The following is a 288,358-nucleotide window of genomic DNA, read 5'->3' as shown; positions in this document are numbered from 1 at the left end:
CAAATCGGGCAAAAGGAAACATGCTCTCTATAAGTCCAAATTCTAACTCGGATCCTCTCTAAAAGTCCAAATCTAATCTTTGTATCCACAAAGCACACACACCACCAGAGGCTTCTTCTTTCCACTGAGGGATCTTCTCCCTGTGTCCGTTAGAGTCTCACAGGCAGACTCCTATTTTTCATCAAAAAGAACAAGTCTTTGTATTCCAACAGTACGACTGCGGCCCTTAACTCAGTCTTTCTTTCTGAACAGAGCTATTTAACACAATGATCCAAGCTCTCCACGGGTTCAGTCCAGTGTCTCGCTCAGTACCCCAGTGATTCTATCCGATGTTCCTCAACTCAAGTCTCTGTCTAGCTCCTACCATTGGAAGCTGGGGTACCGTGCTGTTTTCGGGGCCGCAGGTCGTATTTACAACGGCCAGGTTGTTCCTGGTCAGAAAACAATTCTGCTGCAGGGGCATCTGATGCGTTCAAAACTTGTGGTGCCTTGGAAATGACAACCTCCGCTGTTTGGGCTGTCTCACTTTCAACAGTGGGCAACACCTCACTCGGTTGCCCTACTTCCTGGGCGTCTGAAAAAGGCACGAAGCTTTGAATCAGCTCTCCCTCCTGGCTTGGAATTCCTTCTCGGTTTTGTAGATCAAACGGCAAAGGCAACGGCAGGCGTTTTAGATGAGTGACGTGGATCCAGTGCTTTCTTCCATGCACTTTCACCGCCGCTCTCGTTACCAGGAGGATCTGATAGGGTTCTGACCACCTAGGCTCCAAACTCGATTTCCGTTGGTAATTCTTCACCAGTACCCACTGGCCAGGTTCCAATCGATGTCCAGGACCCTCCGGCAGTGGCTGCAATGTGTCCGATACCTGTTGATGAATAGAACGCAAGTCTTTAGTCAAGGCGTACAGGTAGTCTGTCATCAAAGGGTAATCAATATCCCTAAAGGATCGGGGTCTGGGGACTCCCCACACATTGGCAGGTCTGCCAAAGATCCCCTCAAGACAATCCAGTTTTAGTGTGAGGGGTTGTTCTTAGAGACAGCAGCGCCAATGGGAGTGCATCAGGCCAATTTAATCCAGTACTCTCACAGATTTTAGCCATTTTTAATTTCAGGGTGCCATTATATTTTTCAACTTGTCCAGCCGACTGGGGATGTCTGGCGGCATGGAACTTCTGTTTTATCTGCAATCCTTTACAAACTCTCTGTACTAGCTGAGCATTAAAATGAGGCCCCTTGTCAGACCAGATGACACGGGGCAAGCAATATCGGGGCTAGTACTCTTTAACCAGGGCTTTAGTAGTTGCAGCTGCAGTGGCTTCTTTAGTAGGGTAGGCTTCAACCCATTTGCTAAAAGCACATACCACCACTAATACATATTTTAGATTATTCACTCTTTCCATCTGAATGTAATCAATTTGTATTACCTCAAAAGGCAAGGACGGTGGGGCAACATTTCCACTCAAAACAGATTCTCTACCTCCAGGATTGTGGCGTAAACACACTGGGCAGTATTTCACTATATGTGCTGCAGTTTTGGAAATGTTTGGGTTGTTCCATACTGGGTCTAACACAGCACAAATACCTTTTACGCCTATGTGGGCTGGACCATGGGCCATTGTCACTACAGCATATACTAATGCATTGGGCACTAACCGTCGCTGCTTTTCAGATAGATCTATCCAACAATCATTCTTTTCTAGTTTTCCTACTTCCTGTTCCCATCTCTGTACTTCATCTATTGTTGCTTCCTTCTGTTCTCTCACACTTTCAATAGTATTGTCAACAGGGATGTTTCTGCTACCCACCGGGCCGATGTGCTAGGGAACATGGGGTTCATTCTAGTCTGGGCTGTTTCTTTCGCTACTGAATCAGCAAAAGCGTATCCCTTTCCAGTGGAATCAACAACTTTTTTATGGGCGCTGCACTTGATGATGGCCACTTTTTCTGGTAGTGTCAAGGCAAATAACAATCGATCAATTATGGGGCCATGTTGAATTTTCTGGCCATGTGTCGTGACAACATAAGCAGCTGTCGCAGTGCCATCTGGTAACTTAAAACAAGAGCCATCCACATACAACTCCCCTTGAGGTTCAGATAAAGGGATGTCAGTAAGATCTACGCGTCCCTTCGTTTCCTCTTCTGTTCTAAATATACAATCATGGATGTCGTCCTTTTCATCGTTTGAAGGGAGAGGTAGTAATGTGGCTGGGTTCAGAGTGGCACATCTTTTGATCGTGATATGGGGTGCAAACAAGGTTAGCTCGTACCCTGTCAATCTAGCACTCGTAAGGTGCTGGGTCTTAGTTCTGTTCAAAAGGATATCCACAGCATGCGGTACCATGACTGTGAGGTCTGTATTCAAAACTATTCCCTCTGATTGCCGGATGGCCACCGCTACTGCAGCCGTGGCCCTCAGGCAACTCGGGAGGGCTCGTGTAACAATATCCAAGACTGATGAAAAGAATGCACAGGGTCTTTGCTTCCCACCAAAACCCTGTGTTAACACTGAAAGTGAACAACCGTCCACCTCGTGCACATAAAGTGAAAAAGGCTTTCGGTAATCTGGAATACCCAAGACAGGTGCAGAACAAAGAACAGACTTTAAAGAATCAAAGGCTTCTTGACATTTATCCGTCCAGGGTAAGGGTTCATGCACATCTTTGGTTGTCAAATGCAACAAGGGTTTAGAGAGAAGTGAATAGTTAGGAATCCAATGACGACTGTAAGAGGTTATGCCAAGAAAAGCACAAACATCACGTTGAGTACGAGGTACAGACATGTTAGTTATTACAGATATTCGCTCTGGAGTCAATCGTCTCCCCGCTTTCGACAGTAAGTGGCCGAGGTAGGTCACTTCCTGTCGACAATACTGGAATTTAGAGTGGGACACTTTATTACCCTTTTCAGCCAAATGTTTCAATAATTTAACCGTGGCCTCTTTGCAGCCTTCCCAGGTGTGGGAGGCCACTAGGATATCATCCACATACTGGATGATCGTATTCCCTGCTGGTATAGTTAATTCATCGAGGACTGCTTTCAAGGCTTGGCTGTAAATGCTAGGACTCTCTGTATAGCCTTGAGGGGCGCGAGTAAATCTAAAGCTTCGGCCAGCTAATGAGAATCCGAAGATATGTCTGCTATCAGGATGAATTGGAATGCTAAATAAAGCATTCTTTAAATCGATTACTGAAAAATACTGAGCTGTAGGGGGAATCATTGTCAGAATAGCAGTTATATCAGGTACCACCGGATATTGCGGGACCACAATTTTGTTGACCTCTCGGAGGTCAATTACAAAACAATATGTATTTTTATAATCCGGGGCACCGTCAATTGGTGTTTTCTTCAAAATCGGTAAAATCGGACTGTTACAAACATTAGCAGCTGTCTCCTCCACCACCCCCTTCTGGATGAGGTCACGAATAATGTGCAACAAGGACTGTTCACCTTCTGGTGAAATTTTATACTGCGGAATGCGGGGCAGCTGGACATTAGGTTTCAAGGTTATTGACACAGGGGCTATTCTTAACAGACCAACATCGGTATCTCCTGTAGCCCACAGTGTCTGAGGAATCGTAGAGAATTCAGGGGGGAGGCTTTCATTTTTGGCAAAATATTGGGCTGCATTCGGGGGTGGTTTCTGCATCGTCAAATAGACACCATCAGGGGAACAATAAATTCCTGCATGTAACTTTTTCAAAATGTCCAAACCCAAAAGGTTTTCTCCACAATTTGAAGTTAAAAGAAAAGGTGAATGTATAGAAATGGGGCCTACAGTGAAGGGCAGAGGATTAGAAACGGGGCTTACCACAGGTATTCCAGAGAATCCTACTGTTATGTTATTTTGGCCAGACAGGGCAGCCCCTGGGACCAGTGTATGGGCAACTGAACTATTCATTTCCCCAGTATCCACTAGAAATTTTCCCGATGTTCCCAACAGTTCCCCTTGTACATAAGGTCCGCCTGGTCAACCGGTATTGTAAAGTGGCCCTAGCTCTGTCCTTGGCTGTCTCATGCATAATCCTGTCCATCGTACCCATCATCCCTATAATTTTCGTTGTAGTACTGTCTGGTTTGGGGATTGTCAAAGTAATTTTTCCGAGAATCTTCATGTTGCATCTCTTCTCGTCTCATACTATTTCGGTCTATATTCCCTCGACCCCTTCCTCGTCCTCTATTAGGACCATTCTTTGACAGCAACAGAGGGCAATCTGCCCTCCAATGCCCTTCCTGTTTGCACTAGGAACATTGATTTATACCAATGTTCGGGAGACCTCCTCTATCTATTCCTGCCATTGCACCCTTCTGGAATGAGCCACGCCCTCCCCGTCCTGCGCTCTGTCCTCTGCTAACTTGCTGCACCAGAACCCTAGTCTTCAAGTCCTTAGTGTTCTTTTCTGACTTTTCTTTACTTTCATTCTCTCGATGTTCATAATATTGGGCCATACTAAGAATCACTGACGGGGCAGCCGTAGTCCACGTGCTCTCGGCTGCTTGGAGACGGGACATAACTTCGGGGGAGCAAATTCGTAACAAACCGATTCACAAACAACCGTATCCCACCTTCCGTTGATAGGTCTTGCCCACTAAAGTCTATAAAGACTTTCTCAAACCTGGTAAAGAAATCTGACACACTTTCATCCTTCTTCTGTCTACAGGCGGTTAATTTGTCAACTTTTCTAGGAGGGAGGAGAGTCTGCATATGAGTAATAATCTTTGCTGGTACTGCTAGTACCTCATCTCTAGGTTTTTCTCCAGGCTTTCGTTCCTTGTCCCATGTTTTTAATTGGTCCAATGTCTCTCCCAACTTGGGGGCATGGTCCGTGTCATGTATTTGTCTCCAAATGTCTACCGGGATCAAAAGGCCAAAGAACAGCTCGATATCGGGTATTGTCATGATAGCAGAATTGGCGGCCTCAGTCAATTCCTTATAGTAAGCAGTGGGATTTTTACGGGGGTCGGGGAGCTGAGCTTTTAGAGTGAGGACCTCGCTTCGTTTCCAAGGGACATAAACCCATTGTTCCTGAAGCCTAGCGTCCACGCGAGCCCTAGTTACCTGGCCATTGCCATCCCTTAATTCAGGTAGTTCAGGATAAAAGAGGGGATGCACCTCTCTCATGGGGTGCTGTGCTCCCCAATCTGCGCACTTTCGGTGCATTCATTCGCGATAATGCACAAGAGTTGCTACATTCTGATATACCTCATCAGCCTGTAATTGGAATTTAAAAGCTTGATCTCGTATATCACGCAGTATTTGAGGAGGTATTCCTTCTTCGAAACACTGCTCCCATAGTGAAATTAAACGGATCGCCATATTCTCCAAAGCCAGTTGCTGCGCAACTGGTTCAAAATCTTTCATGGTGCTCCAAATGTCCTCCAGGGTGTAAATGGCGTTCCGCATCCACTGGGATGCCTGAATTACTATGGCCTTCCTTTCCTCCGTTCCCAACAACGACCTAGTATAGACTCGCTGATCACTCAAGTCAGGTCTAGGGCGCTTGGGCGTGGTATCCAGACAAGCTGTGTATCGGGGATCTATAGCGGTCTGAGTCGGAGGGGAGAGAAATACAGGGTGCAAAGGGGAGGGGACAGCCGCGTCCGGCTGTAGGGATATCAAAGGTGAGGTAGTTGGTCAGAGAATGGGAGGGGGAAGTAACACACTTCGTACTGATCCGTTACCGGTGCTTCCACGGCCCATGCTGCTCCAATTTGGCCTGCCCGTAACAAAGGCACTGCTGGGTACAATCCCTGTGGGGCATAAGGAGGGGGTGGTCGGGCTTCCAATACATCCTCTATTTCATCTTCAGTCTCCGGTCGAGTCATATAACTTTTGTCCGTCTCTAAACGGAACTGCCTATCCATTTGTGCGATATTTTCTTCCACCTTCCCTTTATCATAAGCTGTAGCTTTCTGGGTGACTGTCTGTCCTAATTTAATCTTTCCCAATTTCTCTTCTCTTATCTGTCGTCGTTTTGCCTCCTTCAACCATAGGTTCAAGGAGTCAAACATCGACTGGCGGCTTTTTTTCATAAACAGTTTGATTTGGATGTAATTCATCTTTTTCTCGTCAAACGACCCCGGTAGAGGCCATTGCAAATCAAAATTATCTTTGGTGTACTTATTCCAAATTGTATTAAACAAAATCGGTGTAAGACCGTGTTTCACATACATATCAAAACTAGGGCTGCCCTCGGGAGGGGCAGGCTGTCTTTCTTCCAGCCGTTTATTTCGCCGACAGCAGCACCCAAAACATATTTTACTAAAACAAGACATGATCTGTAATGTTCACACAATCCTACTCATATACTCAAGAAACCATTCACATTCGGATGCGTCCTTCTCACCACTCACACTCTCATATTCTTCTATTTTCTCGCAATTAAGTGCTGTAAAGCGTCGCAAGGCAATAACGTTCAGTACTGGTTACTTGTTCTATGCAAATGACATGTCTTCAAAACGAATAAAGTCCGTCGACTCCTGTTCGGGGAATCGATTCAAAAGAATTCCGGACCAACAAAATTCATCAACAAAAGGAACAGTCGCTAGACTGTTCTGAGATCACCTGGTAGGCGAACCACGAACCCTCTTACAGGCTATCCCATGGTCCTGTTCTGGTTGCCGGGCGTCTGGGCACGTAGCTCCAGAACCCTAGCTTACCCAGTTGCTCCCAGGGCTTTCCCGAAGAGGATTCGGCCGAGCGAGTAACTCAGTACACCGCTAAGGCACCAGGTGTTGTCTCAAGTTTTCACCAAACAAGTCCGTGAGGTATCTACCCGCGCAGCCACTTCACCGCAACGTCAGACCCTCAGATTCCCTTGTGGTCTGGCTTCCCCGGCCACCTTCAAAAAGCAGTTAACCGATACCAAGGAGACACTTCTTCCAAGTGTTTCTCATCCAATACAATCAAAATTCACTCACCTGGTGCACTCAGGTCGATTGCGAGTTCTCCACTGCCGACTCCTAGACAGACCGGCACAGTCTGTTTATCTCTCGGGTTAAGTCCGTAGGACTCCGGCGTAGGGTCTTCAGCAGCTGGGAGGGATACTGGGCTTGAGAGTGGAATTTCTTGTTTTCGTACCACAAACGGGTGTCTCAAATCAGGATTCTCTTTCTGTCCACCCACTCGGCCAGAACTCCTCCCTGTACCTTCTACTCCTGTTTACAGGAAAGGACGACCCTATTGCGGAGTCCCGGCGGAGTCGCCAACTGAAGGAACCAAAATATTATACTAATGGACTATACTCACCTATAGCCCATATACCTTATTCATAAATAATAAGTCAGTCGGCAATGGAGAAGGTTCAATCGTTTATTCTGCAAATACAAGCCATGACAGGGGAGCCTCAGTCTACACAACCCTCGGAGGTGCGCAGAGGAGACTGACTGCATACAAGTGGTTAAAAGCATATATACGTTTCACACATAGCACGATGTCACCTTACTAGGAAAGATACAACTCAGAGAGCCAGCAGGAAGACCCATATAAGGCACAATTGATTGCTAGTAGCTAGGCCTAAGCTATTCCGGGGGCAGGTCAGTAAGGTGCCTCCCTTTCTATCTGTAGCTCGGGGAGTGCAGGAACGGGATCTGCTAGAATGTGCGCATCCCACAAGAAGGGCAGGTGTGACCTTGGGTTTCCCTGAGCTACAAACTAACGAGTGGAGCAGACAGCTAGGTCTGCCATCGTGGTTTCGTGCAGAAAGCCTAATCACGTGATTTCAGGGAAACAGTATTTGGAGACAGAGAAACTAAACAAGATGGCTCCGGTCACACCAATAGGTTTAGGCAACACTAAAGTGAATCGTTCCTAACTTTAATAATACAATGTGAATAATGCAATGCTAACGTGCGGTTATAAGGTTATATTGTATATATTAGGCCAATAACATGTATTTATCGTATTTATATCCCATCACATACATTGCGAGTGACCACTCGCAATGAGAAACCTGACTTCCCGCGTTGAGAATCTCGCCGGGAGGTTTATTTTCCACACTCGCGATCGGCAACTTCATGTTGCTGATCGCGAACGAGGAAAAAGTCTCACGGGATGTCATTTTGCTTGCTCATGGTCGCCAACTTGACGTTGAGGACCGCGAGCAAGCAAAAAAATGCCCGCTATGCTACTCGTTTTTGCACTGTGCTACGTGCAATTCGCGTAGCGCGTAGTTGCGCAAACTACGCGAGCGTAGCATAGACCTACGCCCATGGTTACTCCTATATCTAAGAAATGGCAAGCAATCTCTCAGAGAGACCTTCATGATGTTGGAAGATTTTGGGACAGTTTCTGGACTGAGGGTTAAAAAGGCTAATACCTATGTGTTACCGATACGCGTAGCAATGCCTGCTCCAGTTCTGGCAATGCTGGGATTGAGATGGGCTCCAATAACATTTCGGCATCTTGGTGTCGCCATCTGTCACAACCCGGATGATCTGCAGGATGGTAACATAAGCAAGGCAATTAAAGGTTTAAGAAGCTCAGTCCCCTTTTGGAGATCATTGCATCTTCCAATAATGGCTAGGATAGAAATCACCTTAATGATTGTTTTACTGAGGCTGCTACACTTCTTTGTGAATTTGCTGATTTTGCTTACCAGGGCCTGGTTTCGTGACCCTAACACGATGGTCAGAAAACTAGTCTGGGATGGAAACAGACAGAGGGTGGGTGCCCTTACTATGTTGCAGAACCGAATCATCAATGGAAGAGTTGGGTGACAGATTTGGAAATATCTTACCAGGTGTCCCAGATCCAAAAGCTCTAGAGTTGGATCAATAGGATCCACTTGGAGTGGGAAGTACAGAACTCAACCATGGCACATTGATACTGACATTATTGAGTACTCCACACAGACGACCACAGGGCCCAGCTCTGTTGACTGTAGCAATGAAATGCTGGGTGAAGTGCCCTAAACGCACACAGAATAGTACACTCTATGCCCGGCAGTTCCTTTGGTTGTTTTACCTAGTATTAGAATGGATACCTTTATCACTGCACAGCGACTGGAACGTTGAACTGAGGCTGGGTTGGTGACGGTGGGGGACTGTTATATGGAAGGGAATTTACTGCCATTTGACCAGATGGTAGGCGACTAAAGGCTGAATAGGGGACAGTTCTTGGCTTTTTGGGCAGTTCAAAGCATATCATTACATGGCTGTTTAAGGCACTCCATGGTATGGTACGGATGAAAGCGGGTTGGGAGCGTGACCTGGCGCATTCCACTATAGACAAAAACTGGGACACAATGTTAGAATACCCCAAGATCGTTTCTAGGAATGCCAGACTTAAATTCACTCAATTCAATATAGTACACCAAACTACCTAGCACCCAGTAAGTTGGATGCAATATTTGGGTGGGGGAACTTAGACCATATTTGCGATGCATCCGGACTCTGGCAACCTTCTACCATATGCTTTGGGGATGCCCCATGGGTCAGCAGTACTGGCACCTTATTATGGATCATTTGGAGGGGAGGTTGGTCCCTGAGGTCTGTTTGTTGATTGCTTTCCCACAGCCTGCCCTGAGTAAAGCAGGCACCCGCTGTTTAGATCTGGCATGGGCAACAATATTAAATACCTGTCATTTGAAAAACAAGCAAGCCCAACGTACCAGGGGTGGTATCGGTAAGTGGAATACTGGGCATGCAGAGGAGGCTTTGGTTCCTGAGGATGCCATTGGTATACCTAGAAAGCCAATAGCTGGGGTCTGAAGAGACTTTCCTGGAATATCAAGACATGCCGACAGGGAGCGGTCGGAAAGCATGGAATGGCCGAAAGGCACCCAAGAGGAAGACACAAGAGAAGGTTCCTCTCGTGTCACCATAGTGGAAGGGTATGATAAGAGGAGGTGGTCCCAGGCATCTGCGCTCAGATAATAATACTGCACAAGTATAGATTTGAGCTGCATAGTTTTTACCCTGTTCGTGGAGAGAGATACCTTTTGGCTTGTTTATTGTTGAAATTGTTGAAGTCTAAACCTCATTCCTTGTATTACAGAGATTCATTACAGTATGCAACAGTACCAGATTATGTGATAGTAGAACATTTTCCCTACGTAATGGTCCTGGATTGTGATAACGTAAAAAAAAAAATAAAGTATGTACCAGGTGTGAGAAACATAAATGCAGATTGTCTGTTCAAATTACCGTTGGAAGTTAAGGGACCTATGGAAATGAAGACTAGATGGGAGCAGAGATTGATCAGAGTTGTAGAGGGGCCATAACAGAGGATGAGTGGAGGCGAGAGGAGTCCAATGATAGTATCTTGTAGAAGGTTGTGAGGCACCCTACCAGATATTGGTGGGGAGAAGTTTATGGAAATGGCAGGAATGAGTTGCTACAGGCCAGCATGGTCAGAGGGCCTCATTTATAAAAAGTGTTGCATTGCTGGTTGAAAACAATGATGTGACACTTTACATTGAGGCCTCCTTGCGTCACCTTGGATGCGCCGTATTTACAGCATGGCGCTCCATATTGCAAGGATTGACCAGAAACGTCAGGGTGAACAACCTTTACAACAAAACTTTTACAACGCAGTGCCTTTACAATGCGGTATTTACAACGAAAACCATTACAACGCATTGCACTGGGGGGCGCTCTAGGATAGGGAATAAGTTTAATTTACTATCCAACACCTTCCCTAGTGTCCACGGGGACTGGAGTTGGAATAGTAAATTAAACTATTCACTATCCAGCACCCCAAAGCGCTATGCGTTGCGAAGGTTTGCGATGTAAAAACCGCGTTGTAAAGGCATGCGTGGTAAAAGTATGCGTTGTAACGTCATACATCCGTCAGGAATCCTGATGTATCTGGTGACGCAGTAATGGCGTTGCTGGAGTGTGTCGCAAAACAGACGCAACTCCAGCAATGTGTCATTCACATGGACGAGTCCCATATAATAGGGGCCTGCATCAGTTCTTATGCCTGATGTGAAGCTGGCATAAGAATCTGACGCAGTGAATTTGTAGAAGTGGTGCAGTGAAATCTCATAGATTTCACTGCACCACTTCTATGAACATTTTTTACGGGGGAACGCCCATCCTGCATACATTATACCTGACGCAAGTATAATGTGGCGCAGGGGTTTCAAAGTGACACATCTGCCTAGATGCGTCCCTTTGTAAATTTGGTGCAGTGTGTCACACTTTTTACGCCACAGCAGCATCACAAAAAGTGAAGCAACAGCGGCATCAGCCCTTCATAAATAAGGGCCAGAATAGTCAGAGCAGGAGAAATGTGTGAGGACACTTGACAGGTGGGTCGTGCCAGAAGCCTTGTGGATGAGGTTAATGGGTTTGGTGCATGAAGGGCGTGGTTTAAAGTCCATCATGAACAGGAGAACAGGAATAAACTTCTGGTGGCCCAGTATGGATCAAGAATAAACAGGAATGTTAGGGGGTGTGCGACTGGCATTTATAGTGATAAAACCACATGTCATGGAGACAATGTCCCGGTTGATTTTCTGCATCTCTTAATCTGTGAGAGACATTCTCTTCTCATCTTTGACAGGTGTAGATAGTGTAATTCATTATATTTAAGTGTGAGCGCAAAATCCGTTCCGCTCGCGGATTTTGCGAATTTTCGGTAAATTCGCGATCCGCCAACTCCCGCGAATTTACCGCGAATTCGCAAATCCGCGAGCGGCGGATTCCGGGGGCAAAAGTTGAAGCCTGGCTGGCCTGTCAACTTGTACCTATTTTACGATGGCGCCGGCAAGCTGCCAGCGCCATCCTAAAATAGTTACTAAGTTAGCTTCAACAGGAAGCTCTAATAGATAAAATAAAGCAGGTGCTCGCACCTGCTTTATTTTATCTATTAGAGCTTCCTGTTGAAGCTAATTTAGTAAGTATTTTAGGATGGCGCTGGCAGCTTGCCGGCGCCATCGTAAAATATTTACAACATGCCCTTCCTGTGAGCCCAAAAACAATTGTGAGCGTCGTCGAGGCAGGTGTGCCTTCTTCCCAAATCTACAGTGGAAAATCAGCTGTGATGCTGGATAGAGGCTTTTGCATCCTTGACTTTCACGAGCGCAATACCCGTGCTGTTCCTGTGACCAGGAGCTTCTTTCTCTTCATCTGCTGAACTGATCTTTCTCTGACCTTTTATACACACAAGAAGCATGTGTGAACTCGCATGGAAGCCCTGCCCGTTTGGCCCCGCCCACACACTCGCGGTTTGCACCGTCTTCCCGCCATTCACCCACTATGATGGACAGCCCACTCAAGGGACCCCTGCGCCCTTCGGGGCGATTGCATAGTAACACACACATGGTCGCTCGAACTAGTTGATGCTCAAATTCAGTGACTCATTCATTAGCCCAAAAACAATCGTGAGCGTCGTCGAGGCTGGACAGGTGTGCCTTCTTCCCAACTCTACTGTGGAAAATCAGCTGTGATGCTGGATAGAGGCCTTTGCATCCTTGACTTTCACGAGCACAATACCCGTGACACAAGAAGCATGTGTGAACTCGCATGGAAGCCCTGCCCGTTTGGCCCCGCTCACACACTCGCGGTTTGCACCGTCTTCCCGCCATTCACCCACTATGATGGACAGCTCACTCAAGGGACCCCTGCGCCCTTCGGGGCGATTGCATAGTAACACACACATGGTCGCTCGAACTAGTTGATGCTCAAATTCAGTGACTCAATCATTAGCCCAAAAACAATCGTGAGTGTCGTCGAGGCTGGACAGGTGTGCCTTCTTCCCAACTCTACCGTGGAAAATCAGCTGTGATGCTGGATAGAGGCCTTTGCATCCTTGACTTTCACGAGCACAATACCCGTGCTGTTCTTGTGACCAGGGGCTTCTTTCTCTTCATCTGCTGAACTGATCTTTCTCAGACCTTTCAAACACACAAGAGGCATGTGCACTCGCATGGACGCCCCGCCCCAAATCCGCGGATCCGCAAATCCACAAAATCTGCGGATTTTGCGGATCCACGATCCGCAAATCCGCAAAATCCGCGGATCGTGGATCCGCAAAATCTGCCCATGCTTAATTATATTGTAGTAGCATGTGTATTGCACCTCATACCTCTGATAGGCCACTGTAGGGCAGCAGGTGCAGTAGTCCCATGGTCTTAGGGTGAGAGGAGCCCACTGCCCCCATCTTGACTGGGTCTTACTACTCCACAGGGTGTAGATTCCCCTTGTCCTTGTATACATTAGGACCAATGGCCCACTTTCTATTATGTTGCTACAAATGATATGTATACATAATATGTCCCACGTCTGAGTTTCCTGAAAAGGGTATGTGCAGGGATTCTAGACTGTGAGAAATTAGGTTGTTGGTTGACTGGGGTGTGGTCTCTGGAACAGCCACAATCCCTTTCAGGGTGAGCCACAAAAAGTCACTAAATTAACCTGTGCCTAACCCTGGGTAGCTTGGCACAAAACGCAGTCAGTCTTAACTCAGAGGCAATGTGTAAAGTATTTATGCAGAACACAAACATGAAAAAATTCACAAACCTTATTGTTTTTTGTGGTGCATACAATACGTAATATTATTGCAGCTCTGCACATCATGTCGGACCTCAAATTCCATTGTTTACATATATCTTGCTTAACCCCTTAAGTGCTGCCGTCGGCCATTGGCCGACGGCAACGCTACCTCGCTGGTGCTGCCGTCGCGGCCCCGCCCGTTTTGCGGAAGTGCCGCACTTCCGCAAAATCGCGGGCGCAGTAGAGGGGTTAACATTGCATGCAGGTCAATAACAGATATTTAGCTAGTACGGAACTCAGTATTCTCTGCCGTGCAGAGCTCATATACGTAATATGATTAACTCTATGTGTGGTAAACTACAAACTCCTTCCCACCACCACCACCCCCCTCCTCCCACCACTGGTGAATACCTACTGTCAAAATCGGGACGTGGGCAAGCTCAGTTATATTGATGGATTCAAATAGGACCAATAACCTTACTACGAGGGTACAGCCCTAACAACCAACTTTCTGTTGTGTTCCAGTTAGTCCCTCCCATCACCTACTCCAGCGTTGTCGCGATGTGTGTCCAATAGGATGAGAGTGTGGGGCAAGCCCATGGCATGTGAATCAGGTCTGCATCCTGTTCACTGCATCTAGGGCATGCAGCATAAATCCCTGGAAACATGGTATGTAATCTGTGTGTTGTAAGGTAGGCCCTGTGTAATACCATGTATTGAATGAATTTGAATCTGGAATTACGTGAGACTTTCTTAGGATAAGCTAAAAGAGCACTCCATTTCTTATCCTGAAATACCCTACCTAGGTTGTGCCCCTATCTTACCCTTAGCTGTGTCAAATATTATGCTCGATACAGCCACCGTATTAAGTGCCTGCCATTTCCCATTAAGTGGCAGGTTCTGTGACGCCTGGAGTCCAGTGTAATCTGACGCAGCGTGTAATATTTACATGCATAAGGAAGAGGGAGTCTGAAAGATCCTGCTCATGTACAAAGTCTGCGTCGTTTAATAGCATCCCGTTCCAGAATAGTGACCCTACCATCATCACTACTGCCTGCTCCCATGGGCGCAGGCCGCGTCTCATCAACGTATCCATTGGGTTGGGGAGACCTAGGAGAGGTATGTTTGAGGCGTAGGAAACAGTCCGCGCAGTATACTTCAGGGCCAGTTTCCAGTAGGTGAGGACAACTTTCAGCAGTAATGGAGCTGTAGCCGGGGTCCGTTCCTGGGGGCAAAACAGTTTATGAAATGTTCCCTGATGAGCATGTGGGGCATATAGGCTATCTCATGTAGGTTGTGGCCAGCCAGCCAGTACGCCAGCCATTGCAACTGGCCTGCAAGGCAATATGATTTAAAATCTTGTGCTCCTTAGCCCTCATTGTCAGACGGTAACTGTAATTTTGCTTGCCCCACCCGTCTTCAGCCAGTCTGCCAGAGCAGTTATGTCAGTAGTGTGTTCAGTACTTTGAAGCAGTGCATCAGAACCACTATAGGTAGGTTGGTGAAGAAATATAATACTCGCAGGAGCATGACCATTTTCCATATCACGAGGCACCCTGCCACAGAGAGGGAGAGAGATGTCCAGAAGAATACCTGTCAGAGCAAAGAGGATATCAGATTTTGAAGATTTCCTTCGAACACAGACTGTTGTGGTTTTAGAAAGATTTCTGAAGAAAAATATCTCAGAAGATATAGTTCAGGGGACATGCCTGCAAGAACTGTCTAGGAGGGAGCGTCGTTGTTGGATGGTCTTGAGTCGAAGTCACAGTCAAGATTTCCATTTTTGGACGTAATCACTAATATCAAAGTCGAAAAACTCCAGAGGGATGAAGCAGAAGGCTATAGCTGAAGATAGTTGTACAAGATCGGATACCCATTTTCCGAATGACCACTGACACGGATTTGCTGCTGCGGAGAAAAATGTAGCGGAAGACACCATGAAATCAATTTAACCGGTGATGCACCTCGGGAGGATAGGCGAGCGTCGGTGCCAGTCTCCTCCTGGTTCTCAGAGCACTTTTTGGCCAAATTTTGTCTAAGTCCTCAGTTTTGGTAAATGGCCTTCTGGCACCTTTGGAACCACAACTAAAGGTCCAGGACTGATGGGACAACTCTTGGCGGTTCAGGACTCACTCAAGCTGGGTCCAGGTGCGGTTCAAGATTGTGGGAGTGTGTTTCCGTCCCAGTTGCTCTGAAAAGGAGGCCAGCAAACTATCCCTTGGAGTCACTTCTGGTACTCCTCGGTGCATGTGTACATCTAGGGCTCAACAGCAGGGATGGTCTGTAGGGGTTCAAGGTAGTCTCCTGGCAGCAGGACTGTCCTTCCAGGTACAGTAGCAGTCTGGCAGAGTGCCCAATAGGTCACAGCAACAGGCAGTCCTCTAAGAGTCCTTTCACAGGTTCAGTAGTGAACTGAAGAGTGGGTCTGAAGGTCCTTTTTTTCTACCCTGGTGTCTTTCATCTGGAAGGTAGGAAAAGCTTCTGGAAAGGTTCTTTGAAGTGCATGGAATTTCCTGACTTCCCTGCCCTGGCTCCAAGCTGGCTGCAGTAACAATACAGGATCACTATGCCCTTGTGTTAAGGCAGAGCACAGGCTATTTAGGTGTAATTGGGGCTATGCTCAGCTTCGCCACCCAATCCTGCCAGCAGTTAACTCATTCAGGCATACCTAATCCATTTATTGTGTGTCTGTCTGAGAGGAATTCAGCCTCACCCAGTCATGTGACCAAAGACAGACTTCAGGAACAAAGGGCTAAAGGCAAAAAATGGCAACTTTGTAAAAGTGGCATATTGTAATGAAAAATCTAATTTTGCCATTAAAGAGGCGTTATCATTACAATTTATTAGGTACCAAACATGAGATATTGACCTCCTCTCAATTAGGAATATCAACTTATTGAATATAATAAGGAATCCTGAATGTTATCCTATGGTGGGGGTAGGCCTCACAGTAGTGGAAATTACATTTTGGATTTTTTTCTACCAGAACACGTAAAACTTAAAAGCACATGTCAAGCTTTTTAAGTACAAAGCACCCTGCCCTATAAACTACCTAAGTCCAACCTTAGAGGTCACTTATATGTAAAAAAGCGGAATTTAAGGCTTGTTAAAGGGTGTAAATGCCAAGTCGAGATGGCAGTGTGACACTGCATTCAGGCTGCAATGGCAGGCCTGGAACATGTTTTAAGGTGCTACTCAAGTGGATGGCACAATAGGTGCTGCAGGCCCACTTGTAGCATTTAATTTACAAGACCCGGGTATATGGTATGGCCTTCTACAAAGGTCTAATAAGTAAATTAAATATGCCAATCAGGTATATGCGAATCAAACCACGTTTAGGGAAGTGAGCACAAGCACTTTAGCACTGGTTAGCAGTGGTAAAGCACACAGAGTCCTAAGGCCAACAAAAGCAAAAATCCATCAGAAAATGGAGGCAAGTAGGCAAAATGTTTGAGGGAAAACAACCCAAAAACTGACAGGTCTAACATAGACAAAAATCTGGGCTGTTGGATGGAAGAAGAGGGTTGACGGAGAGAGCATTTGGCAGGAGTAGTTGCTCCCACCCAGTTACCATTTTACAGCTTTAATTTAAATAAACTGGTGGCAGCTATAACTACACTTCTGTGGACTCAAAATGATTCAACAATAAGCTATTGTCCCTTTACACTCAGTGTTCCTAGATGTGTCTGTCACTACCCATTTGAGAGGGCCACAGGGCAGGCAGTGGCTACTAGGCCCAATTGTGGGGGTTGAGGCTTTTTACTCCTGGCGTCCCATAGACTGACCTACTATGGATCATGAACAGCTGGGCAAGTAATACCCCTTCAGCACTTGACTCGCAGTGGTGGCGCAGGTTGAGCAGTCCAAGGCTTCTCGGAGGAGGTCGGTGCAAAGTAAACAAAGGCAAAAAAATCAAAATATAAACAGTAACCCAAAAAATCTGATTGCCCAGTCCAATACTTAAAAAATGAAGTATTTATTGCACACGCAAACTATAATACAGCACACTAAATAATGCAGATCAAGGTCTCAGGATGCAAGCGCTTTAGCGCTTTCCTAGGCGGTATTTCCTGGATCCCCTCACATCCTCCTCCACACTTTATATGGGTTTCTGGTTGTTTACTTGAGGTGACCCCACAGGTGCTGCCCACACTAGCAATGCACAACAAAGTCTCGCTTTGGTCCTGAAAGCTCAGCTCACTGTGGGCCTAACAGGCTGAGCTTATGCAGGTCTTAAACTGCCTGCCGGTCCTGCTCCAGTCTTACTCAGCTGTGGCCTGAAGAAGTGTTTGCATCTTCCCTCGCTGCAGCAATGGGCGGGTTACACCGCAGCTTCCTGCGGTCAGCGGTTGTGGACCACCCAGGCCATTGCAGTCTAAAATAGTTTCCAGGTGCAGCAGGTGGCTTCTCCTTTGGTAATGAAGGAAGGTGATGGGACAGTAGTGTTGATGAAGGGTGGATTTTTTTTCTTGATCTCTGGCCCCTCTGATGGTCGAGGGGACTTCTCAGAAACAGGTGACAGCCCTACAGTCCAAGTAGCCATCTCCTGGCTTAAGGGGGTCAAGGGCATGGCGGCCAGCCTCAACTATGTCAGTTGTACTAGGCAATTACCCAAACGGTCCCTGTGGCACTCTTCTGGCATATGGCGATCAAGGGCAAGAGTAGTGGCCCCAACAATGTCGGTTGCACTTAGCTGGAACCTACAACTTCACAGTGTTGCTGATTTATGCAGGAAGGCAAACATTTCTCTTTCACAACAACAGTCCCAACTGGACGGGGTTCCTCGCACTTCGCTCACGTGGATCCACTCACCAGGATCCTCACAGGTCCTTGATCCTTCTAGACTGTTGTCTCCTCCTCCCCAAAAGGTGCACTGGTCTTGGCAGGCAGGGAGAAGACTGGTGCTCCAGGCACAAGCAAACAAAACAGGTGATGGACCGAATGTGGATCAATGTCACACATTCACCCCAGTCCAAAGATCTGGGCCCAAATCCATCATTTGTTTGCACTCCACACCACCCTGGGTTAGACAATGGCGATATGCAAATCAGCTCTGACCCTGTGCCCCATGGGAACAGTCCAGTCCGAACTACAAAAGCCATGTCCTTCCCAGAACGGAATCAAGCATCCGAGGACCGGACCGGTTTCGAGGTAACACCTCTGATCAGCCCGGCTAGCTTGACTCCAAGTGGTGTGGAGTGCCTGGGACCCACGTCTGAGCATCCCCAGCGCACTTATGGCGGCAATTGCAAACAAAACAGGTGATGGACCGAATGTGGATCAATGTCACACATTCACCCCAGTCCAAAGATCTGGGCCCAAATCCATCATTTTTTTGCACTCCACACCACCCTGGGTTAGACAATGGCGATATGCAAATCAGCTCTGACCCTGTGCCCCATGGGAACAGTCCAGTTCGAACTACAAAAGCCATGTCCTTCCCAGAACGGAATCAAGCATCAGAGGACAGGACCAGAATAACACCTGGTTGTCAGCTTCAACTAAAATATACCTTGCAAAGGCTCCAAGGCCGAAGCCTTCCCTCTTTCCTGATTCCCTGGTCCTACAGTCCCACTCTTATCAGATCCACCTTCTTGTCTGACAATGAGCCCTGGCCCGCCTGGCTAGTTACTCTTCCTGGGCTCAAAAGGACGTTTCATAGGCTCAGAAAATGTTCTGCTCCCCTTCCTCTAGCGAGTGTGTGTTCCCACCCCAGCCATCAGGAACATTAGAAATCCACATCTCCTCTCTGGGGTTAGCAGTCCTCACCTCCACTAGCTTTTCCAGACCCTAGGTTTCCAAAGTGGAACCCACAGGCCTCCAAAATGATGTACCATGCACAGACACATATACATTTCTGCATTGGCAGGCAAGTATCACAAGATTCCCGGTGCTACCACAATCACTTTGTTGGCCAAGCATGTGTTAAGCACAGAGTAACAGAACTTTATGTGAATGGGCCGGTTGGCACCTCTCCGGTGACACAGGTAAAAAGGCCTGCTAACACTACAGATCTTCACTAAACACAAATCAGAAATGCTGCCACCACCACGCTTGTGTCACTCAACACCCGGTAAGTGCAGTAGCCCCTCACCATTGTGAATTAATAAGACTGCATTAACATAAGACAGACATACCCCATGACCAAAAATCGTCCCCAGGGATCCAGATATCCATGGAGCGAGGCGCTCAGGGCAGGGGAGTGCATGTCTATCACCATGCACTGAAGTTTTTAGTCCCAACAGTGTCTTTTTCTGCTCTTGCAATTAGGTATGTCCATATTAAGTATCTTTAAGGGTAATCAGCCATGCGTGCTGACTAGGCTCCAGATGTTATGCTACCACCGTCTGCAAGATCCTGTTTAAAAGCAGATGTAAGCGAGACACCAGGACCACAACCAACTTTCGTAAGTAGATTTATGAAACGAAAAGGGAAGGACAAAAAGTGTCTTGGACCGTCTCCTCAACTTGTTTGTTCTTTGTCATAATTAAAAAAAAAGCACATGATTTAGCACACCTTGTTCGAGGAATTAAGATGACACCTTGGATCAAGCAATGTGTTCTACCTCGGGGGACATCCAGACATTACACCTGTTTGTTTCTGAGTCAGAGGGTTTAGAGAGGTTCCCCCTCGCTCCTCGTTCTCTCCCTGTGCTGCAGGCCAAAATAACTCCAGGCAGGAAGCGGCCCCTGACGGTCAGTCTCCCGCCGGCTGGGTCTGAACGGGGGCAGAGTGGACCAAGAAGCTATGCGGCACCACAGCCGAGCCCCGGGTGACCGCCCCCTCGGGGCAGGGGCACATATCACGGCACCTGCCTGCCGGGCATCATAGCAGTTTGTAAGAGGTGTACATGGAAACAAGGAAGCTGGGACGAAAGATCTAGTTTCTGTTCAAGCTTGTACAGAGCTAACAAGGCGAGAAACACATTCAGGTGTCTGTCTTGACAAACGCTAGGAGATATTTGTAATACATTTAGAATAGTTTCATAGCTGTGCATGGTAAATTGGGATTGGTACACCCTTGAGCCCACTTTGAAGCATATTGGCCTGAGCTGAGGAATATTGGGAAGGTCACCAATGGAATCCTGCCAGATGTGGAGGTCATGGGTGGAGCCCATCGTGGCCGGGGCCCAGATGGCCAACTCTTTCTACGACACCGGGCTGCTGATGGTGGTGAAGAACTATTTAAATCGCTCCAACTCATCTCCAGTGGCGTTGACGGACGAAGAGCAGCAGATAGCCATCTCCAACTTCTACATCATCAACAACCTGCTTTGTGGCCTGTGCCCCTTGGCATCTGCCTTCATCCTCGCCTGGCTTGGTGACAGGAAGCACCACAAGATCACCATCTGTGTGCCCCTGTTTGGCTACCTTGTGTCTCGTATGTTCCTCCTTCTCGTGATACTTCTGGACTGGCCAATAGAGGTGATGTACGGCTCCACAGCATTGAACGGCCTCACTGGAGGCTTCACCACTTACTGGGCTGGCATCATGGCACTGGGCTCACTCGGGTCTTCAGAGAGTGGGCGTTCTCACCGGCTCATGGTAATCGAGCTCAGCCGTGGCTTGGCGGGTTTCATTGGGAGCTTGACCTCGGGCCAAATATTTGTTCATTACAATGTGAGCTATCACCATGGCACGGTGCTGGTGTCCTGCAGCCTCGCCTTTTATTTATTCTGTGTCATATACAGCATTTTTGTTCTGAAGGTCCCCAACGAAGGAGGTGGTGGCAGTGGGAACAGTGCACCTAACCAGGCCAACGGTGGAATCAACAGGAGACCGTGGGACGAGCAAACAGAAAGAACAAGGCTGTTGGATGGAGACCACGTGCGAACCTCTTCGTTGATCTGGGATGAGGGACAACTCATGGTACCACCATCGAAGGCCATAATTGCACTGTTTTTCACCAGCGCTGCCCTTTATGAACTAGCCATGGGCGGGACTGTGGACATGCTGCCCCTCTTCTTGATAAATAAGCCACTAGAGTGGGGACCAGTGTATATTGGTTACAGCAACGCCATAGGTTTCATGATCTTCATCACCAGCTTCTTAGGCGTCTTCATCTTCTCCAGATGTTTGAGAGACACCACGATGATTATGATCGGGATGGCGTCCTTCAGCGCTGGTTACTTCATCATGGCTTTTGTGCGCTGGGACTTTCTCTATTTTATTGGTGAGTAAGGTCACAAAGAGATAATTTGTGGTAGGGTTGTGCCACTATTTAAATTTTTTAACTATCTTTTAATCCTTGTCTAGGCTTGTATTTTATTGTAATTGCATTTATATAGCACTTACTACCCCTGACGAGGCATTGAAGGGCTTTTCGCCTGGCAGGACGCTGCTTTGGAACCTAAGGTTACTGTATTTTCTCTGGTTATTGTTGGTTATCGGAATTAGTCTTATGCTTCTAAGGACACCATTCCATGCTTTTACTCCAGTTTCTATGTGGTAGATTAAATTAACAGAAGATAGGTGTGATCTTTAGTGGAAGGGGTGAATTTGAATACATGGAAATGTTTGGCAGTGTTAATAGATGAGCTACAGAAGATTGGGTATTGTGAGTTTGCAGGAGTATGCCTTTTAAAGGACAGGTTATGGTATTTGAAATTAAGTGTGGGCATTTTGCAAAAATACAACAGTAGGGATTAAGGCAAGCATGCCTTTGATTTAGAGTATGACGTGCTCAGAGAGAGCAGGCATGCAGAGGATGGACCAGAAGGAGAGGTTCATTCGAAAGAAAAAGAGAGGCAGCAATTGGAAGATTTAAGGCAAGGTCAGTTTTCGGGCATACGGAGGAAATTTATTTTAGATTGCCTGCAGTCTAATATGAGGATGCAAAACTGCGGAAAGAAACAACATTATTTGCATCTGAGATAGTGTTATAGTAGGTTGTTTTCATGAGCACTAAAGTCAGGCAAACAGTCTATCCCCTATAAGGCTATTGCGACACCACTGCTTTAGCAAGAAAAGTTGGTCAGCGCGAGGTCTGGAAGCATAGCATAATCGCTAGGCCTATATATAGGAAAAGATCATGATGTTTGGCCTTCAGTGAAAGGCAGTGGTAACCTCATGATCATACCAACACGAGAGAGTATAAGGGGGTGAATAATCCCAACATTGAAAAAGAGATTCTCCAAATGCTGGAGTGGATGTCTGCTTATGTTCACCCTTAAAGTTTGGCTCACAGCACTAATTACAAAAGCAAAATGGGATCCTTTTTAGATGCTGCTGGCTGTGGTATGGAACTAGATGGGGTGAGGATAGTTTCCCTAAACAGTGGAAGGGTATTGCCTGCCTTCCTGTGGATAGGGGCAGGCCTGGACAGGCTGTGCCAGGCACCATGCGTTTTCCCAGTTGGCTGGCAGGCTGGGGGTCAGTGTTACTGCAGATGGCTCCAAAGAAGGAAAAGGAGGCACATTAAAAAATATAGTTGCCCAGTGTCACACAATGCGGTCAAGTGGAAACTGAGATTAATGGAAGTTTCCTGGTTCGGCAACTACATGGTTATCTCTTTATCTCTTCCATTTTAGATCAAATGTTAATTCTTTTTGTATAATTCTTTGAGGCCCTAAATCAGCGCACTGTTTGAGATACATCCGAACTATGAATGTTTTTGCAAGGATCTGTGGTTGTAGTGTTTGGGCAGGGTGTTGTTTTAATGCAGAAGCTAAATTGAAATCCAGAGCTCTCACCCTTAGTCAATGCATTGAGACCATTTGTAGCTAAAAGCCTTTAGTAATTGTCATCTATTCTTGAATGAATGTATCCACCCACACTTCACCAATCCACCTATTCATTCATTGAGCCATGCAGCCATGCCTCCAAATTCCTTCCATCCATCTATTTAATGAATGGACAAGGATGTACGAAACATATGTTGTACGACGCACCATATTTGCAATTTATTTAAAAACATTTCTTTGGGAGCGGCCCATCCCCACCCCCAAACCCCGCTCGCTACTTGCAGTATGAGGGCTGGTCTGACAAAATGTGTCATGGCTGATTTGGTTCCCAATCCAGCTCTGGCTAGGGGTGGAGACCCAGGCAGTGAAGTGAGGAGGGCGTAGACAGGGAGACATTTAGCAGGTCCATGGATTTTGTTAGCAAGGGGCTGCTGATTAGTTCTTACTGAGCCCCGCTATTTGATAGATGGTGGGGGTGAAGGGTTGTACAGTAGTTTCTGTTGTTCAAGGCGAGGCAATTTCTAGGCCAGGCCTGTCCTTTGCATGTCCCTAATTGCTGCTTTAGAAAGGTTAATGCCAGCCAAGTGCAGAGGGGAAATTAAATAAATAATTATTTTTTCCTCGCTGTCGTCTGTCGAATCGCAATCAATATCAAGATGGAGAGCGAGGAACTAGAGGGGCTAGTTCACTTCCCCATGGGTTTGTTGATAATCAAAAGAAACTAGCAAAACTGGTGCATGCTCATTTAATGTGTGTCAGAAAAACATATTAGTTTTTATGAAGGCCCTCACCCACCAACCTAGTTGGTAACATGCTTCATCATCGGCCCCACCCGAGGCACCGAGTGCGCCTCAGGTGTGCTGCGACGACTGTTTACAGCTGAGTGGTTTATTTGTTAAGTGAGTGTGCAGTGATGGTATGCAGAGTGAAGTTTAAAAACTGTCCTAAACGTCCCGTTAATCGAGGATTACTTTATTCGTGGGCCCTTGGAAGGATTAAAAATAAGGCTAGTGGATGTGGCTGGAGGGACTTATGGTCTCCCACATCCTGTGTGGTCAACTAGTTTCAGCCAGGCCTCGTATTAAATCTGGCTTTCTTCAGGACCTATGTGCAAATGTGATTTAAAAGAGGAGCTACATGTGGTGTATATGTGTTCCAATGTGTAGCACTCGCTAAGGTCCTTTAGCTGTGAGAGAAGGATTTCCTCTCCAGTTGTACTCTCAGTGTTTCGAAAGTAAACTCCATGAGTCCCTGGAGGGGGTCCGGGTAGTGATAGCGCTTTGGTGCGGTTTCGTGACCCGCTGCTTAACCTGTTGCGGCCGTACAGGGACTCTGTCGAATCGCCCCATCCTCCCCTCAGCCGGCCTCACTGCTCTTACTTGCACAGGCCACTCCCGTTCCAAAGTGTCCAGTGTGGAACCTGGAGGAATACATTAGTTATAATCCCACACAATTGTTATGTTATGGACAAATCACAGTATCTCCCTGCATCTGTGTGCTTATCTACCAAATAAGGGAGCTCTTCAGTGTTACATATAGAACAGGATAATTGGAAGACTGAGGGATGCACGCAGGCAGTATATCTAAAGTAGTTTGGTAGTTTGAGCACCCACTGAACAAAGATGATATGCAATATGCAGGCCACAGAATTACATTTCTATTGGCCTCGCTCAATCTTATATCATCGATTGATGAAATTAGTACCACTAGGTTGAGGACTAGGAAGAGTGGTTTTATGTAGTGCAGTGACACAGAAAGATGTAAAGCTGCAAGCGCTGTATTGAGCGAGCATTGGCAAAGCCAATAGGTTGCATCTTTGGGACCAATTGGTTTTTAGTGATCCCTGATGCTGTGCAACATGACTAAAGAAAACCAAAAAAAGGCCCTGTGATGCAGCAAGTGAGTAATTTTGTAGGTGCCCACATCATGCGTGCATGCACCTACAAAATGACATGGAGCATGGGGGGGGGGCTATTTAACGATCTGAGTTGAATCAATACATTTGAAAAAATGTGTTTTTTTTAAAAAGTGGGTGGGGATGCAATGGAGATTGCTCGGAGACGAGAAGGAAGGCAATGGACCAGCGTGGGGGAAGCAACACTGAGAGCCCTGGTGGGGGGGAGACAGCATGGAGGTCATGAGTGGAGGGAAGCATCACAGAGGGCCAGGGTGGGGGGGAATCAACATGGAGGGTGCATGGTGGGGAAACAACATTGAGATGGCAAAGGTGGGATAATCAGCACAGAGGTACATGGATCACAAAAATCACGGTTGATTTAATATGATGATGTAATAAGATAAATAGCTTTAATATGTCATTTTGTTTAATGCACATTCTGATTTTATGGAATTTGTAATATGATTTCTTTGTCATTTTGTAGTCATTACTTGGGTATTTGAGGTATTGGATTGTCCTCCAGTGTAAGATGGTGCTTATGTTGCCTATGTATTTATATGTGTTTCTTGTCCTTTTAATATTTTTGTGATCACCTTTTTTCCATATATTAAATTTGTTGACATCACTTCCCTACCAGTGAGCAAAGCGTGAGCCGAAACACGTTGAGTGGGTTGTGTTCTGCATACCAATAAACCGGCAAACTTCACCCCCATAAGTGCGTTCGTCATTTTGAAGTTTCGTTCATGTTTTATGAATTTATTAGAGGTTTCTCATTTTCTAATCTTCTCCAACAAATCCTCATACCAATGCCACAACATTACCAACTTTTTCTTCACCACTTCCACTTCATTCAATGCCAGCAAATGTGATGTACATGCCCTTCTTTTGTACAATTTCTCTCAGTTTTTGTGCAAGTTCAACAAGTTGGTGATACACTGTCCTTGCTCTGCTGCGGGTCTGCACTGGAAACTCAATAAATTCATCTCCACTTAACCTTTCCCATGCTGGCCCATTTCCCTGTGATCTAAGATAATATTCTAAAGGTTTCTTTTTCTTTACCGGCAATTTTGCCATCAGCTTTCTAGCTAGGTACACAGGGACGAGGTGGAGGAAGACAAACGTTCAAAAAATAATCAAAAAGATAATCATCTTCTCAGTCTCGCCCTTTCATGACCCAAAGATGTCATCAGGGAAGGGTACAGTACAGTTTTCTTCACAACATCTCACCAACACTCGCTTCTGCAAAGCTTCCTTTTTTGTTCCAGCCAACACCTTGTACATCTGTCCCTCTACCCTACTCTCATTCACCTTATCTGTAACATGCTGTTCCCACTTATTAACTGCTCTACCTCTACAGGCCATTACCTCCTGTCCCTCCATCGCCTTCCTTCTTAACATGTGAGGCCACTGGCTCCCCCCAGACCCACACCCAGCCTATAAAAACTCTGGCCGCCCCAACTCCTCATGTTCTTTTCTGTCTCCCTAGGTGAGACTTACCTTTGGTCTTCATCTCTGTAGAGGTGCCGGGGAGTCTTCGTTTCCAATGCTCTGGCTCTTGGTGCTCTCGGCAGCATTCTCCTGGCTGAGTGGTGTTCTCCGTGGTCTCTGCGTGGTCGAGGGGTGGAGCACTGCTCTAGGAAGCCGTGACTAAGTCCAGCAGTCCTCCTGCGGCTGGGGCTATGGTTCCAGGTCAGGGTCGCAGTGCAGCCACTTCACCCGATTCTACACTCATCGGAGAGCCCTGGTAGGACGGGTTTGGACCCATTTTTCTATTCTTTCTGCAATTATGGCTGTTTTTTCCTGATTGGGAGTATTTTTTGTGTTATTTTTTATTGGATAGAGGCAGGATTGGCTTCTGCACTATAAATTTGGTTACTGTGTTTTAGGTTCCTCAGTATATGGCAGCCATGGGTCGCAAAAGGTTGTTCATAGGAACAACTTGGTGTCATCTTCCTCCTCTTCATCTCCAGATGGATCTCCGGTCCCCCTGAAGCGCCCTAGAGTCCAAGGCCATGCTGAGAGTGACGTGCCTCTCATGTCTAAAGAGGAGGTGCAGGGCATGATTGAGGCAGCTGTGACTCGAGCTTTACAGGCTTGTCCTTTGGCTTCTGTCCCGTCATCGTGCATTGGAACCTGTGGGTGATATATCCCCGTCGGATGGTGAAAGTATGTCTCCAGGGAGGAGATTTGGGACATTCTGGCTCATGTGAGGGACAATTTAGAATTTCCTTCTTTCCAGCTGGGCGAGGACAGTGGGACTCTTTTTCTCAGTACACAAAGCCCTCCCGGTTGGGCATGCCCTTTCAAGACCCTGTGAAGGAGATGGTGCTGAGGGAATGGTGCGAGGTGGACAAAGTGCAGGTCCCTCGCTTCCTCCAGAAACTCTACTTGTTGGAGGGGGATGATCCCTTGCCACACAATGTGAAGTTGGACTCGATCCTGGCCATGCTGATTGCCAAAATTGCTATTCAACTTTAGGATTGTACCCCACCGATGCTACTGAAAAGAAGGTGAACTCTGGCCTTAAAAAGGCCTTTGCGGCAGAGAACTTAGCACTGAGGGGTTTTCTCTGCTTATTCTGCCCAGTCCTTGGTGAAGGATTTCGAGAAATTGGCCGGGCGGTTCAGGACAGCTAGGAATGTTCTGAACTGCTGGCTGCGATGGAGGAGCAGGCTAAGCTATTGGCCAACATTTACTTTAACGTTATTAAATCTTCTGCTATGTCCACTGGGGCCTTGGCGGCTGATAGACTTCCTTATGACTCCAACACTGGAAGGCTGATCCAGGGGAAAAGGCGGCTTTATTGAATTTGCCTTTTGATGAACAGGCTCTCTTTGGGGATCAGTTGCTAGCCATGATTACTAAGGCTTTCAAGGAGCGGAAACATGCCTTACCTCAAAAGGGGGGTGCTGCTTCTTCTGGTAAGCCTTGGAATAGGTCCTTCTGATCATCTCAGTAGCGTGAGTCCCGCCTATCTTTCAGGAAGAGGAATTTTCAGCTCCATTTTTCTCCCAAGCATGCTGCCTCCACGACTAAGGGTTCTGCCAAGAAGGGTCCCTTCAATTACTGTCTGGAAGGTTCGCTATCTGTGGGAGGCCGGCTCAGACATTTTCTTCTGATGTGGCAACAGGACCTTTCGGATTGCTAGGTCCTGAACACTGTGGAACATGGTTACGTGATAGATTTTTGGCAGGTTCCTCCAGATACATGGGTTCGTTGGACTCCTGTTCCAGCCACCGGGACTCGCAGAGTGGCTCTGCTGGAGGGGGTGCCCAGTTTTTTTGCCAAATAGGCCATTTGCCGGGATCCGGCCACAGACATCGACACCAGAGCCTAATCTATTTTTTTCCTGGTGCAGAAGGTGTCCGACCATTTTCGGCCCGTTCTGTATCTCAAATGGGTCAACTCCTGGGTTTGGACTGTTCGCTTCCGTATGTTGACCCATTTGATCGATTATTCCTCTGGTTCGGCCGGGTGAGTTTTTGGCCTCCTTGGATCTCGAGGACGCCTATCTCCATGTCCCTGTCACCACCTCTTCTCAGCGTTTTCTGAGGTTCACTTTAGGAAATGCCCATTTTTAGGTCTTGCACCTGGCGATGCAGCGCGAAGCGCTGTCGTCAGTGAGACGTATTGTTATCGTCTTGCCTCTCATGCGGGTACCGACCGGGGCACGCGCAGGGCTTTGGCGATTAAAGTATGTGGACCCGCTTGGGAAGACGCGCCGCGCACACACATGCCCCCAGCCGCGCACACACGCACCAGCCGCCACCAGCCGCCCCCACACGCACCAGCCGCCCCCAGCCACGCACACACGCACCAGCTGCCCCCAGCCGCGCACACAATAACCAGCCGCGCACACACGCACCAGCTGCCCACACACACACCAGCCGGCCCCAGCTGCGCACACACGCACTATCCGCCGCTAGCCGGGGACACACGGACCAGCAGCCCACACACGCACGAGCCGCCCCAAGCCAGTGCACGAGCCCCCATGGCGTAACCAAGTCCCACTCACCGGTGCCATCTCCTCCACTTCCATTGGCGTGGCACACGCGGGGCTTCCCTCACTGAAGGGAGCCATGCACTTGCATCCACAGCCTCAGTCGCCACTTTTCTGCCACCACCGCGGGGCTCCCCCTCAGGCATGGGAGCCCCGCGTCACCACTTTCATCTCGGCGAGTCACTTCGTGGGCACGGGCTTCCCGCGGATGGTGGAAATCCCGCCCCACAACAAGCATGACGCTGCCGGACTTCCGGATTTCGCGCCAGATCGGGCCGGGCCGGGAACTCAAGCGATTTCTAGGTACTTGTTCTATTTGTTTGTTATAAAGCGCAGCACTAAAGAAGGATTTTTATGCCAGGTGATGAGCCACTGTAAGGAAGGGGGTGTCATACGGTGGTAAAACCCGATCTATCTCCTCCTCGAACAGGATGACCACTGTAAACCCATGTGCTTTCTTTTCAGAACGAGCACACTGGGAGGAGCCCCTAAGCAGGGGTTGGGGGGGGGAGTGGGGGTGGGGGTAACAAAAGGTCAAAAGCTTAAGTATTTGCATGCACTTGGTAGCCGAGCCTTGGCATTTGCAATCCAAAATCGTTATTTTTTTCCAGAAGAATTTTTGCATAATCTCATGTGTAGCCTCCCGCAACATTTGCTTAAGCAGACTGGCGCACAGGGATGGCCAGATTCTGTTGACAAAGTGAGATGTTTCTAAAATCGTCATTCCCTTATGTAAGAAAAATCTGTTGACTTAAATGATTGAGACCAGCGATGGATGTAAACGAACGAAGTCCTAGAAAGATGAATCCCTAACCTAAACGTCTACCAATTTATAGCTAAAAATGCACTTCTCTCCAGTGCATTAATTGTAAAGTCTTCTTGTATTAAGAATGAAGTCTTATAACTGTGTGCACTTCCAAAGCATCGACCTAAACAACACTACTGCACTTCTATACAAGACCAGTAGGTACACGTATGTGGTCATAAAACCGTGACCACCGGTCCCTTACCAAGGTTACTGTAAAACCATTGACGACACTTAATCTTGCACTACTGTGACTTGCCTGTCTTTCTAGGTTATTTAGTATTAAGACTATTTTATGTCCCCTTCCCTGCCCCACACCCTACCTCCCTTTTCGCCACCGTGGCAGTGGAGACCACTCCATGTATGGACAGACTTTTAGCAGTTATTGTTTTTATGGCCATTGTACTGAGGCTGGGGCACATTTTGGTGTATCCTTTTCTAAGGACGTAGTAACAAGCAGTTCCCAATTCATGTATTTAAGTGATTAACATTGTAACGAAAGCACTGTAAATGGCCTTTAAGTTATTAAAGCTCCAAGCACGTGACTCTGGAGGTTTTCAACTGCATGAGCCATTACTGTTTGAGTGCACGTCAGCCCACTTGTATCCTCTAATGCAGTGCAAACTTCCAGCAGTTCTGTTATTGGAGACTATAGACTTTTTTCACAGCACTTCAGTGACAAACATGCTATCTGGAGATGTGCAGGTACTGTTACACATATGGAGGAGTTGGAGGCACTATAAGCTTTTAACTGTGACGACAGGCCAAGAAAAAGCAGGAAGCCACACGGTGCCCACCCACAGCAAGGAAGTAAATGTAAAGACGTAGCAAAGGTGCTATGAGCCCTAATGAAAGCAAGAACAACAAGCAATAGCAAAGCCAATAGGTCTTGCCAATACGGAGGTATTGGTCTTTGGCTAGTGGGTTAGCTTGGTGAAGATTGGGTTAGGTGGGTTAGATTGAGTTAGGTGAGTTAGATTGGGTTGGAGTGGATGGATAGATTGGGGTTGAGTAGTGCCTAACCCCCTGTGTTGCCTAATCCCCTGTGTTGCCTAACCCTCCGTGTTGCCTAACCTTCCTTGTTGCCTAACCCTCCGTGTTGCATAACCCTCCGTGTTGCCTAACCCTCCGTGTTGCCTAACCCTCCGTGTTGCCTAACCCTCCTTGTTGCCTAACCCTCCGTGTTGCCTAACCCTCCGTGTTGCCTACCCGCTGTGTTGCCATACCCACCCTCTGTGTAGCATTACACCCACCCACCCTCTGTGTTGCAGCCCACCCTCCGTGTTGGCATCCCGGCCCCCACCCAGCCACCCACTGTGTTGCAATCCGTGTTGCATCCTGCCCACCAACCTTCTGTGTTGCCTCCCTGTTGTCTAACCACCCGCCCTCCATCACTGATGCCTATCTCTCACTGTTGGCTCCCACCCGTCATCCCTCCCTATTGCCTCCCATCCACCCTCGCTCGCTCCTTCCCTGTTGCCAAAACGTGTTTCGTCCCAACCGCCCTTCCTACATCCGTGTTGCCGTCGACTGCCCTCCCTCTGTATTGCATCCTGTCTACCCTCCCTCCGTGCTGCCTCCGCCCTCCTTCCGAGTTGCCTACTGACCGCCCTCCCTCACTCTGTGTTGTCTACCATCCACGCTCCTTCTGTGCTGCCTCCCACATGCCCTCCCTCCTTCTGTGTTGCATCCTGATCCATGTCCTATCTATCGCCCTCACTCTATCTATCTATCGCCCTCACTCTATCTATTGCCCTTCCTCTATCTATCGCCCTCCCTCTATCTATTGCCCTCCCTCTATCTATCGCATCACCACAGCATCACTCAGCACCACCACAGCATCACTCAGGGGCACCACAACATAACTTTGCACTACCACAGCATCACTGAACGCCACAGCATAACTCGTCGCCACCACAACATCACTCAGCGCCACCACAGCATCAATCTGTGCAACCATTCAACAAGAACTGGTTTAAATATGTTCTCTCAATGTTTCAAGCTTTATTACCATGTCACAAAAAGATCTTAATATTTGACTTCTGTTCTAGGATTTTCATCACAATAAAATACACTGAACATAATCTTCACAAAAGTTACCTACAAAAGTTTAAGCTATTGCCATTATAAATTACAATAACTTTTATTCAAGTATTAATTTTTTTTTAAATTAAAAGCCATTGTTATTTGCATTATCAATACATCTAATTCACATAAATACAACACATTTTGCATTACAAATGCTATAGGTGTCACATTTGCGAAAGTTAAAACTATTGGCATTGTAAATGACAAAGCTATTAATTTCGCTATTTTCAAAACCAACACATAAATAAAACAAATGTCATTTACAATACCAATATCTCAAACTTTCCTAATGCGAGACCTATTGCATTGCAAATGCTTGTTAGTTTTGTGTTCTCTCCTTCGGCCTCAAGTCCTCTCCCAGAGTCTTCACGAAGGTCCTGGTGCCTCTCCTTCATGATGACGGGGTGCTCATTCGTCCCTATTTGGAAGATCTGTTACTGCATGCAGCCGAAGAGTTTCTTTTGCTCACTCAGGTCGAGAGGGTCTTGGAAGTTCCTCAAGGGCAAGAGTTTTTGGTAAACTGGTAAAAGTCTTCTTTGTCCCCCTCTCTGGACATGGTTTTTATCGGGGCTCGTTAACTCTGTCCGACCGGTGCCTGACCTCCCTTTAGTCACAGGTTTTGGCCTTGATGTCCCAGGAGGCTCCTCCGGCGATGGAGTGGCTAAGGGTGCACAGAGCATTTGGCTTCTGTGGTGTTTCTAGTACCCTGGCCCGTTTTTCATCTTCATCGCCTGGCCAACTAGATCCTGTTGGTCTGGTCTCCGGGGGCTCAGAGTCTTTTGTCTCCCCTGCCAATTACTGTTCGAATCCGGGAGGATCTCTCCTGGTGGCTTTGCTGGTCATCTTCTGGCCGGGATCTCTTTGTCTCCCCCAGCTCCACTTGTGGTGACTTTGGATGCCAGCCTGTCCGGGTGGGGGGCTTGGTTGGGCTCGGAGCAGGTTCAGGGGTGCTGGTCCCTGAGGGACTCCTGGATGTCTTCAGACTGAAGGGAGTTGCTGGCAATTTGGCTGGCCATGATTCACTTTCAAGACTGTCTGCGGGCCAGATGGTGTTGGTTCAGACAGACAATCTGGTGGCAAAGCCCTATGTCAACAGACAGGGGGACCAGGTCCAGGGGCCCGATGTAGGTAAATCTTTTTTACCACTTCATAAATACCGAATCATACCGAATCGGTATTTACGAAGTGGTCAAAAAGAGAAGGGCAGATGTAGGTAATTTTATTTTAAAAATTACCGAATCGGAAGGAATCGGTATTTACCGATTCGGTAAATACCGAATCGGTAATGCCCATTGATTCCTATGGGCATTGAAACCCATAGGAATCAATGGGCATTAACGATTCGGTATTTACCAAATCGGTAAATACCGAATTTTGCAAGGGTGCAGGGGGTGTCACTTTGACACCCTCTAGCACCCTGAATTCAGGCACGTGTGCCATGTGGCACACAGACATGCCCTAAGGGCATGTCTGTGTGTCCCATGGCACTGGTGTGCATGCACACATGTGCATGCACACCTGTTTTCGGTATTTTACCATCCAATAGGATTGGATGGTAAAATACCGAATCTGACTGGCCTGTGGGACTCAGAAGAGTCCCACCTACATTAGGAAATTACCGAATCGGTAAAAATACCGATTCGGTAAATTTACAGATTCGGTAAATTTACCAAATCTGTAAAATGGCTCACCTACATCAGGAATGTCCATTTACCGGTCGGTAAATGGACACCTACATCGGGCCCCAGGTCATTGAAGTTGATAGCCAGCAACAATTTCCTGTGAATTCGGGTCTGGGTGCTGGGTCTGTCTGCTTTCTAAATTCAGGGGTGGGGGGGGTGGGGGGGAGGGGGGGGTGCAGAATGTTTGTGCCGATCGCTTAAGCAGGGACATTCCCTCGTCAAAAGATTTCTCCCTCCTCCCCAGTTTGTTCACCCAGTCGGTGGGTCATCCCAGTGGTGGACCTGTTTGCGGACCCGGGGAATACTAAGGTGGGCCTCTTTTCTTCTCTGGGTCGGTGTCCCAAGGCTCTGGGCGTCAATGGCTTGACGTGTCCTTGGCCTCAGGGGCTTTAGTCTTCCTTCCTTCCTTTTCCGAAGCTCTGGACCTTTCTGATTCGGGTCTGGAGTGACCGTGCTCAGGTGGTGTTGATTGCTCCCCGTTGGCTCTGGGCGAATTGGTTTGCTCTCCTGACTAGGTCGTGTTGCAGCTGGGAGTGGGTCCTTCCAGTGGTTCCGTCTCCATTGAGTTTTCCGGCTCTTCTCCATGGCACCTTAAGGAAGTTACACTTAACGGCCTGGCGGTTGTCCGGCGGGGCTTAGCTGGGTTGGGGGTGCCTGACCATTTGGCTATTACATTGCAGGCTTCTAGTAGGTCCTCTACGCGTTCTCTCTTATGCTAGACATTGCCTGGCCTTTTCGGCCTGGTGTGCTGCTAAGGAGGTTGATCCCCCAGTGGCTGACGTCTTTTTGGTAATGCAGTTCCTACAAGATGGGGCCATTTGGGGTTGTCTGTGGCTTCTCTCCGGGTGCTGTGGGCAGCCATTCAGGCTTTTCGGTGGTCCTGGAGTAATTTGCAGGATGAAGGGGGAGCCTGATGCCTCGTTTTTTCAGCGTCTGTTGAACCTGATTCCTCGGCCAGTCCGTTTATTTCCTTCTTGGAATCTACAGCTTGTCTCGGATGTCCTGACAGGCCCTCCTTTTGAGCCCCTTGAGGGTCTTGAGTTGAAGAACTTGACTTTTAAAGCTTGTTTTCAGGTCGCCCTCACTTTGCCTAGGTGCTTGGGTGAGTGGGGGCTTTGTCCTGTAAGTATCCTCTCTGCAAGATCTTTTCAGACTGGGTGGTTCTGCTGTTGGTGACGTCCTTTGTCCCTAAGGTTAATTTGGCTTGTCATCTCAGCCAGGAGGTGATTTTGCCGGAGTTTTGTCCTGATCCTTTCTCGGCTGAGGATTTTCGTTTGCACTGCCTGGATGTGCGGCAGACGTTGCTGTGGTATCTGCTGGTGGTGGAGTCCTTCTGGAAGGGAGACACTTTGTTTGTGAACTTTGGTCCTGCTAAGAAGGGCGTGAAGCCTTCCACGGCTACGTTGAGTCGTTGGATTCGGTCTACGGTCTTGTTGGCTTACAAATGTAAGGCGTGGATCCTCCTATGGGAGTTCTATTTGCAGTATGGCGGCTACGGTTGCTGAGTTGCACGATACCTTGGTGGTGGAGATCTGTAGGGCTGCGACCTGGTCTTCCCCTTCCATGTTTATCCGACACTATCGGAGTGCTGGTCTGGAACATTTGGCTAATGTTCTGGGCCACAGGGTTTGTCCTCTATGAGGGAATAGAGGTGTTTTTGTACTGTGATTGGGGAACATTATTAAATTGGTGTTATCACTCAGTTGTCCATCTCTGTTTTTTTGCTTGCTATGTCCTCACATGTTAAGAAAGAAGGTGAGGGAGGGACTGGAGGTAATGTGTCTATTACTATTGATAATGGCATTACTCCTAGTCCTACTCCCTCTCCTTCCTTCTAGGACCTTCCCACCCTCCTAGTGCGATCCAACTGAGTGCTAGTTCTGCTTGTTTACATACAGGAGGAGGTGGGGGTGGGCAGAGTTTTTAAAGGCTGGACGTGGGTCTGGGGGGAGGCGGGGGAGTAGGACTAATGAATGAATTAATACTTTATTGTATGATTACCTAAAATCATTTACAAAAGTGAAGCCTTTACCTGCTGAAGTCCAAAGTTGTGGATTGAGCCTGTCTGTCTCCTAGGAGATTCTGAACAGGAGCAAGCAGCTGCCCAGACCCCCCCCCAGGCCAGCAGACCATTGGCTATTCAGCTACCAGGCAAGCCTGAGCCCTCCTCTCACACCTGCCTAGGCCCCTGAAGGCCTTGCTGGGTGAACCCCAAATCAGTCTCCTCCATCTTGTGAGTTGCAGCCCACATGTGCCCCAGATTGCTTTGAGCAGAGTCCAGGAAGTGGTAAGGAGACAGACTAGTGCTGTCTCTTCCCAAGACAAAAAGTTATTTAAAAAACGATTTTCACTTTCTGTGTTTACTGTCTATGCCTGTGGTTGTTACAGTTAAAAATTGTAGTTTTAGCCTGCCTGTAATTGCATATTTTATCACCTGTGTTGTGTTTTAAATGTGTGGTTTTCCCTGCCCATGATTGCCTTCATTTAGTGTGTTGAATTGTGGGATTTGCAGTCCAAATTTCTGTAGTTTGTCCCTCTCATTCCTTGGTGACAAATCTGTTTTCCCTCCAAATTTCTCCTTTGCTCTGTGCTTAGGCCTGTGTGCTGAAACAGTGCAGCCCCAGCCACCATTTTGTGTTCACAAGCCAGTGAGGCCAGCCCCCCTGCCCCCCCCCCCCCACCCCCTGCAACAGGGATTTTCTACATCAGAGGGTGCTTCTGTGAGCTGTTGAAACTGTATTTACTGGGGCCTGTGCACTTCGTTCTTTGGCCAGCAGGGGGAGTAAAGCTTTATTCAAACAGTATTGTTAGATTTCGAGTTAGTGAAGCCTTTACCTGCTGAAGTCCAAAGTTGTGGATTGAGCCTGTCTGTCTCCTAGGAGATTCTGAACAGGAGCAAGCAGCTTCCAACTCCCTGACCAGCAAACCTTGTCTGAGGTTGCTGGGACCTTATATAGTGTGCTGATGGTTTGCACATGTGTACACTGATTGGTGGTTGTATCTGGTGTTTCTATTGGGTTAGGGTTAATGTCCTCATTGGCTGGGTATTTGAGGGTTCTGATTGGTTTCTCGGTCTGTGATTCAATCATTGCAGGGTTGGGACTAGGACTAGGGTTCGGATTTCTATAGGAAGTAGGGACTAGGGCTTCCTATGTTATTGGTTGTTGGGAGTAGGGTGGGACTAGGGCTACGGTTAGACCTTTAATTGGAAGTAGCGATTTAGTGCTTCTGATGTGATTGGTTTTTGGACCAGTTGTGGGACTAAGAGTAGGGTTAGGCTTTCTATTGGAAGTAGGGACTAGGGCTACTTGTACCATTGGCTGTTAGGGCTAGTGTTGTGATTGGATAGTGTTAGGGCTAGGGTTCCCATTGGCTGAAGGGGTCACCTGATTATTAGGGCTACAAAAAGGGCCAGGCTTAGGGCGTCTCAGCCCGGGCGTCAAGGCTAAGGGTGGAGAGGACAAGGGTAGTTGCCTGTTTGGGCCTGTTCGAGACTGGTCGGGACTAGGGCCTAAAATGCTGCCCTTTTTCTCTTAAAAAAAAAAAATCCTTCACTCTTTTATCCCTCCACTATCCTTTTTCTATCAAAATTAACAGACTAACATGTTCACTTCTCAAATTCCATGTTCCATATTCAACTATACTAATATACTGCCCAAATAACTGAATAACATATCTACTACTCAAATTACTTCATATTCATACTATACTAATTTTCAACACTAATCCTTTATGGGTTCCGGAGTGGCGTGCTACTCGCCAAAAAAGCGCTTCAACACCCATCAGGGGTAACAAGTGCTATATGAATGCAAATCTTTCTTCCTTTTTATCCATCCTCTATCCTTCTCACACCAAGTAACACACTAATATCCACCACTGAAATTACCTCATACTTCACCATATTAATTCACCACTAAGCCTTTATAGGCTCCCTGAATAGAATGCGTCAACAAGCGAGCGATAAATAAATACTAACCTTTGTCCTACTCTATCCTTCTGCTATCATTCCAAATCCAAATAACTGACTAACATATCCACCACTTAAAATGTACTTGCATGTTTCACTATACTAATTCAAAACTAATCCTCTGTGGGTCCCGGAATAGCGTGCTACCCGCCGAAAAAGCGCTTCGACGCCTCGTCAGGGGTAGTAAGCGCTATATAAATGCAATTACAATACAATACAATACATATGCATCATGTTGGACAGTCGGTGCCCTAATGTCAGATCATCTTAGCTTATTGAAGCTTGGTACAGAATCACCGGTGGCCATGAAATACTTTGTTTATTTATCTGTTCAATTAAGGTGGCAATGTTCATGACCATGGAATTAGTGAGGCATCACTATTGATACTATAGATGCTCATCGACGTATGGATTGTAGTTAAGCTGTTCTTTTTCTGGACTTTGCGTTTGACAGAAGATCTGTCCAGCAGTGGCAAAGAACTTCCCGGCACGTGCCAATTCCATTGGCATTGTTGTGGTATAAATGTGCGTTAAGGCCTCCTTGCATGTTCTTACTTTATTAAGATTAAATATTGCCCTTTAGTATTTGCGCCTCGGCTTACCAATGCTGGGCAACAACAGATGATATGCTCTGCTGATTCTGTGTGGTATTGACACAGTCGACATCCTCTATTTCCAGTTGGTATTGTTGACCAATGAGCCCTATAGTCTTTATTGGTAGGGTTAGCAGCCTGGTCTTCAAGACATTTTGAAGAGCATTTCTCTAGGACTCTAGTAGGGCTAGGAGTAATGCCTTTATCAGTAGTAATGGACACATTCAATTTATTTAGCAAATATTACAAGTGTTTTACTTCAAATGAACCATTCTCTGGAAATTGCAATTTGAAATCCATGGGCCCGATTCACAGAATGAACTTGAGACTCAATCCTAAACTTACTACTGTTTTGGTATTCACAGATTGCACTTCCTACTTTTGGTATTCACAGAATGAACTTACTACTTTTGGCATTCACAGAATGCACTTACTACTTTTGGGATTCACAGAATGAACTTACTCATTTCGGTATTCACAGAAGTTAGGACTCCTAACTTTAGGACGCCTAAATGCCTTCTGTGAATACCGAAAGTCTTAAAATTAGGATTTTTCTCAATTTAGTAGTAGTAAAGTTAGGACTCCTAACTTTAGGACTCCTAAATGCCTTCTGTGAATTTCGAAAGTCTTAAAATTAGGATTTTTCTCGATTTAGTAGTAGTAAAGTTAGGACTCCTAACTTTAGGACTCCTAAATGCCTTCTGTGAATATCGAAAGTCTTAAAATTAGGATTTTTCTCAATTTAGTAGTAGTAAAGTTAGGACTCCTAACTTTACTACTACTAAATTGAGAAAAATCCTAATTTTAAGACTTTTGGTATTCACAGAAGGCATTTAGGAGTCCTAAAGTTAGGAGTCCTAACTTCTGTGAATACCGAAATGAGTAAGTTCATTCTGTGAATACCAAAAGTAGTAAGTTCAGTCTGTGAATACCAAAAGTAGTAAGGGCAATCTGTGAATACCAAAACAGTAGTAAGTTTAGGATTGAGTCTTAAGTTCATTCTGTGAATCGGGCCCCTTGTTTGTGAGTTCCTACCACTCTTTCAACCACAAACAAGTATGCATACCAATCTTTATCAATCTTTCGCTTTGGTGCTCCCTTCAGGAATCATGGGGCGGCTGTGCCTCATCTAACCTGCCTTTACTGTTATACATACCAATGACTTCAAGTGGGAGAACCTACCACTCATATACCTGGAGGGGAACCACCCTTCCTAAAACATTTCCACACTCACAACTTTTAAGGGAGAAACCTGGAACAGTTCATCCATCTATCTTGCGTGCAAGATTACTGGGGTAATGTTCCCAATCAAACCTGTCTGTAATGTCTAATCGCCTTCCACACCTAAAGGCCTTACCCCTTCGGCTGACACCGGGAGAGGAACTGCCTCTCCCCTGAAGGAAAATACACACACACTTTTCATTCACCAGTCTGCCCTTCTACTTTCACTCCATGGTGCAGCAGAAGGAAAGAAAAACCTGGCATGCCTTTCACCTCTCACAGGCCTCCTGCCTGCAGGTTACCTATTTGCTCCTCGGTTAACTTTTTCTTCCTCGTTCCCCACTCTATGCTCTTTGTCGCGCTAAAAGGAACTACTAGAGTTATTCATGTTCCACTTACCAATGCAGACAAGTCGGGCCCATGAGAAAAGTTTGGAATATTAGAGGAATATCCCTCCATTTGAACGCGCAGGTCCTGGTGGACTCCTAGGAACTACACAACACTTCCCCTTCTGTTGGGATGACTGCAACTTGACTTCCGCTGAGGCTCTGATCCGCTGATAAGTGCTGACCATGTGCCTGTGTTGCTCAACCAAACTGTCAATGCCAAATTCTCATATAAAAATTCTGCAGCAGCACAGTTCTTTGAGAGTGAAGTTTATTCATCTAAACAACAACTCAAGCTCCGTGGCTCCAGCAATGTCTAACTTAAAAGCTCTAAGCGCAGATAGATATACCTTCCCTCAGCAATTGAATTTACCCAGCAGTGTGGTTCTCAAGCTGTAAGACAGTTGTACTTACATGAAAGGTGTAACAACTCCTTCCTGGTATGGTAGATAACATTAACAAAACAGTGCAATCTTCCCACTGCAGATACATCCTTGAGAAACATTTGCCAAGTCTGAGACAAGAATACCATATCTCATTTCAAAGTCCTCCAATGCTTCTAGCAGCCGAGCTCTGCAAAATACCATTCTAATTGTTAGTTGCTGAAACCTATGCTTGCATTGGTGCTGTGGCAATACGTCCACATGCCTTAGGCAAGATGGATTCGGTTAAGTTTCATAATTTTGGCCTAGGTGCTCACATCTGCAGCCTCAGAAAACTAGAAATATTACTATCCAATTCAATGGTACACTTTTTATTGTCCTCTAAGGCCAGAGAAAGGCCTGCTGGTGGCCCATCTCAACACTGGGTGTTGTTTTGGAGAGAGTCACTACTTGTAGGCCCCTGTGCAAGACCATTGGTATGTATGTCATGCAACACTGTCATTCAACTGCTGCGGTCTTTCTGTTCATGTTTATCACACCCCGGACCCAGGTGGTGATGCAAAGCAGCATGGAGCTCCAGAACAAATCTTAGATGTTTTCATCTCACTAGACTTTTTGATCAGTCATTAAAGCACTGCATTTTACAGGTTGCACATAAAGCCCCTGCCAGGCATCTGACGCTGGCCAGAGGACAGGTTTTCCACTAGCCTCCTGTGGTTTTGAACTTAAATAAGGGACTCCTGTGGTTTTGAACTAAAATAAGGGACTATTAGCCTGGCTCCATTTCCTTATTGTAATCTGAAGCAAATGGCAGAGGACAGGGAAGAAAAGCGTGCCCAGGTTGGCGCAAAAGACACCGGGCCAATGAGGACCTGGTAATGCCAAGTAATGGTTTGAACACTCATATGGGTGGGAGGGGCACTACCCAACCCTCCACTGGGGCATGGGCAGGGCTCATAAGGTACATTCGTGGGGTAGGGGCAGCGTGCAGGTAATTCGAGACCCACACCACAAACAGCAGCATTGTTGCAGGGCTGAGGGCAGGTGAGCGGTAATAGGGGTACGTTTATCGGTGAAGGAGGCACAATGGAGGGAGGCCGCTTACCTTGGGATGCCTTACGGCAGTTAAGTAGGTCAACAGGGGAGTAAGCAGAGAACGGCACTCGCAGCCCAGACCTGCTGGTTGGCAGGGCACAAAATGGACAGACAAGGTAGCGATTTGAAGCCTAGCAGCAGTAAGAGGCTACCCCACTCACGATCTGAGAAAGAACCAACAATAAACCAACAAACTTTGTGACCCCAAAAAACAGCACGGATGATGGCCTCAACAACAAAAGGTGGCAGAATTATGACAAGCAAATGACAAGGAATTGATTGCTACATGGCGGAGATGATTTGAGACATGTCAACCGTTGATGATTTATGACCTGTCACACAACAACGTTTTATGATCCTGACGAAATAATTTATCTATGGCTGAGATGATTTATGACCTGTCAACTGTGATTTATGACTTGTCTCCTAATTATGCTTTATGATCCTATCAGAGTGATTTGTGACACTCAGAATGAGTTATGACAGTGCGGTAATGTTTTATGGTTTAGCCCGCTTGAATTATGACTGACCACTGATTTACAAGGTCAATGATGTAACGTAGAGTCTATGAGTGTAATAAAACTGCAGCCAAGTATTCCTGCAGAAAGTACAAACACATGGCTGGTGTAAGTTTATTCATAGATGTATATAATAAGTGATGTGTACTATTTGGAGTGGGCCAAGTGTGGGGTTTAGTGACAAAATGTTGAATTATGACTTTCCCTGGGCTGAAGAATGAAGACACTGCTTCTTGAAGGCAGACAATCACCAACTGGCTTTTTTTTATGTTAAATAGGGTATTTGCCCCCAGTTTGAAAAGAGAGTAGACACGGTCAGTGCTCACACTGTAGCCTATTGAGGAGCACACAAGTAAGCTGTATCACAGATGGTCAATCTAACCAGAACGCCTCAGCCGTGAAAAGCCCACAACTGACCAATAACCAGCCAAAGCAAGCAAACAACTTGTTACACGGAGACAAAAAGCAAACCAATTTTTTACACCAATTCTTTTGCACGGTCCAAATTCACAAATTTAGAAGCCTCGAGCCATCACTGTGTCACTGGAGTCAAGCTAGCCTGGCTGATGAGGGGTAATGCCCCGAAACCGGTCCTAGAATGCTTGTTTCTGATCAAGGGAGGACCTGGCTTGGCAGTTCGGGCTGGACAGTTCCCATGAGGCACAGTGTCAAGACTGATTTGCATATGGCCAGGTCTAAACTGGGGTTGCATGGTGAGCAAAAGAATGATGGATTAACCCAGATCTATTGAGTCGGGGTGAATGTTTGATTTGCTCTGCATTCCGCCCATCATCTGTGTGTCTTTTGTTTTCAAACCCTAAGTGCGCCGGAAGAAGTGAAATGGGTCTGTAGTTAGAGGGAATGTTGTGATCCGCATTTGGTTTTTTCGGGAGAGTGGCAGCACAATGCCAGTTTCCAGCGAGGAGTTAAGTACCATATTGACAGGTGCGTTTAAGGTGGCTGCAAGAGCCGGTGTCAGTTTAGCTGGGCACACATCTGTTGGTGAGCCCGACTTGAGGTCCGAGAGATATGTGAGTGAGTCCTCAAGTTCGATGGCAGGGATCTGCAACAGTGGCGGCCATTGTGAGAGTGCCCTTTGGGGGGAGGTGGGGAGTGATGCTTCCCACCTGGGTGTGAGGAGAGGAGATATCCTTCCCCACCTCTGTGGGGAATGACTGCTGGATTGTCACTATTTTTTCATGAAAGGAACAGGCCACCTGCTGCGTCCAATCAGCTGATAGCGGTGCTTCTTTGTTCACTGCCTTAGGAGCCGTAAACGATTTTACAATATTGAAAATGTCCTTGCCCCTGTTGTTGGTTTTTGCAATCCTACTCTCTAAATAGTTCATTTTGGCCGTTCTTGCCAATTTGTAGTGTGATTTGAAAGCTGCCTTATAAATATTCCTGTCCTCCAAAAGATATTGCCTATGACACTTTCTTTCCAGGCCTTTGCATTTGCTTTTGCTGGCTCCCAGAGACTCATTGAACCAAGGCACTGAATTGCCAGTCCGACTAGAGGTGCGCATGGTCAGGGGGGCGACTGCATCGATATTTGTCCTCCGCCATGCTTCTAGAATATGAGTGTCGGCTACGGGACTGCCCTCCAAAGAGGCGACAGAGGAGTCGAGCGCACTGTGAAGTGAAGGTAGAGACACTTTATGGAAAGCTCTGTAAGTGTGTTCTGCCTTTTCCTCCCCTGATGGTATATGCTTCCCTATGACTGGTTTCCGAAAGTTAACAAGGAAGTGGTCAGACCATATCAGCGGGATTGGAGAATTCAGCCCCACCTGCAAGTCACAGAAAATTTTAGTCTAATGTGTGTCCAAATTTGTGAGTAGGACCTATTACAAAAGGCTTAAGATTACAAGCTGTCTTGATTTCAGACAGGGCCATCACATGGGGGTCCGAGGGCATGTCACAAAGCAGGCTCATGTCCCCCAGAATGAGTAGGTGCTTATATCTTAGAGTAAGTGATGTGTTGCATTCATGTAAAGAGTTGAACTTATTTCCAGGTGCGCTCGCTGGTCTGTAGATTAGCATCCCAGTGATGCATTGGTGTGGTGAAACAGTGCCGAGGAACCCCAGACCCTCTGCGCCATCCACCTGATCCAGTAAAATAGAGAAGCAGTCTAATTCCTGTTTGAAGACAATGGCGACTCCCCCTCCGATCCCCGTCTGCCTGTCTATCCTCATGATTTTATAGCCTGCAGGACTAGCCGACGCAATGGTGGGATTGGAAGAGTCTGATAGCTATGTTTCGGTGAGGAATATGAGGTCAGGGTGCTCATCTGATAGAGGGTCATGAAATTGTGCTTCATGCTTCTGGAGGGAGTGCCTATTAAGGAGTGCAGCTTTGACATACTTCCCATGTCTGCCTGAGCTAATTACCTTTTTTCTCCGGAGCATCCCCCATCCCTTGACTGGTAACCAGTTGCACTGAGGGCAGATAAATGTGATTATATTATCAGTGCTTACCGCGATATTCCGGCACTTATGGATGTTGCCTATGTTAAGTAGTGCTTCTAAACCATAGCTACTAATATGTGTCAGCTTTGCAAAACTACGGACAGCATAGCCTGCGCCGGCCGCCTCCAGTACACTGATGGGCGCAGACAGACTTGCCTTTGGCGTGCCAGTGGCGCTCCCGCTGCTCGCGTCTGCGGCATCCCAGGGGTAAATACCCTAAGGCAGAAGGAGCAAGGAGGAGACTAGACCGTCTCCCTCCCAAGATGGCGGCCACTGGATGGCTCACTGGAAGAGTGGAACCCTGCGGTGGACCGGGGAGGCTTAGCGAGGAGAGGGGGCAATGCTGGAGACTCTGTGAGTGTCAGGAAACCGATGTTTGTGCAAAGCTCACAAGTAGTTTAATAAAGATAATTAAAACAGTTCACACACAGATTAAAAATTAAGTTCCTAACAAATTCCTCCTTAGCGCTGGGATCTAAACTTAGACTGAAGCCTGAAGTGTCACGCAGTCTCTCCATCTTTGATGGAGTAAACTCCAGTTCCAGCGTGGGAAGGGCAATCGATCACCCCCAAATTTGGTGGCGGAGTAGGGGGAAGGGCTTTCACCATGCTGTAAAATATTATCTCTTCTAGAGCCCCTTAAAACATTTGACACATCTTGACTTGTAAAATGTGAAAGACTAGGAGCCGTCAAATCTGATAACTCATCACTATTAACCAAACCTGAAACACCAGGCACAGGAATACTTGAGGTATCAGAAACCACATCTTGGTTAATAATATTAGATGACAACGAGGAGTTTGAGCACAACAAATCTTCCAAATCAAACAAATCAGAAGATTTGTTGAAAGAAACTTGAGGTGGAGAACATTTAGCAATTCTTTTAAGGTTCCGCACACGTCCATCAGTGAGGCGAACAGGATTATTCAAAATTTCCACAACTTGCATTGGTTCATAAAAACGACTTTCTTCCTTAGGAGATTTACCAGATTTCTTAACTCTTACCCACTGTCCAACAACAAAATCAACATCCTTCACATTATGCTTGGTATCATACCAAATTTTACTCTTGAGATGTGAAGCCTGACTTTTTCGCTTAACAAAATTTTCCGACCAATTGACTACCTTGGATTTGAACAACCATCCAGGTGTAAATTTTGTTCGTGGATTTCTACCACGCATAGAGGACAAAAGGAGGATAACATGTAGCTTCACAAATTGAGGTTCTGTAAGACCAAACCATTTTCAATACTTGAGTTTCCCAATCCTTATTATTTCCAGACAATTGGATGGTGTTTTTGATAACTCGGTTAAAGCGCTCAACCATGCCATTTCTGTTTGGGTTATACAAAGCTGTGGTTTTATGTCTGATACCTAATCTATTAAAGTACTCTTTGGCCTTACTTGCCATAAACTGAACGCCATTGTCACTTAACAAAACAGAAGGAATGCCTTCCAAAGTGAAAGATTTATCTAAAAATTGCAAAACAGTATCCGTATCTGCTCTATTCACAATTTTTACAAAAGGCCACCTTGAGAACAAATCCATTAACACCAAAATATACTTCTGCTCATTTCCAATGGGACCCATAATGTCAATAGCTGTGTCCTCCCACGGAGAATTAGGTCCAACCATAGTACCCATAGAAGGCTTACACATCACCAAAGATTTATCAGCAGCTTGACACGATTTACAATTCCTCACAAATCTATTTATATCTACATCCATTCCAGGCCACCAAAATGAAGTTTTAACTGTGTGTTTAGAACGGATAAAGCCAAAATGTCCCTCATTTTTTGTCAAAAAACAAGGGGGACCCACTAAATGGCTTGGGACCATGGGTATCAGTTATTTTCTGGAAACATAGGTCCTAAGCCTAGAACATTATTTCAAAGAAATGTAATATAGACCACAATCGGAAACTATATACTCTTTTCTTATACCCAGAAAGAATTTATTATGAAAATATAACAAGCATTCAAAGTGTAAGGTACAATTTGACAACAAACATTTATCGTTTGAAGTAAGGCACAAGCCTGTGCCGTACTAAGAAATAGAGGAAAGTTGTGGAGAAAGGTGCAGAAGAGAAGACAGTTTACGTCAGGCAAAAAGAGTAGAGCGAGACTGGGTACTGCTTAACATTCAGATTGGCAGTAATTCCCAGAGTAGGACATTCATACAGAAATGTTCATAAATCAACTGTATGTCTACTAAGCAAAGTCGACGGCGTTTCGATCCCGCGCTCAAAATTATAATGGGATCATCATCAGGACTTAATAATTGCCTGGTATAACAAAGAATATGCGGCCTCAGGGCTGGAGTAGTCCGGGTTGCGCGTTGGTCTGTTCCAAAGTGCCGGATGGCTCGTATTTCAGTTTGAAGTAACTATTGAATAGTTAGAAATTGGCGGGGTAATTTAGAACGTCGAGGCAAGTCCCGTGTGGGTGCCCCGTCCTGTAGTATTAAGGCAGCGTTCGATGTGATATTCGATCCGTGCTTCGGTGGAAGCTTGTCCGTTGATGCGGTCGTGTAACTTACCATCCGCATTTCTAACTAATCAATAGTTACTTCGAACTGAAATACGAGCCATCCGGCACTTTGGAACAGACCAACGTGCAACCCGGACTACTCCAGCCCTGAGGGCGCATATTCTTTGTTATACCAGGCAATTATTAAGTCCTGATGATGATCCCGTTATAATTTTGAGCGCGGAATCGAAACGCCGTCGACTTTGCTTAGTAGACATACAGTTGATTTATGAACATTTCTGTATGAATGTACTACTCTGGGAATTACTGCCAATCTGAATGTTAAGCAGTACCCAGGCTCGCGCAACTCTTTTTGCCTGACGTAAACTGTCTTCTCTTCTGCACCTTTCTCCACAACTTTCCTCTATTTCTTAGTACGGCACAGGCTTGTGCCTTACTTCAAACGGCAAATGTTTGTTGTCAAATTGTACCTTACACTTTGAATACTTGTTATGTTTTCATAATAAATTCTTTGCCCGGCTGGGTATAAGAAAAGAGTATATAGTTTCCGATTGTGGTCTACATTACATTTCTTTGAAATAATGTTCTAGGCTTAGGACCTATGTTTCCAGAAAAAAAAATGTCACTCATGGCATAAACCCATGATGGACAAACGCAAAGTCTTTGGAGGTATGACCCTTTCGCCAAGCCAGATATTACCATCCCTAACACTTAAATCAAATCTGACCTCCCAAAAAGACTTTAAAGGATGTTTACTATCCACTTTCCTCAGCCAGGACTCAGCTAGATGCGATTTCACCAAAGTTAACTCATCATCTTTGAGATATTCATCATCCCACTTCTCTTTCAAAATGCCTGCACCTTCCAAATCCTGAACATAAGCCATCTGAAAAGAGTTCCACAATTCTTCTTCACATTCTTCAAGCTGTTTTGGCATTCTAGACAGAAAATCATCTACACAATTTTCTTTCCCTGGTAAATATTCCATTTTATAACAGAAATCCTGCAGCTTGATAGAAAGTCTGGCAACTCTTGCAGAAGTATTAATAGTTCCTTCAGTGGTTAAAACCCTGCGTAATGGCTTGTGATCACAGCGTAAAATACATTTTGTACCCCACACAAAAGCTCTGAAATGATTTTCCGCCCACACACATGCTAAAGTTTCTTTTTCAATGGTAGAATATTTTTCCTCAGTGGGTGAAAGTGACCTTGAAGCATATGCCACAATTTGTTCTTTGCAAAAACAACAGTTGATGGACAGAATGCAGAACAATGTCATACATTCACCCCAGTAAAGAGATCTGGGCCTAAATCCATCGTTTTTTTGCACTCCACACCACCCCAGTTCAGACATGGCCATATGCAAATCAGCCTAGACCCTGTGCTTCATGGGAACAGTCCAGCCCGAACTGCCAAGCCATGTCTTTCCTGGACCAGAATCAAGCATCCTAGGACTGATTTCTGGCTATCAGCCGTCTTCAGCCAGGATAGCTTGACTCCAGTAGTGTGGAGAGCATGGGACTCGCGTCTGAGCATACCCATCCCACTCGGGTTGACAAATGCAAAAACAACAGTTGATGGACAGAATGCAGAACAATGTCATACATTCACCCCAGTACTCACTTTGCCACTGGATTCAAGCAAGCGGGGCTGAAGAAATGCCAGAAACCGGTCCTCGAAAGCTTGTTTCCGGTCCAGGGAAGGCATGGCTTGGCAGTTCGGGCTGGACTGTTCCCATGAGGCGCAGGGTCAGACTGATTTGCATATGGCCATTTCTGAACTGGGGTGGCAGAGTGGGCTAAAGAACGGTGATGGATTAAACCCAGATCTGTTGACTGGGTGTGAGTGTTTGATTGGTTCAGATGCTCCGCCCATCACACCCCCTTTTGTACCACAATTTGTTCTTTGCCATTCAAACCAATTTGAGATAAAACAGACCCTAAACCTTTAATGCTGGCATCAGTAGTGATGATAGTTTGCGCCTCGGGATTAAAACTTTTTAAAGAAGCGGTATTAGTGATGCAGCTTTTTATGTCCTCAAAATCTTGTTCACATTCCATAGACCAAGCAAACTTAGCTTTGTTTTTCAACAGTTGTCTAATATTATACGTTCTGGTTCCAAAATTGGGAATATATTTAGAACAAAATTCGGCTAGGCCAATGAAAGATCTAAAATCATCTTTCCCTTTGGGAGAAGGAGCGCACTTAATTGCATCAATTAAATTGGGCTTAGGTCTGATCCCATCACAATCAATGACATGACCTAAATAAGTAACATGATCGCTGGCAAATGTACACTTAGTATACTCTACTGTCAAACCTTTAACATCTAGTATACCCAACACTTTTTCCAGAGTATTATCATGTTCTGCCTTGTCTTTACCATAAATGACAATATTGTCCTGGAAAAATTTGGTGTTTTTTATAGTGGAAAACAACCTGTGCATTAAGCGCTGAAAAACAGCCGCAGCCGAAGCCAAGCCGAAAGGCATTCTCTTAAATTGAAAACAGCCTTGAGGAGTTATAAAAGCAGTGTACTGCTTACTGTCTTTAAACAAAGGTATCTGGTGGTATGCAGCAGATATGTCAATTGTGGTGAACCACCTAGCACCTTCGAGTAAGGCTAACATCTCATTTATTTTTGGCAAAGGGAATTGATCCACCACAATATTATCATTCAAATGGCGTAAATCCACACACAATCTCAATTTTCCGTTTGCACATTTCACAACAACTAAGGGAGAAACCCAAGAAAATGCCTCAATTGGCTCAATTATGTCAGAGGAGACCCATCTATCAAGTTCAGACGCAACGTCCTTTTTTAAAGCAATTGGCACACTTCTGACCTTAGGGATTTTCGTCACCGCATTATCCTTTACAATTATCTTATGCTCAAAATCCTTTAATTTGCCAATTTTCTTCTGAAACACAGAAGGAAACTTCTTTAAGAGTTCCTCACTCGTCTTGGTCCCTTCATCCATCACCAACACCTTTTCCACCGAATTGGGATCAAGAATTATATGCAATTCCCCTTGATCTTTCCATCCCAACACTGATGGTCCTTTTTTAGAAACATACAACTTGCCATAAGATTTGCGATTCTTAAACTCAAATTTCAGGCAACGAAAACCAATAATATCAATCTTCCCACCATTATAACTCTCCGGGTCAATATCAGGAGGAGATCATTTTGGACCAACCATGTCAACAAAAGTGTTAAGCCAGACATCTTCATTGACAATTGTGTAGGGCGAACCAGAGTTCACATATACCCTCACACGCACACCACCTATGTGCATCCAGCACTCAGGCTTATTGTCAACCAGTAAACATCCATCACGAATGTTGAGAAGAAGTTTCTTCTTTAAGACTACTGCACACTCAGAGGCCTGATCATCACCACTAGAGGCGTTGTCGTCAGAGACAACGTCCTCTAGAATACATTTAACTGTCCTGGTCCTCCTTCTACATGCTTTAGTATAATGACCATACAGTCCACAAGCACCACATTTACTCTTCTTTGCCGTACACGACTTAGCAAAAGCCAAATGCTCAAAACTCCCACATTTATAACATTTTGGAGGTTCACTGCTATTTCTGGGCTTTGCCCATGTTTCATTCTTTTGTTTAAAACTACTGTTTTTCTTTGAACTGGAATTAACTTTAGCTATAACATCTTTGTTAACATTGTTAGATTTCAAAGCACTAGCACCCTTGCTAGAAGTTTCAGCTTTACGAACTAAAGCTAAGATGTCATCTAAACAAGCATCGCCATTCATCGAGAGACGTTCTTGAATGGCAGGATTATTAGCATGCATGACGACCTGATCACGAACCAAATCTTCCAGTAACCCCCCCCAAAAGCACAATCATTCCCCATTTTTTTAAATTCACCAACGTAGTCATCAACAAATTCATTTTTAGACTGCTTCCTTTGGAAGAATTTTTTATCGCGTAATGCCGATACAGACCTTTGGGGAAAAATACTTATCTAAATTTGACAAAGCAACTTTGAAAACATTACTGTCCCCACCCCCAACAATGGGTTTTTTCATCTGGTTATAACATTTAAGACCTTGGGGACCCAAAGAGTGCAAAAGAATACGCTTCTTTTGTTCGGCTGACATTGTACCATCAGAGTCCACAGTTTCGATATAATTTAAAAAATAATCTTTCCATTTCAACCATTTAAAATCTGGTTCAGAACCCTTGGACCAGAAATCTTGAGGGTTACTTAGAGAAAAGGTTTGTTGACTCATGTTGAAATAAAGGTAAATAACAATGCTGTCAATAATGATGCTTGTCGAAATAAAAGTAAATAACAATGCTGCCAATAAAGATGCTTGAGGTGGAATTGTTCAGTGTATCGATAGGGTGAAACCACACAAAACTAAATAAGAATGTCCTTTTTTACACTGTCCAATCTTCACCACCAGTACGATTCAAATCCAGAAAAATGCCAAAATCCAAGAAAATTGTTAAAGAGTAGTTCCAGTATAATAGCTCAATAGGTTTATAAACAGTACCTTCAATCGCTTTTCAAAACCGGTCTGTAAGTGTTAAAATCGGTACCAGAAAATCCTTCGTGTTGATTCACGAAGTTCGAGTAGGCCTGCCCAATTCAAAATGGCTGCTGCGCGTCACGTGACGCGCCACGTTCACATTGAACGTCTGACGTAGGTAGGTAATGCGGAGAACCCTCGGGGAAGAACTTGCGAGCGGGGAAAGCGTCTCGAGGACCAGCGTAGAAGACCGTCACGCGTCCAGCGTCCGATTCAAAGAAGGCAAATGGTGAGGTCTCCCAATCGCGAGCGCCACAACATTAGCTCATACAATCTCGGTGCCAGGTGACAAAAATCCACAAAAATTCTGCAGAATTGAATCACTCACCGCAATTAGCTCCTCGTCCTTACTAGTCGTACCCAATGCGCCGTCAAAACACTACCAACGTCGTCTCTGCTCATAAATCCATAAGACCAGTTAAAAAAAATTTCAGTCTTGAGGTATTAACAAAAAAATATATATCGCGATCGTCGCCACTTGTTCAATTGAAGAGGAACACTCTGAGCAGGTTCAAATATGTTTAATCCAGAGAAGAGCAGGTTCGCAGCCTGACAGGTAAGCAGTCAGCATCAACTGAAAATACATTGGAACACATATAAAAGAACTCTGTACAGTATATTCTAAGGAATGTGGAATGAACACAGTTAAAGGTGTATTACACAACATAACACCCACTCAGTGTCAAATCAGCTTTGAAATCCAATTCAATTTAAGGTGTTGTGTGAACAATGCTCTTAACAACTTGGGTGCACCTATTCTCACTTTGCTGCTTCGGCATCACCGCCACTTGGGCGAATTTTGCGAATTCGCGATCCGCGAAATTGCGGATTTGCGAATTCGCGATCCGCAAAATTCGCGAATATGTGTGAATTTGCGGATTTTTGTTTTGTGGCGTGTTCGCGGGGTTTTTTGCGTGTTTGCAGGGTTTTTTGCGTGTTCGCGGGGCTTTTTGCGTCTTCGCGGGCCGCTTGCATGGCGAAGTTACCCATGCAGCCGTTTATGGGCACAGCACCCTCTGGTTCATCACTGCCACCCTCTGGTTCACCACTGCCACCCTCTGGTTCACCCCTGCCACCCTCTGGTTCACCCCTGCGACCCTCTGGTTCACCACTGCCACCCTCTGGTTCAGCACTGCCACTCTCTGGTTCACCCCTGCCACCCTCTGGGTCAGCACTGTCACCCTCTGGTTCACCACTGCCACCCTCTGGTTCATGACTGCCACCCTCTGGTTCATCACAGCACCTCTGGTTCACCACTGCCACCCTCTGTTTAACCACTGTCACCCTCTGGTTCAGCACTGCCACCCTCTGGTTCACCACTGCCACCCTCTGGTTCACCACTGCCACCCTCTGGTTCAGCACTGTCACCCTCTGGTTTACCCCTGCCACCCTCTGGTTCACCACTGCACCTCTGGTTCACCACTGCCACCCTCTGGTTAACCACTGTCACCCTCTGGTTCAGCACTGCCACCCTCTGGTTCACCACTGCCATTCTTTGGTTCACCACTGCCACCCTCTGGTTCACCCATGCCACCCTCTGGTTCACCCCTGCCACCCTCTGGTTCACCCCTGCCACCCTCTGGTTCAGCAATGCCACCCTCTGGTTCACCACTGCCACCCTCTGGTTCACCCCTGCCACTCTCTGGTTCACCACTGCCACCCTCTGGTTCTGCACTGCCACCCTCTGGTTCTCCCCCGCCACCTTCTGGTTCACCCCTGCCACCCTCTGGTTCACCACTGCCACCCTCTGGTTCACCCCTGCCACCCTCTGGGTCAGCACTGTTACCCTCTGATTCACCACTGCCACCCTCTGGTTCACGATTGCCACCCTCTGGTTCACGACTGCCACTCTCTGGTTCATCACAGAACCTCTGGTTCACCACTGCCACCCTCTGGTTAACCACTGTCGCCCTCTGGTTCAGCACTGCCACCCTCTGGTTCATCACAGCACCCTCTGGTTCACCCCTGCCACCCTCTGGTTCAACACTGTCACCCTCTGTTTCATCACAGCACCTCTGGTTCACCACTGCCACCCTCTGGTTAACCACTGTCACCCTCTGGTTCAGCACTGCCACCCTCTGGTTCACCACTGCCACTCTCTGGTTCACCACTGCCACTCTCTGGTTCATCACTGCCACCCTCTGGTTCACCCATGTCACCCTCTGGTTCCCCACTGCCACCCTCTGGTTCACCCCTGCCACCCTCTGGTTCACCACTGCCACCCTCTGGTTCAGCACTGCCACTCTCTGGTTCACCCCTGCCACCCTCTGGGTCAGCACTGTCACCCTCTGGTTCACCACTGCCACCCCCTGGTTCATGACTGCCACCCTCTGGTTCATCACAGCACCTCTGGTTCACCACTGCCACCCTCTGGTTAACCACTGTCACCCTCTGGTTCAGCACTGCCACCCTCTGGTTCACCACTGCCACCCTCTGGTTCAGCAATGCCACCCTCTGGTTCACCACTGCCACCCTCTGGTTCACCCCTGCCACCCTCTGGTTCACCACTGCCACCCTCTGGTTCAGCACTGCCACCCTCTGGTTCTCCCCCACCACCTTCTGGTTCACCCCTGCCACCCTCTGGTTCACCACTGCCACCCTCTGGTTCACCCCTGCCACCCTCTGGGTCAGCACTGTTACCCTCTGATTCACCACTGCCACCCTCTGGTTCACGATTGCCACCCTCTGGTTCACGACTGCCACTCTCTGGTTCATCACAGTACCTCTGGTTCACCACTGCCACCCTCTGGTTAACCACTGTCGCCCTCTGGTTCAGCACTGCCACCCTCTGGTTCATCACAGCACCCTCTGGTTCACCCCTGCCACCCTCTGGTTCAACACTGTCACCCTCTGTTTCATCACAGCACCTCTGGTTCACCACTGCCACCCTCTGGTTAACCACTGTCACCCTCTGGTTCAGCACTGCCACCCTCTGGTTCACCACTGCCACTCTCTGGTTCACCACTGCCACTCTCTGGTTCATCACTGCCACCCTCTGGTTCACCCATGTCACCCTCTGGTTCCCCACTGCCACCCTCTGGTTCACCCCTGCCACCATCTGGTTCACCACTGCCACCCTCTGGTTCTGCACTGCCACCCTCTGGTTCAGCACTGCTTCCCTATGGTTCAGCACTGTCACCCTCTGGTTCACCCCTGCCACCCTCTGGTTCACCCCTGCCACCCTCAGGTTCAGCACTGCCACCTTCTGGTTCAGCACTGTCACCCTCTGGTTTACCCCTGCCACCCTCTGGTTCATCACTGTCACCCTCTGGTTCATCACTGCCACCCTCTGGTCCACCACTGCCACCCTCTACCGAGACCCTTTGTGACGCAGCGGCAGCACAAAAGATGCGCCATGGTGCAAGGTATTAACAACGTGACGCATCTCTCTGTGAGATGCGTCACGTTGTAAAGCCATGCGCCATCAGGAGGCGTTCCGACTCAGCCTCCTAAAAGTGGCTGAGTGAAATCTTCAAGATTTCACTCAGTCACTTTTAGGCCAATGCTGCGTCAAAACCCTGCGCCTGCTTGAATCAGGCGCAAGGCTTAATGCAGCATTGGGGAGATAGGGCCCCCCCAGAGCATTGCTGGAGCTGCGTCGCAAGCGCGACGCAGCTCCAGCAATGCGCTGCTTTTATGGCACAGATGCGTGACGCATCTGTGCCGTTTTTGCCACATGGTGCGCCGCATTGTAAATGCGGCGCACCATGGGTGGCCTAGCTGCGGCGCACAATAACTGGCGCATCCCTGGGGATGCGCCAGTTATTGTAAATCTGCAGCTATACATTTAGCCAACAAGGGAGCACTTACTGCTTAGACAGTAGAAAGTACTCCAGTTGAGTAGAGGTATTGCACAAAAAGGTGGCATCTTCGTGGACAAGCATGCAGGGCGGGATTCATTCTGCCCCCTGTTAGACTCGTTTTTTGTGCCCTTCTGCCCTCTGTTAGACTCGTTTTTCCCTTGTTTTTCTGCCTTTCTGCCCTCTGTTAGACTCGTTTTTCTCTTGTTTTTCTGCCCTTCTGCCCCCGTTAGACTCGTTTTGTGTGCCCTTGTGCCCTCTGTTAGACTCATTTTTCCCTTGTTTTTCTGCCCTCTGTTATACTCGTTTTTTGTGCCATTCTGCCCTCTGTTATTCCCTTGTTTTGTGCCCTTCTGCCCTCTGTTAGACTAGTTTTTTGTGCCCTTCTGCCCTCTGTTAGACTCGTTTTTGTGCCTTTCTGCCCCGTTAGACTCGTTTTTCGGCCCCTTCTGTCCTCTGTTAGACTGTTTTTTGTGCCCTCTGTTAGACTCGTTTTTCCCTTGTTTTTCTGCCCTTCTGCCCTTTGTTAGACTGCTTTTTGTGCCTTTCTGCCTTCTGCATCACCACATCATCACTCAGCGCTACCCCAGCATCACTCAGCTCCACCACAGCACCACTCAGCACCACCACAGCATCACTCAGCACCACCACAGCATCACTCAGCACCACCACAGCACCACTCAGCACCACCCCAGCATCAATCTGCGCAACCATTCAACAACAACTGGTTCAAATATGTTCTCTCAAGGTTTCAAACTTTATTACAAATGTCACAAAAAGATGTTAATATTTCACTTCTGTTCTTGGATTTTCGTCACAATAAAATACACTGAACATAATCTTCACAAAAGTTATTTACAAAAGTTTAAGCTATTGTCATTATAAATTAAAATCACTTTTATTTAAGTATTAATTATTTAAAACAATTAAAAGCCATTGTAATTTGTAATATCAATACAGCTAAGTCACGTAAATACAAAACATGCGAGACCTATTGCATTGCAAATGCTTGTTTGTACTTTGTCATCTACGAGATCTTTGCAATGTTTCAAAAGAGAGAAAAAGAGAGAGATAGAGAGAGAGAGAGGGAGGGAGAGAGAGAGTGAAAGAAAGAAAGAATGAAAGAAAGAAAGAAAGAAAAAAGAAGGAAAGAAAGAAAGAGAGAGAGAAAGAAAGAAAGAGAGAGACAGACAGAGAAAGAGCAAGAAAGTGAAAGTGAAAGGGAGAGAAAGGGAAAGAGAGTGAGAGAAAGAGAGAGTAAGAGAGAGAGGGGGAGAAAGAAAGAAACAAAGAAACAAAGAAAGAAAGAAACAAACAAACAAACAGGGAGAGAGAAAGAAAGAGAGAGACAGCGAAAGAGCAAGAAAGAGAAAGAGAGGGAGAGAGAGAGAGAGGGAAAGAGAAGAGGAGAGAGGGATCGAGAGAGAGAAAGAGAAGGAGAGAGAAAGAGAGAACGAGAGAGAAAGAAAGCGACAGAGAAAGAGCAAGAGCAAGAAAGTAAAAGAGAGAGAGAAAGAGAGAGAGAGACATGGAAAGAGAGAGAGAAAGAGAGAAAGACACACAGAGAGGGAGAGAGAGAGGATGAGAGAGAGAAAGAGAAAGAGAGAGAGAAAGAGGGAGAGTGTTAGAGAAAGAAAGAGAGAGAAAGAGAGCGAGAAAGAGAGGATGTGAGAGAGAGAAAGAAAGAGAGGGAGATAGAGAGAAAGAGAGAGAGAACAACAGAGAAAGAAAGAGATAAGCAGAGAAAGAGGAAGAACTTGAAAGAGAGAGAGAAAGAGATAAATAGAGCAAGAAAGGAGAGGGAGAGAGAGCTAGATAGAGAGAAAGAGAGAGAAAGAGAGGGAGAGAGAGAACGAGAGAAAGAAAGAGAGGCCGGATCTCTGAAGGGCCAGATTCCTGAGTTGCCCCTACAGAACATACAGCTTTTTATTTTTAGCAAAATGCATAGGAAAATTGTGCTGTAAAGGTCTCTTTTAGTTTAACCCCTCCTGACAACTCAAAATGGGTGTATTTGCCATCCTCTCCCTTCTTCCTGTTTTTTATATCTGTAAGTGCTTCCTGATGAGGTTTAATTCCTTGGACAGGTGCCTCTTTGCCTACTTGTAACTATTCTCTGACCCTGCTTCAAGGGTCAGAGCAGGGTCAGAGAATAGTTGCAAGCAGGCAACGAGGCGCCAGGAAGCACTTAGCAGCAGGTGCCCAAGTTGAAGTTAATTTCTTTGTAAACCTTTTGTAAAAGGTTACAAAGAAATTAGGTTCAACTTTTGCACCTGCTGTAAACCTTGCTTGGCTGAAAATTCGTCCCTGCTGATTCGCGGATTTCACAGCGATTTTGCGAGATTCGCGGATCGCGAAATCGCGGAAAATCCGCAAATTCGCCCGTGAAACGGATTTCACGTCCACCCTTAACCGCCACATGAGGGGCCTCATTTATGAGAAATGACGCATCACTGCGTGAAAGCGTCATTTCACATGGGGCAAGCCCCATGTGAAAGGGCTTGCGTCAGTCTTACGCCTGCTGTGAGGCAGGCGCAAGATTTTGACGCAACAGCGTCCTCAAAGTGACGCAGTGAAATCTCATACATTTCACTGTGTCACTTCTAAGAGGCTTTTTACGGGGGAACGCCCCCCTGCATACATTATACCTGACGCAGGTATAATGTAGCGCAGGGGTTTACAAAGTGTCGCATCTGCTTAGATGCGTCACTTTGTAAATAGTGTGCAACAGGAGGCATGTTTTACGCCGCCAATGAGTCACAAAAAGTGACACATCGGAAGCGCAAAACTGACGCAAGGCCTCATAAATGAGGCCCGAGGTACCTATGATCGCAAGAACGTAATCCGGGTGTGATACTGCTTTAATTTAGGGAGGGAGGAAGTTTTTTCTTCCTTGACTATGGAAGAAACTACCAACCAACCGGTGTACCAATGCTAATTATCTTCGTTTCAGAAAACAGCTTAAGACCTGGCTGTTCTAAGTTGTTGGGACATGGGCGTTTCTTCTTGCTGTATACATTAGCTGCACTGAGAAGCCTTTTTCAAGGGCAGCCATGCACATTATAAATTTGCTTAACCTAACATACATGCGGAGACACTGCAGACTCATATACACTCCGGAATGTAATCAAGATGCTGCAGGAGGATGCTACTACTGGTGGCAGGTTTTTATACGTGGTGGTGGATGCCCAGCGATGGGGCAAACTTGCAGATAGGATCATTTCAAAGGCCTCTCAAATCACCCACCTTACAAGCGGTTCACTGCAGTAAGTTCTCGTTGAGGAGCTGTCTGGCTTTGGCAACCCCGCACATAGCTCCATCATCATTTGTCCTTCAGGGCTGATATATGATCACTGTATTCACACACCAATTTAATAGCCAGATGAAGATATCTTGTCATCATATCACCGTGAAGTGGAAACACACTTGCAAAAAGAAAATAAGGAGATGTCTTGATCCTAGAAGGCATACAGGACTATCTCACCAGAGTGGAGATGATATTGTTCTGATGTGTCTGTCCTGACCTTACAAAATGCCTCTCAATTTGATCTGCACCTCCTTAAAGTCAGCACAGCCCAGGGATACCTGCCCACTGCTGAATGTGAGGGGCAGATGGTCATGAAGGCAAGATGGCCATGAGAAGCGCATCTTACTTTATGGGTTTTAAAGGTAGACCTTTATCCTGCCGCTAAGGTACAAGACAGGAGCAAGTTTGTCAAATTGGATGCTTGTTCGGAACGGTTTACCTGAATCTCCTCAAATGGTGGGGTCTCACTAATCTTCAATGTTCATCATGGAAAATTAGTTTGTGAAGTATATGTGGAACTAAGTACGTACAAAAACAGGAGGGGGAGGTAGAGCAAAATGGAGAAGGATTCTTGCTCCACAGAATACTTTATAAACAAAGAGAATCCAACTCAGGGGCAGGGTAAAGTGTTCACAAACTGGTGTTGGAGCACTTAGTGTTTTGTAAAATACCCCTCACACACCAAAAGGCCCCTTGGTGTCATGCTTCATCATCGGGGTCTTCGCACCCCTCTAACGGGATGCGGCGTGCTGCGACCTACGACTATGTGGGAGCACTTTTAGTTCTTGACTATATGTGGTGCATGTGTTTTTGGTGTATTTATAAGTGAGTGGTGGGACGTGGTGAAGGATAAAAAGTACCTGGCACGTGAGTATACTCGAAAAAATTTTTATTCCTAACTCCGGCTGGTACTATTAAAAAAAAGTGCAGTACGAGATCAGATCTGTCGTGTTAATGGACAGGACCTCAGGTGTGCGTCGACATGCCTCCGAAACATGTCGACGCACACCTGAGGTCCTGTCCATTAACACGACAGATCTGATCTCGCACTGCACCTTTTTTTAATAGTACCAGCCGGAGTTAGGAATAAAAATTTTTTCGAGTATACTCACGAGCCAGGTACTTTTTATCCTTCACCACGTCCCACCACTCACTTATAAATACACCCAAAACACATGCACCACATATAGTCAAGAACTAAAAGTGCTCCCACGTAGTCGTAGGTCGCAGCACGCCGCATCCCGTTAGAGGGGTGCGAAGACCCCGATGATGAAGCATGACACCAAGGAGCCTTTTGGTGTGTGAGGGGTATTTTACAAAACACTAAATGCTCCAACACCAGTTTGTTGAACACTTTACCCTGCCCCTGAGTTGGATTCTCTTTGTTTATAAAGTATTCTGTGGAGCAAGAATCCTTCTCCATTTTGCTCTACCTCCCCCTCCTGTTTTTGTACGTACTTAGTTCCACATATACTTCACAAACTCATTTTCCATGATGAACATTGAAGATTAGTGAGACCCCACCATTTGAGGAGATTCAGGTAAACCGTTCCGAACAAGCATCCAATTTGACAAACTTGCTCAGAACACTTCTAAGCAGTGGCAGATGTAGCATGTATGTATGGTTCATGATGTTCTTCCGAAGTGAAGGGACAGCAAGGACGCTTCCTTGGTTGGAGAAGAAGCACTGGCAGTTTGAACGTGCATCCTAAGAAAAGAACGTCTAATGAGCTTTCCTGGGGCTCCACTTACCTGTGTTCTTAAAATTAGAGTTCCGAAGTAGGTACCTGCATGGACCTTCCAGAAGGGTTCTTCTGATGCACAAATGACACCAGAGAGTAGAAAACATACTACTTAAATAATACTTTGCAAATCATGCTGCAATTATTTTTGGGGAGTGGCTTCATGACTGTAAAGTGATTCTTTGCTACAGTGAAACACCACAAATGCACATGGGGCAGCTTCTTTTAACCTTTGAGCGGGGCTGGTCTGTGAGTGTGATTGGCTTCCTGGCCAATTTATCAATGATTAACCACAGGGCTGCCTTCTGGGTAAAAGGGGATAGCGGCCAGAGTCTCTCACAGAAGCTTGTTCTCAATAACCTAATCTGTGAGACACGTTCTCTCCTCCACTTTTGAGGAGTGTAGATATTATTGTGTTGTATTTCATTATATTGTAGATGTATCTGAATAGCGCCTGATACCCCTTGCATCTGTCGGGCAGAAGATGCTGTAGCACCAGGGCTCTGTGGTGTGAGGAACCCACTGCACCTCAGTTATGGTCACAACATGGGGCCTTTCTGGAAGTAGAGGTGTCCATGATCTTTGCATGCATTTGAGCCCTCTGCACCCTTTCTACGCTGTTTCGAATTGTAATGAAATCTGTATAATATTGACCATTCACAATCAATGCCCGGAGGCATCCTTTATTTTCTGCTATGCACATAATAAATGCCGCCACAACCTTAAAGCCCTTGGATTGGTTTATCCGGAAAGACAATCTTTCCATGGGCACTGACTACATCCAAGATTTTAAGCTTCTGGCTCCTACAAGGCTGCCATTTTAAGACCTCAATATCCTCTTTAAAAGCACATCTAAGATGACAGGACCAAACCAGGAGATGCTAGTGGGTGAGCTATTTGGGTACAATGTATCAATTCTTTTTTAATTTTACAGAAATGGTTCCCATACTTTCTGTTTAAAAGCAGTCGTCCCGACTGGTTAATTTTGACCTTCAGGTGTCGCCCGATAAAAGGCCACATGAGAGGGCCTCATGCTGTGAAGCCAAGGGAGGGACACCAAAGTGCTGAAGAAAAAACAAGAAACCTTCTCACCAGGGTGCCTGGTACCAGAAAGAAATGTACATGTATGCATTTGGTTATTTAATAAATCTAAAAGCTGCTTGGGAGCCAATATGGGCATTCATTGATGGAGTCCCCTGAAGCTTTATGGGGGTAGAAATGCATCCTTTTTTAGAGGTAATGTAAGGGTGTTACCAGCTAAGTCTTGGAGTTTGTCCTTTTAACGGACACTACCTACGAAAAAAGAATATATATATTTTTTAAAACACTTAAACACTAAAGACCCATATTTATGAAACCTTTGTGTTATCCTTGCATAACCCAAGGTTACGCACGGACCACGCAAGGACTTCAGTAATACAAAGTGTCCCAAGGCTTGATTTGCATGGTCCTCTGAGGAAATGTAACGCAAGGCAGCTGCTTGCGCTCCGTTACGGTACATTTCAACTTGGGAGGCATTTCACGAGTGGACCATGGGCGTTTCCATGCATCCACCCATGGATTTGAGCCCATTCTCAGGTTTACAAAGAACCGTAAACCTGCTTCAAAATGCTACTCCTTCCAACTGAGCCGTAACGAGGAGAAATATCTTTTATTTCTCGTGGTTATTTTTTCAGTTTATGTAGCACACATAGAAAGAGGAAAATGCCTGCAAGAAATGTTTTTGAGCAGGAAGGTGTCACTTACTTGACAAGTCACTTACTTGACAATACCAATCTTTGCCTGTAACGCAGGCTTCCTTGCACTATGGTGTAAGGATTCCGGCTTTGGCGCTAGGCTGCACACAGTGCGCCAGTGCAAGGAGAGAGCAGAAATGGTCCATATCTTTGAAAATATGGAGCAGTTCTTCTCTCTCCCTTTCAGGCAACGTGGCGCAGCAACTGTGCTTGCTACCGTACGTTGCGTGAAAGTTTAGTAAATGTGCCTCTAAGGGCCTTATTCATCAACACATTTTCCCATAGACGCAGAATGGGCAAAACCCTTTGATGAATCTGGCCCATAATCTTTTTGCACATTTGGTGACTGGTTATTCTACTTTCTGTAGCAGAATTTTTAAATAATGACTTACATATTTACAGCGCTTTCTCTCACAGACTGGGTACTCGTAGCACTATAAATACACAGGTCATTGTTCCCAACTGTGCCAAGCAGGGGGTCAATTCTATCACTCTGGTTACACACTGCAGAGGTCTGCAGCAATCGCATTAAACAACTGAAGTTTCACAACGTAAAAGAGTTAATTCCCCTGCAATTTACATTCATTTTTTTATTTAAGGTGCAGTTGTTTTGGCCGTTCCCTGGAGGTGAATGCCAACAAAATAGTTACAGAATAGATAGTTCATTTGTCTTTGGCCACGCCTCCGCCCTCACCGCCCCCGCCGTATTCAGGCTGTCAGGTCACGTGCTTTGTTTTTGATGCACCTCAACCGCAGACCAACCTACATTTCCAACGGAGATTTGCAAAAACGAAAAAGGAACTGAAAAAAACATGATCTCGCAGGATCACTGCTGTACCTCTGAAAACACCGACTCCTTCATACGTTTGTTCTTTGACATAATAAAAAGTACACGTTCTGGAACGAGTTGGTCAGAGAAATTAGGTGACTCCCTTTGGTTCAAGCAGAGCACCCTTTTCTTCAGCAGGGAGCATCCATTATTTACGGGGTTTTTTTTCCGTTTCTGAATCAGGAAGTTTAAGAGGGAGGTTCCCTCTTACTCCGCCCTCTCTTCATCTGCTGAGTAACGAAATAACTGCGGGCATGAAGCGCCCGGGGCACAGCGCTCTCCCGCCGGCTGGGTCTGAAGAGGGATGGGGCGACCGCCCCCTCATGGCAGGGCGTACCAAACAGAAGCAGGGGTTTCTGCTCTTTTAATACAGCAGCCGCACCTGCCCGACGGGCATCATATCAGTCTGTAACAGGTGGACATTAGAAGACAAGGTAGCCTGAACGAAATATCGTTTAGTCTCTCTTCAAGCTTGCACTGACCTAATAAGACGACAAACACATTCAAGTGCATGTCTTGATAAACGTAAGAAGCTATTTTTAAAATATATTTAGAATAGTTTCATAGCTGTGCATGGTAAATTGGGATTGGTAACCCTTGAGCCCACTTTGAAGCATATTGTCTTGAGCTGAGGAATATTGGGAAGGGAGCCATGGAATCCTGCCAGATGTGGAGGTCTTGGGTGGAGCCCGTCGTGGCCGGGGCCCAGATGGCCAGCTCTTTCTACGACACCGGGCTGCTGATGGTGGTGAAGAACTATTTCAATTGCTCCAACTCGTCTGCAGTGGCGTTGACGGACAAAGGGCAGCAGATAGCCATCTCCAACTTCTACATCATCAACAACCTGCTTTTTGGCCTGTGCCCCTTGGCATCTGCCTTCTTCCTCGCCTGGCTTGGTGACAGGAAGCACCACAAGATCACCATCTGTGTGCCCCTGTTTGGCTACCTTGTGTCTCGTATGTTCCTCCTTCTCGTGATACTTCTGGACTGGCCAATAGAGGTGCTGTACGGCTCCGCGGCACTGAACGGCCTCACAGGAGGCTTCACCACTTACTGGGCTGGCATCATGGCACTGGGCTCACTCAACTCTTCAGGGAGAGGCCGTTCCCGCCGGCTTATCATAATTGAACTCGTCTATGGCTTGGCGGGTTTCATTGGGAGCTTGGCCTCTGGGCATATCTTTGTTCATTTCAACGTGAGCTATCACCATGGCACGGTGCTGGTGTCCTGCAGCCTCGCATTTTATTTATTCTGTGTCATATACAGCATTTTTGTTCTAAAGGTCCCCAACGAAGGAGGTGGTGGCAGTGGGAACAGTGCACCTAACCAGGCCAACGGTGGAACCAACAGGAGACCGTGGGCCGAGCAAACAGAAAGAACAAGACTGTTGGATGGAGACCACGTGCGAACCTCTTCGTTGATCTGGGATGAGGGACAACTCATGGTACCACCATCCAAGGCCATAATTGCACTGTTTTTCACCAGCGCTGTCCTCTATGAACTAGCCGTGGCCGGGGCTGTGGACGTGCTGCCCCTCTTCCTGATTAAAAAGCCGCTAGAGTGGGGACCAGTGTATATTGGTTACAGCAGTGCCGCAGGTTACATGATCTTCATTACCAGCTTCTTAGGCGTCTTCATCTTCTCCAGATGTTTGAGAGACACCACGATGATTATGATCGGGATGACGTCCTTCAGCGCTGGTATCTTCATCATGGCTTTTGTGCGCTGGGACTTTCTCTATTTTATTGGTGAGTAAGGTTTTCTGAAACTGTGTCAGAGATATATGAATTTGTGGTACTGCTGATTCCTACCGTGGTAGTCTGCTTGGGCTACACAATGACTGGGCTTGGGTTGTGTATACGTATTAAAGATCCATGTAATCTTTTCTCATGTTTAACATTGTTGCCACTGGTAAAAGCCCCTAGAAGCAATTAAGTGATGCAGTGTGAGCTATACATACAAAATAAATAGAAGAGAGGTGGGAGAATTTGTTATTTCTGCTGAACAATTGACATTAAATATTCAGTTATTCTGTTTGAGAGAAGACTAGGGGCAGAAAATGTCTCCTAAACCATGTGTAGAAATTCTTGCCCAGATTTTACACGGTCATTTTTGTGAAAAAAATAGTGTGCTTTGTTGCATGTTTTTGTTCATTTCTATGTACTGTTTTTTAACATTCTATTTTAGCCCTTCTCGAGGCTTCTTATCCGAGAAATAGTCTTTCTGAGCATATTTTGCAGTTTTATATTCAGCGTGGCGTTTTGCAGCAATATCAGGTCATCGGTTGCACATTTTAGTAGCCCTGAGCTGGAGAAGAGTTTCGAGGCTGCAGCAAAGCATAATCTTCAGAGAAATGCGGGGTGAGCGTCAGAGCCAGTGATTTTTTTGTGAACATAAAAATAAACAGCAAAATAATATCTCGCCTCTTGCAATCCGTGCCATTGTCCAGATATTCCTCCGAAATCTCCATCACAACTAATTTCTGTTTACAGTCAGTGATGGTTATATCAGGCCACCTTTATTTCACTTGTTAATCGATGAACTACGTGGTCCCTGGACCCTTTCCCAAGCCCTGGCCAGATAAGGAGCACTGCGGTTGGTGCTTGGGTATCTTCTGCCCTGTTGTCACAGCATCCTACCGCTTGCAGTGTGTTAGCCTAATACTACCCGTTCCCCCTTTACTTTATCAAATATTCACAGCCTGATCTAGTCATGGGGTTGGGTTCTAGGTCCAACAACAATATGACATCAATGAAGACACATAAGATATAGCTTAATGCCCAGATAGTACTTTCTCCAGATAAAAGAATCATTATCACTAAATTAGAAGGCAAAAAGAGCATTTGAAAATAAACAAAATAAATATTCCTATAGCTGTCTAGCTCTTGTTGGAGTGGAGATTTGATCCCAGAAACAAATTTGACAATATATGGTCTTTAGAAAGGCTTTCCCCAGAATCTTTAAAATTTCTGGTCAATGGGACTTCTTCGGGCCGTAATCAAAGCAGGAGCTGTCGGGGAATTTTCACATAATATTATCAATATTTCTGTGAGTCAGGCAACTCAGGGGCATATTAACAAGATGTGCGTTAAGAAACGCACATCGCACATTTCACTATCGCCGGCTATCGCCGGATTTTTTTGACGTGTTAGCGCGTTATCATCAACGGGCAACACGTAGGCGATAGTAAATCCTGCGATAGTAAACATTAGCGCGTGAAAACAAGGGTTGTTTTCACTTGCTAATGTGTGCCTTGATAATATGGGGGGGTGGATTCAGCTTTATGATCCACACCCCCATTTTATCAATGCCTAACGCCTGGTCAGAGCAGGCGTTTGGAGACCTGCGATAAACAAGTTCTTTTCCTCCCAACGCCTGCCTTGGTGATAGAATGTTCCCACCTCCAACCACATTTTTCATGTGGTTGGACGTGGGAACTCCCACTTTGCATGTCATTAGCGATGTTTCTAGCTTACATGCAAAGTGGGCGTGAGGCAGGCGTTGCAATGCCCTTGTTAATAGGGTGCTGGAAGTATCGCCGCTTTCTCGGCGAATTGTGCCGAGAAAGCGGCGATACTTCAGCTTGTTAATATGCCCCTCAGTGGGCTTAGCCTTCTACCACTGAAATCTGAGAAAAGTACAACTAGGCCCCCTCCTGGAAAACTCTGGTCACTGAGCAGTTATTTCTCCAATAGATTTTATCAGTGTCCCGGTGTCACCATGGCTCTCAATAGGGCATGGGCTGCTAGAGAATGTCCAAGACCTGTTTCTTTAAAAGATGGTCGAAATTAAAATGTTTTCGTGCCCATGGGATACTTTGACATCACAAAGTCTGAATCTCGAAATGTAGCAATCACTGTAAAACTTGTTAGTGCCCCAAGGGTCAAATCATCCTGCAGTTTCTGCAGGAAAAAGACACTTTTCTTTGGGTCCTCTTGGTTTTTCTACTTTTCTCTGCCTCATTAGTATCTTCTCTGCGGGGTGCCATCATACGATTACCCTTCGTAGGTTGTCTACAACCAGAAAATATCCTCACTACTGGGTGACCTCCCAAGGTAAACTAAACCCGTGTCACCAACAACGGGCAGAAGATTCAGTGGCCCAAATATGCTTAGTATAGACAATTTTTTTAGGCTACATCGCATCATTTGGATTTGTAAAGTAGGTTACATTTTAGGAAGAGCTACATTTTTTACAGAAATCTTTTTTAGTGAAAAATGCTGAGCCATAAAGTGCTTATACAGCCATGAGTATTAGCAACGTGCAAGCTGTTGTTATCAAAACGATCTACAATTTGTGATTAACAAAACAGAGAGATTCAGTAATGTCTACACTTTGTCCAGTCGAGATGTGTCAGAACTAGGGCTCTGAGAAATAATTTTTTCATACAGCTGTAAGCAGAAGAGATTCGTAGGTTTTAGTGTTTTTCATAATCAAATTCACTAAGCAAGCAGGTAGAACCAAACATTGGCAAGGGCAATAGGTCTGGCCTTGACAAGTGTTCGGTGTTTATTTTTTACTTTAGTGATTTTTTGCAAATATATTCAGTATGCCATGAAAATTGCCAAATATAAAACATATAAAAATAAAGGAGTGGGCCAGGAATCCAGGTGCACACATCCTGCCATAAGTGCACTACTTTTCAAGCAGCTGCGCACTTGTGATTGGCAAAACACCATCACTCACATTGAAAGACAGCCAATGGATCAAATGGGCGGAAACACTGCCCCTTGCTGTTTGCTATGGTGGGCGGAAGCAAAATGTAAATGAGGCCTGCACAGACTAATTGATGAAGAGCACTGGCTGAAAGCCCATATTTGTATATATATATATATCTCTATATATATATATCTCTCTCTATATATATATCTATATATATATATATATATATATATATATATATATATATATATATATATATATATATATATATATATATATATATATATATATATATTTGTAGTATGATTTTATTTTTTTTAAACATGAGGCTTGTGAGACAACCAAACCTTCCTCTAGACTAGGCCTAAAAATAGGTGGATTCTACCCGTTTCTCATCTATGCAAATCTTTTCACCTACCTCTAGTTAGAATGAAGGGATGGGGGTAGTTTTACAAAATAAGCCAGGCATGCAAGTAACGTTTAAGAGTTGTACTCTGTGTAAATTGTGATGAAGGGAAAACTACATAGCAAGGAGCACAGAAGAACCGCAGCAGTAAAGAGGCACTCCAGCTCGCACCCTAAGTAGCAGCTCAAACATGAGTACATTTTCTTGTTCCACTAGTAGGTTCAGAAGAGGGCAAAATGCCAGTGGTCCTCACCTTTCAAGCTAATAGGGAATTATTATCAGTGATGAGATTGGACCATCACCTCTTTCTGATCCAACAGGACTCTCTTTTTAATTTTCTTTTCTTGGGTGCTATGATCTAGTGCGACTAGTTAGTAGTGAGGGGCAGTCTATGATGTTCTTTGTAGTTCTCTCCAGCTGGTTATTTTACTTGGCAAAATATACCTTTTTCACATCCCATAGCCTCGGTCCAGGCCCATTAACCTTGGCTCTGGAAGGAGCAGCAGTAACAATCCATATGATGTATCTTCAAAAGGTAGTAGCGTGTTCCGTGCAGGCTTTTGCAGTGGCAGTAGGTAGGATTGGACATGCATCTTGTAAGTGAAGGACTGAAACTTTCTTGGTCACTGACGAGTGAGAAGGCACGCTCCCTCTCCGAATACTTGCCTATATGCCCAATTCAGAATTTAGTTAGAGTCATGCGCTTAAAGTGACTAACGGCTGTTCTGCATTAGCCCTCAGAAAGAGTGACCAGATCACTGACTCAGTATCTTCTGTACTATTTGAAGCAGTAGCACCTGTTGGACCAGACAGGGATAGAGACAGGGCATTATTCAAAGGATGACCTTGTTTCTGCATTGTAGGACCCAACAAAATGTCACGGGCTCCGACTGCCTGACAGTCACCTTTTACCCAGCCTTCAAAGCTGATTTGATCCCTAATTTCTGACCCATGTCTGTCTGAGGTGACAAAGGAAGCTGGGCGCCTTCCAGCATCAACCAATGAAGATATTGTTTCTCCATTCTGAAACCAGGTTTCTCCCCAGAAGAGCTCCATTGTTATAGTCGCATTTCCATCCTAATAACAGACAATATGATCCTCAGAAAAGTCCTGGCTAACCGTATCCTACCAGTTCTACCTACATTAATTCAGAGAGATCACAATGGCTTTATCCCAGGTCAAAACACAAGCCTGAACCTCAAGAGACTCTATTACATCCTTGATAAAGCCCCGACAGCATGGGCCAACTCCGCCACTGGCGTAACGAAAATTTAGGAGGCCTCCCTGCAAGGTATGTAAAGGGGCCCCCTCCGGGCTCAATTAGGAGCTCTCCGAACAGAGTGCAGTGCCGAGGGGGCCCCCTGGAGCTTCGGGCCCCCCGCACTTCTGGGGCCTGTGTTACGCCCCTGAACTCCGCATGCTTCTCATTAGACCTAGAACAGGCAATCAACACCCTCAAGTGGCCATACCACTTCGAGGCACTAAGCAAATTTGGACTATCCTAACCACTACTCATATGGGCAATAAATACTCTTTTACAGTGCCCCAATGACGAGAGCAATGACAGGAAAACACATATCAGCGTCCTACGAGGCATACCGAGTCACAAGACAGGGGTGTCCCCTATCCCTCCTGCTGTTTGCCCTCGCCTTTGAACCATTAGCAATGAAATTGAAGCTGAACAGCAACTTCTGAGGTATAAGCATTGCTGGAGTGATGCAAATGGTGTCCCTGTGGCAGAAAATATGCTGATTTAGGTCCGAGATGTAACAGTCGACCATACTCCGGTCTTGATGACTCTAGGGCCCTTTGACTCCATTTCTGGCTTGAAGGTCAATCATAATAAGTCCCAAATGTTACCCTTGACACATGATTCACCTTAACTACTGGTCCATCTGGGTACTCTACCTACACCCTGGGCTCCAGTCTCCTTCCGGAATTTGGGAATAAATATCTACTATACATATGCGGACCTGCTGGATGGTAATATGGGGCTAGCAGTGGGCTCCTTTGGTTCCCTGGTGTCCTGCTGGACTTTGCTACCCCTCTAGTTCCCGAGCCGTATAGCCATCTCAAAAAAGACAATGCTACCTCACCTCCTCTATTTCTTTGGCAACATCTCACTTACCTTCCCTATGAGCTACGATCGCCAATTGGATACTCTCCTGATAACCCTTGTGTGGCGATCTGGAAGGAAACGGATCAGCCTGGTGAAGTTGCCCCTGACAGGGGAGGATGGGGGCCCCTGACTTTTAAGGATACTACCTAGCGGCTCAACTTCAATGGCTGACCCAAAGGCTGACTGGATCTCATTCATGAAACAGGAATCACGACTACTCAGACATGAGACAGCACCCTTGGTTTCTTCCTCTTTCCGGGTTCAAAAATCTCAGAGGATGCAACTCTGCTACTGCGCCAGGTCAATGAACTCTTAGGGAGGGGCTCTGTATATACGGAAGAGGTCAGATCATATGCCCCGGTTTTACTCCTTTGTGGCCCCCAACTGGTTTGGGATACCTAGTGGGCTGGGATTTGAGGTGATGGGAAGAGGAGAACATCCACACACTGGGGGATCTCTTGTTGAATTAGCAGCGTTGCTTGAAACATACAATTTGCCACCAGGCCAATTCATCTTATATGGTAGGATTCGGGAGATACTCCAACAGTTGTGGACCGATCCCCCCTTCTCCCAATACAAATGCACTGTTACAAGCCCTGCATACCATAGGACAAGGTCATAAACAAATGACCTGGATCTAGAGGGCCATCCGTAAACACACCAACATAACCTTGCAGCCCCTTAGGAACTCATGGGAGGATATTGTGGGATGAGTGCTTAATGATAAGGAATGGTAAAGAGCGATTGAGTACCCACGGAAAGCCTCCAGAAATGCCAGATTCAGATGTATTCAGCTGTGGGGCATACCTTTCCCCACACAGCTCAACCTGTGTTATAGATGTCATCACTCCCCAGCAGACTTCTTCCACATTATGTGGAGCTGGCCGGTCGTTCAGGACTTCTGTGACACCATACAGACTGAGATAGTAGCGGCCAGAGGCAGACCTTAATTGACGACAGTGAAAGATTGTCTACTAGGCACACACCCTACGTCCTCTAAGACTAAAGTGACTGCAAGATTCCCTGACCTCCTGCTGCTACTGAACAAACGCTGCATTATGAGGTGCTGTAAATCTGCAGGTTCCCTGACTATGGTCGCATAGAAGGTAGATGAGCTTCACTGGGCCGAAGCAGAGAACAAAACCCTTTATAGGGAAGAGAGACGTGGCTTGAGAAAACAACCTATAGCTTCCTAGTGGGACGCCTTGATCCAGGACCTAAGTGGTATGGAGAGGACAATGAGAGACCTTCTTGAACCCTCCCAGAGATACACAAGGCAAAAAACCCACAGTTTAAAAGGGTCTACAGAGCAAAACAAATGCTAATGTCTAGCATCCTTCTAAACCCCCCACCCACTTGAAGTGTCCATGCTAACCCCTGTAGCATGAGACTTGAGACTTCCCCACCAAAACTGACAGAACATATCATCAGCTATACCCAATAGCATGGATCTCCGCCTTTGTCTGTCAAAGCCACCCCCATGGGCACCTCTAAGCGTGGGTTAGGGGTTTGTTGGGTAATGTTTAAATATTACTTATTTGATATAACTTGGATATAAGCTCAATCGATCAATCTGGGGCCATATTACAGCCAAGATAGCTTGATTCTAGTGGCATGGGGAGCACGGGACCCACGTCTGGGCATACCCGAAACCGGTCCTAGGATGCTTGTTTCCGGTCCAGGGAGACCCTGGCTTGGCAGTTCGGGCTGGACTGTTCTCATGAGGCACAGGGTCAAAACTGATTTGCATATCGCCAGGTCTAAACTGGGGTGGCATGGTGAGCAAACGAATAATGGATTTAACCCAGATCTCTTGACCGGGGGAGAATGTTTTGATTTGTTCTGCATTCCGTCCATCAATTGTGTGTCTTTTGCTTTATCGCCCTAAGTGCGCTGGGTATGCCTAGACGTAGGTCCAGGGCTCAATGTGCCACTGGATTCAAGCTATCCTGGCTGAAGAGGGGTGAAACTCCGAAACCATTCCTAGGATGCCTGTTTCCAGTTCAGGGAGGACCTGGCTTGGCAGGTCGGGCTGGACTGTTCCCATGAGGCACAGAGACAAGACTGATTTGCATATGGCCAGGTCTAAACTGGGGTGGCATGGTGATTAAAAGAATGATGGATTTAACCCAGATCTCTTGACTGGGGGAGAATGTTTTGATTTGTACTGCATTCCGTCGATCAATTGTGTGTCTTTTGCTTTCTCGCCCTAAGTGTGCCGGGTATGCCTAGACGTAGGTCCCGGGCTCAATGTGCCACTGGGGTCAAGCTATCCTGGCTGAAGAGGGGTGGAACTCCGAAACCGTTCCAGGGATGCTTCTTTCCGGTCCAGGGAGGACCTGGCTTTGCAGTTCGGGCTGGACTGTTCCCATGAGGCACAGGGTCAAGACTGATTTGCATATGGCCAGGTCTAAACTGGGGTGACATGGTGAGCAAAAGCATGATGGATTTAACCCAGATCTCTTGACTGGGGGAGAATGTTTTGATTTGTTCTGCATTCCATCCATCAATTGTGTGTCCTGAGATTAATTCAGGCATTCCATCCATCACATTTTTGCATACTACAGTTTGTCACACTAAGTGGGACTGGTATGCCCAGACGTGGGTCACATGGATATGTTGTATCTTATGTCTTCCTGCTGCTCAGCTAGAATGCATGTGATGTGGAATGTTGGATGAATGGAATGTTAGAGGTTTATGAATGTCAGTTGGGTGAGGGCTGAGCAGCAGGACAGCTGCTCCTGATGGGGTTATTGTTTTATCTTATTAACATCTTAACTTAAATAAAGTAACTTGAATAATCTACATGGAAGTACCGGCTTATTTCTGATTACATCATTTGGCGACGAGGATGGGATACGAACCCACGCGTGCGATGCTCCCAGTAATAGTGGCGGCTGTGAGAGACCATGTTTGGGGCAATGTCCAGGGACAAGAAATGCTATGAAAGCATGGAGACTGGGTGGAAGAGCCAACGTCAGCAACATAGGTCCCACTATTTGAGCACAACAGGGTGTAGCATCCCTAAGTGTTGTTTTTGAGTGGAGTCAAGTTGTTAGTCCACTCTTGTTTGTGTTATGTATGAGGTGACTGCAGTATAGTCTCTCAGTATTGTTGTTGTTAGGTAGCAGGTTGTAAGGCCACTCATTGGTTTGTGTGTGTATGAGATGACTGCAGTATAGTCTCTCAGTATTGGTGTAGTTTGGTAGCAGGTGCATAAGTCACCAAGAGCTGTCCCACAACAGGTGTTGTGTGTGAGTGGAGCCAGGTTGTAAGGCCACTCATTGGTTTGGGTGTGTATGAGATGATTGCAGTATAGTCTCTCAGTATTGGTGTAGTTTAGTAGCAGGTGATTAAGTCATCAGGAGCAGTCCCACAACAGGAGTTGTGTATGAGTTGGTTCAAGTAAGGCCAATCATTAGTTTGTGTGTGTATGAGATGACTGCAGTATAGTCTCTCAGTATCGTTGTAGTTTGGTAGCAGGTAAAATGTCATCAAGAGAAGTTCCACAACAGGTGTTGTGTATGAGGTGGCTATGTTGTGTATGGTCACTCATTGTTTGTGATGGTTGGTTGTTGGTGATTATGTCACCAAGAGTGTTGTTTGGCGCATGTATGAGTTTTGTGAGTGTTTGTTCTTTGTCTGAGGAGTGCACGTTGTTTCCTGACATATGGTGTTATGGTTTGTTCCTGTGTGTCTTGCTTGTTGTACTGGTCTGGCCAGCTGGTATGATTGATGGCATATGAGCTTGTTGGTGTTCGATGTAGTATAGTTGTATATTACAGGAAACAATGTGAGGCGCTGCTCAGATTGTAGTGTGCGAGATAAGATGTTATATTACGTTTCAGCATGTATCAGTATGGGAAGTGACAGGATGTATCTTTTTGTGTCAGTTTGATGATCATGTCACTGGTTGTGATACGAGGTATGAGGAAGTGTATCGTATATTGATTATATTGCATATTTTTAATTTCTGCAGTGTTTAAAATTTATTGAATGCATTGACCATATGTACTAGCTGTATTGTCTTTAATTTACTGACCATATGTACTAGACAGGTTGTCAATGTTTTATTTGATTCATTTAAATTCCCCAACGAAGGGAGATATGTTGTATCTTATGTCTTCCTGCTGCTCAGCTAGAATGCATGTGATGTGGAATGTAGGATGAATGGAATGTTAGAGGTTTGTGAATGTCAGTTGGGTGAGGGCTGAGCAGCAGGACAGCTGCTCCTGATGGGGTTATCGTTTTATCTTATTAACAGCTTAACTTAAATAAAGTAACTTGAATAATCTACATGGAAGTACCGGCTTCTTTCTGATTACATCATGACACAGTGGGTCTGATTCACAAAGGGCCTCCGCACTCATGGCAGAGGTCCGCACTCATGGAGGAGTCTCCGTACTTAGGCCAGAATCTCTTCAATGAAATTACTCATTGCGGAGAGTCCGCCCGAGTGCGGAGACTCCCGATTACTGCGGGGCCTCCTCCACAACTGCAGAGGCCCTCTGTGATTCAGGTCCTGTGTCACTGTAACCCAGCTGTACCCGGCTGATGAGCCCATAACTAGGGCCAAACCGGAGGTTGCCTATGTTCTGGTGCATGGAGGACCTAGCTTGTTAGTTCAGGTTGGAATGTTCCAATTGAAGCTGGGTCAAGACTAATTTGCATATAGCTGGGTCCAAACTGTGGTGGCATGGTGTGCAAAATACCAATGGATTGGGATGCGGCCCAAGTAATTTCCAGTGTCTGAGACTAATTCAAGCATTTCATCCATCATTTATTTGTATACCTCAGTTTATTCCAAGAGACAGCAGAGACAAAGACCCGGTTTACAATGTTGTGTCAACTCTGCAGAGATGTAGATGCGGACACAGTGAGGAAGTGTGTTGGCACAAGCCAATGGCATTTAGTTGTACTGTCAGTACTCTCAGTACATGTCATTCGCCAAACTATTAACATAACAAACTGCAGGAGAACAATTATAACTATGTGACTACATTCCACGAGCAGGTACGAAAACATACATGTAGGCCAAAATTTACTAAGGCATGTGCAAAGCGATGTAAGTCGGCTCATTATATTCACTATCCAAGAAAAGAAGGCGTAAATTTATCAGAGGCTTGCTATGCGTCTGTACCACGCAAGGCTAAGCAAGACGATGCAAGTATTTATTTATTTTATTTATTTTAGGTTTTTCTAGAGCGCGTAGTCACCCAGAAGGTATCCCAGCGCTGAACCTCTTACTCACAGGGGGAGAAAGTCAGGAGAGATAATGGCTCAGGGGAAGAGTAGGGTTTTGAGAGATTTCCTGAACCGCAGGAGGTTTGGTTCTGCTCTGAGGCTCAGGGGGAGTGCGTTCCATTTTTTTCCCGTGTTGACCGAAAAGCGGCGGCCACCTATACGGGCTTTCTTCACCTTGGGGATCGTGATGAAGTTTCCATGTTCGGAACAAAGCGCTCTCGTGGGTCTGTAGGGTTTGATCCAGTTATTTAGGATTGGGGGGGCCAGTGTTGTGAAGTACCTTGTGGGCCAGACAGAGGGCCTTGAAAGTTACCCTTTCCCTGATAGGGAGCCAATGCAGCGTCCTCAGTGCGGGCTTGGCAGATGTTCTGGCCGGGGTGTTCGTTAGAAGTCGGGCTGCGGCATTTTGAGCTTTTTGCAGAGTTTGGAGAGTGGATTCTGGAGATCCCAGGTAAATGGCGTTGCTGTAGTCCAGCCTGGATAAAATTAGGCCTTGGATCAGCAGGAGACGCGACTGGAAAGGCAGTAGAGGGATCACCTTCCTGCAAGATCTAAGTAGTCCGTAGCATGTGCCGGCCGTCTTTCTTGCCTGTGTCCTGAAGGTGAGATCAGTCTCCAGCCACACTCCGAGACTCTTGACCTCCGTCTTGGGGGTGGGGGGTTCACCCATGCAGGCGGGCCAGATGTTAGGGGGGAGGTTCGTGGTGTTATGCCCTAGGAGCAGGATTTCTGTTTTGGAGCCGTTTAATTTCAGGGCAGAGTCACTCATCCACTGATGTACGTTGGAGAGGCAGTCGTGGAGATTGGAGGGCTCTAGCTTGGGGTGGGAAAGCGTCACCACCAGCTGTGTATCGTCGGCGTAGCTGACGATAGTGACTCCAAAGGGTGAGACCAGTTCCTCCAGTAGGGCCATGTACACGTTGAACAACGTGGGGCTCAAGGATGAGCCCTGTGGCACACCGCACTAGAGGGAGATGGAGGGGGAGCGGCTTTCACCTTCCCAAACTTGGAAGGAGCGTCGGGAGAGGAAAGACGAGAGCCATTTCAACGTCCTGTCTTTTACCCCGATGTTATCGAGACGTTGGATTAAGACCTGGTGACTGACCGTGTCAAAGGCCGCGCTCAGGTCTAGGAGGACCACTGCCACTGATCCTCCTATATCGATAATTTCCCTGGTCTTTTATACTGCTGCGAGGAGAGCAGTGTCCGTACCCTGACCTGGTCTAAAGCCTGTCTGTGAGTCATTGAGGAGTTGATTTGACTCCAGGAAGTGTGACAGTTTTTTGTTCGTAAGTTTTTCGGCGACCTTACCTATCCAGGGGAGGAGTGAGATAGGTCTATAGTTGGATAGATCTGCCGGGTCTAGAGAAGGTTTTTTGAGGAGCCCTTTTACGACAGCCTCCTTCCAGTTTGAAGGGACCTCTCCCTGTGCCAACGAGATGTTAATGAGGGCTGTCAATTGGGAGACTATGGTCTGAGAGATGTTTTTGACAAACCGTATGGGGACTGGGTCGCTAGGGGCTCCGCTCTTGGTTGATGTGAGTGTAGCCATCACTTCCTCTTCTGTAACTGGGCCGAACGACGCTAGATAAGGCTTGTTGGGTGGGGGCGGCGGTTCCTTAGCTCTCTCTATGGAGTCAGGGTTAGCGGCAGGAAGGGAGGTGAGGATTTTTTTGATTTTTTCGTCAAAGAAGGTGGCCAACTTTACGCATTTTTCCTCCGCTGCTTTGGGGTCCATGGGTTTCTGCGGGGGGTCAGGGACATGGAGGAGCTCTTTGAGGATGGAGAAGGTCTCCTTGGCTGAACAAGAGGAGCTTTTTATTTTTTCCTCGTAGAAGGCACTTTTTGCGTCGTGTAGGGCTCGTTTGTACACTTTCATGGAGGATTGATAAGCACTTTTCTCTGCCGTTGACTTGTTTTTCCTCCAGGTGCGTTCTGACTTTTTGCATTCCTTCTTAAGGGCGTTGAGGGCGGGTGTGTACCAGGGAGCGGGGTTGATTCTTTTGACGTGTTTTAAAGTATTGGTAAGTGGGATGAGACTGTCTAGGGGGTGGGCTAGCCAATCGTTGAATTCTCTGTCCGCGGTGTTCGGGTCCGTGGATAGAGGGCCGATAGTTTCACGTAATTTGGCTTCCCATTCCTCTGGTACTAACTTGTACCACCGTCTAGTTCGTATCCTTGTTTTCTGTTTGAGTGCTGGTGTCGTTTTGAGTGACCAGTGCATAGGGATTAGCATATGGTCTGTCCAAGGTAGAGGGGTGGGATCCTGGGCACTTAGGTTTTTGATGTTGGTGAAGATTGGATCAAGGAGTTGTCCTTTCTCATGGGTGGCCTTAGAATTTCGGAGATGGAGATCGGCTGTAGTGAGATCAGCCAGTAAGTTGGCTGCGGCATAGTCCGCGGGGTCAAGAAAGTGCATGTTAAGGTCCCCTAGGAGGAGAAAGTTAGAGACTGAAATAGTCTTGAGTGAGATGTGATCTATCAAAGTACTGGTGAATTCTCCTAGAGAGCCTGGCGGACGGTACACTAACAGTCCCAAGAGGGAGATTGATGGTGAGATCTGGATGGTGAAATTACAGTTTTCACAATCTTTGACGGTTCCACATTCAATTCTACATTTAAGATGGTCTTTGTAGAGTATGGCTAGGCCGCCACCTCTACCGACTGGTCTATTCAGGCAGCAAATTTGGTAGCCGGGGGGTGTTGCATTGACCATGTCGAAGTCACTGTGCGGGGTCAGCCATGTTTCAGTCAGAAACAATATGTCTAGCATCAAATCCTGGACGAGGATGTTGGTTTCGTGGGCGTGTTTTACTAAGGATCTGCAATTCAGGAGGCCAAGCCGAAGTCCTTGGTGGCGTTCCGTTTCCTCGGGTTTGTTACAGAGGATACATCCTGCAAAGGGGGCGTCTTCCTTGAGGATGTATTTGCACTGGGGATGTTTTTTTGGGTTCCAGGCAAGCAGTGTATCTTGGGTGTAAGAGATACGTTTCTGCAGGTTGGGCATAGTGTCTGGGCCTGAGGCCGTCTGGGCCCGGAAGGGCCCAGACGGGCTTGCCTTTGGCGCGCTGACGGCGCGCCCGCTGCGCCCGTCCGCTGCGCGTACGGTGAGGACACATATTTTTATGGGGCGAAAAAAAGGGCGGGAGGGGGCGTGGCCTCCAAGGGGGCGTGGCCAATCGTCACGCCGGCTATGGCGCTTCTCTTGGTTTTGGCGTTCGTGGGGCCAGGTGAGTCCAACTCTAAAATCAGAAGGTGCTCAAGTGACACAGTATTACAATTATAAACAGTTTTAAAATAATGAGAAGCCTATCTCCCGGCTTCCGCCTCAGGAGTTTGCGAGTGTTCTGGTAGGCGGCGCTTTCAGTCAGCGCTTAAGTACCTAAAGGGCGGGAGGGGGCGTGGCCTCCAAGGGGGCGTGGCCAATCGTCACGCCGGCTATGGCGCTTCGCTTGGTTTTGGCGTTCGTGGGGCCAGGTGAGTCCAACTCTAAAATCAGAAGGTGCTCAAGTGACACAAGGCAACGCAAAGCCCTGAAGTCAGATTTACTAATTCAAAAAGACAGAGAGAGCCCGCTTAAGACCAAAGAAATGGAATTCAAATCACCAGTTGAAAAACAGGGCTTCCTCTGGTTTGCTTTGTTGCATATACTACTCACAAACAGACACTCTTCCACTTATAATCAGATCAACTCAAGCAGGGGAGTCTAGTTGCAGATCCAAGGCCAAAACACAAGAAATTGAAAATATATCTATTTTTTATTATTAAAAGCCTATACAAAACATATCAAAATCAATTGCTCATTAGAAACAGGATAAAAAGAATTACACATAAAAATTACATGAATTTCAAGTTCTTACATAAATTAGAAAATATTGACCTTAATCGTCGCTGAAAAGACAAAAACAGTACATCTATAGACAACTCATCTAGATAACAGATAATAAAAGTAAGAAAAAATACACAAGAAAAGACAGCACAATTTGTCATGGAGAGTACACAAAACAAGACAGTACAATTTGTCATAAGAAACACACATCTGTGTTAAAAACGCGTAAAGCCTGGAACCCGATAAACTGTGCCTAATTCAATATCTGTAGTTCCAGCCACTACACGGATTGTGTAACCAAGCGTCAAAGTTTTTTGATGGTAAATTCCAATTGGACCATCTTTTTCAAGACCCAAATATGACTCCCACAACACCTGTATGTTGCCAGTGTTAGGTCATATACCTGTATTATGAAACATATATATAAGTCTACATTTTTAGGTCTCGGCCTAGAGACGCGTGAAGCGCGTTCTCGGCAGAGAACTATTGTAATCATTTCAGTCGGCAAAGGAGACTTTCCCGACAAGAGCTGGGCACGCGCCCAGCATTCTGAATGGGAGAGAAGCAACAAGACCTGGTCACGTGTGGATTTGGTCGAGCGCACGCTCACGGCGCCAGCGTCTCCGCCGCGTGGCGATGACTGCTCTCTTCCTGGGTCGCGCACATCACAGGTGAGCTTCTTAAGTTTTGTTTTCCTTTCCACTTCGGAAACGCGGGGAGTTGGGGACGAGCGTCGGCGCCCGCGGAGGAACCAGGACGAGCAACAATGGAGGCGGAGGAAGCGCTGGAGGAAGGGGTAATGCTTGTGTATTTGCCCTTTTCATTTCAGATCTGGCCAGTATTGGAGTAGCATAATGCAAGGTGTGTCTTACTACAGACTCGCTGCAGGTAACCATGTCAAGCTTTCCTCGCTTGACTTGTTTTAATCCTTTTTGTGGCCGGGCGGGAACGTCGCTCCTTGTGGGGCACGTCCCTGATCTTTAGGAGACGTGCCTGTGCTTAGGGAGTGGCCACCTTTGCTTTGCTTTCTCTTGTAAATGAGGGCTGCCTTGTTTGTATACTGACCGCGCAGCATGTAAGTCCTCCCGTGGAGCTAGGTGAAAGTGTCCGCCCACCTGACACCACTTTTTCCGAAAGGGATAAAAAAAACAAAAAACGGGCGCTTGCTTAAATTGGATTTTAGTGTTCACCTTGTGTCTTATGCTATGGAGGATATAATCCTGTTTTACTGTGGGCTAGTGAAGCAAAAATGTTTATGCTCATCCTTAAGATACATCGATAATAGACCTGTTACTGAATCCACGGAGTACACGTACAGTAATGCATCACAGGGGTATCCCACCCTCGGTGTGAGCCAGTTCTATACGAGAAATCCCCTGGCATGGTTGCTATTATATCATCAAATTACAGTGTACTTTTCAGTAACATTTGCCATGTCCACCTACCGTTGTTAGGGTCAATTAACACATGTGTAGCACTGGTGTCCTGTCTTTGTTGCAACACCATATAACGAATGTTTTCGAAGATCTTTTAGACCGAGCAGAAGAACGATGACACCCCTGGTCTGAAAACAGAGTGGTTTGTAGGTGACGATAAGGTGGTATGCCGGAGCACACCATGAAACCTACCCTGTATATAACCTTCGTGCCCCGGCACCAAATCAAAGTCATGTCACCGCCAGAATGGCTGCTGTGCCTTAGTATTCAGTGCAGTACGTTAGTCAGACAACCTGCTGATGTCAGGTGATGCCTCAGCAGTGTGACACACAGATGAGTCAGGGTACTATGTTTCGGTGTACAACATACGCGAGCTGTCTCTGTTTTGTAGTCAGAAGAACACTTCTCAAGAACGTAAATACAGGCCTGCTGTGCTGATTGTGACTTTTCAGGCCAAGTAGAAATTACTAAGTCTGTCCTCCATATGTGCCCAGAGTGCTATGGGAGTACGATAGCCATTGGGACGAGTGTCTGTAGGAGATGTGTATAGATAATGGAGCACAGAGCCATTCCTAGCTGACCTAGGTCCGACTTTATTTACTCTAAGGTCCAGCGCAAGCACGCTTTAAGTAACATTTGCAGTGTAGCATCTTGAGGTACAGTGTGATTTGGGTCTGTCTGGGGAGCTCGAGGACGTCAGTAATGCAGGTTCTCATTGATAGCCACATGGTAGCATTGTCACGATGAAGGGAGGTGATGCAGATCTCATGATGGAGGCCTATGTCTGAGCATGCTATGCTGAAGTCTTGCAGCAGGCGAGGTTTCCACTTCCTGCAAGAGTACTTCCCATTTATGTGAGTCTTGCTCTCGTGGTTGGATCGCTGTCAAACGAGTGAAGAAAGAATTCGGTCGCATTCCTGAGACTGGAGTGTGGCAACCAACCATCGCTGCATTTGTCAATTACGGCACGTAGAGACCGCAGTCACAAAGTGCTGTTAAGGTGTCTGCTGTGATGGGCTGCTCTAAAGTTATGACTCTAGAGTGTCAATCGCAGACCCAAGATGACTGGATTAAGGCCAGACTTTCAGGATAAGTACATACGTTGAATAGTACATCCAAGTAATGCAAATGTAACTCATTTATATGTTTAGTTATTCTGCAATCGTAGTAGGAGCCGAGAATAGCCACAATAAACTTTGAGCGAATATCACACCAAAGAAGTCATTTGTAGTTAGGGGTCAACACGGATGCTCTACACAGTGGAGATGTGTGGCTCACTGGTTAGAGGAGGCATACCCTGAAGCTGAGGTCGGACCCGGGACCAGGGTTCGATTCCCGACGCGGCAGGGTCCTGAACCCAATTGCCCACGGACTCGATAATTCTCGCTTCGGTGCCCACTCTAAGCACGAGTTCACACTATGCAGCTCTGGGCAACAAGCTTGCTTAATCTCCACAAAGGCCCCCCCGCGGCGGGATGCCTGGCTTTCACCTTGGGGATGCCCAGCACGGGTGATCTCACAGGGAAAAAACCAGGACGGGTTCCCAAGGCAAGCGCCGAGATGCCCAAGGGTAAAATCGAGCGCTATATAAGAACACACATACATACATAGTACATAGTACACTTTTTAAATGTATTAGTAATTGACATTGTCACCAACCGTAGTTAAGTGATGAGACAATTCAGTTTGCATTGCCTTCTCTGGAGTTTGGTTTTATTATGGTGATGTTTTTTAGGATTCTCTTATACTACTTTGATAAAATCCATAAAATCCCCATTTAGACATTCACCCCTTGCCGCAATCATGGGCTCCTGCAGAGGGAGCTGTAGTATCTATTCACTGGTCCGTTTCTGTAATTTGATACGATATTCTGATGTCTTGTTCCCTTTACTCTGGATCTGGGTTATTAAACGTCAGCCCAAGAGGCCAGGGTTCATGTCAGATTGTCAGGTTGTCCCTGTGACGTGCAAGTAAAGTCAATAAAGCTGATATACATTCTCAGTGATTTTCCTAAGAATCAAGTGCTTCTAGAGCTTCAATAGACATTCCTCTTAGAGTGACTGCTAGCCATTGGTATGTTTCTCTTGCCTGCATGCGTTTATTGTATAGGCAGTTGCTCTTTTTTTCTTTGGAAAGCTTTTGAGATGGCAATTGTAGGTTAGGTTTTCTCCATTTGCAATGCCAATAGCTCTAACTTTAACAAAGCCGAGACGATTGCATTGTAAATGCTTGTTCATTTTGTGTTTATAACTGACTCCTAAGCAAAAACCTGGTGTAGAAACATCACATTTATAAATGTGCACCTGGTGTAGAAACATCACATTTATAAATGTGTATTTGTCAAACCCACATTAAATCACCTTTATATCAAAGAACCACTATATCATCAAGTTAAGAAACCATAACTATTTGATTGTGTTGGCACACTAATTGAGCATACATACTTGGAATCCCCCAATTCATAACACCACTCTCTACCAGTCATACACATACTACACACATATTACAAAATATGTCATTAAAGCATGGACCAAACTATTCATTGAAGACGCTATCCTCTATTATTAGAGAGCCACAATACTAGGTAGACTCCAATAGCTGGCGGAACACATTCTCACCTCATATAGTGTGCTAAGATGTCCAACTACTGCCTGTGGCCGTTAAAATACTAAGGGCTCAATGGTCCCTTCAGCTGTCCTGCTCACAAACACATTAACAATGGACCTATCTGAAGAAAAATAACATAACCGTAAGGTTCTATTTCGTGCCAATCTCAATATTCCATAGTAGCATAGTTACATCTAAGAAGAACTCATTTGAATACACATCTCTCACCTTTAAGGTTATGCCAATTGGAAATGGCAAAATATAATGTGGATGCCTAGCTTATGACTTATGTTCAAGGGGCGCTATCAAGGCTGCCACCCTCCTGTGTACAAAACTTTACAATTAAAATCTGCGAAAAATAAAAGGACCATAAGTCTCTAGGTAATATAGAATCTAATGTCTGCCTAGAATCTAAAATAGCAAGAAGAGGCTCACCTACCTGTTAAGGTAGGTCTTGTGGTGCATGCTATTTTGAAAGGGTTTCATAAGCTATGTTCCTATTAATATGTTACCCAGTCCTTTTCATACTTCGACGGTGCCCTTCATCAATTGGGCCTAGAGGATTTAAAAGGCATTGATATAGAATAATTGCATCTTAGACATATAGATCAAATACATGCTATCAGGGGGTCATTATTTACAATATAAATTAAAACTCCTAACTATTAGTACACTATTCAAAAGAAAATGAATAGGATAAAACTAGACCTGGTGACTGCGTCCCTAACTTCCGTTATCCCTCAGGTTATGTCCATATTTGTTTTAGTAAAACGGAAACTAGACGCAATTAAGTTAAAAGTTAAAAAAAGATAATAAGAAGGTGTTACTTCCAACCTTCATCAGCTATTCTAACATTCCAAAACTACAGCTGACTCCACCATAAGGACTGCAAGTACCCTTATCACCCCAACTAGCGTGCAGAGTTGCATACCTTCTCGTCACAAGTATGGCTCGTAAATGCGCTCCGTGCGTTGTCCTCCCATTCTCGTGACGGAACCACTCCATCAGGAGCCTCGGGCGCCCTGTGCTTGTGACGGAGCGGTTCCGTCACGGCCCCGCCTGCTCAATGGAACGCTCAGTGCTGGCGCGAAATGGCTGCCGTGCAGGCGTGCCGGGCGTGCCGTGACGGAACCGCTCCGTCACCAGCACAGCACGTCCGAGGCTGGTGACGGAGCGGTTCCGTCACCAGCATAGAAGGGGTTAAATATACTGCACAGTCTAAACAAGCAAAGGAGGGAGTAGGGTGTGGGAGTGGGGGGGAGGAAGGGAGAGGGATACTTAAGGCAAACATCATACAGCTATACATAGATAGGGTTAATTGATAGTAACAGGTTAACAATGAGGTAGAATAAAAAATCCAAACAGGGAAGTCAAACAGCTCAGGGATTCATGAGTGCACTGCACAAAAACGGTCTGCCTGTCTGTTCTATATCCCAGCCTCATAATTCCACTACCTAATTGACAGGTCCCAAAGAAAAGTTACATCTGGGAGTACAAATAACCACTATAGCTCTCTATAAGTTCTAAGCCAAAGCGAACTCATACCTAATACAAGCCACTTACAGCTCGATCTATAAAAATTCAATCTGCCCACTGGGAGAGAATGAATTGGCTGGAGAAAACCTCTAATAATTAGTGCGGATATATCCGTAAATCAGACCTCTGTTCTGCCACTAGTATGAAGCCTAAGTAAGCAGAACACTGGTAAGCAAAAAAGTATAAATACCAGTAGTGGATTTGGATCACATAATGAATGTCGAACAAACTTCTCTGGAACTAAGGCCCTTATTAATTGTCTCTAATTTACAAATATACCATTATTCTCTCTTTTTTTCTTTTTTTTTTTATCAAGATCTCCCCCGTCTGTTAATCTTGCTTTTCTCTAGAATATAGCAATTAAAATCATTACAATCATGATTAAACTTGGAAAAATGATTTGTGTTCAAGTAATCTGAGTCTCTGTTCACGGCTCGTCTCCCCAATGTAGCCTAAGCCATATGGGCAAATTAGGAGATAGACTACATTCTTGCTTTGACAATGATTCAGTGTATTAGCAGTAAGAGTAGTTCTGTTGAATTCTAGTGTTTTAATCACTATGCAGTTATCCCAAATAGAGCAATTCCCACATTTATCATTTCCTACGGCCCTTTTGTTGTCAAGTGTGGTCTGTGTATTCTCCTCCGTGATTCTGTATGTACTTACCAATGAGTTGTGTATATTTTTGTTGCGCCTAAACGCAAAAAAAGGTTTTTCTAATTGTTGTTCCTGTCCGTCATTAACACCTTGCCTGCATCGAACGTTCAGCTCCAGTGCTGAACGTTCGAAAAACGGGTGGGGCAGTGTCGGCCAACGGACGTTCGCAGCACTACCAAGGTAGTTAGTGCATGCGACGACTGTTGGCCGACGGCAGCAGCTAGGGGGTTAACAATTTTCCAGTTTCTATTTACTATATTTTTGATCTGGTTACTCATGTGAGAGAATTGGTTTACAAACACTATTCTCTAAGTGTTTTTGTTCTTAGACCTGTTTCTATTCATGTCAAGCATTTAATCCCGCTCATAATACCTGGCTAGCCTGAAACAATGTTTGATTAATTTTTTAGGATATCCTCTGCAAGTTTTTTCTTGAGTACTTCTGAATGGGCAAAACAATCCTTGGCTGTAGTACAATTCCTGTGGAGACACAGAAACTCCACCAAAGGGAATATTGTCCCTCTGTGATTTCGGATAATTTCTACCATAATGGAGGAGTGTATTTCTATCCGTTGGTTTGGTGTATGACTCCACTCCCTGCCCCTCATAGATAGAAATTGCGTGCGCAGAGTCTCTCAAATAAGACTTCTGTTTGTGGACCAGGGGCTTGAGGAAAAAGTCAACATATTTCCTTGGAGGCTCTAGAATGGAGCCAATACTGCTCACCAGACCAGGCTTTGCGTCAAACATTAACACCTACTTGAAACGGGCATGAACACTAGGAACGGTGTTCATATCTGAAAACAAAAAAAGATACATTTCATGTGTGCTGAAGTGCACAGCACCTATCCAGTGCTTGGGGTACACCTGGGTATGTTTGTCGTGTACCTCCACTATCCTTCTAAATCCAAAGAGTGTCCTGCGCACACGTATACGTTTAATGTTGTTCTCAAGTGAGAACTCAAAGATAATCGTTGGAAGGTAAATATATGAGGTCTGAGTCCAGTAGCGTCGAGTGTACAAATATTTAATGTTTCAGAATTGATCAGTACATGTGAGAATGATGAGCCGACACATGTTTCGTCACACCGTGTGAGGGCTGTGACTCTTCAGGGCTGTAAAGGAGGTTATCTCTTTGAAAAGTATAGCGCTGTGAGAATGTGTAGCATGCACGGATAAGTGCACGGGAGAAATGGATGTTGACCATTTCTCCCGTGCACTTATCCTGTGAGATACACACCTGCAAGGTGATCACATCTCACTATTGTAGCCCTATACAAGCTGTGAGGTGTCTGTGACTTAGTGGACTAATGCATCCACTGAAGAGGCCTGTGTTTGGCCACGGGGTCACAGGTACAAAACCCGGCGGGCCTAATCAGCCTCTCATCCTTTCTGAGGTTGATAAAATGAGTACCATTGAGTTGGGTAACAATAAACATCTATTATTCAGCACCAAGGTGCCCATTTGGGGGTGAACATGCGCTTTACAAATACATGTTATGTCTGTGGCTAGTAGGGCAGAGCTGCAACACAGGAGGAGTCCTGCACAATGCACCTGTAGAGATGCTGCTAGGAAATGTGGAGACCTTCAGTTAATCAACCTAAATGTGTGAATAAAACCCATGCTGGGTGACTATGAGGGGAATAAACCCTTTGTGATTATTTCCTTCTTTCATGTGCCTCGTATTGTCAGGTCATTGGGCAAAGGTACAAGGAGAGCATGAATTACCCAACATCCAAAAAATTGGTGAAGTCAGAGACCCAAGATTGTAATGCTTGTCACAAAGCTGTTTTTTTACCACCATTTTGCACTCTGGTGGTTGGATCACGAGAGTGGGCCCGGCCTACCCATCTTCCCCCGATGTAATATCCAGAGTAGGTATTTTTATTTTTACCACACACTTACAAGCAGCTTTTCGACAGATTCTAAAAACTCTCAATTCTGGACACCAAAATGGGGTCAGAGCAATACGTTCAAAACCTATTGCCCAAGAGCACATTCAATTAGGAGGCCAGGATTTTAAAGAAACATGTCTCCTGGTTCTACACTTTTCAACTAGAACCCTCAATCACTACTAGGGTGTCGGTGATTCTGATGGGAACTCCAGGGGCCAATGTATTGTAGGCCCTCTCCAGATTTTAATTCAGTGTTTATTTCCAGCATATTTAGGAAAAGGCAGAAAGCCAGGATTAGATGTTAAGTGATGATGGCGCATCCTAATGAATTGCCCACTTTGTTAGTGGTCGCTCAAGTTTTTTTTTTATAGCACTTCTTACCTGTATTGTGGCTACTTTTAGCCTCCCCAATATTTTCATATAATGAGAAAAAGTCAAAAGTAGATTGTGAGATCCTAGCGCAGTCTGTGGTTGTTGAGCAGTATCCATGGTTGATGCTGTTGTTTACCATTGGTGTGTCAGATCTTAACCCCTTCGCTGCGGCAACAATTCCGCCGCAGCGCTAGGGGGGACCGAGCGGCGCTCGCATGCTCGTGACGGAGCCGCTCCGTCACGAGCCGCGGTTGAGCTGTGCTCGTGACGGAGCGGTTCCGTCATGGCCCCGCCCGCTCAATAGAACGCGCCGCGCAGGCGCGAAATCAGCGCCGCGCAGGCGCGGTGGCAGGGCCATGACGGAACCGCTCCGTCATGAGCACAGCTCAGCCGATGCTCATGACGGAGCGGCTCCGTCATGAGCATGGGAGGGGTTAAAAGTAGTTAATTCGATTTGGATGATAGAGTTATCCATTTTGAAACTTTTCCCTCCAAATGTGTTAATAGCAAGCAGCAGGGCCAGCTTTAGCGCTGTTGGCTTCTGGTGTGACGATCATTTTTGGTACCCCTCCCCCCTGGTATATCTACCAAAACAAATCCTTTTCAGCAACATTAGGAAAAGATAATCAAAGACTGGGGGGAAATAAAACGTCCTAACCTATTTTATGCAGTTTGTTATGTTATGTTATGTTATGTTAATCGCACTTATAGAGCGCACGGTTACCCTGGGGTGTCCTGGCGCTAAGCACTGCCTGCTGGGGAACATGAAGATGTGTACTACTGGGAGAAAAGCCATGTCTTCAACCCTGCAGCTCTTTGATTACAGTTCGTAACAGTCACTGTTCTATATTAGGGTTGTATCTTATGAACTGTGGCGATAAAAAGGATATCCATGGCAAAAGCAGTAATCCACTCAGCTGTCCATATAAAATACAGATCTGTTATTTGCACAGTACGCGTTCTTTGCAACAGGCATATTAACCCTCTGCGCTACTTAATGGCAAGTGACACCTGCCACTAGACAAAAACTCTGATCTCTCTCTCTCTAGCAGGAACATGATCACAAGAGTTATCTTGACATTTTTATAGCTGCCTGAAAACTGGACACATAAGGAACTCTGCAGCAGGTGTTTTAAAACCATAAGTTACTGCTAAACACAGTGCCTAGCCCCATGAGGCTAGTGGCCGCCTCCCCATGTTGGTGCCCAGTGAGGCCACACCAGTCGCACTACCCTAAAGCCGGCCCTGGCGAGCAGTCAAGGCTTACTCCAGCAGGTTGGAAAGCGGTTGGAACTCAGTATGACACCATAACCGGGCTCAATAAGGTCAAAATATGGCCGAGTAATATCTTGTGAAAGGGTCTGATTTAGAGGAAGTGGTTTAGAATTAAGTGTAAAAAGACCCTTCTTGACTCATAATCCCTCCACTCCCCACCAGATATCTTGTGATGTGTCTGTGCGCTCAAGCTGTCTCTCCCTGCGAGCGCAAAGTGTCCTGTGAAGTGATAATGTAAAGTTGGCCACCCTCTTAGCCTATGTCTGCTAGTCTACTAAGCGTTGGTTCGATTCAGTTATGATTGCGACAAAAAAAGGGAGGAAGTTGATTGTTTCGGCACCTACCTACCACAAAGACAGTATTTTTGAGGAGAGAGCAAGCTTGTGAAGCAAGCAGCCAGACTGCATCGCAGAATCAGCAGACCTTTTCCTGGAAGTCTGGTGCAACATGCATTGGCAGGGTTCCAAAAGGATCTGTGTGGGACACAAAACAGAAATTGTGCAATAAAGAACGGCTGGTGTGTTTTTGCAATAGAAACCCATGAACATCAGCGTTGGGGACAGAAAAAAGTGCTGCTGATGCTAAACCAGCACTGGTAAACCCTGTGTATTCCTGTTGCTTTGACTTCGTGACAGGATGATGGGAATAACAAACAGTGCTTAATTTGAGCCGGTGGTTCCGGTGCTCATCACTGGCACTTAATCATGAACACCGGTGCTTATAGCGTGACCTCTAGCCAGAGGTACTGGAGCACGGACACATCCATTTTTGGTAGGCACTGGAATTCTCGTTTAGGCGGTGCTAAGAGGAAGAATGGGATGGTGCAAGATGCCTCCTGACGAGAGTCCCAGCACTTTTTGTTTTTTACAAACTAACCATTGGTAACAAAGGAATTGTATCGCAACATTTAAATAGCGCTTACTACCCTACTGTAGGGTGCTGAAGCACTTGTCTTCATGGGCAGAAATCTACACTGTGTACGGTGAGTGGTTGGAAGAGGGATGGCTGTGCATTAGTGGTGCCAGTGAGGACACATAGGAAGCTTTAATTTGCTCCTAGGTATTAAATGGTGCATGCATTACCTCCTTGTTCGTATTCCTCGTCCCAGTTCTCACGTGCCAAGCATCCACTCCCTGTATACAGAAGTCTCACGTAAACTAGAAACCTAATTACTCTGTTCCCTAAAATGGCTCCCACTTACTTTCACACGTCCAATGAGCCTTCAAAAGTGGCAGTCATCCATCCCAACTTCTTGTAGTCCCAAACAACCCATCACCTTTGAAGTAGAAAATCTTTCGCAATGGGGTGGGTAGATTGGGAAACCTGGACTGTATGTGATGTGGAAGACCAGTACTCGAAGTAATACGGATTAGTAGTTCAGTGGAGTATAGTATTCTGCTGCTGCTGGCATCAGAGAGGAAGGAGATAGATTGCCCTGTGATGTGAGTATCTGCCTGCTCTCACTTGAAGAATCGTCGGGCCAGTGCTTAATTTGAGCCGGTTGTTTCCAGTGCTCAGCACCAGCACTTATTTGTCAGCACCGACTCTAGTGACAATCCACCTTATGGTGGCGCTGTCTTTCCAGTTTTAAGATGGCCACAACAAGAGTGTTTAATAAGTCAATATACATTAAAAAAGGACCAATAGCTGCCACTCACAACTCTTATACCTTTGGTTGGCGAGTAATAGCATGAATTGTCACACTTGTAGGATTGGGATGGTAAGTAGTTGTGTTGATACTGTAATTTGCAGAGCTAACAGGGGCAATGGACCTTTCACAAAATTGACCATCTGTAGAAAATTCCCAACTGCAACAGAGATGGCAGGTGAAAGGAAAAGTTAAAGAAACATCTGGCCCACACTGCACCCGATAACAGATCTGCCCAAAGTGCTCTTTACAACCCCCCTTTTGCATCCCTCCTCAGTGCAACATTGACACATGCCATACTCCCCATGGTACCAAAGTGACTCACACAGAGAGCTGTTGTCTTGAGTAGCGTTTGCTTCCCTCCTAATGCGAAGACCGCGCCACTAGCCTTGCAAGCCTCTACTGACTGTGTGATGTCGGAGTATCTCAAGGACCTGAAGCTTCACAGCTGCAGCAAAGCAATGACCACCAGGTCACGAGTTCGAATCCTGGCAAGGCAGACTCGGATTTCCTTCCTTCTGAAGCTCTATAAATTCAGTACGTCAAGTGGGCAATAGTATCTGACATCTATTATTTCAAGCACACAAAAAATATCAGAACTGTGGTACACAGCCCTCTACAAAAACAAGTTAATATTATTATTAAACTTGACGTGCGTCATCGAGACTGCCCGAGAGCCAGGTGTGCGCTCGCCCAATACTTGGCTTTTCCCTGGCACTTCCTGCTTGAGGGGCATGATGGATAAAACCAGTAATCCTGCAACACAGTGTGGCATTGTATTTTTATCTGCTAGCTGTCGACAAATATTTACTTGGCGATTGAAAAGTTAAGTAAAGTCGCTGCACTTGGCAGGGTAGTGCCCACATGCCTGCCCAGGAGTAACTGACTGGAACTCCCCTGAAACGCAGTGACCTCATACGTATGGGAACTCCCCTGGAGCGCGGTGACCTCATACGCACGACCTGTTGACATTCTACGAACCCTACGTGAACTAGGTGACACAGCCACACATGAAGAATTATATTGAACTTCTTAACGCTGTCAGCGTAACCTATAATTAGTTATTAAAAGTCCAATTTTTTGCTGAAAAAACTAGAACTGATTGGAGAATCTAATCTATTGTTTATCTATTTGTTCTGTCTGAGTTTCCGCTCCAACAGCCACCATTCAAAGGTAATCAAATCAAATCAAATCAAAAGAGACTTTATTTCGGTTATATTTCAAACCATAAAAGTACACGTATACACAACAGTTTAAAAACATTACACACATTATTGCCATATATTAAAATCGTTATACAAGACATGTTTCCTTTGTCCCAATTTCGATATACAGACAGGATAGTTATAAAGTGCAAACAGTGCTTAATAGAATGCAAAAGGCGTAATTAAAAAGGTCCAATAAGTTTGCCAGTTAGACAGATAAAGTTTATAGGGTCATTGGTCCAGACAGGTTCTCATTCTGACGGCTAGTTTTAACAAGCATTGGAAATGCAATAGGTCTCGCAGCATTAGAGTTAGTGCTTTTAGAATTGTTTATGGGTTTTTTTGTAAATCTTTAGCATTTTTGTTTCCTGTAGCCAATGCTAAAGAATTAAAAAAAAAAAGCCATAAACATTTCTAAAAGCTCTAACTCAAATGCTCCGAGACCTATTGCACTGTGTGAGGGTGAGGGGTTGAGGGTGAGTGAGGGTGAGTGAGGGTGAGGGTGGGTGAGGGTGAGTGAGGGTGAGTGAGGGGTTGAGGGTGAGTGAGGGTGAGGGGTTGAGGGTGAGTGAGAGTGAGGGTGAGTGAGGGTGAGTGAGGGTGAGTGTGAGGGTGAGGGTGAGTGAGGGTGAGGGTGAGTGAGGGTGAGGGTGAGGGTGCTAGTAATTACAGGAAATTAGAACAGGAAATAGCGTAGATGGAAAGCGTTTAACAAAGTGAAAATTAGCACATGAGGTTCTGCAAACATCCTCATCGGGGTAGCACAGATCGGCAACTCTAAAAACACATTACTTGAACAGCGAATGAGACGTGAAATGTATTAGGTCACGTGCCTTATAAGGGATTTAAAGGTTAATAACTAATTAGAAATAATGGTCTCACTCCGAAGATCCGAAGATCTATTAATAAACCTCTCAGCTCATTAAATACATTCTATACGCCGTCACAGCAGGCGTTTTTAAATATCCGATAAAGGGAAACCCTACTGAAAGGATTCGTGCTGTTGCAGGGAAAATTGGTTCCATTTGAAACCCCACACGTCACGGGGTTCAACTCACAGTGACAGAACTCCAATGCACCGCTCAGAGTGAGATGACATGCCCTGAATGTTAACTCCTCTTTACTTACACGCACCGCCGGCGGTGTAGATGTTAAAAAGTGGGCTGGGTGACGTACAGTAGGCCAATGCCACTGAAAATAAAGTCTGATCAGCTAGCGGCCAAGAAAGTCGCAAAGTCACATACATAATAAAGCATCTAGGTTTCATAAAAGGTTAATGCTCCCTAAAAGCACGTTTCTTCTTCGTGCTGAGGAAAACGAAAAAAACGAAAGAAGCGCTTAACTCTAGTATGCTTGCAACGTATCCTTTTGAATGAGCACCACTAGACATGTGCAGTATTTAACCCTTTCAGTGAGGTTCGGGGCACCATGCCAACAGCTGCACGGTGCCTCCCTTGCGGGTGGCGACATTACGCTGCCAGTGCAGGAGGCCCAGGACCAGTGACGTCAGCTGCGCGCACACACACACCGCACGTCGATGCAACCAAGACCGACGCGGCATTACAACACTGGCAGGTCCAGGCGGATCTCGGGAGCCCATCATGGGAACACAGAACAAGAATGAGCCCTCAGGAAAAGTTAAAAGGCTGCATGCGCTTGCTAAAGCCGACTGCCTAATTTAACCAGCATGCAAAGCAGAAAACACACGCTCATGAAAGTGTCTTGTTGTGACCCACACAGGGCACGTTTGGAGCGACTTTGACGGTGTTCAGTAGCAAACGGCAATCGTTATAACACGTCAGCCCGCCTATGCCATAAGTAAAAGTAGCAGTGCCTCCGTGTAGAAGCATGAAACAAATCGTACTCACCTCACGGTAGAAGTAGGAGAAATGCGACACGGCGGGAAGGGGAGGGGGCGGAGCGGGTAAAATAACAAACAAGACGGAGGGAAGAGAGGGGAGGGGGGAGGAGAAATGCGACACGGCCGGAGCAGGGGGCGGAGCAGGGAGAGCGGGCTTTGGAATGTAATTGACACGGCCGGCCGGTCGTGAAACTGAAAGCATGGCCGGCCGGCCGTGAAAGCCTTTGATGCGGCAGGGGAAATGCGAGACGGCGGGGAGGGGGCGGAGCGGGTAAACAAAGACGGACGTGCACGCGCTTTTAAGCTCAATGCGCATGCGCATTGAGCTTAAAAGTCACGGGCACTGCAAGGAATCGCCACGATTCCTTGCAAGTTGGATAAAGAGTCGATGAGCCCCCATAGTCTTGCTTGCTCGATGCGCATGCGCATCGACAGGCGAGACCTAAAAACGATATTATTTGGAGAACACTGTCCTGGTGCAGAAGCTGTAGGTAAATGAGAGCTGGTCTGATTTGATTAAAATCAAGTTTTCTTAGTAGGGCAACAAGATAACGACGGCGGGGTTATTCATAAAACCTACATAAAAACATAAAATGCAGCATATCCTGTGGAGACTTCCCGTCGCAGCCACAGGGAGCTGCACACTTGCTAAAAATGTCCGACTTGGGTCTGATTAAAAGATGATGAAAGATGTTGAATCTGAACCTCGACAACAGAAATTTTTCATGTGAACTGAATGATCCTGCCAGGTAGGGCTCTATGCTATCACATGTCTTTAACATGACATATTTCCTAACACTTGGCTTCAACAGTTCCACACTTTCTCTATCGGCCAGCTGATACTTACAAAATGCATTTTTAATTGCTATTACATCCCCCTTTACAATCCCGCTAGGGCGGGTAAACAGATCTAAGTGCCCCAGCCTTTCAAAACAGGATTTCAAGTATTTTAGCCAGGGGATGCACATAGAGTTATCCTGAGATACAAGATCTCTCACAATCTGGTGGGTAAGAGGTATATCCTCATTTAACCACAGGTTAACCCAACAAGTCAATGGCCTTAGAGCAAAGTTGTCACATAGGTACTGTGTCCCTAGTACCTCATGGACTGCAAGATTAGGGGTACTGGGGGGGACACATAGAAGATGTTTGAGGAAAGTATTTTCAGAGACCTGTAACTGTTCTCCTGATACATAGCCCCATAGTTCACTACCATACACTGCAGTAGCAACTGATTTGGCGTTGTACAGTTTAACCATTGCACTGACTGGTTTCTTCCCCAGTTTTGTTGCAAGATTGAAAATAGATGCATTGACCCTCAACATTTCCCTCTTTTTCTTAGCCAAATGAGGGCCCCAGCTGAGTTTAGAGTCAAATAAAACGCCAAGATATGAAAATGTTTCTGTAACCGGGATAGGCACCTCATCAAGTTTAAAAACAAAGTTCCTTTTTGGCTGCCGGCCAACATGCATAATATATGATTTAGAATTGTTGACCAGTAGGTCCCTGTCGGTCATAAAAGCATTAAAAGCATTTAAAAGCAACTGGAGCCCCTTCTCCGTCCTTGAAATTAAAACCGCATCGTCTGCGTATAAAAGGACAGGAATACCCTGCCTGCCCACTCTCGGACAGTCTGACTGTACCTTCTGTAAGACAGCATCCAATTCATTTATGTAGAAGTTAAAAAGAAAAGGGGCAAGAATACATCCCTGGCGTACTCCCTTCTTTATGTCAAACTTATCAGTGGTGTCACCATTCGCAGAGTATCTAACATTAGCGCTGGTGTGATTGTGCATGTCCACCAGAAAGTCAACGATCCCTGTGTCAACTCCCCTCTCCCTCATGTACTGCCACAGCCTTCCCCTGTTGACACAGTCGAAGGCTGATGACAGATCCATGAAGGCGAGATGGACCGTTCCCTTCTGCGCCACCGTATATTTACTAAGAATGAGAAACAAATTAAGACACTGGGTTGTGGTGGAACGCCCCACACAGAACCCATACTGGGAGATAGACATGATGTTATTATCATTCGCCCAGCATGTAATTCTCCGCAGAAGAATTCTCCCCATGATTTTGACCATCGAATCAATTAATGAAATTGGTCGATAACAGTGGGGGCTACCCCTATCTCCCTTTTTAAATACCGGCACAATAGTCGACAGTCCCCAGGCCACAGGACAGCCTGCATTGGCAGCAGCATTAAAGACTGCAACTAAAATGGGTGCCCAGAAAATCGGCTTTGACTTAAACAGGTCTGGGGGAATGCCATCCGGGCCTGGTGCCTTGTTTGCTGTCAATCCTTCTATGGCCTCAATCACCTCCCTGTTGTCAAACTTAATAGTTTCTCCACTATCACCAGTGGCTAACCCCACACTTACGGTATCCCCTGAACAGTACAATGTTTTAAAATGCCGCTCCCAACCCTCTTTAGCTATGCAGCACTCGAGCCCGTCCCCTGGCTCTTCCGCCAGAAACGTTTTTTTAACTAGCGCCCAAAATCTGGAGCTGCAATTAAGGGTGGATGGATCTAATATCTCACACCATGCCTCTTCTCTCAAAGACTCCTTATGAGTTTTAAGGACAGACGTATAATTTTTACGGCAAGCTCTAATATTCTCCTGAATTCTCGGAGAAGCTGACAATGCTAGCCTAAGATTACGAGCAGCTTTGGAGCAATCGTGGTTAAACCACCTTGGTCCACATTTCTCCAAACTATTTTTAACTGGAACTGTCAACAGCTCTGACACAATCCCCGACAGGTCTTGGTAGGCAGTTAGCACCTCCCGCGGATCAGCTCCCTTCCTAGTACAATTAGTAATTTCTTCTGAAAAATTGTCCTCAATGTTCTTATACAGATGATCCGGGGTTACCATTGACCATTTAAGTCGCCTCCTCCCATCTGTAGTGCTCAACCTTCCTTTACTACGGGTTTGCTTTCCTTTAGTGATCCCAAATCCCTTTAGATGAATCACAAGAGGGTTGTGGTCACTAAACTCACTTTTATCAATATCAAAAGATTCTAGGAAGGGCAACATGGTCTGTGAAAATAACATGTGGTCAATGAAAGTGCCCCTGCCATGCCCCTTGAATGTAGGAATATCATAACTTCTTTGCGGGTCCCTGATTGTGATACCCATAGAGAGATCCAAATTATCTAGTAGGGTATTGCACAATTCCCCCTCTACTGTGTGTTCCAGGTGTAAGCCATTAATTCGTTCACACTGCAAATCCCCTATACATTTCTTCAACTGGTCGCCACACAGATGCACATTAAAGTCTCCCATAATCATTAAATTGTGACTGTAATCCTTCATAGAAGTGGTAATAAAAGCATGAAGTACAGATAATTGATTAGATGCTGTGGTACCATTAGTAGCATTATAAAAATTCACCAGACCAACCCTATTGTTCTTTCCCTTTAGTACTACACCCTGCACACAGGCTTGATATACATCAATACTATGGATTGTTGAAGTGACCAGAATGGAAACAAATATCACCAAGCCACCCTTTGGCCTGCCTCTGATTGATGGTGTGGCCGGTACATAAAAAGCCTTGTAACCTTCTAAAAACAAGTCACACTCTACAACCCATGTTTCTTGGAGGCAGATAACCTTGAATTGCTTGATGTAAGTGACCCAGTTTTCGTCTGCCATCTTTGCAGCCAGCCCGCAACATTCCATGAGACAACATTCCTATATCCACTTCTATCCTGTGAGTTAGTAGTGGGTATTAAATCTTCAAAGATTGTCATACCCTGACCCACAGGTATTTCATGTCAGTCACACATTTCCAGACCAGATAAAAGCTCATACCTGTTGTGTGTGTTGACATTAAAGCCCTGCTGATGTTGACTACTGTAGTTGATTCTATTTTGCGTGTTAACAACATTTCCCACTCCACCTGAATTAACAACATAAATCGCATGTCATTAGTCGGGGTCTGAGTATCGTACAGAGGTGTCACGAGTCTTTGTTGGGGGGGATTATTACACAAGTGGGCATAAAAATACCCTAATGGGCGTACACATATGCTGTCCTCATTATATACTAGAGAAGATGCTCTCAGGAGGACAGTGGCCACATGTTGTGGGTGTTTAAAGTTCACCATGTTGCAATCCCCGCTACCCACTTTTTTAGATGGACCCACCCAATTCACCCTCCTAACCGCCATTACCTGGTCTGAATACCCAATAGGAAAACCACCGTTTTTATTTAACCACAACACTGTTTTGTTTTTAAGTGAGGTGTGTGACTCTCCATATGGTGAAGCAGGATGGGTACCAACCGGTGGGACATTATTCAGAACCACCACAAAAGGCGCGCAATCTGGTGGTAGATTAAGATAGTGGTTACTTCTATGGGATCTAGGAACAACTTTGTTGCTTATAGTTGGATTTGATTGCAACTGCAAGTTTGAGGTTTTAGGCTGGGATTGAATAACTGGTGGTGTTTGAGGCCTACTGCTCACGGTGCTAGATACTACATCAGCTTTACTGGTATTCTGCTGCTTTTTGCCTTGTGCTACCGCTACCTCCCTAACTTCCTCCGGTTGGGCCCTCAGACCTGCCCTAGCCCTTTGTTGAGGGGAGACCAGGCCACCAAGCCTGTCCACTTCCTTGACCAGGGTATCTATTCTGGTCACCAAAGGTCTAAGTGCCTCCTCTAACTTTGTCTCCAGTTTAGACTCCAAGTTTTTAATAAGAGTAGTAAACTGTTCAATATTAATGCTTATGTTAGGGCTCCCTTCCTTATCCCCCGTAAACACAAAGGGGATAGTTCCTGGGCCAATATTAATTTTGGGATTAATGGCACCTCCAGTTCTAGTCTGCTTCCCCCCTTTTTTTGTCAGTATTTTCCTGCACATCCTTACCGGCCTTGTAACGGGAGGAACCTCCTCCCTCTCTTCACTAGATATATCATGTTGCTCTCTATGTTCTGAGTGTACCTCTGCCCTGACCACAGTGGGTATTGGGAGCTCTATACTGATTAAACTATCACTGTTAGCTACCATCACAGCATCCCCTGCGGCCGGCGGCTGGTCAGCCAAGCAAGGTGTTGTGCTTCCTTTCCCTAGGGAAGCCCTACGTTCACTGTTGATCTGGGAAACCTTTTTGACCATATAGTTATCAATGACACTTTGACCAGTAACAGTTTTATCATTTTTGCATTTAGACATCCTGTGTCTCTGAAAGGACCTAGGTCTATCTCTATATGGCAATAAAAACACAAAAACGCCAAGTATTAAAATGTCTTACTTTTGATATTTAGGATGAAAAATGGGGGTCAGTTCGATTGGACCAAAGACCCTGGCCCAGTCCAGTCTCTTCAGGCCACAGAGGGCCCGCCCTTTGCCCGGGCTTAGCCCCGGGCGCTCCCGCGGGCGCGACTCGCGGGGCGAGAGGGCACGTGTTGTTAAGTAGTGCCTCCTGGCGCTCTGCACCCGTCACTGGTGCGCCGCCGCCCCCGAGGCTGCTGGGGGATGTAGTGCCGTTCCCCTCACGGCTGCCCGATGGCGTAGAGGCAACCCGCAACCCGGTCGGAGTTCAGGGAGTCTCCCGGCGCTCCCTCTCTGCCTGATTCACCGCCGTTCCCCTCACGGCTGCCCGATGGCGTGGTGAGTCTCTGCCTGCTGCCCCCACAGTGCTCCCTGCCGCGGGCTGTTAAGTAGCGCCTCCTGGCGCTCTGCACCCGTCACTGGTGCGCCGCCGCCCCCGAGGCTGCTGGGGAATGTAGTGCCGTTCCCCTCATGGCTGCCCGATGGCGTAGAGGCAACCCGCAACCGGGTCGGAGTTCAGGGAGTCTCCCGGCGCTCCCTCTCTGCCTGATTCACCGCCGTTCCCCTCACGGCTGCCCGATGGCGTGGTGAGTCTCTGCCTGCTGCCCCCCGTTGCTGTTTGATTTCTGTGCCCCAGCCCTAAAAGGAGATTTATGGCAGTTTAGTGAACTTGCAAAAGTACCTGGCGCCTTTAGTTCCATGAACAATCATGGCAGTACTTGTTACATTGAGTGCCTAGTTCTCTTGAGTCTAATTGGTCCTTGTGACTAGGCCTGACACCCTCTCGCTCGTTTCCATCCAGTGATACAAAGATTCAGTGACCAGATGAAATATGAAGTATGTGATTGGAGACTTCTTAACTTCTAGGTTGTGATGCAGCGAGATTACCAGCTTGGGTTACTTTAAAACACCATACTCAACTGGACCCATAGACACACATACAAAAGCTGATAATCACCGCTGGTGATCAGGATTTATATTCACCTTGTGATAAAAATGTACCTTCACACCATTTCTAACCAAACCGTATCAACTTAGGGCCATATGTATCATCAACCTGATTTGCGATTTTGAAATAGCGATTTTTTACGAATCGCTATTTCAGAATCGCAAATAGGGATGTATGTACAAATTTGCATATTTTTTGCGAATTCTTAGTATTCCTTAATTGCGATTAGCAATTGCGAATTGCGATTCGCAATTTGAGAATCGCAAATTGAGAATAATTTCAAGGGTGCAGGGGTGTCCAAAGGACACCCTGTTGCACCACTGAAATAATTCAGAAAAGGGGGTGGTGATGAACAGAGTTTCTGAATTAAGCAGACCACTCTTACCCAGTCCAAAGATCAGGGCTTGATCCATCACCGTTTTTTAGCTCACTGCACCATCCCAGCTCAGAACCTGGCTACAAGCAAATTAGTCTGTCCCTGGCCCAGTGCATCATGGGAACAGGGAAAACCAAACTACCAAGCCAATTCTTCACCGGAAAGGAGACAAGCTTCCGGGGACCGGTTTCTGGCATTTCAGCCGTCGTCGGCCCGGCTTGCTTGAATCCTGATGGTGCAGTGAGCAAGGGACTCATGTCTGAGTATACCCTGCCACACCTATAGTGGCCAAAAACGATTCAGAAAAGGGGATGGTGATGAACAGAGTGTCTGAATTAAGCAGACCACTCTTACCCAGTCCAAAGATCAGGGCTTGATCCATCACCGTTTTTTAGCTCACTGCACCATCCCAGCTCAGAACCTGGCTACATGCAAATTAGTCTGTCCCTGGCCCAGTGCATCATGGGAACAGGGAAAACCAAACTACCAAGCCAATTCTTCACCGGAAAGGAGACAAGCTTCCGGGGACCGGTTTCTGGCATTTCAGCCGTCGTCGGCCCGGCTTGCTTGAATCCTGATGGTGCAGTGAGCAAGGGACTCATGTCTGAGTATACCCTGCCACACCTATAGTGGCCAAAAACGATTCAGAAAAGGGGGTGGTGATGAACAGAGTGTCTGAATTAAGCAGACCACTCTTACCCAGTCCAAAGATCAGGGCTTGATCCATCACCGTTTTTTAGCTCACTGCACCATCCCAGCTCAGAGCCTGGCTACATGCAAATTAGTCTGTCCCTGGCCCAGTGCATCATGGGAACAGGGCAAACCAAACTACCAAGCCAATTCTTCACCGGAAAGGAGACAAGCTTCCAGGGACCGGTTTCTGGCATTTCAGCCGTCGTCGGCCCGGCTTGCTTGAATCCTGGTGGTGCAGTCCCTTGCTCATTGCACCATCAGGATTCAAGCAAGCCGGGCCGACGACGGCTGAAATGCCAGAAACCGGTCCTCGGAAGCTTGTCTCCTTCCCAGTATAAGAATTGGCTTGGTAGTTTGGTTTGCCCTGTTCCCATCATGCACTGGGACAGGAACAGACTAATTTGCATGTAGCCAGGTTCTGAGCTGGGATGGTGCAGTGAGCTAAAAAACTGTGATGGATCAAGCCCTGATCTTTGGACTGGGTAAGAGTGGTCTGCTTAATTCAGACACTCTGTTCTTCACCACCCCCTTTTCTGAATCATTTTGTCCACCATAAGCGTGGAAGGGTATACTCAGATGTGAGTCCCTTGCTCATTGCACCATCAGGATTCAAGCAAGCCGGGCCGACGACGGCTGAAATGCCAGAAACCGGTCCCCGGAAGCTTGTTTCCTTCCCAGTATAATAATTGGCTTGGTAGTTTGGTTTGCCCTGTTCCCATCATGCACTGGGACAGGAACAGACTAATTTGCATGTAGCCAGGTTCTGAGCTGGGATGGTGCAGTGAGCTAAAAAACGGTGATGGATCAAGCCCTGATCTTTGGGCTGGGTAAGAGTGGTCTGCTTAATTCAGACACTCTGTTCATCACCACCCCTTTTCTGAATCATTTTGTCCACCATAAGCGTGGAAGGGTATACTCAGATGTGAGTCCCTTGCTCATTGCACCATCAGGATACAAGCAAGCCGGGCCGACGACGGCTGAAATGCCAGAAACCGGTCCCCGGAAGCTTGTTTCCTTCCCAGTATAAGAATTGGCTTGGTAGTTTGGTTTGCCCTGTTCCCATCATGCACTGGGACAGGAACAGACTAATTTGCATGTAGCCAGGTTCTAAGCTGGGATGGTGCAGTGAGCTAAAAAACGGTGATGGATCAAGCCCTTATCTTTGGACTGGGTAAGAGTGGTCTGCTTAATTCAGACACTCTGTTCATCACCACCCCCTTTTCTGAATCATTTTGTCCACCATAAGCGTGGAAGGATATACTCAGATGTGAGTCCCTTGCTCATTGCACCATCAGGATTCAAGCAAGCCGGGCTGATGACGGCTGAAATGCCAGAATCCGGTCCCCGGAAGCTTGTTTCCTTCCCAGTATAAGAATTGGCTTGGTAGCTTGGTTTGCCCTGTTCCCATCATGCACTGGGACAGGAACAGACTAATTTGCATGTAGCCAGGTTCTGAGCTGGGATGGTGCAGTGAGCTAAAAAACAGTGATGGATCAAGCCCTGATCTTTGGACTGGGTAAGAGTGGTCTGCTTAATTCAGACACTCTGTTCATCACCACCCCTTTTTCTGAAGCACCACTGAAATAAGCATTGGTGCACATGTGGCACACATACATGCCCTAAGGGCATGTATGTGCGTCACATGGCACTTTGGAAAAACGCAAAAATGTGCATTTTTCAAGGAATTCGCAAATTACCACCAACTTGAAGTTGGTGGTAATTTGCGATTCCTTAAGGACAATTTGCATTTTTTTTTGCTTCATACATTGCATTTAAGGAATCGCTAAATTTGCGATTCCTTAAATGCAATTGCAAAATAAGGAATCACAAATTTAGCGATTCCTTGTTTTGCACCAGATTTTCCTTAATACATACCATTTGGCAAATTCGCATTCGCAAACGCTGAAATTCTGTGAATTTCGGCGTTTGCGAATGCGAATTTGCTTAATACATATGGCCCCATGTTCTCAATTTCCTCTGGTCAATAGATCAGGTTGTTAGCAGAATAGGTAGAAATGACATTTACCTTTATTAATTTGAATGACCACAGACTTGAGAAAGTTTTAAAAGCTTTATCTATGCAAAAATGTTGTGAGTCAAATATCAATCACCAACTTTTAAGGAGGAAATAATGTTAATGTTAATAGAATTTATACAGCACACGAATACCCACAGGTGTCTTGGCGCTAGCGGACTCAAAGTGCTGTGCTCAACTATAGTACTGCTAAAAACCAGGTCTTCAGCTGTTTCCTGAATTCCAGATGATGGGTAATTTTTCTAAGATATAGCAGGAGAGAGTTCCATTCTTTGATGGTATTGAAAGCGAAACTCCTCCCACCCCAGTTCTTCTTATTGATCCTGGCTGGCTGCATAAGGTAAGCATTTGCTGAACTCAGCACTCTGTTTGGGGAATACCATCTAAACAGGTCCTCTAAAAACTTCGGCCCTTCTCTATGTAGTGCCTTGTGAGCAATGCAGAGAGTTTTGAATTTTATCCACAGGCAGACTGGCAGCCAGTGGAGTTTTCTCAATTCAGCTCTGATCGATTGGAATTTTGGCATATCCAAGATCAGTCTTGCAGCCGCATTTTGTACTGCCTGTAACTTCCTAAGGAAGGCAGACTGAACCTTGATGTACAAACTATTACAATAGTCAAGTTTGTACAAGTCTAAGGAAGTTGCTAATAATTTTCTGCAGGATTTAGGAATGTACGGCAAAACTTTCCTAATAGTCTTGATCATGTACAACGAAGACGACACTACCTTAGAGACTTAAGTCTTAAAATTCAGCTTTCCATCTATGATGACCCCAAGATTTTTTGCTTTGTCTACGGGTGTAGGGGGAAGTCCAAGACTGCCTGGCCACCAGGCTGGGGACCAGGATGGAGCGAGATTTCCAAACATTATCACCTCTGTTTTACTCGAATTCAGCTTCAAGAAGTGAGTACTCATCCAGTGGCTAAGGGACAGCATACAATTGTGAAGATTAAGCGAGTGATTAGTGTCCTTTTCCACTGTGGAAATCACCAGCTGAGTGTTGTCAGCATATGACGTTGGAGTAAGGTTAAAGCTTTTAATCAGAGGCGCTAGCTCTGCTACATAAATCCTAAAAGGCGTGGGGCTTAATGAAGAGCCTTGAGGAACACCGCATGGGAGAGAGAAAGGTGCCAACATATAATTCCCCAGTTGTACTGATTGAGTTCTCTCAGATAAGAAAGATGTCAGCAGGGTAAGGGCTTTACCTCTTATTCCAATTTCTTTTAAACACTGAACTAAAAGAGAGTGGTCCACCGTATCAAATACAGCGGATAGGTCCAGCAGCACCAAGGCTGCTGACCCCCCACTGTCCAATGATGCGCGTATTTCCTCTGTGGTCTTGATCAGAGCAGACTCAGTACTATGACTCGCTCTAAAACCAAACTGGCTATGATCTAAAACTTGATTAGCCGCTATAAAAGTTGCCAGTTCGGCATTCATGATCTTCTCCATTATCTTGGCTGGGAGGGGAATTCTCGAGATCGGTCGGTAGTTAGCAGTGTCCATTGCGTCTAAATTGCTTTTTTTTTTTTAAAAGAGGCAGAATACAAGCTTTCTTCCATATAGCGGGAAAAGATCCCTATTCTATCATCTGGTTAAATATTTTGGAGAGATGGGGGCCAGTAAGATTATTAATAGTTTGTAGGATTTTGGGAGGGCAGGGATCTTCTAGGGAACCGGACTTAATCATAGTTATTAATTCGGTAATTTACGTGGGTGAAGTCAGCAAGAAATTGAACCCTAAAGTGTGATCAGTAGCATCCTTCACAATTGTTTTATCCACTGCGGTTGAGTGAGTAAACTGCTCATAGATATGTTCAACCTTGGATCTAAAAGAGAGAGCCAAGCCATCACAACATTCTTGATTAAAAGTAGTGGAGTCATCTTTTTTTAACTGTAGTTACATTTTTCACAGTACGAAAACGTTTTTTGCTTGACCCACTAGCTTTTTCAATCTTTGTTGTGTAATAGAGGGTTTTCTCTTCAATCAGGTTTTTCTTAAAAACTGAGATCAAAGTAGAACATAAAGACTTAAAAATCTCATGACGTTGGTTACCTGGGAAGGGTGGAAAAGGAAAACGGTACAAGGACATTCTACACAGATTTATATTTACCTAGAATGGTGTGAGGACCAACCCCTGGCCAAGGAGCTGGGAAAGAGACTCCAGAGTAGTTAGGAGCCAACAGTTCAGGACAGGTTCAGGACAGGACAGGTGACCTCTTCTAAGTGCAATGCCAGCTTTGCACCCCTCTCTGGTACTACTCTCCTCGATTCTTCCCCCTTCTGGATGGACAGATTCTTCTCCCTCAGCGATCTCTTTCACTCTCCTCTCTCTCTCCGTCTCTCCTTTCTTGATTCTTCTGTCAGAGTGCTCGAGCAGCGTCTCTGACATCCGTGGCATCCGCCGTCTTCTGCTGCAGTGATGGGTCGGTGACAGGTCTGTGACAAGTCTGACAACTAACTGACTGAGCCTACCTTAGTTATACTATTCTCAGTGTATGTACCACCCTCCAATGTTTCACATTTTCGTGAATCCCCTACTTCTGATTGGACAATGAGATGGGGAGAGGTCATCACACCATAATAATGTAATGTCATTTCTTAAACTTATTGTTCTATGTTCCCTCTCCTTAATTACTTTCCCAAGCTTTATTTCCCACCGTATTTCATATTAAGATCAATACATTGTATGCTAATTTTTACTTCTTCTCCTTCCCCTCTCCGGGTCAAGAGGTGGTGTTCCCAGGCGCTTTCTGGTTAAATGACCTTGGCTGGGTTTCAATGTCACAGCACAAAGTTTGACAGAGTCCAGTGCGCTTGCGCATAATCAGGAAAGATGAAAATTTCAGCCACCCTCCAGGCCCAAATACGAACTAATAACAAAGTAAAAGAAAAACATGTTAGAATACGAAAAGAAATGAATGCACTGAATACCACTTATTCCTACTCTAATCCCTTTAATTTATTTGAACTATTGCATTAGCAATTTAGTAAGACATGCAAGGTTTAGTTTAAGCGTAGCATGTGCACTTAGCATGTGAGGTTCTTGCGGCCATTTTAAATACTACCGCGCAGCTACAAAGATTTCCCACCAAAGTGAAAGACGTCATTCTTTGTAAATGCCGTTGATGCATGCGGAGACGATTCCCGCGTTTTCGGCAGCCATATTAAGCCACTCGAATTACTCGTTAGTAAAGCACATTGAAAAGCTTCCCCTAGATGATGTAAAATGTAGTGTAATGAAATTATTAGTATCCACAAACATATTGGTTACATTTTTACATGTTGTTTGAGAGGATTGCATCCGAGCTCCATCAGTTCCCCAACTTATTAACTCAGATTTTTCTGGAGAGAATTGTCTGACTATTGTATCAGTTTGTGATGTTTATGATCTCCTATAAATGAATGATTGAAGAGACTTGGACCTTCCAAAGCTGAAACCACTCAAAGCACAACTACATCAATACTAATGACTGACTGACCACATTGTGAATTAAACACAATCATTCACCCTAAAAATTACAACTTAGTTTAGATGCCAGTGTCTGTCGTTTTATCTGCTGCATATTTTGAGGAGTTTCTGTTGCCATGGTTACTAGCACCAACATTCTGAGCCTCTGAAAAATAAGAGGCTGATTTGCCATTTCTGGAATTCAAAATAATGACATACGATTCCTACAAACCAGGGTCAAGCACTTAACATACATCTTTTAAAAAAAAATTATCTTTATTGGTATTTTCTGATTTTATAATAACTGGCATCACGGTTTTATACATTATTTCCAAATGTCCACAGCAGAAATATAAAACACATGTAACGAATAGCAGTATACATTTCAACAGTATGGTAGTATTACTGATGTACTGTTCTTGATTACAGACATTTATGCAGTGTGGAATATGTGTTTTAATGTCCCTGCATGCCATTGCTGACATGTACTGCTTCATCATGATTTATAAAGCGTTACCATGTCTATTTACATCATGTTTAGGACACGTCCGATCAGAGCCAACATCATAATATCTGAGATATATGCATTCATAACATATCAAAAACCGCCATTCGGACTTGAACATCATTTTAAAAAAGGATCACATGATGGCAAAATGAAATAGGAAGCTACTGGAGGATACCAATAAGACATATTTTCTAGAATGTGCAAACAAAACATTGCTGCTTAGTGGCTCGTATAGTTGGGGGTTGAATCGATGCGTGCATCTGCATATAACTACAAAACAGCAGAGGGCACCTCTATATCCGGAGGCAGACCGGGTACGGATAACCACCCATGATGAACCAGGGGACTTATGAGTGTTCAATTTTATGCGCTCCAAAGTGTACCTGCTCCACTTAGCCAAGCGGCAAGACACTAGTGTGTCTGTTGCAGTTCAGTGGATTGAGTATTACCTTCCTCCACTGCGTCACCGCGTTGAAGGGCGGTGAATATAGTGTCCCAGCCCTGCGTAATAGGATATTTGCAGAGCCCCACCGTCTCCTCCCTGTGCAGCGGCGTGCTCTCCGCCAGCACCCATATTGTAAGTGAGTGCTTCCAGCTAACTACCTCTGGTGGATCCGCACATTTCCATTTCTTAGTAATTAGTCTTTTTGCAGTAATTAAACCAAAATCTCTAAATCTCGAGGTAACCTTGTTTTTTAGTTCAAAATGATTTTATTGAAATTTTTGAGACAAAAGAAATAAACAAGAACAGTACATAACAAAAAATTAAAGCAGATAATCGTAAATGACAACAATAATAACAAGAACTATGGATCCTAGGTAAATTTGTAGTAGAGAGAATCATTAACAAAAAATCGTATAAAAAGAGGAAGGGAAAAAGGGGGAGGAGGAGAGGGAGGCAAGAAAACATATCATTGCATCGTAAAATCATACCATACAGAGTGTAACCTTGTTTTTTGATCTGGCATAAAGCCCTAGAAAGTAAATCTCCCATGACAATGGCAGAGGTACGTTTGTGCATAAGTTAAGGGGCGAGACTGATAGAGCGCGCAGGTCACCCGGGTCACTAATTTACCAAATTTCCACGCACTGGGCCCTGGCGTGCATATGATGACAATGTTTCCATGAACCGGGTGAGAAACCTTTCCACGCTACTATGAGTAATTCGGGGGTGACTCTTACACCACTTACTATTCATGTACCTGACTTACCACAGGCACATTACTCCTGATGGATTCAGGAGCTAGCAGTGGACAGGCAACAAGATTCCTAAAAGGAGTAGAACTCTTATACACTTAGTACATTATCCACACTTTATACTGTAAAATGACCACAGACACCTGATGGTTTTTTAAAGTTTATATAAAAAGTTTCAAAATGAATATGCCAAGATAATGAGGCAAATACAAATCAGCACATCAATTATTAGGATTAATGCCGCAATGTAACTATGGATTAGGGCAAGTACCATTAGAGTAATTGGGAACACTACAGGGTATGAGTATTGAGGAACCAACTATTCAAACAAGTTTAAACTAGGGCAAGGGATATGGGAAGGACCTAACATGTGCACTTGAACTAGACTTCTTATGCTATTCTTACTAAGTTCACTGCAACCATGCTAAAGGGAAGGGAAAAATGGAACACACTAATATAATATGACAGTTTTAATAATATCCTACAGGTAGGGAGAGAAGTGGAACATCACTAATAAACAATTTCATATAAATCCCTTTAAAGGTGATAAGGCAATATCACAGACAAGAGTGCTTTATTAAGAAAAAGAAAGATAAGTGTATAGTCAGACAGACACCCACAGAGGATATTTACCTAGTACGAAAATGAAGACTAACCCTGGCCACGGGTCAGTTGGGACAAGGCGGGGACAAGGACCCTCAAGGATTCAGGAATACCAGAAGGTGAGCAGGTACAGCTCACGGACAGTCAGGACAGGATACCCCTCAGGATTTGGGTCAGGACTGGGCTCACCAAAGGTACGACCAACACCTACAGCTTCGGATGCAACGCCTGCGTTACCCCCTCTCTGCAAGTAATCCGCCAGTAACCCCGATTGGGTTTTCAAATTTCCCAGCAAAGTGCTTCGCCAGCACTTAAGACTATTTACACCCCTTGGAGTTTTGTGGAAAGTATGGACAGAGTGCTCCTCAGCGCTCTGTATCAATCACCTATAGAGTTCGTAGGGTCAGTGACAGGTCTGCTACTCGGACAAGTCGGACAATTTCTCCAAGCTATACTAAGCTAGTTATACTGTTTTGGGACCCCTAGACCACCCACAAATGTTGCAAGTGACAAATTCCCACATTATGATTGGTCAGGAGAGGTGACTTTGTCATTGTCACCACCTATAATTCAGTGTTCCCATCATGAATATGAAATTTTTCATACCCGCCCCTTGGGTTCGCGTTCCCAGGCATAGGAATATAGAAAACAATGAGAGTGTACAGTATATAGAAACAATGTTTCATAGTCAAGGTGGACTGCAGCATCTTCTAGGTGGGTTCCCAGGCGCATCGGGCTTCGGGAGCCAGCTGGCTTGTTTCAGCTTCTGCGCAGTGGGGTTTCTCCCATGTCACGTGACAGGGTTTAGAAGAGCTTCAATATGGAGCGGCTCCTCGTCCCCAGGCCCATAGATACGCGGTACATGAAAAGTAAGCGAGAACAAATTAGAATCACACGTAAAAAATGATTACACTGTACACCGTTAAAAGCTTCACTGCACCCCTTACTTTATAATATCTATAGCATTAAGGTTTAGTGCAAAAAGACAGATAGGCATAAGCAGCGGTGGCAAGCAGAGAGCATGGTTAGAGACAAGCGGCCATGTTTGCAACAATACGCATGTGCAACAATATCCCTCCAAAATGCGAGTGCGTCACATCACATGGGTATGACCGACGCATGCGCAGACTGGATTTCGGCGAAGCAGCCATTTCCGTAGTGCAAGCATGGTTAGGATGAAAAGACACACAGGCAAGCCTCCTGGGGACACCCGCGTGTTGGGGAAAATGCTAAATAAATGACGGACAGGTTGAATTAATATTATTACAAGTTAGGCGAGGTTCTTGATTAAGAGCAAGTCGCTTTACGTGCGAATCCTTGCTCCATCAATCCCCTCTTTGATGATATTTACTATCATCACTATAAAGGAAACAGATGCCAACTTCATTCTTCCATATCATCCATCTCAATTTCAACAGACTTATTGTTGAGTTTTCTTTCGGCTTCTCTATGAGAGTGGTGATTCTTAGCTTTCTTATAAATCTGGTTTCTCAATTCTTCTAATTCTAGCTCATCAATATTTCTCTTCACTCCTCTCTTATTCACAGTGTACTTTTTGCATTTTTGACATTTACAGCAGATGAATATGATCAGTACAACCACACCTATTCCAGCTATTGGCATCAATATTTCCATAGAAGATTTTTACCTAAGTTAGAAAACCAACTACCTATAGAGGAGAGACCTCCAGTCAGTCTCGTCCAGGCACTGTCAACCTCCAATGGTTTGAGTTATTTTTCCAAATTAGTTATGTTCCTTACATATCTTTTAAGTTCGATACTTTTGTCAGGTATGTAGGTGCAACAATGTTGCGCCTTCAGCATCCTGCAGACTCCGCCCTCTTTTGCCAATAAGGTGTCAAGAGCAAGGCGATTCTGTAAAACCATTGATCTGATCGCAACCATTTCAGTATTGACCAGCAGGAATCCAGCAGCAGTGTCAGTTGATAATCGATCCACTACTGTAGACAATTTGCAGATTCTGTGAGTATTCAGAACTACCCCCATTCCAGGTATCAGTGCACTAAAAATATCACCTATTATTTCTCCTACACTTTCACGTTTTCTACGCGCTAAGTCATTAGTTTCTTCATTGCTTCCAGCAGTATTATTCACATGGTATATTTTTGGGAAGACAATGCCAAAGTAGCAGCTTCCATACCAGTGATCCGGCAATTTGAAATAAGCCTTGTTCCCACATATATAATAAATTCCGGGAAACACAGGTTCTGACCCATTTTTGAAACCCCAACCTCCAATTACCTTATAATTATGTTCACACTCGCTGGAACCGATGAATACATTGTTATAATACTCTGTCCTTTCTCTATGGAGACAAAGTTTCCCTTTCCGTTCAAAATCCAGCAACAATGCAGGAGTAGCTTCGCCTTGTGAGGTGTTGTCCATATGTTCTGCCCACCTAGGGATTCTTTCCTTTTCGTCATTTGCCTTTCTCTGAAACTTTTCTCTCCTTCTATCTGCCATTTTTATAAACATCTTTTCCTGCTCTTGCAAGGAACAGGTCAGATTAGCTTGTCTTGCTTCATTTAAGTCTATTTCACCTATGGTCAGGAAATATTCTCCCATGTAGCGGGTCACCTCACTTCTAATATGTACAAGGTTCAGGTTTCCTCGAATAGGGAGTTCAGAAAAGATTACGTCAGTGTTTGAATAATAGTACTGTAAAGTGCTTCTATAGAATAAGCTTGCTAATATACTACAGGAAATTCCGTAGGTCAGGGGTAAATGGTGATATGTCACGCCTTCAGCTACTGAAGTGGGTAGCTTCATGCAGACATAACAATCTTCTATTTCCATAGCTTCTACATAGTGCACTAAAAGATTAGCGAAAACATTTAAATGTGTCCTGTTTCTCATTTTGTGGAAATGTAGTCCACCCTCATCTGATGCTTCTAATTTAGGTCGTGTGTGTCTCAGACTAACTGTATTGTCACGTTTTTCTAAACTTCGTGGTGTTTCTTCAGTCTGTACAACATCTTTGTCTAGCGTCTCTGGTTCAGTAGGGGACAAGTTAGGATCTTTACTTATCATAAAAGGTATAAAGACTGTTAGTCCTATCCATATCACTATTAACATGGCTACACTACATAAGCATATTTTACAGCAGGTTTTGCAACAGCTAAATCTGGATCTTCCATTGACATTTGAATCAGACATTATAGCTTACAGGTGGCTTTTGCACCCCTCTTTGTCTCTTTACACCAGAGGCTCACTCAGGTTTGTCTCAAGGAGGGTCTTCGTCAGAACTCTGATCAGCAATGGACTCTTCGTCACTTTTGCCACTGTGGTTGGGCTCGTCAATTTCTTCCAACACCAAGTAAGTCCATTCAGGGCTCTGATACAACCGGTTCTGTTTCTTTACTCTGTCGCCTTTTCTGAGAGACTTGCCTCGGGCTTCTTTCCTTTCACTTTCAGCCCTTTTTCGGTCTTTTAGTTTTTCTTCAACTGTCTTTATTCGGAGTCTCAGTCTTTTGATGTATCGGGGTTCACCCTTGCTTTTGTGGCTTTCAGTGGTCGAGGAAACTTGGCCTTCCTCGTGCACTCTTTTAATTTCGCTCCGTTGTGGCACTTTTGTTTTGGCAGAGTCTATTTCCCTTCCTGTCTGACTAGTTCCAGGTCTTTCATCTATTTCTTCTGCCTGGTTTCTAAGCTGGCCTTGTTCAGGTTGGAGTTGTATTTGTTCTTTACTTTCAGGTGATCTGGATTCTGTGTCCTGAACACGTTCGTCTACATCTATCTGTTCCTGTTCATGCACTTCGTTCCCTTGATTTTCTTCCGCATGAACTTCAGCTTTAATCACTATCTGACCCTTTCCAGTTTCTGGTGTTTCAGGAGGAGTGTCGATGATTTGATCTGTCCCTACTTGGCCTATTCCCTGATCAGGTTTGATGTGAGTCTCGGTGACCTGACCTTCGTCCTCTAATTCTGTCTCACCTGCACTATCCCACTCACTATCTAGGTAGGAATATTTCCTGGTTCGTATTGGATCAAGAACCTGGTCGTCGGCAGGGAACCAATCAACGTCTTGACTTGTGCTCGGTAGTTCGATGTCAGCGAGATCCGGACCTTCTTCGGGAGTCTCCTCAGCTGGACTACCTTCAGCTTCAGTCGCGTTTTCTCCAGTTACCCGCTTCGTGTGGCTGGCATGGATCCACTTCGGTACACCAGCACACTTTACAGCAGTTGTGGTGACAAGGATCACTTGTCTTGGCTTTCCCCACTTTGGTCCAAGGCAACTCTTCCGGGTGTGTTTCTTTAACACCACCCAATCACCTGGTTTCAGTTTATGTGCTGGAGTCTTGGGCCAGTCGTCAGCTGTCTCTCCAATCTGGTGAGAGATAGAACGCACTTGGTCACCCAGCTGCTTGCAGTATTCTAGTATCAAATCATCAGAAATACTTAGCAGTTTGTGTCCAGGTACCCATGCCTGTCGCATCACTCTCCCCATTAGCACTTCATGGGGGCTCAGGCCTGTTTTTCGGTTCGGAATACTTCTCAAACTCATCAGCACAAGGGGCAAAGCTTCTATCCAGTTCATTTTGGTGGAATCACACATTTTCGCCAGTCTGGACTTTATTGTGCCATTTATCTGTTCAACTATTCCAGAAGCCTCTGGATGGTATGCACAGTGCAGCCTTTGCTCCATTTTAAATGCTCTACAGAGTTCCTTTAGGACATCGTTGGCAAAGTGCCCACCTTGGTCTGTTTCAATAGTCTCTGGAATTCCATATCTAGGTATCAATTCCCTGAGTAATAGTTTGGCTACAGTTAGGGCATCATTTTTCTTTGCTGGGTAGGCCTCCACCCATCTAGAAAATAGGCAAACTATTACCAGGACGTACCTGTGTCCCTTGCACATAGGCAACTGGATAAAATCCGCCTGCATCCTGACAAAGGGACCTTCTGCCTTTCCAATTGTACTTTGTTCTACTACAGTCCTCTTTCCTGCTTTGAATTGTTGGCACACTAGGCACCTCTGGCAAAGCCTTTCCGCTTGGTTCCTGAATTTTGAATTATAGAACACTTTGTCAAACACACGACACATTGCATCCCTTCCCATATGTGTTGGTTCATGTATCATTCTGACCATGGGGTCTACCAGGCTGTCGGGCAGTACAGGCACCCCAGTTGGGTTAACCACCACACCATCATTCCTTATTCTGCATTCGTTCGCCCTCCATCTGCCCTTTTCTTCCCGGTCTGTTGCCTGTTGTAAGTCTCTCAATTCCTCCCATGTGGATACACTTTCAAACAACATCAGTTGGCAGCTGTTTCCACCACCCCATAATCCAATTTGAAGGGACATTTTGTGTCGGGCACAAAACTGAGCGATTTGGTCAGCGTATCGATTTCCGGCTGTCACATCATCATTCCCAGATCTGTGAGCCGCACACTTGACCACAGCCAATTCTTTGGGCAATTGAATAGCTTCCAGTAAGTTTTGTACCACCTTTCCATTTCTGATAGGGGTACCTGAGGAAGTCATGAATTCTCTTTGTAACCATAGTTGGCCGAAGTCATGAACAACCCTATAACAATACTGGCTGTCAGTATAAACAGTTACTCTTTTGTTTTTACCCCTTTTACAAGCTCTTGTCAATGCGATTAGTTCTGCTACTTGTGCAGATTTTACTTCGCATAGGTAAGATGCTTCCAGAGTTGTCGTCAATGTGACTACAGCATAGGCAGCACTCAGACCTCCATCCTCATGTCTTAAACACGAGCCATTCACAAAGATTGTAAGATCCCCATCAAGTAAGGCTATTTCTCTGATGTCAGGACGTGGCTTAGTGCTGAATTCTGTTAAATCGATGCAGTTATGCTCCATCTCATCCTCTGCTTCTACATCCAGAGGAACGGGTAACAGGGTTGCAGGGTTTAGGACATTGCACCGGGAAATAATTACATTCTCAGCACCAATTAAAATTCTCTCATATTTAGTCAGCCGACTAGGTGTGAGATACTGGGTCTTGGTTCTCGTCAGTAGGATTACAACAGAGTGTGGAACATATACAGTGACAGGATGTCCCATAACAATGTTCTCACTCTGTTCTAGACTTACACAAGTAGCAGCTACTGCCTTCAGGCATCCGGGTAATCCAGCAGCCACTGGATCTAAGGTGGCCGAAAAACAGGCCACGGGACGCCTGACCAGCCCATGCTCCTGTGTCAGGACTGAGAGTGCACAATTTTCTCTTGTGTCACAGAACAGTTCGAAGTTCTTGGAATAATCAGGCATTCCTAATGCAGGAGCTGTACATAGACAATTTCGCAATTTTACCCAAGCGGACATGCTTTCACTGTCCCAACTGACTGGGTCTTCCACTCCTTTCTTGGTCATTTTTATCAAGGGTTTGGCTAGAGCTGCGAATCCTACAATCCTTTGCCTGCAGTACCCCACAACTCCTAGGAACATTCTTACTTCTTTCTGAGTTCGGGGTAGGTCCATTGTTTGAATTATCTTGATCCTCTCTGTAGTGACTTTTCGGATCCCTTTTTCTATCTGGTGCCCCAGATATTTTACTGAGTTTCTACAGAACTGTAATTTGTCTGGTGATACTTTATGTCCTCCCTTTCCTAGGTGATTCAGCAAGGCAATGGTGTCCGTGACACAGTCAGTTTGAGTTTTAGACGCCACCAAAAGGTTGTCTATGTACTGTACCAAAACGGACTCTCTTGGCAGTACTAAAGATTCAAGGCATTTCTTTAGGATCTGGTTGAAAATCGATGGACTTTCAGTGTACCCTTGGGGGACACGATTCCAGACATAGACGTGGCTGTCAAATTCAAAACTAAAAAGGAACTTGCTTTCTGGATGCAATGGGATGGAAAAGAATGCATGGCACAGGTCAATGACAGTGAACCATTCTGCATTCCAAGGAATCTGATACAGCATCACTGCGGGGTTAGGCACAATGGGACAGCAAGGTACAACAATCTGGTTTACCTTGCGCAGGTCCTGCACTACCCGGTACTTTCCGCTAGGCTTTTTAATTCCAATGATGGGCGAATTGCAGGGACTGCTCATTACTTCCTGTATGATGTCTGCTTCAAGCAACCTGTTTATTTCAATTGCGACTCCCGCCTTTACTTCTGCACTCATTTTGTACTGTCTTGTTCTGGGGTATACAGCATTTGTTTTTATTGCTATTTTAACTGGGTCCACATTTGCCATTAAACCTACATCTCTTCCCGTGAAATCCCATACTTCGGGTACCACTCTTAACTGCAGTTCTTCAGGTAAGTCTTCAACGGACAAGGGTCTAATTTCGGTGTCAGGTCTTACTAACATCAATTTGTACAGGCCATCTTCATCTGGGGTCTGAATTTCGACACCATTTGGTGTGCAAAAGATGGTACAGTTCATTTTGCACAACAAATCACGTCCTAACAGGTTCACGGGACTGGAATCACAGACCACAAATCTGTGCATTTCTTTGAAATTTCCTATGGAAATTTCCATAGGTTCAGTTACTGAAGTACTGATTATCTGATTGGAGACACCCACTACTTGGATTGCTTCTCCCGAGAGGGGTAGGTTAGGAACATCCACTGTCCTCACAGTAGAACGGGTAGCACCAGTGTCCAATAGAAAGGTGATGTCTTTTCCCTCAACCTTTCCTTCAATGTATGGTCCAGTCTGGTCTACCGGTAAGGAGGCGCCAAGTACGCACTCCTTATCCTCCCCCCTCAGGCCCCGTCAATCTTGATCATCACAGAGGAAAGAATCATTTAACAAGTACTGTGGAATTGCTGCATTTCTCTCATTCCCTCCTTCCCATACCTCCGCCCTTTCATTCTGCTGACCCTGATTCTTATAATTCTGTCTAGGAGCGCGAGGTACTGGAGGTAGCTTTACCTGTTGCTGGTTCTTTCTTGTCCCCTCTTTCTGCACCTGTGGATTTAAACCATTTACAGGGGCATTTCCGGCCTGTAGGTGTGGACACTCGTCTCTCCAATGCCCTATCTGACCGCACCCGTGGCAGGGGAATTTCTTCATAGCCTCCTCCCGACTCATTTTTACTCGGGGCTTCCCTCCTCCCCCAGCGTTGGGATTCTGGGCATTATTATTAGAATTCAATTCACTTAACTGCTTTTCTTGCTGTTCAGCCAATTTCACTTGTGCCCACATAACCTTCTCCTTGAGGGCTTTCTTCTTGTTTTCTATCTCATCCTCGCAGTACTTGGCGTACTTGAGGACATCATCTATGGGCTTACCCTGCCAACTGATTTTATTATCTCGAATCCATTGGGATATTTCGGGCCTTAATCCTAGCACGAATCTGTAACTGAAATGGGTCATGTCCTTCATGTCCACATTATCGATTCCACTGTAAGTTTTGAATACTTGCAGTAACCTTTCATAAAAGGAGTGGACGGATTCATCGCGCTCTTGGGTAGTTCTATCTATCCGGGTCCAATCGGTTTCCTTTGCGGGCACCTTTTTCTTCAGGTATTGTATGACTTGATCATACTTCCTCATTACTTCAGGTGAGGGAGCTCCGGTTTTGGGATCTCTCGCATATTCATCATTAGGCCAATCAATTTCAATTTTGCACTCAGTCCATAAATCTACAGGCACCACAATGTCGAAAAACCCATCCAGGTCTTTCAAAAGGCATTTCTGAACCTTTATGAAGCGTTCGACCTGTCTGTACCAGTCAACTGGCTTCTCCCGTAATTTTGGAAAGTCATTTGTAAATGACACAATATCTTGTCGGGACCAAGGGACATGGACATATTTTCCCCCCGGTACCTCCCTCATGGGACACAATTTTTCTGCGGGACCTACTTCTGTAAGCACGTATTCTGAAGTTTGGGATTTAGCCCTACTGTCTTCCTTTTTCTTTGCCCACCGGGTTTTCCATTTTTCTACATCCCCCCATTTCTGTAGGAGTTTCAGTAATTCTTTTATCTGGATCTGTTTTCCTACTACATTCAAGCTCTCTAAGTCTTTGTCGGAAAAATCTGCTCTGTAGGGTTTCTGAAGGACTTTGGAACGACTGACATCGATTCCCATGTCTGCGGCAGTGTCCATCAATCTCTCATGGAGCAATCTAGCGTTCCGGGTAAGGTTTTTGCTGATGAACAGTAACTCTTCTTTGTTAAAGGAGTTTAACCGGTCTAATCCTACATTTCCAGCCATTAGTTCCTCTATTTCTATCCTTAGTTTATAGATTTCTAAGGGTTTCGGTTGGGGTGTTGTCTCTTTCTCTAACTCTTTGGTCCATCTGTCCAATTCTTCTGGAGATACTACTGTGGCACTCCTGACCCCAGAGGTGCTTTCAATCATTACCTCTTTTGCCCTACTCTGACTTCTTGCCCTTGGCACACTTGTTCTAGGTTCCCTTATGGGCCGATCCATTAAGACCACTGACTCACATTCGCTTTCGTGATCGTCATCTATGAGCGTCTCTTTTCTCGGGAGTGGAATACTAGGAGTTGGCATATTTGGGGTTATAACAGGAGGTCGTGGACTAGCCAGTCTATCCCCGTAAAGAGGAATAGCTGGACCGATAGTTACTGGGATAGTCAGTGAATCTGGATGGGGATGTATCTGGGCTATGGTCCGAACTAAATCATCTCGCTGTCTAGCTAGAGCTTCCTTCTCTCGCTCACGCAAAGCCTTTTCTGCTGAATTGTCATGCAATACTTGGGGTACCAAGGGAGGGTAAATACTTGGGGCTGTCGGAGTAACCAACCGAGGTGGGTCTTCTCCAAACGGACGGTAATTTGGGACCGTAGAACTAGGTCTGCAAAACCCATCCCCATCACTGGTTTTACTATCCGTTCCCGTTCCATCTGTCTCACTCTCCCTCCGACATCTCGGAAATTAAAAAACGGGTTTGGTGAACTCAGAGGCTCTGACTCTGCAACATAGGGAGGGGGGTTTTTCATTAACAAATCCTCTAGGTGTTCATCTTCAGAGTCCCCGCGGCCATTAAGTGATGGGTTTTCTCTGTACGTTTCCCTTTCCCTTGTTCTAGTACCCCCATCATTGGAAACAATCCCTCAACCATCATATTCTGTCTCCACTGTTTCATTTTCTGCTCTTTGGTTTCTTTTTGCAATTTTGGATACCACCTACTCAAGCCTTTATCCATTCTGGGCCTGTCTCTTTCCAGAGCCTCAATCTCCCATTCTTCTAGTGCCTCATACTGTGTTAATCTGGGTCTAGGATGCAATTCATTCATCCGGTTTCTTAAGTTGAACAGGATTCTGCCATTAAAGGAACCATTAATAGGAAATGCTAGGACTCCGTCATCTGCAGTATATTTTACCCAATTTTCTAACCATACGCAAGTATGATACCCCTTATCAAACATCATAAAAGAGGCAGGAGTATCTGGTGGAGGAATGATCACACCCTCCCTAGTTCTAATGGGCTGGTCTTTCTTGAAATAATTCTTGATTTTGTCAGCAAGAGACATCTTCCTCTTAACTCCATACATTTTGTTTGGTCTACCTCGTAAAATCTGTTCCTTATAGAAGCCTAAGTGCTGTGGATTAGGTATAAACTCAGGATACCACATACACCTTTCCAAACTCTTCTCAAGCTCCTGTTGATTAATTTTGTTTACCTTTGTGCTTCCAATGCTAACGCGACTTCTATCTTGCTGTAACCAATCAACGCGGTGACTACAAAAATCCTTGTCCAATGGGTACGCGGCCTTTCGCGAGACGAGGTCTCACGCTCCGGCACTCACCCCTCCCTTACAATTTCAGCTTCACTACACACCCGCTGTCTCGACCAATACCAGCGCGGCACGGAGTGACGTCAGAGCAGTCTTCCGACCGACTCCCTCCTTCACAAGGTAACGGAAACTTTTAATTTTTCCTAAAGTGCGAGTGCAAATTTTAGTTAACAACACGCAACGTTCGCCACTGTGTCTGAGTGTTCTAAATAGATAGAAAATTTTTCTCTCACTACAAGTAAACCACTTCTGTCTACTTTTCATTCACTCTGGATAGACTTCTCTGCCTAACCTCCCACACGAGCAATATAGAACCTGCTACTCCTCTGACTCATCCACTTCTTTCTGGGATATATACTAAGTCAGGCTTTCACCAGAGGACTACTTTGCTTACCAATCAAGCCTCGGAGACCCTATTACTCCTTCCGCATGCGACCCTTACTAGGTGATATCACAATGGAAGTTTTATACAAAAGGACTCATAGCTATCATTTATTCAGATGCAAAAGGATCCTAATTAGTGCTTCCGGTTAATCCTAACCCTGCACTAATGACTCACGACAAGTGACCTCATCAGCTAACCGGATTCTGCTCACCGTTAGCTATATACTTCCCCGGGGATTCGGACTTCACTGAACACTTACAAACAATTTCTGTTAATGTAACATATAACATTTATAGCAGCAATGCAAAAATTCATTTACATATACAAAAGAAAATCCTTTAAACCATTTGCGCAATATTTTGAAGCAATGCAATCAATATAGCAGCATAAAATTTTCAGCAGCACATTTATTTTCACGGTTTGTTTATCAACTATCCTGTCTACCTATCTTAACTAGTCCTAACCAGGTCACCCGGGTCACTAATTTACCAAATTTCCACGCACTGGGCCCTGGCGTGCATATGATGACAATGTTTCCATGAACCGGGTGACAAACCTTTCCACTCTACTATGAGTAATTCGGGGGGTGACTCTTACACCACTTACTATTCATGTACCTGACTTACCACAGGCACATTACTCCTGATGGATTCAGGAGCTAGCAGTGGACAGGCAACAAGATTCCTAAAAGGAGTAGAACTCTTATACACTTAGTACATTATCCACACTTTATACTGTAAAATGACCACAGACACCTGATGGGTTTTTAAAGTTTATATAAAAAGTTTCAAAATGAATATGCCAAGATAATGAGGCAAATACAAATCAGCACATCAATTATTAGGATTAATGCCGCAATGTAACTATGGATTAGGGCAAGTACCATTAGAGTAATTGGGAACACTACAGGGTATGAGTATTGAGGAACCAACTATTCAAACAAGTTTAAACTAGGGCAAGGGATATGGGAAGGACCTAACATGTGCACTTGAACTAGACTTCTTATGCTATTCTTACTAAGTTCACTGCAACCATGCTAAAGGGAAGGGAAAAATGGAACACACTAATATAATATGACAGTTTTAATAATATCCTACAGGTAGGGAGAGAAGTGGAACATCACTAATAAACAATTTCATATAAATCCCTTTAAAGGTGATAAGGCAATATCACAGACAAGAGTGCTTTATTAAGAAAAAGAAAGATAAGTGTATAGTCAGACAGACACCCACAGAGGATATTTACCTAGTACGAAAATGAAGACTAACCCTGGCCACGGGTCAGTTGGGACAAGGCGGGGACAAGGACCCTCAAGGATTCAGGAATACCAGAAGGTGAGCAGGTACAGCTCACGGACAGTCAGGACAGGATACCCCTCAGGATTTGGGTCAGGACTGGGCTCACCAAAGGTACGACCAACACCTACAGCTTCGGATGCAACGCCTGCGTTACCCCCTCTCTGCAAGTAATCCGCCAGTAACCCCGATTGGGTTTTCAAATTTCCCAGCAAAGTGCTTCGCCAGCACTTAAGACTATTTACACCCCTTGGAGTTTTGTGGAAAGTATGGACAGAGTGCTCCTCAGCGCTCTGTATCAATCACCTATAGAGTTCGTAGGGTCAGTGACAGGTCTGCTACTCGGACAAGTCGGATAATTTCTCCAAGCTATACTAAGCTAGTTATACTGTTTTGGGACCCCTAGACCACCCACAAATGTTGCAAGTGACAAATTCCCACATTATGATTGGTCAGGAGAGGTGACTTTGTCATTGTCACCACCTATAATTCAGTGTTCCCATCATGAATATGAAATTTTTCATACCCGCCCCTTGGGTTCGCGTTCCCAGGCATAGGAATATAGAAAACAATGAGAGTGTACAGTATATAGAAACAATGTTTCATAGTCAAGGTGGACTGCAGCATCTTCTAGGTGGGTTCCCAGGCGCATCGGGCTTCGGGAGCCAGCTGGCTTGTTTCAGCTTCTGCGCAGTGGGGTTTCTCCCATGTCACGTGACAGGGTTTAGAAGAGCTTCAATATGGAGCGGCTCCTCGTCCCCAGGCCCATAGATACGCGGTACATGAAAAGTAAGCGAGAACAAATTAGAATCACACGTAAAAAATGATTACACTGTACACCGTTAAAAGCTTCACTGCACCCCTTACTTTATAATATCTATAGCATTAAGGTTTAGTGCAAAAAGACAGATAGGCATAAGCAGCGGTGGCAAGCAGAGAGCATGGTTAGAGACAAGCGGCCATGTTTGCAACAATACGCATGTGCAACAATATCCCTCCAAAATGCGAGTGCGTCACATCACATGGGTATGACCGACGCATGCGCAGACTGGATTTCGGCGAAGCAGCCATTTCCGTAGTGCAAGCATGGTTAGGATGAAAAGACACACAGGCAAGCCTCCTGGGGACACCCGCGTGTTGGGGAAAATGCTAAATAAATGACGGACAGGTTGAATTAATATTATTACAAGTTAGGCGAGGTTCTTGATTAAGAGCAAGTCGCTTTACGTGCGAATCCTTGCTCCATCAATCCCCTCTTTGATGATATTTACTATCATCACTATAAAGGAAACAGATGCCAACTTCATTCTTCCATATCATCCATCTCAATTTCAACAGACTTATTGTTGAGTTTTCTTTCGGCTTCTCTATGAGAGTGGTGATTCTTAGCTTTCTTATAAATCTGGTTTCTCAATTCTTCTAATTCTAGCTCATCAATATTTCTCTTCACTCCTCTCTTATTCACAGTGTACTTTTTGCATTTTTGACATTTACAGCAGATGAATATGATCAGTACAACCACACCTATTCCAGCTATTGGCATCAATATTTCCATAGAAGATTTTTACCTAAGTTAGAAAACCAACTACCTATAGAGGAGAGACCTCCAGTCAGTCTCGTCCAGGCACTGTCAACCTCCAATGGTTTGAGTTATTTTTCCAAATTAGTTATGTTCCTTACATATCTTTTAAGTTCGATACTTTTGTCAGGTATGTAGGTGCAACAATGTTGCGCCTTCAGCATCCTGCAGACTCCGCCCTCTTTTGCCAATAAGGTGTCAAGAGCAAGGCGATTCTGTAAAACCATTGATCTGATCGCAACCATTTCAGTATTGACCAGCAGGAATCCAGCAGCAGTGTCAGTTGATAATCGATCCACTACTGTAGACAATTTGCAGATTCTGTGAGTATTCAGAACTACCCCCATTCCAGGTATCAGTGCACTAAAAATATCACCTATTATTTCTCCTACACTTTCACGTTTTCTACGCGCTAAGTCATTAGTTTCTTCATTGCTTCCAGCAGTATTATTCACATGGTATATTTTTGGGAAGACAATGCCAAAGTAGCAGCTTCCATACCAGTGATCCGGCAATTTGAAATAAGCCTTGTTCCCACATATATAATAAATTCCGGGAAACACAGGTTCTGACCCATTTTTGAAACCCCAACCTCCAATTACCTTATAATTATGTTCACACTCGCTGGAACCGATGAATACATTGTTATAATACTCTGTCCTTTCTCTATGGAGACAAAGTTTCCCTTTCCGTTCAAAATCCAGCAACAATGCAGGAGTAGCTTCGCCTTGTGAGGTGTTGTCCATATGTTCTGCCCACCTAGGGATTCTTTCCTTTTCGTCATTTGCCTTTCTCTGAAACTTTTCTCTCCTTCTATCTGCCATTTTTATAAACATCTTTTCCTGCTCTTGCAAGGAACAGGTCAGATTAGCTTGTCTTGCTTCATTTAAGTCTATTTCACCTATGGTCAGGAAATATTCTCCCATGTAGCGGGTCACCTCACTTCTAATATGTACAAGGTTCAGGTTTCCTCGAATAGGGAGTTCAGAAAAGATTACGTCAGTGTTTGAATAATAGTACTGTAAAGTGCTTCTATAGAATAAGCTTGCTAATATACTACAGGAAATTCCGTAGGTCAGGGGTAAATGGTGATATGTCACGCCTTCAGCTACTGAAGTGGGTAGCTTCATGCAGACATAACAATCTTCTATTTCCATAGCTTCTACATAGTGCACTAAAAGATTAGCGAAAACATTTAAATGTGTCCTGTTTCTCATTTTGTGGAAATGTAGTCCACCCTCATCTGATGCTTCTAATTTAGGTCGTGTGTGTCTCAGACTAACTGTATTGTCACGTTTTTCTAAACTTCGTGGTGTTTCTTCAGTCTGTACAACATCTTTGTCTAGCGTCTCTGGTTCAGTAGGGGACAAGTTAGGATCTTTACTTATCATAAAAGGTATAAAGACTGTTAGTCCTATCCATATCACTATTAACATGGCTACACTACATAAGCATATTTTACAGCAGGTTTTGCAACAGCTAAATCTGGATCTTCCATTGACATTTGAATCAGACATTATAGCTTACAGGTGGCTTTTGCACCCCTCTTTGTCTCTTTACACCAGAGGCTCACTCAGGTTTGTCTCAAGGAGGGTCTTCGTCAGAACTCTGATCAGCAATGGACTCTTCGTCACTTTTGCCACTGTGGTTGGGCTCGTCAATTTCTTCCAACACCAAGTAAGTCCATTCAGGGCTCTGATACAACCGGTTCTGTTTCTTTACTCTGTCGCCTTTTCTGAGAGACTTGCCTCGGGCTTCTTTCCTTTCACTTTCAGCCCTTTTTCGGTCTTTTAGTTTTTCTTCAACTGTCTTTATTCGGAGTCTCAGTCTTTTGATGTATCGGGGTTCACCCTTGCTTTTGTGGCTTTCAGTGGTCGAGGAAACTTGGCCTTCCTCGTGCACTCTTTTAATTTCGCTCCGTTGTGGCACTTTTGTTTTGGCAGAGTCTATTTCCCTTCCTGTCTGACTAGTTCCAGGTCTTTCATCTATTTCTTCTGCCTGGTTTCTAAGCTGGCCTTGTTCAGGTTGGAGTTGTATTTGTTCTTTACTTTCAGGTGATCTGGATTCTGTGTCCTGAACACGTTCGTCTACATCTATCTGTTCCTGTTCATGCACTTCGTTCCCTTGATTTTCTTCCGCATGAACTTCAGCTTTAATCACTATCTGACCCTTTCCAGTTTCTGGTGTTTCAGGAGGAGTGTCGATGATTTGATCTGTCCCTACTTGGCCTATTCCCTGATCAGGTTTGATGTGAGTCTCGGTGACCTGACCTTCGTCCTCTAATTCTGTCTCACCTGCACTATCCCACTCACTATCTAGGTAGGAATATTTCCTGGTTCGTATTGGATCAAGAACCTGGTCGTCGGCAGGGAACCAATCAACGTCTTGACTTGTGCTCGGTAGTTCGATGTCAGCGAGATCCGGACCTTCTTCGGGAGTCTCCTCAGCTGGACTACCTTCAGCTTCAGTCGCGTTTTCTCCAGTTACCCGCTTCGTGTGGCTGGCATGGATCCACTTCGGTACACCAGCACACTTTACAGCAGTTGTGGTGACAAGGATCACTTGTCTTGGCTTTCCCCACTTTGGTCCAAGGCAACTCTTCCGGGTGTGTTTCTTTAACACCACCCAATCACCTGGTTTCAGTTTATGTGCTGGAGTCTTGGGCCAGTCGTCAGCTGTCTCTCCAATCTGGTGAGAGATAGAACGCACTTGGTCACCCAGCTGCTTGCAGTATTCTAGTATCAAATCATCAGAAATACTTAGCAGTTTGTGTCCAGGTACCCATGCCTGTCGCATCACTCTCCCCATTAGCACTTCATGGGGGCTCAGGCCTGTTTTTCGGTTCGGAATACTTCTCAAACTCATCAGCACAAGGGGCAAAGCTTCTATCCAGTTCATTTTGGTGGAATCACACATTTTCGCCAGTCTGGACTTTATTGTGCCATTTATCTGTTCAACTATTCCAGAAGCCTCTGGATGGTATGCACAGTGCAGCCTTTGCTCCATTTTAAATGCTCTACAGAGTTCCTTTAGGACATCGTTGGCAAAGTGCCCACCTTGGTCTGTTTCAATAGTCTCTGGAATTCCATATCTAGGTATCAATTCCCTGAGTAATAGTTTGGCTACAGTTAGGGCATCATTTTTCTTTGCTGGGTAGGCCTCCACCCATCTAGAAAATAGGCAAACTATTACCAGGACGTACCTGTGTCCCTTGCACATAGGCAACTGGATAAAATCCGCCTGCATCCTGACAAAGGGACCTTCTGCCTTTCCAATTGTACTTTGTTCTACTACAGTCCTCTTTCCTGCTTTGAATTGTTGGCACACTAGGCACCTCTGGCAAAGCCTTTCCGCTTGGTTCCTGAATTTTGAATTATAGAACACTTTGTCAAACACACGACACATTGCATCCCTTCCCATATGTGTTGGTTCATGTATCATTCTGACCATGGGGTCTACCAGGCTGTCGGGCAGTACAGGCACCCCAGTTGGGTTAACCACCACACCATCATTCCTTATTCTGCATTCGTTCGCCCTCCATCTGCCCTTTTCTTCCCGGTCTGTTGCCTGTTGTAAGTCTCTCAATTCCTCCCATGTGGATACACTTTCAAACAACATCAGTTGGCAGCTGTTTCCACCACCCCATAATCCAATTTGAAGGGACATTTTGTGTCGGGCACAAAACTGAGCGATTTGGTCAGCGTATCGATTTCCGGCTGTCACATCATCATTCCCAGATCTGTGAGCCGCACACTTGACCACAGCCAATTCTTTGGGCAATTGAATAGCTTCCAGTAAGTTTTGTACCACCTTTCCATTTCTGATAGGGGTACCTGAGGAAGTCATGAATTCTCTTTGTAACCATAGTTGGCCGAAGTCATGAACAACCCTATAACAATACTGGCTGTCAGTATAAACAGTTACTCTTTTGTTTTTACCCCTTTTACAAGCTCTTGTCAATGCGATTAGTTCTGCTACTTGTGCAGATTTTACTTCGCATAGGTAAGATGCTTCCAGAGTTGTCGTCAATGTGACTACAGCATAGGCAGCACTCAGACCTCCATCCTCATGTCTTAAACACGAGCCATTCACAAAGATTGTAAGATCCCCATCAAGTAAGGCTATTTCTCTGATGTCAGGACGTGGCTTAGTGCTGAATTCTGTTAAATCGATGCAGTTATGCTCCATCTCATCCTCTGCTTCTACATCCAGAGGAACGGGTAACAGGGTTGCAGGGTTTAGGACATTGCACCGGGAAATAATTACATTCTCAGCACCAATTAAAATTCTCTCATATTTAGTCAGCCGACTAGGTGTGAGATACTGGGTCTTGGTTCTCGTCAGTAGGATTACAACAGAGTGTGGAACATATACAGTGACAGGATGTCCCATAACAATGTTCTCACTCTGTTCTAGACTTACACAAGTAGCAGCTACTGCCTTCAGGCATCCGGGTAATCCAGCAGCCACTGGATCTAAGGTGGCCGAAAAACAGGCCACGGGACGCCTGACCAGCCCATGCTCCTGTGTCAGGACTGAGAGTGCACAATTTTCTCTTGTGTCACAGAACAGTTCGAAGTTCTTGGAATAATCAGGCATTCCTAATGCAGGAGCTGTACATAGACAATTTCGCAATTTTACCCAAGCGGACATGCTTTCACTGTCCCAACTGACTGGGTCTTCCACTCCTTTCTTGGTCATTTTTATCAAGGGTTTGGCTAGAGCTGCGAATCCTACAATCCTTTGCCTGCAGTACCCCACAACTCCTAGGAACATTCTTACTTCTTTCTGAGTTCGGGGTAGGTCCATTGTTTGAATTATCTTGATCCTCTCTGTAGTGACTTTTCGGATCCCTTTTTCTATCTGGTGCCCCAGATATTTTACTGAGTTTCTACAGAACTGTAATTTGTCTGGTGATACTTTATGTCCTCCCTTTCCTAGGTGATTCAGCAAGGCAATGGTGTCCGTGACACAGTCAGTTTGAGTTTTAGACGCCACCAAAAGGTTGTCTATGTACTGTACCAAAACGGACTCTCTTGGCAGTACTAAAGATTCAAGGCATTTCTTTAGGATCTGGTTGAAAATCGATGGACTTTCAGTGTACCCTTGGGGGACACGATTCCAGACATAGACGTGGCTGTCAAATTCAAAACTAAAAAGGAACTTGCTTTCTGGATGCAATGGGATGGAAAAGAATGCATGGCACAGGTCAATGACAGTGAACCATTCTGCATTCCAAGGAATCTGATACAGCATCACTGCGGGGTTAGGCACAATGGGACAGCAAGGTACAACAATCTGGTTTACCTTGCGCAGGTCCTGCACTACCCGGTACTTTCCGCTAGGCTTTTTAATTCCAATGATGGGCGAATTGCAGGGACTGCTCATTACTTCCTGTATGATGTCTGCTTCAAGCAACCTGTTTATTTCAATTGCGACTCCCGCCTTTACTTCTGCACTCATTTTGTACTGTCTTGTTCTGGGGTATACAGCATTTGTTTTTATTGCTATTTTAACTGGGTCCACATTTGCCATTAAACCTACATCTCTTCCCGTGAAATCCCATACTTCGGGTACCACTCTTAACTGCAGTTCTTCAGGTAAGTCTTCAACGGACAAGGGTCTAATTTCGGTGTCAGGTCTTACTAACATCAATTTGTACAGGCCATCTTCATCTGGGGTCTGAATTTCGACACCATTTGGTGTGCAAAAGATGGTACAGTTCATTTTGCACAACAAATCACGTCCTAACAGGTTCACGGGACTGGAATCACAGACCACAAATCTGTGCATTTCTTTGAAATTTCCTATGGAAATTTCCATAGGTTCAGTTACTGAAGTACTGATTATCTGATTGGAGACACCCACTACTTGGATTGCTTCTCCCGAGAGGGGTAGGTTAGGAACATCCACTGTCCTCACAGTAGAACGGGTAGCACCAGTGTCCAATAGAAAGGTGATGTCTTTTCCCTCAACCTTTCCTTCAATGTATGGTCCAGTCTGGTCTACCGGTAAGGAGGCGCCAAGTACGCACTCCTTATCCTCCCCCCTCAGGCCCCGTCAATCTTGATCATCACAGAGGAAAGAATCATTTAACAAGTACTGTGGAATTGCTGCATTTCTCTCATTCCCTCCTTCCCATACCTCCGCCCTTTCATTCTGCTGACCCTGATTCTTATAATTCTGTCTAGGAGCGCGAGGTACTGGAGGTAGCTTTACCTGTTGCTGGTTCTTTCTTGTCCCCTCTTTCTGCACCTGTGGATTTAAACCATTTACAGGGGCATTTCCGGCCTGTAGGTGTGGACACTCGTCTCTCCAATGCCCTATCTGACCGCACCCGTGGCAGGGGAATTTCTTCATAGCCTCCTCCCGACTCATTTTTACTCGGGGCTTCCCTCCTCCCCCAGCGTTGGGATTCTGGGCATTATTATTAGAATTCAATTCACTTAACTGCTTTTCTTGCTGTTCAGCCAATTTCACTTGTGCCCACATAACCTTCTCCTTGAGGGCTTTCTTCTTGTTTTCTATCTCATCCTCGCAGTACTTGGCGTACTTGAGGACATCATCTATGGGCTTACCCTGCCAACTGATTTTATTATCTCGAATCCATTGGGATATTTCGGGCCTTAATCCTAGCACGAATCTGTAACTGAAATGGGTCATGTCCTTCATGTCCACATTATCGATTCCACTGTAAGTTTTGAATACTTGCAGTAACCTTTCATAAAAGGAGTGGACGGATTCATCGCGCTCTTGGGTAGTTCTATCTATCCGGGTCCAATCGGTTTCCTTTGCGGGCACCTTTTTCTTCAGGTATTGTATGACTTGATCATACTTCCTCATTACTTCAGGTGAGGGAGCTCCGGTTTTGGGATCTCTCGCATATTCATCATTAGGCCAATCAATTTCAATTTTGCACTCAGTCCATAAATCTACAGGCACCACAATGTCGAAAAACCCATCCAGGTCTTTCAAAAGGCATTTCTGAACCTTTATGAAGCGTTCGACCTGTCTGTACCAGTCAACTGGCTTCTCCCGTAATTTTGGAAAGTCATTTGTAAATGACACAATATCTTGTCGGGACCAAGGGACATGGACATATTTTCCCCCCGGTACCTCCCTCATGGGACACAATTTTTCTGCGGGACCTACTTCTGTAAGCACGTATTCTGAAGTTTGGGATTTAGCCCTACTGTCTTCCTTTTTCTTTGCCCACCGGGTTTTCCATTTTTCTACATCCCCCCATTTCTGTAGGAGTTTCAGTAATTCTTTTATCTGGATCTGTTTTCCTACTACATTCAAGCTCTCTAAGTCTTTGTCGGAAAAATCTGCTCTGTAGGGTTTCTGAAGGACTTTGGAACGACTGACATCGATTCCCATGTCTGCGGCAGTGTCCATCAATCTCTCATGGAGCAATCTAGCGTTCCGGGTAAGGTTTTTGCTGATGAACAGTAACTCTTCTTTGTTAAAGGAGTTTAACCGGTCTAATCCTACATTTCCAGCCATTAGTTCCTCTATTTCTATCCTTAGTTTATAGATTTCTAAGGGTTTCGGTTGGGGTGTTGTCTCTTTCTCTAACTCTTTGGTCCATCTGTCCAATTCTTCTGGAGATACTACTGTGGCACTCCTGACCCCAGAGGTGCTTTCAATCATTACCTCTTTTGCCCTACTCTGACTTCTTGCCCTTGGCACACTTGTTCTAGGTTCCCTTATGGGCCGATCCATTAAGACCACTGACTCACATTCGCTTTCGTGATCGTCATCTATGAGCGTCTCTTTTCTCGGGAGTGGAATACTAGGAGTTGGCATATTTGGGGTTATAACAGGAGGTCGTGGACTAGCCAGTCTATCCCCGTAAAGAGGAATAGCTGGACCGATAGTTACTGGGATAGTCAGTGAATCTGGATGGGGATGTATCTGGGCTATGGTCCGAACTAAATCATCTCGCTGTCTAGCTAGAGCTTCCTTCTCTCGCTCACGCAAAGCCTTTTCTGCTGAATTGTCATGCAATACTTGGGGTACCAAGGGAGGGTAAATACTTGGGGCTGTCGGAGTAACCAACCGAGGTGGGTCTTCTCCAAACGGACGGTAATTTGGGACCGTAGAACTAGGTCTGCAAAACCCATCCCCATCACTGGTTTTACTATCCGTTCCCGTTCCATCTGTCTCACTCTCCCTCCGACATCTCGGATATTAAAAAACGGGTTTGGTGAACTCAGAGGCTCTGACTCTGCAACATAGGGAGGGGGGTTTTTCATTAACAAATCCTCTAGGTGTTCATCTTCAGAGTCCCCGCGGCCATTAAGTGATGGGTTTTCTCTGTACGTTTCCCTTTCCCTTGTTCTAGTACCCCCATCATTGGAAACAATCCCTCAACCATCATATTCTGTCTCCACTGTTTCATTTTCTGCTCTTTGGTTTCTTTTTGCAATTTTGGATACCACCTACTCAAGCCTTTATCCATTCTGGGCCTGTCTCTTTCCAGAGCCTCAATCTCCCATTCTTCTAGTGCCTCATACTGTGTTAATCTGGGTCTAGGATGCAATTCATTCATCCGGTTTCTTAAGTTGAACAGGATTCTGCCATTAAAGGAACCATTAATAGGAAATGCTAGGACTCCGTCATCTGCAGTATATTTTACCCAATTTTCTAACCATACGCAAGTATGATACCCCTTATCAAACATCATAAAAGAGGCAGGAGTATCTGGTGGAGGAATGATCACACCCTCCCTAGTTCTAATGGGCTGGTCTTTCTTGAAATAATTCTTGATTTTGTCAGCAAGAGACATCTTCCTCTTAACTCCATACATTTTGTTTGGTCTACCTCGTAAAATCTGTTCCTTATAGAAGCCTAAGTGCTGTGGATTAGGTATAAACTCAGGATACCACATACACCTTTCCAAACTCTTCTCAAGCTCCTGTTGATTAATTTTGTTTACCTTTGTGCTTCCAATGCTAACGCGACTTCTATCTTGCTGTAACCAATCAACGCGGTGACTACAAAAATCCTTGTCCAATGGGTACGCGGCCTTTCGCGAGACGAGGTCTCACGCTCCGGCACTCACCCCTCCCTTACAATTTCAGCTTCACTACACACCCGCTGTCTCGACCAATACCAGCGCGGCACGGAGTGACGTCAGAGCAGTCTTCCGACCGACTCCCTCCTTCACAAGGTAACGGAAACTTTTAATTTTTCCTAAAGTGCGAGTGCAAATTTTAGTTAACAACACGCAACGTTCGCCACTGTGTCTGAGTGTTCTAAATAGATAGAAAATTTTTCTCTCACTACAAGTAAACCACTTCTGTCTACTTTTCATTCACTCTGGATAGACTTCTCTGCCTAACCTCCCACACGAGCAATATAGAACCTGCTACTCCTCTGACTCATCCACTTCTTTCTGGGATATATACTAAGTCAGGCTTTCACCAGAGGACTACTTTGCTTACCAATCAAGCCTCGGAGACCCTATTACTCCTTCCGCATGCGACCCTTACTAGGTGATATCACAATGGAAGTTTTATACAAAAGGACTCATAGCTATCATTTATTCAGATGCAAAAGGATCCTAATTAGTGCTTCCGGTTAATCCTAACCCTGCACTAATGACTCACGACAAGTGACCTCATCAGCTAACCGGATTCTGCTCACCGTTAGCTATATACTTCCCCGGGGATTCGGACTTCACTGAACACTTACAAACAATTTCTGTTAATGTAACATATAACATTTATAGCAGCAATGCAAAAATTCATTTACATATACAAAAGAAAATCCTTTAAACCATTTGCGCAATATTTTGAAGCAATGCAATCAATATAGCAGCATAAAATTTTCAGCAGCACATTTATTTTCACGGTTTGTTTATCAACTATCCTGTCTACCTATCTTAACTAGTCCTAACCAGGTCACCCGGGTCACTAATTTACCAAATTTCCACGCACTGGGCCCTGGCGTGCATATGATGACAATGTTTCCATGAACCGGGTGACAAACCTTTCCACTCTACTATGAGTAATTCGGGGGGTGACTCTTACACCACTTACTATTCATGTACCTGACTTACCACAGGCACATTACTCCTGATGGATTCAGGAGCTAGCAGTGGACAGGCAACAAGATTCCTAAAAGGAGTAGAACTCTTATACACTTAGTACATTATCCACACTTTATACTGTAAAATGACCACAGACACCTGATGGGTTTTTAAAGTTTATATAAAAAGTTTCAAAATGAATATGCCAAGATAATGAGGCAAATACAAATCAGCACATCAATTATTAGGATTAATGCCACAATGTAACTATGGATTAGGGCAAGTACCATTAGAGTAATTGGGAACACTACAGGGTATGAGTATTTAGGAACCAACTATTCAAACAAGTTTAAACTAGGGCAAGGAATATGGGAAGGACCTAACATGTGCACTTGAACTAGACTTCTTATGCTATTCTTACTAAGTTCACTGCAACCTTGCTAAAGGGAAGGGAAAAATGGAACACACTAATATAATATGACAGTTTTAATATTATCCTACAGGTAGGGAGAGAAGTGGAACATCACTAATAAACAATTTCATATAAATCCCTTTAAAGGTGATAAGGCAATATCACAGGCAAGAGTGCTTTATTAAGAAAAAGAAAGATAAGAGTATAGTCAGACAGACACCCACAGAGGATATTTACCTAGTACGAAAATGAAGACTAACCCTGGCCACGGGTCAGTTGGGACAAGGCGGGGACAAGGACCCTCAAGGATTCAGGAATACCAGAAGGTGAGCAGGTACAGCTCACGGACAGTCAGGACAGGATACCCCTCAGGATTTGGGTCAGGACTGGGCTCACCAAAGGTACGACCAACACCTACAGCTTCGGATGCAACGCCTGCGTTACCCCCTCTCTGCAAGTAATCCGCCAGTAACCCCGATTGTGTTTTCGAATTTCCCAGCAAAGTGCTTCGCCAGCACTTAAGACTATTTCCACCCCTTGGAGTTTTGTGGAAAGTATGGACAGAGTGCTCCGCAGCGCTCTGTATCAATCACCTATAGAGTTCGTAGGGTCAGTGACAGGTCTGCTACTCGGACAAGTCGGACAATTTCTCCAAGCTATACTAAGCTAGTTATACTGTTTTGGGACCCCTAGACCACCCACAAATGTTGCAAGTGACAAATTCCCACATTATGATTGGTCAGGAGAGGTGACTTTGTCATTGTCACCACCTATAATTCAGTGTTCCCATCATGAATATGAAATTTTTCATACCCGCCCCTTGGGTTCGCGTTCCCAGGCATAGGAATATAGAAAACAATGAGAGTGTACAGTATATAGAAACAATGTTTCATAGTCCAGGTGGACTGCAGCATCTTCTAGGTGGGTTCCCAGGCGCATCGGGCTTCGGGAGCCAGCTGGCTTGTTTCAGCTTCTGCGCAGTGGGGTTTCTCCCATGTCACGTGACAGGGTTTAGAAGAGTTTCAATATGGAGCGGCTCCCCGTCCCCAGGCCCATAGATACGCGATACATGAAAAGTAAGCGAGAACAAATTAGAATCACACGTAAAAAATGATTACACTGTACACCGTTAAAAGCTTCACTGCACCCCTTACTTTATAATATCTATAGCATTAAGGTTTAGTGCAAAAAGACAGATAGGCATAAGCAGCGGTGGCAAGCAGAGAGCATGGTTAGAGACAAGCGGCCATGTTTGCAACAATGCGCATGTGCAACAATATCCCTCCAAAATGCGAGTGCATCACATCACATGGGTATGACCGACGCATGCGCAGACTGGATTTCTGCGAAGCAGCCATTTCCGTAGTGCAAGCATGGTTAGGATGAAAAGACACACAGGCAAGCCTCCTGGGGACACCCGCGTGTTGGGGAAAATGCTAAATAAATGACGGACAGGTTGAATTAATATTATTACAAGTTAGGCGAGGTTCTTGATTAAGAGCAAGTCGCTTTACGTGCGAATCCTTGCTCCATCAGGACCACCTCCTGCCAATAATGCTGAAGTGATGCACAAGCCCAGAGCATGTGAAGTAGGTCCGTATCTAACTGCTGGAAGTGCGGGCACGCAGAGGTGGTGTCATGGAAATATCTATTTATCTTGTCAGGTGAGAGATACGGCCTCTGTATAATGAATGTTTGTATGAGTTTGAATCTAGAGTTTCTCAGTATGTACCTGGAGCCTGCCAGGACAGCGTCCCATTCCTTATCGGTCCAGGCCTGGCCTCTATCTGTTTCCCAACTAACTCGTAGTGTTTGCATCTGTTTCAATGTATGCCCAAGAAGCGCCTCCACCCACCAATGCACTACATGTGATCCCGCCCCCACTACATGCAGGTATTGTAATAGTAGATGTGTAGGTGACTCGGTTGTTAGGTCCCCCCAGGCGGCTGACAAAACCTTCAGAAGGGAGGTGTGTAGGAGGGATTGGCCTGCCGGCAACTGGTCCCCCCAGGCGGCTCACAAAGCCTTCAGAAGGGAGGTGTGTAGGAGGGATTGGCCTGCCGGCAATTCAGCGTCCTCGACCAGTGCCTCGAACATCAGTAGTACGCAGTCTCTATATAGATTGCCCAAAGTGTCTATCCCAAAGTGTCTATCCCTGCAGCGTGCCAGGTCGCCAGGGCTGAGTCCGATGTACCCAGTCTACCCCTTGGTGTACCAAGCAACAGCAGAATCGGGGCATATGGAAGGGTCGCACGGGTGAGATATAAACTCCTCTTGTAACATTGAAGCGCTAGTCCCAAATGTATTTGTTGTGGCCTTGGAAGTTTCATAACGGGGTGGAACAGCTGACAGATTTGAGAGTGGGTCCAGGGCTGGTGCATAGCCGCTGTGTTTTCCAGACACCCACCGTCAACCATTTCATCGCCCATTGGAGTTGGCCAGCTAAATAATACAGTTCCATATTGTGGACAGCCAGCCCACCCTGACCAGTAGGAGCATACATTTTCCACAGAGCAACTCGTGGCCTCCCCTTATTCCAAACTAAGTCCCGAAATAACCTTTCCAACTCTTGAAAGATCCTGGGTGGGATATAAAGTTGGAGATTTGAGAAATAATATAGCAACTTGGGTAATACAAACCTTTTCAACAGGGTGATGCGGCTCATGACGTTCAGAGAAAGTGTCTTCCAAAATTGCATTTGAGCTCAGAGAGCTGATATTGCTCTTACCAGATTGCCCTCTAACAAATCGTCGGGCATTCGATATATAAAAATACAGAGATATCTGAAGATGGTAGGGTACCATGTGAGGGGCGAGCCGTTTAAAACTACAGCTTCCTCCAATGTATCAGTGCTGAATGGATAGATCCCTGATTTAGCCCAATTAACCCGGAGTCCAGATTTCTCCTTAAAGGTCCTACGTCTGTCCGCAATGGACGTCAGGATCACAGTGACATCCCAAAGATATAATAGCAGATCATCCACATATAAGGAAACAGCGTGTAGCCCACCTCCCAGCTGTACGCCCCAGGCCTCCCCATCTCTCCGGAGCAGCATCGCCAAGGGCTCCATAGCAAGAGAGAACAGCAACGGGGACAAGGGACAGCCCTGACGTGTCCCACGCCTTACTCTCATGGGGTCCGAGAACAACCTACCGAACAGTGGGGTGTTGATATAATAGACTAACCATATTTAAATAGTGCTCTCCCAGTTCAAATTTGCCCACAACTGCCGCCAGATAAGGCCATTCTAAAGAATCAAAGGCTTTCTCCAGATCAAGAACCAAGCAACCCGATCGGGGCCAACTATGTTTTGCGTATTGCTGTACTCTGAAGAACGTACAGATATTAAGAGAGGTGCACCGGGCAGGCACAAAACCATTCTGGTCAGGGTGTACCAGTGTTTTTACGAAGGAAGAAAGACGCTTAGCCAATAGTGATGCAAAGATTTTATAATCTGTGTTAAAGAGCGCCAGCCGGCGATAGGAGCCCAGAAGATTAGGATTTTTATCTGGTTTGAGGAGGGAGACTAGCAGGGCCTCATTCTGTGTGGTGGGAAGGGTAGAGTCATTGAGCGCAGTTTGGTACAATTTTAACAGCTGCAGCACTAGAATGTGAGTGTATGCCTTGTAAAATTCAGTCGGTAGACCATCTGGTCCCGGTGACTTCTCGTTGGACAGCGAAAAAATACTGTCTAGAGTTTCCTCTGATTGAGAGGGGCATTTAGTTCTTCACTTTGGGTACGTGTAGGTCTCGGCAAATCTAGGCCCTCCAGGTAAATCTGTAGCTCTAGGGGCGTAGCTCATACGCGTGACTTATACAGATCTTCATAATGCGTTACAAATGCACCATGGATATCTTGTTGTGTATAATCAATTCCCCTGTTTGTCATCCTCACCGATACTATTGGCGCTGATGACTCATTTTGGAAGATGAGTCATGTAAGCAACTTGCCCGCCTTATCAGCCATATGGTGCGCCGAGTGAGCAGCATAATTTAGACATCTCAACCGCTCTAGCAGACATGCATGTTCCTCTCTGTGTATAACTAGCCGCCCCTGGGCTCCATCTATTGCTGCTTGCTCACTAGTGGCTAGTCTTCGTTCTGAAGTGGTAAGTTCCTTTTTCTAATTGCACGCGCATACCCGCCTGTGTCCCCAAACAATGCCCCCTGATGACCACTTTAAAGGCGTCCTCTTCCACCAATGATGACGTGGCTGTGCCCGCATTTTCTTCAACATATTGTGCCACTGTGGTGGCCAATAAATCCCGGAAAGGCACGTTGAGGTGAAAATCCGTCTGGAGGCGCCACATTGGGGTTGCCAGTATCTCGGCCTCTCATCGTAGCTCCATCAGATGCGGATTGTGATCAGAGTGTGTGCGTCCCATATAGGAGAATTGAGGGATACATGGTAGGAGATCATTCGATACCATGAAGCGGTCCAAGCATACATGGAGTATAGGGGCCCGGAATCGTAGGAGTATACCCTATCCAGCAGGTTCCTGAATTGCCACACATCAGCGAAGCGCCATTGCTCAGCCCAGTGTGTCAATCCTTTCCAGCTGCATGCGTGGCTGTGCCAGGCAAGAGAGGAAAAGAGCGGTATAGGGAGACATCCAGTACACAGTTATAATCACTGCCCAAGATCATAGGTGTATCGTGTCATTCAAATAATTTTTGCGATATCTGGTCCAAGAAAGCTGCCTGCTCAGTGTTGGGCACATAAAGTGAAGCCAGTACTACTGGCCTACCGTCCAATACACCCTTGACTATAACATAACTGACCTCCCCATTCACCATTGTGTCTATCACTCGAAACGGAGTGCCCGGCCCACACTAGAACTCCACTTGCATATGCAGAATAGCCTGTCGTGTACAATTGCCCCCTCCAACGTCTATGGAGGTGTGTGACTTCTACTTGAGGCAGGTATGTCTCCTGAAGGAGTGCTATTTGTATGTGATGGCGTTTTAAATAGGAGTATATGAGATAGCAGTGCGCCGGGCTATGGATACCCCGCACATTCCAGGTTCCTATCTTAATGGGCGCCATAACCAAGAAGTGTCGGGGGTGCAAACGGTCCCTTCCGACCTGAGGGTGGGAAAGGCTGGCAATGGACATGTAAACCCCATGCTAAAGCGCAGTGCCGTGCGCAGATCAACTTCACAGCACTCAGACCCTTGCTGAAAAATGAGGGCGTAATAAGCATAGAAACAAGTCACAATAAAAAAAACATGAGAGCAATTCTGCAACAAGCAATCACCCAAACTTGTAATACAATAGCATGCAACTAATGTCTGGGGGGGACTATTGTGCTCAGCAATATAGGAACTGGCTAAGAATACAAAAAGGGGGGGGGGAGGACCGTCATTAGAGGCTAAGCCCATCTCTGGCGAGACACTTGTAAAAACAGGGACGCTGCTTATTTGAAATACGTAATATTCCCATATAATAAGGGGTCAGCAAGGGGAGCATATCGACAGGTCTAGTACCTGCCGTGCAATACCTACACCATCTCGGCTACCACATACAAATACTACAGCTCATAAACAGCATACAAAGTCTCTTATACTTGTGTGTCCAATGGAATCTTGTGTCACTCGGCCAATGAAGGAGAGGAATGACAGACTGGTAATATGCACACTCTTAAGCAATGTTATCAGAAGTCTGCAGGATGTCATGCGGCAACACACAGGAGCCGTGGGAAACAGGAAAGTTGTCTGATAGTTCATCATCACTTGGCGGTCCTTGTATATCATAGTCTGAGTTGGTGTCTTCTGCCGGTGATCCACTGATATTCGCTACAGCTTGCACCGCTTCAAGTTGACTGCTTAGTATCAGTTCGGGTGGTGGGCCAAATGCCTGTGAGGTCGAGGACTGCGATTTCCGTCGTCTTATTCGGCGTCGTTGTAAGGGAGCTTCTGGTATCAACTCTCTCCGCCCTGATAGTGATGAACCACGAACTTTTAACCATTCCTCTGCACTCTCCAGTGTTGTGAAAAAGTGAGTCTTGCCATTTGTGATGACCCTCAGTTTCGCAGGAAACAGCAGTGAGTACTTGAGATCACACTGTCGCCGGCGTCTCTTCACCGCAAGGTACGAATGCCGCTGTTTCTGGACTTGGAAAGTGTAGTCCGGGAAAATCATGACTTTCTAGTTTCCACTTGTATGTCTTGCAATTTTCGAGTTTCTTGGAGGATGGCATCTCTATCCCTGTAATTCAATAGTCGGATAAGAAGTGGTCTCGGATTCGAGCCTCGGGTCGGGGTTTGGCAGGTATCCTGTGAGCTCTCTCAACAACGAAGTGTGGGGATAGGGCCTCTCCTGGCAGCAGCGATCGGATCCAGTCTTCGGCATAAGTCACATCATTTCTTCCTTCCACTCCTTCCGGAAGGCCCACGACGCGCACGTTGTTGCGGCAGGCCCTGCCTTCAGCATCCTCAGCTCTGTCTTCCAGGAATTCCACTCTGTTTAATAAATCACAAATGTTGTTTTCAGCCGTGGACACTCGTGGCGAGACCTCCGCATTGTCTCTTTCAGTGGCTGCAGTACGGTCTATGAGTTTCCGATGGTCTGCATGTAGCAGCGTAAGTTCTAGTGCCATCTTATCTATTTTACCTTCCAAGGAGGTGCAAATTTGTTTCATCAGCTCCCCAAGCTTCTCAACTGCCGCCAACACTGCTTTGAGTTTGTGCGCCATGAGATCCGCCATCTCTGTCCCCGCCATCTTATCTGCCTGTGCCCGAGTCTGTGGGTGAGGGGCTGCCCCATCACCAGTGCCAATCTTCATACGACCCCTGTGACATGGAGTAGCAGGTAGCGTGGGCTAAGCTGGATGTAGTACTTCTCAGGTGTCTCTGGAGTGGCCTCTGGGATCCGCACCCACCATCCACATCGATTAAGGCCTAATATGGATCAGGCAGGGCAGACACTCCTCACCGGCACTGTCCGCAGCTACACCACAGTCACTCTGGCGTGGGATCAGCCAGGCAAGCCCTACAATCACCCAACTCGGTGCTGTAATTGTGGGAGGCAGGGCGTGACGGGTGTGTGTGCTAATGTGTGGTCGACCGCAGGGTTGCAGCGTTCCAGCCAGGAGACCCCGAAAGGAGAAGTGCGTAATATGCCATACTGCACCAGGATAGGATGTGTAAAAGCTGGATATCGCCAGCAGTTCTTGCTTTGGGCCACTTTAGGCGAGTAACACAGTCGTCCCCACATGGCAGGTATTGTTTCACAGTCCCCACAGGAGGCCTAGTTACCACAGTGCAGCCAACATCCGAGGGAATACGTGGATCGGAGCAGCACAGGTCCCGTGTATCACTGCGAGTGGGTTTTCGCTTCATTGATCTCCGAAGGCACTATCTCCTGGTTAGTGTTCGGGCGGTGCAGCCGCGATGGGCACATTCAGCACAGTCACCCTTGTGTAGGAGTGGGGCAGTCCACGGCCTCATGCAGGTCTCGATGTCCCGCGCTTCGTCACTCACCATGCAGCGGTAATAAAAGGAGATAAGTCAGCTCCTAGATGCGACTATCCTCGCCATCCGCACCGGAGTCTCACTGGGGATCGGAAAACCCCTGCAGCGGGTAGTGGGCGCCTTAATTCCTGTCCGGGCCCGGAGGGTGGTGCCAATCCCAGGCCTTGCGTACCAACGCCACAGACCCTCAGCTCCGCAAACAGCGAGGATCGTCACAAAGCTGAGCGACGCTTTCTCTACGCTGCTCCACGAGTCCGACCTAGCAAAACCTAGGCTGTCCGCAGCGGCTGGCAGCTTGCTTGGCGAGACGGGGCCTCTGTGCTTGTCGGGGCCTGGGGGGGCGGGGCCAATCCCCGGCCTCACATACCGCGTCGCACCCAGCGCCGTGGATCTTCTTTCAGCCAAGCTGCGGGCAGAGATGTCCGCCACCGGAATTCTTGGTGCCCGGCCCTCTATCTCACCGGGACATCAGGGTCACCTCCGAGGTAGTCTCAGTGGGCAGCGGTCTCCTCAGCTCAGTTGTTTGCGGAGTAATACAGCCAGAGATGGGAGCCGAGGACGGAGCTCTACAGCAACAAGTCCGACCCCATTTCTGGCCAAGCCACGCCCCGCACTTAACTTACATCTTGAATTAACACCTTGGCTCCTAAGGGGTTTTCCCCTCCTGCGCTGGAGATGCAGGATCCCCATTGTTCATGACAAGGTCAACTCGTCATAAGCACAGCGCAGGTAAAACCCATGACGAGTTGACCTTGTCATGAGCACTAAAGGGGTTAAGGTGGATGTTGGACCTGGGCCGCTCTGCATGGTCACCCCCAAACATTTTGCCTTTCTCCTCATATTTCTCTGCTGAATTCATTTGTGTTGGCCTTAGGACTCTGTGTACTTAATCGCTGCTAACCACTCTAAAATGCTTGTGCTCACTTCCCTAAACATGGTTTGACTGGCATACACCTAATTGGCATACTTAATTTACTTGTAAGTCCCTTGTAGAGTGGCATATAAAATACCCAGGGCCTGTAAATTAAATGATACCAGTGGGCCTGCAGCAGCAAAAAGAACAGATGGTGTACAAAATGCTGAACAATGCAAACATTCCCCCCCTATCACAGATCTGTATTTAATCCACCATTTTGTTGCTCACCATGCCTCCCCAGTTTGGAACCAGCCACATGCAAATCAGTCTTGACCCTGCTTCTCATAGGAACAGTCCAGCCTGAACTGCCAGGTCAGGTCCTCCCTGGACCAGAAACAAGCATCCTATTTTGGTAAATAAGGTGCATCCCTGCGTTTTAAAAATGTTGGAGCGCGGCGTTACCAATTTTGGTGTAAAACTGTGGTCCGACATTTTGTTTTAAATATCTCCCTGTGCCTGTTGATTGATTGTTGAGTACTGAACTCTTGCACCCCACGCTATTCTCGTGAGAAGCTTTGCATTGCTCACAGATGAGAATCAGGTGCAAGAAGTGTTGTACTTCCCTCATTTTACAAAGCCATGGTTGGACGGAGTCCAGGATTCCAGTGGCATACAACCTCAACCACCATAGTCATAGCCCAGTATTGGATCTGTCCTGTGTGCCATGGTCAGTAACAGATAATGTAACTTGGGGCCAGATGTACGATTTACTGCTCACAAAATACTGGTCGCAATTTTCCAGTAAATTATTTTCTGAACCATCCTATATTCTAATTGTTTGGTTCCGAAAATTCTAGATAAGATGGGTCAAAGTTTACCCTACCTCATACATATTCATGAGGTAGGTCGCAAATTGCAACTTACTCTGGTTGGAGACCATCACTGGGATAGCGATTGACTGGATCAGAATTCCACCATGTCCGTCATTGTCTTTCCTCAAGAAACCTTTGTTTTAAATTCACAAAGGGGACGAAGTCCTTAAGGAAACACCTTCCATTTTGTGAATGGGTTACCACCGCAATGTGGGGGTTGGTACTTTTTCCATGTTTTGCAACCTGATACATTGATAGATATTGCAGTGTTATGTGAGTTTGTATTGACTGAACTCTTGTGGCTCCTGACAGACTTCATAAACTGTGACGTAAGCATTAAAGCATGGTGAAGTGATGCAAGATTAGAATGGTGAGTTCATGGTTACACACAAAAGAATAAGCATGTGTTATACTGAGCTCCGTGTGTGGCCTAGTCCCTGCTGAGTACCCAGGCTGGGGAGGATGCTACAACTGGCGATGAGATAGGAGACAAGTAACCTGAGGATTGACAGTGCTATCCCAGTTCTGTGTAAAGCATTTGAAGTTAATGAAAGCTATTCTACACAACGGTGGCTGAGTACATGCTGGGAAGACCGCAAAGACAGGTACTGTTCGACTACGCAACTCAAAGCTGTATGTCATATGGAGTGATAACGCTATAGGTGGATGCAACCAGGTTTTGAAAGAGCAGCAAATTGCAAGATAACACTGTGAGCAGAAGTACTGCAAGGCAGACCCAAAGCGGCACCCCACCAAAGCTGTTGAGTGGGGCTCAGAACAATTCCAAAGGTTTCCGAAGTTCAGAAAGCTGAGAGCAGCGATTGGAATTGTGAACATTTGCTTTTCCAATGGAGGCCAAGAAAGGGGTCTTGTTTCCTGTCATTATTAATTATGATCCAGAGGCCTGCATGTCGCAAGGCCTCAGAAATGGTTTGCAATAACAAGATCACCAAGCCGCGTCAGAAAGAACTCTACTCTCCATGTCAGTAAGTTTCACCAATGGTCACAATGCTGATGCTTTCTTGAAACCACCACCGCCATTTGATGCAGCCAAAAAGCTGAATATTGGAAACGGTGGACTGCCTGGATAGAGACATTTGATGATTTCATTGCTGTGAATGAAGAAGCAGATATCAAGTAGCTTAAGAATCTTGCTGGTGTAGTGTAAAAGAAGTCACAAAGAAAATGCTGCACGCTGACAAAATTACATACAGTCAAATCAAAGCAGCCTTGAATCTGAAGTCCAATCCACTGCCAAATGTGGATTACGAAAGGTACATCTTCAGTCAAGAATGACAGAAAGGGTAGGGGGAGGAGCCAAGCTCGCGACCGTGATGGCCGCGTTGTAGCTCGGCTCCTTCGACCATCTCGCCTGTTCTATTAATCCTGTGCCGTATCCTGCCCCGAGAAGACGTATTCGTGGCAATATGGAAACATGAAAGATTGCTGATTCTTACCATCTGCTCCGGATGCTCCTGGGTGCCGCGGTTCCTGAGCTGCGCCCTTGTTCGCTTCGGAGCCCGTGAGGCGGGCGGGCCCGGACTTGCCTGCGGCTCCCCGACTGGAACGAAGTTCCTGCGCCGGCCCCTGGTGGAGGAGAGAGATCGACCGAAGTGGCCACTGTGCGGTTGGACCGGTGGTGACTGACCGGGCCCGGCTGGGTGGTCCCGGGGCCTGGTGGGACCTGTTGGCGGGGTGCCGCATCCCACAGACGGGGGTTAACCGCATGGGAGACGCGTCTCCCCCTTGTCTTCCAGCCGGCCATTTTGAAACCCTCCGCCCGGACTCGGTGGTCGGCGCCCATGGGCCAGAGGCGCCGACTACCTCCAATGTTTTGGTGGCCCGCCTCCCTGCATCACTGGTGCAGTTGACTGTCCCCGGCTGGCTCTGGCTACACCCCGCTGGCAACCGGATCGGGGCTGGAGTGTACAGTGGCCCCGCCGTGCTGACAAGATGGCGGCCAGCGCCCTGCATCTTGGACTCGTCATCGACGGGGACACTGGCCTGTCGCACGGCACGTTTGCTGAATACTGTAGGGGTGATCCTACGATCGGCGACGTTCTCGCTGCCTTGAGTTCCTGGCGTGAGTCCATGATGTTGAATATCGCCGGGCCGGCAGATGATCTTCTTGCCGGGCTCGCTGAGCCGCCCTCCACGTGTGCGGACCAACCGCTGAACTGTGCTGCACGGACCTTCCCGGAGGTTGATGAGACTATGGCCGTCGCTTGTCTGGAGGTCTGGGTGCCCGTTGCTTTGCTTTGTCGAGACCGCTACCAAGGAGTGGAAATGACGGAGGGACTTCGGCCGGGGTCCGTCTGGGTCTGCCTTGCCGTGACTCCCGGCGATTGTTTGCCTTGCCCTGCTGAGCCGGGTTTTGATGTCTTTTCTAGCGGAGCGAGTGCCCCTTTTTGGTCAACGGGGCGTTGCTTGTGGTACCTGCTGTTCCTGATGCTTTTACTTGCTGGCCCGATCCGGGGCCACCGTGACTGGTGCCGTGTGTTGTGGCCTGGAGTTCTTGCTTTTCTCTCCTGGCCCGTCCTCTTCTGGTTCAATGTGTATTTCGTGACTATGGCCCTGGACAGACAGGGACAGGGTTGAGACACTTTAAATCGGCGGACTACCACTTCGTGCTTGGATAAATGGCGTACTTTCGATTGTACAAGTATGATCGCTTCCTCACCATGTTCCTGTATTTGACTTTGTAGCTACTTTCTCTTCTCGTAGGTTCAAATTGTGCGCAGGTGGGAGGTGGGAGCAGATCGTTTTGATTGTATGTCTCCTCTCCCATTAGTTTTGTTTTTCTCCCTTCCCTTTCCTTCTTTTTCCTTTCCTTTTTCTCTTCTCTGAGTCTATATTTCGGGACTCGGTTTTGGGCGACAGGCACACTGCTGGGGGGGGGGGGGGTTGGCCGTAGCCTCTGCATGCGTGCTGGGTGGGGGGTTTGGGGGTGGGTTTTTTGTTTCGTCTTGGTTCTATGGGCCTTATTTATCTCCTTTTTCTCTTGACTCTTCTTACTCTTTCCTTTTTCCTTTGGGTCAGTTTGGTGGTTAGGTGTAGCGCTGCTTATGGTTTCGGCTGTTGGTCTCTCCACTACCGTCAGTCAAGCTGTTCCACGTTCATGGGGCGGGTATTGACCAGTATGTATTGTACTGTTTGCTTTTATCCTCAAGTTCTTCTGACGATTCCCTAATTATTGCCTGGTTTGTTGCTGACTTGCTGGGATCATTACCCGCCATGTGTTCTCGCTGAATTGACTGCGCCTGATCCTTCTTACCTATAACTTTAAAATTAACCTCACTTATCCTGTACTCAGTGGTCCCACCTTTTCTCCAGTATGTGATGCATCAGATAATTGCTGCCCCTCGTCTCCGGGACTGCTGAGCTGTTCTGATTTTGCTTTATGTTCTACTACTTGATTTCGCGGCCGGCCTGCTTGGTTGTGGGCCCGTACCTGTAAGCTTTTGTTGCACAATAAAGGTTTCCAAAAATTTAAAAAAAAAAAAAAAGAATGACAGAAAGCTGGTCAGACCATCGACAAATTTGTTGAGAGACTTGATACGTTAATCAAACACTGTAAGTTCAATGATATTAATGATGAGGAAGCTGTACCCCTCAGAGTGATTGACTGATGCCTGTCAAATTTGTTAAGACAATGAATGCTGAGAGAACTCATAGCCTGGAGCGAGTTTTTATGGCTGCCAGAGCTGAGGAGCATGCTGATCGACAAGCTGCTAACGTGGAGCCTGGAGGTGCCCAGAGTGAGTGTAAAAGTAAGTCAAAGCATAGGGCTGAGGGACGCCCAGTGAATTCTCTACAGAAAAAGAAGTTGTGCTTCCGGTGTGGACTCTCATTTCCACACAAAGGTAAATGCCCTGCCATTGGCAAATCTGCAAAGGCTGTGAAAAGCAGAGCCATTTTGTAGCATTTGGAAGGTGGTTCTGACCATTTGAGCCACCCTGATTTTTTGCTTTTTGAACACCTAATTTTTGTGCCTTTACTGTTGGAGGGCCTCACAAGCTGGGACTCACCCACAGTGAACTCATGATGAAACAAACTGTATGTGGATTGCACCGGTGTCCCCCTTGTGAGAGAAAGCCGCTGCGCGGCAGCTGGGGTTAGGGGCACCGGGCTGGTTACATGGAGACACCTGTGCACACACCTGTGCACCTAGTGTAAAGGCTGCGCAGGGGAGATTCCTGTTGTGCGCAGCCCAGGAGCAGGTACAGATAGAATGGTGTGACAGGAATTATGCAGAGTTGGGTGGTGACATGGAATAGGCTTTATAGTATGGGAAGACACATGTGAGGGAAAGTCAGTGTGCTTTACTCTTTTCACTGTAGGAACACTCCAGTACTCTCCTATAAAGATGGGGAACACATGGCGTAGTTTCACTTCCCCGGGTCCTACAGATTCCAGACACGCACCAAAGTACACTGTAAGTTGTGTAAAAAGAAGTATTCTGCTGAGTCCAAGGCCATATCTGCACTGCTTATGGGTCATCCAGAAATGTCATATCCCTCTGACTCAGCTCCTAACCAGAGCCTGGCTGGGTGTGATCCTGCCAGGCTGGATTAATTACCTTCCTCCCCAAGCTGTGGCATCAGAGGTCTAGCCCTTCTCTGCAAGCATTCCAAAGGCGAAGGTCTTCTGTCCAAGAGGGAGAGATGGGGGTGGAGCTCCAGGTTATTCATCAGCAGCTGTCACCCGTAGCCAGACACCAGGCCCACTCCAGGCCATGAAGGCAGCAAGGGGGGAAGGGGGCTTTTCAGAGACCATGTGGCAGGAGTCCCCTGGACTACGCCATTTTGAACTATCCCAGAGGCCTGTGCAGGAAGGAGGCAGCAGTGGTAGATAGGTCACGCTGCAGGATAGGGCAGAAAGGCCTTCCTGCCAGCCCCCTCCAAATTATTTTTAAAAGTCTTGCACAGGAAGAGGAGCTCTCTCTGGAGTGTGATCTGGCTGAGGAAGACCGGTGCTGGAGCCTGGCGTAATGGGCATTTGGAAGGAGGAACCCCCTGACTGTTTCAGGGCCCTGGACTGCACCTTGGAGGGAGTCCAAAGCCAATGAGGATAAGCCTGGGCCTAGGCGCAAGGAGAAGAGAGGTCCAGAAGGAGAACCAGGTGAAAGGTTGGTGCAGGAAGCTGATGAAGGCAGCTTCCTGCTGAGTTCACCCCCTTTAAAGCCAAGACGGTGGCGACCAGTGCTCCAGGTGGCTGGGGCTGGCCATCAGGAGCGAGAAGAGGCCAAAATGGTGCAAATCAGTCACCTGGGGGCTAGGATATGCCCCCCAGAAGGTAAACAAACTTTGACCTCTAATGGGACCTTCAACAAAGCATGTGGGGCTCCGCTGCCGGTCTTAGATGTGCCCCGGGGTGGGTCAGTCCCAGGGGCTGCCCCTAGAAGAAGAGAAAGTCAGGGAGCGCTGTTGCGCTTCCCATGAAATTGTACCCAAGGGGGGTGCCCGGAGCCCACCCTACCCCCTGAAGACACCGGAGGTAGGGGAGCTCCGTCGCGCCCCCCTCAAAGACATCTCTGTGAACCGGCACCCCGAACTCTGGGCCCGCCGAATATGAAGCCAGGAGTGTGTCACGACCCCATGAAGATCTCGGGGGCCAGGGATCCCCAACTCCGGGCTCGGTGACTGCGGTGCAGAGGAGGGGGGCGTGCAATCGCCCCCTGCAACAACCATTGCCTGCCCCTTTTATGCTAAGTGCCGCGTCAAAGTGGGCCTTGTTCACAAGGCAACATTAAACCACTTTAAGTGGCTTAATGCCCCTTGTAAATAATGTGAACGGCTTATCGCCACCAGAACGTCACAAAAAGTGACATTCTGGTGGTGATAAGCTCTTGTAAATATGCCCCTAAGTTTTGGTGTGTCATCAGCTGCGGAGCTATTCCAAGATGTCATCCGACAGACCATACCGCCTGTCATGAATTCTTTAAATTATAGTGGTAACATATTGGTTTTCGGAGCTACACAGAAGGAGCATGACAATCCTTTCACACTGGTATTTCAGTTGTAGCTGATGCCAGTTTAGATTTGAATGTAGATCACAAAGGTGAGTTCCATAAGACAAAGTTAAAATTGTTTGGCCATATCTTTTCTGATGGGGAGCACGACTCTCGATCCAGCTAGGTTGCAAGCGCTGTCAACTGCTAGTCCGCCACAAGATGTTTTCATGTTGTCTTCATTGCTTGGCATGTCCAGCTATTTTTATAGATACATATGAGACTTTGTCACTGTCAGTGCGCCATTAAGAGACTTGACAAAGATTAATGTTTCTTTCCTTTGGTTAACTGAATGCGAGCAAAGGTTCCAGAAAATCAAACAAGCTATTGAGAACACTACTGAAATGGCACCTTAACCCATGCTAGTGTGGCCGGAATCATTCTTGCAGCTGTTCCAAAATTCTATGCAACAAATGAAAAAAAGAAGAAAAAAAGTTGGACTAATACGCAACTCTGACGAACTCCTTTTTTATGTCTATTTCTCCAGGGAGTTCACCACTGGGACCACAAGGGACCTGTGCAAAATTGTCAGTATATAGGCCTCTAATGATGGTTAAAAGGTTGGATGTAATTTTCAAATACAAAAGGATCCGTCACAGCTTATTTCTTGGGACTGTATCAAATGCTGTCCGTAAGTTGAGGAAAGTGAAACTCATATTTACAACTTCTCACCTGATCAACAAAAATAAAATGACCTGATCGATTGTGCTCATCTGGAACTGGCTTCTAATATGATTCTCTGTCATCCAGGCGGCAAGTTTATCAAGCTTCCATTTGCAAAATATTTTTAGCAAATTATCGATCAGGATGATCGGACGATAGTTGATTGGTATATTACAGGGTCCCTTCTTAAATAAGGGAAATATTGCTGCACCCTTCCATGTATCTGGTATTGTGTCGCCCGCCAAAATAGCATTAAATAAGACATTTATGTCCGGCACTCATATATCAAGTTCAGAGAGAAATAGATCAGCTGAAATCTTATCCAGACCTGGGACTTCACCTGTTTCTGTGCTCTGAGTGCAACTGTTAACTCAGACATGGAAAAAGTAATAGTACATTGGGAAATAGGGATATTTTGCCATATATAGAGGTTTGCAGTGGTAGCGGGAACTATATCATCTGTATCTGTAGAATAAAGTGCACTAAAGTGTGCTACCCATTCACTGGCTAAAATAAGTGTCTCTGGTTTATTTTGTTTCTTCTGGCCCTCGTAGGACACTAGGTGCCACAAGTGCCTTGAGACAAAGGTGCACATGCATCAAAATAAGCAATTGCTATTCTTTTAGGGAACGCAATTATAAAATCGCAATTGCCTATGCAAGTAGGAATCACAAAAAGATTTGCAATTCCTACACGTTCCTTAATTGCGACTCGCAAATTGCGAGTCGCAATTAAGGAATGGTTTCTCATTAATTCCTATCGGCCTAGAGGCATGTGCAATTTGCGTGTACCCAATAGGTACTAGCAAATTGTGCATGCAATTTTAAGGGTGCCAAAAGCACACTGTTGCACCCCTGAAATGTCCATTTTACCACAATTTTTCGTACCGGCAAAAAATTACGGCAGTACACCTTAATTCAATCTCCTCGCGGCACGTAGTTGGAGTCGATAGAGTCTCCCTCCATACTCCTTCATTGATTCTATAAAGGAGTGAACGCATCATGGTACCAATTCCAAGTCTCTTTATAAGATAAACCACTAACTCTTCACCCAAAACCAAATTAAGCCAAAGGCTGACTCTTACCGCTACCTTCAAAAGCTACATGCGCGCGATGTCAGCCAACTCTCCTCTTAATTCCTGGTCCGTTATTCCAAGTCACGTGACCGAGGCTCACGTCCTTACGTTTACTAAAGCTGTGTACTAACACTGAAAACAGACGTGCATTGACGCTGAAAACAGACTAAAGTACATCTATTTCCTTTATGTGAAATGGAGCTATTAGTAGATCGAAGATCCATGTAAATAGATAAAAGTAAAAATAATACAGATGAATACCAACACTAATAAAGATGTTTAAAGCCACATCCAAAAAGATAAGAAAAATTAAAGGAACAAAATAGAAAATAATATTTGCACCTCGTGTCCAGCATGTATTCTGCCACTCTGTACATTCTATCTAATCAATGTCTTCCATTTGAATAACCAGTCAGCGCAATCATTGTACATTTACCATACAGTGGAAAATACATGGTACAAATGTCTAGTTATACTGTCAGATCTGTAGGTAACACAGTGAACTACTGTAAAAGTGGCCAGATTTCATCCTGGTCATTAAGACTTTGTGTTGCTGTGTGGTATTTTTTTTCAACCTTGCTTCTAGTCTATTCAGTTTTACTTGCAATTCCTCTTTTTTGACATTTTGAAGTACAATCAGTACAGACCAATGTATATCATTTTCCGAATGGTTTTTTATTTTGATAATGGAGCACTTAAGGCGCTCCCAGAGTTTTGCACTTTATTCTTGATTTATGCTGCAAGATTCGATTCTTTACTGATTGTGTTGTTTGACCAATGTAAAACTTGTTGTTTTCAATCCACTGTCAGTCGACAGGGCACACAATTTTGGCATCTATAATGGCCAGCTACAGGTGGTAAACTTAGTAAGCTCCTTAAATCATTTCTTGGTGGTTCTTCAACTCTTGCTGCTCTCACTAATATATCGTTGTTATAGCGACACCAAAATCCAATTTGGATCTTAAATGGGTTGGTGTCACTATATATCCACTTTTTTCAAATTCGTCCATGCGGAGATTCGCTATCTCTGGTGTGAAGCTACATAAACATCGCTACTCCCATTACTTGTAACTACAGTGCCTCTTTAACTCCTCCGCTGCGCCGAACGTTCCGCGCTGGTGCGGAACGTTCTATTTCACGGGCGGGGCCGGAAAGTTCAGAGGACGTGCGCAGCACTACCGAGGTAGTGCACGCGACGTCCGCTGAACGTGCGCCGTATGGAAGGGGTTCAAATTGAAAAAGTTATTTTTGAGGCATAAAGTTGCTAATGATATGAAATCCGTTGGGACCTGGTGTGGTCTTATAGTGGTTACCAACCATACCTCCAATACCCCAGAGCCCAACCTTTTTTTGGCAAAGGCAGAAACAGAGGAAGAGGGGGAGGGGCAATATAGAGAGGTTTGATTCAACCACAAGGCCAATATCAACAACAGGGGTGCTAGAACTGGCTATTTCTGGTAGGCTAAGGCTGACGCCAAAGCCAGGCAGAAACCACCAATCTAGTCAGGGCAAGGAAGTCACACGCCAAGATAACCCCTGCTCACCCCCTTGGTAGCTTGGCACGAGCAGTCTAGGCTAAACTCGGAGGCAATGTGTAAAGCATTTGCGTCAGCGCACAATAGCCACAACATACTAGGTACACCACAAAAAAGACTCCACACAAGGTTATTATAAAAATACCTTTTGTATTGTAAAAGCACATCAGATAAAATCACACATATACATGGTGCCAATTGGCACGGGCAATATTCACATGGGATTATTCACAAGACAGGGCCACAAGGGCCACTGTCACAATCAGCACTTTAGTAGTAATGAAATACTATCAGAACTTAGACTAAAAGAGTATAAAATCACTGTAGCACAAAGTAACAGTTATGAATCACATCCAGTAACTACTGGGAACAGGTAAGTACACACTACGCAACCCTAAACACCTTAGGAGCATGTCACGCAGGTACCCAGGACCTCACTAGGACCACCTGTACTAGAAAGAACAACCACCTAAGGATGAAATCCACTTAGGGGTATAACTCAGAACACACTACCCATGATGCATGAATATACATTCAGAGGAGTAGTAAAGAAAGAAAACACATGATGTATAGACCTACACATTCAGCGGTGTTAAGGACAGAGCACATGATGTAATCACAATACATTCAGGGGTGCAGCGCAAGAAGACACATGATGACTAAACATTCAGAGGTGCAGCGCATGAAAAGAAAGACACATAATGCATCAAACATTCAGAGGTGTCAAGAGTAAAGCAATAGCGCAAAAATCACATGAGGCCTAAAAACCTTCAGAGGTGCAGGAATAACACATGATGCAAAAGCTCACATTCAGAGGTGCAATAACCATACCATTGCGCAAACTCACATAAGCCACCACCTGTGGCAGTCCCTAGGCCAATGGCCTTGTTGGGGCTCAGACGCCCTGAGTCTCAGTGTCAGGGTGCCAGTCTCAAAGTTCAAAAAGCCTAAACGTGGCAGATGCCCACTAAGTGCTGGGCACCTGGGTACAAAAAGCTGTGGCAGGGCTCTCAGTAGCCCCTAGACCAAATCTGCACCACCTGAGCCACACAAACAAACACTGCGCACGTTGGAGCCACACAGGCTCTGGCCAACACTGGTCAAACGTGGGAGCCACTCTGGCTCTAAAGCACATGCCCCCTGGAGCCTCCCTGGACTCTCCAAGCGTTGGGGCGACCCACTGTCAACTGGGGCCGCCCTTGAAGCCCTCCTCACGGTGGAGTCCCCTACGGGGGACTCTAACTTCTCAAAATGCCCCCCAGAGCCTCTCAGGGCTCCAAATACAAAAATGCGGCGGGGAGCCTCTCCGGGCTTCGTGCACGTTGGGGCGACCCACTGCCCACCGGGGCCGCCCTTGAAGCCTTCATGGCTTCGCGATGGCACTAGACGCGACGTTGGGGCGGCCCACTGCCAGCTGGGGCCGCCCTATTGCTCTCGCTCCCGGTGCCGCTCTCCGGCACCAACCACAGCCGCGTCGTGCCCCCCCCTAGCCCTTCCAACTCACCGGGCTGTCTTCGGGGCGGGGCTCCTCCGGGCGGCGGCTGCACGCGAGGTCTCTCTGCTCCTGCCGCCGGCTTCACTGTGGCGGCGGGGGAATCTCCGGTCTCCCTCTGCACACGGGAGACCGGCAACGATCATCAGAGCTTCCCCCAGGCAGGGGGAAGCGGGAACAGCTCTCTCCCGGCCGCCATGCGTCCTTCCTCCTCCTCGGCCTCCGGACTCGGGGGCCGACCAGCCAATCGCGTCGCGGCCCTCCGGACGAGCCCCTTCAGTACCCGGGAGTCAGCCAATGACAGAGCGGCTCCCGGGACAGTCAGGCGATGACGCTCCGCTACTTCGGCCAATCACGGCCCACCACGCGGATGACGCTGCGCCGCACGGGCCAATCCCGTCGCGGCCCCTTCGTAGTTTGTTTTCCTACAAGGCAGATCGAGGTGGGCACTCGTAATTGATTAAATCCATGCAGGCAGGAATCTTCAGCGCGTCCAGCGCTATAAACGAGCAGGGAAAACGCTCCTCAGCGCTACAAAGTCCAGAGAAGGCGCTCTCAAGCGCTTGGGGGAAATGAAGCGCCCCAGAGCTCTAGACAGCAGGCAGAGCGCTCCCAGGGGCTCAGGGGGAAGCACAGCGCCTCCAGGCGCTAGAAATCGCTCCAGGGCTCTCCCCAGGAAAAGGCAGCTTCTCCATGCTGCCAAGGTCCCAGAGCTTCCCCAGGGGCAAAGCCAAGTCCCCCCTTCAGCCCTGGCAGGGCAGAAGGGTCCCCCAGGAGTCCAGGAATCCAGGCACCCAGGGGCTGGGCAGCGCCCACCCCTGGTAGATCCAAGTCAGCCACAAGAGCTAGAACAAGAACAAGTTGGAGGGAGACACAGCTCCTTCTTATACCCAGGAATGCCTTTGAAGTACTTCGTGCAAGGGACCCCGAGTGCTGGAATGTCTCTGGTTTATGTCTTTCCTGACAGCTTCAGGGCCAGAGGTGACAGTGGGCCGTCGGGATAGAGAGCTAGCAGGGTGGGCGACAGGCACGGCCCGGCACCACCAGACGCTCTTTCCTCCCATCCCTGACAGCAGAGGGGCCTTTCATCCACGGCTGACTCAGACCCCCTCCTCTGGGGCCTTGCAGACCCTGCAGACCCTGTCCTACTCAAACCGGACAGTCCATCCACCAGCAGGTCCAGGCACTCCTGGGCAGACTCACCAGCCAATCACACGCTAGCACCAACTTACACAATTATGCCAACTTCCAAAAGTGGTACTTCTAGACTAGACACAGTCATGCTGCATACATCATTTTGCAGCATTCGTTCTCACGAGTTCACACATATCAAACTCGACCCCTGCACTCCCCACACAACAGGAACTACCATGGGCATACATATTCCCCATTCATTCCTATGGGAGGGCAGGTCACTCACTCTTCATACAGAGAGCTCAAGCACTTTACACTGTACCACAGTGAAAAAAGTGCGCAGAGGCCTAGAATCACCAACACCAGGTTCCAGAAACAGGCTAGTAAAAAGCAAAAAGTCTAGGGGTGAACCTGCCCAAAGGGCCGGGTCCAACACAGCCCCCTTCCAGCCAAAACGCAGGGTAGACCAATCACTCCACTGATGGGCTTCACTGCTTTGGGCGACAAAAACCACGGACACGGACCTGCACGGCAGGGACACCCTCCGGTTTTTCGCCACTCTGAACCTACCTGGTTACCTCTAAACAATAACTCTCTGACACAACTAGGATACCCCACTGGTACTCACTAGTCATCCACAGCCAAGACCATCCAAATCACAGGTCCTAACCAATCCACAGAGCGGGGGGCAATAACCCCTGGCACACAATAGCCATTCTCCACTCTCTCTCTCAGTGTAGCTACAACTACCACTGATCCAACAACCTAGGGTCCACACCCCCAAGCTGACCAGAGGTCTCGGGTAAGAATGCCCCACCCTACCTCTACTTCTGGGTTTCCGCACCCTCACAGAGAAGCACTCACCAGAACACAATTCTCCTACCAGATCAGGACCTCACTCCATCACTGGTCTACCACCTGGAAACTATTTCACTTCTGAGGTACAAAGCACACAGCACAGTTCCTCTTCAAGCAGGTGGGGGGGACACAGTCCACAGCAAAGCCCCCTTTCCTCTACCTTAGTGAAAACAACAAACTGCAGGTGAGCCCCAGAACACACAGCAAGGGCAGCCCCCTCAGTCTCTTCAGCTGATCCACTTTGGTAGAGATTCCTCTTGACCTAGAAGTTTCCTAATCTCCCAACCTAAGATCTAAACCCTCAGGTTGCACCGGGGTCAGAAGTAAGGACACCGTCCCTCTGCACCCCCTTCCAGTTCCATTACTACAGGCCAAGTATGTCTCAGGCTAGACAGAGCACACGCCAGCGGCGTATCAGCGACACACCCTCCTCCAGTACTCCCTATCACAGGGTAATTCTCCGTATGTCCCAGGCTAGACAGAGCACACGCCAGCGGCGTATCAGTGACACACTTTCCTCCAGTACTCCTCCCAGGTCAGGCCACAACCCCAACCCGGCTTTCCCCCCTCCTCGGGGAACAACCTCCAGAGGCCCCACAAATGGTCAAGCACTCTAGACGGTCGAATGATCAGCGAGCCAGGACTTCTGCACCTTCCACTTAGGAGCGGTACTGCCCCACACTAGGACCGCCGGAGTTCTGGTTACAGACACTCCCCGTCCTCTAGACACAGGAAGATCCTCCTCAAATGACCTGTATGTACAGCCTAGGCCCCTGACCTGGCGCTCCCTTAGGGAACCCGCCGGGCCCTGAGATAGGGTTTCAGGCCAACGTGGGACACACCGTCCCACACTCACTCCGCCTCCACTGAGACAGGACGTGAGCCCCTACACCCTACCCTTTCTACTGGGATCTAGCTGGGCTACACATGAACCTCTTCACCTACACAGGATCATCAGATACACAAGCCACTGCTTTTAGAATCACTCCCTAATGCAAGACATCTAGCACACCGCCAGACATCCACCTTCTTGTCCAGTTCCTCTGCAGGACCTCCTGCACACCACCAGGAGGTACACCTCACGTGCAAGCTCCTTTAAAAAAAACTCACACCAGCTCCTCCAGTTCAAGACACCACCCATCCACACACTCCCCCCCCTCGGACTGGTAAGGTAGTTTCTACCACCCCTGATTCCTCAACCTGACCACACGTGACACAGGTACCAAACTCTGGGAGCGGGGAATGGGATTTCACGCGCACTGGACAAATTTAAGCTGCCACCACTGGACCCTACCACACTGGGGAATCCAGACACCCACACTACACCCAGGGAACAACTACCCCCCTGAGCTAGTCTTTTCTCCTCACACTCCCTCTCTCTCCTATCTACCCACACACACACATGGGGATAGGATTTGGGATTGGACACTGGACCCAGCAAGGGATTCCTAATCTATGGGAACCTCCCCCTCTACTGGCGTCCCGCCCTGTCACTTTCTCTCATCTGCCGCTAAACATAAAGCGCAGAAACACATTTGAAAATGACACTCTTGAGGAAAAAAAATCAAAAACAATAATCCCAAACATGTGACTATCTGAAAAAACAATTGCAGAGTTTTGTAATGTAGCCAGTTGTCGCTATGGCACTTCGCAAACACAAGTCCAAATCCCACCGCTGCCACCAATGCTAGAACTGGCTATTTCTGGTAGGCTAAGGCTGACGCCAAAGCCAGGCAGAAACCACCAATCTAGTCAGGGCAAGGAAGTCACACGCCAAGATAACCCCTGCTCACCCCCTTGGTAGCTTGGCACGAGCAGTCTAGGCTAAACTCGGAGGCAATGTGTAAAGCATTTGCGTCAGCGCACAATAGCCACAACATACTAGGTACACCACAAGACTCCACACAAGGTTATTATAAAAATACCTTTTGTATTGTAAAAGCACATCAGATAAAATCACACATATACATGGTGCCAATTGGCACGGGCAATATTCACATGGGATTATTCACAAGACAGGGCCACAAGGGCCACTGTCACAATCAGCACTTTAGTAGTAATGAAATACTAACAGAACTTAGACTAAAAGAGTATAAAATCACTGTAGCACAAAGTAACAGCTATGAATCACATCCAGTAACTACTGGGAACAGGTAAGTACACACTACGCAACCCTAAACACCTTAGGAGCATGTCACGCAGGTACCCAGGACCTCACTAGGACCACCTGTACTAGAAAGAACAACCACCTAAGGATGAAATCCACTTAGGGGTATAACTCAGAACACACTACCCATGATGCATGAATATACATTCAGAGGAGTAGTAAAGAAAGAAAACACATGATGTATAGACCTACACATTCAGCGGTGTTAAGGACAGAGCACATGATGTAATCACAATACATTCAGGGGTGCAGCGCAAGAAGACACATGATGACTAAACATTCAGAGGTGCAGCGCATGAAAAGAAAGACACATAATGCATCAAACATTCAGAGGTGTCAAGAGTAAAGCAATAGCGCAAAAATCACATGAGGCCTAAAAACCTTCAGAGGTGCAGGAATAACACATGATGCAAAAGCTCACATTCAGAGGTGCAATAACCATACCATTGCGCAAACTCACATAAGCCACCACCTGTGGCAGTCCCTAGGCCAATGGCCTTGTTGGGGCTCAGACGCCCTGAGTCTCAGTGTCAGGGTGCCAGTCTCAAAGTTCAAAAAGCCTAAACGTGGCAGATGCCCACTAAGTGCTGGGCACTTGGGTACAAAAAGCTGTGGCAGGGCTCTCAGTAGCCCCTAGACCAAATCTGCGCCACCTGAGCCACACAAACAAACACTGCGCACGTTGGAGCCACACAGGCTCTGGCCAACACTGGTCAAACGTGGGAGCCACTCTGGCTCTAAAGCACATGCCCCCTGGAGCCTCCCTGGACTCTCCAAGCGTTGGGGCGACCCACTGTCAACTGGGGCCGCCCTTGAAGCCCTCCTCACGGTGGAGTCCCCTACGGGGGACTCTAACTTCTCAAAATGCCCCCCAGAGCCTCTCAGGGCTCCAAATACAAAAATGCGGCGGGGAGCCTCTCCGGGCTTCGTGCACGTTGGGGCGACCCACTGCCCACCGGGGCCGCCCTTGAAGCCTTCATGGCTTCGCGATGGCACTAGACGCGACGTTGGGGCGGCCCACTGCCAGCTGGGGCCGCCCTATTGCTCTCGCTCCCGGTGCCGCTCTCCGGCACCAACCACAGCCGCGTCGAGCCCCCCCCCTAGCCCTTCCAACTCACCGGGCTGTCTTCGGGGCGGGGCTCCTCCGGGCGGCGGCTGCACGCGAGGTCTCTCTGCTCCTGCCGCCGGCTTCACTGTGGCGGCGGGGGAATCTCCGGTCTCCCTCTGCACACGGGAGACCGGCAACGATCATCAGAGCTTCCCCCAGGCAGGGGGAAGCGGGAACAGCTCTCTCCCGGCCGCCATGCGTCCTTCCTCCTCCTCGGCCTCCGGACTCGGGGGCCGACCAGCCAATCGCGTCGCGGCCCTCCGGACGAGCCCCTTCAGTACCCGGGAGTCAGCCAATGACAGAGCGGCTCCCGGGACAGTCAGGCGATGACGCTCCGCTACTTCGGCCAATCACGGCCCACCACGCGGATGACGCTGCGCCGCACGGGCCAATCCCGTCGCGGCCCCTTCGTAGTTTGTTTTCCTACAAGGCAGATCGAGGTGGGCACTCGTAATTGATTAAATCCATGCAGGCAGGAATCTTCAGCGCGTCCAGCGCTATAAACGAGCAGGGAAAACGCTCCTCAGCGCTACAAAGTCCAGAGAAGGCGCTCTCAAGCGCTTGGGGGAAATGAAGCGCCCCAGAGCTCTAGACAGCAGGCAGAGCGCTCCCAGGGGCTCAGGGGGAAGCACAGCGCCTCCAGGCGCTAGAAATCGCTCCAGGGCTCTCCCCAGGAAAAGGCAGCTTCTCCATGCTGCCAAGGTCCCAGAGCTTCCCCAGGGGCAAAGCCAAGTCCCCCCTTCAGCCCAGGCAGGGCAGAAGGGTCCCCCAGGAGTCCAGGAATCCAGGCACCCAGGGGCTGGGCAGCGCCCACCCCTGGTAGATCCAAGTCAGCCACAAGAGCTAGAACAAGAACAAGTTGGAGGGAGACACAGCTCCTTCTTATACCCAGGAATGCCTTTGAAGTACTTCGTGCAAGGGACCCCGAGTGCTGGAATGTCTCTGGTTTATGTCTTTCCTGACAGCTTCAGGGCCAGAGGTGACAGTGGGCCGTCAGGATAGAGAGCTAGCAGGGTGGGCGACAGGCACGGCCCGGCACCACCAGACGCTCTTTCCTCCCATCCCTGACAGCAGAGGGGCCTTTCATCCACGGCTGACTCAGACCCCCTCCTCTGGGGCCTTGCAGACCCTGCAGACCCTGTCCTACTCAAACCGGACAGTCCATCCACCAGCAGGTCCAGGCACTCCTGGGCAGACTCACCAGCCAATCACACGCTAGCACCAACTTACACAATTATGCCAACTTCCAAAAGTGGTACTTCTAGACTAGACACAGTCATGCTGCATACATCATTTTGCAGCATTCGTTCTCACGAGTTCACACATATCAAACTCGACCCCTGCACTCCCCACACAACAGGAACTACCATGGGCATACATATTCCCCATTCATTCCTATGGGAGGGCAGGTCACTCACTCTTCATACAGAGAGCTCAAGCACTTTACACTGTACCACAGTGAAAAAAGTGCGCAGAGGCCTAGAATCACCAACACCAGGTTCCAGAAACAGGCTAGGAAAAAGCAAAAAGTCTAGGGGTGAACCTGCCCAAAGGGCCGGGTCCAACAAGGGGCAATATAAGAAACAAGAACAATATCAGAATCAAGACCCCGGTCTCTTCGGAACACGGAGAAAAACATACAGACGATAAATTTAAACAACACAGAGAGGTTAGAAAGATCTGAACCCATACCGATCTATAATTTATCTAACTATACACCATCTGGAACGGAAATGACTGTACTATATAAGGGTTTGTCTTTTGTCCCCACAGTATTGCAAAATCCTGTAGATACAAAAACAGAAGTGTTGAACTTCCTGAGAAAGGTCAAACTCAAGGCATTTTTTCTTGAAAGAGAGTTCAATGAACAGACTAATGTAAGTGAACTTTGGAATAAGTCACAGTTCATTCCAGAAAGTTCACTATTACCAGCCGAAAACTTATTGTTTGAAGAACAAATTCTATGAGAATTAGACAGTTTGCATGAGAAAAAGATCTTCTACAACTCAAACTGTACTAAACAAGAAGTATTAGCCCTTAAAACTGTATCTGAAAATTCAGCTACAGTCGTCAAGCCAGCAGATAAGGGGAGAGGAATTGTTCTCTGGGACAAGGATAAATATGACATAGAAGTCATGAGACAGCTATCTAATCCTATGCATTACAGGCTGCTAGATGTGAATCCTACTTTAGAGTTGAGATCACAAATACTTGAAATTACTACAGAAGCACTAGAACAGGGCTGGTTATGCCAAAATAAATTTGATTTTCTTAATGCTTACACACTTAGGATACCAAACTTATACATTCTGCCTAAAGTGCACAAAAGTACTGTCAATCATCCCAGAAGAACCATAGTGTCTGCATGCGGGTCACTATTGGAGCCACTTGCTAAGTATATGGATACGTTTTGAGTTTCCTTGGTTAAGAAACACAATCTTACTTAAGGGACACGATGGACCTGATATCTAAGGTGGAAAATCTCCCTTATAACAAAGAAAACCAGCTTCTAGTATCCTTCGATATTGATTCATTGTATACCAATATACCTCAAGATGAGGCTTTGGCCATTATAAGACATAAACTAGAACAAAGAGAACGGCCACACTAGGTCCCAACGGATTTCATAATATCATTAGCAAGTTTATGCCGCAAAAATAACTTTTTTAATTTTAAAGAGGCACTGTACTTACAAGTAATGGGAGTAGCGATAGGATGTAGCTTCTCACCAGAGATAGCTAATCTCGTCATGGACGAATTTGAAAAAAAGGGGATATATAGTGACACCATTCCATTTAAGATCCAAAATAGATTTTGGTGTCGCTATATCGACGATATATTTATGATTTGGGAAGGAGACAATGCAAAATTGACAGAGTTTCACAATTAGTTGAACTTGAGAACACTTGAGCTAAAATTCACAGTATCTAAACACAGTGAAAGGATACATTTCTTAGATGTCTTTATTCAACATAAAAATGGTCACTTGGAAGTCAGTTTATATACAAAACCTACTGAACTAAACACATTATTACACTTCACCAGCGGCCATCCACGCACCATAAAATAAAATTTGCCATTCGGGCAATTCCTCCGAATTAGGAGGAATTGCACAAATAAGGAGGATTACTTTACTAATGCAGAAATATTAAAGACTAAACTGATTTCTCGTGGATATCCTAAAAAACTAGTCAAAACAGCATTGAAAAGAGCGTGGTATACGCCAAGGGAGGAGCTACTTACTCCTAAACAGTATAATGAAAATGCACCCCTAACGTGTGTACTTACACTTGGCCCAAAAGCAATTAAAATCAAGAAAATCATTCAAACTAATTGGAAAGTAGTAGATGCTTTAGGCATTCCCAAGCCCCTTTTTGCGTTTAAAAAAGGGAAAGAATATCCGACAGCAACTAGTGAGAGCAGCAAGAGTTGCAGAACCCCCAAGAAATTATTTAAGGAGCTTACTAAGTTTACCACCTGTAGTTGGCCATTATAGATGCCAAAATTGTGTGGCCTGTCGACTGACAGTGGATTCAAAACAAATAGACATCAATGGTCAGACTCATGTTCAAAGAGTTTTTTCAAACTGTAATTCCAAAAATACCATATACTGTTTGAAATGACCATGTAACAAGTCTTACATTGGTCAAACAACACAATCAGTAAAGAATCGAATCTTGCAGCATAAATCAAGAATAAAGTGCAAAACTCACGGAGTGCTTTTAGTGCACCATTATCAAAATAAAAACCATTCGGAAAATGATATACATTGGTCTGTACTGATTGTACTTCAAAATGTCAAAAAAGAGGAATTGCAAGTAAAACTGAATAGACTAGAAGCAAGGTTGATAGAAAAATACCACACAGCGATGCACGGTCTTAATGAACGGGGTGAAATCTGGTCACTTTTACAGTAGTTCACTGTGTTATCTACAGATCTGACAATATAACTAGACATTTGTACCATGTATTTTCCACTGTATGGTAAATGTACAATGATTGCGCTGACTGGTTATTCAAATGGAAGACATTGATTAGATAGAATGTACGGAGTGGCAGAATACATGCTGGACACGAGGTGCAAATATTATTTTCTATTTTGTTCCTTTAATTTTTCTTATCTTTTTGGATGTGGCTTTAAACATCTTTATTAGTGTTGGTATTCATCTTTATTATTTTTACTTTTATCTATTTACATGGATCTTCGATCTACTAATAGCTCCATTTCACATAAAGGAAATAGATGTACTTTAGTCTGTTTTCAGAGTCAATGCACGTCTGCTTTCAGTGAAGTTTATGAACTGAAGAAGCCCATACTAAAACAAAGTTGTTTGCAAAAATAGATAAAAAAGTACTACACAATTTCATAGAGGGCGAAGTGTTTTCCTCATAGTACTTAGTCTAGGGCTATCTCTGACAAATAGAATGCCCCTGTTAAAAAGTGAGGCATCCAGATTTACCAATAGGGTAGTAGGGAATAGGGGATATAGTTTGTTTAAAAATGATGTACTGTTGATAATGGTTTTGTAATGTATGTATGTATATATAGTTAAATACTAAACGTTTTGTTTAACTTTTTTGCATATAGATACATAAAAAAACTTTGCTTGAACTGCTTTTTGTCAATTATATTCATTTCTATAAGATTAATCTGGAGAATGAATCTCGCTGGAAGGATTAATTGAAGTTTTCCTTCAATTTATTGGTTAGTATATATTGGTTCCAATGCATTATTTTTATTTTCATGTGCTTGTTTACCCAAATGCGTTGGATTAATTGGGTTAACCCCTTGAATATACAATTGTTTGTCAAGAGGGCTTGAGGTGGATAGAATAATGTACATTATTTTGGAAGGTAAAAGGCAGTCTGGAAGCAGAGAGGTACGCAGGCAGTGGAAACGCTTGGACCTAGCTGCAAAGAAGCAGACCGCACGATCATCTATATGACAAGAGACCACAGGATCCAATGTCTGGTAAAGTTTTGCACCACCCACAAAACCAATAACACAGTCGCCTATGAAGTCAGGCCTAGCATCAACCCAATTCAGCTGAAGTTAGGAGTGATCCTCCACTGCACTCACTGGAAAATGAAACTGCAAGGCTGGTGATAGTTTAATACCAACATTGTATTGCCCGGTATCGTTTGTAGTTGTTTCCTCTTGCTGTTATTAGGAACAAGCTCTCCCATTCTTCTTTTTACGGTCTGACAAAACTTTGTAACTATCTATTTGATTGAAAACGAGGAAACTGATCACGTCCCTGGTTCAGCTGTTTGATATTCACTTTAAATTAGTTTTCACAAGTCACTGAAAAAATATTTCTTTGGAGACGACACTTACAGATCCCACTATGTCAGTTGTGGTAGTGCAGAGTAGGTCACCAACAGGAACCCTTCAATGATGACATGACTACTCAGTCTGCAATTAGGGAGTGACCTCAAATGGCTCCTTGTACCCTTTTCTTAACCCATCAGCCATGCCCAGCCTGGGCGCAGGTGCTGGGCGGCATCTTGGATCCCTTTCCACTTTAGTTCCATATGTTACCCGTAGCTGGGCAAAGTCACAGCCTCCTTCCAGAGACCAAAAATATAGTCCCACAGAGCAAGGTTTGGGGCTGCATTCAGTTGCAAGTAATATTGCTATTTTGCACCATGCCTGGACTCTTTTCTACTCTGGGCCCACAGGGCTCCTCTCTCTCCAGCACCGTAGGTTCTACCAGCTCTGGGGTTAGCTGGGGTCTTCCTCCTCGGGAGAGGCGCCTGACTGTGGAAAGGCATTTGACATCCTTTGGGGGTTTAGCAACACTCAAAGGTTTTCCATGAAGTCCACAGTCTTGTGTGTTCTCTGAGAATACCTTTTTAAACTGCGAAATGTTTGGGCTACTTTCTCTCTTCCTTCCGTACCCGATATCATTTTGCCTTTTGCCTGTCTTACAACCCATGGTTCACTCTCGAAAGGTGGCCGGAATTTCCATCCTGGGTGAGGATCTCTTTTGAGGACCCAATACCTACTTGAATCTGGGTCATTTTAGACCTCCGGGACTGCTAGCTTGGTGATTCATGTCCTTGAGCAATTGCTGCGCATAATCAGTGGCCAAAGATACAGGTACGAGGGTGTGTTTGCCCCCTAAAACGTTAGCATCATTGGTGAACAGATAGTGATACTGTGAGGGGTGTTTCAATACATCTTCAGGAACTGGTGTTGGCACAAATCCAGATTGTCGCTTAGTCCACGCTAATGCAGGGCGACTTGTTTAAACCTACTGATCTGGCATTCACGATGAGGGCAATGTAATGTCCCTGGTTATAATACGCTATCCTTAATAAGTTGTACCCTATATTTCCTTGAACGCGGCAATCACCTGAGTGGCCTACTTCTATCGAACATTTGCATTTGGCAGGATTTATAGCGGTTCGGAGATGGTGGCTGAGTTAGGGATGAATCGTCTGCAGTGTGTTGCCATATCTAGAAATATGGACAGTGGCGTTTGTCTGGACGTAGCTTTTCACGGGTCAACCTGAAGTCCAACCTATTGAGAACACAATTTAATCGATTTGATTCTTGAAGAAAGAGCACTTTTGTTTATTGAGGGTGAAGCCATGTTTCGCTAGCCTTTTAGTGCTGCTCTAAACCGGCAATGATGTTCTCCCAATGTGGTGTAGGTAGGAATGTTATCACTAATGTTTAAAATACCAGGCCTGAGAGTGTTTTTCTGATAGCATTCTGGAACACTTCAGCAGTTGAGAATATCGCGAAGTTGAGATGTCGACACCTGCACAGCCCCAGGTGGGTGGAAAAGGAGATGATATGCCTGCTGGCTGGATCCAGCACCAGATAATGGTATCTGGTGTTCAAATCTAACTTGGGAACTCGTGGCATATAACTTTTTAGGAAAGCTTCATATCAATGTATAAGCGAATAACACCAGGCGCTTGTGGCTTCAGGGTCAATACCATTCGTGACACCCATGGGGTGGATCATGATGCTTTCTCAATCACCCCCAGCTGTTCTAGCCTCTGGAGTTCCTCTTCTTCCAGGGGTCAAAGGTAGAATGGTACTCACCAGTGCCTTAGAGCTACCGGCTAGAATGTCTTGTTGATATGAAATTTGATTGGTATGTCTTTAAGGCAGCCTAGGCCCTCGAATAACTGTGAGAAATCTTAAATTTTCGTCTGCCTTGAAGTTGTGTACTTTCCATGGAAATAGGTTTGTTTTTGATGTAATTGTTCCCCATTGTCACCTTAATCACTCCTGCCAGCAGCAGTGGATGTTGCCTTCCATATTCTTAGATTCTGGTGTGCGTAAGGCTTGCGTGGCCTGGGTGTCCATATCTGATATTGTCTAATGCTCATGAAATTTATTGATGCCCCAGTGTCGGTGGGCCTGTGTTAGTGGTGGGTTATTGGTGATACCTGTAATCTCTTGTCGCTGAGCTGAATCAGGAGCCTTTATGTCTCAGCATTCTGTTTTGTATTTTTATTTTCTGCAGCTAGAGCAAGCAATGTTTTTCACAGGCTTGCAGGCACAGGCTCCTTGTCCTGGTACTGAGCTTCCAGTCTCTTTTCTCTTCTATTTGTTTTTGTAAATGTCTGTCCTTCTTTTTTTTAAATGCTTTTTGGTATACAGTCATAATATCGAGTAAAAATATAGAATTGCATTAATATGGAGTTAAAAATATAGAATGGACAAAATATTGAATGGACAGAATATAGACAACAAAAATATCGAATGTAATAGACAAAATATCGAATGGACAGAATATAGACAACAAAAATATCGAATTTGAGGTAAGTAAGTTAATATCAATTTACATAAATATAGAAAGTCAAAATATCGAAGTATATTATATACATGTTAAAAATATTGATGTTTTAATAATATCGAATTTTATAAAGTGTTTTTTATGTTAGTATATGTGTGAAAAGTGTATATTTATTTTATAATTTAATTTAAGTAATGAATGTTATGGTATTTAATTTTTGCGCGGGTTGTGGGTTTATAGGAGAATAGGGTGGGAAGTAATTTAATTATAATTTATTAAATGTTTTAATTTATTTATTGGTATTTATTGTGAATTGATTGTTAATTAATTTTTAATTGTTAATTAATTAAATTATAATTGGTAATTAATCTTTATTAATTGATTAATTGATAATTATGTTAATTTTATTAATTTATTTTGTGTAGCGGGTTGTGGGTTTATAGGGGAATAGGGTGGGAAGTATTTTAATTATAATTGATTAAATGTTTTAATTTATTTATTGGTGTTTATCTTAAATTAATTGTAAATTAATTTTTAATTGGTAATGAATTAAATTGTAATTGGTTATTAATTTTTGATTAATTGATAATTATGTTAATTTTTTTCTGTACTGGGTTGTGGGTTTATAGGGGAATAGAGTGGGAAGTAATTTAATTATAATTGATTAAATGTTTTAATTTATTTATTGGTATTTATCTTGAATAATAGTTAATTAATTTTTAATTGGTGATTAATTAAATTATAATTGGTAATTAATTTTTATTATTTGATTCATTGATAATTATGTTAATTTTGTTAATGTATTTACTGTAGCTGGTTGTGGGTTTATAGGGGAATAGGGAGGGAAGTAATTTAATTGTAATTAATTAATTTTGTTTTATTTATTTATTGGTATTTATTTTTAATTAATTGTTAATTATTTTTCAATTGCTAATTAAATAATTGTAAATTGGTAATCAATTTGTATTAATAGGTAATGATTTTCAATAAATATTTTTTATTTGTACTTTTAATTGATTAATTATTATATTATATTAAATTGGTAATTATTTTTTATTAATTTGTAATTGGTATTAATATATATATTTTTAATTAATATATGAAGTATTTACTTTCCCTCCTGTTGCACTCACTGGAGTGGAAATAGTCAATTTAACCCCTACGCTATCCAATGTTTTCGCTATTGTTGCACTCTCTGGAGTGGGAATAGTAATTTTTACCCCTACGCTATCCAACGCTTTCCTTACTGTTGCACTCTCTGGAGTGGGAATAGTAATTTTTACCCCTACGCTATCCAACGCTTTCCCTACTGTTGCACTCTCTAGAGTGGGAATAGTAATTTTTACCCCTACGCTATCCAACACTTTCCCTACTGTTGCACTCACTGGAGTGGGAATAGTCATTTTTACCCCTACGCTATCCAATGCTTTCTCTACTGTTGCACTCTCTGGAGTGGGAATAGTCATTTTTACCCCTACGCTATCCAACGCTTTCCCTACTGTCGCACTCTCTGGAGTGGGAATAGTAATTTTTACCTCTACGCTATCCAACACTTTCCCTACTGTTGCACTCACTGGATTGGGAATAGTAATTTTTACCCCTACGCTATCCAACACTTTCCCTACTGTTGCACTCACTGGAGTGGGAATAGTCATTTTTACCCCTACGCTATCCAATGCTTTCTCTACTGTTGCACTCTCTGGAGTGGGAATAGTAATTTTTACCCCTACGCTATCCAACGCTTTCCCTACTGTCGCACTCTCTGGAGTGGGAATAGTAATTTTTACCCCTACGCTATCCAACACTTTCCCTACTGTTGCACTCACTGGATTGGGATTAGTAATTTCTACCTCTACGCTATCCAATGCTTTCCCTACTGTTGCACTCACTGGAGTGGGAATAGTAATTTTTACCTGCCCACTATCCAACGCTTTCCCTACTGTTGCACTCTCTAGAGTGGGAATAGTAGTTTTTACCCCTACGCTATCCAACGCCTTCCCTACTGTTGCACTCTCTGGAGTTGGAATAGTAATTTTTACCCTCCCGCTATCCAACGTTTTCCCTACTGTTGCACTCTCTGGAGTGGGAATAGTAATTTTTACCCCTACGCTCTCCAATGCTTTCCCTACTGTTGCACTCTCTGGAGTGGGAATAGTAATTTTTACCCCTACGCTATCCAACGCTTTCCCTACTGTTGCACTCTCTGGAGTGGGAATAGTAATTTTTACCCTCCCGCTATCCAACGCTTTCCCTACTGTTGCACTCACTGGAGTGGGAATAGTAATTTTTACCCCTACGCTATCCAACGCTTTCTCTACTCTTGCAGTCACTGGAGTGGTAATAGTAAATTTTACCCTTTCCGCTATCCTATGGTAAAAATATTGTATATTTTTTATTAATATTACGTTCATATATATATATGTATTAACAAATCAATTTGTATGTTTTTTTTACTTACATTAATTATGTATTATTTTTTTAAGGTTAGTTAAGTATTTTAAGTATGTTTAAGTTAATTATATTTATTATTTTATTAATTTTTAATTACTTTAAAGCATTTAAAAAAAATCGATTTTGACTAACTATTTTTTTTACAACGATATTTTTGATTCGATATTTTTATACTTACCTGTTTGAAGATAGGAAATCAATATTTTGGCATTCTATATTTTTTACTCGATATTATGGTAGTTCTATATTTTTGTCATCGATATTGTTTCAGTGATCCATGTTTTTTGGGTGGTTGCATGACGGGCCTAAAGGGTATTGCCCATATTTGCGTGGCAACACGAGGCTTGACTCACCTTGAGAAACCACATGCAGATCTTCCAAGATGGCCTACAGTGACGGCCGTCAGACGAAAGGGGACATGCTACAGCCAACCCAATGGATTGCTCCTTTGTTCTTTTTTGTTGCTGCCCCTGTTGGGCGCGCGTTAAACCGTAAACCTCAGCCCCTTCTGCGCACCACCAGGGCCTATTGCTTGGTCACAGATGGAAGAATTCAAAGCCAAAATGGATATGTGGCTTGGCGAGAGACAAGTTTTTGTTCCTGTGTGCAATCGCCTCAGAGGATTGTGCGTCAGCTACCAGCACCGCATGTCGCAGTCTTGTAGTCCACTGTTGCGCTTCAGCGGTGGGCCTCAGCACTTTCCTCAGAGTCATTGCCGTTGCACAGGGGTAGGTCCCCAACATGAACTCTACAATGATTACATGACTACTGAGTCTGCTATTAGGGAGTGGCGTGACCTCGAGTGGCGTACTGCCCTTTTATTTAACCGCTCACATGCTCCTGGCCTCGGGTGCTTGATGTGTGATGAGTGACCCTCCTAGATGCTGGGGCCAGGTGGTTCCCTACACAGGGGCGGCTCCTCCACTAGGACGGAGGTGAGTCGCCCCACTGCTTCTCACAGTGCGAGAAGCAGAAACATAAAATGGTAATAACTTTCGGTCATTACCATTTTATGTTTGGTTTCCGGCGGGTGGGCAGAGCTGCTCTGAGGGCAGGGGATGCTGCATGCTGCATTTCTGCACCCCATTCTGACTCCCCAGGAGGTGAGGCGCGTGTGCGTCCCTGCAGCGCTGTGCCACTGAAGTGCCACGAGGAAATCCCAGCGTGTGGGATTCCCCTATGCCTACTGGGAGGGAAGAGCGGGAGCCTACCCCGCATTTGTGGTCCGTCGTGGGTGCCTACCCTGCATTATTGCTGTACTTTTATGCCTTTAAATAATGCTGGTGCCTACCCCGCATGTGGACAAGGAAGACGGGTGAACACCCCGTGTTCGCCACCGTGAATCACTGCCGCGGACCCGAGGAGAAAGAAGAACACAACCAGAAGTCGGCATTCGTCTCGCCTGACTGAGGGCGGGGCTTGGAAGCCGTCCAGAGCCTCGCGGGCTCTACGTCGAAGTCCCGGGTCCCAGGAGGGGGCCCGGGTGAAGTGGAGGCGACCTGTTGTTGGCGGGGCCCCAGGGAGCAAAGGAGAGCCCCTCAACTTTGCTTACTTCAAAACCGGAGCGGGAACCCACCCCGCCGGCTCGTGCCCCCGCCGTCGATAGAAGCCGCCAGAAAGGTGCTGCTGCTGACGGGACTCCCGTGTTGAAGAGGAGAGCCCGGCACGTCCAGAGAAGCGGCGGAAAAGGTGAGCCGGCTGCAGCAAGAGGGCTTGGACTGCCGGTGAGTGGGGCCCAGTTGTAACTTGGCGGGGGGGTAGTTTCGGAGCACATGGTCGGTGCCCGCCTCCCCCTGTGCCAGTCTGAGGGCACCGGGGTGCCCGTGCTGATTTTTACAGCTGCCCCGTCTGACAGCGGGCAGCTGCAACTTTGAGGGGCACTGTCATTTCTAGAGACCCGAAGGGGGTGGCTCCCCCGTGACAGTACTGATTTGACTGAACTCAACTGCCCCGCCCTGGACTGTGGGCAGTGGCCACGATTGGGGCCATTCTGAGGTTCAGAGTCCCAAAGAGGGGCTGTCCAAGCGCAGTGGCGCCGGAGGCTGATCTGATACGTTGGGGGCACTTATGTGTGCAACATTTCCCTAAGGTTTACTAACCTGATGTTCCAGTCCATGCCTAAGTCATTATGCTGTTGGTATTAGGCCTAACGCTTTTTCTAATGGCCGAATTGCTGAACTTAAGCCTCATGGACTTATGCTGATGTACTGCATAATATGCTTTATGCCTGACCTAATGCATTGATTCATGATAAGGTTTATGCCTAATGCCTGCTTGATCTATGCCTAAAGCGGTTTATGCAATGGTGCTTATGCCTAAGGTTACGCACAAGGTTATGTTTATGTCCAATGTGACCGATGCCTCATGACTGATGCCTAAGAGTTATGTCTAGGTGTTTGCCTGAGCCAAGTTGGGTACGCCTAAGGTTTTCATAATGATGATGCCTCTGTGCTCACATGCGTATGCCCTATGCTAATGTTTATATGCCTGGTTAGACCTGAAGATGTTTTCTGAATAATGCACCCATGTTAATGAGGATGCTCTGATGTTCACAGGTTTATGCCTACCTTGTTTTATGCTAAAGGGACATTGCTACGTTCAGGATCTTGCCAGTAGGTGCTGGCTGTTACACATTTACTGATGCTCGTACAGTTATCCTATTTGTGCTAGTGATGGTTCTGGAGCGGCCTGATTGGCCCTGCCCTGTAAATAGCCCCCCTGTAAATGACTACCTGGTGCCAATTGGCACAGTGCTTTTACAACTGTGATTGCCTACTGATGTGTTTTGCCTAATACATAAGTGATTTTCATGCAACCTGGTTTGAAGTCTCTTTTTGTAGTGTGCCTAGTGTGTCGCTTGTGAGTGGCTGCGCAGATGCTTTACACAATGCTCCTGGTTTAGCCTACCCGCTCCGCACCACGCTACCCCGTTTCTAACACATAGAAACAACAAAAATGAGATGATAATGAGTGTTTCAACTTGTGCGCCATTCTAACGCCTCCTCTTGGATGGTGTTAGTTTTTGGCCCTGCCACAGATTTACACCTCCTAGTAAATCTGGGATGGTGTCAAAAGGCAATAGGTGTTGCGGTGAAACGCCCACAGCAATACCCATTGCAAGCCCCTTTACCTGCGTGAAATGGTACCATATTTACAAAGCTGCGCTAAGCCACAAAAGTGGCTTAATGCCACTTTGTAAATACGGAGCAGAGCATTACGCCACCGGAACATCGTTAAAAGGACGTTACTATGGTGCAGTGCCCTTGTAAATATGCCCCCTGGTACCCCAGCTTCAAAGTCCGATGCTGTAGTTGTTAGGCCACATCTCATTTGTCTAGCCCTCATAATCCAGTCTATCTTTGTTTAATTTAAGCAGTGGTTAAGGGGAAAACCCTGCGCAATCTTGAGGTCTCTGTTGTCTCACTGTAAGATCCTCTGGTTATTTGTGTCCTAGGGCAGTGGGACTAAAAGGTAGACTGGATTAGTGTGCCATGCCAGCTGTGGTATAGGGTAGCAGTACTAATTAGTAGGCCAGACCAGTACCTACCAGGTCTTGTTATGTTCGGCTGGGGCACCTTTCATCACTTTTCCTCATTCCCCATGCTGACCGAGTGCCTTATGCACAAACCACTTTTTCAGTCGCAAATCCTGCAATTCGCAAAATCGTACAGTTTTCAACTGCAAAATAACTTTTTGAGAATGTCCAGAAGCCCTTATAAATGGCTTTTGCAAACCTTTCTGATTTGCAAGTAGAAGGCATTAAAATGGGCGCCCCCTCCTATTTTCGATTTTGAGATGAATGTACTTACTGGTGGTTTCTGACTGCATTTGAGGTTGCAAACCATTGATGAGTTATTGAACCTGAGTTGAGATGTGTAACGGGGTGGAAGGGGAGGGAGTGACTGAGTCAGAGACTTTGAATAGTGCTTTAAGAGATGGCTTTATTTTGGTGTAAGACCTCCTTCTCCGTGTTATCCTCTCTCTGGCAAAAGCTGCAGGGTCCGTGGCTGGTTTCTTCAGAGGATCCAGGGTGGGCCAGGGGTGGTAGGAACCTCCTCCGTCCGGTTCGGCAGCCGTAAGAGAAAGGAAAGACAGAGGGAGGCGGGAATGAGATAATCGTTCGGACTCTGGGGAGACAGGGACCGGGAGTGAGGGAAACCAGTGGTCAGGTGATATGTACAGCAACAGTGCTTCAACAGTGCTCGTGAGGCGGGAAGGGTTTCTGAAGACTTTACAGGGGCTTTACAAATATTTACACTCAGGTTAGTCTTCTGTAGATTGGACACGCCGTCCCACCCAACCCGCTACTTTGCCCCGTACCTGTTGTAGCTACGCCCCTCCCACGGGTGCGTGGCGGGGCGACTCGTGAAGACGGTGGCCTCCTGGCTTCTCGGGGTCCCCTCTGGTCTTCTGAGTCAGGTCCGTCTCGTCCGCTTCCTCCTCGCTCGTTGGTCTCATCCACCTCCTTCGTTCGCCTTCTCGTTCTTGGTCCTCCTGGGAAACGCAGTCTGTCGCTTCCTGGGTACCTCCCCCTTTTGACGGGGCCGGCGCAGTGACGTTCCACGTGGGAGGGGTCTCGTCAGCTTGATACTCCCAGTTAAAGGGGCCATACTTCTCCAACTCCACGCAATGCCATAGGGGATCGGTGTCCTTTACTTGCCAATCCTCCTGGGAATATGGTGCAGGGTGCTGTAGAGAGGGGACAGAAGCAGGTGAAAGGGGGGCGACTGACCACCAGTCGGGTATATGATTCTGTCCCTCGGACTGGCGACCCGCCCCGTCACAGGAGGGTAACTGATTCACAAATGACTACATTGCCCAAAATCCTTTGGCTTGAGAAGAGAAGTCGGGGTCAGCTAACACTATTTAGAGCACCCTTGATTCCTGGAGCGCCAGATGTGTTTGTTGCTGTTGTAGCCTCCAGAGACGGATGTATGACGTAACAGCGCATACTATAACAACGCAAACCTTTTCAACGCAATTTTTACAACGCAGGATCCTTTACAACAAATGCCTTTAGAACGCATGACATTACATAGCGGATGCTATTACAACGCATGCCATTACAACGTAAGTATAGGTAAGTATATTATTTTATAAAAAAATGTAATTAATAAATATTTATTAAATTATTTTTTTATTAATTTAATTGTAAATATATATGTATTTTTTAAAAAGTGTAGGTGTTTTAAAATAATATTCTAACTCCAGGGGAGTGTAATAGTAGGGTAAGTGCTGGATAGTGTAGGGGTAAAAATTACTTTAATTTTAATTTTTAAAGAACTATTTTTAATAAATAATAAAATTATTAAAATTAATTTATTTAATTTATTCAAAGTAATTTTTTAAAAACTGAACCCTAAAAATACCCCAGTACCCCAAAACCCAAACCTAGCCCTGAACCCTAAAAATACCCCTGTACCCCAAAACCCAAACCTATCCCTGAACCCTAAAAATACCCCAGTACCCCAAAACCCAAACCTAGCCCTGAACCCTAAAAATACCCCAGTACCCCAAAACCCAAACCTAGCCCTGAACCCTAAAAGTACCCCTGTACCCCAAAACCCAAACCTAGCCCTGAACCCTAAAAATACCCCTGTACCCCAAAACTAGCCCTGAACCCTAAAACTACCCCTGTACCCCAAAACCCAAACCTAGCCCTGAACCCTAAAAATACCCCTGTACCCCAAAACCCAAACCTAGCCCAGAACCCTAAAAATGCCCATGTACCCCATAACCCAAAACTATATCTGAACCCTTAAAATACCCAAACACCCCAAACCATATACCTCAGTACCCCAAAACATATACTCCTATACTCATACATACTTTTAAAAATTACTTAAATTAATTTATTTAATGTATTTTTAATATTTCTCAAATTTAAACTTACCTATACTTACGTTGTAATGGCATGCGTTGTAATAGCATCTGAATGTAATGTCATGCGTTGTAAAGGCATTCGTTGTAATGGATCCTGCGTTGTAGTAGTTGCGTTGTAAAAATAGTGCGTTGAAAAAGTTGCGATGTAACGGTTGTATACCTCCAGAGACTACATTGCTCAGAATCCTATAGCAGTAGAGGAGGAGGAGGCAGGGCCTACTAGTGCAATTTAGAGCTCCCTTGATTTCCTCAGCGTGGGAACTGCCCAGGCATAGACGGAGTGGCGCGCACGCCCATCCGCAGCTAACATGGCTGTGCTGGGTCACCCCTTTTGGCTCAACTTAATTTAGAGAGAAATGGGGATGCGTAAGTTGTCCGTAGATCATGCTACCGGGGAACGACTACTACTATGATCATGGGATTTGTGAGTGGTGCAGTGGGTGCAATCTCAAAAGAAGTTGAAATCGCTGAATGACGTTTGTCCCTATCTTGTGCATCACCCATCTCTCCCTAAACTGCTACACTTGTTTCCCCCCTTACAGACTGTTGTCTCAATGGAAGCCCAAGTTCACTGCTTGCCCAGTACACTAACACTTAACATGGATTCATATGCACCTTGATGCCTGATTGTTCCCACTTATCTGCTGGGTCTTCCTTGTCACTGACATCCACTGGGGTTCTAACAACCAAGTGCCTAAAAAACACAACTGAAAGCACAAAGCAATAAGACTGTGGGTCCTGGGCCATAGTCCAAAGAGACAGGTCGGCCATCTCCACACTTTGATGCTAACATGTTTGCCGACCTTCTATGTGACAGACTGTAAACTTTATTGAACATTAGCCTTACACCGCCTCATGATCTCTCAGAGGATCATAGACACCTTGCTTGCAAAATCTGGGGAGAAGGTCCTCGATAAGGTGTCTGGCCCTGTTGGAATACTGGCGGTTATTGAAAGCCATCCATCACATGCTCAACCTGAGCATGTAGTGACTCCCCTAGTATCTCTGTTTCAGCCCTGGATAACAGGGGGAGACTATGTTTCAATTACCATAACAGGGAGACAATACATAATCCAGAAGGGCACAGGTTCTTCAGGCAATAGGGTTGGGTCCTCCCAAGAGGAAGCCCCAGTTGTCAATGTTCTGGCGGCTGTGTGGCCCTTCATTTTTTGTTTTAACTGATGTACCCCCTTTTGCCCCACAACCTCCTGACTAAAAAATTAAGTTTGTCACTGGCTACTCCATAATGTTAGGTACAACTGATTTAACTATAATGACATCCTAATGGTGCAGAGAGCCTCTTGAATCCCAAGGCATTCAAAGGTGACTGTGTTGTAGTTAATTTCCTTGAGGCCTTATTTGGCTGGTGGTTTGTTGGAATCACCAAAGTTTGGCCTGTCGTCTCTGTCAATAATTAAACAACCGAACTTGGGCTGTTTTTATAGACACTTAAACCTGGTTCCCAAGACCTACTGCCCTTTACCTCGTGCTCTACTTCAGAGTGAGTCACTTGCAACTGAGAAATCTACAGCCTGCATACCCACTTCCAACCATTTTGACCTGCTTGCGGGCTACTCGTCAACAACTAACAGTCAGGTCTTGAGCCATGTGATCCTGTGGATCTCGTCCAACTAGGGAAATGTGTCAATGCTGATACATCTACTGAAGGACCTAAGTCAATATGGGCTTACGAATTTAAGTTAGTCACCTGGAATATTGTGTGTGTGTTCAAAATTGGGCATCAAAACCTGGACTAATTACATCCTGCAGGTTGATGTTGTGTTTTTTCAAGACAATTGGCCACAATATTAGGTCTTTTTTTACTCGTATAGACGTTACACCACTTCTGCAATCTTGTCACCAGCTGGGAGAGCATTGGCAGGCCTAGCGAGCTGGTTTAAAGCTACTTTAAATTGTACAATTTCTTCTATCAGTGTGCTCAGAAATGTTATTCAAGCATTTGCTCTCCAATGTACTGATAGCTTTAGTCTTACATTGATCAATGTTTATAATGAATTTGCAGCAGGCATTAACTAAAATTTTAACAACTTATTTGAACTTATTGAACTGAGTAATCAGCACTTTATTGCAAGTCAACCATTTAATGTACTGATTGGGGGGATTTTAATACCAAGTTGGGTACCCACCCACGGTTTGCTGTCCACACCTAACCCCTTTAGCTTGAGGGATGGAAGGGATGAGCCATCCGTAATGGATGCTAGAGGTAAGCTGAGCAGTTGTACAACCTACTGCTGATACGCAATCTATGTGCCATTATGGATTTTGTGGGCCCCCTGTCCTCCAGGATGCTCACTTTGTTGGCAATGGCTTTTGTTCGACTATTGACTATATTTTTTTTTTTTTGGAAAACCTTTATTTGTAGAAAAAAGTACACCGCTATTCAGCCGTACATCCCGGAGGCCAGGCAGCATTAAGGTAGCAGGTAGACTCATGTACAAAACAGTGCGCAGAAGCAGTCAGGTTTAATTTTCAATTACGAACAACTTGGAAGGAAAAAACAATAAGAATATGAGGGCCCCGAAAGGCCACCAGAGAACGAAGTGCCTAGGCACGAAAGAAAGTAGGAGAGAGAGAAAGAAGAGAAAGATTTGGCCGAGGACAGTACATAAGTAGTAAAGGGGCACAGCGGGAGGGGGCCCGGGGCCGCACATCCAACACAGCTCAGAATATCAATTGCGACACGTAGGTATGGGGGGGGTATAGTTCCAGGATGTTCTGTCTGGAATTACGGGAAGGGTTGCAATCTATGGGGAGGAATGGACTTCCAAATCCGGCTCAAGCGGGGGTGCGCACAAATCGCCCCGATACGAATTCCAGGCACCCCATACTGATCTCCACATTCTGGGCTTGCCCCTGGCCACATACACCGCTTTCTCCCGCAGCATGCACCAGTCCATATTGTTCTCCCAGAGGCTAAGGGAAGGGGGAGCGGGCGCACCCCACTTCTGGGCAATGTCCCTCTTGGCCACCATGTTGCCTAAGGTGACCCATCGGGTCTGGGCCACACTGTAGTCATTCGGACACCACACATTTAGGAGGCAACGTCGAGCCTCGGCCGGCAGGGCCACTCCAGTCACCTCCTCCATCACCTCATGCACTCGCTTCCAGAACCGGGCCACACCAGGACACTCCCAGAGGATGTGTAGGAAGGTAGCAAGCATACCACAACCCCGCCGACACAGGCCATCCGTGGAAAGCCCCATGTGGATGAGCCTGGGGCCAGTGACATACACTCTATGCAGAATTTTCAACTGGACCAGACGCAACCGCGCCGATATGGCCACCTCCCTGGGGGAGGAGGCCGCTGACTGCCATTCCTCGTCGTCCATTTCTATGCCATCATTCACCCAGTGCATCCGCAGTCGTTCAAGCAAGTCCACCCTCACGTTGATCAGTTTTTTGTAGGTCAGGGAAATGGCGCTGTCCGGCATGTGGCCGTCCAGCACCCGATCCTCCAGGGGCGAGGATTCAGGGATAGCACCACCATCAGAGACGTGGGGGGAGAGGGCATGGCTAAGCTGGGCGTGTCGGAAGTATTCCGTCGACGCCAGCTGGTACTCGAGTTGCAGCGAGGCAAACGACTTGATCCTCCCCCGCGCAACCATGTCACCAACTTTAGATATTCCGATGGTGTCCCACCGGTCAAAACCTTTGGTCTTCCACAGTTTCCCCAGCACATCCGAGTCATACAGGGGAGTGGCCAGAGTGATCTTATCTTTCCAGCCAAGGGTGTCCGTGACCGCACGCCATACGTGTACCATCGTTCTGGTGGGGCCCGTCAACCTACGATCCAACGACCTGGAGTAAAGAGCTCTGTAGTAGTTACCGTCGTTAACTAGCCACCGATCCATAGCGTAGCCCGGACTTACCGCAGGGCCATAGAGGCCATGGTTCACCGCCGCAAGCTGGGACGCCCAATAATAACGCCGCATATCCGGTAGTGCAATACCACCGTCATAGCAGGGAATAGTCAATTTAAGCAGTGATATTCTCGGCCGCCCATCCCACAGCAGTGCCCGCTGCAGGGATTCGATCTCGCCAAAGTACTTGGTTGGGACCGGGTCCTGTGAGTTCTGCAAAGCGTATAGGAAGCGGGGCAACGCCATCATCTTAAACAGCGCGGCCCTGCCCATCAAAGAGATAGGCAGTTTCTTCCAAATCTCGACATCCCTCCGTAAGCGCTCGAGCGGTGGCAGAAGATTGCGTGAGTATCGGGCGCGGGGGTCGCGCGACACGTAGATGCCCAAGTACCGGAAGCCCTGTTGGGCCACCTGAATCGAGCACCCACGGGGGAGGCGCGGAGTATCCCCACACACCGTGTACAGTGAGGATTTAGACCAATTGATCACCAGACCCGAGAACGACCCAAAGGCACCCAGCAGGTCAAAAACCACGATGAGCGAGCGACAATGAGAGGTAAGGTAAAGGAGGATGTCGTCCGCGTAAAGCGACACTCGGTCCTCGAAACCAGGCGACCACGTGATCCCTGAAACATCAGGGTGGGTTTTAATCTTCGCCGCCAGGGGCTCCAGCGCTAGTGCAAACAAGAGCGGCGAAAGCGGGCAGCCCTGTCTGGTGCCTCTGTGCAGTGCAAAGGAGGCCGAAAGTCTACCGTTAACAGCCACATTAGCCAGCGGTGCAGAATATAACAGTCGGACCCATCCAATGTAGGATGGCCCGAAGCCCAGCTTGGCTAGAACTGCCCACAAATAATTCCACTCTAGGGAATCGAAAGCCATAGTAGCGTCAAGTGAGGCCAGGACCGCCGGTTCGCAAAGCAAGTGTGCGCGTGCCAGAACTGCGTGGAGTCTCCTTAAATTAAGCGCCGTGTTCCGGTGTGGTATGAACCCGGACTGGTCCGGATGTACCAGATCTGTGATCACGCCCACCAGCCGGTTGGCCAGCAGTTTTGCTAAGATCTTGGGTTCGGCATTTAACAGTGAAATGGGCCTGTAGGACCGGGACAAATTCCGCGGCTTCCCTTCCTTGTGGATCACCACAATGGTGGCGAGTCTCTGGTCGGGGGGGAGTTCCCCCTGCTCGCGGGCCTCGAGGAACATTTTGCGCAACGGCGCGGCCAGTGCGTCAGCCTTTAGCTTGTATAATTCAACCGGGATACCGTTAGGACCCGGCGCTTTGCCAGATCGCAATGAGCGGATCGCCAGGGCAACCTCGTCATCAGACAGGTCTCGATCCATGTCCTCACGGTCAAGATCAGATAGGCAGGGGAGGTCAATATCTTCCAGGTAGGAGGCCGAAGCGGACTCCGGGAGGGGAGTTGCGGAGGTATAAACCCCTCCAAAATATTCAGCGAAGGACCCGGCTATAGCCGCCGGGTCCGTCAAGGTTAAACCGTCCTCACCCACCAGTTCCGGGACCACCCGGGACGCCAATTCCCGCTTGTCCAACCAGGCCAAGAGCTTACCAGCTTTATCACCGGAATCGTAAATTCTTCCCTGCTGTTCCCTGCTCAAGGCCTTCGCTGCGTCAGTGGCGGTGGCCCGGAGTTCGGATTGCTTAAGCGAGATGGCATGGACCAGGTCGGGTGACGGGCCCAGTTCCAGCTGGGTGTCCAAGTCTGCGAGGTCAGACTCCAGCCGCACCACGTCTTCATCGCGGCGGCGGCGTGCCTCCGCGATCAGAGAGAAGGCCTCGCCACGAAGAACAGTCTTAAAAGCCTCCCAGAGGGAGACGGCGGAGTTTACGGAGCCGGTATTCTCAGCAAAGTACCGGTCCATAGCATTGGTCAGGAGAGATCGGGTCTTCGGATCGCGAAAGTACCACGGGTTGATGGGGGCAACTCGCGAGGATGCAGGGACCTGGAAGTCAAACGAAATCCAGACCGGAGAGTGGTCTGAGATGCCTCGGGCCAGGAGGCGCGCGGTGGAAACAGACTGCGCCTGGGCCGCCGGGGCCAGGACGTAGTCCAGCGTAGAGAAGCTACCGTGAGCACCCGAGAGGAAGGAGTACTGTCGCTGAGTAGGGTGTAGTAAACGCCAGCAATCAATCATCCCCATGGAACATACAAAGTCAGGCATCCAAGACTGGGAAGGGCGAAGATCCCTGGGAGGAAAACGGTCCAGCTCCCCTGAGACAACCGAATTGAAGTCCCCACCCACCAGTAACAATCCCTCGGGAAGACCTAAAATGGCGCCACCCAGGTCCCTGAATGTAGTCTCCTGCAGCCCCGGGGGTACATAAACCGAAACCAAAACTAGCGTGCGGCCCTCCCATCTACCCACCAGTGCCACGTATCTGCCTCTATCATCAGCCAGCACAGACTCCACCTCTAACGGAAGGGACGCGCGCACCATTATGCCCACCCCCCTGGAGCCCGAAGAGAACCCTGCGTGAGCCACCATTTTGTAACCCCGTCTATTCAAGGCCTTGCAAGCATGACCCACCAAGTGGGTCTCCTGTAGAAAAACTACATCTGGCGAGCATCGCTTAAGCATTTGTAACACAACACCCCTCTTGATACGGTCCCCCAACCCGTTTACATTCCAGCTCAGCAAATGAAGCAATTTACCCCCCATCGTCAAGGACGCTCCGCGTCCCCCTCCCCACCCCCCACATCAGCGCCCAGTGCAGCGAAATAACATACCAGAAGTTCCTCAGCCAGAATAAGAGACTAAACAAAGAGAAAATACAAAAACACACACCCCAACTACCCACCACCCTGCACCCCTGCATCAGACTAAAATCCACCCCAACTAGCAGTGTGCCTGTCGCCCCTTAACTAACCTACAAAAAGCCCACGAAGGAGAAAGGAGGCATCCCATCCCCTCCCGTCATCCCCCATATCAATAACAAAATGAGTCAATTTAAGCAGCAATGTCAAAAGTCGAAGCACCTCACGGCTTCCCAGTTCTCGGAAGACAAGTAGCCAAGAAATCATTCCTGTGCAGCCGCGCCTCCGGTGGCTTCCTCCGTCCGGTCGGTCGATTCAGGCTGTTCCTGGGGTAGGGTGTCGAGCCAGTGTCCCGCGTCGTCAGGAAAGTCGAAGAAGAAAGTCCGGTGGTTTCGCTCGATGCGAAGCTTAGCAGGATAGAGCATAGAGTACCGCAGGCCCATTTCCCTGAGTCTCCGCTTCAACCCGGTGAAGCTCTGCCGCTGTTTCTGAACGGCCTGGGTGAAGTCCGGGAAAAAGTTCACTTCAGAGTTTTGGAAATGGAGAGGGCCCGCGGTCCTCGAAGCCTGTAGGATAGCATCCCTATCCCTATAATTGAATAGCCTCGCAATGATGGGGCGCGGGGTTGCTCCCGATTTAGGCGGTCCACCAGGAATCCTGTGGGCCCTCTCTACCGAGAAGAACTTGCTCAGGCCCCCCGGTTGTAGGTTTTTCACCACCAGTTCTTCCACGAAGAGTTCAGTCGAGTCCTCCTCGGCCTGTTCCGGTACTCCGGTGATGCGGACATTTTGGCGCCGCGCGCGGCCTTCGAACTCATCCAGCCGACGCGCCAGCACGCCATTAGCCAGTTTCAAAGTGCGCACCTCCGACTGGATGTCCGATACATCCGTGATCAGGCTGGATGTCTTAAGGTCCAAAGATTTCACCCGGTCATTAGTTTTCCCGAGGTCCGTCCAGATGAGATTCAGTTCAATTTTCAGAGAGTCGACCTTGCCGGACAGCTCCTCGCGAAGTGTGTGCACCTCCGTCCTCACCCCCGATATCGCGCCCATGACGTCCCTGAGCGTTATCTCGGAGTCGTCCGGCGACTCATCCCTCCTCGGGTCACTTGTGCGAACCACCTGCACCGGTGATCCCTTAGACTGGGAGAAGCGCTCGGGAATAGTGGATTGGGACTGGGATGGCTTTCTGTTGATCCGTTGAGTCTTACCCGCATCCGAGCCACCCTTGCCCGCCATGTTGGCAATCACGGGACAGGGGGGACACCAGGGGCGAAAGAGTCCAGCGGGGTACGTCCGATGCACACCACAAGGATTTCAAGGTCCAGAATCAAGATCGCCCAGCAAGGCGATCGAAGCTCAGGTGCACCCCTCGGGTCGGAGAAGCACTGGCAGGGAGGAACTCCGTAGGGACACCGCTACGACCCGCCCTGGCACAAGCGGTGCGGGAGGAGCCTCCGGGAATCGTCGACACAACTTAGGCTAGGAATGTCCAATTTTCAGTCCGAAAGCGGGAGCCGCATCAGGCCCGGCTTAGCTACCGATTCCCACCGTCGTGGGACAGGATAGAGAGCAGGATTAATTCGGAAGATCGGGAGGTCTTCGGAGCTCCGAGCTCACGCGGCCATCTTGGTTGGCAGCGAAGCTCCTCCTCCCATAACATCTATTGACTATATTTTTGGCCCCAGGGACGTGGTCAATATTGTAGCTGAGGCAACTGTTGAACCAAAACTACCTAGAGACCACACTGACTACTCCTGTAGGGCATAAGCATTTTGAGATAAGGGGAGCTATAGGGGTTTTAGACAAACATAATGGACATAGGCAAGTGTGGAAAAGCACTGAACTGTGGAAGGTTCTGAAGAGGTTGGTTAAAGAAAACATGAATGCTGTGGACCTGTATTTTTTGGAAAAAGTTGTACCTTCTTATATAGGTAAGGCTTTTGCCATTCTCACCCATCATGTGAGGAGGCAGCTGTTAGAAACTGCGTACTGTTTAACTGGGATGTTAGCCCTGGTCAAGCAGCAACCACAATCCTAGTAAGGGTAAGGCACAAACAAACTCCAAATTAACCTGTGCTCAACCCCTAGTGAGCTTGGCATAGAGCTTTCAGGCTTAACTTAGAGGCAATGTGTAAAGTATTTGTGCAACACTTCAAATAGTAAAACAGTGAAAACACCACACAAAACGTATCCCACACCAGGTTTGAAAAATATATAAATATGTAATAAATAACACTAGACTAAAACAATAAACATCCACTTAGTAGAATCAGAGTTATGAATTTTTAAAGAATAAACTGTAAACAAAAGAGCACTTAAAAGCACAAAGCGCCAACCAGGATACCTGGTCATGTTGAACTAGGTCCAAGTCAAAAGTTCAAGCTGACTACAATAAAGCGGGTGGAATACAGTCCCAGGTTAGTCCCACTGAACGTTTACAGTGTGGAAGAAGGTCACTGGGAGCAAGGAGAATGTCGCTGGCGGTGTTTGGGGTGGCTTGAGAAGCACGCCAGGTGCTGTGGACAGGCTGGCTGGTACTTTTTGTTGGTGGTCCTCTGCTGCGATCGATGCTTGCTGGGTGAAGAAACATGCTGTTGGCGGCTCGTGTTGATTTACGGTGTGAGTGGTGTGGTTCCAGTACATACGGGCCTTTTTGCTGTTGTGAAGAACTCCAAAGCTTCAACAAGGGTTCAGTACCTGAGAGGCATCTCTTGGGGGCAAGGAACATGCTGAAGATGGGTCCAGGAGCTGTTGGGGAGCCTGTTATGTCCATAATGCTCAGATCAGGAGGCCAGCAGACAAGCCCTTTGAGCGGCTCTGTGTTCCTGGGTTCAATATGTGCAGTCAGTCCAGTGTTACCATCCCAGGCAAGAGGACAGCAGATCAGCAGAGTGTCCACAGGTCGAGAAGTGTACTGAAGTGGTGGTGTCTGAGGCACTTCTTTTATTCCCCAGTGACATGGTTTTGTAAGGTGGGAGAAGCTGCTAGACAGTGTCTTTGAAGTGCATGGAATTCCCTGCTCCCCTGCCCTGGCTCCAAGGTGACTGAAGTGCTAATGCAGTGTTGTTAAGCCCTCTGTGTGGAAACCCGACACAGTCTATTCAGGTGTAAGTGAGGCTGGGCCCAGCACCTCCCTCCCATCCGGCCACCTAAGCTTGTGTGTGGCTGTCTAGGAGGAATCCACATTGCCCAACTGTCAACTACACCCAGTCACATGATCAGAGACAGGCTGTAGGCACCCAATGGCTTAGGAAAGAAAATACCATCTTTCCAAAAAGCGGCATTTTTTAAAAATTGTAATTTAAAATCCAACTTCACCATAAATATGGATTTTAAATTAAAGATTCCAGACACCAAACTTGAACCAGTAATCTCTTCCCGTTTTGAAAATTACACTTATAAAATGTGATATGGCAACTCCAGTGTTATCATATGGGAGAGATAGGCCTTGCAGGAGGGAAACATTAATTTAAGAGTTTTTCCCTACCAAGACATGTAAAACTTAAAAGTACATGTGCTACCTTTTAAATACACTCCACTCTCCCCTCAGGGCTGTCTAGGGCCTACCCTTGGGGTGACATATGTATTAACAAGCATTTACAATGCAATAGGTCTCGCAGCATTAAAGTTTGAGTTATTGGCATTGTGTATGACCATGCCGTTGCATAACATTTTTAGCAAACTTTGAATTGGTGAGCAGTGACAGTGTGTGCAAGCTTTATATACATAAACTTACATTGCATCAGCGTTGAACACGAGAATACAATGCTAGTGTAATTTTAAAAAAAAAAAACTAATCATGCCATGCACACATTTTAAATGATGCACAGAAATTCAAATAAATAAAAAGTTTTTAAAAAGTTACTAGCATGTATGAAATTGAACACTGAAAAAAACACTAGGTCCTTACTAATAATCCTATTGGCTTTGCCAAGCCTTTTTAGCCATGCTTCACCGCTTCGCGTATGCTGTGCAGCATTGGCTATTTTAAAAGAAAAAAAAGCATGACACAGCTGCTGTGAGGGGTGACATGGATAAACATAACTGCATGGTCCTTTTAATGCGGCTTTTTAAGAGCTGGACACATTTTTTACTCATTACTGTCTGACAACATCGAGACTCCTATTCACAGGACACTAATGATCGATCAATACTCCTTATGGACTTTGTCTGGAACCAATAATGCCATTGGTGCTAGTAGTGTGTGACACAGCTAATGCTCATTTATTCTATGGGGCTATGAAAGGTCACTGCTGCATGAGGCATTTACATTTAATGCCTGGGAACACTTATATTATTTATGTGCGAGGTCATTGCAGGGACTTAAACAGTTACTAATGCCTTGAGACATCGACAATATTTAATAGACAGGGGTGTGAATGCTCTTTGGTCTTTACTTGTCCACTGAGGTTTTCTGTACTGATCTGACCAGTGCATAGTAGCGGTATTTAATGATGACTGTAGCCTGGGGCCATTAAAGCAAGGGGACGTTATAGCTCCTTAAAACCTAGGGTAATTTATGCTTATTAAGGTATGCGACAAAACAGAACAGTGAAGGTATTGCTCACATTACCTTGCACCCAAGTCATCATGTGGGAAAGCGGGAACTCATTTTCAATTTAGTAAAAAACGGCAAACATTCCTGTTGAAACGTTACTTGGAATCCTTTGGCTCCCATGAACCTGTTTTTACACGCGGCGTTTCCTGTCCTTACACCTCTTCTCTTTGGATATACAAGCTCCCAGTTCTTTTCACTACCCGTCCATCACACGCATGTCAATTCCAGCTTGCTCAGAAACATTTACCCTTCATGGGCTAAGACATTTACACTCTTTCATAGTCCCTTCCCTTGTCTTCCTCTACCCAATTCCTTTCCTGATGCCCCTGCCCGCCTCCCTCGCCACCCACTGGATAAGATTTAATCAGTCTCCTGGCAGAGATCTGCACATTCCTTGACCTTTATAATTAGATAGATGTGGCTATACAACCAAAACACGGGAGTGTTAATTCAGTCACAACCCTACGATTCTACAAACAAAAGGACAAAACGAAACCTATCGTGGGGCGGGACTGACAAAACGAAACCTATCGTGGGGCGGGACTTCCGTTTTGTGAAGCCCGCGCCCACGGAGTGCCTGGAGGAGCACCGAGGGAGAGCCCTGCGGTCGGAGGCTGCACAAGTCCGGAGGGCCGTTGACCGGTGAGCGGGGAAGGGGGGGGGGGGGGGGATGCCTGTATGTGTGCGTGTGTGTGTGTGTGTGTCTGTGTGTGCGACGGCGGAGGGGTGGGGGGGATGCTCGGTGCACGTGTGTGTGTGTGTGTGTGCATGTGTGTGTATGCGACGGCGGGGGTGGGTTCTCTGTATGTTTGGGTGCGTGCGTGCGTGCATGAGCGCTCGTGTGTGTGTCTGTCTATATATATATATTGTGTTGTGCGGTCTGATTTATGATGAAATGCTTGCCTTTTCCAAGTGCTGTATGCATGCTTTTCAATTGAATAACATGTGTATCTCGCTTTTGTCCCGATGTGCTACTGTCAGTGTGTGCTTCCTACAGTGCATTCTTCTGTGCTGCTGCTCTTGTGCTCTACTGTACTTGGGACCTACGGCTCTTGGCAGCACACACATATGCATTCAATTCACAAAATGTGAAACCGCTGATTAATCTACAGTGAATTACAGAATTTTTTGGGAGTTGGAGGGTTCCGTGAATTAAATACTCATACAACCTGCTAGAGGAAGTATGAATATCTACTGCGCCTTTCATTCTACTGAAGGTGATTCAGACCTTCGTTTTGTGAGTCATACTATTATTCTTCGTGTGAGCTGCAAGTCTTACTCTGTGATAATCACTTAGAAGAGATTTTCTTCCACCTCATTGATGTACATCTCCAGAGTCTGGTTCCTTTCTAGCAGCTCCGATTCTCTTCAGTCTCTCAGCTAGTAAACCAGATGGCTCCATGTCACAGGGACACCAATTTTCCACTTCTGGACTTTGCTCCTACATATTATTGTTATCCAATCTGTTGTCCCAACTGGCTAAATTTAGATGAGTCCAGACTACAACTCCCCAGAATGCACTAATATTAAATCAAAACTCACAACTTGAAAAGATGTGTTCTGATGGCATGAAATCCTCTGGTCACCCTACTCTCGGCTGCTTATGATACAACTGACTACACCGCACTATTGAGCAGGCTCAGACTAGGTGGCAATTTCGGTCAGCAAATGTAGGGATTCTTCCACCTCGTACTCCTGAAAAATACAACACTTTCCGATAGCAGGGTATGGGAGAAGATTCCAGCACTTCTGGAGGACCGTGGCAGTACAGATAATCCCTCGAGTACTGTAGTACTCGGTGCACGTGTGTGTGTGTGTGTGTGTGTGCGTGTGTGTGTATGCGACGGCGGGGGTGGGTTCTCTGTATGTTTGGGTGCGTGCGTGCGTGCATGAGCACTCGTGTGGATCTCTGTCGCTGTTTCTGGGCATGCGAGTGTGGTCTTGCTGCTTCCCAGGAGACAGCAGCTGAGCGCGTTCGCCGAGCGCGTGGCCAGCGGAAATCGCCTCCTTGAAGAGGCAATGCGCGTGGCCGAGGCTGTCTCCTGGGAAGCACAGTCCGTGACAAAAGATCTCGGCGAGTACAGCGCTGACGCGCTGTATCGCTACGAGACCTAAAAAGGAAGGTTTGAGCATGGCAAAGGGTTTATTTTATCAGATCGACATGGCAGTTTCAAACTGCACACACAGACTTTGCAATGGCAGGCCTTGGATGTGTTTAAAGGGCTACTTAAGTGGGTGGCATAATCAGTGCTGAAGGCCCACTAATAGCATTTGATTTACCAGCCCTGGGCACATGTGGTGCACTTTACTAGGGACTTATAAGTAAATTAAATATGTCAATTGGGTATAAGCTAATGTTACAGTTTTTTAAGCAGAGAGCACAAGCACTTTAGCACTGGTTAGGAGCGGTATAGTGCACAGAGCCCTAAAGCCAAAAAAACCAAATACAACAAAAAGAGGAGGAGAAAGCCAAAAAGATTGGGGGTGACCCTGCAGAATTGCCATTTCCAACAGCGGTTCATGAAACCAACACAGTGGCCAGTCAGCATTTCTCTGGGGTCTTTGGACTCTGCCAGTTGACTCTCCAATGCTAACCTCTGCACTGCCCTAAAGCATGCTCCTCGGGACAGAGAGGGGATTCCTATGTGCAGGGGAGAATATAAAAGAGTGTTAAAGCAGCGAAAAAGGTAGGGTGACCAGATGTCTCAGATTAACCGGGACAGTCCTGGGGGCATATTACCAAGCAATAGCGATAATTATCGCTATTGCTTGGTTAGAGACAAAAATTATCGCTGACCTGCGGCGATTTTTATCGCAAGCAAACCTTGGTATTACCAAGGTTTATCGCAAATGCGATAAAAAACGTCCGCAATGCATGAATATCACTGAAAAGTCTGCGATATTCATGCATTACCGAGCTAATGCTCTTAGCCATGTTATCCACCTCCCATTGGATAACATGGCTAAGAACTGCTCAGGGCAGGTGTTAGCTTTTGGAGATATTCGCGCTTAGCGCAAATATCTCCAAAAGTTGGTAATAGGAGATAGCGATGTTAGCGACTGTTTCCAGTCGCTAACATCTCGGCACGCCCACTTTGCATGTCATTAGTGATAAATATCACTGACATGCAAAGCGGGGCCCAAGATGGTCGCTATCTCCTACTAGCTGTCGCTAACTGGTGTTAGCGACAGCTAGGTAATAGGGAGATCATTTTATCTCCGCTTTCTTGGCTTTTAAAGCCAAAAAAGCGGAGATAAACCCCCTTGATAACATGCCCCCTGGTTATTCGAGGACTCTCCGGCGTCCCGACACATTTTATAAAAATAAATACGTCCTGGTTTTGAAATCGGTTTGGATGAGCATGCACATTTATCACTGTTCAGTGAAGGCTTTCCTTCACACCGGCCCTCTCATTACACCAGGTACGGAGTTTTGTTTAAGAGTCTCCTACTGTGCTGCCTGACCTAATTCAGGCAGTACAGGTACATTTATTGAGGGGTGAATCAACCCCTGCAGAGCCCCTTACCTGAGGGCAGAATCACAAAGCTGCCCTTGCAACACACCCCAGCATGGCCAAAGGAGTCTTGCTTTTTCATGCTACAGAAGTGTGTGTGTGTATATATGTATACATACACACGCACCTCTTTAGCATGACAATTAAAGACTCCTCTATATAGATTTGTGTATGCACTCCTTTGACATGGCTCTGGGGATCCGGCAACGAGCCAACTTAGCACCTATTTTATTCTTATTATATATAAATGGTCTTGAAGCCGCCTTGTTGGAGGATGAAAAGGATATGCCCATGGTCAACAATAGACCAATACTGCTCCTATTATATGCAGATGAAGCAATGATCATGGCTTGAGCCCCCAATGACCCCATGAGGGTCCATTATTTAGTTTATGGAGCGGTTAAACTTGGAGACAAACTTCATCAAAACGTTTACGATGGCCAGTGGTCCCAAAGGCCTGAAGTCCCATTGCTTAGCTGTCAAGGGTAGGCGACTAGAGAAGACCTCTTTTTTTCTATATCCAGGGGGCGACCTTTCATTCTAATTGAAATTGGGGTGCTTGCATGCTGGCTAGGAACGAGCGCTTTACCCGTGCTTTGGGAACAATATTCTCACCGACATCAAAACTAGGAAAAAAGCCAATCACCCCTGTTTTGGAAACTTTTAAACATATGTGCCTACCGATTTTAACATTTGGTGCCAGAATTTGGAAGTATTATAATGTTAGTTAACTTCAAAATAAAGCAAATGATGCTTGTAGCCGGGTGCACTACAAATTGAAGAACAATGTGCTTGTAGTCGTTTTTTAGGTCTACCACCGTGCTCTTCTACTTATCCTATGCACGATAGATCAGAGATAGACTATATAGATGATAGCATTAACTTTCACTTCTTTTATCATGGACCTCTGCGTGGCGAAACAAATTTGCAATATTGAACAAGGATATTATAAAAGAGTGTCTTGGCTGTGATTTTGGTCATACCATTCCCTGGCTCCAGTATATTAAAACTACTTCTGAGAGCTTGGGCAAGCCCTCCTTGTTCTCGGATCCTAATTATCTTACTGCCAGGGACAAGACTTGGGTTCTCCATACTTTTATGAATATTGGACATGGTGAACTGTAGAAAGGGGAACTTCTAAAGTCATCTGTTAAAGATGCTATTTTGGTACAACCCACCCCAGTCTCGAGCCTTATCTGGAATTTGTTAACCATACATGGGAGCGTACCCTTCTGACGAAGCTCAGAATGGGCTTAAATATGTGGCAGTTGGTCTTCCCAGTATGACAATTTAATTTGGAATCTATTTGTCTTTGTCCCTGTGATGGGTCATGCCCGGAAACCTTGCTTCATTGCATGGTTTTTTTGAAAACATTATTTTCCCTTTTCCAGCAGATATATCCTTCCAAATTTAAAGCAGCTGGGGTTCAGTGTTTGTGGGCCGGCTTTGCTATATTTACTCATCCTTCCATCAGTAGAAGTCTGCATAAATGTGGGCCTTTTCTTAAAATCAGCTATACGTTATCGAAAAAGTTAACTTTTTTATCTGTTCTTATTGTGTAATTTATTTGTATGCAAGTAGTTGCCTTATTTTAATCTATTATTATATTATGGAGATTAAATATTTTTTGTGTACTGTATGTAATTTAAAATTGTGTTGTTTTTTTAAAACTCTTTCTATTGGTACATATATGATGATCGCTGAACATGGAACAAACATGGTATTACATCTTTCCATTTTTCCATTTCTACATTCAAGTTTACTTTTGCATTTATTTAAATCATAGGTGACAAATCCTATAACTTCATGTTATTGGTCTTATAGCCCTCGTAAGTCTGCCAGGCCCTCCAAACTGTCTCCCCTTTTTGGGGCACCCTCTGCTCCTGTATATCGCACAAAATTGTTTTTTTTATGCAAATCTTATAATGGTCGAATAAAGATATGATGATGATGATTCACAAATGGGTAGTGATCACTTTCGGACACCTACCACTTTGAGAATTGTGTCTACAGCCTTGAGTGTTTGGGGAAGGGAAGGAGAGAGATGTCTGTGATTTTTACACAACGTCTTCGCAAACAGGAAACCCATTTTATTTTTAAAGCAGCACTACTTCTGTTAATGGTCACAGGCTCCTTTTTAAAAAAAAGTTTTTAATGTGGAAATGCAATTACAGGAATGGTGGTCTGCTTGCTTTTTCTTTCTGGCCTCCATCCTTTTGTTTGTGGTCAACCACAGGGTGTCTCATATAGTGACCTGCGTAATTCATATTAATTCAGTAGGTTGTTCTGTGACCTCCCTGCGACCTATTAGTACATAGTTCGCATTGGAAATTTAGAAGTACTTCACAAATAGTTTGCAATTTGCAGTCACAACCACTATTTGCGACCTGTCCCTCGTGCTCCTAGCTTCAATGAGTTCTTATGCAATTATGTTGGAGGGGAGTGGAGAAGGAACACTAAGAGATGTTAATATATGATGTGTGCACCTCTAGCTCCTAAACAGCTGGGGATGAGGCAGGCGTCCACCCGGCTCTCCAAGTGTAGTCAGGTAGAACATCTTGGGTCATCAGAGTGGCTGGTATTTTTTGTTGGAAAGTTGGCAACCTTGTTTGAAAACGGCCTCAGGCTGCAATCAGGAGGCTTGAACATTGTGTCAAGGCACATTTCTTCCAGACGAAAGTCAGCCCCCCAAGCATCTAGCTTCAATGTCTTCATAAGTTACTCAAGTATGTATTCCTGATCTGTGACTTAGAGATAATCAGAATCATCCATGTTGGAAAGAAAATGTTTTAATCAGTTGTGTCACTCATTATTAAATGTGTGTCCTACATTTGTGGAGCTAGCCACCACCACACCTTCATCCTCTTATTCTCTTCCCCACTGCCCCCTTCTTCCCACTGCCTGTTGCCTCACAGCAGAAGTAGTGGTGATCAGATTACAGAGAGAAGTCAGTGTGATTAAGGTTAGAGTGACTAAAGGATCCTATTGCCCTTCAGGCAATAGAACATCTAGGTTCCTCATGGCTTCATTACACCTATGGCTCATCCCTGCCTCAGTCCTTACTAATGAGGTGGCCGTCGCCTCAAGACAGGAAAAAAGCAGGAAGATCCTAGAATGCTTAGAGCTTTGGTTGGAGCTACATTACCTTCCTTGCTGGGCCTGGGAGTTATGTAGCCTCCTTCGTGGGAATCACTAAGCCAGGGAACCTACTTTTTAGATGGCTCCTAAAGGTGACATGAATTCCCCGTTTGCTTTTCCTTCTCCCCTGTATGAAGGTTACAGTTGGAGGGAAAATTCCAGTGCCAGTAAATCCACTTTGAGAGTGAACTTACGCATGCGAAATAGAGAATGATCTGACCACGAATATGCATCCTTTCTTTTAGTACACACAAAGGCTTTCCCCCAGAAAAGCAGATAATTCGGCTTCAATCAGTGATTCTCAATCTCATATCCCCCATAGCGGCTCCAAACGGCTTATGGTTAGAGGTCAAGAGCCACCTGGTAGCATGTGTACACACTGTTCAATGGCAAGGCTTCATCTAAGCCCTCTCCTGTGGCATTTCAACAGCGTTTAGTCATTATCAATACCTCCTTTGGACAAATTGGTTACTCTCTCCTCAGAAGTCAAGGAAAGCCTTTCCTTGTGGTTGGATGTGCAGAATTTATCTAAGGTAGTGAGAATGCATCAAGAATCTCTAGTGGGTCGGAGGTGGTGGGCGAGCCTGTACCGCTAGACCCGAAATGACTTCTTTTAATGATTCGAGGAGAGATGGACTGGTCTAGATATGTGGGCATATGGCTGGCATTAGGGGTGGAGGTGGCAAAGCGCAACATTGCTAAAAACTAGGGGGCGCCGGCGCCCTACACGATCAAAGACTGGAAGTGAGACCTTGATTGGTACCAGAGGGCGGAGGAAACAGTGTATAAGAGCAGGGGGTGTTCAAGAAATGGGAACGGTGTGGATGCCGTGGAGACGCTACAGAGGACATGGGGAGGTGGATTAACAACATGATGGGGGGCTACAAGGGGGCTGGCCCCACCCGAGAATGTGTTGGCCATGATTCTCTGTATATGACAACTGATGCTCTCATGATATTGTTTCTGTACGATGAGGTTTCTCGAGCTTTTGTTAATAAAAAGATATTTTTTTAAAATCTCTTGTGGGTTTGACAAAGGATGCTTGTCATCTTGGGTAGAGAGCAACGCTAACAAACAAGACCTTTCAATTCAAGTGGTCTCACATTATCTAGGATGACTTTCTGGAGAATTAGCAGTCTGGGCAATCTTACCTGGATTTATTTGGAACAGTGAAGAATACCCTACTTGTCCGGTTCTGTTCCAGGTTTCCAGAGAAGTAAGCCTGCGGAGTGGACGATTTAAGGATGAAATGGCCCAATTTCAAAAAGAGATTGGAAAACTGATAATGTTTGTCCCTATTGGCCTCCGAGATCCGGTTTTCCATGCTGAAATCCCTGGCTTTTTTCAGCCCAGGGTACTTAGGCAGTCTACATCTCTTTTGAAACTTCCTGCTCTGACCCTTATTAGTAAAAGGACTTTCTCAAATTGTGGAGAGGTTATTGAGGGCTCTAGGAAGCTTGCCACATTAAAATCCTATTCTAAACAATAGAATTCTTTCAAATCATGGTATTATTCTCACAACGTTTCTTCTCTATCTTGTGAATAATCGGTGGTACTACACTTTCTCTTGGATAGGATTCATGTCAATCTCTCTCCTGCAACCTTGAGTACCTAATGATTTGCAATCAATGCTTTCAAGACATTTTCTCAAACTAGATCAGACGTGAATTCTCTAATTTCTTGGGGGTCGATTCACAGAACTAATCTGAGACAAAATCCTAAACTTACTACTTTTGGTATTCACAGAAGGTATTTAGTAGTAGTAAAGTTAGGATTTTGTCTTAAAACCAAAACTTAAGACAAACTTAAGTTTAACTCAAGACAAAATCTTAACTTAAGACAAAATCCTAACTTTACTACTACTATATGCCTTCTGTGAATACCAAAAGTAGTACGTTTAGGATTTTGTCTCAGATTAGTTCTGTGAATCGGCCCCTTGAGCTTTACAGTGGCTAAACCTGAACCTACTTTTGTTTCTCCTTGATTAGATCTTCCTTAAGTACTAAGGGCTTTGCAGACTCATCCTTTTGAGCCTTTGAAGAGTGTTGATTTGAAATTCTATTTTTCCAAGTTCTTTCTTTTTTTGGAGGCCAATATTTTCAGCTTGCTGGACTGGTAATTTGGGGAATTTAAGATGTTGCCCTCTTCTCATTAGGTTTATGAGGAATGGTGTAATTCTAAAACCTGACTTATCCTTTATTTCGAAAGTTTGTTCTGTCTTTGGTAGATCACAAGAGATAATTCTTCCTTCCTTTTATCCTTCGCTTTCTAATACATGACAGGAATTGTTGATTACTTAGGATGTTAAAATAGGGTTTTAAATTCATTTTGACATGTCTCAACACCACAGAAAGACTGATCGCCTATTTGTGATGTTTGGCCAATCTGGAAGGGGTAAGAAGGCTGCAACAATAACACATGCAAATGAATTAAGTCTACCATTCTGCTGGCAGGACAGGACAGATGGAGGACTTTGTCCCATTCAAGGAGGATCCATAAGAGGAATGCCTACTTCCTTGGCTGAATTGCAGTTAGTATCTATCCATGAGATTTGCAGAGCGGCAGTTTGGTTGTTCTAACATACTTTTGTTAGACTTTATCCTCTAAATACTGTCTCAGACTTGCAATTGAATCTGGTTACAGAAATTCTCAATTCTTCTTTGTAGTGGTTTAATTATTTGTGATTGAATTTGGTTTCTTTTTATGAATTAAATCTTGGGGTGGTACATATTCAAGGTTCCTTTGTATACCTTGGCTTGTTTTTATCTGGTGGTCAAAGGACTTCCGCTTTAGTATACCTCATTAGTATTGACTGGGACAGGTGATGTAGGGGTGATGCCCTGGTTACTTACCAGTAATCTTCATTAACCCTAGTCCATCTCATCCTCGTCACAGTAAGGACACCCCATTCCCCCTCCTTTCAGTCCTTTGAGGTGGCTTGGATACACACAGGAGCCTCTGTGTCACCCAAGATGGATGGGTGGACCTTGCATTCTAGGATCACCCTGATTTGTCCCTATCATGAGGTGACAGTCACCCCATTATTAACGACTGTGATGAGGATAAAAAGGACTACGGGTAAGGAAGATTACCAGTAAGTACCTGGGGCGTTCTCCATAGCCCTGAGTGTGTAAAACCTAAATCAGACACAATTCTCAAGGAAAATTTTCTTTTTTAAACTGTTACACCTTCAGTAAAGGGCCAGACAGTATCTCAACTTAAATTGATTAATTAATGTAATATTTCAAATGTTGGACTATTCTGCACTCAACAATTTTGTACAAGTGTCATTCGTCTCACTTACAATTAGGCCACTTGCATTTCGGTTATTTAATTGTCAGTGTATTGCTGTACTACAGCTAGCATATATGTAAATCTGAATCAGTGTTACTCAAAAAGGCAAACGCAATGATAGATTGGCTGTATTCATGCAAAGGTATTGTTTTGACTATTGCACTTTACCTAATTAAATTATCAAAATAAAAGCACATTGGTGTGAAATGATGCAAATACCAGCATAAGTTTGCCTTGCAAGTAGCTTTATATTGTTCACTTGGAAACCTGAACAGCCCTCAAATTGGTCATGAAAATAGCTCACAAAAGTGAATCATTACATGATTTAAATCTCATTGAATTAATGCATGTGCTGCTGAGATTTAACTGACGTTTGTAGGCTGTAGTTCAAACTGTCGCAATTGCAGAGTGCTAGATGTAAAACAAAGGGACGGGTTTTGATGGTGATGTTGTACATTGTCGTATTTCTGCTTGCAGTACACCCTCCAGAACAAATTGTGATGCTCATACACCAGTGCACTGCGATAAGCCATCTAGGGCCCTCATTATGATTGCCGGGCAGGGAAGGCGATTGATTCTTATCACACCTTTTAAAATCCGATACCACGGAGATTGGAATATAAAAGGTGCGATAATTATCACATGTGACAAGATGAGCCCTTTAAAATGAGGCATAACATGTGGCATCGGTATTTAACACACTGAGTGGCATATCCACCAGAACGTCACTTTTAGTGACGTACTCACAAGGAAGTCACTTTAAGTGACGTTCTGGTGGCGATATCCCCTTCTATTTATTTCGAAGGCAGTATTCAGTGGCCTTGCAAGTGGGGGGGGGGGGTGGCCTGCCACCACTCTTACGTGCAGTCTCGGGGCTGACACCCCCCCCCCGCCCTTCAATCAGAAGCGGGGTGCAAAATTACCGGAGATCTCACCAGCACCCCTTGCTCTTTACAATGGCCGCTGAGGGGCGGCAAACTCAGGGACCGCCCGGGGCTAGCCACGCCACCTTGTAAAGAAGGACCCTTTTCATGATTCACTTAGTGTGAAAGGGGCGTGCATATTTACAAGGATAGGGCAGCGCCAAAAACAAAGACCAGGGAATACCTGGTCTTAGACTGGCAATACGAGAAACAAGCATTTACAATGCAATGGTTTTGCCTTTGTTAAAGTTAGAGCTATTGGCATTGCTCTTGACATTATTTTTATTTATGTTTTTTTTTAACATAAATAAATGGCATTGTCATTTACAATGCCACTAGCTTTATCTCGCAAATGACACCCACAAACACCCACAGAGAGCCCCCCCAAACACACACAGAGCCCCCCCCCCCACACACACACACAGAGCCCCCCACACACACAGCCAAACATCGCATTATATTACACCATCTTTTCCCTCTTGATCCGAAATAAAACAAAAAACTAAAACGACACGTGTGAATGCTCAGGAAAGCACTAAATCCTCAAACTGCTTTGACATTCTCCTGGCACGTGAACCCACCGAGCTCATACGTGGACGCCCACAGGAGAAACTCACTTACACAAGAGCTTCCCTGAGTGGAATTCAAACAAGTATTTCTTTCACCTGAGGTTTAAACAGAGGGTTGTAGCCAGTGTGCCCAATCAGCACTCATGACTCCATCTCTCCTTTTAGACATAATCTCAACATGTTCTGAAGTTAACTTAACCAATTGTCGCTTGTTGCAGTAATCCTCAGATCCCAACGGCTTACTGGCTTCAGTCACAGGAAACAAATTAACTGCACACAAAGCGCACGAGGAGAACATTTCAAAGTAAACACTGCACTATGCCAACATGACAAGCATAGATTCAAAGATAAATATAGCGCTCTACAATAATACCATGAGGGCATGCAAAGACCGCCCACGCTGCTTTCATAGCTCATGCCAAAAGGAGCATCATAGAAATCTTAAAGAAACATTGCATTATATTAAAAATCATATAAAGCCTGGTCAATGATGTCATTGTTGCATCAGTATCTCCCCCTTCGGTGATCACTGCCCGTGTTACACTGGGACAACTCACTCTCTACTACGCCTGTGTCCGTCTTCTCCTTCCTAAGTTAATATTATATACTAGCCACTGGATTCCGTACTGCATACCAACATACTTTGACTGTTCACTGTTGCACCATTGTCTTCACCTTCCAGGACATCAATATAGATACAGAAACCGACATATAGTGACTAGTCATGAGTGATTATATTTCTTTTCTCCTCCGTAAGTACCCTAGTTCTACTGCCCGCAGTACTTCAGCTACAGACACAGTCTGACCACTAGATGTTATTGTTGAACTATTCGCTGGCTCTCGTTCGTCAAATTGCTCTACTTCTCTGTAAGCCAATACTCCATATTATAATGCTCTTCCACAGATGTATTCACTTCCTCTGAAACTCGCAGGTCCTCATCCGCTGAACTCTCTCATTACGTTATAGTTACCATAACCTGGCATTCAAACGTCTGCTGTCGCGTGCACCTAGAAATCATCCTAAGTCATTCCGATCCTTACGACTTGGGGGGGGGGGGGGACTTTGGGTGGGGGGGCGGGACTTGGCGGTGCGGGCGGGGGGTGGAGGGGGGGGGGACTCGCGCAGGGAGTTAAAAAGTACATTTTTTAAAAATAAGAAAACTTACCTGACTGCCCGTGTCCGCATCAGAGGAAGCAGCTCTAGTGATGACGCGGCGGAGGCTCGGCCGGCTGGGCCAATCCCAGCGCTGCCCTGGCTGGAGGCGGACGGCTGCTTCCTTCGGCTGGGGAACTCTGCTTCGGGGGCCGCGGAGGGGAAACAAAGGAACAATGCCGGGTGGGCACCGGCTTTAGAGGTCAGCAAAAGCGCTCCACGCTATGTAAGTGAGGCTCCTTCAGGCGGGTGCCGGCAATGCCGGACCAGATTCGGGGGCGTTCTCGGCTTTTGGCTGACGTAGCGTGACGTAGCCAAAAGCCAAAAAATCTCGGGAACGCCCCCGAATCTGGTCCGGCATTGACGGACAGGCCCGTCTTCCAATGGCTAGCCTCCATTTATGGAGCTAGACAATGGAAGACGGGGGCCGTTCCTGTCTCCCCTACCATAGTCATTAGGTTTTCGCCTGCGCGAAAAAGATGCGCAGAGCGCATCTTTCGCCAGGCAAAACCTAAAAATGGAAACTATATGTGAGACCTCAATGAGTGACACAGGGTCTGAGTGGTGAAATACGTGCAGTATGCAAACATGGTTCACATCTGGGAGGAATGTACTGCAAATCTGCACTAATTGTCGAGAGTTCACAGGACATGTAATCCAGGGTAGACCTGGAATGAAGAAATATGGCCCTGTAGCTAGTTGTGAAACAATGACAACGGATGGTGAATTGAGTGACTTAATACCTGAATATGTCAGTAATTTTGGATTTTGAAAGAAGTAAATTAATAAAAACGAATGACTATTTTCATTGGAGGGAAAAAAAGTATAAGAATTTTCTTTGTACCTGTAAATTCACTTAAATGAAAAGATTTATTTTTCACATTAAAGCCCCTCTTCTGATACATCTGCAACAATAGTAGAGCACCTTCTTCTAAAAGTCCGCACTGATGTCACTTATTTGGAAATAACACACGGTAATACTGCCCCATGTTCCACTTATTTTCTATTTTTCTGTTGTGAGTATTTGATGATGCTTTGCAGTAAAACAAGTTGGTATGCTGTTTTTTGGTGGTATGCCTAAGAGCAGAAGGCCAGCGTCCATGACAGTAAATGTTTTGTTTCTTTATTTTAATTGTACCTCAGGAGGTTCCCTACTTGGAAGTTCTTATAGTGATCTAAGATGGATATAATGTGGGGGATTGAGGGAGAAGCTGGAGCAGATGTGTGGGTACTCGGCTCATAATATGGACTAGGGTTTAACATCGTTCCAGAAACTTCTAAAAAAAAAAGGTTCAGCATCTTTACAAATTTGGCGATGAGGATGCACGTGATCATACGCAACGTATCAGTAGGTGCGAGAGTAAAACAAAAAAACTTTAAAACACTTCTTGTTTATTTCATATTACAGCTTTATACATTGTGGAAATGTCATCCTTTTCCTGTAATCTCACTCCACAGCAGTAAAACAAAAAACTTTAAAACACTTCTTGTTTATTTCATATTACAGCTTTATACATTGTGGAAATGTCGTCCTTTTCCTGTAATCTCACTCCACAGCAAGCTTTTCTCCCAGTATCAGGTGAACTAACTTTTTAATGGGAGGAATGTTGTGAGTTTTATTTAAACTATATTTCGACAAATGATGATTTCACACCGGAAAACAAGTACACGATTGTGCTACATTGTTTAGGACCTGGAGGTCTTAAAATATATATTCCTATTTAAAAGACGATTAGACAGCCAGGTCACGGAAATGTATTCATAAAGGCTTTGGAAGGCTTTGACTGTTATTTTACACCAAGAGTGTGTATAGGAATTGATAGATTTAAATGTTATCATAGCAAAGAAGGCAAGGATGAATCAATTGAAGAGTTTGTGTCTGCATTAAAAACAAACCTTGCTTTAGTTTTGGAACACTACATGTGAACTTATTCGAGACCAAATAGTAATGAATGCTCAAATTCTAGTATAAAAGATTAACCTCTGGGCCTAGGTGGAATATTCTCCTCATGAAATAATTGACCTTGTAAAGAGAGCAGAATTAACTGGTAGATGCTCCAAGGTAGTACTATCAGAAGAAAAAGTCAGGGAGGAAAAAGAAATGGTTGCTAAGGTGGAAACTACGGAACTTGGAAAACTGGGAACATGGAGTTGCCCAACCAGGGCCGGACTGGGAACTGAAAGCAGCCCTGGCAAATTTTGCCAGACCAGCCCCTGATCGGCGCATAGCGAGCGAGCGCTGCGAGCGCGAGCCTGACCACTACTTCCCCCCGAAAGAATTTTTTGAAAAAGAGACCAAAATGGGGAATTTTACAGCACATTTTTTATTACATATTCAGCTACAAAGCCCCGCTCTGGGTCTCACTCCAGATCATGGATAGCCCTTAGTGCACATGCATGATCATTGTATATGTTGAGGGGAGGGACAAAAACATTAAAGCTTCCTATGGGGCTTCGAGACAGGGATGTGCGTTCTTTGGAGCCATGCAGGGGACTTTCTCCAGCCCAGCAAGCAAAAACTCACCTTTTTGTGCAAGCCTGATTTTTTTTAGCTACTCATTGTAGGAGTAAATCTTCTTTTTGGTTTTTTTACATTACTGTGACTGTGTAACTTCGATTCTAGTGAGATGTGGTTTAGGAAGAAAATGTCTTGAGGAAACTCTCAAACCACCACCCGCTGTGAATAAACTAGATGGCTACATGTGCTGCGGTGCTCATTGCACAATTATAGATACTGGTTGTACACAATGTACCTGGAAAGCGGATGGTAGAAATGAGGCCCTTGCAATAAACATGCATCAAAAAAGTCCTGATTTTCATGTATATGACTAGGCTCCCGCACCAGCATCTCACATGACGCACGAGACTCATCAATTTCACAAGCATTGCACAAATTAAATGTAGGTGATTACGCCCACCCCTCCTCTATGTCATCACGTCACACTTTTCTAGACTATCGCAAAACTTCTCATGTGTAGCAATCAAATCCCCAAAAGCATGCTTTCACCTCGCTTTGCATCTATGCTTACCCTATTGTTCTCATACTTTTGCTAAAATCCCCTTTCCAAGAGAAACGCTTTAATCTTCTGCTGGGCACACATTTTTCACACATTAAATCGAATGCACAGATGTACATTTTCCAAAGGGTCACGGTCCTTTTATACTAGCCTGCCAGTGTTTCGCCTTCCAGATCCCGGCACAGACCAAACCCTTTTGCAAGCTTTCTTTTTTACCCCTAATTCCACTCAAATGCCTTCAAGGCAATTTTTAAAGCACCTAAGTGACACAATGAGAGGGTTTTTTTGTCAGACTTGACCGCTCTCTGGTAAGAAGCAGGAGTCAACACACAGCAAAAAATTGAGATGGAAATGGCTTACCACAGTCAGTGCCGAGCCCTCGTTTTCTTCCCTACAGAAGTACCACGTGATATGGGGAGACACCAAATACCAAATAATAACTTCGCTCCCTGAAATGTGTCAGGGACACAGTAGCAAGTTTCAGTTCGAAGCTGCCTACATTACCTTCGTTCTCAACTTCTACTTTAATCGCGGCCCTGCCGCCAGCTACCTGGACTTGCGCTGTGTGTACCAAATCAAACATTTTAATCATGATGATTGTCACGGTCCCTGACGGTGACAATCATCATGATTAAAATGTTTGATGGTGCGCAACTCAAGTCACCTGACCTCTTCCTCGCTCAGTCCTGCTCACAATCAAATCCATTAGAACAGGGCCGGGGCCTATAACTTTAGCATTGTTTTAAATGTAATCCCTGCCAGGTCGCGACGCCCGCCCAGTGCCCACTACCCACTACCCATGATGATTCATTGCCGAACGGACAAACTCACCTGCTGCGGTGGGGCAGATTACAGGGCCCAGGGGGCTAGAAATGGTTAAATTATGGCAGCAACTCAGTCTCAGCCTCTCAGTCTCTGGGATCGGATGCCAGGCAGTCACGAGCCCCACTGTGCATGTGGCACGGAGGGAACCACCAGCCCCACCGTAAGGGCTGAACTGCACTCTGAAGAGTGCGGCGGCGGAGGAGTCATCTGCGCCCTGCGCACCAGCACCTCCTCTGTTCCTGATTATTCGATTCGCAATGCTGCTGCACCGGTCACGGACTGTGTGCACCATTGCAGTTCTGCTTTCTCTTTTTTCTCGCAGACAGAAGAGACCGGACCGAAACAAAACCGGCCCCCAGAGTAAAAAACCGGCCCCCACTACATCCAGCCTACCGGGGGATTGCCCGGAATTATCAGTCCGGATATGTGCCCAACGCAAAGAGGAAGGTGAACACCAGCTCGTCTTCAGGAATGCGTTACAAATGTGGCAACTCAGGTCATTTTGTAAATGACAGGAAGTGTACGGCTCACAAAAAATGGGAGAAACTATTGTATATGACGGGACTTGGGGTGGGGGTGGGGGGCGGGACGGGACTTGGGGGGGGGGGTGGACGACGGGACTTGGCGGGGGGGGGGGGGTTAAAAAGTACATTTTTAAAAAATAAGAAAACTTACCTGACTGCCCGTGTCCGCGTCAGAGGAAGCAGCCCTAGTGATGACGCGGCGGAGGCTCGGCCGGCTGGGCCAATCCCAGCGCGGCCCTGGCTGGAGGCGGACGGCTGCTTCCTTCGGCTGGGGAACTCGGCGGCGGGGAAACAAAGGGACAATGCCGGGTGGGCACAGACCGGTCATTTTGTAAATGACAGGAAGTGTACGGCTCACAAGAAAATGGGAGAAACTATTGTATATGACGGGACTTGGGGCGGGGGGACGACGAAGACGGGACTTGGCGGTGCGGGGGGAGGGGGGGTCTCGGGCGGGGGGGGGGTTAAAAAGTAAATTTTTAAAAAATAAGAAAACTTACCTGACTGCCCGTGTCCGCGTCAGAGGAAGCAGCCCTAGTGATGACACGGCGGAGGCTCGGCCGGCTGGGCCAATCCCAGCGCGGCCCTGGCTGGAGGCAGACGGCTGCTTCCTTCGGCTGGGGAACTCGGTGGCGGGGAAACAAAGGGACAATGCCGGGTGGGCACAGACCATAGAGTGTGAACTAGAGAGTTTACTGATCAAAGACCATAGAGCTTGAGGAAAGAAAGTAGAGTTACAGTGAAAAACTAGAGTGCTCTTTCTCCTTCAGGCGGGTGCCGGCAATGCCGGACCAGACTCGGGGGCGTTCCCGGCGTCGCGTGACGTCGGCAAAAGCCAAAGAATGTCGGGAACGCCCCCGTGTCTGGTCCGGCATTGACGGACAGGCCCCTCATCCAATGGCTAGGCTCCATTTACGGAGCCAGCCAATGAATGACGAGGGCCGACCCAAAGCACACTACAGTTCTCATCAGGTTTTCGCCTGCGCCGAAAAAGATGCGCAGAGCGCATCTTTTTGGCCAGGCAAAACCTAAAAAGCTACTTAGTGCTAGCGCAGGCACCCTTGCAACATGGTGCAAGGGTGACTGCGCTGGCACTAGGCAGCTTTTTTAGCACCAGCGCTGGGGGAAAAACAGGAGTACGCCGTATTTTTGGTAATGTGGTGCATTCCTGCATTTTTAAAAATGTTAGAGCGTGGCGCTACCAATTTTGGAATAACACAGCACTCTGACATTTTATTGTAAATACTCCCCTGAATTCGCATACTTTGTCTTTATTAGGCGCTTTTTCTGCTGATAAATTTCAGCAGGTTGACTTCCTGGAGTTTATCAGGGAAAAATTCTTCACTGTGGGCACACACATTTGCACAGGGATCGAAACTTATCCCTGCACCTCTAATCAGGGCTTGGGATGTATGTTTTCATGCAAATCATGTTTATGTATAGCTAAATCACCAGAAGTAATGCTTAGCCTAGTTTTTGTCTGGTTTCACTTTTGACCCAAAGCCAGGTCAGGCTATATTAATTGATCCAGCATCGAATCCAGTGGGTGTTTGCACTGTTCTACCGCATATACCCCCACCCCCTCTATATCTGTAGGAAATTAACACTTAGCTGCACATCCTGAGTTTGATGCTATGCAAGGGTTAATTTTCAGTGCTAAATCCATTTAGCACATGAAAGTTAAGCAATGCTTTTTGCTCCGTGAAGAGTTGCTTAGTGTTGCTTGAGCTTGTAATAAACCTTTAATAAATCCGGGCATCAATATTTCTTCTTTTTTTTTTAAATAAAAAACTTTATTTGTCTTTGATTTTTTTAATCTCATAATAAACCATACAGCAACCAGCCGCCCAAACCTAAACGTACACAATCAACAGTCCTCCCTGTGGTCATACACGTTCTTAGTTGTAGTGCGGAACAGGTTTTGTCATCGTCCATGTGGGACCAGTGCAGTGCTCCCTTAAAAACATATTTTAACGCTCAAGCTTTGGGTTTGGAAGGAAGGGATATAACATAGGATTGGCAAAGGATGGCGTAGGATTGTTGACAGGGCAGGAAAGTTAATCAAGGAGAAGCCGTGAGAGGAAGGGCAAATGAAAAAGGGACATAGTCGTCGTTTGGACGGTGTCCTAGAGTAGGAAGGGGTGTTTATGAAGATTGTGGAACACTGCAGTGCTTAATTTTAAAAAATGTAAGTGCCAGGGCCCATGTCAGGAGACTTCTGCAGCCTGCACCACCTATGCCCCTGCCAGCACTGCTTATGACAGTACCAACATAACAGCTAACCATCGCGCTCCTACAAGTGTGACAATTCAACCAATTTCAAGCCCCACAAAGCTATAATAATGGCATTAGAGGCTGGTATTTTTCATTTGCAATGTGAATTGACTTAGTAAACAGGGTTGCTGTGCTCCTTTCAAAATTAAACAGACAGCACCTCCATGTGGTGGACTGTCACTAGTGCTTACAATAAAGTGCCGCTGCGGAGCACCGGAAACCACGTTTCAAATTAAGCACTGGGTAACAGGACAGGATAATGAGGTGTGGCTTTAGTGGGTGAAGGTAAAAACAGAGGAGGGAGGACGGTAAGAGGCAGGGAAGGTGTATTGTCAGGGAGCTGGCTAGGATCCCCCAGTCAATCTTCCATTGTGGAACCCTCTTCACTATCTCAATACAGCCTTTTAGGGTGTGAGTAGGGGTGTAACACAGGCCCCTGCAGCACATGTGGTGCAGTGGGGCCCCGAACTCTTCAGGGGCTCTAGGCTCTTCAGGGGGGCCATCTGGCCTAGGATCAATGAATATCTGTGAGGCATGGGAGTGTAAGGGGCCCCTCTTCACATTCTGCAAGGGGGCCACATTTGTTTTTTGTTACACTACTGGGTGTGAACTCCCTGCATATGAAGTAGATGTGATTGTAGAAGTATTCTTTCCATTCTTGGGGAGAGGAGTTGGCCTAACGGCTAGGGCGGTCGACCTCAAATCTGGGGAACCTGGTTCGAGTCTCGGCAAGGACGCGCAACATCCTGTGATTCTGGACGAATCACTAAATCTCCCCGTGCCTAACAAAAATGAATGTGCCTTATGTAACGCAACCGGTGCTCGTGTAAAGCGCTCTGATACCCGATACCTTCGGGTCAAGTTTACGCTATATAAAACTGTAAAATAAAATAAATAAATGTTTATCATAACTACATCTGTTCATAGTGAAGAAAATGATCCTCATATAATTAGTAAACTCAGAATGTCTCTTTATGTGATCTGAAGTCAGATTTTGGGTTTGCTGCATCCTCGTGACAATCCCTTGATGTTTAGAGCTAGGGTTGGCACCTTTCCCAAACCAAAATATGAGTAATTCACGTTTTAAGATTCCCCAAAGGCAGGATACTTAAATAGGACTTTATATTAAATTGTCTATTCAATTTTTAACATGGCCTTTAAGTCTTTGTTTACTCTAAGTATCTGTCATGGATCAGTACACCAGCTCTGGAACACATGGCTTTCTTCTTATATTTACTGTTTTTACTGATAAGATGAAAAACTACCTGCATTGGGTAAATGTTCAATATTTGTTCCACTAAAACAATAAAACACTGGCCAAGTCAGTAAAAAAAAGGCCAGGTTGCAACCCTTTTTGATTCACAGGCGTGCTGCGTCCTCATTAGCTATTTATGTTAGTTGCCTTTGATTGTCTTACGCTCTCCAGAAATGTAGGGCCATATTTACAAACCCCTATCGCCACAGGATCGTCACTTTTTTGACATTGTGGTGGCGATATGGGCTTTGCCTTATTTACAAGGCAGCGTTAAACCACCTTATGTGGCAGAACACCATGCATGATTGCTTATGTGCAGGAAGGTCCCCCTTCCTGCACATAAACAATCATTTTTTTAATCAATGACGAGTTGCAACCTGAGCTCTGTCACTTCTTTGTAAATATGCCCTGTAATGTTTTAGCCTTATTTATGTCTTATTACTGGTCATTTTGCTAGCAAGGGCAATGTCGACTGGGCTCATATGACCTCTCTCAGTGGTACATCACTTTTCTCAATTTCTCAGTGGTCTCTGTGATGTCTGGGACGAAGTGAATTGATGCTCTTTTATTTGCAACTTGCCTGTGTGCCGGATGACTCAGCTATTTAGTCTTTCTTCTCTTCATCTTTGACTAGCTGAATAATCAGAGGGCCTGCTTTTACCTCCTGAAGAAGGTTGTTTAGGTGTCCTGAAGCAAAAGCAGCGATTCACTCGATTGTGATTATGTTTTGTGGGATTTTGAGCTCCTCTGGTATTGATATTGCCACAACACAGGGGTGTAATGTAGGCCCCAGCAGCCCCTGTGGCACAGGGGCCCACAGCACTTCAGGCGACGCAGGGGCTGCTCCTCCATTTGAGTGGAGGAGCGTCACCCCACAGGCCAGATATGAAAAATAAAATGGTAATAAAGTGTATTTATTACCTTTTTATTTTTCAGCAACCGACTCACCCTGAACTGAGTGACAGGACGGGGGCGGGCCAGTGCTGCTGACTTGCAGCAGGGAGCTGTGTGCTTTAAAATCCATATGTCTATTGCCCTGGATGTCTTGGGACGGCCAGCCAGACATGCGCATTTTAAGAAGTCAGCTGGGTTAGAGAAAGCGCAGGCCTCCAGTGCTCTTAGGAGCGCTGAGAGAGCCTGCTCTATCCAATCTTGGTGCTTCTCTCATGCTGTGAGCCCAGCGCCAGGGATGGTTAGTGCAGTTTCCTGGTCCGGGTTGGAGCCTGCCTGTAAGAGAGACGACCTGTGCAGGTGGAAGTTGTGTTGCGCCTCAAGGTAAGTGTTTTATTTTATTTTATATTTTTGTGTCCCCCTGCCCCACCACTCTTGGTACATGGCAGCCACCACTGCCCCTCAACCTTTCAGGGGCCACCCATTTGGTTCTGTGCCAAGGAGTATCTGGTTTAAGTTGAAGACTCGGGGGCCCCTCATCCGATTCTGCAGGAGCTCCCATCACTTTGCATTACGCCACTGCCCCAATACCTTTCCAGCCACTTCCCTCTTCTTATTCTGAGGCTTAGCAGGTTTTTAGCACTAAAACGTTTTTCATTAATTCTTTTCTCCTGCACATACTGCATTGCTGCCCCACATTCGCTGTGAGAGACTCTTGTAGTTTTGTGATGTCTCCTTGCGTCTTTTTCTTTCCTCAGATTCTGTGTGCTGTAGTTTCTGCATTCCTACAATTCTTTTCTTGAGAGGTTCCACACGCTCTGTAGTGTCCTGCGGGACAGGTTCTAGTATTCCAATAAATGTTCCTTGTCGCCTCCCCACTCCATGATGGCTGCTTCCATACCCACCCTACATCCGTCCACCACAGGCATCACGAGTGACGTGGCCCTGCAAATAAGAGGGGCCAAGGGCATGTGCCTTGGGCCAGTTCCAGTAGCTACAATCATGCCTCTGTGTCATTATTCCACCTGCAGAAGGGCCTAGGGCCCTAGACCCTCCAGTCTCCTAGAGCATATTTCATGGTGAGTACAAGGGCAAATCTTTTTTGGTCAATAAGCTGCAGCATTGCCTTTATATCTGTCTCCAGCAGAGAGTAACCTCCCAGCGTGCTATGTCCAGACAGCTTCCAGTTTTCCTCACCATCTCACTAAATGGATTTTTGGGAATATCTGGCCCCACGTTTTCCAGATCTTTTTGTTTGGGGTGGGAATCTTGTGGCACTTCTCCAGTTATTGGTATGCAAGACCCTGTAAAATGTCAAAATGCTGGACCATTCAAAGATGGCTGCCCTTGAATTCTTCTTCTATTTCTTGTCGTTGTTTTCTGATCTCGGAAAGTTGCCTATTAGTGGCTCCACAGTTCTGTAACAACTTCCTCAAAATGACCCCCCAAGTCAGTGTTTAACCTTTTTGAGGTCCAAAAATAATTGCCATCGAATTGAGAAGTAGGATTTCCTATTATTTGCCACATTTGAAATCCCCGATTTAGTATGAAGCTTTTTAATAACATTCCAGTAACATATTTACTCATAGCATCAATGTCACCGTAACCAACTCAACATGCGTCCACACTTTACATACAGATCACTCCAAACAGCTCATGGAACTACAAAAACATGGACTGTGAAATGACAGCCTTATGCTCTTGTAGCCCTACCAACGCCATATGTGATTACATTTCTCCCCATGAGACCGCAACAAATCCCTACAGCAGCAATAAAGTAGTCATTTTAAGAACAGTAAAATGCCACACACCAGATAGAGAATTGCGACACGTCGTCCAAGCTGACACCCCAATATGAGAAATGTATGTATGTATGTATGTTCTTATATAGCGCTCGATTTTACCCTTGGGCATCTCGGCGCTTGCCTTGGGAACCCGTCCTGGTTTTTCCCTGTGAGATCACCCGTGCTGGGCATCCCCAAGGTGAAAGCCAGGCATCACGCCGCAGGCGGGCCGTTGTGGAGATTAAGCAAGCTTGTTGCCCAGAGCTGCATAGTGAACTCGTGCTTAGAGTGGGCACCGAAGCGAGAATTATCGAGTCCGTGGACAATTGGGTTCAGGACCCTGCCGCGTCGGGAATCGAACCCTGGTCCCGGGTCTGACCTCAGCTTCAGGGTATGCCTCCTCTAACCAGTGAGCCACACTTCTCCTCTAACCAGTGAGCCACACTTCTCCAAAAAAATCCAACTACAACTCATGAAATTGATCCATTGGTATTGATATAAAATGTCCTGCATGAGTCGTCATATTTCGCTGATTACCCAAGGAATGCCCCACCTTGAAAATATTTCTCAAAGGTACCATAACATTACCATGAGTCATAAAATAGCTGTAATGCGTTTCATGACCTGCGCGTGATTAATTTTCAATTAACTATTAACTTTCTGAGCTGGAACATAGCTGGCATCAACTCGAGGGCAGCACAGCCAGACTGGATTTTCTTGAATAACAGATATGACGTTATTATCCTGCAGGAAACCAAGCTTCCTCCCACCCCCACCCTACACAGATTATGATAGGGACGCTTGTTTTTCAATCTCCTTTACATCTTCCACTTCTGGACGGGCCAAAACAAGCCTTTTCCATTTGGGTTAAAGCCTTTTTTTACAGTTGGGTTACTATGGTACAGTCTAATTGCCTGGAGGTTCAGATTATTCTTGTAATGGGGTATGTGTCATTTTACGTTATTAACTTTTATAATACCGATTTTTTTAATTTAGTTAAGAATTTTTCTTTGTTATTAAGTCTAATTGATAATCTTAAACATAGGCATACATTTTATGCTTGTGATTGGTACTCTGTGGGGACTTCAACGCGAAACTCCAAACATTTCCGTTTAGACCGTTGCCCTTTTGGCCTTTATTAGGATCACAGGGGAATCGAGCTTAGTGGGTGCATTCCGTCACGCGATCTAATTAACACCGTTGAGGGTGAACGTAAGGATACAGATTGGGTAGATTCCTGCAATTGTAGAGGTTGTGCGTCTGTCATAGTTCAGATTTCCTCTGTAGAGATCTCTCTAAGTGGCATATTATCAAGCCCCAGCGATAAAAATCAGCAAGGTCACTTTTAGAACGGCGATAAGCTTGTTGGTATGGCCCTGTGTCTTAACCCCATAATTCACCTCCCATGTTAGGTATGCCTTAGTCAGGAATTTAGCAGACGTTAAATTCCTGCGTTAAGGCAGAGTTAATGCAATTATGATTATCGCTACGCCTCGTTGTTAATATCGCGAAGCTGCCTTAGCGATATTTTTCTGTGTTGTTTTGAAAGCCACGCCTACTTTGCATCTCATTATCGATGTGAGTCGTGACAAAAATGGGAGCTAAATCAAGGAAACACACGCTATTGTGTCCTTGTTAATAATGCGATAAAATTATCGTCGCTTTTCGCCCGAAAACGGACGCTAAAGCGGCGATAATTCTATCACCAGCCCTTGATAATATGCCCATAAATTCCTCATTAAGGGAGAAAGTCTTGACATTAACTGTGGAGTCCATAACCCTGTATCTGCTTCGATTATACTCCCTTGGGCGACTCTCAGCCTCCCTCCTAATGATATCAGCCCCAACATGGCTTCTCTCAGGGTGTCCTGGAGTATCCCAACCCTAGAAATTTTTTAGCCTTGCTGATTAATAATGAATTCAATATGGCTCACATAATGTTTGCTTTTGCCACTTTACTCAGATCTGCGTAATACCTGTTATTTACCTCGCTAGCTAGGTCGATGCGTCCTGTTCCTCAAAAAACAGACTATGACATAATGCGTCCTGTTCTAGACCCAGAGTTTCTGAGGAGATTACCATCTTGCATTCTTTTTACAAATCAGTTTTTAAAAATACTAAGAAAAACAGTACTGAAGCCAGAGCAAGAGAGAAAAGGGAACACTTGGCATTTGCTGCCTCATTGAAGAACTCTAAGTAATTTAGGTTAAAAGTGAATTCCGTTAGAAATTATATCAGGCTAGTCTTTAGGATAAGCTGTCACATTACTGGTGCAGAATGGGTTAAAGATTTTAAGGGTATTTATTGCCCACCGCCCCATTCCTAGCCACAGTAGCGGCTGGCAGGGAATTGGAGTGGGAGTGGAGGGCTGGTGGGGGTCGGGGGAGTATTACAAAAAAATTAAAAAACACTGACCTCCTCGCCGCGTCTCAGTCCTAAGCTGTCTGTCCTCCATCTTCTCTCCCAGCCGACTGGAAACAGGAAGCACACAGGCTTCCTCCCCTAGACCAATCATAACGCTGCAATGCAGTGTTGTGATTGGTCTGAGTGCTGTAGCTCAGCTCTCAGACTGGGAATGGGAGGCTGGGCATGTTCCCCACCAGGCGGTGTAATGCAGCCTGGTGGGGACAATGCAAAGTGCGCATGATTGCTTGGCCAGCTCGAGAGGGCCTGCCAAGCAGCCATGCGCACTTTGGAGTGCAGCAGCTACCGGACGTCACGGGAGTCCCAGTCCCACCCAACCTGGCCGGAAAAATAAATAACTTCTGTTATTATCACTTTTTATTGTTGCTCCAGACAAACTACAGGGGCTGGAGACAGCTTTGTGCGAGGACAGGCACTGCCCTATTCAGGTGTCAGTGACAACTCCTCCCACCACTTTAGCTCAATAAGGCCCTTCAGCCTGGTTATGGCCTATCAGGATATGCAGGGCACACCTCAGCTCCCTTTGTGTGACTGTCCAGAGTGAATGCACAAACAGACCAACTGTCAGTCTAAACCACAAGTGACTACTTTTACTGATGCTTTAGCCTGTTTGAAAAACTTTATGCCGTTTTTTAAAGCGCAACAAATACCTCAAGCAATGTCCTGACACTAAAGGATGTCTTAATAATCCAAAGGGTGCAAAAAAAAAAGGTTACTGCAAATGTCCCAAACTGCTAAGGCTTAATGAAAATTGTTGTGTTACATTTGTTGGAAAAAAAAAATCAATTACTCAGAGCAATATTGAAGTACCCAATACAACTAATTTTGTGAGTAACATCTTATGACAATGAGACAATGCCAGGCAGCAGTCTGACGCTCACTGTGAAGTTAGCCATAGTCAGTTCCTTAGTGGGCAGGTCCATTGCTCCATACTGTATGCTGTAGAGGGTGGAAGAAAAATGTGAACGACACAATAATAGCTCATGGATGAAGAGCGCTTCTTGAAAGCCCCTATAAGTAATACAAAAATGTGTAACATCAAAAGGTCTTGGCTGATGCCAGATCTAAAAATGAATTTAAACATGCTTGCAAAATGAGCAGCCCAGTAGCGAACTGCAGCTGCTAGGCCTTCCATGGAGAAGTCAAAGCATGCAGAGACAACGCATAGTGAAGGTTGGGGGAGCAATGGAGGACCTCGAGGTTGCAGAAACAAATGGCAACAAAGTTGAAGAGGAAGGAGTGGGGAAGGAGCAGATGAGCTGAAGGAGAAGTAGGGAGCAACATGGAACATACAGGGAAGCTATTCTATGGGGTAAACCGCATAGGGGAGGGAACAAGTAAACACATGCACTCCAATGAAGTGCTGAAAGAAAAAGGAGAAAGTAGTTCCTTGAATGTGAGATGTAGAAGGGCACAAGTCATCCATTCAAAAGGATAGTAAAGAAACTATGCTACAGAGGAGATACAAATGCAAGAAGGTGAAGGTAAGCCATTGAATGAGAAGCTAGCATGGTAAACAGCCTTTACAACGAAACTTTTACAACGCCCTACCATTACGACGCAACCATTACAACGCAAACCATTACAACGCATTGCGCTGGGGGGCGCTCTAGGATAGGGAATAGATTTAATTTACTATCCAACACCTTCCCTACTATCCACGGGGACTGGAGTTGGAATAGTAAATTAAACAATTCACTATCCAGCACCCCAAAGCGCTATGCGTTGTAATGGTATGCGTTGTAAAAACTGCGTTGTAACGGCATGCGTGGTAAAAGCATGCGTTGTAACGTCATACATCCAGCTAGCACATTAGATTAACAAGAATGTCAACCAGTGGTTAGCAATGGCCTTGCCCAAAACACACTGTAAGTATTAGTGTGGTCAACAATAGGTTTTCTACAGCAGATCCATAAAAGTTGTGAGACCTAAAAAAGTATTTTCATTTTAGTGAGCAACAACAATAAATGAAATTAGTTTTCCAAACCTTTATAATGTTTCACATAAAAGAAAATTGGTCATCCATTAATATCAGAGTTTTCTATTTTCTTAGTGTGTACCTTTTACTCTGTATGCTACATAAGCGGCTTTCTTGTCTATCCGCTTACCTTGTAGGCAAATTGAAGATAAAACTCATTGAAGGCAGATACACTATGTTGATTAGGGGGCATGTTTCTTACACATGTGTTTTCTTTCGGGTTGTCAGTTCCTCAGTCAGTATCTACTCAAGAACTGAGATCACTTACCTTCACTCCAGTGAGAGTTCGCATCGTCTTTTTTTTTACTGTAGTGTATTGTGTAAGAACTTTTTGTGGGTAGTGCTGAGGTCGGTCATAGTTCTTGCCGCAGTACTGCTATGCTGTATGTTCAAAGGTGTAGATCTCATGATGCTGCATGCAGTATTTTGCTCTTTCACATGTCCTTGAGATGTACTTTCCCTATATTGCCCCCACTTCTTTACCTTTATGCTTCTTTGCTTTGAAACACTGAGGCATTACATCATTTTGGGTAAACTAGTTATGTTTTTAGTTTTTTTTTAACTTTATTTTTCATTTTACTAATACAACAATAATTTGGCATTGACATAGCGTATGTAGGCATACTGTTGATATTATTAATTGTCCGTAGTATAGGTGTTAGCATTGGGGGAAGAAAGGTACAATGGGGAAACATATATATTCATAAGCGTATTACAGTGAAGAAGGAGCATGGGGCATGCCATTGACTTTCAGTGTGTATATTACAGGGATCGGTCCTCTCGCTCCTCATTAAGGTTAGGCCCACCATCTACATCTAACCCACTCTCCTCGCTATCAGTTGTATCCTGAGAGGAGGGCTCCCCCTCCGCCAACCCAGAGGTACACATTTCACGCCAAACCATTAGGTCCGCTTGTAGCTTCTCGTCCCTTCGGGTGAGCGTCATATGGGCTTCTTCTGCTAGGGACCACTCTCAGACATCTTTAAGCCAGATGGGCACTTCTGGGCCCCTCTGCTCCATCCAAGTCATAGCTACCCTACGTCTAGCGAGCACTAGCATTAATTGTAGGAACTTATATGGGAGTTTCTTTTTCTTGGGCTTCCGGACTGATGCTAGTAAACAGCTCAAAGGTTCAGCTTCACCTGAAGGCCTGTGGCCGCAACAGTCCTGCCAACCACCTCCACCCAGAACTGCCTGACCATTGTACAATCCCATGACAAATGTAAAAAGCCTGCTTTCTCTGTGGCAAATATAGGGCATCTATCTCCCCTGTCACATGAAATGCGTTTCAGGGATACCGGGGTTAGGTAGGTGTGATGCAAGAAGTCAAAGTGCCTTAATTTAAACGTGGCATTATAGGAGACTTTGCATCCACCCTCTCTCCAAGATTGAAAGGTCATGTATCGTCCCATGTCTATGTATGGGGCCAATATCCAGATCGAGAGCTCCCTGTGAAAGGGTGCTTTCAGTAAGACTTTCTTTACATACTGCTGCCATATACCGGCTGTACGTCGCACGATGTAGGGAAGAGATGTCTCCGACCCCCTGCCCTGCATCAGTGCTTCCTGCAGTGTCTGGGTGTCCACCCTGCCGGAGAGAAGGCATTCCTCCCAATTGTCCGCGTCTGTCAGCCAATGTGCCGCAGGCTGTAATTAGACTACGTAATAATATAATCAAAGCGTGGAGCTTCCAGTCCGCCCTTTTCATATCTGCGTATAATAGTGTTGAGAGCTACCCTACTGCGCCGACCCACCCAGAGCAGGGACGCGAGTAGCATGTTCATGGTTTGGAAGACTCGTGACGGTAACGGACATTGTGAGTTCTGGAGGATATATAGTGTCCTAGGAAGCATCACCATCTTAGAGATGGCCAGCCTGCCCATCAATGACAGTGGAAGAGTGTTCCAAATTTTCACTGACTGCCGCAGAGACGTGATTATGCCGTCTACATTCCGGGCCAGCGCCTGTGTGTCCGTCGGGCCACCTGTATCCCAAGGTAACGGAAACCCACCTGTTCCCAGCACAGCCCCAGGTGCTGGAGATCCCCTAGGGGTACCGAGGCCAGTTCCACCAACAGGAAGATCAGGGACTTACCGCGGTTGAGTCGCAATCCAGAGACCTCTCCAAACCTGTCTAACTGGCGCTGCAATACCGGAAGTGCATCCCAGAGAGAAGCCAAATAAAACAGGACATCATCGGCATATAGGAAGATAACATGACTCGTGTCACCCACCTAATTACCCATTGTTTAATTTCAGCCCTGACCCGGACCGTGAAGAGCTCTATGGCCAGGGTGAACAGTAAAGGCGAAAGGGCACACCCCTGGCGAATGCCCCTTTCCAATTGCCAGCCTTCTGATCTTACATCCCCAAGTTTTTACATTTGCGCTGGGTGCGGTATACAAAATGCGAATCCAGCGACAATATTTGGGACCTAACCCCACAGCGCGTAAGACCTCGAGAAGGTATCCTCAATCTACCGTGTTGAACGCCTTGGCGACGTCAATGGATACCACAACCATCTGGCCCTCCCGATCGTGTAACTCATGCATTACTTGGTTAAGCCGGCGCAGATTCATAGCCGTGATTCGTCCCGGTATGAACCCACATTGGTCCTCATGGACCAAGTGAGGCATGTATGGCGCTAATCGAGTAGCCAAGAGCTTGCATAATATTTTAACATCTGTGTTAATCATCGTAATTGGTCGATATGTTGAGGGCTCATGAGCATCCCCTCTCTGTTTCAGAATCATTCTTATTTCCCCCTGTGTCATGCTTGTTGGGAGAACTCCGCGTTCAAATGCCTTCAGGTAAATGTGCAACAGGAGGCGGGGAAGTGTATCCGTGAATGCTTGATAGAACTCAGGAGGGAACCCGTCACTACCCGGGGATTTGGCTTGTGGGAGGTGCTGCAGAGCGGATTGTACCTCCCCCAGGGTTAGGGGTTCGTCGAGCTCCTTCTGTGCTGGTTTAGGGATAGAGGGGGCGTGGCCAAGATGGCCACTTAGCCAGACGTGTCCCGCGAGGCTCCCTGGCCCTGAACCCCTATCAGCCCTATAGAGACGCATAATCCCCCCACTACTCCCGGAATCCATGGTACGAAGCACGGGGCTTCTCAGCGGTGTCCTTCCCGACCCCTGACCACCGCGGGGTGACACACCGGAGCTGCGAGATACGCTGCGGAGGCCTAGCTGCGGTGGTACGGCATGATGGCGGCGAGCGCTGGGAGCCCTGGATACCCCTAACACAGACAGCAACTCGAACAGAGCGAACAGGGAGCTGCAGACTAACGCCGCTTGACTGGAGATGAGTGGGAATCGCTCCGGATTGCTGGGATCAGCCGGTGCTGGTAACAGAGGCGGCGACACACAGGGGCCACCCGACGGGTTGCGAGAACAATTGAAGCCCCGGCTTTGGGCCTAGTCGCCACGGAGCGGAGATTCCGGGCTGCAATATTCCCACGGAGCATATGCTGACGACCTCGGGGAACACCGGAGGCCTCCCCAGACAGGCCGATCATCTGCCCCAGTACATACGGCCGCATCGGTGCTCTGGGCTGTACACGGAGGCGAAGCACACACGGCAGCCGGGGGTGATGGGGACCCGGACCTCGGACCGCAGCGGCTGGAGGACGGAAGGTGAGGCGGCGCTCGAACAATCCGCTGATACCCAGCCCTGCGAGCCTTGTCGGGGAGCTCGGTCCCTGCTGCCGACAATTGAGGAGAACGTGCCCCGGCTCACCCGGGCCCTTCGGCAGAGCATTGCGAATTGAGGCCCCGGCTCTGGGCCTACTGGAGAGTTGTCCTGCGGCGGCCATCTTAGAATCGCGGAAGCCACCGATTCACCGGGGCGCCTCCCGCACAACTGGTGGCCCTGGTCTTGGGACCACGCGGAACTAGTAGGGCACTCACACTGGTGCCCGGAGACAACAGGCAGCAGTGGGCCTCCGGTGGTGGCGGCTGGTGTGGAGAGAAGAAACGCCGATCCCCGGGGTGAGCTGGCAGCGTGAGACACGCAGACCGGGACCGCAGCGGACCGGGGTGGAGCGTGAGGCATGAAGACCTGGCTTCGGGGCCTGCCGCACAGAGAGAGAGGCCAGAACTTTGCTGCATGTTTGTCGGCCCGAGAGGCCCAGCAGAGGCCGGCGAGGCTCTTCGACCGGACAGACACCTGAGCACTTGCGGTGAGGAGGAGGGATGATCATCAGGGAGAGCTCCGTGCTTTATTTCTGCGGGACCTGGCCCGGCGTGGACACTTCAGTACCAGAACTAGCTCTCGTGGGTGCCGCTCCGGGGTGGAGGAGACCAGACACCGCCTGCTCCCTGCTTTTCTGCCTGAACCCCTGGAGAACGTCCACTTCCTGTGAGTGACTGGGGGAGGTACCCCCCATCCTGCCTCACACCCCACAGAGATCGGGGGTTATGGCCAGCACGGGACGCAGAACAGGCTGCACGATACCAGACATGCTGGCTAAGAGCGCTGCGAAAGGGGACAAGACCCGCACACCCCCTTCCCCTACTACTCCGGCCAACGCCACAATGCAGGATGAAGGGAGTGCCCCTATCATGAAAGCATTCCTGGAATCCTTATTCAATACCCTGCACGATGATTTCACTGCCTTGAAGCAGGACCTGGCCGGGGAGCAGCGAGAATTGCGCAGAGATGTGGATAGCCTTGGTAAGAGAGTGGCAACCGTGGAGAATGCTGACCAAGCACGCAGCGAGGAAGTCGAATTCTTGCGGCAGGAGGTGCTCCAGCTTCGGGAACAACAAGTGGACCTCCAGGTGCATATGGAGGACCTTGAAAACCGGTCCAGAAGGAACAATGTCCGCGTGCGGGGTGTTCCTTTAAAGGCCGAAGGTAACAGCGTGTCCTGCTATTTACAGGAACTCTTCAGAGAGATTCTCGGGGAACCAGCTGACTTCGAGATACGCATTGACCGTGCACACAGAGTGGGGCGGCGAGGCGGGCCGCTGCCCTCCCCCACCGGACATTCTGGCCTTTCTCCCGGATTTCCCTCTGAAAGAACGCATTCTGAGAGAGGCGCGCCAGAAACAACCCCTTAGCTTCCGGGGTCACCCAGTGACCTTATTTCAGGCTCCTCTCGGCCATCACGCTCCAGAAGCTGAAATCCTTCCGTAAAATCACGTCCTTTCTCCAAGGTAAAGGGATACCATACTCTTGGGGTCATCCGTTCCGGATTATCTTCAGGTGGCAGGGAGCCCTACATCAGATGCGCTCCCTCCGTGACATGTGCACCTTACTAGGCATCTACGTTGCAGAGGACGACTCACCTGAAGGACCATCACAGCGACAGGTGCACGAGGGACCCTCTTCATCGCAATCTGATGGGTGGCAGCAAGTGAGGAGACGCCGACATCCCAAGAAGAGCCTCAAACATGACCCAGAGACAGTAGCCCAGGAACAAGCGGCGGCTGTCCAGGAGGTGGTCAAGGACACATCGTGCTCTGACTGACACATTGAGGTTTGGGGGTTGACTTAATGCATTATATCCACAAGAGGGGGGGAAGGGGCCGGGGGGCCATTAGGGCTGTTGCTTCCACACTCCTCCACGTTGACCTTCCACAGGTCTGGGCTGCGAGCGGACAGGCCTGGGACTAAGGGCTGCAAGGCCGCCAGCGCCATGTTCCCCAATACTGACTTGACCTATGTGCCTACACGGACTTGTGACCGGTCCAGGACAATTGTGTTCTCCGGGGAGTTGTCAGTTGGGGTTAGGGAGGGAGTCAAGTGGGAGTTGGGGAGGGGTTGGGGGAGGAGTCCAGAGCTCAAGTCTTGCATACACGCATTGGCTACATCTCAACACTGCTCGGAATTTGCCGTCAGGGGGAAGCCTTCTCAGTCATTGCCATGGGTCACCTGCCGGATGCCATAGCCTCATCCCACCACCTCACACACCACGATGCCAAACACTTTTAAAATATTGACACTTCATGTGCGAGGTCTCAACAACCCGGTCAAAAGACGATAGATCCTCTCCTCTCTGGAAAGCACACACTCGGATATCTGCCTCCTCCAGGAGACGCACCTGCTAGCCCGGGATTGTCACAGGCTTTGCTCACGAGCGTTCCCGGGACAGTTCTTCTCCTGTGGTACCTCTAAAACTGCTGGGGTAGCACTTCTAGTAGCAAGACATTTCAGGGGGGAAGTCCTCCACAAAGTAGCAGAGATAAAGGGCAGACTCCTAGCGTACCGCGTGGTCTTAGGGGGAGTACCTATACAATAGGCTCTTTATATAGTCCCAATGAAGGTCAGGAGAAAGTCCTACACACTGCCCTCACAGAAATAGCAGCGATCCTGGATAGACACATCATAATAGGTGGAGACTTGAATGTTGTGTTCGATGCAACCCTAGACCGGTCTTCCCCGCGTACCTTCCACGCTAAAAGCCTCTCAGCCGCTAGCACTGATAGGCTACGAGACCTTGATTTACACGACCTGTGGAGGCAGCGGCATCCAGGGGAAGAGAATACTCCCACTACTCTGCAGCACACAAATCTGGTGACAAGCCCGGTGAGTTCACTCACCTCGTCAGCCGATATGGAAGTCATATCCTTGTCGGATCACGCCCCGGTATCCATGAATATTACCGTCCCGCCGTCTCAACCGTCTCCTAAAGTGTGGCGACTCCGAGACACGCTCTTGCACAGACGAGACGTGGTGAAACAGGTTCAGGAATCTATACAAGACTTCCTGCAGCACAATGCGAACTCAGACACCACGCTAGCAACCCAGTGGACCGCACTGAAGGCTGTCCTTCGAGGAGTATTTATTGCAATCTCCTCGGCCGACAACCGAATGCGAACAGAAAAGAGAGAGGAACTCACACTAAAAGTACAGGAACTCGAACGCATGCACCAGCGGACGGGGGCCCTGAGAGTCTGGAAACAGCTCAAGGTGGCACGGGGTCACCTTGCGGCTCTCGATAATGACCGGGCAGAATATGCGGCACTGAGGTTGAAACACGCCTATTACACTGGCGGGGACCGGTGTGGGCGGTTACTAGCCAACTGGCTCAGACTAGCTCGGCAACATCAGAAAGTGAAAGGAATCGCGCGCACTGATGGGTCTACTGTATTGGAAGATGCGCAAATAGCTGAGATGTTCCGAGACTTCTATGCTGAACTTCACAGGGACACACCTCCGAATATCACTGAGGCAACTAGGTACTTGGACTCGGTCACACTCCCATCTCTGGCACCGGAACAGTCGGAATGGCTGGAGAGAGAAATCCGCATCGAGGAGGTGGTTGCGGCGATAGCGCGTCTCAAGGTGGGGAAGGCGCCTGGGCCAGACGGCTACTCATCCTCCTTTTACAAAACCTTCTGTACCATTCTGGCACCGTTGCTCATGCGCCTATTCAATTCATTCGCGGACACAGGAGCCATCCCACTGGATCTCCTGAGGGCCTCTATCTCGGTCATTCCAAAGCCAGGGAAGGACAAAACTAAATGTGGGGCGTATCGACCGATCTCCCTCCTTAATCTTGACCTCAAACTATACACTAGCATCCTCGCCACACGTCTGGCCGCCCATCTCCCAGGCTTAGTTGATACCGATCAAGCGGGCTTTGTCCCTGACCGACAGACAGTTGACAACACAAAGAGAGTAACCCACCTGATCGAAAAAGCTTCCCGGATGCCTGGGGAATACATGATCTTGGCAGTCAACGCTGAGAAAGCATTTGATCGAGTTCACTGGCCGTACCTTGAAATAGTGCTAGCGAAATTTTGGGGTGGGAGAGAAGTTTTGAGCCCTAATCTTCAATTGCTACAGCGCGCCCTCCGCAGTGGTGGAAGTCAATGGCTATACATCAACCGGGTTCTCCATCGAGAGGGGGACGCGACAGGGGTGCCCACTGTCGCCACTCCTCTTCGCCCTGTACATGGAACCCCTCGCTTGTCGGATCCAGCAAAGTCAGGAAGCTCTTGGCATTAAGTTCGGTGGCGATTTTCATACCATCAGCCTCTATGCAGATGATGTCCTACTTGCCCTGGATCATCCGCGGTCGTCGCTGCCGGCGTGCGTTGCTGAGCTCGAGGTGTCCGGGTTCAAGATGAACACGGACAAATCTATAGCATTAGACCTGTCCCTTACAGCCCCGACACGTGCTTATCTGCAGACCCTTCTGCCCGTTCAGTGGGCTACGGATACGGTTCCATACTTAGGAATTCAGCTCGCCTCGACCCTGACTAGAATGGTCACGGCCAACTACGATACTCTGCGCACCCGCATCCGGGGAGAGTTGGATCGGTGGAGACATATTCCCCTATCTTGGCTGGGCCGCATAGCGGCAGTTAAGATGACCGTCCTGCCGCAGATTTTATACCTCTTTCGTGCCCTACCACTTCGGCCCCCGATGGGCTGGATACGACAAACCCAATCGGACCTAGCCAAATTTATTTGGCAGGGTCGAAAACCCCGGTTGAAGAGGACACTTGCCACTTTGGCTCCGGAGGAGGGAGGTTTGGGTGTTCCTGACCTGTACAAATACTACCAAGCAGCCCAACTGCGCTATTTAGTGGAATGGAGCAAATGGGAGTCCGACAAACACTGGCTCTTTCAGGATCAGGCGGTGGCGGGACGCCCGCTGCAGGAAATACCGTTTCTACCTCGAGTTTCTAGGCCGCCCAACCTCTATGCGTCCTCAATCACCCAGGTTCCCCTAGAAGTCTGGGATGCGACTAGCAAGCTTCACGGCTTGACTACATTCCCCTCTCCACTCACACCACTGGTGGACAACCCTGACTTCACCCCCGGAATGGTTAGGGGGTCTTTACACACTGGAGGACGGCAAGTTGCCGCTTCCTGTATCATATGTACAGCTCGGAGGGGGTGCTTCCTTTCCAACTCTTTAAGCAAGAATATAACCTCTCCTAAACAGAGCGTATGAGATACTTGCAGGTGCGTCACTGGGCGTTGCAGCCGCAAGTGCGGGCATCTCCCGACAGAAAATTCACCCCGTATGAGCGATGGCTCTTCTCACGCACTTCCAACTCCAAGCTCATTACAGACCTTTTCAAACTACTTCAGACGCCATCCACACACATATACAATCCAGGCAGGGTACGATGGGAAAAAGAACTGGGTAGATCCCTGAGTCATAAAGAATGGGGGAACATTGCGTATAGGGCTAGGCACTCAGCGTACCACATGGCTCTCACCGAGACACTCACAAAAGTATCTCTATACTGGTACTACACTCCTGAGAGGCTATTTGAAATGGATCCCTCAAAAGATAAGCTCTGCTGGAGGGGTTGAGGGCACACCGGGACTTTGGTACACATTCTGTGGGACTGCCCGCTCATCCAATCATACTGGACACACATCTTAGACGAAGTAGATACACACTTCCAGACAGAAATACCCCGCTTTCCCGCTTATATCCTGCTGGGCCTCCCCAATGCACTAACTTACCCAGTGCGCTCTCGTAGGGGCCGTCAAATAGCCATAGCTCTGGGGTCTGCTCTGCAAAACATCCTTGTGCACTGGCGTACCACCACTGTCCCTACCACCACAGGCTGGCTTCACCGGATGTGGCATGTGTTGGGTATGGAGAAGCTGTCACTCATTGCAGCTGGGAAGGGGGAACAATTTGAGGAACTCTGGCAGCCATTTCGAGCACTACTGCTGACTGAATTCACAGAGATAACTTGCCCTAGATATCTCAGATTGCTGCGCCTGACAACACCCATAGCTGCGGATCCCTAGGTACACGAGACATGAGACGCACAGAGGCTGAGCGGTTGAGCCGTAGGGAGATTGATGGGAGCTCTGGACTGGCTGGGGGGAGGGGGGACGGAGGCGGGTTTGGTAGGGGGGTTGGGCTAAGGGTGGGGGGAAGTTTTTCCTGGATTTTCCTAGTTCTAACCTTTCCTTGGTTCAGTGCGTTTTCATCCCCGACAGGGGGGACATTGCTATAATCACCAGTATTGCATTGAACATCCTGCCTCCACTGAGGTTTACTACTTGTATCGGGTGTAACCACACTGCTTATGGTACTATATTGCACTGTCTTTCAATAATAAAAAGATTTAAACCTGATTTAGGGATAGACCGTAGGGTCAGGTCATGAAGGTAAGGGAGATAGAATGCCTCGCTGTTTGAGGGGTCTGCGGCATACACCGTCTGCAGATGGGATTTTAGGACTCGCAGTAGCCCCACTTCTGAGTGGACCACGCCTCCCGTGGGCTCCTGCAAAGCCACAATCGCGTAGGGGCGTGTTCCCGCCGGAGAATCCAGGCCAAAAGACGGCTCGATTTATCCCCTTCCCTATGAAGGCGTTGTCTGTAATGTGCGATGATGTATTTGTCAAGCCTGTCCCAAATGTCATGGATGCGTTCCTGGATGCCATGTTCCCTATCCCTCCCCCTGCCTCAGGGGCTTCGCAAGTCTGTACTTCCAAGAGGTGTCGTTCCCCCACCTGCAGCTCTCGTTGGAGCTGGTCCGAATTCCACATGTAAGGCTCATGCAGGCCACTCTCACTACCGCTTTCAGGGCTTCCCACTTCGTGGCCGGTGATAAGTCCGATCTGTCCCAATTTAGGTCAATATAGTCAGTTATGGCTGTTTCTAGGTGATTCTTTCCTACTGGGTCCTCGAGAACCTCTGCTGGTAGCCTCCAAGTCTGTGGGTGACATATCAAGCCCCCCCAGTCAGCCACACATGCTACAGGGGAGAGATCAGATAGGAATCACGCTTGATGGCTCACCTCAAAGGACAAAGCCGCGTCTGGGTTTGCCAGTAAGACCCTGTCTAAGCGACTGTGCATGTTATGAGTGGATGAAAAGCAAGTATACACTTTCTGGGTTGGGTTTCTCTGGCGCCAAATATCCTGGGCCCCTATATTCCCCATAACCTCTCGGAGTTTCATTGTCATCCTCGGTTTCGTACCAGTGCGGGGTGGGAACCTGTCAAGGTCGGGGTCTAGGACACAATTAAAATCCCCCATCCAAAGCAATGGGACTTCTAGTTCCGATACCAGAACCTCCTGTAGGGACTGAAAGAAGTCTGGGTCGTCTGTGTTTGGGGCATAGGTATTCATTATTGCAACATCTCTACCATCTAGCTTAGCTTTAAGGAGCAGATATCTCCCATGGATGTCAGCTTCTACGTATTGGAGGGCAAATGGGGTCCCCGGGGCCACCCATACAGGGACTTCCCTGGCATAGGTAGAGAATGAAGAGTGGAAAACCTGTCCTCGCCATTTGTTCCCCAACTTCTGAGCTCCTTTGTCAGTAAGGTGAGTTTCTTGGAGGCATGATATCGAGACCTGATGTCTGCGGAGAAAGGACAGGACCCCGTACTCAGCCCCCTCACATTCCAGTTTAAAATTTTAAACCCCATGGTGGTAAAGTAACCAATCTCTGTGTGTTCCACCCCGGGTAGCTACATAGACCCTGTGCCCCAGATGCTGTACATACAATGCATGAATAAAACCTAGAACAACCCCCTAAGAACACTCTTCCCCCGCCCACGAACAATATACTGACAACTATACATGCAGAAATGCCCTTCCCTTGCTGGTGCCAGGACGTGCACAGATGCCCCATTAGCCCAACTGGGGCTAAAAACTACCCTACAAAAGAATAAGAAAACCCCCCCTAGGTCTAACTCCCGACTCAGACCAGCCGCCCCTTGGCATATTTCAATGTCCTGAACTGCCCAGGTTTATACATGTGAAACAATAGGGCCAGATTGTTTGACAACGCCCACAAGATGCATACGACATCTACACATATACACAGACCTGCTAGAGTTCACCTAACAGAGAAAAAAAAGGAAAAGAAAAAAAGGTTACCCATAGACACTATCTCAACAAGCATTTCTCCAAAATCCCAGTGAATCAATAATCACGAGGCCTCTAATGTCCGTCCCCCCACTACCACAGCAGTATGAACAGAGAGAAAAGGATATCGGCTTCAGGACGGGTCCGTAGTGGGTGGAAATGGGTCTATGGCAGTTTCTGGAACCACATGGGTGGTTGGATTTTCTGGTACCAGTCTCACTTCGGGAGTATCTGTCAGTCTGTGACGGATAGTTATCGGAGTCCGAAGATTCCACACGCAGGGCACCGTTGTCCCAAACTGTGATCCGCTGTCGCTATGCCTGGGCGCCGCCTATGGATCAACTCCTGTGATTCCTCGAAGGCCTGGTCCCCCAAGTGCTCCGGGATCCCCTCTGTTCTCGCTGGGGGAGGGCCTCTCCCCTGATTTCAAGCCACTCCCATATCTCCTCTGGAGAGTCAATGAAATTAGCCTTTCCTTCGGATATATCACCTTAAGTTTCGCGGGGTACAGTAACATGTACTGTAGGTGGAGTTCACGTAGCTTCTGCTTGATGCCAAGAAAAGATTTCCTCTGTTCCTGAACCTGGCGGGTATAGTCCGGAATGATGTATACTTTTGCGTTGTCAATGGTGAGGTCTGTCGCTTCCCTCGCAGCTTCCAGAACACAGACTCTGTCCCGATAGTTCAGGATTTTGGCGATGAGGGCACTAGGAGGAGCCCCCGGCAGCGGCACACGGACCAGCGCCCTGTGGGCTCTCTCCACTACAAAGACTTCCGACAGACCTGTGGGCATAGCTTAGCGTGTATCCAGATCTCCAGAAATCGCTCCACATTGCCCTGCTCCGAGCACTCCGGGATACCCTGATGTTGCTTCGACGGGCCCTTCCTTCCGCTTAATCCGCTCGACGTTCCAGCGCCCCAGTAGTATTGGTGAGCTGGGAGACCTGTTGCTTCAGGGAGACCAATTCTCCCTGCAGCTGGACGATGTCCCCTCGGCCGTGGAGACCTTATCCACCACCTTCCGCAAATTCGCCCACAGTAGGTTGATGTCAATGACGACTGTCTCGATTTGTTTTTCCAGGGCGGTGTGGGACCCCTGTATCGCCTCCTAGGAGCTCAGCTCGAGACGGTTCCTTGACGGTGTCGCCCTCTCCATCCTGGCCCGTCTGATGAGGGATTCGTTGCATTGGGAGGCGTTGTGTGGTGTACTGCGTGGTGGTGTTGGGGTTGAAGGCGCGAAGTAGCCTGTCCTTGCTTATGATGCAGGCGTCAGAGGAACACTCAAGGGGTCCGCAAGTGGTGCAATCGCGAGCTCAGTCTCGCCTTATAGGGCTACAGTCACCTGGTTCACGTCCCTCCCGCAGGTGTCGCAAGGAACGTGGGGGACCAGGTCGAGGGCCAGAGGGCCGTCGTCCCCACCTAGCGTATTAGGGGATCTCTGTCCCGTCGTGCTCCAGGTAAGGGCCGAGTAGGTGGTCCAACAGAGATTCCAGGGCCGCTCACCTCAATATGCCCACCAGGGCGATTTACTCGGATCTCTCACTCGCCAGTGAGAGCATCCGCAGAACTCCTGAACTCAGGGATCGTCTCCGCAGCCGTCTCCTAGCAAGCAGAGTGCCTGAGGATCCCCAGAGGGGTTAGGCACCCCCGCGATCACCAGGCAGGCAAGGCAGACAATGCAAGGGCCCGGATGGGCGTTTCCGCACTCGGGTCAGGATTGGCCCCCCTGCTTCAAGGCAGCCACCTCCCAGGAGGATTTCAGCAAGGCATCAGAGTTTCATCACCCGGGGACCCCAAGGGCCAGGGGGCCACCAGGCGAAAGCAGGAAGATCTGCAATGGCCCTGCAGGGGGGACAAGGCAGCCAGTCGCATCATGCCTCGGTCGTGTGTGCACCTCGGTCCAGCGCGGCTGATTGCGACCTATCGTCGCCGCAGATACTCCACCACAGCAGGGGGAAGGATGCGACCACCTGATGCCTTTAGGTGGCCGCAGCCGATCACTGTCCACCGCACCTTCCCTCTGGGACGCCCGCGGCCCATGGCTCACCTGACGGCTGGCATAGAGGTGCAGGATCACCACTCACTCCAGGAGCCCCCCAACGGCAGTGGGCACCTCCTCAACAAGTGCCGGGGTATCCAGAGCAGTTGAAGGCAGGCCCTTCCCCCAGATGCACTTCAGGCCAACATCAGACGCCTTGCGGCGCTCCTTGTGGATCGTCTCTTGCTCCGGGGCGAGCTGGAATTAATGGACCTCGGGAGTCCCCCGATGACAGAGGGCGCCTCCTCAGCAGCCGCCGGGGTCGTGGGGACAGCAGAGACGGAATTGTCTTCTCGGAGGCCCCGGCACAGCTCAGGCGGGTGTAGGCCGCATCCCCGGCCTCGCATGTATACAGCCCGTCTGGTTGACGGGTTCGGAGTAGCTTTGGCCGTTTTCAGGCCGTTTCCCCGTCTCACCCTTTCCCAGGGTCCTCCGACCGCTTGCAGGGTCCCAGCCGCTCAAGGAATACGATCGTGGACGTCAGTGGAAAGGATAATTAAGGATTTTAGCGGCTGGCCGGTTAGAAGCTGAAGGAGCTCACGTCCTGTCGGCCATGCTGCTTGGTCACGCCCCCAAACTAGTTATGGTTAAATAGTTTTTAATTCAAAATAGACTAAGGAAAAGTGCATTAAATACCTTTTATTAGGGGTTTTCCCCAAAAAATGATGTAATGCCCCTGAATGCATTGAAGCCAGTGTAGTTGTCAGGTGATAGTCGCAGGCGATAATATAACATACTACCGCCCTTGGGGTTGGCAGGCTTTAACAAGTTATTTCCTGGTACATCCAAATGTTTAAGTCCCAGAGTAGTTTGTTTTAGGGTGCGTGATAGCTCTGCAGCTGAACACTCTTTTGTTTTCTCTTTTGAAGGCAAATTGCGGAAGTTGTTCACATATGTTGATCTATTTTAACAAGCACTTCTCTGTTTAGAGAGTTGGCATTCTTCCCTTATAGACTTTACTCTTGCTTGCAGATTTATTTGTCCTTTGTTTCCTACTATGTGGAATTTGATGGCACACATATTTTTGGGTACAGGTTTTTATTGGCAGTTGTACAATAAATAAAACAATAATGGCATACTGTTACAACAGTACACGGTAATGTTCTGAATTACAAAGACATTTGTAATCCCACCTCCCTATCCCATAATTAAGTTCCCCCTTCCTCAGGTGTTGTCAAACATCATACATTGAGCCATGTACAGAGCTAATGCAAAATGAAGATACATTCTTCATAACATTTATAACAAATGATGCTTACGTTAGTCCCCTTCATTGATCAGTGTGTGTTCCCCAACCTTCTTCCACAATCTGGTTCAGGGAGGGTAGTGCAGCAGGGCGGTCCAATAGTTCTTAAACCATTGCCGCCTCGGCCTGTAAATCATCTGCGGGTTCATTGTCCCTTCGTGTTTTGCCCATGTGACATTCCTCTGCATTCGCCCATTCAGCCATATCTCTCAGCCATTCTTCAGTCGTAGGGGCTACTGGGAACATCCACCTAATGGTTATTCTGCATTTGACCAGTATGAACCCCAGCAGATGACATTTTCTGCTCAGTTTCTTTTTCTTTTTCACAGGAATCTGACCTAACAGACACTGTCCTACCTTTCTGGGCTTGGACCAACCTGTGGTGGCATTCAGGGATTTGAGCACTGTCTCCCATTATCTATCTAACCTGAAACAACTCCACGTCATATGTATAAAGTCTACATCTAACCCAGCGCACCGGAGACCGAAAGAGGGACTCGTAGGGTATATTGCATGTAGAGAGGCAGAGGTGAGATAAACCCGATGGATTATATTAAATTGGACTACGTTAAATCTTACGTTCAATGAAGTGGTCGTCACTCCCTAGTTATGTTAAGACCATTTGTAAAGCGTGCATATCACCCCGAGGGGTCTCATGGCACTGTAGCAGGCCATAGAGGGGGATTCCTACGACATGGAATAACTAAGAGGCATATTACCAAGCAATAGCGATAATTATCGCTATTGCTTGGTTAGCGTGAAAAAATCATCGTCGAGAGAGCTGCAGCGATTTTTATCGCAGATACAAATGCGATAAAAATCGGCCACAATGCATGAATATCGCTGAAAAGTCAGCGATATTCAGGCATTAGCGAGCTAATGCTCTTAGCCATGTTATTCACCTCCCATTGGATAACATGGCTAAGAACTGCTCAGGGCAGGTGTTAGCTTTTGGAGATATTCGCGCTTAGTTGGTAATAGGAGATAGCGATGTTAGCGACTGTTTCCAGTCGCTAACATCGTGGCACGCCCACTTTGCATGTCATTAGTGATAAATATCACTGACATGCAAAGTGGGGCCAAAGATGGTCGCTATGTCCTACTAGCTGTAGCTAACTGGTGTTAGCGATAGCTAGGTAATAGGGAGATAATTAAAGCCAAAAAAGCGGAGATAAACCCCCTTGATAATATGCCCCTGGGTTTTGAATAGCCATGTTTTTAGCTGCTTTTTAAACTGTGATATCCCTCCAATTCCTTGGCTGTCAGGGGTTCTCCTAGCACTTCATACCATTTGCCATGTATCCGGAGTACCGCCCATGGTAGGTCCTCCCTCGGTGCCCTGTAGATGTGCACGATTAATCCTCCTACTAGACTAAGCAAAGCTGCCAGCATCTGGGACTCTGGGGGGAGGGGGGGCCTCTGGGAATGTGGGCCAGATTTCATGGGATGTTTCCACTATGTTCACATATTGAAGTAATTGACCTGTCCCCAGACAGTATGATTCTATGGCATCAGCCAGTGTAATAACGCGGTCGTCAGGAAATGGGTTCTGCAAGGTGTCACAGCCTACCTCCTGCCACCTGTATTTCAAATGGGGTCCCCTGCAATATATAAAGGCGGGAAAGTAGGATTATCATTTTAAGTAACACCAGCTTCCCCATCAAGGATAGACGTAGAGGGTTCCAGCATTTTCTGGACGGTTTTAATCCTTCCAGGACTCTCCCTACATTGGCAGCCTGAAACCCCGGTGCCCCGTGTGCAAGTCTAATCCCCAGATACCGGATGCTCCTAGTTTCCCAGGGGAGATCCAGTCTAGGAAGATCCGAAGCCGGTCTTCGGGCCAACTTCCCCAGTGGGAACAGTTTAAATTTAGAGCAGTTGACACGGAGTCCAGATACCTCACCATACTCGTTGAGAAAAGCCAGCATAATGGGGACAGAGTAAATGGGCTGACGCAGATAGAGCAAGGCATTGTCAGCATACAGGAAGACCACATGCCTTCAGTGGCTCCCCCACTGCAAGCTGAATACAAAAAATAAAATGATAATAAAGTTTGTTATTAACATCTCGTTTTTTGTATTCAGCTTACAGCTGAAGACAGGCAGGAGGAGTGGTGGCAGCACGTAAAGTGTGCGTGATTCTTTGGCCGGCCGTCTCGGGCCAGCCAAAGTCTCATGCGCACTCTACATGTTCTCTAAGCAGGCTGTATTACAGCCTGGCTGGAGAACATACACAGCCTGCCAGCCCCTATCAAAGCGCTGAACCATGTCACTCAGACCAATCCCAACGTTGCTAAGGCAGTGTTGTGATCGGTCAGGGGATTCTGGGAGGCTGTGTGCTTCCTGATGGGTGAGTACAGAGGAAGAAGAGGCGGCAGTCGGCGGTAAAGAAGTTAAGTACTGTTTATTTTTATTATTCCCCCCTTCCTCTTTGCCCCACCAACCCTGGTTGTTAGCAGCCGCTACTGCCACATGCGTATTATCCCCAATCTGTATCCTACACCCTCACAGCACATCCCGGAGCCGACAAGCCAGCAGCTCCATCACCAATGCGAATAGCTAGGGGTACAGGGTCCTTCGTGGTCCCACAGTCTAAGGAGAATCGCCACAACACCATTCCTCCCACTCGTACCCTCGCAGCTGGGTCTCTGTATAACAATTGTACCCAATTCAGGAAGCACTCACCAAAGCCTACCTTCCGTAGCACCTTCCATAAGTATTCCTATGAGAAGGAATCAAACCCTTGTTCAATGTCAAGGAGTCCCAACGCATGTGGTCTGTCCTGTAGGATGAATGCGTGCATGACCAGTGAGAGCCTGCGTAAATTGCAAAGGGTGTTCCTGCACGGTATAAATCTGCATTGGTCCTCATGCACCAAAAGGGGTATGTGTACCAGTAGTTGAGATGCCAGTACTTCTCTAAGGAGCTTCACATCGATGTTTAGAATCGACAAGGGGCACTATAATATTACCTTTTACTTCCTTATCCAGTTTAGGCAGCATAACTATTTGTGCCTCCCTCATGGAGACAGGAAGCAGCCCGTGCTGGTAAAATTCTGCAGGCAAGCTGTCTCTACCCAGGGCTTTAGCAGTCTTGAAGGTCCATATTGCTACCACTATGTCTTCTCTAGTCAAGGGGGTGTCTAAGCTGTCTCTTTCTTCTTGTGTTAAGGAGGCCAACTAAATAAGTGTCCCCCTCCTGTGCAGCATCACTCAGTGGTGCTGCATAAACACCCTGCAGGTGTGTGGCAAAGAATTCTGAAATGCCTCACTGCATGCTTATCATTTGCCCCCTCATGTCGCAGACTCCAACCAGTAGAGGACTGCTAGTGTCATTTTAGAGGTGTAAGAAGTAATCTACTAACCTTACCGCCCTCCATGTGGAGCGCTGCCTATAACTAGTGCTCACATACTTGGCTAAGCGATCCAATGTCTCCAGCAACTCCTGCTTACATTCCTTCTGTTCAGAAAGTTTCAGAGGCTGCTCATGTACACTTCTCTCCAGATTGCTAAGTTTCTGTTCCAGGACTTACAGGGACCTGAAAGGTTGTTGTTTCACCCATGCGATACTTTCAGAAATCCTCCACGCAACACCACCCTCATGGCATCCCATTCCATGGCTCTCACCGTCGCATTCGCCCTATTCTCTGTGAATTAGTGTTCTAGGTACTCGACCACTGCCCCTGTGAACACGGGGTCTGACAGGGCCTCCATCCGCGTCCTCCACAAAGGCACTCTGGAGGTCTCCCTAGACATCCTAAAAGATACCAGGAATAGCGAATGGCCTGAACGAAATGTATCATGTTAGGTGGGAAATCTCCTCCGCAAACTGGGGTTGAGGCACAGACAATCAACAGTAGTCGAGTTGACTGTGTGTCCCTGTGGAGCGCACAAAGCAGGAGTACACCCTGCCCCTCAGGAATCTCACCCTCCACACATCCTGAAGGCCCATACCAGCTATTATCTCTCTAGGAGCACCCGTAAACATTGGTTTAGTGTCTATCCTTGGGGGAGAGATGATCCAGACCACCATCCAGCTCACAGAAGGACCTCAGATCCAATATGATCTGCAGCCACACTCATTACTGATCCAAAGAAGTTTGCATCATCCACATTAGGATTGTACACATTCACCAGGCATATGTCCCTTGCATCCAATGCTCTTGAAACAATTTCAAACCTCCCAGATGGATCGAATTTGATTCACTTGGTCACAAAAGGGACTCCAGGTGCCACCAATATCAGTGCCCCCCTAGCATAAGTAGAATAAGAGGTCGCAAGACCTGTCCCTGCCACTGCTGTCTCAAGTGTGTGATGTAGTCTCCTCATATGTGTGTCTCCTGCAAGAATGCCACCTACATCCCATAGCGTCTGAGATAGGAGTACACCCTCCACTGTTTCTCAGGCTGGCCCAATCACTGCACGTTCCAGGTCATACATTTCCATGCAGTGTTCCTAAACCCCATACAGCACGCATCTTCCTGTCCCACAGGCACCATTCATTCTCCCTCCCCATCACTCACATTCTTCCAGTATGCCAAATACCTGATACTAACATAGTACAGCCACGTCCTACACACCATGTGAACAACAACACCCACTAGTAACAACGTAGAACTCATTCAGGCAGTGAGTCTGAACAACTGCGTCCCCAGAAGGCTAGGTCAACTTTACAGTCCCTCCGACTCTGCTCCCGTCAGAGGCTGAGGCCTCAACCTCATGTATCACTTTGAGCTGTGAGCCTTGCATCCCATTCGGGTGGCAAGGCCAGAGCACTCAAACCACCCACAAAAGGACAGTAGGCCATCCGGGCCTCCCTGTAGCAAACAACACAATGCCTGTATGCTCTAATGTAAGTAAATGATGCTGAAATCAATAAAACATTTAGCGGATGCACCCCTTACGTATGCGCGCACATATACATCATATTAAACAAACAGTCCCCGTTACTGAGTCTGGTGTGACCAACTGCATATCTAAAAAGGAGGTTCCCCCCCAACAATGTTACGGTACATGTACAGCCAGTGCTGTGGAACTCTGCCGGTCCTTCTCCTTCCAACTCAGGTGGCTGCTCCTTCTATCACTGCGAACGTCCCTGACTCCTCTGTGTCTGGAATGATTGATGCACAGAATTAGAGTCCTCCAGGGTTCTGTCAGGGCACACAAGGATTTTCCTGTTTGGTGGATACCAGAACTCTGTCCAGAATCCACAAAGTGTCTGCGCAATCTCGTAATCCTCTGGGCGGCACTGTTCCCATCTGCTCGGTTGCTCCACGACTGCTTACGGGGGACCCTGCCTAGTGTATCCAGCCAATCGTTGGCCTCCCCAGGGTTGGCAAAGAAGTGCACATCTCCTCATACTGTACCTTACGTTTTTCAGGAAACATAAAGCCATAGCAGAGGCCACACTCTCACAAACGTTTCTTGGTTGGTATGATGTCCTTATGGAGCTCCTGAAACCTCTGGGTGTAGCCTGGGAAGATCATAATGTCCCTGTCCTCGTTTAATTTGAACTGAATTTATATAGCACAAACAAATACCCTGAGGCATCTTGGCGCCTCATATTGGAACCCCGCCCGAGTCCTCACAATGTTGTAGTATCGTGTCCACGTCTTTGAAGTTGAACAGGTAGGCGATTATTCCGCGATGTGGCACCCCTGGCTTAGGTACAGGTGTCAGTGCTCAATGGACCCTTTCAATGGTGAAAAACGTAGAGAGGTGCCTGGGTTTTAGGGCTGTTGTAATCCAATCTTCCAGGAATAACTGTACAGGTTGGCCCTCTGCACTCTCAAGGAAGCCTACAGAATGGAGATTATTCTTTCTGGAGCACCCCTCTGCATCCTCTATCTTTCTTTCATGCGTGACGTGAGTGCATGGAGTGCAGACACAGTTTTCTTCAGTGTTTCCACTACTTTTGGTAGCTCTGTGACATGCCCCTCTGCCTCAGTGACCCTCTCTGAGATTTTACAAAAGTCAGCAGTATGTAGGCCCACCTCAAGCGCCACTGTGTCAATCTTAACAAGCATAACCTCTCTCGAGTCCTTTATTTTTGCCATGACATCCACCATTGTGGGGGAACCTGAAACATCTGAGGGAGCCTGCTTTGACGGCCCCCCCACAACGCCTTCCAGAGGCAGTGGAGGGCGTAGTTATCGATCTTGTTGGACTGCACATTCTTAGATGGCTTATCTTCCACCATGTTGCACCCCCAACTTAGATCTCTGTGCAATACTGTCCATTTGAGGCCCCAGCCCAGAATCTGCCAGGGGCCTGTCATGATTCTCCAGAGGGCTTGACCTCAGGGCTCAGACTTTTGCAGGCAAGGTGGTTCAGGGTGTATCACTACTTCCGGGTGTGGCACAGGTCAATAGCCTGGACAACTGTGTCTAACACGTTTGTGGGCCCATCCAACTATCCACTGTCTGTCCGGCCTCCAATGAGCCCTACAGGGTGGACTCACAGGCCACATCCCATGGCCAACTTTATCCCTCTGCATCTATGAGTCATCAGTGACTACGTGTATTAATGTCTTCGCTGCATCAGGGATCACAGGCATTTACACAACTGTTTGGGGGGGCGAGCTAGGGGATTATCGCTCCCTTCCTCGCTGGGGCCCTGCCTAATGGGAAGATGCAGTCTACAGGGCTTGCTTGGTGGTCTTTCCCACACTTGTCCAATGCCTTCCTGGACCATGACCCCCAAGCTGTCCTTTAGGGGAACTAGACTTCAACCGGCACCAGGGGCAGTGTATCCCTCTCTGTGACCCCCAGTACCGGTGCTCAAGACCGCCTTCACCGTCCTTTTACTGCCTTTGCCCTGATTATCTCTTCAGGGCACGTCTCTGCACAATTTACATTCTCCCGGGACTCGTTTGTGTTAGACCACTTCCCACGTTGCTGGGCCAATCCTGTTTCTTCTCCTATTTCCATGATTTCTTAAAATGTGAGGCAAAGTTTTGCCTGCGACTTTTCTCGCAAGACATCATCTTTTTCCTTACTAAAGAGGCGGAAATAAGTCTTGCAAATGCATTGGTACATTCAGCAGGATACAAGTAAGTGTCTCTCTGTCTCCACTTCACCCAAGTTACTCTTTTGAAAAATTCTAGACTTTTTGGGTTTTTGATTTGCCCTGGTCCAGCTGGATTAGGGTTCTAGTCATTCGTCCCACGGTATAGCTGTGAGGCACTTTATGACTTATGCAAGCGTAGTACTCTACGTCCATTTATTGACCAAGGAGTCACAGTATGTTGTGTAATTTCTTTCAAAGGTTTGTTTAGGTTTCCTGCGCGATAGCTGTTCCTGTATGTGGACATCTATTAAGCTCCCTCAAATGGTTTTCATGTTCTACCTTCATGTGTGCTCCCCTGTATTTCCATTACATTTTAGCATTGCTTTAATATCTGAAATTGGATTTTTCATAGTTTGTTTTTATAATACATGATTTGTAAAGCACAGCAAATCACCCGTGAGGGTCTCAAGGCATTGAATTGTAGGCACCGGGAGATTTAGTGATTTGCCCAGAATCATAAGATATTGACGCCGAGATGTGCACCTGGTTCCCGCCGGCTCCAATGTGAGCAGCTCAGACCATTAGGCCACATCCTTTCCCTTTTTGCCGTGGAATTGTTCAGTCAAGACTGAGATGTTATTGTTACTATTTTCGCATCTGAAGGAACTCACAGCTACAATATCTTGAATATGTTAGGTTGCATGGGACTTGTTACTCCCCTGATTTTTCTTCCAATACCCACGCTTTGTTCATTTTCTTCCCGCCTGCAAAATTCACCAGCATGGCACGAGTGAATTGTTGACTGGCCGTTCTGTATCTTGTCAGATCAATAGGTCTTTGGGTTTGAGGTCCCATTCATGAACCTGTTGGGCATGGTTTCCTTTCTTCTGGGGTCTCAGGTGTTGTGGGTTAGATGATTTAGAATCTTGGAATTTCAAGGTAGCACGTCAGGTAAAGGCTTTTTCCAGGCCAGCTGAAAAGTCTAAAATTGAGAAAAATTAATATTTTGCAACGACCTGGGCTCGGTGTGCCATACTCATTCAACATAGTGGTGTTTAGCAGCAATCAAGTGTAGCTTCCTCTATGACACTTCTCTAAAGATCTTTAATCAGGTAACCCATCCAGTCGTCTTGTCTGTGTAGAACAACAGCCTCCATTGCTGCCTTTCTACTTTCTGTTCCCACATCTTGCAGAGGTACATGGCAAGGACATCGCTGCTGAGATATTCTAATTCGGGGCCTAAGGAAATGCATCCTCTGATTTGTCAAGTGTCACAGCTTAATTGTTATCCTTTTGTGTCCCTCATCTCTCCCTTTGAGGGGTAGCCAACTTTTCCACAGGCAACAGTGTAAGCCTCATCACAATTAAAATGAATAGGACCTCTTTTATAGGTGGGTGGCAATGCTGCCAAAAATTGTCAGCTGTCCCCTGTGTCCATTTCGTATCTGCCACTTCATTTACAATATGCGATATGGTGATTTTCCGGACGACAGAGCCAACAATAATGGAGCATTGGGAATAACCCTCTGGGACGATTGAATGCAGGGGAGAAGAGTGTTGGATGGGCCACCTAACTAAGTTAGCCTATTGAACATGATTCCCAAAAACGTTTTTCCTGCCCAGATCTGGATAGTAAACCGCGGTTGTCTCCAACATGAAAACTCCAGAAATGTTCCCCATGTGCTGAGAGAAAACTCCTATTGTGTGAGGTACACTAGTTTTGTTTTTTGCAAACCCTGAGGTAGCTCTTAGAATAGAATGGGGAGCTACTTTATGAGAAAAGTCTGCTAAGATGGTGGACCACTCCAAATACATGAAGTTGGATGCGACTAGGGTTTCGGAGGTGGTGCCTCCACCACCCCAGCTCTATTTTTTTCCCTAATGTGTTAAAATGGAGGATTGCATGAGGTTCAGATTGGGCTAAATTTCGTATGAAATAATCAATTATCCTTGTTTCAAGTTTGACAATCACTTTGTATTTCACTTTTTAAACCTAAAAAAAGAATAAGTAGCCTCATATGGGAAATTCCATTAATAATTGAAACTTCAATATAAGCAATTAACGAAAGGAAAAGATTAAATCACAAATCAGCATTTTTAGTACTTAGTATAATTAGGATATCAATAAGGAATACTTTATGCAATGAACCTTTACGTAGGGAGGACACCATAACATACAAATTTATTGAAATTAACCGGAAGACAAACGCAGAAGATAATGATGTAGTAAGAAGAATAGCAGGAAAAAGGAGAAGGGAACTGAGAGAAAAGAGGCAATTATATGATTAGATCAAAGAAAAAGCTACTTTATGTGGGTTTGTGTTAAGTTAAAAAAAATGACAACAAATGCACGAAAAAAATAACAAGAATGGAATAAAATAAGGACATTGATATTAGAAGGTGTTCAGGAAGGTTTGGGAATCTCAATGTGAAGAATTGTAGAATAATTATGTATAAGTCCAGATGACAGAAAGTAGTTAATGTTAACCAAAATATATCCCTTTCAACATTATCTTGAGGAATACAAGTGTACATTTAATTAATGATATAGTTTGCATTAATACCACTTGGTAATAAGCGATGTCTTTTTATCATGATGTGTTTTTTCTGAAAAGCATTGGCAGTAAAAAAGATTCAATATTTTTAGACATATTACTAGACACCGTTACTAATATCAATACATGCTAACGAACCCACAAGTACATTACAGAAAAGTAAGGGGCAGAGTTAAAATAAGATTCTTGGACTTTTTACCATGATAAAGACCAAAACATATGTACATTTGAACAAAAACAGCATGTGCATTGAGCTCTTTTTATGACATGAACAGATGATTAATTGTCATAATTGTGTGTTTCTCTGTAGCTCGTGCTGTGATGCTGTTTTCCATAATTCCACATCCTACCATCAGAGCCTCACTTTCAAAGCAAGTCAAAGGCTCCTCTTATGGTGAGTGCACTTGCCTTTGTTTTTATGGAACATATGGAGGGATGGATGGTGGACCATAATAAAATGGGTGTTTATGGTCTGTTATGTGGGCTGGCTCATCTTCACTCACTCGAAATGCCATATTGTGGATTTTAAACACTAATGTATTTATCTTGGCGGTATTTCTAAAAAAATATTGGGCCCGATTCACAGAACTAACTTAAGACAAAATCCTAAACTTACTACCATTTACTCATTTTGGTATTCACAGAAGGCACTTACTTATCAGTTAGTGAGTGCTTACTGTGAATACCAAAATGAGTAAGTGCCTTCTGTGAATACCAAAATTAGTAAGTGCCTTCTTTGAATACCAAAATGGTAGTAAGTTTAGGATTTTGTCTTAAGTTAGTTCTGTGAATCGGGCCCATTGTATTTATCTGGGCGGGGTTTCTAAAGTACATATTCGCCAAAGATTCTTGCTGCTGATACTGCCAACAGTGCTGGAAGAGAACCAAAGTACCTTGAGGTGAGTTTGCTTAGAAAAAACTTTTCAATTGTCAACAATGTCTGTGTGTCTTTTAGTGTACAGTGCTGGCAAACGGGTTGCTTTCTAAGAACAACTTCCTATATATTGACCAAAGATGTAGCTTCTCATTTATTCTAGTTTGAAATAGAAGCAAACATGCGGTCAGATGGGTGAAGGGGGCTGGAAGGATCACACTTAAAGCCAGCACAATTGTGATTTCAGAGAGGCACTTAAATATAAGGGTAAAATGTCAGCAATTGTAACTTTATCCCTTCGGTATAAAGCAATATGAATCGATCTGTGAATTTTCCCTGACTAATCTAATCAGAAGTGTTCCTAATTTACATACTTTGTAAAACACCTGATCAGATTAATTGAGGTTCAGGCTGATTTGCTTATCCAGGTCCTCATGTGCAAATGCCTCTCCAGGGGTTTGACCTGCAGGGCGTGCAGATAGCAGAAGATGGCCTTATGGGGCCGTATTACAGAAAGTGCCCTGGGAGGTAACGGGTGTTTGTGCCCTCTTTGTGCGCCCCGGGGCCCTTTGGGATTACAGAAGGGGTCGCAGACACTTGTGCGCCCCCTTCTGTAATGCTGATAGCATATCTGCAGGGGCGTTCCCTCATTCACATTCCCCATGCAAATCAGGAAATCCCTTTGCCTCAGCGCTGTATTACAGGCACGAGCGCAGAGGCCAAGAAGCTCTCAGGGGGCGCACTCACAGTGCTCAACCTTCTACCTCCTAGAAGGTGGCATACTTGGAGTGCGCCCCCTGATGGCAGCCCTCTGGTGGGGGATAGGGGGTCCCATGGACCCCTCAGACCACATCCCCTTGTAGCCGGGTGCAGTAACTTACTGCACCCGCCTGCAAGGAGATTTCTAATCCCCTTCAAAAGTGCAGGCGGGGTCAAGCTGAGCAGTTATGGACTGAGGAATGGTGGCCGGCGGAACTAGGAGAAGTTCCCTCCCCCCAAAAATGGGCTAAAAATCTGGCCGTGCTAATCGTCTGTAAATTATCCATGGAGGAGCATGTGAAAACTGGCAAATGCTTCGGCTTGATGCGCTTGCTAAAGAAGATCTTCCCCTGGATTCCTCTCTCCACCAGAAAGGTTCTGATACAGGCACTTCTAGTTAGTAGACTTGACTATGGAAATGTTCTACTGGTGGGGATGAGGGAGGATTTATTCTCTAAGCTCCAAGTCATGCAAAACATGGTGGCACGCCTAGCTTTGAATAAACCTGCACGCACCCCTGTAGGAGAGTAGGGTCTGCTTCCTATGGTCACCCCCACTTTTTGCTCTGATATACTGGTTTCTCGACTTTAGTGTGGCTGTGGGCCTGCTAATCAGACCCACGGCCCAGCTGTTCTCTCTCTATATTCATACCATGTACTTTAGGTACATACCTAATTGGGTATTGGGTCACCTTTGTGAGCCCCTATATAGTGTACCATAGGTACCCAGGGCATATGTGCATCCAAGGCCTACCAGGGGCTGCAGCATGTATTATGCCACCCCTGGCTGGCCATTCAAATTGGCACAACTGGCTGATCACTCAGCTGGGGCAAGGTCGTGTAATCACCCCTTGCTTAGGTATAGTATCAATCAATCACAGCATTTATCAATCAATCACAGCATTTATATAGCGCACTACTCACCCAGAGGGTCTCAAGGCGCTAGGGGAGGGGGGTCCGCTACTGCTCGAACAGCCAGGTCTTGAGTTGCTTCGTGAAGGCGAGGTAGTCCTGGGTCAGGCGGAGGTGGGTCGGGAGGGAGTTCCATGTTTTGGCGGCGAGGTAGGAGAAGGACCGTCCCCCTGTGGTCGCTCTTCGAATGCGGGGGATGGTGGCGAGGGCGAGGCCGGTCGATTGAAGCTGGCATTTGGGAGCGTAGAAGTTGAGGCGGCTGTTGAGGTATCCTGGGCCTTGGTTGTGTAGGGCTTTGTGTGCGTGGGTGAGGAGTCGGAAGGTGATTCTCTTGTTGACCGGGAGCCAGTGCAGGTCTCTCAGGTGTCCGGAGATGTGGCTGCGACGGGGGATGTCCAGGATGAGTCGTGCTGAGGCGTTCTGGATCCGCTGGAGTCTCTTCTGGAGTTTGGCGGTGGTTCCGGCGTAGAGGGTGTTGCCGTAGTCCAGACGGGTGGTGACGAGGGCCTGGGTGACTGTCTTCCTGGTCTCGGTGGGGATCCACCGGAAGATCTTACGTAGCATGCGCAGGATGTTGAAGCACGACGAGGAGACGGCGTTGACTTGTCTGGTCATGGAGAGGGAGGAGTCCAGGATGAAGCCCAGGTTGCGTGCGTGGTCTGTTGGTTTGGGTGCGCTGCCTAGGGCGGGGGGCCACCAGGAGTCGTCCCAGGCGGAGGGCGAGGATCCCAGGATGAGGACTTCCGTCTTGTCCGAGTTCAGTTTCAGGCGGCTACCTCTTTCATCCCTTCGTGGAGGTTGGCTCTGGCGGTGGCGGGGTCGTTGGTGAGGGAGAGGATCAGCTGGGTGTCGTCGGCGTAGGAGATGATGTTGAGGTTGTGCTGGCGTGTGATGTCTGCGTGGGGGCTCATGTAGACGTTGAAGAGGGTTGGACTGAGCGAGGAGCCTTGAGGAACGCCGCAGATGACTTCGTTGGCTTCAGATCTGAACGGGGGGAGGCGGACTCTGTGTCCTTCCGGCGAGGAAGGAGATGATCCACTCCAGTGCCTTCTCCTGGATTCCGACGTTGCTGAGTCGCGGCACTAGTGTACGGTGGCAGACAGTGTCGAAGGCCGCGGAGAGGTCTAGGAGGATGAGGGCTGCTGTTTCTCCATTGTCAAGCAGTGCTCGGATGTCATCTGTGGCTGCGATCAGGGCGGTCTCGGTGCTGTGGTTGGCCCGGAAGCCAGACTGCGAGAGGTCGAGGGATCCGTTCGTCTCGAGGAAGGTGGCCAGCTGCTTGTTGACGGTCTTCTCGATGACTTTTGCAGGGAACGGGAGCAGCGAGATGGGGCCGTAGTTCTTGAGGTCGGTGGGGTCGGCTGATGGCTTCTTTAGTAGAGCGCTGAGTTCGGCGTGCTTCCAGCTCTCCGGGAAGGTAGCGGTGTCGAAGGAGGTGTTGATGATGTGGAGAAGTGTGGCTCAGGGGTTAGAGGCGGCAGACCCGGAAGCTAAGATCGGCCCTGGACCAGGGTTCAATTCCCCGCCTCGGCGGGTCTTGGGCTCAAAAATTCCACGGACTTGATAATTCTCGCTCCGGTGCCTTCTCGACTCACGGGTTCACACTCTGCGACTCTGGGCAATAGCTTGCTTAATCTCCACAACGGCCCCTCGCGGCGGGATGCCTGACTTTCACCTTGTGGATACCCTGCCGGGGTTATCTCACAGGGGAATACCAGGACGGGTTCCCTAAGCAAGCGCCGGGAAACCCTTTGTGGGTAGCTGTGCGCTATATAAGCTCAAATACATTTACAAATACATGATGTCCCGCAGGTGGGGTGCGATGACAGCGTCGGCCTTGTTGAAGACGTGGTGAGGGCAGGGGTCGGTAGGAGATCCGGAGTGGATGGAGTTCATCGTGCGGACGGTGTCTTCGGTGCTGATCGGGGTCCAGGCGCGGAGGGTGGTGGTGGGGGGCGGTGGTTCGGTCGTGGCGTGCGTCGGTTGAGTGCTGAAGTTGTTGTATATGTCCGCGATCTTGTTGTGGAAGTAGGAGGCGAGGGAGTTGCAGAGGTCTTGCGAAGGGGTGATGTTGTTGTTTCCGGCGTTGGGGTTGGAGATCTCCTTCATGATGTTGAAGAGTTCCTTGCTGTTGTGTGCGTTGTTGTCCAGTCGTTCCTTGAATGCAGTTTTCTTGGTGGCGTGGATGAGTTTGTGGTGTTTTCGGGTGGCGAGCTTGAGGGCAGTCATGTTGTCCGGTGTTGGGTCTCTGCGCCAGGTTCTCTCGAGGGCTCGGCAGTTCTTCTTGGAGCTCTTGAGTTCGTCGGTGAACCATGGGGCTTTCTTGCTACCGGGTCTGCTAGGCGGGGTCCTCAGGGGGGCGAGGTCGTCTGCGCAGTCGCTGATCCACTTCGTGAGCCTGGTGGCCGCTTGGCTGGGGTTCGTTGCGTTGGTGGGTGGATTCTTGCTCAGGGAAGTCACGAGCTGGTCGGCTGTGATCTTGTTCCAGCTTCTGCGTGCAACCTGTTGCTGGTCGTGGTGGGTCGTGGTCCTTCTGAAGCTGAAGTGGACGCAGCTGTGGTCCGTCCAGTGGAGTCCTGTGGCGTGGCTGAAGGTGATGTCCTTGTTGGATGAGAAGACGGGGTCGAGTGTGTGTCCGGCGTAGTGGGTGGGGGTGGTCACCAGCTGCTTGAGTCCCAGGTTTGCGAGGTTGTCCAGCAGGGTGGTGGTGTTGCGGTCGTTGTTGTTCTCCAGGTGGAAGTTGAGGTCCCCGAGGAGGATGTAGTCAGCGGAGAGGATGGCGTGCGGGCTGACGAAGTCGGCGATGTCTTCGCTGAATTGTGTGCGTGGTCCCGGGGGTCTGTAGATGAGGGTGCCTCTGAGGGTGGTCTTGGGGTTGATGTATGTATGTATGTATGTATGTATAGGCATTTATATAGCGCACTACTTACCCGGAGGGTCCCAAGGCGCTTCGACCGCTGCAAAACCCTTCCTGGAGACCTGGAAGTGCAGGTGCTCGGCGGGTGCGAGGCTGTCGTCGGTGTTGGTCATGATGCGGATGGTGTTCTTGTGGATGATGGTGATGCCTCCTCCGGTCTGGTTGACGCGGCCCCTTCGGATGATCTTGTAGCCGTCTGGGATGGCGATGGTGATGTCGGGCGCTGAAGAGGCGTTCATCCAGGTTTCCGTGAGGAAGGCGACGTCTGGTGAAGTTGTGTCGAGCAGGTTCCAGAGCTCGACGGCGTGTCTGTGGACGGAGCGGGTGTTGAGCAGGATGCATTTCAGGTGGCTGCTGCCGTTGCTTGTCTTGGTCTTGGTCGGTGCTGGAGTAGTGCAGGTCCGGATGCAGGTGAACTTGCAGGAGTGGCAGCAGGAGGGTCCGTGGGTGCGTCTCGGGGTGGCTCGGTAGCAGCCCGGGATTCTGCCGGCGCTGAGTGCGTTGAGTTCGGTGGGGCCGTAGGTCCGGCGGGTGGGCTGGTTTCTGCGGGGGCCAGGGGTCCTGGCACTGGGCTGGTTTCTGCGGGGGCCAGGGGTCCTGGCACTGGGCGCGGTCCAGGCGCGGACGGGCGCAGACGGGCTTACCTTCGCCTTTTGTATTACTTCCACTGGTTCCTATGGGCATTGCAGACACTTTTGTTTGATTTGATCTGAAACCTTGGACGGCAAAGGTTTGCACTGCAGAAGCTTATGCTTGCTGAAGGATGACTGGGAGTTCCAAACTTTGAACACTACTTTTTCGCAGCACCACTACTGCTGAGTAGCACACTGACTAGACCAGATAAAGGTGAGAAGATGAAATTCATTGAGAAGGCGCTAGCACACGATCCCTGGCATTCGTCAATTGGGGGAAGCTGTAGCAAACCCAATCCTGCCAAACTGGTAGTAGCAGCATGCATCTGCTGGTGGAGATGTGTTGCACTCCTAAGAGGAAAAATGCATATGCCCCAGAACTGCCCTTGAGATGCTTGCTATGGTTTAAACTGTGGAGTTAACCCCTTACGATGCTCATGACGAGCTCAGCTCGTCATGAGGTACACCTCTCGTACGCTCATGACGAGCTGAGCTCGTCATGAACAATGGGAATAAATCGGGATCAGCACAGGAGGGGAAGTGCTGCAGCAGTGATGGTGTTAAGTAAACAGCCAGATGGTGTGGACAGATGCTGATATCCTGGCAGTAGGAAATGTGTTTGAAACAAGCTCCTAACATTCAAGGAGACTAGGCATACCTGACACCTTCAGTAAATCCATTTTTAATGTATGGCCATTTGATTAGCATCTTGTGCCACACCTGGGTTGTGAATACTCAGTCCTCAGTGCATGCGGCTCCCAAGCTGATCCTTTCGCTGGGAGGAGGGAGACTGTGGTGACCCAGTTATATATGGCCACCTAGAGCAGGGATTGTGCAGAGTTGCGCGAGATTAAGATGAAGTGGGAAACTGACCTAAACCGTGATTTTTCAGAAGATGACGGATGTGGGGAGAGAATATGTGGCCTGCGTGTCTAGAAAAGTGTGATTCAAGTTCCTGCTGTTCATTTATATGCATCAAACTTACCCGATGCCTAATTACAGTCAGAATGTGCATGACCCTGGTTCTAGATGTCCCAGGTGCAATGATGAAAATGCTAATTTCTACCACTTGGTATGGAATTGCCCAGGAAACCTCTTTTTGGAATACAGATAAATGCATTGGACTGCAGTTACGAATAAACAAGGCTTGCACTCTCCTGGGGCCTGTCTCCCTGGCCTTATAGTGCACACAAAGAAGAGCAGAGTCGAGTGCAGATTGATCGACCTGGCCTAGATATGAGCCAGGAAAAAATAGCATTGGCTTGGAAATCCAGTACGGTGCCGTTGCCAGCAAGCTCGGTGGCTTAGATTACTCGTTGGGCAGAAGCCGAAGAAATTACAATGTAAATGTAAATGTAAATGTCAAGGTATTTGTAGAGCGCACTGCCACCAAGCGGTTTCCTGGCGCTATTACTCATACCGCTGTGGAACCATTCCTGCTTTCCCTGTGAAGTGTCCACTCCTGGGCACCCCCAGGGTGAAGCCAGGCATCCCAGCGCTGTTGGGGCCGGTGTGGAGGTTAAGCAAGCTATTGCCCAGAGTTGCAGCGTGGGGCCCATGATTAGAATAGGCACCGAGGCGAGAATTGTCAGGTCCGAGGAAATTGAGCCCAAGACCCGCCGAGGCGGGAATTGAACCCTGGTACCGGGCCAGACCTCTGCATCAGGGTCTGCCGCTCTAACCATTGAGCCACACTTTCCAATCAGAGTTCTGGGAGCTAGAACAGGCAGCAAGGATATGGCCCAAACGTGGGGCTTGATAATAATAATGGTAGTCATGCTGATAACTAGTAGTATGGTGAAAAAACAAGCATGTGTGCTTTAACCAAGTATTGTAAAAACTGATAGCAATACCATGCTCATACCCAGCAACAAAAAGAAACTCCTGGCCGCAATGTAGGAATGTATTTCCTAATGGATTGACACAAATTGAACACTATTTTTACTTTTTGTCTTTTATTATTATATATTGGTTTTTTTCTTCCTGATTTGTAAGTTTTAGAACATGAGAGTATTATACACTGAAAAGGATTGGTAAGTAACCTGCTTTGACATTCGTTTGTATACTATGCAGAAAAGTATTAAAACATTTTAAGCGAGATGTTGTGGCGAAATGACTGAGGCCCTCCCTCCCCACCCTTTCACAAAGGTGGCATGGGGTGCCCAACAGGAACGGGTGGTATTTGAGGCGATGGGCTGCCCGAATGCATGGGCGAGTGTGGGGGAAGTGGCTGAGTTTCTGACCCAATGTATTTATGTTGAAATGTCTGGGAGAGCAATTGCTATTTGTATATATATGTTCTGGGTTTTCCATAGTCACAATATGGGCTTGTTATACAATGTACTGCTTCTGTGCCATGTCCACTGTTAGCCACCTCGTGACCGTAAAAGATTGTTAAAACTTCTTTAATTAAAAAAAAACATTAAAAAAAATTTGTTTGATGGGAAAATATATAGGCATTTTCTATACAACTGTATGTTTTGCTGAGTGTTTTTTTTATAAAAACATTTCAAAAACCTTGCATGGTTGGAAATGTTATGCAGATATTTTTTAAATAACTATCTTTTGCGGAGTTGTTTTCTATGCACAATGGCAAATATATGCAGGCTTCAGCCCTGCAAGTTTCCCTTTTGCAATGTTTTTCTCTGGACAATTGTAAATGTATACAGACTTTTAACTGTGAGTTTACTGCTTGCAACTGAAATTGTTGAAAAAATAAATTTCCCTCATAAATGATTGAAAATGTAAAACTTGTTAACTTGGTGAAGTTTGCAGTCTTCCGTAGAAGTGAATGTTGCCAGAAATAACAGTTTATGCACCGTTTGCACTGCATGGATAGCTTCTGTGAAGCTACATAGTGATATAATAATATATTTCTTTTCACAAGTAGAGTAATAAGTAAAATCGTGCAGAGACTCTGAAGCTGGACATTAACAAATTCATTAAAAAAAACTATGAAAATCACAGAAAAGCAGTAGTACATGAAAATGAATATTATATTTATAGACCAGGCATAATTACTTGCTGTGGTGAGAGAAATGCAAGCTTTAAAGCACAGCGTATGTGAGGACCCCTGCGTCGCTGGAACATCACTTTTTGTGACATTCCGTGGCGCAGGAGCCTGCTCCATTTATACGAGACAGCACTACGCCCCTTTTTTTTACTTAATGCTGCCTCGTAAATATTGTTCCCTTTAACAACGTTTTCCGTGTTGAAAGGGCGTGCAATGGGTGTTGCTGGGGGGATTCCCAGCAAAATCCATGGTTTTTTTACACTGCCAACAAGAAGAGAGGGGACCCCACAAGTTCCAGGGAACAGGGTGCAGCAGACTAAAAGTCAAAGAGGAATCCCTGGAAAAGGCAATTCACTCACTCATACTGGATATTTCTAAAGACTACTAGTAATCACTGGTCACAAACTAATTTATACCGTTCACAGACTTTTATTATTTGTTAAAAAACACGCATGTAAATAAAAAACAATGTACATTACATAATAGATTTCTATTACTCATAAAAAAGACTGATTGGAGTATACTGAATAAAAAGCAAGGTTAAAAATAATTCAACAGTGTATACAAATAAGACAGAGGAAAAACTAGTACATTTACACAGTAATACAGATCCTTACTAATTTCATCACACAATATTTTTAAGGCAAAAGATACTACATATACTGATCAACAACAGAAAAACAGAAACCCCTAAAAATCAGACAACACCTATATTCTGATACTGATTTCAAGATTCAAAAAAGCCTTCTGAATGTTATTGGAACGGATCTCATTGGTAGTCAACCTAATTCATGAGATTTGCAAGGCTTGAATTCTTATAGAAAAAAAAGCGTTGACGCGTTTCGGTGTCGCTGCCCTTGGATACTGGCACACCTTCCTCAGGACAAATTTGAATTCATTGGGGTTAAAATCATGTATCCTTCCTTAAAGGCAGTGTTTCTTTTTTAGATAAGAGTTGCTTTTTGGAAAATGCCGAATCCACGCAGTGCTTATTCCTAGACATTGTCTAGGGAGTATACGTGGTCATTAAGGGAAATGTATTGTCCCTTGAGTTTCTTCAAGTGCATTGCTTTTTACTCAGTATACTCCAATCAGTCTTTTTTATGAGTAATAGAAATCTATTATGTAATGTACATTGTTTTTTATTTACATGCGTGTTTTTTAACAAATAATAAAAGTCTGTGAACGGTATAAATTAGTTTGTGACCAGTGATTACTAGTAGTCTTTAGAAATATCCAGTATGAGTGAGTGAATTGCCTTTTCCAGGGATTCCTCTTTGACTTTTAGTTTTTTACACTGCCTCAGATTTACTAGAAATCGTAAATCTGAGGCCGCCCCCAACATTTACACTTTCATTTATAGACGGCGTATTTTCAAATGAAATGCCCACTAAGTTTGAACAGACATATAGTCTTACTGATAAAATTGTAAATTGATACTTGTATAGCGCACTACTCACCCGCAAGGGTCTCAAGGCGCTTGTACGAATACCGCTGTGGAACCCATCCTGGCTTTCCCTGTGAGGCGTCCATTCCTGGGCACCCCCAAGGTGGAGGCCAGGCATCCTTAGCGTTGTGGGGGCCATTGTGGAGATTAAGCAAGCTATTGCCCAGAGTTGCAGAGTGGGACTCCATGATTGGAATAGGCACCGAGGCGATAATTATCAGGCCCATGGAATTTTTTTTGGAGCCCAAGACCCGCCGAGGCGGGGAATTGAACCCTGGTCCCGGGCCAGACCTCTGCATCAGGGTCTGCCGCTCTAACCATTGAGCCACACTTCTCCAGATTGAGCCACACTTCTCCAAAACTATACAGCACACAAATGATAATGTGTGGCAATGAGGTTTCTGTGAACATTTATCATTCGTGCATCACCTATGAAAGTGGTTGTCTTCATCCTATTGAAATCTGTTTCATGCACATTTCAGAATTATCAAAAAATTTACTTCATATCTGATTTGCTAACTGATGAATGCACAGTTAGTTAATTTACAGATAATTTCCACTTTGTTGTGAGTTGCAAACAACGACATCCTAAGACTGTCCTATAATTCACTTTGTAGTCAGAGAAAGAAAAGTGAACACCAATCCCATGTTAAAAGAATAAGCAGTAGCTTGTCAGAAGACATAGTTTGACATTTGACCGCTGACGTTTAAACACAGCAAATTTGACAAGATAAACACAGAATTTAAAGACATCTTTATTTATTGCTTAGACTTTTACGACTCACCAACAGTCAGACTGCGGCCCACAGTTTGGGACACAGTGCTCTAAATAATACCTTTCCATGTCACTCTATCTTCCTCACAGGCAAAATCTTTGTTGTGCTGCAGTTATCATTGACAATCTCAGGAGTAATCACTTCGACAGCGTACAACAAGATTTATCAAGCGACGCTGGAATGGTTCAGCGGGTTCTGTTTCCTATTATCATCCGTCATCGGCATTATAAGTATCATCCCAATCAGGTAAGAGCTAATTTACAGTGTTACGATTATGTTTCTAAACAAAAACAATTTCATCCTTCATTGGGGTGATAATGGCAAAATGTTATGCTGACCATAACTGTCTGAATTAAACTATCGTCATCTTTATGCCACCGCCTGTTATTTCCACACCAGCATCCTCTCATTAACACCCATTATGTGCTGCTTCTTCTACCAAGCTTCTTCAGGGCTCATGTATTGATCAGTTATAGTATTTCTTAATGTCAAAATGTCTTTGCGAGCACGTCCACAATTTCTTACTCCATCCTTGGAAAAGAAGACTGGTGCCACATTTTAGAACAAGAAATTTATTGGAACTCAGAAGAAGAATACTGAAATCACCCTTGTGCCCAGATACCAAAGTAGGACTGCCGGCTTAAAACTCTTTTTCATAATATTGTATATTACGTACCTAGATTATTTACTCTGCTTGTAAAAGCTATTTCTTTTTGTTAGAGAAATTCAACTAGAATTACACCTTTTTATCTCAATTTTTACCAACTTTTCCTAGAGACTGAACTTGGCTGCCCAAACTGGGCAGTATTAGACATATTTGGCATTCTAAAACAGTAATGCACTATGTCATAAAATCCCCAGCTGTACTGCCTGTTAAAAAAACCTATGGATTTTCCGATAATTCCTCAGAGGAGAGGTACAGTATCCTGGATTTGCCTTTTTGCCTGGTCAAGTTTGGACCGCTCTCTGTTTTACGACCTTTTTAAAAGTTCATCGACCTAAGTGTTCTTGGTAGGTAACCCCATTCTCCCAACACCTGGCGAGAGATCAGAGTGGTTTACCACACCATGATATATATTGGAATATTTCATGATTGCTGTGTTAGAAATGCCACTAAAAAAACTTAGCGCGTTTGCCTGCACATTTGGAGTAGTATACTGTAAAAGGCATGGTAGTCCCAACTATTTTTTTTATTCTTCATCAGAGAACCTCATCAAAGACCTCATGGAAAAGGTTGGCAGCAGCTTTCTTGTTCTGGTCAATTAATTTGGGACAGACAATACATATCATGGCTTCTTTTGTGATCTCTTTCTAGAGCTAGTTAGGGGTGTCATGTGCTGGCCCAACTATAGATCCTTACTCTGTTTCTAGCTGAGATTCTCTCTAGGACTACTACTTCATGTATCATTTAACAGAGAAATCAGTTAAATTAGCTAAAATCGCTGTGTGCCTTCCCCTGAAGTGAAGATATTGTCTCCAGTCCACAAGGATATTATTAATTGTCACGTGGCCCTGTTCTTGGCTGGACGTCTGTTCCCCTGTAGTTGCTGTTCGGGTTGGCGGATATTCACTTGAGTCAAAATCTGTAGCGTGCCAAGTTGACTTCAGAAGTGGTATTTTTTACATTGTAAAAAGAGAGAAGGCGCTATTGAAAAGAGTAATGGTGTAAAGAGCTGTGTCTATATGGCCTTTAATTAGCAACAAGCATCGGCAATGGCAGTTTATCTGGCTTTAAAGAAATGTATGGTAATGTGAAGCATTACAAGTAAATAGTAAATAGTATGTGAACGTATTAGTATTTTTGTGGAAGCAAAGAACTGTAGAATAATATTATTGTAGGTTAAAAGGTCAAGTGACAGTTGCACTGTCAAGGGTGATCTAAACTACCATCTAGGATAATAACTCTTCTCCTCCCATCTGTGCCGCTGCCAGAGAAAAACACCATAAGTTATCTAGTTATCTAACACATGTATAGCATTATAATGTTATGTGTGTGTCTCTTAAAGTTGAAACTCAGGCAGCTGGATAAATAAACAAATTGATTACAGCTTATGGAGGGCAAGCACTTTTTGTAGAAGCTCTCCACAGCTGACAAATAAAAACAGGTACTCCTGCCTCGCAGCATGTGGGCGGAGCCAAAGCCTCCTTCTAGTGATGCTCACATAATTGTCTGCCAGACCATAAACAACTGAAGCTGGAAAAGGCAGGGCACACTGCCTAGTGTTATTGCAGCAAGGTATTTATAGAGGGCTTCCAGAGGGTGATTACAGGATCCTGGGAAAGGTGTAGTTGGGAATTGTTTTTAGAAAACGTGAAATGGTCCGATTTGTAGAATGCACAATGGGCTCTGCAGAGGATCTTGATGGAGTCAGAGGGGCAGTGCAGGGATGCCACATAGTGACCATGTCAATGTTTCTAAAGGTGCAGTCCTTGGCTGAAGTTTGCCTGGCCCAGAGAGAATGAATTGGCATAAATAACATCTTTCTGATGTAAGACCTTCCACTCCCCCCATCACCTATATTGGCTACTTTTTTCTTAAATAAGTAGTGCCAATGTTTGTTTTGTTCTGTTATTATATTCCCATTACTCCTACAAGTCTCATGCCTTATTTTCATCTTCATACCTTGCACCATTCCATATCTCCTCCAATATGTCTTGCATGCTAAGGGGCAGATTTACAAGCCCCTTGCGCCACTTTTGCGTCATTTTTAACATGGGGAAAGTGATGCAAAAGTGGCGCATGGGGCTTGTAAATCTGTCCCTAAATGTTCAAGTGTCCAAATCGATTAGGCAGTGAAGTAGCTCCAGGGGCTCTTGAATACTTCCTAGCCTTACCTTAATTACATGTTAAGTCGATGTCATTTTTCTGGCAGTCATTTCAGCAACTGTCCTTTAGTCGCAAAAGTAGCTATAATAATACTTGGGAAATTCATACGTTTGGATCCCAGGTTCCAGCACCAGAGTGTAATTATTTAAGTCAGTGGTTCTCAAACTGTTGACTTCTGGGGACCCCCACTTAATCAGTACAGGAACCCAGGGACCCCCACTGAATCATTATTGGAATCTGGGTACCCCCACTGAGTCATTACTGGAAGCCAGTGACCCCGGCCTAAGCATTGTCGATGATATGAACCTCAAAACAACACACAAAAAATACCGAAAAAAGCATTCATCAAACATAAGCAAATGCCACATTTTATTGCATTCGCAAACACAAATAAATTAAAAAAAACTAAATTTTAATCGAAAGGTTGGAGCTTTTCTAAATTCGATTGAGGCCACTCATCGCCCATACTATATTCTGTTTGATGCCCCTGCACTGCTCCCACAAATCAATCTGAGGGTACTAATTAAATTTTTAGCTTCCAATTTCGAATTCCTTCACCTTTACAGTATGTATTAACATTTTCAATAAGACGTTTAGCTTCTTTATTTATATACACTTTATTAATCTGTTAATATTATTTAACTTTCTACATAGGTGCGGACCCCGAAGGGTCCAGGGACAACAATTTGGGAACCACTGATTTAAGTCCTTTCTTTATCGCCTCCTTTTCAGCAATCCCTTTGATCCTTAAGCCCTATAGGACTATTGACAGGCTAGTGAAACCTTTCCCATATGTAGGTCACATGGTGGTTCTTTGCAGTGTCTCCTTATGACATTGTGTTCTCTTTGTAAAGTGGTGCTGGTCTGCGTGCTTACTCAATCTTCCATTGCTGGAGATATCCACTATAATATTTCCCTGTTTTCCAGGGCATTCAAATAAATTGGCAGGCAACAGGAAACCCTTGGTTTTGATATCCATCAGTAATACCATACTGACCTGTTCAAGGAGGCCGTACCTCATATCCCATTTCAACAAAAATCTTTTTCCGGTCGTTTATAGTTTCTCTTGAATATTCTACCTAGATGTATATTTTATGTCTGCCCTACACGCACAGTTAATTTGTCTTGGGTGCTTTAAAAATCTAATGGACTTTCTGGCCTGTCTGAAAACATATAATTGTTGGACAAGGTGCTTTTACTTCACTAGAGTTCCTCGATCAGGCCTTGTGGACTTTTTGGAGGTTCTACAATGGAGTTTTATTGTTTCTAGGAGTTTCTGGAGCAATTGCTCCAGAAACATCCACATTTTCCCATTCCTCTTCTTAGGCACGCCAAACAAATGCACCACTATCTTGCTTACTGTGATCTTCTACAACTGTACAAGCTACTCTTAGAATCTCCAACCTCTGTGAACAGGATCTACCATATCCTCTTACCCCTCCCAACTCTCTCTTCCATGTCTTTCTGTCTCTGCAACTCATTCCTCCCATTTAAATGTTATTTTTATTTTTTATTTTTATTGAGCAGAGCAGAGGTCAGTGCAAGAAATACAAAAAAGTACCTATATTACAAAAATACTTCACCAGGGATTATTATACACATCATCAGATTAAAATCAGAATAAAATCAAGCACAGTCAGATAATTCATATGATTCTGTAACAATCATTAATAAACATTCAAGTGTCAATAAAATTGAACCAAAAAGAGGACAATAAAAAACACAGCTAAAACCCAAGAACCAAGAGCATTCTATTATAGTTACTATTAAACAGTTTAGCAGCTTCAATAATTGACATACAAATAGTGCAGAAAACTGAGTACTCTCCTCCAATTGAGCCTTTGAATGTAAGTGCTAAAGTGCTTAAGTGCTAAAAATTTTAAAGTGCAATTGTGCCGTATCATTTTTACTAAAGTGCTGCTTTTTCTGTAAATAGTATTCATTCTATACCTCAGACCCCGTGTGGTCTTAGTATATTCTCATATGAAATGCTATGTAGTAGTGGTGGATGTACTAATAGGAAAATATTTCCAAATATTTTTTAATTTTCTCGTAGGCCCTACTCTTTTAGCATACACCTTTTCAAATTTTTTCATCCGTAGTATTTTATTTAACCATTTAAAATAAGATGGTACCTCCTCTGACCTCCAGTTTTGAAGGATTAGAGAACGGGCGACTAAAGGGCAGATTGCTGTGAAAGTTACTTCTGCAATAGGCAAATCCTTTCTCTTTGTTGAGATGCCAAACAGGGCTCTTTCAGCTTCGGGTTCGATTACTTTGTTTATGGCCCTGCTGATTGAAGAAAAGATCTTACACCAAAAATCAAACAGCTTCGGACATGTATAAAAAAATGGGCAACCAATCACCCCCCTCGTGTAACTGACATCTAAAGCATTTGTTTTCTACTCCCAAAAAGCATTTGCTTAATGCTTTAGGAGTGAGGTACACCAGCCAACGAGATAGGAACGACATTCTTTTAAAATTGGCAGCTTTGAGAGACTTACGACCAATTTCTGAGATCCGCTCTCACTCCTGCCACGAGAAGGAACAGTTGGTTTCCAGGGATATTTTGGTCAGGATTCCGTCGAGCTTCCCCCTTCTTGAGGAATTTGTACCAATTCCCTAATCCTGTTAATTTTACTTTGTTAGGGCAATAGCCAGGGGAATTTCCCCTGCCGGCACATTATATTTATGTATAAAATGTATGATTTAAAATAATTACAAAAAACCCGTTTTTAGTTTATTATCAGACCTGGCCAGAACCTCTTGCCAAGTAATGATCCTCCCTAAAACAAAGAGGGACCCCAAATCCCCAAAGCCTGTCTCCATCCATTTTTGAATTTTACTTGAGTGGATTTGAAGACCGAGGCTCTTGCACTCCTCTATTCTCAAATAGCGCAAACCACCCCCACTTCCTGTTTAAAAAAAGACTCTAATCTTTATGTTATATCTCGAATGGTCTTATATCTGGTCTTCTTTGGTAATTTTGTTGTTTTAAAAAATATCGGAACTTTCGAGCCTGCCTCATGGACCATTTTTTCGTAAAAAAAACATGTCAAGCTGCCTATTAGGTGCCAATAAGCGAGCTGCAAGATCCATTATTGCGGCTGTGTAGTATGTTTGTATATTTGGTAAAGCTAGGCCCACTTGTGTAGTTCCCAGCTGTAGTGTACTTAATTTCACCCTTGCTACTTTCTTATTCCAATCAAAGTCCCTGACCATCGAATCAATCTCCCTAAAATATCGCGAATTGATTTTTAGTGAAACACTTAAAAAAATTAAAAACAACAGATGAAGGATCGACATTTTAATAAGTTCGACCCTGCCAATCAAAGTTAAGGGCAGTAAAGTCCATCTTTCCAGTAAAGTTCTAATTTTATTCCGAGTTGTTAGATAGTTCAAGCTATATAGTTGATCTAATTGATTGGAGACATAAATGCCTAGATATCTGATCGGTTCGTTCTTCAATGCTTGCGATCTTAAATTTGATGTTAAAAAGTTGCAGTCCGAATTCAGTACTAGCATCTCGGTTTTATTCTGGTTAATCTTGTAACCACCAATTCGTTCAAACTGGTTAAACTCTTGGAGAGCATTATCAAAATTAAATTTAACAGGATGAAGGTATAAAATAATATCATCTGCTAATAGTTTAACTGTTGACATTCCTTCTATAGGTGGCTTAATATTAGGGTTACTGCGTATTCTTATTGCCAAAGGCTCAATAAAAAAGGTAAACAAGATAGGGGACATCGGACAGCTATGCCTGGTGCCACGGTTGATGTTAATCACTCCTATTGAGTTGGCGTCGACTACCACTTTTGCCTGTGCATCCTGATATATGTTTTTTAACATGCTTATTATCATTACTGGAAACCCAACTTTCAATAAACCAATAAAAAGTGCCTCCCAATTCACCAGGTCGAAAGATTTCTGCGTCAACCATTGAAATTAAAGTAGGAATTTTATTAATTGAAATTTTAATTTTAATTACCTTTACCATTGGTGTCCCAAGTGTGGACATTTATCGCTTTGATTATCACCACGCAAGATTCTGCTTCATCATTTTCAGTGTGACCTTTTTCTTTTCAGTCTGCACTGTCTATTGCATGGTGACTATTTGTGCTAGGCTAACATTTTGTTTGAGACTACCTACAGTACTGATAGTTTTGCTTCTAACAAACTGTTTTCCTACTGAATTTGCTGATGAAGTGATTTATTACGGGATTTGGTAGATTAAACCAAATGTGTTCATGGAACCAAGGATGGTCTGCCTTTAATTTGTTGATTTATACTTCTACTTTTATCTTACTTATTTGCAGTGGATTAGGCTCTTAGGAAGCAAGGCACCCTAATGTTTGTTTAAAGTTGCTGGTTAATCTTGAGTAGACCTTACGATCTCTTCTGTATCCTAATGTTGCTCACTGAGAGACTACCATGGTTACACTTGCATGTTTCTCACAAAGCTTCCTTTTTTGCTGGTCACCACCAGTTAAAATAGATCACCAGGGCTCATCTACCTGGATAGGCTACTTATCTGCTCTTGTCAGTTGTTAGGAATGGGGTTATTAATTTGGGAGGTTGCACCCCTACAAAATCTAAGAAACACTCTGGTTAGGTCATAACACACTTCTCAGAGAATCTCTGTTTAACCCCTAGTGACTATGGGCCCGATTCACAGAATTAACTTAAGACAAAATCCTAAACTTACTACTTTTGGAATTCACAGAATGCACTTACTACTTTTGGTATTCACAGAATACACCTACTACTTTTGGTATTCACAAAATGGATTTACGACTACTAACTTTATGTCCGGAGGCGGAGCTTCCGGCTTAGAGGCGGAGCTTGCGGCCCGGAGATGGGGCTTCCGGGCCGGAAGCTTCGCCTCCGGGCCGCAAGCTCTGCCTCCAAGCTCCGCCTCCGGGCCGGAATTTCCGGCCCGAGTGCGGACGTAAAGTTAGTAGTCGTAAATCCATTCTGTGAATACCAAAAGTAGTAAGTCCATTTTGTGAATACCAAAAGTAGTAAGTGCATTCTGTGAATACCAAAAGTAGTAAGTTTAGGATTTTGTCCTAAGTTAGTTCTGCGATAGTTGAGGAGCCAGACATATCCTGTACTGTAGCCAGTGACTGAAGAAAATCTACCACCAAATCCTAACAAATTTCTTTCAGTCCCCCACCTCCTTTTGTGGTACATCCTATATGCCTTACTGTAAAATGGCAGGGCCCATCTGCCACCAGGCAGGCCAAACTTTAGCTTCTTGGCCACTCCCCTACCTGACATGGTCAAAACTGGCCTTACTTTCTATTATGGCTGTGGCCTGACTGTTTAGGGGGGTTGTAAGTATGAATACGAGTCACTCCCTTTGTCATCTCAAAGTCAAAAGAGGTAGGGCTAAAGCCGCCCTTTGTTCGGCAAGATGTTCCTGTCCACTCCCTAATGGCTAATCCCAGCTAAGTGTTTAAAGGTTAACATCTGTTGGCCTTTCTTTGGGCCCAGATGCAAGCCTTTGTCCACTGAGCTTGAATTCTTAACTCTCCCAACCAAGAATGTATATTCCAGCTCTGGAGGTATGAAAGGTAGCAGAAAACCGCCCCCCCCCCCCCTTTCTGTGACCGGAGACATACTCTCTGGGAGGGGGCTGAGAATGATTAGAAGAAGCACCCTCCCCAGACGTCTCAAAGTCAAAAGAGGCCATGCTAAAACTGTGCTGTGTTCTGCTAACTGCTTCTTTCCACTCCTGGGTGGCTAATCTCTGCAGCAGTTAACACCCATTATCCTTTTCTGCCCTCAGAGGCAAGCCATTGTCCTCTTAAACAAAGTTGTTAACTCTCCCCGCCAAGGATGTGTATTGCAGTTTAGGGGGTGTGATGAGAGGCAGAATTAGTTTTAAGTCAGTTCTGACTCAGTCAGCCTAAAGTAAATTTTTTCAATGTTACTTTTCTGCTTCAGTTATCAAAAATCTTTTTTTACCATTAAGCCAGATTAAAAAAACTAAGCAGGAAGTAACTATGAAGCATTTGTTTAGCCATTTCCTAAATTGATGAGGAAAATTAAGATTTTAATCTCACCTGGGCCTATTTAGGAAACGTCAACACAGACCTACAGAGTGAAAGAGCTTTTAATTTTCACTTCACTATGAGAGCACACTAAACCCAAATTGTGCCCTTTTTAATGTTCTTTTTTTTATATCACAGAACCCTGCCTATGGGCTTACAAAGGACACTTTACGGGTAATTTATGAATATATTAAAATAGGCTGTTCCTATATGGCAAAGACATTTTCCCAGCTATGTGCCACTGCATTGCATTTGAATTGCAGCCCAGCCAGAGCACACCGATGCTTCTGGCAGACCTATATTTCTGTCATATATGTGAGTGAGGTAAGTACACATAGTGCCCATATATGACTTTTAATTTACCATGCGGTATGTCCACTTTAGGCACCATTTCCTATGGACGTATAGGGATGTTAAATAGACTGAATAAGCAGTTCCAATGTGCAGCATATCTTTTAGCAGGGAAGCACAGGCACTTTACAGCTGTTTAACAGTGATAAAGTGCACAGAGTTCTAAAGGCAGCAAAATAGGGTCCAGAGAAAAAAGGTGAAAGATCTGGTGGACCATGCTGAAATGGTGGTTTTGTTACACTTATGACTGCTTTTTCAGGAAGAGAAAGCTCTGAAAGTGCCATGTACATTGTTAAACTCTAATTTGACCATAGACATTAAGAGGCATCAATAAATATCATAGTTGAACTCAAATGATTTGGTGGAGGTTATAGGATACTGACTCACAGAAATGTCAACAATAAAACTGCAAAAAACCTTTGAGAATGTTGGATCGAAGGCAGAGGTTGAATTTACCTTTCCCTGATTTTAAGGATGAAGGAGGGAAGGTCCTCAATGAACTGCAGCCTCTGATACGGACTTGTTTCTGATGATTGATGGAAAATTCCAGATGTAACAAAAGATTGCATTTGATCTGATTAGCCACAGACGCGATATTTCTTCACTGTTCATGGAGACAAAGACTATGTTGGACTCAGCCCTTTCTGCAGGATCATCCCCAAACATGTTGCCTTCACTGCTACAGTTTTTTGCTGAATTTGTTTTGTTGGCCATAGGACTCTGTGCCCTTTACTACTGCTAACCAGTGCTAAGGTGCTTGTGCTCTCTCCTTAAAACCTGGTAGAATTGGCATATGCCTAATTGGCAAATTTAATTTACTTGTAAGTCTCTAGAAAAGTTGCATTACCTGTGCCCAGTGCCTGTAAACTAAATGCTACTAGTGTGCCTGTAGCACTGATTTTGCCAACCACTTAAGTAGCATTTTAAACATGTCTCAGGCCTGCCATTGCAGCCTGTGTGTGGGCAGTATTAAACTGGCATTTTAATCTGGAAAAATAAACCTTTTGCACTGCCCAAACCTTCCTTTTTATTACATATAAGCCCCCCTCCCCATCATACGACCTGGACAGCCCAGAGGGCAGGGTGCAATGTGTTAAAAAAGTAGGACATGTACTTTTGCGTTTTACATGTTCTGGTAGCGAAAAACTCACATTTGTTTTTCACGACTGCAAGGACTAACTCTCTCGCAGGGTAACATTGGTTTTACCTTATTAAATGTTATATGTGTAATTTCCAAATGGGAACAGGTAACCAGTTCATATTTGATGCCTTTGGAATTGTAATTTCAAATCAAAATTCATGGTGAAGTCGGATTATGAATTACAATTTTGAAAATGCCACTTTTTGAAAGTTGACATTTTCTTGCCTTAGCCATTTGGTGCCTGTCTCTGGGTCCCATGACGTGGTGTGGGTGACAGTTGGGCTTTGTGTATTCCTCCTAGAAAGCCACATACAATGGGAAGCTTAGATGTGACAGGATGGGAGGAAGGAGCTGGGCCCAACCCCACTTCTACTTGAATAGGCTGTGCCCTGTCTCTCCACAAAGGGCAACATACACCCTTTAATTAGTCTGCAGCCTTGGTCGGGAAGGCAGGGCACCTGTGCACTTCAAAAGCATGACTCTAGAAACTTCCCCCCAATTCAAATGTACAAGTGTGTATAAATACTGGACCTTAGACATCTACTCTTGAGAACACTTCGTGACTTGTGGATCCTCTGCCAAGAAGAAGTACTGCTGTGCTGCAGAAAGGGTTGTCACTCTGTTGGACTGATGATACGAGGGAACTTCTGCCCTGCTGACCTGTTCCCTCCTGCCTGGTTGAAAATGGAACTGGACATGCAGGTTTACCCTTGAACTCAGGACCAGTAGAGTCACTCCAATGGCTGCCTCCTGGTCAGAGTCTCAGGAACATAAAAAGCTCCCCAACATCCTGCACCACTCCCTGGACCCAGCTGCAGGGAATTCCTGATCACCGAGTGGTGCCCTCAGGTCTTGGACCCTTAATGTGGCTCAGTGAGCTGATATCAAGCTTTTGAGCTATTTGCAATCACACAAGACCTCGCCGCTCACACCATGATCCTGCATGAAGCTCCGACAGTCCGACTCTTCGAGCTCCAGCATCGAATAGGGACTGCCAATGCGCATCTTCAGAAACGCCTGCGATGCCGGTCAGCTCTTCATGCTACACCGACAGCCTGCTGTGATGCTTTCTCTGCTCCTCGCAGCCATCTTCAATGCGAATGAGACTCTTGTCACAGATTAGAGAAGGTAAACTTCAGATAGCCTAACCTGGTGACTGTAGCTGACCTGCACTCCATCCCGGTCAGCCTGAAAGTGTGAATTTGACCCCATCGAGCACAACCAGATATCTCAAGATGGCAATGTGTGCTTTTTGGCGTAATTTTTGCTAAAATCTTTATAAATTCATAAGTCCAGTTCTACTGATTGGATTTTTGTCTATTTGGTCTTGTTGTATTCATTACATTCTGCTCTATTGTTCTTACTTGGTGTGGAATCCTTTTTGTGTGGTGTTTTCACTGCATTACTGTTTGAAGTGTTGCATAAATACTTTACACGTTGCCTCTAAGTTAAGCCTGACTGCTCTGTGCCAAGCTACCAGAGAGTTGAGCACAGATTAATTTGGGGTTTGCTTGTGCCTTACTCTGGCAAGGATTGTAGTTTCTGCTTGACCAGGGCTCCCGCTCCAATCAAGCAGTAACCCAATGTTTTTCAGACTGCTTCTAAATTTCAACTGAGGGCTTGACTATCTCACTGTTAATTGGTAACTATGTGCACAACTTTACTCTAAACCTGAATGGTGTGAAGGAGAGAAGCTTAGATTCACAGAAGATGAGATGATGTAATTAGCAAAATGATGTTTGCCAATAAAAATCACATATACAAAACAAAACTTTATTAAACAAGCAAAATTCCAGATGACAGACTGCATCTAAAGTGCGAGGGAAGAAGAAATCAATGACACAACAAAAATTCATTGATTACAGCAGAAAAACAAGTCTCATGAATACTTTACTGAGAAGCATACCTTGCCAAGCAACACATAATACAGCAGTACAATATGACAAGACCAGGTTACAACTCACCTACAACAATGATCAATCTATAGAGGATAAAACACAGGATTTGGGCCCATGCACCAAAACACTGATCATTACAACAGAATCAATAGTGGTGCCTGGACAGCAGCGATCCACAGTTACACAAGCGGCACTTTCAAGAAACACCTATTCCCATTAATGTCCTCGCCATGGATCATGGAGTTGTGCATATGCCAAAGAGTGTAACTAAATATGACAACTGCGTGGCTCATCCCACACTTAAGACTGCAGTTAAGGTCAAGATTAGATGTATTGAGAGCACACATTGACCCATACACACTTAATAACTTAATTGACTATGTATGAGAACAGATCAATAGGCTACAACTGCGACAGAAAAGACCAAACACAAGGTTGCATGGTTTTCATAAATCAAAAAACAATATCAGCAGCTTGCACAGAAGACTGAAATAGAAGGAGTCTGCCAATCATGGGTGGGAGAGAACCTAGTACCCATGTTAAATTTCCAGGTGAATGTACAGCAATACCTGTCCAACCTTTTATATAGATTGTGACACAGAATATTCAAGTCACAACTGTTCTGTTGACCCCTGACTGACAAGAAGTTGATTGTGTGCTCCCCACCAATTATGCACACGGGAAATAGCTGAGAAAGGCACCATTGTTGGAACCAGCTGTTAGTCCAAAGGAACATGGAAGGCTCAGTTACCAAAAACACACATACCAGTAGTGATCTTAAAAAAACACAATGCAGTGGACTAGAACTCCACAGGATGAGTCTGGGTTAAAATCCATGCAACAAGGAGATGGCCACATGAGAATCCAATCCACCCATCAGAGTATGCAATACCTCAATGCCATTAATATGTATACAAGGCAGATTTGTATATCATTGTGGTGATACTCCTTTGAAGCAAGCTTTTTGTCATTGCCTGTCCATTGCAAGCCAAGCAGCTTCCTCTCTGTTTGGCGTGGCCATTGAGTGCTTGGCATAACTTATTTACATACACTTTTCAGGTACTGGTGTCCAGGGCTTTTTGGCCTGAGCCTTATCGTGCTGAGATTGAAATATTACAAGTGTTTCCATTTTAATGCCAAAAGTAACCTCAACTTTCAAATTGTTTTATTATTTTTTGTGGGTGTTTTTTTCTAGGTGAATGGGTCTCGTAAATGTGCCTTTAGCACAATTCTGTTTCTGCCATTTTTAGTCTGCACGGCGTGAGGGTGTGCGATTCAGATTATTATTATTATTATTTTTTTTTTTTTTACAGAGTTTTATATAGCGCGAACTTGACCTGAAGGTATCGGGTATCAGAGCGCTTTACACGAGCACCAGTTGTGTTACATGAGGACACATTCATTTTTGTTAGGCACGGGGAGATTACGTGATTTGCCTAGAATCACAGAATGTTGCACGTCTTTGCAGAGACTTGAACCCAGTTCCCCAGATTAAAGGTCGACCACCCTTGCCGTTAGGCCAACTCCTCTTCTTTTCTCAAATGCAATGTCTGCATGGATGAGTTTGTGTGACCATGTAAATATGCGGTTAACTCCATCACTTACAGTAAGAAATTGGGCTATTACTTGGGGGTGGAGGGTAAGTGCCCATCACAAGTAATAATCAAAATCCTTGTGGGGGTGGACTAATATAGTCACAGAAAAAGCTGAGCTCAACCCCCTAGTAGCTATGCACAGAGCGGTTCGGCTTAACTTACAGGTGATGTTTAAAGCATTTATGCAGTACTAAAACAGTATTAAAGTGGAAATGCAAAACAATAGAAAACCCATAACGAACTAGAAAAAATAAAGTAAAATGTAATAAACAAAATGAAGCCAACCTGACAAAAATCCAATAAGGAGAACCCGAGATAGGACTTTTAAAAATGTTAAGTTGAAATAGGGGGCAAAGAGGCCTAATGTGCCAATGATAGTCAAATGTCGCTATAGGATAGGACATAGGTGCAATGTGATTCAGAGTGTGATGGAGCTCGGGTCAGATACACTAACCAGGTTCCTTCTGGTCAAAGCTTTTACCTTCTGATTTTAGTCCTTCAAGACCAAATCAATCACAGGTATACATTTCTAAAGCCCCCAAAGACCTCAGTGGAGGCACCTAGATAGACCTTGGGGAGTCAACTTTTATCAGGAATAGTAGTTTATAGGGTCTATAGGGTCTGAGGAGAGAGGGGCCGGCAAAGAACGGGGTTATGTTCATTCAGAAAGTGAAGGAACAATAAAGATGCCTCTAAATCTTGTTTTTATCTGGTCACATTTGCTGTGCCTTTCAAGACAGAGGTCAAACGACAGGTTTTTACAAGTCTGAAAATCGTGCTTGGGTGGAGGCAGTAAAATAAATAGCTGTAGGATGTCAGTTTTCTTTCCGAGCACATTTAAATAGCTTCTAAACTAACTGTACAAAATATATTTTTGCAGTTATGAAAACACTTTTTTTGTAATTCTGAAGTGTGATGGCAACAAAGATTTTAACAGGATCTAAAAATAATGCGCAAATTATAAATATTTGCTGAAACATGATTTCAAAACATTATTTGTACGCTGTATAGTTTTATCAGTAAAACTGCATGTCTGTGGAAACGTTTGTGGCCATTTCAATGGAAAATCTGATGTCTGTAAATGACAGTACACTACCACATCATGATTTAGTAATTTATTTATTAAAAGTCCGTTTTTAAACCTGATCTGAGAAACTATCCGACCTCTCCCCTGATACCAATGGTATCAGTGAACTAAGAGGCACGTCAGGTCATGTGTACCCATATGTGGGCTAGATTTTTATTTTACATGAAGGAAAAGTTTAATATATTAAATCAAACAAGATTTTTTTGTACAGTAGGCATGCTTAACTCGCATATTTGAAGGTGCTCTCATATGTGATAGTGAAGAAAAGGGCAACTCAGTCAAACAAAATATTTACCAATGATCACACAATATGAGACCAGTGTATGGTTCAAGCACATTACAGGCAGGTCGAGTAGATTATTCAAGTCACTATACCTGCAGGTCTGGTAACATTTCTATTATTTTTCAAGGCCTGTTAAGAGACTTACTGGGTGGCAAGCAGAGGCCACAACAGGGTCTTGTCCATGCCCAGTTGCCACTGGTCAGCTGAGTAGCTGCAGGAAAAGGCCTCTTATACCTTGTTGTGTTCCTATGGCTTTAACAGGAAGTCCGCTTTGTGACCCTTCTTTGTCCTGGGTATAAGAAGATCAGGTCTAGTCTTCTAGACTCTGCTCAGGTCTCATACAGAAGGTTCAATCCTCTTCTGATCTTCCTCAGGCCCGGAAGTGTTCTGACATTGGTTCCCTGAGGTGTCACATTTAAGCCTGGCACAAGCTAATAGGTGAGAATGACCCCTGGGGAAACTCTAACCAATGGGCTAAAGGTTCCCAATTCTGCTGCAGCTCTACCTCCCACTGGAGTTGGTGCCTGGCTTGCTAGAAGGACAAAAGGGGAGGCAGGCCCAGATGTGAGCTGCATCTGCTTGTGACTGGGGAGTCTCGTTTGAAGTACACTAAAGGTCTGCTGGGCACAGCCCCTGAGCATCCTGTCATGGGGAGGACAACACCTCCCCCACCCAAGGTCCATTGTTACTATGATAGGAGCAATTTACACCTCACAACTGGGGAGCCCATCAAGCTGACACTAAAAGGTGAATTCTTAGAGAAAGGTCTCTACAGCTTTCAGACCGGTAAAAGGTACATTTTCTAAAGTTCCCTTTTTGTACTATTTAGACAAAATTTGACTTTACCATTACATTGTTTAACTATTAAAAAGAGTCATTGAAATATAACTCCAGGTGATACCACTCCGAAATTAGCATTATACGCTGTTATAATTTGATCCAGTGTTCCCTATAGAAGCAACCAGCCTTGCTACAGTGAAAATAGCTTTTATGCTGTTTCACTCCAAGGACATGTGGAACATGAAACTTTTAAATACCCTACTTTTAAATAACATTCACCCTCCTTTATGAGCAAAAAGGCCTATCTTTGGGGTGACTCATTAATTTTTAAAAGGACTGTTTAGTCCTGTCAAAGGCGTTTGACAGGTCGAATTGGCAGTTTTAAAACTGCGCTCCCAGACTACAATGTTAGACCTGGGGTATGGTTTGCTCTGTCAATGCACTGGGTGGCAAAATGAGTGCTGCAGCCCACTAAGGACATTTAACTTAGAATCCCCGGGAACACTTTATACTGTATGCTAGAAACTTATAGGTAAGTTATGTGATCCAGTCAAGTGTATACCAGTTTCTTCATGTTTTAAAGAGGAGCACAAGAACTTTACCACTAGTTAACAGGGGTAAGATGCACACAATTCTAAAGCCAGCAAACAGACTTCAGCAAAAAGGCATAACAAAATTCGGGTGATCCTGCAAAAATGGCAATTTTCCAAACGTACTCTTTATACTTTCACCCAGCCAGGTTCTCTGTCCTTCTGTGATTTGATAGATGCTTGTGTGCGTCTTACCTGCAACTCCTTAGTCACATTTTTTTATGATTGAACCTGTGTTCCATCAAACTCAAAAATGTATACGGTGCTGGCCAAGGTTATCCTGATTTGAACACTTTACATGAGCACGCGATTACATTACATAATTGTTTTAGGCACAAGTAGAGTAGGTGATTTGCCCAAAACCACAGGATGCTGAGCAGAGGCTGGGACGAAACCTGGTTCCTCAGCTGTGGCGGCTGCTGTTTAACGGCAGTGCGGAGGCAGGTCGCGGGGGAGGAAATGAAAAAAACGAACACTTAATTGTGTGCCCCCGTCTCTCATTCCTTTTTGCCCGCTTCCAGGACTGCAGGGTGGGAAGCAGGAACAGGAAGCACCCAGGCTCCCCTAAGCCAATCACAACGCTGTAATGCAGCGTTATTGGTCTGAGCGGCGTGGTAGGTGTTGAGACAGGGAGCGTAGGCATATTCTCCACCCAGGCTGTAATGCAGCCTGGGTGGAGAACATTCAAAGTGCGCATGACGGTTTGGCCGACATGAGTCACCCAGCCAAAATGTCATGTGCACTTAAGAGAGTGTGAACCACTCCTCCGCCAGCTCCTCTGAGAGCCCCACCCCTAAATAGCTGAGCAACAACGGGAAAAAAATTATAACAATGAACTATCATTATTTGTTCCTTTTTGACTTGCTCAGTGGGGCAGCGCTCCTCTGCCTTAGCAAATAATCCGCCCCTGTTCCTCAGTTCCGAGGACAGCAGCTCAGACCATTAGGCCACATCTCCTCTCAAGAATAGAGATGTTTGAGATTAAAAACCTGTGCTTTGTCTGTATGTAGCTTTTATCACTTTGGACTTAGACTCACTTGTATTCTACTCAAGTCATTTAGCTCCCCTTGGTCTCGCAGCCTGAAGTGAACGGGGAGGAGAGCGCAACGTGATCATGAATTACCCTCTCGGTACCTAGGAATGAATTATTATTACATTTTGTTATTTTGAAGTTATGAATCATGGTAATTGAAATGCGTTCACATGAAGGAGAAGAGGTGGAGACGTGGCCTAGCAGCAAGAGCTGCTGACCATAGAACGAGGTTAAAATACCATCCTTGGCTCAACCTGCTGTGGTTCTGGGCAAATCATTTAATCTTCCCGAGCCTAAACAAATGTGCAACGTAAAACTATTTTATTTCTTACCCCCCCCAAAAAAAAGGTATGCTAAAATCTGGGGACACGTGGAAAGACTAGGCATAATTACCTAATGTTTCCCTTGGTGGTTAACTAGTTTCATGCCTATCGCCAAGGTATTTCATCAGGACCTAGAAAGGAGAAAATTACTTTCCCACTACAAATGTTATTTTAAGCACTGAATTAATAAAAATAGAAAATAAAGATACAGCCCCTAATTGGTCTGTGTTAAATCAAAAAGACTTAAAATGCGACCATCATTGGGCCTCATGAGTCCATAGAGGAGTTTTAAGAAGGGACGCCTGTAGTCAAACCTCTGTCAAGGCTATCCCTCACAGTGAACCTGTCCGCGTCCCCAGATTTTAGCATACCTTTTTGGGCGGTAAGAAATAAAATCGTTTTTTTTGGACCCACTAAACTGGTTGTGGCTGTTTCAACAAATACCCTCTCCCACCACCATAAATAACTCCTCCCCATACCCTCAGGTGTGCAAACACTTGTCAAACGGCTTGAACTTCAAAATTTTGCACTCTCCCTTGGGTACAAAACGAACAACAGTTCCCAGAATGCTGTATCTGTGATTGAAAACGTGCACATTGTGTTTTAGCTTTCCCCACTTCAATTTAGTACAAGTTAAAATAATCAATAATTCAAACATGTGACCTAACTAAAACGCTTCTGTTTAAAGCAACCACATAATACGAGGTAGTGCATCATCTATCATTTCTCGCGCTAAATCAGTCCAACATCCTTGCTAATACAAAAACAGTCTCTTGCGTGTTCATATTATTTCCATATTTCTAGTCGCTTCTATCTGGAAACCACCGATCCTGTGTAAGTGGAAGATCTTGCTTTAGTTGATGTTTAATTTTCCTGCTCTTCACTGTTAATCAATGTGCTTATCCATGGGTGCAATCTTGCCGTTTTGGATGGAAATTCAATGTACATATGCAAAGTTGTGATATGTGGAAACACCTCCTGTTTGCAATTATTCTTGGAATGAATTTGGGAATGGATAAAATAAATTAAGTAAAAAAGAAGAAAAGGAATAGTGTTAAAGAGTACATAAATCGAAGCATATACATTGATAAACTTGATTTATTGGATTCATTGGAGTGAAGGGCAAGGCTGTGCTGCTTGAAAAGGGATCTAACTGGGGCCCCGTGTTTTGTTTCTAATTCGCAAGCGCAATTGGACGCAGCGCGTATCCTGCATTGCACACATAAATAGGTCTGAAGCAGCTAAACATAGTTAAAAAACAGTGATAAAGCAGGAGTACAAAAATGGTGTGCATCCCATCTTTGCATATGTACATTGTCATTTACAATGCCAATCGCTTCAACTCTCACAAATGCGAGACCTATTGCACTGCAAATGCTTGTTAAACTTGGTAACACTGTATTGGCATTGGTTGCACCTCAGTAATACCAGTTGAACACCGAAATCGGGCAATAAGCAACAGAAAGGTGACCAGTCCAGCTTTGCAAAGGGCCTTCCACTGCACAGCAACACGTGTTGCTGCATTTTTTGTAACTTTTAGCCCGTTTGAGCTAGAAAGTTCATTTTTTTAAATTAAAATCTGTACATTATGCGGCAGTTAATGGTTTATGTGACAAATCTATAAACATGCAAAAATCGCCATGGCCGCACAATCGCATAATTCCAGTGGCCCTAACTATACCTCTCCCGCCTGCCCAAAGCGCTTCCATTAGAATCAAATTTGTGGTGCACAAATGGAGTCCTAACTTTCATGCATTAGATACAACAGTGTTATTGTGTCAATAAAATGTTCATTTGCATCGCTGATTTTCGGTTTCTTTCTTCTGTTTCCCCGACTAGCATCATCGCTTGCAAGATGTCGTCAAGGCCTGCACCAGACGGAGTTTCAGAAGGCTGATCTGACCTTTTGACCCGGTTACAAGACTTGCATCTCGAATGTCCCGACAACGAGTCGCTGCCGATATTATTGTGAAAGAATCATTTCAGTTAAACGTTGCTGCGTCTAGCAACACAGTGATGTTCAGGAAGTAGTCAGCTGACTGGCCGCGTTAGGTCCACGTGACGAATGGGCGATGGTTAATATCTTGTGTAACATTTCAATGAAACTTTTTAAATGTCCATATCTTGTTTTCACTGAATACCACTGCTTTGGTCTCTGGTGTGGACGTGTTTCGAAGCGCAGATAGAGGACACAGTGCGTTTAAACGGGCCCTTGTTTATTAAAGGTGGTGCAACGGAAACGAAAAGCAGTATAGCACTGCACCCGCGGACTTCTAATATGATGAGCAAACTGACGCTGCCTTTTCCTTCGTATATCGCAGTGAAGACCTTAATTTAATAAGGACAATTGTGTGTTTGTTCTATGGGCCCAACCTCCAAGTGCCCAGCTCGGGCGACGGAGCCTTTTAATTTAACTAACAAAATACGTCATGGGTTCAACCATTAATCAGGATACCACAGGAGTGGTCTACATTCATTACATGCCATTAATAAAACCAGTTACACGCTATAAGCAAAGCAGCAAATTAAATGCATACAAACTATGAGGAAGAATTGCTGCTCGCACGAAAATGCTACGATAACATTGTTTTGTTTACACGCGTTTACGTTTTTACATCTTTAGCTAATAAATGAGTCATAGGGGGCAGATTTACAAGCCCCTTGCGACACTTTAGCGCTGCCGTTGCGTCACTCTTGTGAAGCAAAGGCAGCGTAAACAATGCAGCAAATTTACAACATGATGCATCTAGTGAGATGCGTCACGTTGTAATGCCCTGCGTGACATTATACCTGCGTCAGGTATAATGTATGCACAGTAGACGTTCCCACACAGGAAAGCCTCGTAAAAGTGACGCAGTGAAATCTACAAGATTAAGACGCCACTGCATCAAAACCTTACGACTGCTTGAAGCAGGTGTAAGGAGTGACGCAGTGTATTGGGAATAGGCCGCAACAGGCATTGCTGGAGTTGCGTCATGCTTGCGAAACGACTCCAGCAATGCAGGACTTTTTCGCCAACAGATGCATCAGTATTTCTGACGCATCTGTCAATGCTTGCGCCATAGTGCGCTAATTGTAAATACAGCGCATCTATGGTGGCGCAAGGATTTTTCGCGCAGGGAAAGTGACGCATCTATACAGATGCGTCAGTTTCTTGTAAATCTGCCCCTCAATCTTTTTAGCATTGACACGAGTCGGCTTACTAAAGAGTCTCGTCCCTCAAGCACCATCATGACCGGAAATGAGGTGTAGCAAGAGTGCCAGTTGCTACATCAGAGTTACACTTTAGTAACCCACACACTTCATATAAGATGGTTAGAAAACTATTTAACACGGAGGGCAGACCCAGTGTACGAGCTGAGCCCTGAAAACATTTGCTATGTAAATCATACAGGAAATATCATGTAAACTATGATAAAGTCTCTTCAAAATTGAAAAATGTTTATTTCTTTATCATGTGGAATCTTTGACATTAATAGGACACAATATAGGCTTTATAGCACTGCCCTGGGAAGTACGTTTTAAAAGTGATAGCTTTGTACAACTAGTAGTCTGAACTCACATAATGTAATGTTCTTTCATACATAGTAATGAAGAAAAAAGTTTTGGTAAAATAAAGTATTTGTCTAAGATCAAACATATTTAAGCAGGGAAGCCACATTTTTAGGCAGGTTTTCTGGTTTCAGTTTGTACAAATCAGCCAGGAAATGGGTATCTGTCTTCCTTACGTTAAGGATTTGCTTTTAACTCTTAGTTCATTTTCTGAAGATTTTAAATGCAGTGTGAACTCTACCTGAATGCCGAGCACTTTACATGATCATCAGTTACATTGCACAAGGTCACATTCATTGTTTATAAGCACAGAGAGATCAAGTGATTTGTCCAGAATCACAGAACGTTGAGCCGATACGGAGACTCGAACCTGGTTCCCCCGTCTCACATTCATCAGCTCTGACCGTAACCCCACATCCTGGGTAGAGCGAGATAGGCAGGCAGTAACCACATGAGAGCTCAGCTCCTGTGGGCTTGAGGTTCCAACAGGACCTCGAGCTGAGCCAGAGCTAGGCTCGAGTTCTCAGCAGCTTGCCCACCTCTAGCACTACCTGGTCTGTCATGGAGTCTGAAGCATGAAGAAAGGATACAACTGTAAACCTTGTGTAGTTTCTTCTCCTTTGCTTCCCCTAGCATTGCTGCCATCAACAAGCAGCTGTTAAGGAGCTAAGAGTGCTTCATGGGTTCTAACCTGTGATATTATGGGTGTGGGCTAAAGAATGTGTAATGTCACTTCAGCCTCTCTGGCATCAAGTGTCTGCAAGTACCGCATTGTTCAGAGACAGTAAAACCACATTGATTGAACAAGTCTACTGAAGATAACTGCACCTTATTGGTCATCACACACAACATGGAAACACTTCCCACACAGGATCAAAAACAAAGACAGCAATCTGCCAGCCGCATACCCTACATGGTTTAGCGCGCTACCTATGTCATCAAGCGCTTCAGCATCCCACACAGGGGTAGTAAACACTATATATATGTTGCAATATAATACGAGCAGACGTATGTATGTGTTTTCTTTTATCCCGTGAAGGTGTGTGCTTTTTTTTATGCAAGGCACAGCTTTCCATAAGCGTGTGATATTATTGCACTCTTCAGTGTTTTGCCTCACACCTAAAATTACTGCAAAGATATATATAGTTTGACAAATACTGTAAGATACATTTTGTTCATTAAACAAAGACAGACATCAATAAGTTTAGAAGACTTACAAAAATTAGAAAGGCGCCACTGGACATTCCTGCGATTAACTCTCTTAAGCATTACAGTAGAAAGTATAAAAGCTTGCTTGCCATCCACTGCATTGCATAATTAGTTGTGGCAATTACATTTGTAGTGCAATGTTATTTGTGTGTTTTCGGGAACACAATCTGTGACAACAGTATGCTGGACAAACCTTTTGAGCAAGTTGCGGATGTACGGATTGAATTCACATGAATGATTGCATGAGAAAGCTTGTCGGCGTACTTTACCACAGACAGTCTGTACACTTTGTGCAATCATTTGTCTGCAGACCCAAACAGAGCAAAATTTGAATAAAAAGAAAAATGTTTGAATTATAACTTAGTACAAAACGTACCACCTGGCATATTGTCTCTGGCAGGATTTCAAAGTTTTGGGCCTACATTGGCCATCTTCTTCCCTCCGACAAAAGAGAACTCAAGGCGAACAGGGCAACTCAAAGCTTTGTCCAAAATACAGTGGGCATATTTACTAAGATTTCATACAATGCAACATAGCAAGGGAAGATACTACTCTGCATGAAAGGGAGAGAGCACACTGTGTCATATTTACAAAGCTGTGGCGCAGTTCTCGTCTCTCCTAGCGCTGGAGCATGTTGGGGTGCCTGATGCCAATCCAGGCACCCTTACGCCTCGACGCATAGGTAGCTCTTTTGTGTTCAGAATAGTTTTTGTCTTCTTGTACAAAAACAATTTTTTACGGCTTACTAATTTTTGCATGTATGCTGCAGAATGCAGCACACATGCAAAGAGGAGGTAATGAGAAATAAAGCAAGTTCTCCTTCTAATGTCAGCATCGGGTGGGTGTACTATTTTGGCACAAACTAATGTTTACTGCAGTTAGTAAATATGGATTTGCATCAAAATACATGGGTGATTACATGGGAATGCCCAGGCTAAACCCCTGTAACAATGATTTTTTTTACTGCTCTTTTTGTTGTATTTTAGATTGCATCTATCTTTTATAAATTGCGTTGGCGGTATCAACAAGTGAAAAAATGCGCCAGAGGTCCAGGTCAACATGAGAATATGAGTTGAATCAATCCCCAAAGCACAGGGTTAAGTCATATTATGAACACAATTTTAGAAAACTGCTTTTTGTTCATTTCCTGCTTTATTTTCTCTTTTCTTTTTAGCTGTCAGCACGAGTTTTGTAGTGACAGGGTGTACCCCATCACTTCCTCAGGGCTGTCTTTCTTGTAATATGGTATGTTGGATCAATCCTTAATGCCGGTTCTAATTCTGTCCGGATATACAAAGAGAAGAATCTTTATGTGGCGTATCAATGTCAAATGTTGCAACACACGTCTTGTACTCGATATCCGCTATTGCTAACACCGCAAAAATGAAGACGTTTTTTCACATTTATATGAAGCAGGGTTGTGACTATAGGCATGCCCTGGGATATCCAAAATAGACTATGGTAATGCCCTTCTCTCTGGCACCCCCAAAATCCACCTGGCCCCAATCAAATCCGTTCTCAACCTCGCCGCCAGGCTAACAACATACTGTAAACGCTTGGACCACATCTCCCCTGCCCTCAAGTCGCTCCCCCTCCATTGAAGGCAGATCCTCCTATAAAATTGCCTGTATTACTCACAAAGCCCTTTACCAGAAGACCCCATCCTACCTCTCAACTAAACTTTAAAAAGCTGGCTATACCTGAATACTGAAAAGCTCCAACACTCTCCTTCTCATTCCCCCTGCTCAAAAAAGCTGCTTCAAAATCCAGCTCCTTCTCTGGTAAGGTCCCAACCATTTGGAATGCCCTACCCAAAGACCTTCGATGCAACTCCTCCTACCCCAGATTCAAAAAAGACCTTAAATTCATTTGCTCACTACAATTTTGGGGAAACTAAATCCTGGATCTCCTTTCTGACTACCTCTCCTCCTTAGACTACTCCCCCTTCCCCCATTTTCCTCTTGTCGCCTCCCTTTCCCCCTACCCTCTCCCTCTCTTTACCACCCACTACCTACTATGTCCTTTGAATCCTCCTTGACATACTATTACATTTCCTATTTACAACAACATTCTGGTTCCTGAAACTACCTTCTCTTTCTCTTCCTATATGTGCTTTTAATCCATATTGTTTCCCTATATTATTCCCTGTTTTTTTTGGTTTTAACACCTGTATATCCTGTTTTGGTCAACTACTATGATGGTTTTTATTGTGTACTTCCATTGCTGATGTAAAGCGCTCTAATACCCTCGGGTGGAGCTAGCGCTACATAAAACCTTCAAAATAAATAAAAAAATAAATCATTGGATGGTCCAGAATGAGGACTAGAATAATGTTTGACATGGATACGCCACATTAAGATTATTTCCTATGTATATCCCAGACGGAATTAGAACGACATTAAAGATTGATCCAACATACCACATTACAAGAAACACAGCCCTGAGGAAGTCAGGGGTACGCCCCGTCACGACGAAACACGTGTTGGCGGCTAAAAAGAAAAGAGTAAATAAAGAAAGCTAGAAAATTAACAAAAATCTTTTTCTTTAATCAAAATTAAAACAACATGTGTTGTCCTTTGGATCACATATTTTATAGGGGGTGGGGTGAATCTCTCTACCCTCAGCAGCACCCCAATACATGCAAAGAGCAGTGAAAATAGCATGAGATGGTGGGTGAGCGGGTTAGAATACCCCAGCTATATTCATCACCACAGGAATTGCATGAGCGCCTGAGCTGTTTGAAAGTAGATGTCAATTACAGGAAAGTGCAAGAGAAAATTTCCTGTTCTGGTCACTTTTAGGTTAAGTTTTACAGTTAACAAGAAACAAAACCTTTTTGGAGCAAAACCTGTTAAAGAGATTAGCAAAGCAGACAAAGTATCCAGAAAGCCCTGGCTCAGCTGGACCTTTTATAGTATTCAGACCTGCTGGGGGCAGTGTGGGGCGGGTATCAGTGTTTAACTTGTGTGGGTGGTGAGCACCACCACTCATTTTTGGGACTGGGACTTATTTTGCATTATCAAACATAGACCCTAATTACAACTGAGAAAGGTACAAAAGGGAGGAGAGGAAGAGAAATGTAAGAAACCAAGGACGAAAGTAGGAATGAAAAACAACCTGCAACAGTGGGACAAAAAGTGTAGGTGGCGGATGAAAGAGGCATGCAGCAGAAGCAGGACTAGGCCGCCTTGATGTTCAACCTCCCCAACATTTTGCAGTACTTGAGGCAAGGTCATGTGGACCAACAGGGGTTCATGGACTTATCTTTTTACAAACTAAGCAGTATCCAGGCTGTTCGTTAGCAGCGGGTCATATTTGAGGTTAAGAGAGCCATCATTATGTCTTGACTGTATGGTTTGCATTCATAAGGACATTTCTACTTTTACTCAGTAATATTATTCGTTAGGATGTGCTCAGGGCTTTAAATAACTTCACTCAATCGAATTCAGATCCTTTTCTAAACACTTGCTCATTGACTTAATTTCATTGTTGTGCATGGATAAGAAATGGTATTTCTCAGCACAATGGTACTCACTGTTTTGATTTTTCTATGCATCAAACTCAGTAACAGAATATATGTACGTCTCTGCAGCATGTGTTAAACCACAGAGTTTTACTCTGCTTGGAACCTGTGATCTCCAAGTTGCATACCATACTGATAGCTGTGGCAGGGTATTAATCCATTATCTGTTGAGCTATTTTAGCAACAAAAATGAAACTAAGAAAGATGTCCGCCCAGTAGGGATAATCAAGAAATATCTGTAAAAGCCGAGCTGCCTCACAGCCTGGGAGTGCATTGAAAAAAATCAGTTTTGTCATATATCCAGACATGAGACTTTTATGCCCCAGACCACAATTTCAGAGCCAGGGGTTTGTCAGAAAATGGTCACCAAACAAAAAAAAAAGACAAATGAAAAATATGCCAATAATGAACTGTTACTCTGTAAAAAAATATATAATAGCCATTATGCAAAGACAAATTATTTACATGCAAGATATGTCTATGCCAGTACAATAATATAATAATTTTATTGCATAAAAAAAATATATATTTCTTTTCAGACAAACACCCAATAAATATATACAATTGATCTAAAAAAGAGCATACATTCTTAAATCAAACGAAAATGTTTGATTTCAAAATTTTGGTGGCAACAATATGTACAGATCTAAAAGCTTCACCAGTTTGCCAATCCGAAATAACTTGCTTGAAAACAATACATGGTAGCGGATCAATGATTCTAATATTGGCTTTAAAAAATGCCTTTTATATATTTTCGCCTTAAATCTAAAAGAGATGGACATAAACCATTTAAGTGCTCAATCGAGTAGTCTTTAGCCTCCCAATTTGCAGATTTTTGATAACGAGCACTGAAAAAGAAGCAGAACAACAGTACCAGAAGCCAGCATTCTTAACAAATGGCTTCAACTTTGTAGGGAAACATATATCTCAGTCAGAGTAGCAGTGGTTTAATTTTCTTCCCAAGCTAAACTATGTACGGTCATCAATGGTCAAATGCGAGTTCTTTAAAACATTACCTGGGTCGTGCAACTTCACAAAAATAGTCTAACAGCTAATAGTCCAATAGAGCTACTTACATTCTTGAAAAGCGAATTTTCGAGTCATCTGAAGAGGCATCTGTGACCCTTGAAAGCTAATGCAATGTCCTACCTTCTCCTAAAAGTTTCAATCAGCTCATTGAAAGGAATCCAAAGCAGTGCAAGTTTGGGTTTTTATCTTCTGGTCTAATAGAACATTCCACTTTTTCAGTTCAGCTGAAAGTCAAACAGTTCAGCTGAAAAGTGCTCTGCGTACATAATGTATTTTAGTTGAATCTTTTCAAAAGAACTCAAGCCACTTAACGGGGCGGGGGCATTTACAAAGGGATGTAGGAGTACAGAAAGGAGTACTCCTTGACTTTCTTTACATGCCTTTATGAATCGACCCCTAGTAAAAGTCTAACGAGGACACAGTTCTTTCGATTTGTACTAATTGTATATAAATAGTCACATTTTAGATGTTTTAGGGCCAATTCACAAAGGCATGTATGAGTGAGCAATGTCTTAATGGATAAGGGGAAAGATATACCTAAAAAGTGGCCACATTTAATCACCATTTTATCTTATGCTGATGGTGCAGTCCTTATATCGAGAACCGCTAATGGCTGGTTAATTTTACTAAGTCGATTGTTATGACCAGTGGGCCTCCTAAGACAAAAATAAAGTCACATTGGTTAGAGGGTGCCCAATTAGAAAGAACCAAGACTTTTAATTATTTGTTTTTTTTATTTCATTTGACGCTTGGCTGGGCCTCTTTGTTATCTTTCAGACATCAACAGCTTAGTAAAACAATAGAGATGGTCTTTAGGTTTGCATACAGGTTACCTCAAAAGCCAGCGAAGGAATTAGTAGAAATCTATAAAGGCAACCGTATACCAGCTGGGTCCTTTGCGGCAGGCATTTGGGGTTACAGCTATTCGAATATTCTTCAACGGGCTGGGAATGGTTTTATTAGCAGATTACATTTGGTGCCTACAAACACCTTATCTGTAATTTGCCATGAAGAATTAGGTTTAACCTATTTGAATGCTACAATTGGCCTTGCTCCATTGATTTTATGGATTAATAGTTGGGGAAAACTGAAAGCGGGTCTAGTTGAGCTTTTCTTAAGGACTGCCCATCGCTCGATAATCTAAAACGGATTTCCTGGTTTAGCTAAAGAAAATAGTTTTGTTGGGTGTACGAGAGCTGTTTAAAGACTCTCAGACAATAACTTTTAGTTGTAAAGAAAAGATGAAAACAGATCTACTTGGAATTTTGTACGAAGCAACGGCTAGAACATGTGGCCTCTGTCAACGATAATTAAGTACTCGGCTATTTGCACATTTCCTGGGTTGGAACCTTGCTTAAAATGTATTCTGAACTGCACTTATCGGTTCTATTTTACTCGTTTAAGACTGAGCATGGTGCACTTTATGGTAGCTTTTCCTCAGAAGAGCAGATTTGCTAGGAATTTGCCCCCTTGTCCATGTGATAATGTCTCCATTCAAAGTATTTGTCATTTTAGGTCGTTTTGCACTTTATACTCCGTCCCACATTCTTCTTATTTGGTCCGTATGTTACGTCATTAAAAATATTTGACATAAGCCGGCAATGGTATTCTTACAACAACTAGGAACGTCAGCTATCTGTTATGCGATTTTACACTTTCTAAAATGTGCTATTGTCATTTAGAAACATTTTGAATCATGATCAACTCTGAACAACCTACAGACTTATTGTACATGTTTTCCCTAAGCACTATTGATTCCTATTTTAATGCTCGATCTGTCAAGACAATTAGTGCCCTGAGATAAGAGTTCCATTTGTATCCCAATCAAATCTTATGTTTTATATGCAGATTTTAAATTATTTTATTGTTTTGATCCCTTAATATTCTGCATGAAGTATAGAAATGTTAATGTATATTTCTAATCTTTTATGGCTTTTTAAGCCAAATAAGGAATAATGACTGATTGCATGTAGGTGTATCTTAATGGAGCATCCTTGAGAATTTCCATCCAGGTGACAATGGTACAGACCAGGCCATGTGTGAGATACGTAGGCAGTTGCCTCGCTTTATGGCCAGTTTGGGGTTGCTTGTGATCCTGTGTAAGGGGAACGTGACCTGGAAGTTGAGCTGGACTCTTCTTGAGCAGGACTGCGACTGATTTGCATGCGGCTGCTCCGCCTCTGGAGAGTGAGAATAAAAATAGTGGGTTGAATGTTAGTGGTTGAGGATTCTGCAAGCAGAACGCCCAAAACCTCCTGAGGGTTTAATGTCACTATCAACAGGCAGCCATGTGGTGTTTTTTTATGCAAGCACTATAAACCTGGACGGGAGGGGGGGAGCTCTAAAACATTTAGGGGTCGATTCCGATTCGGGAAAAACCGCTCCGAATAGCCGCTCGGAGCGTTTTTCCCGTACGAATCGTACCCTGCAACGTCCCCCGTACGTACGACGAAGTACGATTCGTACCAGGAGCCGTACTCCGTACGAGTCGTACAAGACACCGTACGACTCTAATCTCCGTACGATTCTCCCTCGGAACCTGCTGTACGCGACATCTGTACGGTTCGCGGCTTGTTTTTACGACCCAGCAAGTACGATACGTGTCGGGTACGCACCGTACGACCCTTTTTCTACGGGAGCTGTAAACAGCCGTAAAAGCAGAGTTTGTGCCGAAACAGGTACGGAACGCCCCCCCCGGAACGGTGCGTACCCCCCATGATCGCAGGGGTACACACCATACCCCTGCGATCATGGGGTGTACGAGCCGTACCCCATGTACGATCGGTGTACGAGCCGTACCCCCATTGTACGATCGGTGTACAAGCCGTACCCCATTGTACGATCGGTGTACGAGCCGTACTTCATGTACGATCGGTGTACGAGCCGTACCTCATGTACGATGGGGTACGAGCCGTACCCCATGTACGATGGGGGTACGGCTCGTACACCGATCGTACAATGGGGGTACGGCTCGTACACCCCATGATCGCAGGGGTACGTGCCGTACCCCTGCAATCATGGGGGGTACGCGCTGTACGGGGTGTATGTAATCGTGCGCTTTTCCGTACGAATCGCCCTTACCTGACGTGGACCGTACGAATCGCGTCCTGATTCCCCGGTCCGGATCGTACTCGTCGGGTCGTACGGCGTGTGTACGAGTCGTACGGTTCACAGTCTCAGCCTTGCAATACGTACGGATCGCGACGATTCGGACGGATTCACGGAATGCGGATCGTACTACGCGACTCGGACGGACGGGTACGATTCGTACGGAAAGGGCTACGAATACGAATCGTATGGTGGATTTTTTTACCGGATCGGAATCGAGCCCTTAATGTAGGGAGCCGAAACACTGCACTGGGCTAACTTATAGAATACAGACAACCTTTTGTCAAAAGTTACATTGAATACTCAGTTACTCTTCAGTTAGCCTGCGTCCCATTTGTAGCCCCAAATATGTAACGGTCTCCCACGTACACACCCTTATCCAATGTAAACTGTGTTTATTTGTTGGGTTACTGCAAGCCAAATATGTCACCATGCGACAGCTCACTCACTGCAAATAAAACTAGTCAAAATAAGTGGATACTGTAACGCTGGAGAAACGTGGACCATGCAGTGAGAATGGTTTCTACAAATTCTTTTGTAGGCCTTAAAACTGGACGTCAGGTACTAATGCTCACATATACAATCTCGCACCTGCCCCTCACCCTGTGCGAAGCTTCTGGAACCTTCTCGGGTTTTCCGGCATGTTCACTTTGTTAGAATAATATGAAGGAATTGGGCAATACTAAGACAATGTGGATTTTCCTACAGCAATTACTTCCCCTGGCTCTCAATTTGGTTGCCCCATAGCTCTTGGGGGGACTGGGGGGGGGGGATATGGAAAGAAGACCTAATTACATGCTCTAGTTTCCATTCTGTCCCCTCACCAGCAAATAGGAGGCCTCAAAGTGCGAGATAAGGGGCCAACGCTGATGTAATTGGTGACCAATCGGAGCTGATGTCATTTCCGCCCCCTTCCTATTTTGGCGAAATAACATCCGTGGCAGATTAGGAAACACATCTCTGCTCTCAGTGATCACATTCAGGCGGAAACGTTTGCCTTGGGTAGACACAATTGTCAGTATAAAAAAAAGGAGACTACGTTTGGGCTATAAAGGGAAGGAAGAAAATATTAAAAAGACAGAAATAAACACTTTTTTAACTTGAGTTTTCAGGAACCACTTTTGAGAACCAATCATATATATTACAGAAAGTACAAAAATACGTATTCTTAGGGGAGTGTACAATATTTGTATCTATGACATTTGTAATATTTTCAATAGGACGTTTATTTTTTATTGACTGAATTTGATGACGTACTATGGAACTTGTATATTACACTTTTTCTAAAATCCTAATTATTGGTCACTTGTGTTATATTGAAATCTAGGATGTCCGTCAGCAGCAACATACATAAGCCTTGGCACAACTTCCTGATGCTGCTATAAAAACACAGCACACACGCAGAAGGAATTCAGCCTTACCTTCAATCCATCTGCACTTTAGAGAGTTAAAGTTCCTGGTTCAGATAGAGGACAATCACCCTCCTAAAAGATACAATGGACAAGGCAGTGGTACAATGCCTCTGCTTAGCCCCAAGAGCCTAACGAGTAAATAAAGAAGCTGTCCTCTATGTGACTGGCTCCTGACATACCTTGGATGAACCTTCCTCAAGATTTAACAAATTAGTGATATTACATTTTGAAGTTAGGCTCAGTCTGACCAACCCCTCGGCCTCTGCAGTAGATTATATGCTAACTCCCTGCAATCGCTGCGGGGGCTGGGGCAGGATTGACCAGGCGAGGGATGGGGAGGAGGGTAATGGGATTTGTACAAGTTCTAATTAGTTGGTTATAATTATACACAACTTTACAATGCCGCTGAAGATACATCATACCTTCTGCTCGTTTAGTTATATGTCCAGCTTGTAGTTGACCTATGTGACTCTTATGCCGTACAGAACAATGGACACCAATCGGCTAGATCTACATTCGTACTGTGTCTATTAACATGGGATGGGGTTAAAACCAGAAAAAGACTGTATCTAACAGAACGTTTTTCAAGATGTACATGTTAATGAGGTCATCAATAAAGTGTGTTAAAAAAAAAGAGGCTCTTGGGCAGAGCAAGGTAGTCAGGATTTCATGTTCTATCCTTCTCTTCATCCCAGGTTTCCGCTCGACATGCACATGTTATGTTATGTTATGTTATTATTATACTTCTATAGCGCACGGCCACTCCACGGAGACATCAACATTCTATTAAATCATCACGCTCAACATTCCAAACACCAGCTCAGACATACTGGGAATGGAGACACGCAGTGCAAGCACACGTGAAAGGAGAGAGAATGAAAGAGTCACAGGGAAAATGCAGGGGAAAGATCAAGACAAAAAAAAACAGAACAAGAGGCAAAATGCCCGCCCGGCAGACCTGATTGTCAAGGCAATAGTGCTTTGTGAACGAGCACACTAATGCTCAAGCAGCAGCCTGATAGATATCCATGACAGGCACTCTTGTGTGCTAGTGCAGCAGCAGCCTTGGCTTGATTGGAATGAGTCCCTGGTGCCTTTGTCACCGGTTTCCTAGCTAGCTCATTGGTGATGTTTATGCAGAGGACAATCCACCTAGAGATGGTTCTTTTCAGCACTGTCATGCTCTTCTTTGCTTCTGAGAAACCCACAAAGAGTTGAATATCCAACTGATGACACTTGGTATGATCAGTGTTGGAACAGAGGGCTCTTAGGATCTATTGAGGGGTGAGATAGGGCAAAGAAAGTCAGAAGAGAGATAGCCTGCCTGACATGGAAAGGTGTTACTACTGTGGACAGAAATGCAGCTAGAGTTCTCAACACGCTTGTCCAGTAAGAATGTTGTATAAGGCGGTTGTACAGAGAGGGCCTGCTGCTTACTCACATGATCAGCTGCTGTGATTGCGACCAGAAACACTGTTTTCAGGGTCAAGGGATGTACTGGACACCTGCCCATGGGCTCAAATAGGATACACATAAAAAAAGTGAGAAACAAATTCAAGTCTGTAATATCCTGGTTAATATGTTCTACATGCTTTACACTCCTCCACTGTAGAATTCTATAATGTTGATGTCACCTAGAATGTTGGGGCATGCAGCTGACAGTTGGAGAAGGGCTGAGAGCCTTGCTGGCTCCTCCTGGTGGGGCTGATTACATCTGTACTTGAATGCTGTAACCTATCTTAATAAATCCTCTTGAAACATCACAACAGCGTGGACCAAGTTACTACATATTTTATGGCGACGAGGAGGAGACCTTCCCACGCAAGAAGCCTGAAAGTAGTGGAAATGTGTCCCTCAACATGTTGGGTAGAAGCTACCACAGGGAGCAGACGTCTCGCACAGCCAACAGTAACAAGACAAAAGAAACAGGAGCAACAAGATGAAACTAAGAAAATCAAGATACCTCAAGGTAAGGAGCCACAAAGGGAACATAAAGCGCACGCCATGAAGCCCCACCAGTGTCCATCAGACCGGACGGCCCCTGCCCAAGCGTGCTGCGTGTGGTTCACCTGGGGTATATGGACATTAATTGCGAATTCATCAGTAGTGAGCGTAATTAACTTAATGGCATTTGGCTCTTGTAAATATGATGAAACCTGCAAAATGACACTTTGTAGAAGAGATTCTGTGTCAACCAAAGCGTGCTGTACACAGTTTAGAGAGGCCTATAAAGCTGCCCAGATTGAAACCATATGTACAGTGGACCTCCTAATCTGCCAGACCGTTGCGCAGAGTGAGACTGTTTTATCTTTAGAAGCTGCGCAGTTTGATTTCACACGTAGTCTGGCCACTGCCGATCCTGTGTATTTTGACACTAGTCAGTCCCAAACAGGGTTAAAAAAAAAAAAGAAAGAAGTTTCCTGCTTATTTCCTGCAAAATTACTCGTGTTGTTTGAAATGACATTTTAACAAGGAGCCGAATTTGTCAGAGTATCTGTGTAATTTGGAAAAAAAAAAGGAGCCTTTTATTTCCACGTTTAAAAGCATAAACTAAGCGAAAATCGAGCGGAATTACAGCCACATATTCACTTGACAGTTTAACTGCCTTACTCAATATCAAGTATCCAGCGCGTGTGTCCACGCTCTTACCTGCTTCTTCCTTCGTTTCTGTGACGCTGTGTTGGAGCGTCATCTGTCTCTTCTCTCCAGCGTGTTTGGTGCATGGTTGCACTTTGAGCCACTCGGCACAACGTGAGGAAACGTGCCTCCATTTTGGAATCTTCTGCCAACCACAAGGTTTTTGCAATCCTGTTTTACCGTGCATGTGGGAGTTTCGTTTTCTGCCAACCACGATGTTGTTGTTTTTTTTCAATTTAGCTTTACTCAGCACAACGTGGTTAAGACCTTGATCTAATCAGCATTTGTTTTGTTGATGCCAGCTTTGCTTTTCACCAATTCAAACACCATTCATCTTTTAAATGGAGCGCCGTGTTAACCTTAAGGTACTGTGCTTTGCTTTCTTGTTTATGCCGGTTTACAGGAAGTTAAATCTCAATCTATTTTCATTATTCTATTGTGGAAATTCTACTCGGGGGCAACTATCGAGCTCCAGTGTTTAAGTTTTTTTTGATTGCCTGCATCTTTCCGGTGACAGGCACACCTTGTAAAGTCATTTTATTTCTACACCTTGCCTGTTTCCAGCTTTACTCGGTGACAGGCTCACCTTTGACTTTAATGAAGTGGTGTTATGTTTTACTGATACCTGCCTGTCTCCTCTTTACGGTGACAGGCACCTTTCTTTATGTTTGCTTCTGTTTCAAATTTTAAGTGATATGTACAAACGTTGTCTTAGTCTGTAGGAATGGGTCATAGTCCCATGATCCTTAGGGGTGGGTTTCAGTCCCATATCCTATTTTCAAAGTTTTGTGTTGGCGCCTTGTATTTTAGTCTGTAGGAATGGGTCACAGTCCCATAGTCCTTAGGGGTGGGTTTTAAGTCCCATATCCTATTTTTGCGATTTTTCTGTATTTCTGACTCTTTCAAAAAAAATATATTGTTTTTAGGGGGTTTTGAGTCCCACCTATACAAAAATTGGATTGTATCTTAGTTATCCAATTTTTAGGGGGTGTCAGTCCCATCTACCTCGTTGTTATGGGTACAAGTCCCATGTTTCTGTAGTGGGTGTCAGTCCCATCTACCTCGTTGTTATGGGTACAAGTCCCATGTTTCTGTAGTGGGTGTCAGTCCCATCTACCTCGTTGTTATGGGTACAAGTCCCATGTTTCTGTAGTGGGTGTCAGTCCCACTTACCTCGTCGTTATGGGTACAAGTCCCATGTTTCCGTAGTGGGTGTCAGTCCCATCTACCTCGTGTTATGGGTCCAAGTCCCATGTTTCTGTAGTGGGTGCCAGTCCCATCTACATTATTCTTATGGGTTCTAGTCCCATGTTTTCGTTGTAACCTTACGTAAGGTGTCTAGTTGGGTTGAATGTTTTTATTTCGATTGTGCACAATAGTTTGATTCTCTCTTGTTAATACCCAGTACTTTTTATCTTTATTCATTACTCAAATGTTTAAAATGTATGGAGAAGGAGTTCTACATTGTATTTCTCTTTCTCTGTCACTTTCTTTTCTCCTGATGTGGATTGCTCACTCGCATGCTTTCCTGGCCAGTTGGTGTGCAGAGAGTAATCTTTGATGGTTTCTTTCTTATTTCTTTTTCTTTGCGTTGTTTCTTTCTCATAATTATCAGAAAAGAGGATATGTCTATCTGTTTCTTTCTTTTATCTTTTGTTGCTTTCTTTGCCTCTTCTTTTGCTTGGTTTCTTTCTAGCACTCTTCCCTCTTCTAGCTAATACACCTTAATGCATTTTGTCATCTCTTTTGTTTTCTTTTGGAAGAGAAGAGGATATGTAATATCCTGGTTAATATGTTCTACATGCTTTACACTCCTCCACTGTAGAATTCTATAATGTTGATGTCACCTAGAATGTTGGGGCATGCAGCTGACAGTTGGAGAAGGGCTGAGAGCCTTGCTGGCTCCTCCTGGTGGGGCTGATTACATCTGTACTTGAATGCTGTAACCTATCTTAATAAATCCTCTTGAAACATCACAACAGCGTGGACCAAGTTACTACATATTTACACGGTGATTTTAATAGAGGCTGATTCTGCAACCTTAGAAAAGCCGGAAGAGCTGAACAATAGCCTTTAACAGTGCCCAGGGCAAGTGCTTGCTGGATCAACAACAAAACAAAACATTTCATGCAGCTTTGCTTGTAGCGGTCAAACCAACGGGTGCCGCAGCAAGCCATACACTAGTTCCAGCACCCAGCATTCCCTCATTTCGTAAATGGATTCTTGGCTACCAGAATCACATCAACAACTTAGCGAGGAAGATCAAAGCAGATTGGTTGCCACAACTCAATCTACACACATAGCCGAGTGCAAAGGCCTAAATGTAGGACCATGTGCATTGTTGGCACAAAAGTAGAGAATCGCCGAAGTGACAGCTTGATAAGAAGACGGATGCTAATACCCAAGAGTTCTAGATACCATACACTCGGGCCCACACCAGAGCGATCATGATGACTTATCATGCCCAGTAGTTCTTGATCTTCTTCAGAACTTGAGCCAAGAGGACTAGAGGAAGAAAGGAATACAGAAATCCAAAACTCCACTCTAGGTGTAATGTATCTCCAGGATAGCTTTCTTGGAATCGCTAGCATGCAAAATTGCTGACATTGCGGTTCTTGGCAGTGGCGAAAAGTTGGGAGCCAGAGTTCGCTCCTTAAATGGAAAATACCCTGTGCCACATCCTGACGTAATTCCCATTTGTGAACTGCTAGGCGTCTGAGGCGGAGTTTGTCTGGCTTGGCGCTTAGAAATCCCACCAGGTGGTTCACAACCAGAGAAATACCAAGTGCATCACCTGCAACTCCAACAAATTGTTGCAGAGGAGGGTTTTTGCAGGAGACTACAGTACTGTGATCTCCACCTCCCCCAGATGATTGCCCCATCCGAGTAGTGATGCATCTGTGACCACTGTCATGTGGGTGGGTAAGTAGAGATGTCTGTGGCCACCACTGCAGGTCTTTCCAAAACCTAGATGTAATCTGATACGTTCCCCAGGTGCTGTGCCCACTGGGACTTCAGATCCCACTGCAGAGCCCGCATGCTTCATCTTGGACAAGGAGGATGCAGAAGGCAGAGTCCCAACAACGTCCAAGTCAACCTCAATGGGATCTAGGACAGAGGCTTAAACATGGAGATCATAGCCTGAATTTCCCGGACTCTCCAGGGAGAGGGGGCAAAACTGCACCATAGCGAGGACAGCTCAGATTAATTAGAGCGTCTGCGAAGCTGTCAGGTGTGTCTTCGCACATTGATAGTGAGCCGTAATGATAAGAGGTTTGTCGCTGTCTGAAGGTGGTCTATGATTGCCCAAGACGAGCCCGCCTTTAGATGTCGTGGTACCTGAAGACTGGTTGACTCGACATCCGAAGGTGCACTGTTACTACCGCCATCACTTTCATAAACATCCAGGCACTGGTAAGTCTAAAGGGGAGCACTGCAAACTGGAAATGCTGCTGGCCCACTGAACTGCAGGTAACACCTGAGGGCCTGCAGGATGAGAATAGGAAAATATGCATACTGCATGTCCAACATTACCATCCAGGGCAGACGAGCCCATGGCTAGCGTGAGCATCTTGAATTTGTCTTTCTTCAGGAAGGCGTTGAGAAAATGGAGATCTAAAGTAGGACCAGCCACCGTTTTGCTTCGTCTCCAGGAAGTAGCAAGAGTAACACCCAGCTACTACTTTCAAGGCAGTAACCATCTCAGTGGCTCCTTTGACCAAAAGACCATTATCCTTCCTGCTGCAAAACTAACCTGTTCCACATTAAGCACGTTTATGGGGGGTGGCAGGTGTGGCGAAGAAGGCAGGAATGGGTGAGCATAGCCTCACTTGACAAGTTGGAGGATGCATGAATCCGATGTTATATCTTACCACATTTGGTGGAAATGCTTGATCCCGCTTACTGGGTGGGTGGGTGCGAAAAAGGACTCACTAAAGTGATTTTGCTGTTGCTGGAGGGCTGGGGGAATGACCAGCACTTTATCTTTAATCCCAGAACGTTTTCCCTGTGTGCCGCGCCTTCTGTCATGAAATTACGAGCAGACCATTGTGCCTGAGGCAAAGTCTGGCATGGGTGAAACTGAAAATGCCTAGCATAGCCATGAAGAACAGATCATTTATTTTTGGTAACACTCTTTCTGGTAGACACTATCTAACCGCATATTCATCACCTTTTGAATATTCCCCACGCATCCAGAAACTTTTTGGCAGTACCACCGCTGTGGGACTCTGGAAATGACATGCATTATCTATATAGGCACCACTCCTGTGCACTGACGTCAGTTGTTTGAGGATGTCCGCGTCCATAGAACCAGACCCCGAAAAGCAAACTGGCATTAACCATTGTGCAGATTCCTAGATTTGGTATCCTATTAGCGGGTAGAGCCCAGTTCACAGAATGGGGAGGATCAGTGAGGAATCTGTAGTTTGGTAGTCTTTACCAGAAAGCGCGTTACCGAATGCAGGTAACTTTTTCTTCTGATAGAGACTTCTGACTGCAGACTACCCCCTTTGGAATAGATACAAGAGCAGTATCTGGTAGGAGGTTGGTCTGTGAATTGGCTCAAAGTGAACAGTCCTGTGGGACCGCGTGGGTGAAATGCCCTTCTCAGCAAACCTTGCTGTCGAGACAGTAGTGCTTCGTGAACGCACAGAACGAAACCCACGTAGCCACCTGGCAGATGTCCAGGATGGAGTCTCCGTATGCCAAAGCAGTAGTATCAGTTTGGCCCTTGTGGAACAGGTTTGCAGACCTTTTGGAGGCTGCTTTTTGGACAGTGAGTAGCAGATCTTGCTGTAGAGCATGACCCAACAGGAGATGGTTCTCTTCTGCACTGTATTGCCTTTTTATTTTCACCACAGCGAATCCCACAAAA

General features: G+C 45.9%; 2 protein-coding genes across 2 annotated transcripts; both read left to right on the top strand.

Moving 5' to 3' along the window:
- Positions 1 to 20,514: 20,514 nt before the first annotated feature.
- LOC147666160 (solute carrier family 46 member 2-like) lies at positions 20,515 to 27,495 on the top strand. The gene is made up of 3 exons (XM_086949260.1): positions 20,515 to 21,610; positions 26,904 to 27,152; positions 27,257 to 27,495. The coding sequence occupies exons 1-3, from the start codon at positions 20,515 to 20,517 to the stop codon at positions 27,493 to 27,495; spliced, it is 1,584 nt and encodes a 527-aa protein (XP_086805386.1).
- Positions 27,496 to 62,916: 35,421 nt separating this feature from the next.
- Positions 62,917 to 271,774, top strand: LOC147666159 (solute carrier family 46 member 2-like). Its single transcript, XM_086949258.1, has 4 exons — positions 62,917 to 64,433; positions 238,027 to 238,110; positions 249,135 to 249,291; positions 268,852 to 271,774. Exons 1-4 carry the CDS (start codon positions 63,338 to 63,340, stop codon positions 268,907 to 268,909), a joined length of 1,395 nt encoding a protein of 464 aa, XP_086805384.1. The 5' UTR covers positions 62,917 to 63,337; the 3' UTR covers positions 268,910 to 271,774.
- Positions 271,775 to 288,358: the final 16,584 nt, after the last annotated feature.

This window comes from Lissotriton vulgaris, unplaced genomic scaffold (genome assembly GCF_964263255.1).
Source record: "Lissotriton vulgaris unplaced genomic scaffold, aLisVul1.2 SCAFFOLD_1734, whole genome shotgun sequence".
Taxonomy (NCBI): domain Eukaryota; kingdom Metazoa; phylum Chordata; class Amphibia; order Caudata; family Salamandridae; genus Lissotriton; species Lissotriton vulgaris.
This window is presented reverse-complemented; position numbering and strand designations above follow the sequence as displayed.

Bases quoted from the DNA above. Each gene is read 5' to 3' on its own strand.
- LOC147666160 (XM_086949260.1), top strand. From the start codon at position 20,515: ATGGAATCCTGCCAGATGTGGAGGTCATGGGTGGAGCCCATCGTGGCC. The intron at 21,611-26,903 runs GTGAGTAAGGTC...ACTGTGTTTTAG, and splicing joins GGACTTTCTCTATTTTATTG to GTTCCTCAGTATATGGCAGC. The intron at 27,153-27,256 runs GTGGGTGATATA...CCTTCTTTCCAG, and splicing joins GTCATCGTGCATTGGAACCT to CTGGGCGAGGACAGTGGGAC.
- LOC147666159 (XM_086949258.1), top strand. From the start codon at position 63,338: ATGGAATCCTGCCAGATGTGGAGGTCTTGGGTGGAGCCCGTCGTGGCC. The intron at 238,111-249,134 runs GTGAGTGCACTT...TCTTCCTCACAG, and splicing joins AGTCAAAGGCTCCTCTTATG to GCAAAATCTTTGTTGTGCTG. The intron at 249,292-268,851 runs GTAAGAGCTAAT...TTCCCCGACTAG, and splicing joins ATAAGTATCATCCCAATCAG to CATCATCGCTTGCAAGATGT.